The sequence below is a fragment of the Trachinotus anak genome, unplaced genomic scaffold (assembly GCF_046630095.1).
Source record: "Trachinotus anak isolate AG129_WGS33_773 ecotype Australia unplaced genomic scaffold, CSIRO_AGI_Tana_v1 ptg000019l, whole genome shotgun sequence".
Lineage (NCBI taxonomy): Eukaryota > Metazoa > Chordata > Actinopteri > Carangiformes > Carangidae > Trachinotus > Trachinotus anak.
In genome coordinates this window covers 8,071,645-8,321,950 of record NW_027273870.1, presented here as the reverse complement: position 1 = coordinate 8,321,950, position 250,306 = coordinate 8,071,645, and the positions used below count along the sequence as shown (strand labels likewise).

Below are 250,306 nucleotides of genomic sequence, written 5' to 3'. Positions count from 1 at the left end.
TTAACAACTTCCACAGCATTTAGTCTTCCCTGTCCTGATGTTATTACAGACATGTCTCAGCTCAGTTTGCTCATGGGCTCATCTCCTCTGTGATGTTTAGCCCACAAACTATTGGCATACAGATACTGGAAAATTAAATGAACTGAATTGAATAAACAATGTCAGGTTGTTTTTCAAAGAACTGCCGCACTTACATGATTAAGCCTGTTTAATACTAATATCCACATGCAATGTTATGAAAGCCCTGTTTCAAAGCAGGATATTTAGTTAATAGCATATAAGGTCAGTTGAATGTCGTTTCCTAACTTCAGGAACAGAAACTGTTTCAGTTTTACTTCGGCTCTCTATACTAAGCTATACTAAGGTTTTTAGCTCCATTTCATAGCTACTGCAAATTTTACACGCTGTCTCTACAAAAATTATTTCTAAGGCATAGTAATTTTTATATGATAAAACTGATGTCAAACACTCACAGAAGGTCTTAACTTAATTTTGTCACCAGTTTGGCCTTGCAGGGCAGTATTGATTCCTGCTTGGTTTGAAAGAGGTTTATTAGAGCATGGCTGGGATCAAAACTTGGCACATCCAGTAGTCCTTCAGGACTGGAACCTGAGTATCCAACAAATCTTAGTGAACTGGGAACTTTCCACATTCATTATATGAACTCTCTACCACACTGAACTATACCCTGCAGAAGCTAGTTTAGTTTCCCCCCATTGAGCTGACTGATGACTGTCATACCCACTCCCCAGTCTGATTCATCAAGCTGCTGTCTGTCAGAGCCAATCGCGCTTGTTGCTTCTTTGTGTCATTTCCAATTAGAGTTCAGATTTCTGGCGCACTTGGCAATGCTTATAGCAAATAAGGGCAGGCTGTTCTTCTTTTTGTAATTAGAAACCATGTGTTTATAAATGTTCTCTCTGATTAATGTTCCACAAGGTAATTGGTTGGCCTGGTAAATATTGGATTAAATGGTACTTGATTAGTTGCTCCTGAAATAGCATCACATTTATTAATTCATGAGAGGATTCTATCATCCAATTCCATGGCTATTAATTTAATCTTTTTTTTCTTGTCACTTTTGATTAAGTTTACTATTAAGAACAAATATGCACTGCAAGAAACATGCATGACATAAATTTTGATTGCTTTGACCACCAGTAGTTGTCCTCAGATTACAGCGCTTCAAGAACACTGCTTAATTTATTTGAATTCGTTTACCCCTTCCATTTGTGGTTATATCTGTTATGTTTTAATGCATCTGAAATGCAAAACTTGTGCTGACAGGAGAAAACATGTTTGTACAAATGATCTTTGCCGAACTGAAAATAAATGCAATATTTCTTCAAATACAGTGGATAGCATTTACTGGCAGAGGTTTTAAAATGTTCAGATTAAAAGAAAGAAAACTTTGTTGTGAAGGACATTACACATAAACATTTTATGTACACACACACACACACACACACACACACACACACACACACAGACACACAAACACTGACACAGGAGAATTCCTTTGATTTTTTTGTTACCATTACTCACAAAAACAGCCACCAGAGGTATAATTAAGCCTCCAGTTTCAACATCTAATTAAAATCCTGACATTTTAGTGCCATTCAGACATAATTTTAGTGTTGAGATAAAATGCATCATTATGCATGACACAACCACATAATCACATTTATCTATCAGAAGGCTGATCACCCAGCTGCAGTGTACATATGTAAGGATAACTTGCAGTTGTTGCAGGTTGTAATGAGTCAGTAATTCTTAGATATATGTGCATATTTTCTAACAGAAGACTTCTATTTACAGTTGCAGCATTTATTGTTTGGTCCATATCCCCAGGCTCTCAGTTTTTCTTGATGTCATTTTCTTTTCTCCTCTACACGAACTAAAATCATACACTATGCAACCACTTTGCAGTTCAAAAAAAAAAAACAAACTACAGGGCTTAAGACATCCATATATTTTTGTGTACTTATGATATGAGACCTATAGCCTGTGGTTTGCTATAGGCCTCTTAGTGTAAGGGGCTGTTACATCACAACATTTTAGACAATAGTGTCTTTTTAACCTTGTTGCATCAGTTTGGGGAAGTTGCTTTCTATTTAATGTGATAATCCCCTCATGCATTAAGATAATAAAATTGTTTTCTTGGTTTGCTGTAGAAGAATCTGAATGGCCCCACATTCAAAGAACACAAACACATTTGAAATGAATAAAAATGTGTTAAAACTCATTATAAATACATTATTAATAGTTATATTATTTATTCAGTGTATGAAATTTACAGCAAATTAACAACTTTAAATATTGTAATATGAAATAATATTAATAAATCGCTGCTATTTGGAACTCCCCATTCTGACCCTGTCCTTGTTGGACAGGCATTATCAGCCAACATTAATACCTGATCTCACTAATGCCCTGGCTGAATGGGAGCAAATCCCCACAGCCAGGTTCCATAATCTTGCAGGAAAGTGTCCTAAATGAGTTGAGGCATGTAACTCAGCAGATTAACACTCATGGCTTTAGAATGAGAGGTTAAATAACCACATATAGGTGTTATGTTTGGGTGTCCACATACTTCAAACCATGTAGTGTATGTCTTAGTATGTCTGTTTTTTGTATTTGACAATAATATGGTTCATGTTTAACTGTGAAAATGTCGAATTTACTAGAAAGCAAATGCATACAGCACAGCAGCTGCCCATCCACCACCCCGACCTTCACACACTTTATGAACGTCTCATTGAGTTTCTGCATTGGCACTGAACGCTGAAGATAAATCCCTAACACAGAATATCTGCGTGTGAACATAATTCATGGGAGACATACACGCATGTGTGTTTGCACGCACACAAACACACATGGAGGAGATCAGTGAGCAGTTTGACTCACTGGATAATCTCTTCCATGGTAAGTTATGGGGTCATCAGAGCATGGAACACATGACTGTAGCCCAGAGGCTGGAGAGGCCTCAGTGACACAGCAGCAGAGACAGAGAGTGAGGACAGAGCTAACAGGGACATGACGGCTGGTCTAGAGGAGAAGTGCATGTGCTGAGCTGGACAAAATGTTATATTACACAACTAATTGTTGCCCAGTGGACATAGACTGAATGATACACCCACAGCAAAGGGCTTTTCCCTTTTGTTACATTCTGTTGACTTTGACGTATTAGAGATATCACCTGTCATTGGCTAAATTAGGCTTCAAAGAGTTACAGTAATGCTGTCTCAATAACATAACTGTGTGGTTCAAGGCTGTTTAAAGCCTCAGGACCCTGTGTGGTCTCTCTGGCAGAAATTATTAAGGAGTGTGCAAGTTCATTTGTTGCAGTCCACACCATGAATATGGATGACGGGGTAAGAACTGAAAAAAAGCAATAAAAATTCAACACAGTGTAACATTCAGTCCCTGTTCAATTAGTCAACCAACGAAAACGAAAAAACAACAGATGTGCTCTTTAATAAAAATGTATTGTTTAACACAATAGTTTGCACCAAACAAGAGCAGCCTTCATAGCTTAAAAAGCTTCATTTCAGGTGATAGAGGCAAAAACATTAAAAAACGGAAATGCCCCCTGTGATGCAAACTGCACTAAAAATGTGAGTGTGAGAGAGAGAACAAAGGGAAGCGAAGGAAAACATAAAAAATGTGACTGTTTTAAATACAAGGCCAATGACAATGAGTATGTCTACATGCATGTTACAATCCTAGTTTGGAACGGACACCTGGATAAACTCTCTTTTAGAAATGAAATTTAGAAATGATCTAACCCTATCCAGCACAAATCACAGTGTGTTCATCTTCAACCGTTGAGCGACCTCATTGGGTAACGACAGAGACGTGGTGATGTTGCAAAGTCAGTGACATTTTTGCAAAGGCAGCAGGCAGGGTTCAGACAGTGGATAATGTTATAAGCATGATTATTATGATATGAATAACTTATTTAGTCTGTTTTCCCTATGGAGATCATACCCTGATTATGCAACAGAAAAAAGAGACAGTGTGTATACTGTGTATAGTGGACTCAACAGGCTATAGATGGGATGCACTGTGTTTTCATGCACATAGAGTAGCACAGACACATGTGTGTGTTTTTGTCATATAGGAGGCCATTGTGTTGACTTACATTACATTCAACCTTTAGAGACTTACCCAATGACCCAAAGTGCATCATTTGTACTGTGAAGGATAAACAACAAACACACACAATTTTAATTCAGTTAAAAAGAGTCTGAATGCAGACTGGTAGCTTCTGCAGCATCACGGTTACTGTTCATTTCTTCTGTTCTGTCGCCAAGGAAATAAAAGGAAGGAAACCATTTATGAAATTTGTTAAACCTCAACAATACTCACAATGTCTTAACTTTAGTTTTTCTTAGAATAAAAATCCATAGGGCGCCTTTAAAGTAACCTTAAGACCAAGAAGTGCTCTTGGCATCACATTGTCACGGAGCTTAACACTTGTGACATCACAGCATTTACCCCCGAATTCAAGGCTCTCCATTCTTCAGTGTCACGTCAACAAAATGTATCCAAAACTGGACAAAAAGAAGGAATAAAAAGCTCTTCAAAGTGTGTCTGCCAGCAGATCGATGCCACGGTGTTTCAGCAGCTGAAAAACTGATGAAGAGTTTGTGTCTATAAATATTATCTGGGTAATATTTCAAGTAAAGAGTATCCCTTTACACACTTAACTTTACTGAGCAGATATTTCGTTGATGACCTAATTGACTGAAATGCTCTTATTTTATTTGGCTAGACTATAACATCTCTTTTCATCTTTGCTTTGTCTGGGTGTACAGCTGAGTGTCTGTCACTATGGGCAGAATTGTCCTCTATGAACAGTTTCTTCAGGAGACTGAGTTGTTTGGTGAGAAGCCCAGTTGCACTGTGTTTTTTATTTCCACCCGTTTGGCCACAGGGGGCCAGTACTAAGAGCAATACAGCAGCACTAGAAAACAAACTTGGACGAGCTAAACAAAGATGAGATTTACGCTTCATTTTCAAATTGTACTGGGGTTTCTTGGTTGGCGTGGCTAATGTACATCTGGCTAACTGGTAACCAGCTTTTCAGTGGGAAACATGAGACTGTGTGTCATGCCCTGGCTGATGGAACAGTCTAGCCTACTCTAACTGTGATCCTTGTTTCCAAACATGACCAAAAACCAAGTCTTTGCCTTATAATGTAATTGTTAACCTTGTTAGGACCAGCCTTTTCTCCCCACAAACCTTTGCCCATGCCACATGATTCATACAATAATTCATCTGACCTTGTGAGACTCGACTGACTTTCTTGCTAGGCTGAGAGACATGTTTATTTTTCCCGGGCTCATTGATTGACCCAAGTGTTGAGCAAAATCAGGGTGGTTTTTGGACTCTGTGACGTAGATATTGAGTCATCAAGCCAGGAAGTATCAATAATCCTTACTTTGTCGCTGCCACGGGTTTTGTGTGCTCTGTCGCTTGACTTATCAATTTGTATACAACATTGCAATTTGATATAGATTTAATTCACAACAATTTTAGCTCTATGCTTAAAGGCAGAAGGGACATGGAGAAATGAAAAACATTAATGGAGCAGCATTAAATGGGACTATGAATTGCCATCCTGCAATAGCAGGCTCTTAGTAATGGAGGTCAAATGAAATTGGGATGTCAAGCTGAATTGGAATTACATTGTATGGGGTGATTCATGTTCTATTTTTCCCTGGGATTTGCAAAAGGGAATGGAGCTCAATCCTAAATGGAAATATTATCATATGTAATACAAATTTACATCTGAGTCCTTCTAGAAAATTGCCTTTCTGTGCCGCACTGGCATATTAAATCATGTCATATGACTTTATGAAAAGCCAAGTTGTGAAAATGGATGACGCAAAGCAACCTTGTGCTTGGTTCAGTGTGGTTGGTGTAATATTTATACACATAATTAGTTTTTTATGCTGCCAAGGATGCCAAGGATTTATGATGTATCTGAAGAATTCTATTTGAGGAAGAGTTTGCAGACGGTGAATAAGAAATTATCTTTGATAAAATGAATGAGAGGGTTGACGGTAACGTTGAAAATTGTGTTAAATGTCCTAATTTGAACATTGTAATAAAACGTGTATTGAGACTGTTGGCTTCAAAATTGTGTTATGTGAAGCTTTGTTGCTGTCAGAGACATTACTGATTACTGATTACTGATACAACTGATAAAGAAAAAGAATGAAACAGCTCAGTATCACATTCAAATTAATTTTGAATAGTTTGATTCATTTTGTAAACACTGGAGTAAAATGGTATTAAGAGTTATTATATACCAAGAAATACAGAAAGGTTTCTATCCAGTTTGTCAGTTGGATTTGAGTCTATTGCATTCATATATACACAAAAAGTCACACACTCATAAACACACATACACACATCAACACATACAAGATCCAGGTACAGGCAAGATAAAAAATACACAACATGCCTCAACAATTCTCTTTTATCAATCCTGTTGGAGGACACGTTTATCAAACATGTGCACTGACTTTAATATTGATACTGAAAACTTTGAAAAGGTGTTTGTATATGTGGTAATCCTTACCTACCTTTTTTTTTTATTTGCTGTACTTATGAGGGCGTTGCGGACTTTCCCTTTTTGAGAAATCAGTTTGCTTGTGGGATACTGGAGGAGGAAGAGGTAGAGGAAAAGAAGAAAGACAGAGATGCGGTCCACCGCAGCAGAGAGGTGTTGCTTTGATGGCTGGCGGAGGCAGGAAATCACAAGATTTAATGTTCGATGTTAAACTCAGCAACTCTCCCAGGCACACTTCAGACAGAACAGTGGGAGGGAGATGTACAACACTGCATACTGGGGTTGGTATTCTGATTTCACTGCAAAACATACTATATTTAATGTTACAGTGTTTCCAAATGAAATAATGTATAATAATTTTATAATAATTTCCATGACAAATACACAAATACCTTTTGAAGTCAGATAAGCTGAATATTCTAGGTCTGTTTAGAGCTGCACTGATCAGTATTTTCATATTAACTATATTGACTACATGTAATGAGAAAAGTGTGTTAATCAGCTCATTGTTTTGATAATCTGGCCTGTAAACATCACCCTCATCATTCTTTTTTCCAACTAAACCATACAGCTTTTTGTCCAGCAAACCCACGATACATCCCCAGTTATCCGCTGCTTGGTGCTGAACCACACAGAGGACAGACAAAGTTAGTGACTAGCTGATGAACATAGTGAAGCGAGATATTTCCTCAATAGCTGCTGGAGACCACAATACAGTAAAAAAGAGTAAATACATTGTGTCATCAGACACACAACTCTAAATGAATGCTAGTTTTGCTTCATGATTGCTAGATGTGTAAATAGGTAATTGTTTACAACACTTTAACCTATACTGACTTTATAAAGTGATAATACTGTTTGTCAGTGTTTTGTTTGGAGCTTGTTCTGCTGCCTTCTATTGATCACAAAAAAGTGCATGACTGCTGCTTTTAATCTATTGTCCCCTTGAGACTACATGTGAGTATGTAATGTAGATGAGTGTTTACTTTTCTAAAGTAGCTTTCTCTAATTCCCTGCCTGTTGGCCTGCTAACTCTATCTACTTCTCTAGTCATGATTTTAGTATGCCCCTCCCAGAATCACCACCTGATTGTGTTGGAGGGGGTTGTGTGTCTCAGTGACCCCGGGTGCTGTGTCTTAGCCCTTGGTAGGGTCTCCCAGGGGCCAGGGTACCCCAATCCCTCGCATTATAGACTAGCTCTAGGTAAGTAGAACATGATCTCTCTTGTGGGAGAGCCAGAGTTTGTGCAGGAGATAGAGCAGTACAAGCTAGATATAATTTGGCTCACCTCCATGTACAGCACTGGCTCTTGAACCAAACTCCAAGAGAGGGGCTGGACTCTATCCCTTTCCAGAGTTACTCAAGGTGAGAGACACTGGGTGGATATGGGATTACTCATAAGCTCCTAGCTGAGCCCCAAGTGGTGTTTTGTTGTTGGATGTCTGTGCTAGCCACAAACAAACACAATGTTGGACCATAACATGGTTCATAAGTGTACCTGGTGCCAGAAAACCTCAGGCCTAAGATCAATGATCGACTTTGTGGTTGTATCAGCTGATCTGCAGCCCAGTGTCTTGGACAATGGGTGAAGAGAGGTCCAGAGCAGTCAACTGATCACCACCTGGTGGGAAGTTGGATCAGATGATGGGGGAGGTGGCCAGACATATTTACTTAACAGATTCAATTCCCACTTACACAAGTGGGCCATAATCAAAGCTATTGTGGACGCAGCTTCCAGGAGTTGTGGCCAAAGGGTTGTTAGTGGTCTGCTGGTGGACACCAATGGTGTCAAGTTGAAGAAGGAACCTTTTCAGGTCTGGTTAGCCCTGGAATCTCCTGAAGCAGAAGACAAGTACCGGAAGGCTGAAGGCGCTGTGGCAGCGGTCATCATGGATAGTAATACCCAGGAGGTCATGGAGAATCACTTTCAGCTGGCCTCAGGGAGGTTCTGACAAACCATCAAGCATCTCAGGAAGGGGAAGTAGGGCAAAGCTTAGGCTGTTTTAGGCAGGGGAGGAGAACTGCTGACTCGGAATGGGGATATTGTCATGTCTAACTGTGTAATCTCTGCAGTGTATTCTGGAGGCAATCCAGAACACACTGCAGAGATTAGATATTTCATGTGCCCTGAAAATGACTTGGGATCCCATAGACGGAGCTGGAAAATGTTACTGGGGACAATACTGGACTACTTTGCTTGACCTGTTGCCACCGCTACCCAGCCTTGGATAAGTGGAAATAAATGGAAACCCGGATGGATGGATGGATGGATGGATGGATGAATGGATGGATGGACTTAGTATGTTTTCTTGGGTCATCAAATATTCAGAACTGCTGAAGTGAAATCTTCTGGCATGTGAGTGCCCGTCTTGGGATCAAAAACCCACACACCATCCCTACATTGCAGGTCGCTTATTTTCACCATCTGGCCAACAAGACTGAGGGGATGGTAGAGTAAATCAGTTGGGTTAAGATATGGGATGTTTTCCCTTTACATCACAGTCTAATACCTTACACACAAGGCTTTTCTTGGGTTAGCAGGGAATTTTTTATTCTTTGATTACAGCACGTGTACAGAACATTAGTAGCAGGATATTTATTTCAAATGCACATTTTTACTGTGAACATCCCATGTGTGTAATACTGCAGAGTTCAGCATTACTGCCATCAGGCCAGACAAGCTTCCTGGAACTGACAACGAGGAGACATCTCTTAATAATTCATGAAAGTTTTGAGACCCCTGAAACCAAGCAGAACTTCTGCTTGGACATTTCAACCTATTAGTGATTATATTCAAAGAGAAACCAGAAGAGGTTTTAATACAACTTGGGTCATTCTTATTGAGTTTTGGGAACATGGCATCAAGGAGGTCAGTGCACTCCACTGCTGCTTGCCTAGAAAATACAGCATGACTCCCCATAAAACCACAACCTGACATTTTTCATATGTGCAAATTTAACAAATGAAACTCAAAATATTAGAAGTGCTAGTAGATCGATTTTTTTAACCTTTGAACAGAGCCAGTCTAGACATTTCCCCCCTGCTTTCGGTTTCTATGCTAAGCTAAGCAACACCTGTCCTGCTCCAGCTCCATAGTTAAAGTCATAGTAAAACCAAAGTTAGAGTATCTTTATCTTAATGAAAAGGATTATGTGGGCAAGGTTTAGTTACGAGAGAGATTTAAATAAATCCTTATGATTTGATTTGATTGCAAAAAAATGGGCATGACTCAACAAATTCAGTGCCATTTGGAGCTGTAGAGATGTGGAGCTGTTGTGAGTACAGCACTGTAGGACTGTAGCTGTAGAACAGGAGGCCAAGTAAGAAATAAATAAATCAAGCCTCCACTATGTTCTTTGGGAAAGGTCCAGAGCACATCTCCCATATTGCCCTGCCAGCTACCACAACCCACAAGCTAAGGTTCAAGTGATGTTTGACATGATGGATAGGGTTACACGCCCAGAATAACATTTGATTGAATACATTTATATATATTCTCCCCATGTTCAAGGTGACACACCAAAAATATTTAATTCAATACTAAAGTTTAATCCTCAGAAATAACTTCAGCCATTCAGACATGCTAGTCCTACATATTTGGCATATAACAAGAGATGACTAAACACAGGTATGACAGTTATTATTTTCCAAAATGATGATGAACATATGTGAAAACCAGCTGGTTGTACAGAAAGAAAAAGAAAACATGTAAAACTGCATATCAAAAACACCAGACAGATGTCAAATGAATGGGCCATATTTTATATAAAGTAGTAGAAGTTAATTTAAAATTAGTATACATTATTGCTGTGATCTAGCAACTCTTCTGAAACCTTGATTAAACATAAACATACAGGGACTGTGTGTAAGCAAAACCAAAACAGTTTAACATCAATATACTCACTCGCCCATGCTACTCATTTATTAAAGTGCTCTCTTTGGTGGCGTGATATCCGACCAACCTGATATCACTGATACCAAAAGGTCATTTGAGGGAAGCCACGCAATCCACAGCAGATCTGACATAGGACAACTGGAATGACATTCATCCTGCCCACTGTGTGTGTGGCGGCACAAACGGCTCAAAGAGCACTGTGACATCATAATGGATCTTTAATGACCCACTCATTAGAAATCTCATTAAAGACCCCTCTCTAAGAGCTCTTTGGAGAACAGGAGTGGGCGGCAAGAGAAATGTTTTCATAATAACGTATTGATCATCTTTGAGGATCATCTCCTACCTTTTTTATACTTCAGAACAAGTCTTGCTCCCGGAGTCTGGTACTAAAGCTCTGAAATGACAAGAAGCGTTCACTTGTATCTGTATCAGTCATCTCCTCCGCTGAGATTTACCAAGGGCTTTTAACATCAGGTCTGATTCCTCAAAAGTATTCCTCATAACTGGTTTGCTACCTTGTTGGAACAAAGATTGTTAATACTAGATATTTAATTTGAATTCCCAGCATGGGAAACAGTGCAGTAGTTGATGCATTGGCATGATATAAACCTGTTTATAGCTAACAGATATGCAAGACTTTTAAGAATCTTTAGAAATCAAAGCTCTAGTTTCTATTTTTAGTGTGCATACAGTAATACCACAAGTACAGTGTGTGTGTGTGTAAGCATATTAGAGAAAAAAATATTCCATATTAAGGCAGGCTGGGTGAATCATTATTCTTTGATAGCTGCCACAGCTATACCCCCAGGATACCGCAAAGGCTTCAAATACTGGTCTGCTCCACGGTGGTAGCATACAGTAGATTACAGGGTTTGTGTATGTTTGTGTGTGTGTGTGTGTGTGTGTGTGTGTGTGTGTGAGAGAGAGAGAGAGAGAGGAGAAAGAGACAATGCAAGAGGCTATGTGGTGACAGAAACACTACCGACTCAATGTCTCTGTATCTTTGTGACAGCCCAACTTGAAGACTTGTGTGTATGTGTCTAGGTGTGTGTTTGTGTGTGTGAGCACATGGGATTAGCACGCATGTATGAAGACGTGCAGTGTGTGTATGGTGCAGTGAGCAGAAGGAGTCTGATTGAGTCATACCTTTAACTCTCAGTCCAGAACATTTTTGTGACAACTTTAGTGGTAGAGGAGCATGAAGTGTGTACTTGTGTGTACACATGTGTGTGAGTGTGTATATCTTCGCAGATGGTGCATGCGTGCGAGTATCAAGGTACACAGCATCCACGGGTGCAGACAGTGAGTTGCACTGAATCAGATCTCTGTCGCTCTCAGAATATTTTTGTGACAGCTTCAGTAGAACAGAGGCAGAGAAGAAGAGTGGAAATGACACACTTGGTTTTACTTAATGCCAACTCCCCGTCAATTCATTTTGAAGGTGAGTGTGTGTGTGCATGCACATACTGTGTGTTCACTTGTGTGTTCTTGTGCTACTTTTGTTTTTCAGTGGAAGGTCCTTTAGGTGTCTTCAGACAACAAACAAAGTGTCTGGCAAACAAAATGTCAGTTCAGCTCTCAATGTGTTACAGCACACAACAGAGCTGATGTTACATGACTGACAGATGAAATCAAGTGGTGATTTTCACTATTAATAACTTCATTTCTGTGGCATATCAGCCCTTCACACCAACTTTACAACAGTTTGCACTTGTATTAACCACTTTGTATGGTCATATCATGGAAAACTTACCTCTCATTGGATGAAAAAAGCTCCACAAGGTAAACCATTCAATTTTAGGGTTAAGCCTTGTTCTTTCCATTAGGGTTAGGGTTATGGTCTGCAGAGTAGAAATAAATCATAAACCTCATTTTTGTGTGATAGAATGATCTCATTGCTGCCACCTGGCAGTAAAAAGTCCATTCTTCCCTTGGTGTATCAGAATGAAGAGAAGAAGACAAATTCGTACTTGTACTTGGACAAGCCCAATTGGCAACCCGTCGTGATGCTGGCAAACATTGTTTTGTGAACTGCCGTTTTAAAGCTTTGAGTTTGCAATTCGGCCATCACCATCTTGGTTTTTTGAAACCAGAAGAAACCATAATTGGACGAGAAGGTGGAGCTGAGGTGGACTGAGGGGTGGTCCTGATATGCTATGTACTCTATCCTGATTGTCAGGCAGGTCGCTGTGTGTGGTACAGTCTGTCAATCACATGGTAGCCACGTCCTAATGCATACCCTGCTTTACCATCTATTTTTCTCTAAATGGGACCATAATTTAAAAAATGAACATCATGTTGTTTTGAAGAAGACTTCAAATTAGCAAGTGAGACTGTAAACTCATTAGGAAAATGTTTACTGAGGTAATAAATCAAGTGAGAAGTAGGGCTATTTCACCGTTGACTTCTTTTTGCAACCAGTGAAGTCTCCTTGATGGTCCTTATATAGAATTCAGGTTTAAGGCACTTTTTCATTGGCTTCACCTTTTGGACCCAGAGTCTACGTCCATTTTGATATAAAGGCTATAGACAAGGCAAGAAAATGTGAGAATTATATTTCATTGGAAGTACAAACAACAAAATATAACAGTTTTAACAAGAGAACAGGCTTCAAGGATGAAGGTGCATGGCTGAAACATGCTTCTCAGTGCTGCACTCGGTGAATGTGCACAGGGTTGTTCAGAGATATTTCTATAAACTTGTATAAACTTTAGTTTTTTTTTCTTTTTTTATTTGGAACCTGCCTCCTGAAAGGAGTTGGACCAGTGAGGTTGACTGACACGTAGGTCCAGTGATGCTTTGTTAAGATTTGGGAGGTTTACCCATCAGCTCCTCTGTGAGCCTCTGTTACCTAAAGTTACCTATAACTATTCTCTGTGTAGGTTTGCTTAAATGTTCGTGTCGCTCTCAGATGAGCTGTAATTCCAACTTTTGGCAGCTGGTTTGGCAAATGTACATCAGGTCACCTTCCCCACTTCCAATAAAGCAGTCGCTATGGGAAACATCTGTGACTCCCATGCACTGGATGAGACATGTAAATAGCAACAACATCCAAGTCATAACTGGAAAACTCTGATTGTTCTGAATTTCAGTATTGCTGAGTCAGAGCTTTACCACGTTAAAGTGCCTGAAAAACCAACATGCAAGCTCAGTGTAATCGTTAAATCCAATTTTACTGGATCTAGTGTTATATTATCAATCCACAGTATTTTTAATCATTACATGACCAACTGTGTAATTATGCCACCACCTTGAGGTGTCCAATGACATCGACACCTGCGAGACATTACCATGGGAATCTTTGCCATGATATCTGCCATCCATTTCATATGAAGTGATGCAGCATCACACATATGGTTAATGTTGGAGCAAGTCTCCAGGGAATTCATGTAAGTCAAAATGAGGATACCTCCCAAGAAACAAGAACAAGTTTGTGTGTGTGTGTGTGTGTGTGCATGTATAATTGTCTTCCTTTTCTATCCCTCCCTAATGCCTTTAAGCATGAACTGGTGCAGTAATGAAGCCAACAACATGTCTTCTCTCTCTCCCTCTCCCTATTTCACTGTGTGTATGCTTCACCCTCCTCCCCCCTCCTGTGGCCCCGGCATGTGCTGGGCAGTGCGCCCGGCAGGATCTTCCTTGCCTTTCCGTATCATTGATAATCGACCGGCCCAGGGAATGGAGGAGCGGGATGGAAGAGCGAATGCGGCCCTGCCACTGCAGCTGCTCCTGGCTGCCACGGCAACTGGGGCAGAAAATCAGACTTATCGCTTTGTCATAATCAGCAGCGGATCGCGGTTTCCGATCTGCCCGACCCCCTGTGTCTCTCTGCCCGCATCCTTTTTTTTTTTTGTCTGCCTCTTGCTTTGATTTTCGTTTGATGATTTTATCTTTGTCGGGTATGACTTTGACACTGGTTTTTCTTTTCCCAGCTCCTCTTAAGCACCTGAACCAGGCTGTTTCTGTTTGTATGTAGCCTACACATGTGCATGTGCAGACGTGCACCAGCTCTGACGAAGAGCTCCTCGCCCTGAACCCTCCATTAGCACTGCCGGACTCTGGGAGCACTTCCTCTTGGTCGTCAGTGCGGCATGTACAGTATGTGCAGCTTGTTTTCCTGCTCTGCATCACGCAGTCTTACTAACCAATCTGAATGAGAGACAATCAGGCGATTTCTGCTGTATCCTCAAAATGTTTTTTTTTTCATTGTGGGTTATATTTCCTGTGTCTGAGGCCAGAGAACTCACAATTAACTGGCATATAAAATATGCAATATGTACACAGACACACCAATTAACACTGGATTTGTTTTGGATCTAAACAATTCCCTTAGATCCAAACCTCCTCCCTAATGACTATAGGCTGCGCTCTGTCCCCCAGCCTTTTCACTCTCTCTGTCTGACATGAACCAACTGAAGGGGGAAGATTTGGCCTTATTCTCCTGAGAGCTGCTCCTTCCTGGAAATGCTGGTCACTCAGCCGCACTGGATCACTGCTGGTAGATGAGTTTTAGCACCAGCCTTTCACTGTCACCCCCTGCTCAAGTTTCCCTTGAGTCTGTCTCTTTCTGTGTGTGAGGTGTGTGTAGAGTGTGCATAGAGCAAATACGTTTGGGCAAAGGCATGAAAATATGTTTTTTTTCTAAGGCATGTTTCTAGGAATAAACAGACTCTCATTAAACATTATTACTGGAAGTAATGCTGTTGTGGAAAACAAAGGCACAAGTCATACAGAAAGAGAAGAAAGTGAGAGTTGAAGAAAACGAAGAACCTTCACAATGAAATAACTGCTTACTAAATAAAAACGAATGTATTGGTAGAAAAAGGAGAGAGAGAGCAGGAGGGAGGGGGGAAGGATAATAATGTGACATAACATCGGTCTGACAAGTGACAGCAGAGGAAGACTCAGATATTAGCGTCTGCAGCATGGATCATAGTCATGTCATCTTCCTCTAAATCGTGCTGTGTGAAATTTAGCTGCTTATATGCTCATACCTTAATGTATAAGTCCAGTCTCAGAGCTCAGAGTCTCATTCACACACGTGTACATACACAGCCACTGGCAAATGCTCCTATTCCGATCTCAGTTTACCTTTCTCTTACTGTTTGGATTGAAAAGGTCACTGAACACACACTGGAACATGACTGTTAAATGGTAGTGGGAGAAACTGCAGTTTGACAAAAGAGCATCGAGACAATTGTTACTGTGTGTGTGTGTGTGTGTGTGTGTGTGTGTGTGTGTGGGTGTGTGTCTGTGTGTAGGCAACCAGGTGTATGTGCCTTTACGGTCTTGCATTAAGCTCTTGTCTGTTGTGGTTGGCTTAAAGGCCAGCAGTTATTCCACAGTGACTCAGTAATCCAACAGCATAAAACGCTACACTGTGTTACTATACATCCACCTTTTTAACAACCAGGGACAAATGCAGTATTCTGGAAAATTACACAGATGTGACAAGTGGATCCAATGGTGCTCTCTGCTACACTTTCCCCCTATTCATAATATAAGAAAAGAAGCAGGAAGCAGACAGATGAAAAGCTATTATGAAGCAGGGGAAAGAGCTCTGCTCCAAAATATTCAGGAATTTTGCCAAAAATGTGGAGCTTTTCATAATTAAAGCACAGATTGCTCTCATCAACCTCCCCTCAGCGCTGATGACCTAAATGTGAACTCATTTTCAGAATTAACATGGATTGGAAGTGGAATGAGACTAATTACTGAAGTAGTTTGCAATTGAAAGACCATCCAGACTCCACATTTGCTTCCACCGCTGGAGAACAAGACGGCTGGAGCACTTGCTGTCAGTTTGTGTGCACTGACACAGAGGTGGCAGAGTTTGTTTGGGTGTTAGATAAGCAGGGAGGATGTGCCTACTTGATCTGTGTATGTGTGTATATGCGTGTGTGTATTTGTCTGTGTGTGTGATAGGCTGGATTCCCCCCTGGCAAAGTCTTGGCACCAGCGGAGCAGCGATCAGGTGCCCGCGTCTGACAGCATTTAATGAGAAACACAAAGCCAATTGGCCAACTTTCAAGCATGTGATCTGCATGCGTGCAGCAAAGAAGTGTGTGTGTTTGTGCTGATCATGAACGAACCATCAAATTCCATGCATATGTGTGTAAGTGTGTGTGTGTCTGTGTGTGCGTGGGTGCAGAATGATTCAACTTGCAGTTCTTCTTCCAGCTGCTGTTAGCTCAAACTTAATTAGGAGAAGGAGTCCATCTCCTTCACCCGCTCGCCATGAGTTGTTTATTAGTCAACCAACTGCTTATTTGGTTGCTTGAATAAATGACACAAAGCAAATGAATCTGATCTCTCTGCTCCCCATCAGAGGGTCTGGCTGTCGGCCTTTGAACCTCCATAAATCGCTCCCATTCTTCACACTCTATCTGTTCCCTTCCAGTTGCCTTTTACACGGTGACACAATGGATTTTATATTACATGTGAGGAAAATGAAACTGCTAAAGCTATTGTAAAGCCTGATTATCTTCATGTAGGTCCTATTTTCTCTCCGTTGCACCACCATTAACTGATAACAGGCCTGAATCAAACCAGAGGAGATGCATACTTCTCAGGTTCCACACAGTGTATGGAAACTGTCTGGGAGATCAATAGCTAGATCACCTCATCTGCTCGGTTCGTACAGCTGGTAATTAGATAAACTGTGCTACAGTGAGTGCTCATCCACGCCACTTTACCTTTTATCAGCGAAAGGTGATAGCTTTGAAATAACAACATACATAAAATAATAGGCAAGCACAACCACCTCCAGTCTTGTGGGTTCACGTGCACTGGAATCAGGCTCTAATCATGGTCCAGGATGCCCACGTACATTATGGGCTCTAATCAGATTTGGTTGCAGGATGTGATGTGGCAGAGTGTATTCTTCCAGTCATCTGGGATCCTCGTTTCACTCCAGTGCACATGGTTCTCACATCATTAGCATGGATTCACTTTTGCTGGAAACATTCTTTGTGCTTAAAGCCTCACCCACGGTCTCCTGTGACAAAAAAAGAGATTATAGCGTGACTGTGGTACTGTATGGCGTGACACGGCATGGCACAGCATGGTATGCATAAGTGAGTGTCAGTGTGTAGCTGAATGAATGAAGCATCAGATTGCACTCCGATGATTTACGATAATGTGCAGACTCACTGCCTATTACACAGTGTGATGGGCCTCTGAGAGGAAACTTACAGGTAACTGTAGCGCCGAAAAGACGATCAAACTTGACTATCTAGAGGAAGTAAAAGTCGTAACAAGGTTTCCGTAGGTGAACCTGCGGAAGGATCATTACCGTTGCTCACTGAAAGATGATCTGAAGACATTCATCATAAACTAAAGTGCTTCACAACATCAGTGGGTGTTACTCATCGAGCAGGGCAGTCAGCCCAGTAGTACATTGTGTGGAACCTTTTGTTCCTCATGTGAACTTTTGTGCAACAACTTGAGCTAGACTCTTGATGTAGTGGTGATCATGGCTGATGTCAGTCATCAGTCATGTTAAAGTGATAGTTCGGGTTATTTGAGGAGGGGTTATGTGAGATTCTACTAGATCTACTAGATTCAGATTAGAATTAGTAGATTCTGTGGACACAAAAGTCCACAGATGACAGCTAATATAGGTTAAAGTGTACGCTTTCTTTAGAATATTTTGCTTTATTTCTTTATTTTGCTGTCAAACAGCCTTTTACTATGGAACTACATTTTTCATCCGCTGAACTACCGTATTCCTACGCACATCCATCAAACATGCTGGGTCAGAAATGACAGACCTGAAACTTTGAAAAGGAGAGGACAATGCATGAGTAAAACACTGATGTTTATGATCATATAAAATTCATTTGGAAAGAAATAATAGTTTCAACTCACTGAGCAAACCCTTTCTTAATTATTTATCTATTTCTCATTCAATTATTAGGCCTATTTTTGTATTAGAGCAGCATCCAGCTGCACCATACTACTGAGCAATATTTAAATGTAAGACCTGGCATCTAATATCACTTCCCAACAAAACAAAATAACACTGGCTCATTATATGACCACAGATTCAATGGAGTCACTGTTAACAAATTGATATGATCGTGTCATAATGGATAATAATGAAAGGGAGGCCCACCGTTTACAAAACACAACAAAACAAAAAAAACCTTTTTCAATTTCAATGAAAGCACATTAGGCTATAATTTGCCTAATGTGTTTCAAATGAAAGGATATTAACAATAAATGATTAAAATTGTTATGAAACTTATCTTTATCCTTAACACAGCCTATAAATCCATTTAAATAATATCCATGTTTGCATTTTGAACGAATGTCATGCAGCATTTATTTATTTATTTGTTTTTTTTTTGTTTTGTTTTTTTCTGGATGGGGACCAGATCTGTCCTCCCCAGTCCGTATCGTCCCTCCATTCTCTGACAGGCCAGCCCTCCTCCGTCCCGCCCTCAGCTGGACTCCGCTCCGGCAGCATTCATCTCTGCACTGGGACACACTCTCTCTCACACACACACACACACACACACACACGCGAAAAGAGGCTGCAGGGAAAGAGAAGAGGCGACGGAACCGGAGGAGGGGAAGAATCAGTCAAGCTGCTGCCGCTCCACAGAGTGAAGGAGCTCCGTGTTTTAGCCACCAACCCGCGGCTGCCCTTCATCATTTAAACTGGAGCTCGGAGCGGTGATCCGCCGGAGGTCCCACTTGAAGCGATGCATCCTGCGGGGCTGTGGGGACAGTAAAATGATTTGATCTTCGCCGTGGACAGATCCAGACGGCTTCGCTGACGATAAGAGGGAGCATGAAGTTTGCGGTCGCGGTGTTGTGGTTCTCCCTGGTGCTCGGGAGGGCTACTATGCAAGGTAACGAACACATCTGTCTTTACACCGTCCTGCACGGTGCTGCTTAAAGGAGAAAGAGTTTCGTTAAAGAAGCGAACATATTGTTTAATTCGGGTGCGATTGCACTTTTAATTGTGTGCGGGGCAGCAGAACCAAAGGACGGGCTCAGGTGAGAGGAGCACATTGGTGATTTGTTAATGGACGGGGGCGCAGCGCCCTCCTGGGAACAGAGGACAGGCTGTAGCCAATAACACGCTTCAGGAGAGAAATGAGGGACAATATAATATTTAATAAACACTGAAATGAATGAGAAAACAATTCCCTCACATAATAAAGCTGTGATTCTGGTTTGTCTCACAGGTTTTGTCCTGAAAAGTGAAGAATGAAATATTGTTTCACTGTGGTGGTGAGCTACAAAGGCACACATGGGTCCAACTGCTCTCTCTCTCTCTCTCTCTGTGTGTGTGTGTGTGTCAGTGTATGTTGATATCAGCTTACTGTAAAGCATTTACACTGCTCTAATCTTGAGATGGAGTGGCTCTTGGCGGCACATGCTGTAAATCCTCCTTGCTGCATAGGCTGCTGTATATGTGCACCTGTGAGAGCGAGCCAGAGTCAGAGGGAGAGGTACTGATGAGATGATGAGTTGATGAAAATGATTAATCCACCTTCAGTGACCAATTAGCTCTCCCAGTGTCAGTCCACACTTAAATTCACGAGGAAGCACATATTAAACTGACACTAATCTTCCTGCAGAGAACTTTTGATAAATGACACCTTCTGGAAGCAGATTGAAATGAGAGCATTTCCTCACTCACCACTATTGCCATGCAGATCTGTTCAGGTCCGTGTCTGAGATCTTTGCTTCCAACTCAGGAGCACAGAGATGGATGGAGAGAATGTCTTTCCAGAAATAATGTTCCCATCACTCAGAATAATGTACAGACCTTGCTGGCAGCAGTTTTAGCAGAAAGTAGTTCCAGTGAAGACTGTGCACAGTGAGGCTCTGATGCTGTACATGTGTAGGCCGTGTACAGTAATATTGCACACTTGTGGTCACCTCTTGTCATGTGAGGATCAGTGTCTATGACATGGTATGGCTATGTGTGAACTAACATGTGTGTGCGCTCTCACACCGTGCAGTACACTCCTTAAGGGCATTATGACTGATGGGGTTAACCATTGTGAAAAGTCTTGGCTCCCCTGGAGGCACCTGTCCTGTTGCATTGTGGGCAGATCGCTCTCTTTCTCTCTATGTTTCTCTTGTTTCTTGCCTCTGAAAATGTCCCTGTTACCAGTGGTGAGCGAGCATCTCATTAGCGATCAGTGAGAAGTACTTTGAGAAACAAATACAAAATTAAACTTAATTTTCATGAATGTGTAAAGGAAAAAAAAAGGTTCCCCTCTGGTTTCCCTGTCATCCCATTACCCCTCTCAGTGGTACATCCCGCTGTGGTTCCACCGTGAACAGATGGTGGCGGTGTCAAAGTGATCGTACCACTGTGTCGCCTATGGGGTGTTTCAGATCGAGGAGGAGGCAGGGCGTTTGTTTGGATGCTGGGTCACCCATGTGTCTCCATCAATCATCAGCAAACTGTAATTTCTCTCTCTTAACACGCACATGTACACATGCTTAGTGTGTGCACATGCTGTACGTTGTCCTCTAATGTCGTGTGTAGACAACACGTGCATACACATAGTCGCAAACACACACTAATGCATCATAATTTCTCACAGGGAAGCAACCCCCCCCCCCAGCCATCAGACTGATCAATACTCTCCCCTTCACCTCTGCTCTACACACACGCACGCACACACGCACACACACACACACACACACACACACACACAGTCACTCAGCCTTTGTCTAAATGAGGCAGCAGGTCCTTGTAGGAGAATCTATCCCCACCGTGTTTGACTGCTGTGTTTTTGCTGATGAGGATCTTGAGGCAGAGCTGCTTCCTGTAGAGATGGTTGATAGGATTCAGCTGATGTATCCAGATGCCCCGTTACAAACTGACTGCTGTACAGGATCTGATGCAATGGGATGTAATCTGTCTGAACTAGGCCTGTGCTGTTAGTTCAGATTCCAAAAAGCTTCAGAGGAAACATGAGGAGACTGAGGACAGGCAAAAATAAGGGTTCACTTGTGTGCATGCACACACACACACGCACACACACACACACACACACAGATACACACATTAAAGCACCTGTTCCCACATGTACACAAGCATAAGAAAACACACTTACATGTCTGTCTGAATATTCAGTGCTTGTGAGGACATTTCACTGATTTTTCCTTGTCTGTCATGACAGTATGCATAAAATCACACCTAACACACTGTCTCATTAGACATTTCAATTTGTTGGTATTGGTATGAAAATCTGTGGACACCTCTAACCCTAGCTCAAGGCTGCATTAGCCACTATTAACACCTGAAACTCCAACCAAAACTGTCAGTTATGGTAATTGAGGGGCCAGACTTTGCCAAGGAAGAATATGTGGAGAAAAAAAACACAATATCTCTTGTTAGGCTGCAACAATTTTAATCATTTTTTTGCAGGTTTGTCCGTTGTGAGTCCAACAATGTTACTGTGAGTCCAAAAAGCAATGCAAAATAAGTACTCTTAAGTATAAAGCTGTGTTTCTCTTATTGTCAACAAATTCCCTGACAAGGCCAAAACCAACATTGGTTTGGTTCAACTAACTAGTTACACTGGTGTGTATCGAAGGTCTTAATTTGCTTATCCCTGTGTGCCAAAGAGCTCCACTGTTGTTCAGTAAACAAAAAAGCACATCAGTAAGCCTCAGCACTGGGTATCACTTTCCCTCTTGATGAAGCTCACAGGCATTCTTCCCACATCCCACATGAATACGGTTTGCTAAAAACCACAGTGGCCAGCTGTTTTAGAAAATTACTGAACCTTTAAACAAGGTTTTGTGGAACAAATTTGAGCTTGGGGCTGAATGCCACAGACAGACGGGGAAGTCAGAAAGTACTGAGAGACGGACTAAGTTTTTGGTTTTGGTTATTTCAAGGGATCTGTTGACATTAAGAAAAATATAGAATAAGCCATTCTTATCTTGAAAATAATAGGTGAAACATATTAAAAATATCAATTGTACTATCGCCTTTTCTAGTGTGTGTAATATAGGCTTTTCTGTTTTTCATAGCACGTGCTTCCTGACTGCTTACCCTAATAATAACCTAAACGTGATAATAACTCTAACCACAACCCTAAACTCAAGTCTCAGCCCTAATCAAGAAATACAAATACACATATAGACAGAAAATAAAATATTTTATTCTTTCTTTCTCCATCCCTGAGGGTTTTTTTTTCAGGATGCGTCATGCTTTTAGGCAGAGAAATAATGTTGCTCTCTGCAGTAGCAGCATATAGATTATCAGTGAATGTATGTAGCATGTAGGATGTGAGGGAATGTCTTAGTATAGACCCTTGTGTCCAGAAACAAGTTGAAATGGGAATTTGTTGTCTCTCCTCTATCTGTTTTGCTGTCTGTTCTCATTCCCTTTGCCCGAGTTAACTTCTCCGTCAGACCCAACCTCTTCCCTGCCCCCTCGTTCTGTCTCTCTCAGACACTGGAGGGAATTGCTCTGGGTCACTCTGTCTCACTCGTTCCCTTATCAGCACTTTCCACTCTTCTGCTCCATTCCCCCTGTTTGAGAGGCCGTTGATTCAAACTCTTGTTTCTGTCTATCAGCCTCTGCTGCAACACCACCTACAGCGGTGCCAAATATCACCCTCATATGTGGACAAATGCTCTGAGCTCTGAGCTGATAGAGACACTGAGTTACTGTGGGAGTGGCTCAAGTACAAATACCACATAATGCTCTGAGCATCCAGCGAATGCCAGTGTCATCTTCATCTTAGTTACACACAGTGAATAACAGAGAAGAGGTTCAGTGTCTTGCTGAAGGACAGTTCGACATGACACGTACTCTAGCCCAAGATGAGCATGTTTGCTGTCATTAGAACCAAGCATGTGAACTCAAAGTCACTAAATAGTGCTTGAACAGACTGACTACTAGACTACACCACTATGTTTTTACTGAATACATGTTCCTTGGGTTTTACCTTCACATAGGTTTTAGGAGAAGTGACGTCAATCTGAACCACACATTATAAATTTGATTTGCTCTGGAAAACATTGCAGTGTGTTTTCTGTAATTTTCTACTTAAGAGACCTGATGTCTCCCAGTGTCTCCCAGCTGTCTGCACTTGAACGGCAACAGTGGTGAAGTGAAAGCACAGTTCCTTCATTGTACTGTCTCTTGCTCAGTGTGAGCGTCACTCTTTAACTGACTATTATGTCTTGTGCCTGACTGCACAAAGCGCTCTGAGCTCAGCTCATCTCCCCTGGCCATTGTTCTGTCTGAGGTGATCATGTCAACATGATCATTTTGTCAGCCTTGGGAGCTTAGATGCATTCGCTCGGCCATGACCAGCTGTCAGGTCGGGGTTGACTGTGTGTGTGTGTGTGTGTGTGTGTGTATGAGAGTGAGACTCTTCAGCCCTGACTTCATTTTTCCATCTACTTATTTTTGAAACTCTGGAGAGGTGATTCACTTTGTTCATGCACGGCTGGGTTTGTCTTTATATGTTCAAAATCATTTAAGACTGGGAAGAAGATGACATTTATGTGCACATCTGTCTTTGCATCTGTGCACATGAATATTACATGTACGTGAGTTAACTAGTCATATAATAATTGCTACAACTAACAGTTTTTTGCATTATCAATGAGATACTTTATAAGATGTCTGAAAACAGAGGGAAATGCAGTTACAGTTACAGTACTTATAATCCAAGGTTGCATTCCCAAATTGTTTATTTTGTCCAGTACAGGCTAAAACACCAACAACTTCATTTTACAATTATGTCAAACAAGGAGAATCAGCAAATACTCACATTTTAGGGCCTAAAACCAATGAATGTTTGCCACTTTTTAGCAGCATGGTGCCAGGGATAACAATGTTGGTCTGTCAGACCACCACTTTGGTCCAGAATGAAATATCTTGGATGGATGGATTATCATAACATTTTTTACAGAATCCTAATGACTTTGATGATCCCCTGTTTATTTCTTCTAGCACCACCAGCAGGTCAACAACTACTAGATGGACTGGAACAAAATGTTGCACAGACATTCGTTATTCCCATCTTGCTTAATAACGTTGGTGACCCCCTGACCTTTCCTCCAACGCCACCACATGGTTGGCATTGTGAGGTGTCATCGACAACTTTAGGATAGATAGTCATGAAGTTTGATGCAGACATTCACCCCCCACTCAGAGTGAACTGAACCCTTCATTTTTCTGCCCTTGCTACCATCATCAGGTCAAAACTTAATAACAAATTGTTGGTTTATTATCAAATACCTGCAATACTATTGACACCCCCATCAGCCTAAGGTGTACTTTTGCTTGCTTTTTTGCTTATTGATGAAAAGCAAATGTTAGCATGCTAACACTCTTATCAATTACTTGATTAATCGATTAGTTGATCAAAAGAACGTAAACATTTTATGGTTCCAAGTTGTCAGATGTGAGAATTTGCTGCTTTTCTTGGTCTTATGTTATAGTGAAATATATATATACTGAAGGGTTTTGGGCTGTTGATTGAACAAAACAAGACATTTTGTGATGGCGTCACGCTAGCATAGCTGCAGACCTTTAACCTTGTTCCATTAATAAAACACCTAAATGATTAATAGGTTATCAATATAGTTGCCAATGCAGATTAATGTAACATTAATTTCAGCACTTATTCTATCCATAGCTACAACTTTGTTTATGCACAAACTATTATCTCTCCCAGACTTACTTCTTCTGTCTCTTGTTCTTGTCCCTCCAGTTCAGGACGACTTTGTGTCGCTGGCTGAGATGGAGGATTCCTTGCTGAGGAACCTTTTCAGGGGTTACCAGAAGTGGGTTCGGCCTGTCCAGCACGCCAATGACACCATCACTGTACGCTTCGGACTCAAGATCTCACAGCTGGTTGATGTGGTAATGACACAACACACAGATACACAAACACGCAGGAAGGATGTAGGGTGCAGAAATGTCAGGTTATTTTAAGTTTAATTTATATGGGTAGAATGGGTAATAATGAATAAAGCTCACTAATGCACCATAAATATTGTTCAGTTCGATTTTGTCCATTTCCTGACAGCAAAATCAATACCGTGTGTTTTTTTTAATTAGCCAACAGATTCGTATGCAGCTTCTGAGCTTACTTTACATTTTTAGTTACTGACAGAGGAAGAACGGAAGAAAGTAAATCTGTAAAATCTGCTTTCTAAAAGTCAGTCAAAAGCCAAATGTTTTTTTCAGTCTTTGCGGTGGGCCATAGCCGGGATCTTAGAAATACTGAGGTCCCCAGTTCCCTTAACACACCCTCTTACATCCTAAGATTATCCTTAAATTTGGACCAGAAATGAAATAGAGGCTCTTCTGTTTTTTTGTTTGTTTTTTTTTTTGTTTGTTTTTTAATGAGGCAGAATTATTCAGTGAACTCAACAATTCAGTTATATTATGGTGTTCAAAACCTTCTCCACACTGCTATATGGACATACTGAAGCCTTTGGTTACTTATTAAATTTTAGGCCTAAAAATTTAACCATATTGTAAATTTAAACCATGTGTAAGTTTCACTCCAGGTTAGAAAAACTAAATAAAATAATAATACTTAGGACATGATTCCAGTATTCTCAGTGATAGCTCCCATCTTGTCTTTACAATACATTATGTATTTTATTAATATTAGATAGATGAGGGTATTTGAACTGTCTCTGCGGTGATCCGATCCTTAGCGCTGTTGAGCAAACTGGAGCCAGACGTGGAGGCTTTAATGCTTCCGGGAGAACAAACCTAGCACACTGTCTTAATGCTATGTGTACCTGTTAAGGAGACCTGCTGCCAAAATTAAATTGTCTTATGTAACATGGCTAATAAAATCCTGTTGTGGTCCATTGAGGCTTAGTTGTTATTTTTTTGAATGAGAGGAGGAAAGGAGGGGAAGGAAGGAAGGAAAGAGGAGAGGAAATAAAACTTAAAATCACTGAGAAAGTAACTAGAGCAGGAGGAAAATACAAAGAAGGGTAGAGAGGGTGGATATTAGTGGAGGTCCACAGAGGAGCATTAGCACAGAGGCTACACTAAAGACAGAAGTGTGAGAATAAATCAGCACGAGGGTGAGGAGCCGAGGGATTTAAAGGGCCAAAGGACAGGATGGAGAGAGAAAAGAGAGGAGAGAGGAGGAAAGGTTAAAAGAGAAGTCTAAAGTGGTCTTTCATAGTAGCAGTCAGAGGATGTAATGTGGCCATCAGGCTGAGAGGAACCAGATCACATTTATTATTTACACAAGCTCTCCCCAACTCCACAGAGGCTCACATTTTGACTACATCAGCATTCGGTATTTGTACTCCTGCCATGCAGAAATAACATTTGGGAGAGTGCCATCTTCTGGTATTCTCACTAAACTACTTTTGTATTTCCAAAAAAAAACCTCCTCAGGACCTCAGATCAATTCTTATTCACAGAGGATGGGTATGCAATCAGCTTTGCCTCAGCGCCTGTCGACAGGAAACAAACCGCAAAATCTATCCCATGGATTTTCCTTTTACATTGCTTTTAGTTTTTACATTTCTGCGAGGACTCTCCTGCACCCACCTTCACCTTTCTTTCAAAACCTTTCCTCATCTTATTTCTTTTCCACCACCATCTTTTTCTGTGTCTCTCTCTTGTTTTTGTACAGTGTACTGGCCAAAAGAAGCAGCAGTACACATACTAGTTTTGGCAGTGATGTGGTTGAAACTTCTGCATCTCTCTCTCTCTCTCTCTCTCATTAAGTGGTGTAGATTTATCCCTAAAGGCACTTAACCCCTGAGCTGTTCCAGTCCACTTTCATTGTGGCAAGCAAGAGAAGCAATTAACCCACTTTGGAAAAAAACTTCCTTTCTAACTAGGTTTAAGTGCTTTCTTTCATCTGAAACAAATTTTTGTCTCCAGCTTCTGATTTGTTCCTCACTTCCTCATTACCCTCTTTTGTCATTTACAGCAAGCTCCACAAAGATTTCTAAACACTAAACAGAAATGTCTTCCCTTGTTCCTGCAGGATGAAAAGAACCAGCTGATGACGACAAATGTCTGGCTCTGGCAGGTAAAGATTAACACTACCCATACTGTTCACAGATACCACATATTTAAATTGTGATCTGGAATTTTCAATTCCAATTTAGTATATACTTTAGACATTATACTTTCATATTCTACAGAAACATAGCAGATGAATCCAATGTAAAGATCTTTAAGTTTCAAATGTTTCAATGAGAACAAAGTGAGAAGGTAGAAATTGTGCAGCATCATTGGGGCATCATCGTCATAAATACATATAATTCCCTGAAAATAAAGATTCCTGCTTCAATTCCCAGACTAACAGTAGAGGCATCATTTAATCATCATTTAATCATTTGGAGATTTGGAGAGTACATAGATTTTTACTACAGCTTCTTTTAATCTATCAGCAGGGTTAACTTTTAACATCTACCTTAAGACAATTACAAAATCGGTCTTTTACCATATAGAACGAAAGTGTCAGCAGGAGAGAGAAAGAGTTCTTCACAGACACTACAAAGAGTGGATCATACCCGTCCAATTCTCAGATCTTTGCTCTAGCTTCCTTTGTCAAATAAATAATTTTACCATTGGTATATAAAACACTGAATGGTTTAGGGCCAAAATACATTTCTGATCTTCTTAGACTTGACAAAACATCAAGGCCATCTAGCACAGGTCTGCTGACTAAACATGGAAAAGCAGCATTCAGTCTTTATACACCACATAGCTAGAAGAAAGTCCCAGAAACCCTGAGGTCTGCTCCATCTAACAATTCTTTCAAACTGAGGTTTGAAATGTTTCTATTTGCCACTTATTTGCCTTTTATGAAATCAAATCTTGCTCTGCAGCTGCACTGTGAATTTTATTCTCCTGTTTTATCTGTTGTACTCCATTTATTCTTATCTTCTTTTTATTTGACATTTTCCTTTTTATATGAGTAGTTTTATATCGCCTTGTGTTTCTTTTCATCTGAATGCCTTTCATCTACAGCTCCTTAAACAGCCTTGTTGTTGGAAAGTGCTATATAAATAAATAAGCTTTACCAAAATTAGTTTACTAAATAAGATGTTGATTTAAAGATGCACAAACATGATTGTTGTTGTGACAGTAAGCAAAGTGAGGACATCTACGCAATGAAAAACAAACAGTGGTTTCCATTTGCTTTGTGTAGTCAGCAGTCCGGTGCTCTCCATGGTGCTGAAGTGGAAAAGCTGCACCTGCAACTCTGTCATATAATCAAACTAAAATACATTGCTACGTATTTATTTTTTTAGGAGTGGGTTGATGTGAAGCTGAAGTGGAACCCAGATGACTATGGAGGTATTACCTCCATCAGAGTGCCCTCAGAGACCATATGGCTGCCTGACATCGTCCTATACGAAAAGTGAGTTATGTAGCACTCTGCACATTTGTAAACCAAATCAGTTTTCCTTCCCTTATTATCCTCCCCTTTCTGCTGCTCTCTCCTCCTCTGTGTTCATTCACATCTTACCTTTCCTGTCTTTTGGCGACGCTTTCCTTACCACCATCTCGTTTCCCTTCCTCTCCCGTCTTCTCAAAGTGCGGACGGTCGCTTCGAAGGTTCCCTGATGACCAAGGCCATTGTGCGCTGGGATGGCACCATAACGTGGACTCCCCCTGCCAGCTACAAGTCCTCCTGCACCATGGACGTCACCTTCTTCCCCTTCGACCGACAGAACTGCTCCATGAAGTTTGGCTCCTGGACTTACGATGGAAACATGGTAGACCTGGTCCTGACCGATCACTACGTGGACCGTAAAGACTTCTTCGATAATGGCGAGTGGGAGATCCTCAATGCCACAGGAGCAAAGGGGAGCAGGAGGGATGGGGTGTACTGGTACCCATTTATCACCTACTCCTTCATCCTCAAGAGGTTGCCCTTGTTCTACACCCTCTTCCTCATCATCCCATGCCTCGGTCTGTCCTTTCTGACTGTGCTGGTGTTCTATTTGCCATCAGACGAAGGAGAGAAACTGTCGCTTTCCACATCTGTGCTGGTGTCACTCACTGTGTTCCTCCTGGTCATAGAGGAAATCATCCCTTCTTCCTCAAAGGTACGTAGCCCAAAAGCCTTTTCTATTATTTTGCTCTGTCTGGATTTTTTTTAATCCACCTGTGTCTCCCTGTGTTCAGTATCCTCATTATGCTCCCTCAATATCCTCATTGTAATCTTAATTGCAGTCTTCCCTAATTAATACAGATCACAGCCACTGTCCTATCAATTACCTGCAGTTTACACTAAATGTCAACTCAATTAACAGGCTACTGACTTCAGATGTACCCCAGTCCAGAGAGACTTTCCACTCTGTGGAAAAGCAAAGATTGAAAAAACTGTGTTCAAAATCACTGACTTTTCTCTATATAGTTTGTATATTTCACTTATGTTGTCCGTTTAAACTATGTGAGTGTATCCAGTCATCTCCCCCACTCTCCTGAAAGAGCTGCTGAAGTGAGACAACTTACACCACCAAGTCAAGACAAGTACCTCAAAACTGTACTTAAGCAGAGTAAACACTAATACTAATACTAAAATAATCTTTATTTATGTAACATCTTTCAAAATTATGTTACAATGCATTTGCAAAGGAAAATAAAAATTAAAACAAATCCATAACGCCATTAAAAAGGGAAACATCAAATAAATTTAAAAAAATAAAAAAACGATGACCAGAGACATGAAGTGCTTTAGACGTGGTCAGTAAAATCTTAAAATCAACTCTAGAACTGACTGGTACCCAGTGAAAAGAGGCTAGAACAGGAGTTATGTAGTCTTGTCTTTTTGTCTTTTTTGAACTAGTTGAAGGTGTGATATTGATTTATGGCTGACCCCTGAGTGCAGAGAAATACATTAATCAATACGTGATAATATAAAAGGTTGTTCGACCTTCTCGAGATCAGCACGGGAAAGGAAAGACCTGATTTTAGAGACAATCCTCAGGCGGAGGAAGCATTACAGCACAACTCAAAAACTAAACCACTCCTGAACAGTTGCCTGGAGTGGAGTTGTTAGAAACAGACCATTAGTTCGTTTGACGTGGTTCTGTTTATGTACTGTGACTTGTGAAGGAAAGAAACCAGTTTGTCATGTAAATGATTGAAACAAATGGACAGAAACTAATCAAGATTTCTAACATCGCAATGTTTTACTATGGAAAATGAACTCTTGTCCCTTTTTCTGTCTCAGGTAATCCCACTGATTGGAGAGTATCTGCTCTTCATCATGATATTTGTCACCTTCTCCATCATCGTTACCGTCTTTGTCATTAATGTCCACCACCGCTCCTCTGCAACCTACCACCCCATGGCTCCCTGGGTAAAGAGCCTCTTCCTTCAGAGACTGCCCAGACTGTTGTGTATGAGAGGACACACTGACAGGTAGTACACATAACATAGGATCAACTGTGTTTAATATCTCCCTGTACACATTAGAAAGGACATATGTGACATTATTTTAACGGTTACTGTTTCCATTATTTGCAGATACCACTTTCCAGATATTGAGATGCGCAGCCCGGAGCTGAAGCCCCGCAGAGGTGCAGGGAGGAGGGGGGTTCCTGGCCATAGCGGCAGCCAGCAGAGAGGCCCCCTCGGAGGGAAGGAGGATGAGAACCAGGCCTGGCTGGCCATGCTGGAGAAAGCCACGAATTCAGTTCGCTACATCAGCCGTCACATCAAAAAGGAGCACTTCATACGAGAGGTGACGGAGGGAGTGGGATGAATGTGTTTGTGTGCATGTTGTATTACTCTCTTTTAATCTTTTATACAGTCACAACTACGTGCTTACTACAGAATCACTCCTGATTTATGTCTCATTTGCTCTACACAGAATGAGCTCAGTGAGATCACAGAGTAGCTGTGTGTCCTGAATGAGGGATGTGTTGACTGTGAAAAAAAACTCGAGACTGACACAGATTCACATCTTCTTTTTGTCACTCTTCCTCTGTCTGTCTACCCCTCCCCCTTCCTCCTCTCTCTCTCTCTCTTTCTCTCTGTATCTCTCTCTCTCGGTCTCTTTCACCCTCTCAGGTAGTGCAAGACTGGAAGTTCGTGGCTCAGGTGTTGGACAGGATTTTCCTTTGGGCCTTCCTCACAGTGTCAATACTAGGAACTATCCTAATCTTCACCCCTGCTCTGCAGATGTACCTCAGCACACCTTGATGAAAACACACACATACTCACATACTCCTGTTTTCCAGTTTGTCTTCGACTATGATTTATTGATAGAGCCCAATAAAACATTCACACTGTGTATTTCTGTTGTAGAAACAAGCTCAAGCTACAAACTTTTACCTCCCTACAGTACAGTTTGCAGCTTGTGATGACTTCTGGGAACTGTAATGTTTTATTAGATGCAACTTGTCATTCATTGTAAGGTGCATGCACACGAGTGCAAAGGAGTGAGAGCAATAAGCAGGTTGTAGTAGCGTGTATGATTTGAGTATACATGTTTGTATAACTGTGACATTGTAATTATACATGCAAGAACATGCACAATATCACTCCATGAATAATGAGTTGTTTTGTTTGTCACATGCACCTTGTTGTCCAGCCAGTTGTACTCTACTGTATGTGCTGTAATGATCACACAAAAAAAGAAATCTGATGTACAAAATCAATTTTACAGTGTGGTTTTCATTCTGCTCACAACACTCTCAGGGGGAGCCCAGGATAGTTGCTATTGGTTTGGTGATACATTGAAACAGCAATAGCTTGTTAAAATGTTAACTATAAATTTACTTTGTAATATTGTTTGCACCACAAAGTAGTTTTTTTAAAGTTCAGTTTATTTGTGTGAAATCTTTAAATCTCCAGGAACAATTAATGTGGGAAATGAACAGTTATCTAATATGTGTGTAATTTATAAATTAAACATTTATAAATAAATAAATAAATAGGGATGGAATAACAGGAAACTGGCTGAAATGGAAACAAAATTCTGCTGTAAGACACTCAGCTGTTGGTAGATGAAGTGCATCAGAGAAAATTACGTTCCAAGAAGACACTTTGCAAACACGGGAGGTCTTTTACATTTTAGAACATTTTCAAGTCAAAACAAGTTTGATAAATTGTTTTTATCCATGTTTGTGAGTAGGAGTAAAAGTGAAGGATTTTTACTTTTCTCTTTCACTTAAGTCCAGAATTTTACCCTGGTGATGCCATGAATTTGTAGAACACATGGACTGGACCCTTGATGTTGGGTTTTTCTTTTTGCCTGTAATGACACAGTATCACCACTAAATGGCAGCAAACGTCTTTTTAAATAGGGAAACACCAGGTTCTGCTCAAATACTGTCCTGCTTTGACAGTTTATAATGCAATAAAACATTTAGAAGAAAGGCACCTTATTAGGATGTTGCGGTACACATACATATGTATGCAAAATGAGCTTTTTGTGCCCAAGCTCTAACATCTACATCCTCATCTAAAGCATCAACCTGGATGAATAGCTATGTGTTTGAAGGTCAGAGCACTGCAGACAAAAAGGGAGAGGCCAGAATAAAATCACAACCTGTACAGTGTGAACAGATATGAATCTGGTGTCTGTGACACCATTTTTTGTTGAAGTTTTGTTGGTTTTGAGCAAATATTTGCAGAGGTGAGCTATTGTAGGTCAAAGACATCTCTACTAAAGTTTCCCTGAGTTGTCTGTTTCTCTAAAGGGCACATCATCAGTTGCAATTAGAAAAGGAGACGGTGCTTCATTCATTTCCCAGACACCTATTTTCCGGTTATTTACTGCTGTAACTTTCTTTTCTAGCCTCCAGGCTTTTGTCAACCACCAAATATTGGTACAAGCATCAGTCCCTGGTGATATCATAGCAGTTTGTGCTTTGGCCTAGTTTTTGGGAGACATGAGTTTGTTCTGCGACTTATTAAAAATGGCTAGCATGCTTAAGTGAAAGCCTCTCCCCTGTTTCCCCTGCACTTGAGCAGTCTGACCTCAGCCCACTCTTCTATTATTCACAGCTACAGATCTGACTCAGGCAGACAGGTGTGTGTGTGTGTGTGTGTGTGTGTGTGTGTGTGCGTGTGTGTCTGTGTGTGTGTTTGTGAGTGCATGGTTATGTTTGTGTGAGTGTGAGACAGTATGAGAGTGCATGAGAAGGGCAGCGCGTGTGTGTTTGTGTGGACACTGACAGGCTGTGACAGAGGAGGGTTTGAACCCCAGTGGAGTCCACATAAATAAACCAGCTTTCAGGTCTTTGGCTGGAAAAAACCTGAGACCATATGTGAAACACCCTAAATATTTTGAAGGGAACTTTTTCCAGCAAAAATATATTTCATGTATTTACTTTAGTGGTGTTGGGCAATTCATAATTTAATACTAATAAATCTTATGGAAAGAAACATCAGTTATTTGTGTCTAAAGAGCAAAAAGCTGTGAACCATAATGTATTGTCTACATTAAAGGGACTATTTGTAACTTTTGTCTTCTATCAAATATGTTTATTTGCCAGAGTGAGTGGAGGTGGTCGCTTGCCAAGAGCTTCAGCCATCACTGCATTTGGAACACATGAGGTAATTATACACACTCTGAGCAGCACCACGTCTTCAGGGCAGACTGGACGCTACAGTGACTCACTCACGGAAAGTGGCATGAAGGTTCAGCTGGGCCAGGGCTAGCTGGTTAGCGCGCTAACTTCAGTAGAAGAAAATAAGCAATAAAATAGTAACAAAATGAGAGTTAACACTAGAAACGCTTTCCACCGCTGACTGTACTCTAGACTGGTAAATAAACTAGGGTGCCCAGACATCCCCATTTCCCAGGGACAGTCACTGCTATTTGGTGGCCTGGCCTAGGTGTGAGCTGTCCCCGAAAATGTCCCCGTTTTTAAATTGTGAGTAAAAAGCAGACTGGGGAGAAAGACCGGGCCGCAGGGCAGATGGGCAGACGTCTCTCGCTGTTTGGTTTTTTTGGCCAAAAGAGGGAGCTTGCTGCCCACAATAGCAATTTCGTATTACTTTGTTTCTAATACTAATCACTTGCTCACCTAGCTTTAGAGAAAACTGCTGTTTAATCTTGACCTAGCATGTGCCAAGTGATTCCACAGTATCAGCACAAACGTCTAGTCAAGCAATCAGGGCTGGGGTTACAGGACCTAGGAAACGTACTACCAGGTGATAGGTAGCTGATTTGTGGGCATAGGCTACTTGGATGTAGGAGACCATGAAATCTACAAATATAGGCCATCATTTTTAATTTAATGTATTCAATATATGCTATTTGTTTAGCAGGTGTGAGGTGTAAAGCAATGAGAGTGAAGAATTAAATGGGAAGGTAAAGAGAGGGAAAGGAGGAAAGAGAGGGAAGACAAACCTTCACTTTAGTTAATTACAGTGCAACAGTTACCATAGTCAAAATACATGAAACCATACACGTCCCCTTTTTTATTTCAAACATAAAATCATTGGATATTTTAAAGATATATTGAGCACAAGCAAACTTTCATTGCAGAAATCTGGTCAGCAAACAGATCTTAATGCTAATTATGACTATGAAGCAATAGCGCAACTTACAAATAGCTCAGTCACACTCAATGGAGCCACAATTGAAACCTCACCTTATCCTTACAGAAATCATACAACTTGTAATGTAAATTTCAGCTAAAATTTCCAGGAAATCTTCAAACGAAAATGTGAATTAATAACAATGATGTATCCAGCCTGTAATTTAGCCATATGCTACAGGGCAAGTTGATCTATGTGAGTTCACTGCTAAACTCAACCCTACAGAGACAGAATCCAGCCTGAACTGCCTTTATGTGTCGAGTATTGCATTTTAATGTCAAGGCACTCTTTGACAAAGGTACAGGTTTTGAATTCACAATAACAGCTCCTGCAACATTCAGACAGTGTAGTGTCTTCTTGGTTTTGTATTCACTTGGGATGTGCATGTGTTATTTTCTGTGACATCGACGTACAGCTCCAGTTGCAATGAACAAGAAAAAATTGAAAAGATGATTATAGGACCACTCCAGGGAATTTATGAGCATAAATAAAGACTCAGTTTTCTGCTTCACATCTGTTATCACTGCTGTGAATTGGAGCTCATCTGGATTGAAAGTTTTAAACACATTGTCCACAAGGTCAGTCTCACATACATTCTTAATGAAGCAAGTCCAGGTTGTACATCATGGTGAAATTATAGTGTAGGGTCCTGGCTCTGTGGCTTCAAGAGGCTCTGGGACAGAACTGATCGTGTCAGGGAGCAAACCCATAAAATGACTGCATGTCATCTGTGTTACCCCTTATAACATCACATACACAAACAGTGAGCCTTGTCACTCTTTGACTACATGACTCAGACTGCCAGCAGCACTATAGCGCTGTGAAAAGGTTGTTGTACGTGCTGCAAAACATGCTTTGTTGCTCACCTCAGTTTCCCTATTTGAAGGTGTCGTGCTGCCTTTCAAAGAAAACACAGGCCGATTTCAACATGACCTTTAGCTTTCATGTACTGTGTGATAAGGGTAGACAGTCTGAGTGAAAAGTGTTGGTAAATGTAAAGAAATGGATAGAGAAGCCAAAGAGGCAAAGCGAGAGGTCACTGAACAGAGATTAGTTCTTAGATACTGTGAGAGCGAGAGTGTTAATGGTTATAGATTTTAACACAAGGCTACAGGTCATGTCCTGTCTAAGTAAATGTGTCTGTGGTAGATATGGTAAAGGACACGTTACATTATTGCATTCATGAATACAGCATAGTGGGTCCTAAACCTTCCTTTATGGGTTTTAACTTGCACTAATCAATATATTTAAATAAATAAAAGGGGAAAAAATACTGCTTAATGCGAATCAAAGGAATTATCACCAAACTCTGCTGTTTCTCTCTGCTCTAGAGGGCTTTTTAGAGTTGTGGCTTTAAGAAACTGCAAGGTTGGCTTCTATGAAGATAGCTTTAAGGTAAGCTAACCTTACTGTTGTGGCTCACTGTCACCACTCTCAACCTGTTTCCAGCAGCGTTAGGAGGCTGTTTTCAGCAGCAGCAACAAAAAAAGCTCTGATAGATCCACTGTACCCTCCTGCTCAGCACCAACAGACACACAGGCAAAGTCAGCACCTCGCTTGTGAACATAATGGTATATTTAGCAGCTAAAGAACCAGATCTTTTCCAGGACTTGGTGTTGACCAAAACACAACTGAAAGGAGAGTAACGATAAGACTTACATTTATTAATACAAATTTACATGCAACATTTCTCAGAACATCAGCAAAAAAGCGACTTCAGGAGCTATGTGGAAATTTTGCTATTGCTACAAAGCCAACATTAGAATTAACAGCTGTTTACTTACCGGAAGAAATGTTGTGAGTTCAGCATCAAACTCCATCCTTCATCAACTTTGTCCTTCAAAGCGACTCACTATAACCTCCGGTCTGCCCTGAAGTGCTGCTCAGAGGGTGTACTATAAACCTTTGCAACCGTGGCTGAAGCACTTGTCAAGCAACAATCACAACCACCTGCTCCTGGCAGGAAACTATGTTCTACAGCAGAGAAAACTTATAAATAGCCCCTTTAATGCACGTCTCAAAGAGGGTGCATTGAGATGTTGTAAATAAAAGTCCCAGTCAAACCTCAAAGGGTGGAAAACAATATAGAAACATGGATATGTGGCATTTATCTTTGCTTATTGCATTAATTTTATGAGCATCAGGGTCTGCTCGTTTGTCCCGGCAGATCTAATATTTTCTTGTGCCACTGTTTCTTAGTCTCACTTCAGTGGAAGTGTAGGTCATCCGTGTCATGATTTGTTCACAGCCAATCCTATTTTGTGACTTTTTTGTCATATTTTGAGTTTTCTTGTTAGATTTTTAACATTACATTTTTATTAATTGTCAATTATTATTAATTGTCTTCTTGCTTGTATGTAATCCTGTAATTCTGCAGAGTATTGTTTTCTACTTATTATATTTTTCTTAAATTTTTCTTTGACAGTGGCTGTTAATTGTTCTTGTTCAAGTACATTACATTTTGATGTAACATGATGAAATGCACTGAGACATATGCAAAGGCATAAGCCTCAGCATAAATCACATGTCCGCCTTATGGTTGATGATTCTGCATGAGATGTTGTTTATATGTTTATGATATTTATGGCATAGGCTGGAGGCTGCTACGCGGTACGCTACATGTTAATGTGCTGTGTGTGATAAATAGAGGGGGTGGGGATCTCTTTGTTGGTCTAGAGGAGACGACATACATATACAGGATTGCACTGTAAATAAGACAGGTGCAAACAGAAAAACACAAAAACCCAGGCTCACAAATAAACACACAGTACCAAATCCAATCCCCACAGGCTCTGCCAAAAGGACATTTATTTAATGTGAGATGATGGCAGACTGCATACATGTACGACGCTGTGTCCAGACTGAAGCCAGAGGGAGATGGAGAGAGAGGCAGAGAGGAGGTGGGGGGTTTACACACTAAGGCTGAAGCGAATGGGAGAGGGAGAGTGATAGATAGTGAGAGCCAGAGAAGCGCTGCGGGCCCTCTTGTAATGGTCTGAGGACATAACTGCATCTGATGCTTACAAGCAGAGCTGCAAAAGTACAGAACATAGGAGCGGGAGAAAGGAAACACAGAGGGAGAAGAGAAATGGAAAGCCGAGGAGGAGAGATGACAGAAAGGGGGATCAACAGGGGGTTGAGGGGTTATGATAGATGGTTAAAGGGTAAAAGAAAAGAGAAATCTAGAGGAAGTGAGAGTGAGTGAGAGGATGACTAAGAGGACAACAAAAGAAGAGAGAGAACATTAAGAAGATGATGCAAAGAGGATGAGGGTGGCATGAGTATATGAGTAAGGTAACAAATCAGGAAACAGATCATTAGTGCATCACACCAACCAACCACTTGAAAGGTCTCTGTACATGTTAATGACGTTGTACACTCATTCCCACACACACCTGCACACAATTACACTCCACCTGGGGTTGTGGTGGTGTGAGATGTGCTGCCTGTGTGCCCTGAAGATGTTTGTCCTCCTGCTGACAGCACCACACTGAAGCTCGGGCGAATGTCTCCTTAGAGGTAATTATGTGATGAAATATGTTTTAACGACTGGCCACATGCACCAGAGTTCACCACACTGGACGGCTCTACGCTGATTAAAGTATTCAGTGGTTCATGCTAACGTGAAAATTGTTTTCATCTAATTATCATCTGCACCGCTGCTGCTGCTGCTGCGGAGAAATGCTCATAACTCATTACAGCAACATCTAGGGATGGTGTCCCTGCAATGAAATGTTAAGCTTCAATACTTCAATAATAATAAACTTCAATCATTTTTAAAAACAATAAAAAGTGCGGAAATCCGAGGGAAAGATTAACTGGATAAATTAATAGTAAATTTAACCAGTTTCAAATGGAGTGGGGTGAAAAAGGTTTTACCATTTTTGGAGGCCTTAATTTAAGAGGGAAACAAACTGATATCACACAGAACAAAGGGTGGCTGATAGCCATCAATCAATGCCAGTTCACTGCATATGTTGCTGCCAGATGCTGAGATTTCTGGTTTTCAGGCTGCTAATTCTGGTCCATAATTAAAGGTGACTATTGTGCATTAAAAGGTGTAAAAACAACTAGACCTCTGTTATATATTTCTTGCAAGACAGTATTCGAGCAGATCCTAGTGTTTCCCTCTGTTATATATTTTGTTGAGTTGTTATAGTTGTGTACCATCAATTTTCAAACTTGTTGCATTGTGGTTGTCTGCAAGAGGCAGTCAAAATGAACTTTTTATACAGTTTAGAAACATTTTTACAACACACTGGATGAAGGATGTTAGTCATCAGAGGTCTGGATCTTAAGTTGTCAGAGAAACAAGTTGAGTAGCCAGCCCCTCCAAGAGCTCCACTGAACAATGTCGGAGAAACCACCTCTGTCGTTTGTTATTGTTTTGATTGAGAGATCCTTAGTTGCAGAAAGTTTTATATTATGTATTTAAAGTTTAGGTTCACGTTTTTTCAAATGTGACTCATATCTTCCAAAAGGGCCAGAGCCGGCTTTTTTTCCTCAGAAAGCTCAGGTCCTCTGAGGTCTGAAGTGAAATGCTGCACATGTTTTATCAATCAGTGGTGCCAGTGTCCTTTTTTATGCTGTGGTCTGCTGGGGCCGCAGCATGTCAGACAAGAACTCGAGGAGGCTAGACAAGCTGGTTTAAAAGGCTGGGTCTGTGCTTGGCAGGAGTCTGGACTCACTCAGGACTGTTGTGGAGAGACATACACTGTAAGATGCTTGTATGTACATCCATCCCATTATCAGTGATTAGAATTGTTCCTCCCCTTCACACTGGCTGCAAAGAGATCCCTTTTAAAGCAATGTCAGTGTAAGTGTAGAAATGCATTCTCAAACGTGCCCTGTACTATTGAAACCTGCATTGTTTTCACCCACGTTTACTAGTTTGCAGTCTCCCTCTTCCCTGCCTTTGCTGGCACATTGCTGCATCTCATCAGTGGAATAATGTGGCATCGTTGGCAGTAAAATATATGAAAAAAAGGCAAAAACTAAAGGCAGGGGTGCCGAGGGAAAGTGCACACTTTTCAAATGAAACATTTACATGAGTAAAAAATAAAAGTTTTCCAGAGTCGACGGGGGGGGGGGGGGGCTGGCTGTCGACCTATGATGGAGGTTCTTGTGTGCGTGTTGAGATTGTGCGTGGTCGCCTTTTCTTTAGTCATCATCCATAAAGCAAGTGACGATGAGCCCGAAATGACTGGAGGGGGACAAAGCTTGACGAAGTTGGCGGCATTGCGCAGCGGCAGTCGGCGGACAGGTGGCTGCGTCGTCGGCGCACAGGAGCACGACAGGAGACACGCTGAGGGCACGCTGAAAGTGTCTGATATAAATAGTGTGAGGGAGGAGCAGACTTTTGAGGTGACAGTCGACCCAAAAACAAGGAGAGGGGAACTGTGTGCGTGAGTGCGTCTCCTCGGCATTCCACAAGGAGAGAGAGAGAGAGAGAGATTGAGAGAGAGAGAGAGAGAGCAGCACCAGCAGCAGCCTGACAAAGCTCTGCTCCCTCCAAGTTTGACATCTGCGGCGGGTTACAGAGGGAGTTCTGCTCTGCTTCTGCCATGGAGCCTCGGAAGTGTGCTGGATCTGTACTGATTGGAGTTTACCTGTGGGCGACATTCTGCTGTCAAGGTGGGTCACTGATGAAGCCTTCAGTCTGTTTTCTGCCCATGTCTGTGAAAAGATGCCCAGAAGAGAAAAAAGATGCAGCGTGTCATATTTTGGTCATCTGAGCATCACTTCCACAAACATTGGTGAGGAAGGTGAGGGGCGCAGTTAAGAGCGACCTCGGCGTAGTTCGGCTGGTCACTGCACATCTGGCGTGACCGGAACATCTGCATCTACAACTGTAAAAGGCATGCGGAGGAGTTGACTGCAGCTGGAAATGTTTCTTCTTATAATGCTGCACTTATTTTTATTTGTGTCATTATGCTGTGTATTTAAAGGCCGGATCTTTTGCACCACAGTTTAAGAGGCTGCCGTATTACTCAGTGTTAAAGCTTGCAGCCCGTAGGTCAGTGTGTGTTTGTGTGTGTTCGTACGCGCACACCGGTGAGCCTTCTTTAGAAGACCGACAACATCTGGCTCAGAATAAGGAGGGCGTCCCGGCGAGGATGCACGAAGCCCATTGGGGCCGCTCATCCCCTCAGTGTAATCTGCAGCTAAAGGATTGTTGAATGCGTGACAACAGTGGAACAGACCTAGAGGACCTTCAGAGGAGGATAAATCTCTGTAATATGTTTGAATCCCTGGTTTACATTCTGTATCTCTAGATGAATCTGTTTTTCTAACATATTTTACCTCTGCAATCATGATTCACTGATGGTGAACTTGATTTTGGTCTGACAGCAAGAGAAAAAAGAGGTCCACCCTGCAAACAGGTGATGTTAAAAGTAAGGAGGCTGCGGTCTGTGTTCTCACAACAGGCTTCACACTAACCCCAGATTAAAGAGGATTGTGTCTTAAACCAGTGGTTCATTAAGGACCCCTAAACTCACACATATTAGTCCTGGGACCTCCATTTGATAAGATTTTGTCCCAGGGTCTTGTCTGATAAAATTTTTTCTTTAAATGTTTTATTACAGAAAGTGTTTGAAACACATGACCCATGACTTTTTGGGGCCCTGGACCCCACTTTGAGAACCACTGTCTTAAAGTGCCTAAATTGCTGTTACAAAGGTAGACAAACATGTGCTATGCTCTATCATGTAATTAAAAAAAAAAAAACACCACAATAGTTAGATGTTCTTTATATGGTCCTTATAATTACCAGATATAAACAACTTTGAATCTTCGAGAAAAATGCCTGGAGTGTAGTGTGCCAAACAGATGTCAACCTCTTTCATTCCCCAGCAAAGAGAAGGATTTCCTTCTTAAAGAGCGCTACCACAAAGCTTTGGTAACAATTTGTAGGATAACATTGTGAGAGGATTTCCAGCTGTCCTGAAATTAAAAGATGCCGACAGTGGTTTGCTAATGAAATACTGCAACAATATCTGTTATCTTACTTAAAAAAAGCAGCAAACACATGGCTATAATGCATTCACTGTACATTATAAAGGTTTTTTTTAATGATTCACCAAAAATCTATAAATGGTCGAACAGTTTCCTGCTAGCCCTGCTAACCTGTGAGCTAAACAATGTTTTGCTACTGTAGTTGATTTGTAATGTGCATTCATGAAAAAAAAACATCAGCTCAAAAATCAGTTATCCCATGAATGAATGAATGTAAATGCCTGCAAATGAAAACAAACCCGAGAATTAATGAGTCATGCATCCAGGGTGAGTCAGACAAACGTCCTTTTCTATTGGTGCTGATTAATTGCAGTTTACCGTGAAACAGTCTCAGTCGCCCTGATGACAGTTCAGCTGATTAAAGACTCCTTAATCAATTTTGAGTTATTGCAAAACATTAACTCAACACTTGTTTAGTTCTGCACCAATAAATAATTTTATATTCACAATAGAAAAAAAAATAATTATGTGTAATGTTTAAGGGGTTCCTCAAAGTGACAAGCTAACAAATTACTCTCGCTCTATTTTGCAGTTTCCCTCCTTATCTGCCGAATGTTTCAGTGTTAACTCATTGTTTTGGCTCTTGGGCCCACAACTTTCCTGTTGTGGTTCAGTCTCAATGCTATTATCAACCTTGTTTCTGGAAAGCTGTGATAAACCCACTATAGGCTACCTCCTCAGCACCAGACAGTCAGACACACAAAGTTACCAACTAGCTGGTTGAACACAGCGGAGCAGATTTTTTCAGCTAAGGAGCCAGATGTTTCCTTCCAGTCCAGACCAATGTAGAGCTAAAACAGAGTGAATGTTAGACAGTACATTGTCTAATGTGAGGCGAATATTGGAGAATTTTTAGGATTCACGGACAGATTGTTTTCTGCATTTATGTGTCATGTTTATGTGTACTCTTGGGCAAGAGGAAACGCTCCTTGAAACTTATTTTCAGAAGCTAACAAAGTGACCTTGTTTGATATTCTTGAGGAAGATAAGTTGACCCAATCAGATTTTGCCCTGTCTTCTTTACTTTTCAGATTCTGGATATGTATTGATCTTTTGCAGATTGTTGTGAAGCAGCTGCTTTAATGTGCTTCGATTATAAACTTGGCTAAGTTGTCTAAAGTTGTTAGAACACCGGAGAGGATAATCAATATTTCAGATGTCCATGGTGGCATAGTCTGTGTAGCATGTAATCTGTTCCTGAGTTGAATGTTATCTAGTTTTCAGCCTATTGTTAAGACTCAAAAAAGGTATTACTCGCCCTTTTCTTCAAGTGTGTGTCTTGAAAGGAGAAACAATAAAGATGATCAGAATAATAACTTGTGATAATGTGAAGAATGCATTATCTTCACCTGTAATACTGATTTAAAAAATGAAATGGCCATCAAGGAAAAGTTAATCATGTATGAGCCAAAACGTACATAGTTATATCAACAATATGTAAAGTATGTAAACCACAAACTGCAAATGACAAATGTCTCGGTGGTTTTTATCAGGATGTAGTTTAACTCACAAGAGGGAGCACTAATTGGAATATGAGGTCCTTTATCCTGTCAGCTATTGGCTTTTTAAAAAAGCTGTAATTCTCCTTTTCAGCTGCTGTTAATATTGACATTGGGCTGTCCCCTCATTTTCATTGCATTGTGATGACAATGGTCCATTGTGTATTTTATGTCTTTTATTTATTGTGTATTTACTGTTCTTCCTTGTGCTATTCAGTTTGACTACTATCTGTGTCCCAAACTGTCTCTTGGGAGGCATTAAAGATTGACTCTACTCTAGTCAGTCTTTGCCCCCCTGTCCTCAAACATCCCTCTTAGTCTGAAGCTAATTTTGCTGCAAGCACCAAGCTGTCTGGCTTCGCCTTCTGGCACTTAAAAGCCCCAATATGTTGTACACTAAGATGAGAAAAGCCCCAGTTTTGCTCAGGGGTGTGAATTTTATATAATCTTCCACAGCTGCTCTCTACTGTACTCAACCTAATTCTTAAATAGGGCTTCTGAGAAATCTTTATAATTTCACATAATGATTGGTATGTGAGCATGCTGTGATGAGCCAAAGAAAACAGTCCTTGTTTACTCTTAAGGTTGGTTCTCTGTTTCCTTTCTATGTGTTCTTCATGCATCTTTGAGTGCTGTCGTAGTGCTATAGGTTACAGGTTGTTCATTTCATATTATGCCCATATGAAAGGGACACTAAGTATGCACTTTATTAGGAACGTATCATTGATGCAAATAAGTAATAAATAAGAACCACCTGTCTTTGTGTGTCAGACACATACAGTATGTATAGATACAATATTCAGATATAAATATGAAATGTTTTGTGGACCTGTTTCAGCTCTAAATTTCACTTAAATTTTTCCTTCATTAAAGTGCTTGTTTGGTTTCTTTGACATGGAGATGTAGGAGGTAGCTATACTGTACATAGTCAGTGTATTACCAGCAGTAGTTTCAGAATCACCCTCCTTGTTTTAAGAGGCAGCCAGAAGCACAGAAGCTGAGTGATGTACTGCTTTGGATGGGGCCAGCTGCAAAAACGTATTTTAGCCACTTAAAAAAAAACAGCCATTACATCTTTAAATATATGCTTAATTTTAAATATTTTCACAGCTGTATCTTGCTGTCAAACAGCCCTTTCCTTTCCTTTCCGCACTGTGTTATGCCACAGATCAGCTGTCTGAGCGGTTTGTGGAAGAGACAGTAAAGAGATGAATTCGGCTTGCCAAGTGCAATGCGTGCTATGACATCAGTTTCCGCCTTATTGGTGTTTTTTCGCTAATCTTCAGACAGCCTTTGCCCAATCTTTACTAAAATTGAGCCAGATGATCTTCAGACGCTTCACAACAGCTATCACATGGATTTTTGATTTTCAAAAGCAATTGAAAATAGCGGTGAAGCCACCAAACAGGAAGTGAGGTCATATCTCAGCAACACTTTGGTGTATGAAAACTAAACTGGGTAAAAAAAAAATCTTTGTGTCCCTGTCCTTCTGTCCAAGCCAAAGTTGGCACAGATGATCTTCGGACCAAGACTCACAACAGTTATTACATTGATTTTTGATTTCAACCAAAGATGCCAAACAAAAAATCAAGTAATATCTCAGATAATCTTTAATCAGCTGATATGAAAATTGCTGTGAGTGCTTACAACCCTGCCCTTGACATAATAACATCAAGTGTTCATGGCAACTCTGATCTCCTTGGCTGCTTGTCCCTCTCATTGCTGCTTGCCGCTATTACTTCTGCCAATAGATCCCCCTAAATCCTGCACACTGGTCCTTTAACCTGTCCCTCATAAGTCCAACAATTTTCTGGAGGTAACTTGGGAATACATGTCAAACCTGTGAGAGGTTTTGACTCAGTGATTTGTTACACCTGTGAGTGTCATTGTCTATGACAGTAAAAAAAAAATGAGCACACTGTCCACACCAAGTCTGTAAAAATGATTTTGAAGGCAGTGAGAGCTTTCAAGGGTGAGCACCTCGTAAACCGAATTGCCTGCGTGTCTACTGCTGCTGCATCCCAGCCATAAAAAGAAACCCCTTTTTTCAGCACAATACAACTGGGCTTTAATGATTGAGGATGAAATGAGACCCCCAGTGGGCTCTGAAATGGATATATGAGAGGACACTAATGCAATGAGAGAGATATATGGTGGCCATTTGAAGTTGATAGATGCCTTCAGGTTACGTCAAGGCTCTGTCTATATTGGTATGTTCAGTGTTTCTATTGATACTGTGAATCGTGTAGGCCCAGCAAATCGGACAGCATTGGGTTTATTGCTGACAACTGAAAAAAAAAAACACTTCCAATCTGGGAGATGCAAGACAAAGATGGTAGTTGAGGTGTGGTTTGGTTATGGAAATCTGGGGCAGGATTCTGCATGTCAGCTGGAAGCTCTGAGGCAAAAGATGTGGTTGTTTGTGGGGAAAAATATGGAGGTTAAGACCAGCCACAGAGCATGAACAAGTCTCATGGTCTCTTGTTTGGTGAAGTCAGACGTTTACATAAACCTTACCCAAACACATTTAATCTCAGTTTTGCACAATTCCTGACATTTAATCCTAAAAAATGTTTTAGGTAGGATTAGGATCACTACTTCATTTTAAGGATGAAGTAGATTTAATTTCAAATGTCAGGATAACAGTAGAGATAATGATTTATTTATGCTTTTATTTCTTTCATCACAAGGTGTCCTGGTGGCTCAGAGCGTGTACCATGAAGGCTTAGTCCTAACCACAGTGGCCCAGGTTCAAGTCCAACCTGTGGCCCCTGCATGTCATCCCTTCTCTCTCTCCCTGACTGTGGCTATAAATGTGAAGGCAAAAATGCCCCCAAAAAACTTTGTCATCACATTCCCAGTGTGTTAGAAGTTTACATAAACTTTGGTAGTATTGCCTTTAAAATGTTTAATTTAGTTCAAACGTCTCGGGCAGCCTTCTACAAGCTTCTCACAATAACTTGCTGGAATTTTGGTCTGTTCCTCCTGACAGAACTGGTGTAACTGAGTCAGGGTTGTAGGCCTCCTTGCTTACAAATGCCTTTTTCAGTTCTGTGCACAGATTTTCAATCAGACTGAAGTCAGGGCTTTGTGATGGCCACTCCAATACCTTGGATGTATTGTCCTTAAGACATTTTGTCACAGCTCTGGAAGTATGCTTGTAGTCATTGCCCATTGGGAAAACCTCTTTGCGACCAAGTTTTAACTTCCTGGCTGAAGTTAAACATCTAATGCCTTGAGATGTTGCTTCAATGTATCCACAATTTTCCTTCCTCATGATGCCATCTGTTTTGTGAAGTGCACCAGTCTCTCCTGCAGCAAGCCTCACCGTTTTTTCTCCAAACATTGGTCATTATGGCCATGGTTCAATACAGATGCAAATACGTTATCTATCAGAAAGTATAAGGTATCTGGTAAACACACAGTATGTAACTTCTGCTTGTTGGCTTCACCACTGTTGCGGTAGGTTTCTTCTGGTTTAAATTTCTTCAGTGTCAGTCATTCAGGTTTTTATTTTTTGACCAGGAGCCACAGAGGTCTCATCTCCAAAACAAACAGACCCGGTGATTATAACTGTTAAAAGTACTAAATAAAGCTGTTTTACATTTAAAGTCAGTGTTTCACTGACACTAAACAGCAGACACAGGATGTCAGGGAGAGGTTGGGAGCTGAGACTGCTGCTAACACACAACTCAAAAAAATATTAAACATAGCTGTAGTCATCTTTAGACATTAATGTGGAAAAGCCACTGCTTATAGGTTTCAGGAAACTAAAAATGATTTAGGATCAGTACATTGATAATACAGTGGTATTATAATAGTACATAGCATTTCTATTAGCTTTTTTATATGACCATCATTATGGAAAGCACAATAACCAAATTTATCATAATCTGTTATTTGCTAGATTGTACATGTATATAAAAACAGGAAATACACTCTTGTGCAGTGCAGAATGCAAGTCAAAGTATTATCCATCTCTGACTCCCATTTGAAATTCAAAGGTAACATGCTTTTCACACAGCTTTCCACTGTGATGCTCAGCTGCCTTGATGGTATTGCTGTCTGTGGCTGGAAAAAAAGAGAAGATTTTTTTCTCATCTTTTTTCTGTGTTGATTCATCAGAGCGATGCGACTTTCCAGTCACTGCCCTCCCTGAAACAAAACTGTGTTTTGAGTTTGAAGATGAAATTCAGTGACTGTTGAACAGTTTTTAACAAAAAAAAAAAAAAAAAAAAAAGCAGCACCGATTGTAATATTTCGTTTTTCATGTCTTGGTCAACTGAAAATGTTCTTTTGTTTAGTTTTTCTGCAGTGAGCATTATGTTGTTGTTTTTTTACCCAGCTGCCCCTCACAACCACATCCTCCTAAGGATCCATGTGTAGAACAACTCTGCAAATATATTCCTAAGAGGGGAACGTCACATCTTACAGCAGCGCAAAAAACAGTCAGACAGAAATTCAAGACATACTAGACATTGAAGTTATATGCATTGCAGTAAATTACTTAGGTCATATACAGGATCTGTGCATTGTGCAAATATACTTTCGCTTTATTATGAACACCATACTAATACTGAGTAGGGCCTCCATTTTCTGTTCTGTATCAAGGATTCTGGTTCTGATTCTGGTTTTGCTCCACATTCATCCTGCCAATCTCCTGTTCTACCACATCCCAAAGTTCTTCTATTGGATTCAGATTCAGATCTGGTGACTGGAGCGGCCACTGAAGTATCATGCTGAAAGTAACCATTAAAAGATGAAACATTGTGGCCATAAAGGGATGCACATGGTCAACAGCAGCATTTACATAAGCTGTGGCATTCAAACCATAATTGATTGGTACTGAGGGACCTCAAGTGTGCTAAGTAAACATTCCACACACCATACCACCAGCAGCAGCCTGGACTGTTGATAAAAGCCCCTTTCCACTAGTCAAAAAACCTGCTCAGACCCACTAACATCGGGCTTTTGTCAGTAATGGAAAAGGGTTTCATCGGCATTCACACCCAGGTCGAATGACAAATGGCAGTAGACACGGGTTATTTATCAGCTCCAGCTCCAATCTGCATTGATGTAAACACAATGTCCGGGTGAACATGCTAATTTTGCCCCTTTTCCGGCTGTGATGTCGTTCAGAGAACACAGACCTGTCACCTGCCCAGCACAATGCTGTTAAACCAGAAACACCTCAGCTACATCACACTCAGGGATGACAGACTGAGTGCAGCCCTGAAATGAGTTTTTAAAATGCACAATCACCGATCGAAATGCTCCGACACTTTTACAGGAGCACCAACCCAGAGATGAGACGTGACAGATCCGTTTTAGCAGTTTGCACAGCGGCTAGCAGCTAAATCCCCCACCACCACCACCACTCCCCCCATCTGTCTGTGTGCTCTGCTCCTTGCAGTTATGTGTGTCCTCAGAAAGACAAACTCGACCGGCAATGGAAAAGGGGTCAATCGGCTTTTATCAGCGGGTTTACCCACTAATGTTGGTGGAAAAGGGGTATAAGTCAGTTTTGGCCCGTGGATTCATGCTGTTCATGTGAAATTCTGGCCCGACCATCTGCACGTCTCAGCAGAAATCCAGATTCATTAGACCAGGCTACGGTTTTCCAATCTTCAACTGTCCAGTTTTGGTGAGCCTGTGTCCACTGCAGCCTCAGATTTCTGTCCTTATCAGACAGGAGTGAAACTCGACGTGGTCTTCTGCTGTTGTAGACCATCCATCTTAAAGTTTAATGTCTTTTTCATTCTGAGATGCTTCTCTGCTCACCAGAGTTGTAAAGAGTTTCTGTCAACCAGTCTCCCATTCTCCTTTGTCCCAATGTCACTGCAAGTTTTTTGTTTTCTGGCACCATGCAGAGTAAACTGTAGAGACCGTTGTGTGTGTGAACATCTTAGGAGAGTTTAAGAAACATTCAAATCAGCCCGTCCGATTGCATAGCTGCATGAATAAGCAGGTGTACAGATGTTTCTAATAAAGTGCTCTGTGAGCGTATGTGTGCAGACGTAATGAGTCTTGTATTGCACCCCTGCAGGCCTCATTCTCATGCAGCTCATTCATTTTCCCCACTCCCATTTCTAAACCATGGGATTCAAACCAACCTCTCAGATCACACCTAAACAAACAAAAAAAAGACTAAATGTTGCAAATGAGATTTTACAAATAATGTAAAAATGGTTATGTTGATGTACTGTGAAAATCCATTCATTGTGAATACACCAGTTTTGTTTATTGATTAACCCATAGCTGTTGCTGCACACACGTCGAAAGACTCAAGGGAGACAAAGTGTGAAAAGAGGAGAGGGAGAGTGCATACAGAGAGACTTCTCTCTTGTTTGCATTCGCCACACTGCAGTAGTTGCCCTCAGGCCTACACAACACGATGAGACAATAATCCGGTCTTCCTTAAAACCCTTACGACCTCCTTTAACGTGAGAGGTCACACTGTCGGCCAAATACACTGGGGCAGTAAAGCGATGTTGAACAAGAGATGAGCTGAAATCAGTTTTATGGACCATCTCTTCTTATCCTTCGCAACAATCTTGTAACAGCACTTTTCTGACAATCTTTTATAAGTACAGTGGATTGGAGGAGTTTTTCTCCATTTATTTTAATAAATCACTTAATAATCTGTCCACATGTCTGTCCCTCCAGTCATCCATTCATTGATATGCTACATAAATATCAAGTGCACAGTTAATTTGTATTAAACAAGTGATTGATGCTTATTTATGTTTTCTTGTCTGTAAATGTTTGTGATAAAAGCAAAGTTTGGAAATGGCTCTTCTTTGTAATTTAACCTCACAGAAGGAAAAGCCACTCTTGCTTTTTACCTCTTAAAACTTTTTGGGTCCTATCAAAGCGGTGCAAAATGCAATGCAAGAGCCTTTGCTTGTTACGGACCAACAAAGTCGGTACTGTCCAGGTAGCAAATAACCATCTGAGCAACCATGGGCGTGTTGGTCTTAAAATGACGTGTAGTCTGGTGCATTGTTGGTGCATTGCTTTCTATCACAGAACCTAATTCTTTGTGAAACACCATCAGAATAGCCATCAGAATAGCAATCCGGCAATTAATCCGATTAATTAAGAGAGAGTACAATGCTTTTGTACCTTGCAACTCACGCAGCGACTGTTTTTGCCACTGTTGAAATAGCATACACACACACACACACACACACACACACACACACAAATGCACTGACGAAAACCACTGACAAACAAGAACACATACCTGTTAATTTGCATATAGAGCAGGAAAGTGAGATTCAATCCCAAGTGGTCACTCGAGACGCACATGGAGATGCATTTTAATGGCAGGTACGAACAGGGCCACACTGCACACACCTCTACATCACTACAGTAAGGGCAGAAACAAGATTTTCAGGGGTGTTATGTTAAATTCTTTCTTAAATCTTTAAATTTGCCAGTTTTCATCAACTCGAATGTATTTTAAAAACTATATTTTGTTAACATCTAAAGACACTGGGTTATACCTTAAATCTAAATCAAAGGCTGCAGATACTGCACAACCATAGCTGGCCACTATAACAACCTCAGTAAGCCTGTGGAAATATAAATGTACAGCACGTACTAAAACGGAAGCACACAGAAGAAAACAACAGGAAAGACATTACATAACTAATGAACTACTGACATAAGGCATCACGTATGGGACGTTGTAAGGATAAACATACAGCTCTCAGGGAGCTGCCCTCAATGCAAACTAAATCCCAGCCTAATAACACAGACATGCAGACACACTGGATCCACTGGAATAAGTCACAACAGACTGTATGCAGGCACTGCAGTCTACCTGTTACACTAACAGCTCAGTCTGTCCATGGAGATTGTATAAGATGTTTGTCTCTTTTCCTTGAGTAGGAAGTACTCAATGTGTTCAGAACTTATTGTGCTTGACTGTGCCTTCTTCTGTCTCACAGAAGGCACAGGCTGTTCGGTTTGGAGTGATGTTACTTAAGATCCACACGCCCAATGACTAAAATCCTTTATCCGGTTAAAATATACAGTTGAAAATGACCAAGATGTAAAAAGTTTATCTTAAAGATGCGGATTAGAACTGGATAAAAATCCATTTCGAGCTACTGGCAGAAAACCACAACTCTGACGAATGTGCATAAGGCACATGATATCACTGACAGGTGACCAAATGAAACAGACTGTTACCATGAATAAAATCACATAATTTTTAGACTTTTTAATTTGGAAAAGTTACATATCATAACTTTAAAGGACATGAAGCAACCTATATTTGTTGGAAACAATATAAACGCTCTCTAAGATATCCAGGAAATAAGGGGGTGTTGACTTGATATATTTTACTGTTGTCGATCAACACAAATATGTGCTATGTCGCTGCCCAATAAGAGATGTGTTTATTTCCACAGTGGCTCTTTGAAAGGGCTCTTTATTGCTCAGCTTGTTTTGGCGTGACTTGTTTCACTCCATTGACTCTCAACACTTTTGCTGGCTGCCACTCTCACCCATTATGCAGATTTCCAGTCATGCCAAGATTTAGGGGTGCCCCGCTGACACTCTTCAATACCCTCACACACAAACACACAGCGAGCTGTCTGTTTATTTTCGCCTCATTAGCTAATTAGTCATCCACTCAGTCATTGTGGCTGCGCTCACATCTTGGCTGTCACTCGATAATTGCTAGAATATGTTGAGACAACATCAGATTTGGACAAGGGTCACTGGGGAAATGCACGCTAAGACCTCTTCTGTTCTGGCTGAGATGAGACACTGAGGGATGAGGGAGTCTTTTGTGAACATTGTGATGATGGCAATCTCGATGTGATAGAAGAAGCTCCCTCCTAAGTTTCAGAGGGTGAGTGGCTTAAAGCCATTGTGTGTAGATTTTGTATGTGGTTATAACATCAAATGATTCTAATGGCATGAGTATTTGCTGAAGAAAAGTGAAAAAGGTGTCTGATGGTTACTAAGTCAAAACCTAATATATAGTCCGCCACCTATGGTCAAATCCTGATTTCATAACTGCGACATCATCTGACTATATCACCAAACACATAATTTGAAGAGAAAGACTGCTGTGATTTCAGCTATAGTTATTGTAAAATGAGTTAGAAGCAACAGAGTATCTTTCTTTTTTTGTCCGGGATCCGCGATAGTTTAGCATTTATTTACCTCAACTCCAGAATGTTATAGACTTTTATTAGAGGCAGGTCTTTATCTCTAACTTCCTCTGTTTGATATGTGGAATTGGTCATAACGGTATTTTAGAATGAGATCTCATTTTGAGTCCCTCCCTTCCGTCGTGTTAAAGTTACTGCATCATGTTTTAATACAAACTCAACACTTGTTTCAAATTAAAAGCCCTATAGCATTTCAGTGGAGGGAAAACCTTTTTTTTAACAGGGGTTTTATTGCTCTGCAATAAAAGGTAATGTCTAATTTCTGGCTGCTGGTGTTTCTGTCGTTTACATGTTATTCAGATCTGCTAGTTTCTTCAGCAGTTACCGATGACTTCTCTCTCTCCCTCCCTCTCTCCTGCTCTCTCTTGTTTGGTATGTTTAGTTATACCTCTGCCTCCTTTACTAATAATGTAATAATGGTACATGTAATGAAAGTAGTTTATTTGTATTGGAAGTGCTCCTCTGCTTCCCTGCAGTTCCTGAGCAGCCAGGAGACCAGTGCAGCTCAGTAGACTGCCTGTAACAAGAGGTGTCGCCCCCAGTCAGCATCCAAACCCGGTCCAGCCATGTACCAGGTTTATACCCAGTCTGTTTGAAAAAGGTCTCTGAATCTAGTGACAGTGGTCTAAGTTGGCAACACAGCAGGCTGTGAACACCCCCCTACTAGAACCTGTTTGTGCCAGAAAATCCAACTCAGTGACTTGGCACTTGTCTGGCCATTGGTGGAAATGTGATGACTATGATGCCAGAAGATTGGTGCCATCTAGGTCTTGCTTAAAAGATTATTCAGAAATATGTGATTAGAAAAACCAATTGATATTTAAAGCTTTATAATTTAGAGCTACTCATGCAGTCAGTTGTGGGATGGCTAACAAATAATAAGCTTACACTCAGTATTAAAAAAATTAAACTGTAGTATTTGGGTCAACACATTCATTAAAAGTAGAGCTACACCTTTGTGCCTCTTGAGCAAATTCAACAGATTCAACTTCTTCATACACTGCTGGGTTGTAAATGAAATCTTGAAAATTTTGTTGGAAAAACATACAACTTACTTCTAGTTCTGATGAAAATGATTAGCCATTAAGTCCTCCTAACTGACAAAATATGTTGTTTGTCCATGCCCTCCAGACATCAACAATAGCTGATCCAAAACCACATAATTAAAAAAAAAGCTTTTAAAATATGCTTTAAAATACCAAAAGGTCTGGAGCCATGGTTTTATGTCACGTTTTGTCAGTGCATGTACTTCAGGGAATAAGGGCAAATCAATTAAACATTTTTCTTAAATAGAATCTCCTGGTTTAGTGTCCCTCCTCATTTTATTATTGTATTTTATATAGATATAATGTTAAGTTGTAATATACACTTACAGTGGCTAATTTATCAATCTCACCTGAATTATGAGCTGTTGCAATATTTGTTCAGTTTGGCTTATTTATAGATGTCCTTTAGTGACATACAAGATACTTAACATTATTAATATTTATGTTGAGTATTTCTTTCTTTTTTTTTGTTGTTTGTTTTTATAGCCTATGTGTTGTTGATGCAAGGCACCTAATCAGTAAAAATGATTAGGATTTAGGTATGTGAACAAATTTTATTCAGGCTTTGAAATAATAAAAATACAGTACCAGCATGTTTCAGGATTGCATGTCAGGAGCTTGATGAAGGAGAAACAATGGAAACAGCGTGATGCCAAAGAGAAGACATGCTACTTTCATGACTGACTGGCTTTCCTTTTGCGTCGGGGACTGCACTGTAATATTCAGTCCTGTGAAAGATGGATGCCTCGTTGTTCAACGTAAACCACTTGATGAGGCCTAATGAATACAGGAGAGACAAAAAAGAAGCACAGTCAACACAATCAAAGTTCACTGAGTTAATAATGCCCTCATTACATCCAGCATATTGTGACTTCATCAGGATTTCTTCAGGGATTTGGCTCCGCAACAACACTGTTGGAAATAATTGCAATAACAGCGTTGATTAGATTACAGGCATTAATATGTGTGGGAGAACATTTCCACTTGGTTTTATTAAACTACTGGGTTGACTGAGCCTTTGCAAAAGAAAACAGCAGAATTTAAATTTGTCAATTCCTCCCACCATTGTGATGATCATACCTTCAATTTTTCTGTTTTTTCCTTCTCACCTGTTACTTGTACCCTGCCCCTTTAACACCCGTGCAGTAACTCTATTATTTATTCTTGTACTCCCACTTCTGCTCCCTCACACCCCAAACCACTTCTATCCTTTTGCTTCCTTTCTTTAACTCCTCTCCTGACTCATCATCCTAACTCTTCTCCCTCCAGGCTGTCATGGCGGTGTGTACCAGAGGAAGCTTTACCATGACCTCATGGTTAACTACAATCGGCTGGAGAGACCCGTCCAGAACGACTCAGCACCCATCGTGGTGGACCTCGGCCTCACACTGCTGCAAATCATTGATGTGGTGAGGGTGTGCGTGTGTGTGCTTGTGGGTGTATTCATCTTCCCTTTAAGTGTAGAGAACAGAGAATGCTTGAGGACAGAGTCAAGAGGCGACGATGTGTGTGGAATTTGTTTTGGAAATCAACAGAGTGAGCTAAAGAAGTTAAGCTGAAAAGTATTTGTGAAACTTTTTTCATACTGAATGTTTTGTTGTTTTGTTTTTGTACTTCATTTTCCTATGAACTTAAAATTCATTCCACCAGTGGCAGAATCCAAACAAGTGACAGTATTTGTCTTAAAAAGAGCATCTTTTTTGTTTCTCCCCTTGATCCATTTTCATTTTGTGGCAGTACGGCTCTTACTTTTTGCCTTTTTCTTTTCGCCTTCTCATTTTGGGAATACTCTTATCGGCTTTTTTGTGCTGAGAGTTGCGTAGATGAGCTGATTGATGAATCTTTCAATATATCTGTTAAATATGAAGCTGCAGCCAGACAGTTAGTTTAGTTTACCACAATAACTTATCCATACACAAACTGAAGAGTAAAAACTTCAAGTTGAGGTTGATGGTCTCCGCTGATTGAATTACTCTGTGCTCAGACAGGAGGTGGGTGAATTTTAGCGATGGTGTGATCCCATGCAAAGTCCATTGTGAAGATGTGATTAGATTTACCTGGAGCGATGGTTTGTACATGTCGAGACTGGAGGGAAATAGCAGAAATAACTTGAGTTTCTGATGAGTAATCGGTTCAGTCAGAGAATTAGCTGGTGACAAGGCTGGTGAAGCTAGCTTACTGCTACTGTCTTCATAGGCTGTTTGGGGCAAATCAACATCCAGTGGTTGAGTTTGTATCAATGATACTAGGCGAAAATTTGCTTGGTTTTCTGTCTTTTGTATGGATTTAACAAATAAAGAATTACTTGTAAATTAGTGAGCTTTAAAAGTGTTGGAAAGATTCTTTTTTTTTTAGACCTTTGGACAGAACCAGTTGTTTCCCACTGTTTCCAGTCTTTATGCTAAGCTAAGCTAAGCTAACTGGCTGTAGTGTTATATTTAAATGAGAGCGGTATCAATGGTCTCCTCTAATGATCAGCAAGAATGTGATTAAGTGTAGGTTATTTATCAAAATATCAAACTATCAGTTAAACATTTATGTACACACTCCAAACACCATGCCTATATTTCTCAGTCTTTCGTCTAACATTTGAAGTGGTTTCTTAGTAGAAAAGCTTCATTCAAAACATCAGTTCTTATCTGTGTCCTACATTTTACACCCACAAACACACACAAAAACATACCAAGACATACACTGAAACCCCATTTAGCTCAATGCAACCACAGTTCTCCCTTTCTCACTCGTTCGTCACTCTTTTTCATGTCAAACCCACGGCTCTTAAATCGACACTTCTGTGGTTTGGGTAGATTTTCCGTCACATCTCATTTTATGTTTTGTTCCGTCTGTGTTTGCCCGTGCACTTCATTGTGTGTTTCCTCCTGTTTCCCATCTCATGCACCTACCCTCACACAAACCCACACATAACCTCTTGCCTGTTAGCCCCACCACATAGCCAGAGCGCTCATCCAAAAAACCCAAGCCGACACCCCGTCACATCCCTGAGCCAGCCCTGTCACAAGAAGTGTACATCTCCTCCTGATAACTACATGGTGGTAAAGAGCTGCACACTGGCCTGTAACATAGGATTCCCATTCTATTATTAATATGGTGAAGTCTCCTACAGCATATGAAGCAACCTTTTAATGTATTCTTTGAACTTGCAAATGACAGACTGGAAACACAGAGTCAAGAGGCCAGGCAGTCTCCAAAGAGAACATATGGTGGTCTCCAAACAGGATATGACAAGACTATTAAGTCAATTTTTTAATTTTAATTAATAATAATTTGTTTCTAAATAGTGATAAAAGGTGCTGTTCTCAAACTAAATCATTAATAAACTATCATTAATAAAAAATAATAATAATTTTTCTTGTTAAGTTGTTGGTTGAATTGATCAGGTTTGGTTGGAGAGCAGCTTCATACATTAGCCATAAATCTTCAGAGACAAAAGACAAACACATATGTTGTTGGATATGTTTTATATATGTGTCTGTGTGTTTGCTATTTATGTTTTGTTGTTAACTACACCGTTTGCTGATGATAGATAAAGCTGGCAAGTCCATATGAATTAATGTGTACTGGGCAGTGGTAAATAATGTAAAGCTGGTTGTGCTTGTGTGTGTGTGTGCTTGTGTGTGTGCGCGTGTGTGTGTGTGTTTGTATGTGTAATGTGGCCTCTGATTCCTCCATCTGCTCAGAGGTAACTCTCTGGCCAGGGATCTGGGGCAGCATGGGCCATGAATAATGACAGATACACAGACTGACAGACCAGCACAGGACTGGTCACCAACCAGTATGAAGAGCCACCATGCACCTTATGTAGCCGACAAAGAAACCAGTAAGGTCCGGTGGTGGAATGTAACAAAGCAACTTTACTTGAATGAAGTTAAGTACACATTTGAGGTACTTGTACCTTGAGAATTTCCATTTCATGCAACCTTATATTTCAACTCCACTACAATTCAGAGGGAATTTACTTCTGTACATCTATCTGACAGCTTTATGTACCAGTTACTTTACAGTTTAAAATGTTACATATAATACATACAGTATGATGTGCTTCTAATATATAATGCTTTTACTATGAATCAAACCACCCGAAAGTATATTAAAAAGTGAAAACTGGCTTCACCTCAACCACCAATAACATTAAAATGCTACTTACATATTAATACATCTATAATGAGAATTTTTATATAAATATAATAGTATAACACTCACAGGGATGCAGTGTAGTTTTGCTTCAGTGACAATTTCAGTGCAGTTTTTTTTATTGCTAGTTTTACTTAAAAAATGGTTTGACATTTTGGGAAATACATTTTTGTTTTTTAGCAGAGAGTTAGACTGTATCAGCTAGACTCTAACAGTAACATGAGTTGAGAAAAATAGAGCGAATGAAAGAAACAAACCCCAACAGCTATACGACAACAACTGTTGGCATGGTGACAATGGTGTTACTGAACAGCTCCTGACGAGTCTTCCTGATGAAGATTCACATTCCTCCTGACAAATGCTGCTTTACACAAGATAGTTGGCAGTTCTCCTGCCTATGTTCACATTTATTTCTCTCAATTCAAAACAAAGAGTAGATGTAGAGAGACGCTTCTCATTGTATCTTTGTTAAACCAGACCATCTTGCATCCTCTCTGCACACACTTTTGCTTTTCTGGTGCAGCAGAAATTCACTCATATCTGTTGAACTGTTCAAACATGGCATCCTGTTCCTCTGCCACATCACAATGCCCTGTTAAAGATCGTTTTTTCAGGAAAAATGATACAAATCGGAGCTGAAACCATGCTTAGGAAGCACAATGGAGAATTTTGAGATAGGATTCATGATTTCAGGATTTCTTTTCTTCATTGATTGTTGATTCACTCTGTTTGAAACAGTGATCCTTTGATCTAGATTGAAAGAAAAAGATGTATCAGGCTATCCTATTGTTCCCAGCTGGGGATACAACAGAATGAAACCTACAGATGAAATGCAATTTCTAGAACAATATAATGTACGTACATATGAAAACATGTCCGTGTCCTTGGCCAAATGATGCCAGAGACGGGGCGCTTTCAATGAATCCAAGTGTCCATCAATCCCTTGCCAGGCTGTCTAAAACCAATCAGAGCAGATTTATGAGGAGATTAGAGTGTTTATAGTGTGTGTGACAGGGCTGATACTGCCCATTGCAGCTGAGCGAAGTCGCACAAAAAACACCACAAAGGAGAGGTCAGCCACAAAATAGGGCGACAAACACAGCAAGCTCAAAGCTAAGCTAAATCTCCTCGATTGCGCCCTAGATCGCACACAAAAGGTACAGAAAAACGTTGCTTTGTGAAGCATACAATGGGTGGCTGCTCTTCTTCAGCAGCAGAGAGAGGAGGTTTAAAAGAGGGACAGATCAGAAAGGACAGGTGGAGATAAGACTGGAGCGTGGAGGGAGTCAGGAAGGAGGCGGGGATGAGAGAGAGGAGCGACGAATGTGTGAGAATCGATTTTCACTACAAGGAGAAGTGGGAGCAGTGAGTTTGCTGTGCTTGTTACTGATGACAGAGTTTAAGCACCTACATACATCTTTACAATAATGATACAGAAATTCAAAAATTCAAGTACGATAGGAGTGTCTCCTATTAAACAAGTTTCTTTTCAAGGCTACTTTACTAAATATCTTTAAAACAATATGACTAGAAGACCATTCATTTTAATTTCAGTGGTTAATGAACTAGTGCTGATCCTAAACCTGAGTGTACAGTTATTCCATGTTTGTAATTTCCATTGCAACCCTGCCCATGTCTGCATCAGAGGGTTGAGAGATGCCAGACAAAACAAGGATAAGAGATAGAAACTTTTTCCAGGATATGAAAATCCAATTCTTCATAAGAGGATGAGCAAGTTATTAAGTTGAGTTAAGTGATGATGATGATGATGATGATGATGATGATGATGATAACAGCCTGGATTTCTCATGTCTTTTAAGCCACCTTCTTATTCATCTTATCTGGAGTTGCTTCTAGAGCAGCAAGGTCTTAAACCTGTGATTTTACAGGCTCAGTCAAAATTAAAGGTGCGAGGTGGAGTTTTTGACCAATAGTGGCTCTGTGGAGCAATATTTTTACAAGTGGGTTCCTGTTTGGTTTGTGTCATGTATAAGCGGGTGGTGGGATTCATATCCTTCAGCTGGTTTCACGCTATTCCGTTGATTGACAGCTGTTTGCTGACAATAATGTGCCAGCAAACATAGCGATGCGACTACAAAGGCAGACTTCTCAGTACCTCAAGCATTTAGTTAAATGAAACCATGTAATAAGTTTAGATGGGAAATGTTTATGTGGTGGAAATGTTAGCAACTCATAGACATCTAAGATGTACGTTGTGTAAGGGACCCAACAACACACTGTTTTTGTGAAAGAGGTCACAGGCCAAAAAAGTTGGAAAACACTGGCCTAATCTACTTTGCATTTTATAAGATTATTACATGTTTTTAAAATATTTTTAGTGTTTATTTAAATATTAACCTGAAAATATAACTAGTAACTGTGGCTGTGAAGTAAATATAGTGGAGTTAAAAGTACAATACTTGTCTCCATGCATAAAGAAGCATAATATGGAAATACTCAATCACAAGTGCCTAAAAAAATTAGATAAATTGAAATAAATAGAAAAATTAGTACATAACTTGAGTAAATGTACTTCAATACTTCCCTCCACTACACCTCAAGAATATAAACACAACATTTTGGAGAGAAACATTGAATGTAAACATAACTTTTGTATGTACTTTTGTTTACAAAGGTATCTTTACCTTGAAAAATAACTTTTTCATTTTAATCACAAACTAAAACTCATCTGAGACACCACCTTTCTGCTTTCAGTCTTTGAAAGATGCAGGGTTGGTTAAATTAACTATTGAAGTTTAAATAATAAATAATTAAGCACCAATTAGAAATAAATGCTTTTACAAAAAATGAAATTATCAATTTTTACTTTAATAGTTGGCAACTGTTTGAAACTGTAGTTGTGGACTGAAATGTATTTGCAAGCATATTCATACATTTGTCCACACCGTTTGTGTCAGTGAGGAGCAAAATATTAAACATCTCTCTGTATAATGCTATTGCACCAAAACTACAGCCTCCAAAATTACCAGAAAGTTTACACCTCTCTAGAAAAATTCTACAAAAACCTAGACTGAGCTAGGTGTTCCTATTAAACTGGCAAAGGGGATGACTACTGATGATAAATAATAAATCAATCCTCTATGTGTGGTTTAAAAACTGGGGTGGCTGGATAAAAAAACTAACAATGATATGGAGTCTACAAATGTATTTTGTGCAATGGCTAAAAAAGGCTTATGTTCTATAATCTAATTTAATGCAACACATCTTCTCTTCAAAGACCTTTAAATGTAGCATAGTGGTGCTCTTGTGTGCTTTAGAGCAAACATTTTCAGAGACATTCATTTGTCCCTTTTCTCCCATATGAAGCCACTAATTCAACTACCTTGTGCACAGCTGAGGTCAAATCAAAGCACACTTCTCTGTGAGTGTCTCACAACATAATAACAAGTCAGATTTGTCCCGTCCTGGCAGTGAAATAAGCGGCATGAAGCAAGTGAGAGGAGTGTAAAACTTTGTGATAAGATAGAAAACTATACAGTAGATTAGGTCTGGTTGAATGAAATAGAGAAAGAAATAAAATGAGCAAATTGATTTCATGATTTGATTTTACCGCAGTAACATTAAAAGAAAAGTTTCCATAGGGTTGAGCTGACGGTGTTATCCCAGCATCAGTCATGGGGAGAAGATAACGTGATAAGTCACTCCAATGATTCTATGAAAATAAAAAAAGAATTAGTCCATGAAGGAACGCAGAGAGTGGGAGATGCTGCTGTGACTCACTATCACCGTCGAGCAGTTTGTACATGTTTTCAGGGGTAAGAGCGAGGCTACCGCGTCAGACATGCAGCGTACCAGTGTGCAACAAGGAGCAAAACTTGTCGCTGTCATGAGGGATTCTGCAAAACACAATCTGAAGGAATCCACTCCTACCTCAGATTTTCTTTTGCACTTCTGCTTCTGTCCTCTTTCAATCTTTTTTTTTTTCAGCTATCTCAGCCTCAGCCTGCTCTGTCTATCTCCCTGTCAATCTCCCTGTTCATCTCTTTACTTTTTTCCATCCCTCTCCACACTCACTGCTTTTTTCACTCTCTGACCATTTGACCATGAGCTGACCCTTGTCAAATATCATAAAATGCAGCTGCAGCCACTGTATATTTCTGTTTTCATGACGCTGGTAGAAATTACTGTAAACTCAACTCTTTGTTGAAGAGCCTGATCCTTTCTGCCCAGTGTCACTGTCTGCTTCCTGCATACATTGCTGTTTGACCTTTTTTTTGTCTTTTATCATTGTTGTATTGTATGTTTATGTATAAAATGCCAAACATACATTCTGCTGCTTTAAATAGAGGAATCTCATAAAAGAGAAAAAAGCTGCAGTGCATCATTGTCATTCAGCGATGACGCCAGCTCTGAGTCATCGAGGGTGCAGCTTGACTTCATTGCTGATCTGTCTTATAATCTCACCTCATGTTTACTGCTGTTTCCCTCCAGGATGAAAAGAACCAAGTGCTGATCACAAACGCCTGGCTGCAGCTGGTACGTCTCCTCTCCGAGCACTTTTTGTGTGATCACTGTGTGATAATTGTCATTAAGTGTATTTTTGGATGGTGTTTGTGTGCCATGTTTGTATCCTGTGGGCTCTGCCATTCATATTTCTAAAAGCGTTCACACCTGATTGCTTTTGAAGGCATAGAGCCAGGTATGGTTTAAAGCTGCAACTAATAACCTTTTGTTTGCAACTTGAAAAAAAACAAAAAAAAAAAGTTAATACATCTCAGTGACTCTCCTGGGCCTCATGACAAAATGTAAAAAATAGTGTCAGAACAATTTGAATGCTTGCAATTGTTTTCTTTCCCTATGACAAACACAGTGACATAAGGTGGTGTCAAAAAGGATACTTATATTATGACATAACATTTACTTTTCTTTTCATTTACTGTCATCATTATATCACATGAAGATGGGGATAAAAATATCCCAACAAGACAACACATCAGGTTTCGTTTCTCAGACTCATACTTTCTTTCTCCTTTAAGCCTTTATATTTTACATTTACGTTACTACCTGTGACGTGTTGAGTTTGCCTTTAGTGCCAGCTTACTCCATTTGTCCTGCTGCCTTCTCTGCCTTTCAAGCTTTGTGTTCCTGGCACAGCACACATGCAGTTTACAGTGACAACAGTGGTAGATTTACCATTAAGATTGACGGTAATTTCTAAAACAGCCAACAAATGAGGCTTACTTTAGCTCTGTGACTTGAAAATGCTGCCACCAAAGTAGCTGGTTAATGATATGCTCAATCTTGGCCTCAAAGTAACGTTTGGCTACTACAGAAGGTGGTAAGCCACTTAGCCAAACATGCTAACGACTACAGATAAACACTGTTTAATCCATTCCTTACACGTTTGTTTCTGTGTTTTTTTGTTTTTTTTTTTTGTTTTGAAAAGGTCCATCCCCCTTAGCTACTGAGTATAGCTCTTACAACAGCCAATCTTACACCACTTCAGAAGAGAAATCCAATGTTTGTCAGTTGCTAAGCTAAGACTGGACAATCACTTTTTGGGGAATAAAGGTTTAGTGAACTGTCAATTATCAGCCTCCTAACAGCATCCATCTGCTGCCATCTAAGCATGAACTAAGCTACGTAGCTCAGTTACAGCACATTATTCTCATTAAAGAAAGTTGAGGGTAAGTTAATGGTACAAGAAATGCACATTACAATGCTCAGTAGCTTGAGGAAAATGTTATCAGGCCAGTCAGGTAGGTAGAACAGCCTCATTATTGCAGCAGCCTCAGTCAGAATAGACCATTAAGGATGTCACAGCCTACACTCAATCAGGTTGAGTCCGCTGCTGACTGGCTTACAAGTTATGAATGAATCAATTATTCAGGAAGCCACCTCTTTAATACTAGCACACACCGTGGTGTAATGGCTTAAGGTGGCTTTGCAGATGCTGCAGATTTTGAAGGAGACCTGAGAAGTACATTAACTAGCTCACAGACAGTCGGACAGGGGAGGGCCAGGTTCACCTGCCCTGCATCAAAGTGGATTTTAGGATTACAGGTTTATCAGGCAATGAGTGTCCCACATCCCAAAGGATAGGATTTTATGTGGTTTCTAACTGTGAGAATTGTAATGAGCTCAGGTTTTCCAAGAACTGAGTATTACTTTAATGTCCTCCTCAACAGCCAGCTCTCATGGCTTATTATGCGTTAGTATTATCACTGAATTACCAAAAAAACAACAACAAAAAAAAAAACGTTTCAGCCAGCTTAAGATCTCTGCCTCAGATATTTCTGCCTCCATCTCGATACAATGAACATGAATGTTTGCAGTGAAGAAAATTTAAAATAAAAAAAGTCTAAGTAATGTGTCTCTCCAGAAACTGTGGCTTTTGATATTTAATACATCATGTTTTCACTGGAACAACTTTCTCCTGAAGATATTGTTTACACCAAGGAATCCAGCATAACTGGGAGACTATTTCTGAAAAGTCAAATACATCCTGCTGCTGCTGTGAGCAACTGAAATGAAATGCCATTCACTTCCACTGTTTTTGAGTGAAGGCAGAAATCACTGATCCAAAACTCAGCATGGTTATAGAGTGATGACTTAAAGTTTTTATTTTTTATTTTTTTGAATTTACATGTAGTTGCATGGAAAAGAAAAAACATGACTGTCAGTAATAATTTAAGTGAAATTTATTATCAAATGATCCCTTTAATTGTAAAAAACAAAAAACAATGCAAAATCAATTTCTAAATACAACTATTTTAGCTGTTACATTCCTTGAATATGTCTTGAACATACACATTACATCCTAACATGTATCAGCCTTAGTCCTGCAATCAGACAATGAATTTCACACTCGCAATAAGAACCTAGCTGTCTGAAATTAGTGACACTTGCTTAAATTTCTGTTACATAACTCCAAACCTATTCTTAGACAGCTGTTACCTTACATAGCCTAGTATCCTCCTCATCTGTTCCTGTCAGACTACAAAGTTACTGAGCTGTGATTTGCTCTGTTGGCTGTTAGTTGCGCTTTCCCAGCCAGCAAACATGAAAAGAAGGCACCCTAGCACCAAACCGAGCACCAAGGCCCACAGATAACAAATGTAGAGATTAAGTCATTAGCTGCGCAAGTGGAGACATATGTCAGCAGGCGCACTTTAGATGGATTTCTTTAAAGAGAATATGATTTTACGTTAATTGTAAAGTCATCAGACAGAGGTGCATATGCGCAGATTTGCACGGCAACATGCACACATGCACATGCATAAACGATCCCAAGAACTTGCCCGCAGAAGCACAACATGCACATGCACACATAAGTTACATCCATTTGTGTATGTGCACGCACATGCACACACACACACAGACACAAACACACACACATATAGGCGCACTCAGATGTGCCCAATGTACTGTGGCCACATAAGCAAGGGGACTGTGTTTGCTCCATAGGGAATGTGCCCTCTGGCTACAGCATCTGAGTGCCCCCATTTATATATGTAACTTCTATACATATGCTTGACACACAAACTGTACACATGCACACACAAATGTGCTTATATGCTAAAACACACACAAATATCTATACCATTCTACAGATCACACGTCATCTTGCGGCTCATTGTAAGACATGAAAAGAGGTACTGAGGCGATACACAATACACACTCCCTCTTTGTGCTTTTAAACACTTTGATGCTGGGCTCAGTTAGCCCCTTGATGAATATGGGCACAGGTTCAAATAGGAGTGCAGGGGTCACTGCCAACAACTGTTGGCTTGGCGAGGTGTCACTGCCAGGCTTATTATCAGAGCTGGAGACAAAGTGTAGAGCCAGCAGTTGTTGGAAAAATAGCCTGTGTGAAGAGCCAACTTAACATTTCTAATGGTTTAAGGTTGATCATAAAATAATGATCAACCTCAGTATCCTTATGATTTTATAAAGAGAGTTGGTTTTACAACAGCTGTGATGTGCCAGGATATATTTTAAGCAAAGATGCTATGACGCACAAGTTATGTATGCAGTGTGCGTGTCATTGTACCAACACTATTTAAGCTGTGAAACACGTCTTGCTGTCAGAGCTGTGAAGGTTGCTAATGTGCTGCCTTGCCAAACACGACATTAACAACAACAGCAGCAACAAATTGGTTTGCATGGCCAAAAGCAGACTGTGATAGAAGAGCCTTAAATTCGGCATTTGGCACTGTCTCTGTCATGCTCTCACTTAACTTTTATAATCCTGTCTTTTGTCCTCGTTTTTATATCCTCACCTCACTGGTTGCTTTTTTGATGACTCTCTGTCCATTGTTTCTGTCAGTACTGGACAGACATTTACCTTTCATGGAACCCAGAGAACTACCCCGGGGTACAGAACCTCCGCTTCCCTTCAAATCTGGTGTGGGTTCCAGATATCCTCCTCTACAACAGGTATGTTAGAGCTACATCCTTGTCTCCTGCTTTTGCCACTCATCACGTCTCCTTGCGGAATGAAATAATCAGACACATTGAATCATATTTTATATCAACCAAATCCTTGTACCCCTTTATTGGTTTCTTGTCAAGTTTCATAATTGAATTTTTAGATTTGATTGATGAGAACTACATAGGTAATCCTAGGTAATTGTTGATCTGACATTTTTGCTTGAAAAAACTGTGACCTTGGTTTTATCTATGATCTGAATGTTTTTAGATCCTATGTAGTAAACGGGAATGGTCTGTTTAATTGGTCAGAGTAACAGGAACCCACTGTATGTATATAACACCACATTTTTAAATTGTGTTTTCTCGATCAGATAGACCCAAAGTGATCTCGATCAATGTCTGAGCTCTGAATGACACTATCATGTGTCTGCTGCAGCACACAAATTACACACTTATGATAACAATCATTCTTGCTAACAAGCAGTAGCGTGAACTGTGTCATTAACATTAGCAACCTTTCACCAAATTCAAACAAATTGAAAAGTGACCCTTTGACATTTGTATCAATGTCATTTCTTTTCAATAAGTAAAATACATAACCTGAATTTTTGAGATTGCGACATGCAAAAGAGGTGGAATGTGATTGGTTCTCTTGTGTATATTCTGAGTACTGATTGGTGCTTTGCAGCTAGAACCTTACTGAACCAAATTAGATATTGATTTTGGAGATATATTGTTTTCTTTTCTCACATTTTCATCCCTAAAACAAAACCTACACAAAAAGTTAATCCATGTGCAGAGCTAATTTTTGACAAAATGTCACAGAGCATCTTAAAATTCTGAGGTCACAAAATGACTGAAACAATTAATCATTCAAATAATTGCAATTATTTTCCTGTTAACCAACTGAAAACATAATTGATCTCACATGTAAATATCCTTTGGAATATTCAGCAACTACAGTAGTAGTGCAAAAAGCTTATAAGCTAGTTCAGAAAAAAATTATATTAAAAATGTTATAATGTCCTACTAAAGGCATTAACTGGTCATTTTACTGGTCAAATGTAATCTCTGCTCCACAGGCATACCGAATTTCACTACTCTGCACTGACAGAGCCATTTGTTATTTCACCCTGTTGCATTTAAAATCAACCACATAGAGTAGTTTTACTCTCATGAATTAGAGTGGTTATTTAATAAAGTATATTGACTTGAAGCAGTGGATGAAGAAAGACAAATGGTGAAACCTTAGTTTTGCTGGTAATTGTAACAGTAGCTGCTGGCCATGGGCATGATCAGCACAGTGGTTAATCTGTCACTGCTCTGCTCTCGTCCTCCTTTCTTACCTTTTCTACACCAATTTGTTTTCTGTTATACATGGGAAGATACTCTAGATTGCCTGGGCTCTGTTTACCCAATAACGCAGTGTATAGACATAGTCCCCAGATGAAATTTCACACATGGATACAGCCCCATTTAATGAGATGATTGAGCCGATTCCCTTCAGAAGGACATAAACCATCGCTCCCAGGGGCTTTGCATCTGTTGCCTGTAATGGGCAGTGCTGTAAGAATGGGCCGACTGAATACACTGCACCAACTGGTTGGAAACAGAAAAGCTACTGTGAAATAATAGTCTGAGAAGAATTATATTAACTATATTAATACCTTTAAGCAATGTTTAACCTGTTTTAGGTTCACTCTCATATCGAGGTCTCAGTGGAAACATTCATCTGGCTGAGTTTATGTCTTTTCATACCTTTGTCAAAGAATGGGACTTTAATAGTTAGTAAAAGAACTAATCTGTCTCTTGAACAGCTCTTTGGTTTCTTTGATTCAGAGATCAGTCTAACAGAACTTCTGTCCTATTCAACCTATTGAGCCATTTTGGCTTTCTGCTGTTTGGATGGAGATGAGGCTCCTTTACCACTGCTTGGACAGGTTACAGAGATACAAAGAATCAGGTTGCTAGGTGTTTCTGGGATTGATATTCACAATGTGGTCTGAACCTCAGTTTTAAAAACATTTGAAGGACCTAGCAAGTTTGTTAGTGAGCGACTTGATCATTTTCCAGAGTCCTTTGAATTTCAGCCTTTTCTACGGCACCAATTTTGCCCTCAAATACAAGCTGCTTTCAGATGCTTATTACATTTATAGCCAGCTGCCTACATGGTAAACAAACAACATCTAAAACATTTACCCTTTAAAAAACATACTGAAAAACAACAGCAAAAGCCAAGGAGTCTCTATGTGGTAAATCTGGTCAAATAACATGACTTTATATGGCACAAACAGCAATACAGGTCTTAGAAAAAATATAAGTAGTTATTATGGAACACTGTGTCCAAAAGGACAATGGGAGGGAAAGACTGGCATGACAGGAAAATATAAATATGCTTACGTTGCACAGAAATATCATGTTTCTATCTTTAAGTACTTCTGCCTCTGTAAGATTTCATTATTCATTTTTGGACCTGCAACACCAAGATTGACATATAGTGGACCACAAGTGGCCTCAGACCTTTGGACCCACTGTACATTAGATAAAATTCAGTAACAGGAAAAAGAAAATGAGATGTTGTACAGTCTCGTCACATTATTGCAATAGCAAGCTCTCCTTACAGTTTCACACAGCAAAGTGATAGAAGACAGTTCTGACTTACTAAACATAAATCAAATTAATGTGCAAGGAAATTCCACTTGAGGGAATACCAAAGTGTTGTATGGTGCACTTGTTTATGTGACTAAAACAGATTCTACATAGTGTTGCTAACTGTTAAAGAGATTGTGAGATTATTGGCTATTTTTAAACTGTGAAGCCTCAACAGAGGGTATGTAACAGGGAAGTAAGTTGTTTTTAATGCATCAGTCCTTCACATTTTCCGTAGAATCACACACACTGTCTTTCCTACACACGCATACCTAAAGAATCACACTTGTAATGAGGCAAAGACAACATGATACAAGGCAGAGCTGAAGTTGATTGATGGTGCTGGCTTTTCAGCTGTACCTTCAAGGTGTTTAAGGATTCTTAAATGTGGAGATGGGGGGTTGTGTGCGTGTGTGTGTGTGTGTGTGTGTGTGTGTGTGTGTGTGTGTGTGTGTGTCTGTGTGTGTGTAAGAGAGAGAGAGAGAGAGAGAGAGGGAAAAGGGAGAGTTTTGGCTGTCTAACAGGGATGATACAGAACATTAAGCAGCTTGCGATGGGGATCAGTGATCACTAATGATAACGACAATATAGTCCTGACACAGACACAGATCGAAACTGACATTCCTTATGCATGCTGTATAAATCATGAGTAAAATCATTAATTTCTATTTTTATGAAGCAGGAAAGCAAAAAAAAAGAAAGCAGGCTAAAATTGTGAGATAAGAGACTTTTACTCATTCTCATTGGCAAAATTAGGCCATTGTAGTATCAAGATTTCAGCAGGGACAAAGTATGACAAATGCAAAAATTGTATAAAAAGTAAAGAGTGTCTTAAATAATGAATAATATATATATATACACACATATATAACCCAAGGAGTCTCTATGTGGTAAATCTAGTCAAATAACATGACTTTATCTGGCACAAACAGCAATACAGGTCTTAGTTGATATACTGTATATCTGTAAATATATATACAAAAAGCAATGAACTTCAAGATAGGTAAAAGCATTGAGAAAAAAACTGAACAAGCTATCAAAATCATAGTATACCATTTGGCAAACTGTTTTTTAGTACTCTTAACTACCAGAAACACTGAGACACGTTCCCAGTATTTTGATTTGACCAGAGTGAAGACCAGGAATCCCTCTAAGAATCACCATATGGAGCTTGTGTGGCATTGTGTTGAGTTTTCTGACCACAACGGAAATCAAAAGTGAAGGGTGTAGGTGACAATAATGTCAGAGAGAGAGGGAGACAGGGAGACAAGGCATAATTTAGGCCCGTTCAGACTTGTCATAACATCTGTCTTAGGTGATCCAATCACAAGTGGACAGCTCTAAGTACAGGTATGACCACACCCCAGATGTATTGAGGACGCATTTGAGATCAGTGGTGACCACATGCGGAGATGGTCTGGGCCACATGCGGCCACATTCTTTTAGCAGTGTGTCATGGCAAGGACAAAGGTCCTTATCCAATCCCCTCCCCACTGGAGGACCCCAAGGATCAGCACTGGGACCTCTTTGCAATATACGCCACCTCCTTGGGTGGGTCCACTCTTATTGCTTCTCATATCACTGCTACGCAGATGACGCCCAACTATACCTTTTGTTTCTGCCAGACAACCCCACCAACTCTGCACGGATCCTGGCCTGTGCTCTGACAAATCGGCATGGATTAAGGAATGCCACCTTCCACTAGACCACTATAAGACTGAACTCCTCTGAAGCCATTCGACCACCTGATAATCAGGTCTGACAGTGTACAATGGCACTTCAAAAGCCTTACTTCAGCCCTGTTTAAAAAAAAAGGCAGTGTCCTTGTTAGTGTGAATGAGGCCGGTCTGGAGAAAAAGTATGTCAATGCAGAGGGCCCTAGCATAAAAATGTGGAGGCGCCCAGCAAAAAAGATAAAAAGAAACAAGCGAGATGCAGTGTGGCCAATCAAATATTTACTTTCTACTGTTTACCTCACTATCTACAAGTGTACAGCCGAGAGCTACACTGTGAATGCCCTTTGGGCGTGACTGTCCAAAACCATGTGCCCTCCTATTTGTAAGATTCATTGTGTCTTGCCCATCCCTAAGACAGCAGGGGTTTTGTCTGACCCTGGAATGTGGCCATTCGCAGCAGCTATAAACACTTATAAACATGGTTGACACTTCAAATAAACTTGTTTGTTTCGTGCATAGCCTTGTCTTAAGAGCAACCTTTGGATCAAGCAACCTTACCTGGGGTCCCCTCCTTGAGCCAAGCCTGTGAGAGGAGCTTGCAGCTGTGCCATGTGAGCCCACCTCCTGTAAGGTTGGGTGTAGTGTTCAGGGCCCTGTCAATCAAGTGATAGGTTAAAGCCCTGGTGTGCTGATCTCTGACTGTGAAAACTGGTTCTGGGGGCATGGAATGTCAGCTCTCTGGTGGAGGTGCCAAAGGTCACAAGCCTCTGGCTGAGTGCTGCCCCTCTGCAGAACAAGAGGGGTGACTGTGTGACTTCATGCTTTGGGAAGAAGGCTCTGACTGTTGTTTATACCCATGCAGGAAACAACAGTTCATAGAATCTTCAGAGTCTCTGGGAGGGTCCAGGAGAGGATACTGCCAGGGTACTTCATAACATACATATTGTTCATATTGATCATAATACAATTTGTACAACAACTTCTGAGTTGTTTCCGAATTGAATATAAGACTTGAGTAGAAACACAAGAACCACAGAATCTCACCCCTCCACACAACTGATCAGAAATGGCTTCTTCTTCTTCTTCTTCTTCTTTTTCTTTTCTTCTTCCCTTAATGTGCAGAGTATCCACTTTAATGGAGGGCAGGATAGTCTGTTTTTTCAGTCCACAGTAAGGGCGTAGGTTTGCATTTGGACGATAGGGACATGTCCTAACCAATATTTTGGGAGGACAAAATTGTGAACTTGTTCGCCCCTTGTTTGGAGGCTACTTCTCCAAGACAACTGATTGGTCGTGTTGCCCCGAAAATTGTTGGATACCCTATGTATGCCCTTGTATGCCCTTTGTGCCCATGCTACTATTAAAATCTCAAGGTTGCTTTAAAAGTGTTACTGCAGTAGTCCTTGTAGCTTGGATTGGTTGTGCGCACTGCTAACACTGCTAGCTAATTTGTTAACTGCTCTGGTTGCCAGTATCACCTCTCTCTCTCTCTCCCTCTCTTGCTATGCACACAACCAATGTACTGAGCTATTTCTGCTCTACTCCTGTGACAATATTCTGTCTCAAACTTCTCAAACTTACTACAGATCTTGCACTGAGATGATAAATCAGTGTAATTTGCTTGTTTACTTTCCACTTAACACTTGATGCACAAGTTTAGTTTCCACACACATCTGCGCATGCGTACAATGTGTGCAATATCATAAATGATCCCAGAACAGTTGATGCCCTCACCGCTTGACAAGCTCCAGTCCTTGTCAATGGGACATGGTCACACCCACAAAAATGACAGAAACTATAGTTACAACAGTGGGAAGTCAAGCTAGCTTCAGAGGCAATAGCTTGCTGTGGCCACAAGATGGCAGTAAATTACACAATGAATGCACAGATTGTTTATGGGACAGAAAACTGTGAGGAGAGATGTTGCCTCCACTTCAGTATGGGTCTAATTGATGTCTATTTTTGGCTTTAACTGGGCAAGCGTGCCTGTCTTGCTTGCCCTGAAGGCACACCATTGAGTTGAACATTTGAACTTAACTGTGCAAAAATTATTTATGTCAGTTTGACACTTGAAGACTGTTCTTACATTCATCAGCTGAATAAGTGATACGTTTCTTTGAAATGAAATATACTGTATATACAGATCTTATATCTTAATAAACATTTGTCTGACAGCATTAGAAAGTCTGCTTTGTTTTGGAGGGGTGGTAGGGTTATATTGTCCCGCCCAATGTTGAAACCTATGCCCTTGTACAACAGCAGGGATCCAAGTTAGCCAATTCTGTTCGGACTTGATGGTGAAGGATATAAAAGGTAGACAACTGTGTGTTCTGTATGTGCTCATTTCACCCCAGCAACAAATCTAACTCTTTTCAGATGAATAATAAAGAAACCATTTGTCCTGTACGAGGCATAATTTTGAATATTTCACCATTTACAGACACTTGGGAAGATGGCACAGAAGGGGACTGACTCTTCTGCTTTCATTGTGTTTCTTATGTAAATAATGTAAACCATTTCTCCATCCAGCTGTTTGCTTTACATGAAGAGATGATTTTACTTGTGAATCTAGACTGTATGGTGCTGTCTTTCCTGACTTTAAAAGCATCTCTTGATGATGATAATGTTTTAACATAAATTCTAGCAATGGTTTTACAGGAATTAAATGTAAATGTGGGTGATGCCATTTCATTGAGCCAGAGGATATTAAAGCAGTATGTTCTAGGTGTATGTATTCTGCCGGGGCTTTAAATGAGGGGAAAGGCTTTCTAGTTATTTGCATAAAACTTTCTTATTCAGGCCATTGTGGTTTTCTATAGGAGCACACTTGAGGAAATATGCAAATATCGTTGACTGATTTTAGCAGATTTTTTAGTCACTTCTACCTCTGATTATCTCTTGTTCTTTCTCTTTACTATGGTGATATCATCCTTTTAACAGCATTTATTGCTATGCAAGAAAATAGAATGTCATTTTCTTTCAAATGTGTTTCTCATTTAAAGGTTAAATCTAAAATAAAAGGTGAAGTTCTCAAGGAATCCCACTGTGGGCAAAGGACTCCATTGAGATTCAATGCCTTCATCGTGCCCTTATCTTTTCCATGTGGCATATGACCTTTTGGAAACATGTTCTACTTAGTGAGCTGATTAAGATGTGGTTAAGGTTATGCATCAAGGAATTTCCAGTGATGCTCATGTGAGCATGCTATTCATTGTTTCGCCATTGTATAAATCTTCCTATGCCATAAGATTCACCAAACCGTTTCTTTTCCAGGCTTTGGCTGAACTTTAATTTAAAAGAATCACTCTCACATTAACCGTGTCCTGCATTTGTGTTTTGATATATTGTTTTTAGCATGATAAATTAAACCTATCTCATTTCAAATGCTAATGCCACCCATTTAATGTATACGTTAGGTAGATGTATTCCAAATACCATTACAAGACTAAATGCTAATTTAGCTCATTTATTCACAGCAATGGAAAAGATCGATGGCAGCTGTTTTAAAGTATTCTCACAGCCTCTTTGTTTTTCCAACCTCTGCTAAATGAAAAGAGTTATTAGATTTCGATTATTGATGTAGCAGCTATAAGTCTGCTTTGGGTAAAGTGTTGTCCTTGTTATATGCCTCCTGGGCTCAGTCCCAATGCACTTTACTAAAATGTATGTTCTACTTGTCCACCAAAAAGACTTTAGGAAGAGTTTCAGCATGCTCCTCGCCTTCTCTCTCTGCTTCTAGTCTCATACTGTAAATGGCAGAAATGTACTAATGGACAGTAACAGATGATGGTTTGAGTGAGGCTACTGTCTGGCACTGGATGAGCACTCATTCGTTGTTCAAAATGAGGTGCATTCAGTCTACATTGTATCTCACTCAGTGGTTTTAAGGGGGGCACTGCATATTGAAGGATATGAATAAATACCATACTAGTTCTGAATAAATGAATGAATACTATCTTGCCATTGCAGGAAGCCTTTTACTGCTTCATTACATCTGTCAAGAAAGTTATATTTTCAGTCCTTTATGCTTTTTGTTATCATTATTCAGCATAATACTGCAACAGCACTTTAAGCTAAAAGCTGACATCAGCTTTCTGACAGGCTTACAGTGACAATGCTATCAAACCGATGATCAGCACTTTTAATATTTGCCATGTTCACCATCTTTGTTCATCATGTCACCATGCTGACATTTGCTAATTAGCACTAAAAGAGGGTATAGATGAAGCTGAAGGGATTGTCATTCATTTTTTTCTGGTATCATTAATCAAAGTGCTGAAATTAGAATTCTGACTTGATGATGAAAGATTTTAGGGACCAGAATATGGTTACGATTCACTCTGGGGGATACCACAGGCATCATGGTAGCGAGAGGCAAAATCAGAGGCTCACCTGCATTGCCATTTGTAGAGCCACAATGCTAGCTTGGCTAAAAAGTACTTCAAAGATTTAAGTTAAACTTTATTGGAATAAGTTTATGCAGAATGTTTATGTGGACATAAACTAGAGAACAAGATAGATACATGCCACTGACTGATAAACTGCTATAGCTTTCAAACCTATTAAGTTATTGCAGCAAATTACATTGAAAGATGTGCATATCAGGTGTGAGGTAGAGGTACAGCACCATGATAAAAATGATGATTTTGTTCACTATTTATTCTAATTATTCTACAAAAATCATGGTCACTACAATTGTTCGTCACTATGTGTATTGCAATGCAGATTCAGATTTAAATAACAAATGTAGAGGCCTTTGTGGCCTCAGTGGAGGGATCTGCACTCTTGAGTTCTTTTTTAAATTTTTTTATGTATTTATTTTTTATTGTTATTGAATACTAGCTTACTGAATGCACTTCTGGGGTCCTTCAAAATACATCTGTCAGATAACTGTTGTTCAAGGTATTCTGTGAGCCAGGTCAAAATGTTTAATATTTCTATGCTTCTTTTTACTGTGCTCTGGCTTTGACTGTCCTTAACATTGTAATTACAACCTTAAGAATGCCTGTTCTCAGATATGGTTTGCTTTGGTTTTTCTCTCTGAAAGAAAATTTCAAATGTAGTAATTTTCCTGGGGGTTATTTTTATCCTTGTGAGAAATGTGTAATTTTCTGATTATGATGTCTGTACTTTGGATTCTGAGTGTACATAATGCCCCTCTGTTTGAAGGACGTCTTGATGACAGACAACCGTGTTTGCCTATGATGATCAGTAAAATTAAACACTGTCTGGCTGGATCAACACTAATCCCCCTGATATCTCTGTCACCTTCATTCTCACATGCTGTTTATCATCTGGGTTTCTCTTGTATCTGTTTTTACCTTTGCACTTTCAACTTAATGACCTCTGGTTTTTCTCTTGTCTTTCTGGCTTTCTCGTTTTCTGGGACTTGCTCTTTAAATGCTTCATTTTTATTTTATTTTTTTTATACAAACACTCTTCTCTACCCACAGTGCTGATGAGAGATTTGATGCTACGTTCCATACAAATGTGCTGGTCAATGCTTCAGGATCGTGCCAGTATATCCCACCAGGTAACACATTAAAGATATTCCGTTTCTTCTCTTTGTTACATATCCCGTATATCAGTTTGACTACTGTTAACATTTCTGCATTATCTGAATGATCCTCACATTATCCCAATATTCTCCTCACTCTCACCTTGCCCAGTGTGTAACTTTTACTTACATGAATTCGGCTGCAGTGTCCCTTGACGAACAGAGTTTAGACTTAAATAGAGATTTTACAGTAATTTGATGTATTCCTATGTGATGCATTAGAAATAGCTTTGCTCCAGTGTTGCTGACATGTTCTCCTCCAGTTATACTGAATAAGGCTTGAAAGAGTGAAATGACAAGACATAATATCACCGTGTTATATATAATATTCTAGTGTCAGAGGAGAGTTTTGAAGGTGCTTTAATTAGAAAATTTGAAAATTATAAGTTAATTTTGTTTAAAACAAATTACATAAAGTAACTAGTCACAACACATTATAATAAATTAAGCATTCGGTTTCAAAAGTAACCTTCTCCAACATGTCTGTCCAGGCATCTTGAAGAGTACCTGCTACATCGATGTACGGTGGTTCCCATTCGATGTGCAGAAGTGTGACCTGAAGTTTGGCTCCTGGACTCACAATGGCTGGCTGCTGGACCTCCAGATGATGGATGTAGACATCTCTACCTACATACCCAATGGGGAGTGGGATCTTGTAGGTAAGGAGAATAAGAGACACATTCAGGTGCATGACACCAGAAAAACAAAACAAAAGGAAATCAGAGACACAGCCTTTCTAAAATTTGGGTTTTAGTGAAAATGTTTTTAGTTTTAGTGGAAGTTGTTCATTTTGAACAGATTAACCATTACCTGGCAAGTGGAATGACTTTTAAATGGGCTGTTTATTTTAGCAAACTGGGTAGAAAAGCAAATGTAAAAGACTGCATGCTGACACAACATAAAAAAACAAGAATTACTGCCTCATGGTTATATGCCTGCACCAACCAGCCAAGTTGCAAGAGATATGGTCACAATCCTCCCTTTCTGAGTTACAGCACTGAATAATGGCCGTATTGCAAAATATTGTGATGTCACAGTGAAGTTGACCTTTGAACTTTTGGATATAAAATGTCATCACTTCACCATCCTCTTCACTTCACTTCATCATTTTATCCTATTAGACATTTATGTTAAGTTATGTCATAATTTATGTATGAATTTGTGAGTTTCGGTGTGTTTTGTGAGGACACAGTGACCTTGACCTAAAATTGAATTGAATTACTTTATCCTTGAGGTCAAGTGAATGTTTGTGTTGAGGAAATTCCTGTTGCCATTCCTGAGATATCGTGTTCACGAGAATGGGACAGGCTGACAACCCGAAACATACTTCCTCTGGCCCTGCTGTTGTCAGCGTGGAGCTATAATGAGGTGTAAGGGCTGATTAAAAATATCTATAAATATTCATGGGATATGCCTGAACACCAAATTGATTCTGAGAGACTGAAAAAGAGTCTGACATATAGACTTTAAACATTAGGTCCTTCATGTCATATTCCAGGGAGTTAAGAGATCCAGTCAGTGTCCTCCAGCCTTGACAGCAGGTGTTTCAGCAATGTCACCTTCCTGGTAAGATGTCATTCTCACTGACATTTTCCTGTCTATCAGTCATGGTTAAGGACTACTGCTGATAGCCTGGAGAATATTGTTGCTGTTTAGTGCAACTGTATCCACACAGTTTCTTCCTGCTGATGAATTCTTGGACTCAAACCCTTTTTATTTATCATATACATTTATTTTTTAAAGAAAAATGTAACCCTGTTTCTGATTAGCATAAGTTGACAATTCAGTTCAATTCTATCTTTATTAACTTTATTGACCTTCCGAAATTATTCTCTGATAAGCCCTTGGCAACTGTCTGGGAGATTAATATCATATTTTTATTTTATTTTTTATTGTTATTTTTTTCATGTTATTATGTTTTTCGGGCGTCCTTCTGTACGTCCCATTCTCATGAACGTGATAGCTCAGTAATGCCTTGAAAGAATTTCTTCAAATTCAGTACAAAAATTCACTTGGACTGAAGGATAAACTGATTAGATTTTGGTGGTCAAAGGTCAAGGTCACCTTGACCCCACAAAAGATGTTTTTGCCAGAAAGTCATAAGTTCATACACTTATTATGACACAATTTAACACAAATGTCTTACATGATAAAATGATGAAGTGATGAAATATTAATTCTAAATGGTCATGGGTCAGTTTCACTGTTTTCACTGAGAAATAGGAAAAAAAATTCTACCATTTTAATCATCTATTTTTAAATTGAATTTTGTTATTTCGGTTATTTGTTATTTCGGTTAGACAGGCCTATACATATATATATACATATATATATATATATATGTATATATATATATATATATATATATATATATATATACATATTGGGTGCCTTCCTAAAGAAAGTTACATTTCACTTCATTCCTGACGGGATTTCTTGTTGTCATGACTGTACTGTATATTTTCTTCAAACTCCATACTATGCAACTGTGGTCTTGAGTCAGTAAAATCTGGGAAATCAGAGAATTATGGGACTCAGGGCTGAGTGACTCATTGTTTAGAGGATTGTTTTTTCAGCGTGGCTGAAAACGACACTGGGACTTTCCACCATTCACAGCAGCTCAGTTTATTATTCTTTGTGTTAACTTGTTTCTTTTTTGGTGCTAGCTTCTGAAACTACCTCTCAGTTTGTCTGTCTCTTCCCAAGAAACAAAGGAGGAGAGAGATTTGACCAAGTTCAAGATAAGGCTGAAAATATACTGATTCCTTATCTCTGTTCCTTTGTTTCCTTCTTCACCATCCTCTCTCTGTGTGTGTGCAAATGAAGAACTCTCATCATCCCGAACCTAATCTTGTGTTAATCAGAGGTCAACAGAAGAGTTCATTTTCACATACACAAACATACATACACACAAAGTAAGCGGACCCAGCTGGCTGGGGGAATGGAGGGGGAAGCCATGGGTGTGTGTGGTGACAGCTGGCCCAGGGATGGTTCACTTAATTCAGGCACAGCCAGGCGGCAAGCTGGCCAAGAACACACACTGTCCTGGTGCCTCAGAACATACCCATGCCCATGCCAGCAAATACACACACGCTGACACACAACCATCCACCCACACACACACACACACACACACACACACACACACACACACACACACACACACACACAGGATGCATCTGCAGGTCTGCAATCCATCAAATTAATAGATGGCTAACAAAAGCTATTTCTCTTCAGCGTTCAGGTGTCTCAGTTGAAATCAAATGAAACTGAATCCCTGCAATTAATGTGAATTGAATTTCCATAGGAATGAACACTGCAAACATACACACACCCTCTCTGGGGTAAAATTGCATTTGTTTTTGTGACATCTCTTCCCAAAATGAGTTGCCTATTTTGAATATGTGGCTGATCAAGTATCATGGCTTCGTTCAGAATCACGAACACTCATACAGCTGATACAGACAGCTGTACAATGATGCTTAAACCACGATCAAATTCATGGCACTGGATTTTTACTCACCATTGTTTGTTGACTGATGCACAAGTGACTCTCCATTCCTCTCTCACACAAAAATAAAAACACTGAGCTCTCAGATTGTTTTTTTTAATAAAGGTTAAAAAGGTTAAAACACTGACTGTAGTCCAGAAACTATTGTGCATGGGAAATCTATCAAAGTCCCTCTTACTAACCAACCTGCTACATGTTTGGTCTCAGAGTGAGATTAAAGGAGCTTTGTGTATGTTTAGTTATTGCTATATAGTAAATGTAAGCATTACCAGCTGTTTACTTACTAGTCGTTGCAAGAGCTTCAGCCATTGTTGCATTTATTCGAGGCTTCGAGAGGTTATGATACGCCCTGTGAGCAGCGCTCAGACCAGTGACCAGTGACTCGGTATCAGAAAGTAATGAGATGGGCTGGCCTGACTGCTAACATCAGTAGAAAAAAATAATTAATAGAAAATATACGTAAAACAAAAGGGTTGCTTCCAACCTCTGGAGACAGCTCTTGGTGAGTAAAGCAGTGACGTTTGATGCCGAACTCAAAACACTTCTTCTAGACGGGTAAGAAACAGCTGTTATTGCTAAAGTTATAGCAAAATAGCAAAACTTACAAAAAGCTCCTTTAAATTAAGTTTTTCAGTCATTTGACTTTGAGCAGACCAAGGTGGCATAAATGTGAATATGCCAACAAGACAGATAAGGCCACGATGATGAGTACTTGGATAATTGTGAGTGATTTGTAATTGCTGTTTCAAAATCTGAAGGTTGCAAAGTCCAGATCTGAATGTACATTAAGCCTGTACTGTCAAACAAAGGATCATGAATGGGCTGTACAGTAAACATACTGTATGTTCATATACATTTGTATGTTTGTGTGACATAATATAATGACTTGTGTGACTTAATACAGTCCTGTTTTTTGACTTTTTGCTCACTAATTGCTTCAACTTTCTACAACCTACCAGACTCCTGTATGGATGGAAAGCAACAATCAGCTAATCAGCTACAGATACAGAAAACAAAGTCTGTTGTCAAACAGGACTCTGCCATTTTGCAATAGCATTACATTTGCTGTAGAAAACACATTATTTATGACTCAAAGCACAAAGGTTAGGACCTGGGACTTGACTTTGGACCTCTCCGACAGTAGACAGAGCCGTGCATTATAAAAACTGTAGTCACACACAAGGTGAAACTGTTGAGTAGATTACTGTTTTATATAAAAGATTGCATTGTGACGTCACTGTATTATGTACGGTATTAATTTAGGCAAGAGTGCATTTGCTGTTTTTCAGTGACAAGCTGCTTTCCACATGTTTACCAAGAAACTGAATTTATGGTAAAATCCTAATCTTCCCCAAAATCACACTGTCTACTGCAGTATATTTGTGCTTAGTTAAAGTCTGGAATTTAATCTTCAGATGGAAAAAATATAGATTTAACAACATAGTTATTGCAATTTTAGAAAAACTTGTATAAAATCTATAACCTTATGTTCTGTAGATGAAACAATATGTTTGCTTGTAGTAAAGAGTGTTAGTTCCTCATACAAAGGCACACTGACTGAAGCTCCTATTTCAACCATATAACAATAGAGCCACTACAGATTTTATTGGTAACGATTGTGAAGTGATCCTCTATGCCAAGCACACTCGTGAACACTTAAAAATGACAACGGCATTTACAACGGTAGCCACAGCTGTGCATTAATGGCGGGAAACTGGACCTTCATTTCATAACTCTGTGCTTTTGACCTCTAATTGACATCTTCCCACCTCTTCATTTATCCCCGAGGTGTGCCTGCAAAGCGTAATGAGCTGTACTACGACTGCTGTAAAGAACCCTACCCTGATGTGACGTTCACAGTCACCATGCGCCGCAGGACACTTTACTATGGCCTCAACCTGCTCATCCCCTGCGTGCTTATATCTGGTCTGGCCCTGCTGGTCTTCCTGCTCCCTGCGGACTCCGGAGAGAAGATCTCACTGGGTACAGAGCAGAACACACCCATTAGTACAAACCTGCAATCACACACACACATGCACATTCTCTCACACTAACACAAAGGGACAATGATTCATGATTATAATCATATATGCAGACAAAATATATCTCTCTTCCCAGCCTCGGTGATCTCTGCACACCAGGTCCTAATGCAAGTTATTTGTCATTGCCCTATGCTAATGCTGACATTATGGCTGTGAATTAGCAATTGTGTTGGATTCCATTCATTAGCAGATGAATGGAAGTTTCATTGTAAACACAACAAAGATTATCACCTGGATGTGAAAATGCCAGGTTGTTTCAAAATGCCATTCAGTGAGACAGGGTCAGAGTAAATATGTAACTGTGAGTATTCCCTCAGGGGGAAAACAAAAGAGTCATTATAACCCAAATAAATCACACATGTTTTCACTTACTTTGAAACGACCGGCTGCATACATTTTGAGTACTCTCGTGTCACCATTAAAGAAAAAAGGAGACTATAATGAAATGTTTTCCTTTGTGTTTTTGCTCATCTCTGTCTATTGTCTTTTTTCCCCAGGCATCACCGTGCTGCTGTCTCTAACAGTGTTCATGTTACTGGTAGCGGAGATCATGCCTGCCACTTCAGACTCTGTTCCTCTGATTGGTAAGACACGTTCCTGCACTAAGTGCTGCTCATTTTAATCCTCATGTTTTACTTTGAAAGTGATGGAAAAGAAAGAAAAATAATGGATCACAAAATTATTTGTGGTAGACATGTGACATTTACTCAAAATAATGTACAAAGCACATAAAAACTTAAAGGAATAGTTTGGCTTAAATATGTACTTTATTAGCAGAGTGACACATTTAATCTGTAAAGCTCATTAATTAACACAAATTGTATTTTTTTTTACACTCCTGTTGTTGTACAGATTAAAAAAAACAAGTGTGTTGATCAGGAAGCTTTAAATTTTTTCTACATTAAGACAGAGCTAGGATAGCGGTTTCCCTCTGTTTCCAGTCTTTGTGCTAAGCTAAGCTAACAGTCTCCTAGCTCCAGCTTCATACTGAATGGACAAGTGTTGGACAAATCAATGGCATTTGGCTGTAATGGCTTTAGTGTAGTGACTGCACTGCATTTTTCATCTTCCATGTTCATCATGTAGCCTAATGTACCTTTCCCATAGATTTTTCTCAGCAACTCTAACTCTCTCTTTCCAAAGTTGGGAAGTATAGAGGAACGTGACAGGTTGCTGATGCAGGATGTGAAGATCACGCTAAGTGTAGGACACAAACACAGTTCCAACAGACCATACTGCTAAAGACCGGAAGAGACAAGGCAGCGGGCCATGAGATGAGAGAGGATGCTGCAGACAGAGATGCTGCCCAGCATCATTTAGCGGCTCAGTGACAAAAAACTAAGCCAAACTTGCCTTTTCTGGAGTAGACGTATTAACACACTGCAGATGGAGCAGAACTGGTGGATTGAAGACAAAATAAAATGCTCCTCAGCATTCACAGCATTCACTCCGACAGGTTTTCACTCAGCTACTACTAATAACATGGAAATGTAAATGAAATAATTTGATCGGTCCACCTTTCTGTGAGGTCACTGACATCACAGCTGCATCGAAATGAAAAATTAGAGGAACATCTCTTGTTGTGTGTGTGTGTGTGTGTGTGTGTGTGTGTGAGATGGAGTCCAGTCGCTTGCCTATATGCACGTTATGCATTTTCATTTCTCTGTGGCTTACAGTGCCTTCAAGCCTATGTATGTGTTTTGGCTGATTTGTAAATTATGAAACAAAATGTTAGTCATCCTCCAATCAACCCCTGTGGTTTTACAACCTTAGGCTTGTTGACAGGGATAAACTCCCCACTGACTAACCGACAGTTGGCCACAGTGCTGCCAAAATATCACGCTCGCACCTCATGTTTCCTTATCATATGTAGACACATAGATACAGTAAATTTCAGATACCAGGCTATGATTTCTCTTATTTACACTGTGTTAATTGTTCTCTATCCCAAATGCAAATTGCTGTGTTATACTTATGTGTTCTTCTCCTCTGCAGCTCAGTACTTTGCTAGCACCATGATGATTGTGGGTTTATCTGTGGTGGTAACAGTCCTGGTACTACAGTTCCATCACCATGATCCACATGGAGGGAAGATGCCTAAATGGGTAGGTTAACAATGATTATGTTATAATTAATTTTCATTACAGACTTAAAACAGAGACTAGTCAATTCTGATATATCCTAGGTAATACATTACTTTCAAATAACGGCATGATTTACACATATTAGTACAGTCAACTACGAATCAAGGCTTTTACTAAACTATGGCTCGACATGGCTAGACATTTATTCAAAGGTTGACAAAGGTGTCAAAAGAGCATTTATAGTTAAACACAGTTTTTTTGTGTGTTTTTATTTCAAAGATTTTATTTTATTTTGACAAAGCTTTTGATTAAATGTGGTTTTCCAAAAATTAGGAATCAAAAACACAAAAGCACGTCATCATAAGCAGGATTATCCACTTTACACCATCTACTTATCAAGAAATAATGTGCCATAATGTTATAGAATAATAATTTAAGTACATTGTTTTTCTATGAGCTTATGGCACATTGTGCATCAACCCACGCATAAACTGTGACAAATGTTGTACTGGCAAAAATAAAACTGGCATGTGAAATTTCTACTTTTCTCTTTTCATTCTTTTGCCTCTGTTGTTCTTTTTCATTTTACCATTTATCTCTTCCTCTGCACTCCAACACAACCTCTCCTCCCTTTCTCACCTCTTTCCCACGACTCTCTGCCTGCTCTCGTTTCTTTATCCAGGTTCGAGTCATCCTCCTCAACTGGTGTGCTTGGTTCCTCCGCATGAAGAAGCCTGGAGAGGAAAGCAAAACAGCCGTGAGCTCCAGTAGCCCCCCAAACTATAAGTACTCCCACCCCTCTCCTCACCACACCAGCACCAGCAGCATTCAGATGAGCACCATACCAGGCCAGGCACCCACCCAGTCAACAACGACCAACGGGAACATGAACCTGTACTTTGGCTACCACTCAATGGGCACAGACAACCCTGCGTTCCCACCGAGCACTGATTCAGGTGTGGTGGTGTGCGGCGGTGGAGGAGGCGGCCACCCTAATGGCTCATCCCCACACGACATCCACTCAGAGCAGTCGCGGACTTTGCTGCTGGACCAGGTCCCAGAAATTTCCCAGATCCTGGAGGAAGTGCAGTACATTGCGAGGCGCTTTCGAGAGCAGGATGAGGGAGAGGCGATCTGCAGCGAGTGGAAGTTTGCCGCGGCGGTGGTTGATAGGTTATGCCTGGTGGCCTTCTCGCTCTTCTCCATCATCTGCACCTTCACCATTCTCATGTCAGCTCCCAATTTCATCGAGGCTGTGTCCAAAGACTTCACATAAGCCTGATATCCTCCCTCTCCGAGAGGAGAGAAAAGAGGCGAGGTTAACATTAAAAATCCTGACACAGTTAGAACTGTGCCACACAAGCCTCCCTGCTTCTGCTGTGTGAAGGAACCACATGATCCAGATGTTTTAAGTGTTACAAGCTACAGTACTTCAGAATTTTCCCTCTTTCTTCACATATTTGTCGGTAATATCTGGGTATACTGGGGTGATGTGTTTTTAACCATTTCAAGGTGGCTCTCCCAGCTAACATCTTACGTAGCAAATGCCATGTAGGAGGTTGAGGCTACATACAGTAGTTAATTATGTAGAAACTCACATTAATGCACTTTTCATCTGTATCCCTGCTGCGCCACATCATTTACACCCCACCACTCCATGTCTCATACACTTTCTTCCTTTCCAGCTCTTTCTTTACTGCCCCACCCCTCCCCCACACACTCTTTTCCACTGCCTTTCCTATCGTAGTGCTTCTCATCTTCTAGAGACATCTCAATGTCTTCAGCTGTTACACAGAGCAGTCAGTAGAGTTCAATAGACTGTTTTAGAAATCATTTTTTAAGGCCTGTATTCTAGTGTTCTAGTGTTTTGTATTTTGTAAATACACCTACATCTTACTGTATCACTGTGGTGAGATGAGATGATGTCTTTTCTATTTAGTGACTTTACAGAGAGCTACTGACATGTTGAGCATCTCTCTCCTCTTCTAACTGCAACTAATGAATATTTTTATTTTCCACACACAAGGTGGCCAGATACAGATTGCTTGTTTTATCCAACAGCCCAAAACCATCCAGTCTTCACATTGAAGAAGCAGGAAACAGTTTGGTATTCCTGCTTCAAAAATGACCAAAACGATAAATTGATTATAAAGGTATTTTGCAACTTTTTTTTTTTACGTATGCATGGACTAGATTGTTCCTTTCTCACCTCTTTCCAGTCACCCTTGTTTCCTTGCCCTTCCTATTTTGCCACCAGTCCTCTCATTTCCTTCATGCACAACTCAGGTCCGGGTCCCGTATCTATAAACATGAAAAGTTTTACCATGAGCAGTAAAAGTCAAACTTAACTACGGCATATACGACATTTACAGTTTTGCTCTTTCTAAGTCAATTTACCAGACCACAAAGTGACTTCAGAAGAGATCTCATAACAGCTCTCTTTGCCTCAATCCCTTGTGCTAAACAGCATGTAGTGTGGTTAGCATATGATACTCTGTGGTCTATTTGTAAATCACTCACATTAGTTCACAATGCATTAATCTTTTGTGAGTTATTCAGTGTTTATCTGACTTGTGTGCTAGTTACACAATATGTTGCTGTATTCAGAGCAGAACTCACTGTGACGAAGGAAGATCAGAGCAATGATTGAAAGACAATATTTGTTCTGACGGGGGGGACATCACCCCGGTAGAGATGCATTTGAAACTAATCTTTTGTAGTGCCGAGCGCTTTGTTTGTTTATATTCTCTAATATTCAGCAAAAAGGCAAACACTTTCTTCTCTAATCTCTAGTAACAACATGCAACAAGGATTACTGGGTGACTTTATGTAACAGATTTGTGTTAAACCTTGTCTCTTCTCACCGCCTGAGTGTCCTCTCTGATCCTCAACGTTACAAGACACATGTGAATTCCCACTTTTACACATGCAACTGAACTCACGGACTTCTCCAACTTGGCCATTGAAAGTGAAGTTTTCAGAGGAAAAGGGGAAGAATAAAAAGCAGCAACATGCAGTTCGCTGTGTGAGTGCTACTGGAATAGTCACTGAAATTGAATTCATGCTGTTACAGCTAATCAATGGGCTGAGCACAGCTGGCACCTGATGACTACTTTTCATAAGTCAAAACTGTAAAGCATTTAAATGTCATATCCTCTCATAATGGACAGACAGACAGAAGTGAAGCCAATGCTTTATTTTTGAGCAGTTTTGAAGACGGAATCAAGATTCAATGATCTTTACAGGTGTAACCTGCGATTTGATCATAAACATGCTCTGTTTTTCATAAGAATGTAATGCAATGCTATTATAGATGCTATTGGTGTACTGTTGAAGGAACAGCTTGACATTTTGGGTTTCTTGCCCAGGGTTAGATGACAAGATTGGCACTACCACATGACTGCACAGTAAATACGAGGCTGCAGAGAGCAGACTGGAAACACAGGAGAACATGAGTTAGATGAGAAGATCGCTACCATTGTACAGAAGCCGAGAAAGGCCACACCCACAAATATTTTTTTTCCTATTATTTAAAGATAACAAAACTCATTATTTCAAGGTATCAGGAGAAAACGATGTTTGTTTTCTTGAGATAACAAGAGAATTATTCTATAATATCAACATAACGTTGAGATATCATTTATTATTATTTGTTATGATATAACAAAGCTCGTTATCTCTCGAGATAAAGGGGTAAAAAAATATTTGCGATGGATTCCGTACTATTGACAAGTCTGTGCGGTAAATACAAGGCTATAGCCAGCAGCTGTGGGTAGCGTAGTTTAGCATAAAGGCAACCATGCAGCTGAGACTCCAGGAAGCCAAGACATAGTTAGTGAGCTTAGTGATGCTGACAGATGGATTTTGTTACCTTTGGACAGAGCAATGCTAGATGTATACCTCTGTTTCCAGTCTTTATGCTAAGCTAAGCTAACCAGCTACTGCTTTCCCCTAAAAGTTGAACTATTCCTTCACTACAGTTTGTCATTGCACATTTTGTTTATAGATGGTAAGTTTCGGGGGTTACTGCAGGTGAAAACAGGAACCTAAATATTCATGATCTGAGATAACTACCTTTTTTTTCACAGAAAATATGCTGGGTTTATTATTTTGCCTGTAAAAGTTCATGTGAACCGAAGTGAAGGAGGACGCTGTAAGTATGTTGCATAATAGATCAAGGAATGATGCTAAACTTTGATCAGTGACTCATCTTGGAGAGTATGGACACTGGAGATGTGATGACATACAGAATATGAAAATATGAGACCCTGGATAAGAAGTGACTTCTACATACATGTGACTTGGACTCACAACTGATGACAGCCAATATTATGTAGATATTCTCTGAGATAACCAGACCCTTTTCTATTATTACTTACTCTTGTTGATGTCTATTCAGCATATCTTAGGTTTTCACGTGAGGAGCACTGATGGCACAGAAAGTGTTCAGAAGTGTGTCCAAATGGAAGAATGATGGAAACCCTGAAATGAGACTGTAATGAAACATGAAAAAAAAAATTGCTACTTTGAAGCTGAAAACACACAAGTAGCTCGAAAAGCAAAAATGTGACATTGTGTTGACTAATATTGAAAAGTACAGGTGTGACTGTTTGCTTTTCCCATCCTATGACAGTTTTTTTTTTTTTTTTAATCACCAGTGTTGTATTTTGGCCAACTTGAGTGTCTTTTTCTTTGTGGTCTGTGCCTCTCTGCTCAGTATGATTCATTCTCCTTGACAGGATGTACATACATGCTCACTGTACATGACTATTTTGTGGAAAATAAATGAGAAGCATACTAATTGCTGGAATTTGAGTGGCTGACACGTTACAGTTCACTAAAAAATACACTTGAAAATGCTCTCACTTACCATGTCCTCATTCCTCTCTTGAAGTGACTGAGTTGTAGTTCTGTTGCTACTGTCAGTCTAATTAGGCCAACAGCTCAGTGACAGCTTATCATCTGATGTGTTTCATCTGAATTCAACATTTTGGGAAACACACTTAATGACTTTTTTGCCAAGAGTTCCATGAGAAGATTGGTTTGTGTGTGTATGTGTGTGGGCTGGTCTGCAAAATGACACAATATGTTTGAAAGAGACGTCAACAACTGAGGCCAGCATCTGTTGATTTATGAAACCAGGCAGCTCTGTGTACTCAATGTTTTGGTTTTTTTTTTTTGTTTCTATTTTGATTGACAAACGAGACCTGACACATTTTCTCTATTTCAACACTGCCTCAGTTTATTTTAGCTAAATTATTCAGCTTTCATGAGTTCCCTGATTTAGGAACAGTTTTTCTAAACTGTGTGTGTGTGTGTGTGTGTGTGTGTGTGTGTGTGTGTGTGTGCTCCATCTTTACTTTGTGTAGCAACATGGGCATGTGGCCTGGTAGACCGATGTTTAAGTTTAAGGACAAGTTTTAGACTACCACACAAAGTTGTGCTCCAGGCGTCTCTGCACCCAGAGCTGATAGGTTAACCTGAGCTCAGATATGAGAACAAGTAACACAGAGTTCAGCAGGCAGCTCTGCAACAATCCTCATTTCCCAGCAGGAATGAATGACTGAGATAGACCAAGTCAGGGGGGATCCAATCTCCTTACTGATATTAGTCAGGCTGTTTGGTGGATTACACACACACACATACACACACGCGCACAGCCACACCATGGCGCTCAGCAGAGTGATGACATGTTCACATTGGTCAAATCTAATCTCAGGCTTCACTACACACAGACAGACAGCTGTTGGTGGCTGGAATTGCACCATTCCATGTCACCCCATGCAACCACATACACACAAATGCACAAACCTTGCATTTGCAGACAGGCCGAAAGTTGACAGGGCCAATGTCCCCGCTCCACTCTTCCCTGCAGACTGTCCCATTGTTGCTTCCCTTTCTCTGGTCCGGAGATGGAGCAGACCACCTGGGTTGTGTGGGGAGGGGTTATGCAATCCTGGTGAATAATGTTTGCTCTGTTTGGTGGCACTGTTGGTGCCAGGTCAGCTGGAACAGATCTCTGTGGACTTTGTGCAGTTAGTGTAATGTAAAGACCACACACCTGCCCCTCCTGCGAGAGCTATATGGCCATGTAGGAAATTTGCACGTGCCTGCACGCACACACCCATCTGGTCTTCAGGTGAAGACTCTCTACTAGTTCACACAGTGTCGATCGTGTGTGCCCTCTACCTCAGCATAACTGTGGCAGAGGGCTTCTGTACAGTCACAGCCTCAGATAGTGTTCATCTGACCTGTATATTGAACAGGCTTGTCATTTTGCTCTGTTCTGCATAAAAAACATGAATATCATTATTATTGTCCCTACATACATACGTACATTCAGCCATATACATTTAAAGTAGCGATATGTAAGTTTTGTTTTTGCTACATAGCATTAACAGCTGTTTACTTACAGGTACCAGTCTAGCAGAAACATTGTGAGTTCAGCATAAAACGTAATTCCTTTACTCACCAACAGCTGTTTTCAGAGGTGGAAAGTAACCAATGTTTTTATTTTCTTCTACTGAAGTTAGCATGTAGCCAGATAATATTTGACCATATGGCCAACAACCTGAAAGTCACCACTGTGGTGCACTGTGGTGCAAACACTCTGTAATCACACATTTTCTGTTCAGCTCAAATGACAGTTGTCAGCATCATTAAACCAAAATTACTCATCTCTCCGGTGAGAGCACCAGGCTTACCCTGTCAATCTGTGCTTTTCATCATTACAAACATGTTGATTAGTTGTCAGATGTTCTGTCCTCACTGTCCTACAGCTGGTGTCATCAGCTATATGTGATTTATGTCTCAAATCATTTTTTAATCTCCACTCCTCCTTTTCTTTTCCCCTTATAAAAGTAAAAAAACCTCAATTTTGCATTGGACCCATCTGTTTCAGACATCAACTGTGTCCTCTTCCCTCTGACTTAATCCACTGGGATGGACGTGTTTGTGTGTGTGTGTGTGTGTGTGTGTGTGTGTGTGTGTGTGTGTGTGTATGTGTGGGTGTGTGGGATGATAAAACATTGGTAATCTGGTTTCAGAGTGACTGGAGCATATAATCTCATTTACTTCTTCACCCTCCCCACTTTCATTAGGACTCCTTTCTCAATAACAGTACAGTACATTACAGTACACAGTTATTCATAGGGCATAATCTCGGTTCATAAAAGGATTGATGGAAAAAGGAGGTTAATAAAGGAGGTTAGGAGGTCAGTGGATGCTGCCGTTCATATAAGACACAAGAGCAGAAAATCATGCATGTGTGAAGTCATTTGTGCAGTCATTGTGTATGCACTAGTTGGAGCAAATTGCACAAAATTAGAAGCGAAATGAATTGAACTGGATGATTGTGCTTTTCCTAACGCAAGAAAAACATTTTAGTGCATAAACTTACTAAAACTGTCTACTTTCATTACCCATGATGATCTGTATGGAGGCAAGATTAAGTGTTCACCTCTGCACTGACATGTCCTGATGAAGTGTACTTAAAAGCCCCTGCAAAGCCAGAAAACTCATCACCATTTACAGCTTTAGTGAAGCAGTTGCATGTCATGTACTGCATGTGCCTGTACCACAGCTACTAAACCCTGCGCAAAAATAGTTGGCCTAATACAGTGCAAAGGTCATGTGGGACAGTGAAGGACAGAGGGACAGCAAGATGACAAACACTGGAAATAAAAAAATAAGGAGTGACTGAGAAACAGAAAAAGACAGACTGTAAAAATGTAATGGGAAATGGGACATTAGGTAGAACCTTATAAAAACATAGCTTGGCATTAAGACCAGACACAGTCTGATTCCGTCCAAAGGTAACAAGATCTGCCTAGCAGTACACGTTAACAGGTGGTCAAGTCTCATTGGTGTAAAATATAATTTACACCAATTCTTTTCTCAATGAATAAATTATCTTTCTCTCTATCTTTTCACCAAGTTGATGTTAAATATATTGTTTTTATATGCCCATGCCTGTTTGCCGCTACCGGAGCAATAAGGTGTGTAGAAGGCAGTGTGTGTGACAGAGACTGAGTGTGTCTGCATCCTTCCCCACTACTGCAGTGGGTGTATTTAATGTGTTTGAAGAACCATATTTTACGTGTTTGCACTGCATGCCCTAAGGGACACAAATAGGCTGCTGATGTGTGTGGGGGCTGTGGCGGAAACATTTCATCATTTGATGATCATCTCTCCTGTCTCGACTCAGCTCTCTAAGCTAGCTTATCTTTTTTTATTTGTGAACCATTAATATCTATGTGTCTGTCTATCTCTCCATTCATCTATCTACTGTGTCTATTCTGCTAACTGTCATTTCTCTCCCTAAGGCTACATGTGTACTGTAAATTTCAGTAAGCACATTCATCCAGTGACTTACTGCATAGTGTGAATGGAGCTCTCCAGTTATGGCAGTCTAGTATATGTGTTTATGCTGTGGAGACAGAATGTCTCATCTTCAGAGATCTGGATATACTGTGCTGCTCTCATCAAGTGTCAGCAGGATAAGACTTTGTTGCTACATTTAAATGACACACGAGTGTTTGCAGGAAGGAGACAGATCAGTAGCGGTAAACTCAAAGATGTTTATTACACTATATGTGAAGCAAGTGCACTGTCAGCATAAATCGTGTCTGTGAAAATCTTTTATAAATAATTCCAGGAAAGATACAACATTAATTCACGGTTGTGCATAGTGGTTTAGATTTCAGTCACATTTAAAATTCTTTTTTGTTCTTGAATAAAAACTTAATCATCCAACTGGCACAAGAGAGCAGAGCCTTTTGATATCCAATAGTCACTGGGTTGCTTGGAGGGAAGCATTACTGTCACAACAAAATTAGTTGAGTGACCTGCAGGAAGACAGAAATGAAGGGTGAGGAAGAATAATAATGAAAATCTTATAACAATAACTCTTCAAAGCAAGAGCATCTACTGCTTTCTATGCTGCTTTAAAATGAGCTCCTGTCTGCTCAGTAAGTATAACAGCTAAAATGTCTTAAAATGTAAAATTATCCAGTGTATACCAAACCAGTATGCAATGAAGGTCCCTGTCTGGATCCAGTACGTACCAGTGGTGGACAGAGTCCCGGCTCTGGCTGAGGTCTTGTACAGAGGAGCGTGGTAAAGGTCAGGCTCAGAGACGTAGTTCTGCTGTGGCTCGAAGTGCACCACAGGCAGCATGGCGTTCATCACTCGAGGTAATGCATCCTCAATCACCATGTTGTCATCGTCCCAGCGACTGGCATCCATGAACATGCCGTGCACGAGCACGCCGTCCTGCAGCTCTGGTAACTGTTGTGCCCAAAAATGAGATGAAGCAGTGGTGAGTCAAAGAAACATATTCACAATAATTGGTTCTCTCATTTGAAATTATCATTGTCTCGTGTTTTTGTGATAAGTAGCAGTGTTGCTTATTTCCTTCAACACTCATCACTGCTCTCACCCTGTTATTGCTCCTTGGTTACCAACAAAAAAACAACTTTGCCATTGCAGAATCTTAATACAGCCATTTTCCCAAAGCTTTAGGGATTTCATTTTCATTGGCAAAGTCATTTATGATATTCTCATTAAACTCTCAGCAAGACAGCCAATGAGCCTAGTTTCCAAAATGTCAAACTATTCATTGAAGTAAAACTTGTAGATCATGAACTCTATTTAAACTGAGAACACGACTATTTTAAATGTTGAGAGGAAAAAAACAACCAGGAATGTCTGGCCTCAACTAACATACATAATCACGTTCAGAAAAGAACACATACTGACAATGGACAACAGACTTAATGACAGTAGGTGGTTCTAGACAACCCATGCAAATCACCCAAATATTTCTGTGTGACTGGACAAAACATTTGTGGACAACCATCAGTCAACAGTTTTAATTTTTTCAGTAATTATTGCAGAAAAGGCAAAGACGCTCAGGTCAAACAAATTTGGGTGAAACGGTTGATTAACATGAACAGGGATTATAAATTCTGCAGTGACAATTTGAGGTGATCTGGGAAACCTTCAGCTGAGCTGTTTACAAAGAAGCCTGGATAAAAATACAATGCACTTTTTAAGTCTGCTTAATGTTGACTAATACTTCTGCTATTAGTCATAACAATCATGTTTAAAATGTTAATGGATCAACTTGCACCAACAAGATCTGGAGGCAAGAGATCAGATTCTTCAACTTGCCCTTTCCACTACCTCATCATCCATGTCCAGTTTGGCGTTGCTGGGCAGAGTTCGCAGAGCCTCACAGACTGCGAACTGGTCCCTGTAGGCTGGCACCATGTTGAAGCGGAAGTTGAGCTCATCAATGGGTAAATTGTAGTGCCTTGCATGATTCTGCAGTACCCCTGCAGGCCAGAGGAGAACAAGAGACGCACATTTCGTCATGTTCTTTTGCAAGATCTTTAACATTTTCTTAAGATAACGGTCACACTGATCACTATGATTCTAGGATGTATTATAGCTGTTTTAAAATTTGCAATTTGCCGTGCTGCTATGGTTCATTAAAAAAAGGAAGTTATTTTGGTGCTGTAGTGTGTTACCAGTCAGAAAGCCTTGAGGGAAGAAGAATCCTGAGATCCAGAAAGATTTGGGCTGACCACATGTGATCCAAGTCTAGAGAGGAGTCGAGAGAGAAAAGAGGGGGAGGGATGTAAATAAATTTTTGTATCTTTAAATAGCTGAGCTTCTTTGAATGGTTGTGTTCAGGGTTAAACAAGCCACGGTGCATTACATCTGTCCTGTTACTTATGGGACCTGAAAGTGACTCAGTGACTCAACTTGTACTGGCAGAGTGAGACGGATTCTCTCTCCTGAGGTAGTGAACATGTGCAGTCTGACTCAGCGGCTACCCATCATCACTTTATGAACTAATGCAACTCTCCTGTTTGTCCCTTTTGTGTGTGCAAGAGTGAATTTTAGTGATTTTGCTACACACGTTTAAACCAGTCTTACGGAAGAACAGCTTAAGTCAGGGGAGATGAACCTAACGCTGGAAGAGGGTGCATCGGGAAATGAGGGAGAGAGAGAGATAAAGAGAGAGATAGAGGGGGGGGGGTTATCTGTGCCTCAGGGAAGAACACAAAATGATTGCATTGTTAGTGTTTATCAACTTAATGAGATAATACACACAAAATACACTCCCTTGTTTTCACTCATCTCTGATTAATTGTTATGCTTTTCAGTTATCTTTATTCATTTTTTACTTTATTTTAGCCACTCTATTCATACAACTCAGTGTTAGCAAGTGGATAATACACACAGACACACAAACATGAAAATGTGTGTTTTTATGTGAATACCTGGATGAAGGAGGTCCTGAGGGCCAGGTCCCTCACCCAGGAACCCAGGGTTTTGAGAGAAGGGTAGGCGGAGTTTGCCCAGTGGGTGGGGACCTGATTGTTCAAGAAACTTGTGTAGATGCGGTCCATCTCTTCTGACATCACCACCAGACCTGCTATGGCCTTCTGCAGAGTGATAAGTGACATCTGGGAAGCACAAACAGAATCACACTATAGAGCAAGGTAGTGAAAACACCAAAAAAGATTTTTATCTTTAGGTGTTTATTTCTAATTCATCCAAAATAAGTTTAATTTGGTTAATGTGTGTCACCCTGAGCACTCTCAGCAGTTTGTTAAATCGGTCTGTTTCCTGCCCCAAGACAGTTGTGAGGGAGTTAAGGCGGCCATTTTCATCTCGTACAAACAGAGTTTCCACTGCTTCATCCATGTCCAGACGCTCTGCGCACAGAGAGACAGCAAGACAGGATGGACATGGAAAACACAGTGCTAGATAGTAAGTTTATGATGATGCATGATGATGATCTGAACAATGACCAAAATGTATGTATGTATGTGTGTGTGTGTGTGTGTGTGTGTGTGTGTGTGTGTGTGTGTGTGTGTGTTTGTACCAGGCAGCTTGGCCAGTATAGATTCAGCCAGCTCGCAGACTATCTCATCATTACTTTTAGCTCCCTGTTGGGCTGAAGAGCGAGGATTGACATCCAGTATGGTGTTGATTAGAGTCATGGTTTCCTGGCGCTGTGGGGGCAAAAACAGACAGACAGAGACAGACACACACACACTGTAAAATCCTTGTTTATTGACATTTCACCATTGCACTCTCATTGAGTACAAATGCTTTTATAACTGGCAGTAAACCGTAGGAGCAGCTTCATATTCAATCATAAATTGGCCCATAAATAATGACATTTACTGGATAAAATGAGATAATCAGCACATCACTGCTGCAAAACACACAAACAAATGGGAAACAAAAAAGTCAGATAGACAGAGTTTTAATTTTGTATGTTTTTTTCTCTAAGATATTACTGTTATTATTTCAGTATTGCTCCTCACCTGGAAGGCCAGGTTGGCGTTCTCATGCATGCCAAAGATCTCAGGATCATCAATGATTGGAAGACTCTCAATATACTTTTTATATTGCTCCAGTTCATCTGTCTCTGGGGCATAGTAGATACCTGAACACACACAAGAATCCAAAGAAAAAATATAAATATCGTATATAAAGTATATAGTATATAAATATATATATAAGGGCAGAACTAGAGATTGAAAAATACCTGAGGATGAGTAGATGTATCCATGTTCCAGAGTTTTGGGGGAAAAGAAGCCTTTGAGGATTGTTTTAAGGCAGCGCTGATCCCAGGCATCTGTCACTCTGCCTCCATATGTGATCTCACCTGGGGAGACAGACACAAAGATCACATAATGTTTGAGTTTGAATCTGGAGTGCCACACTGAAATGATTAAAAACTCCATTCAGAATCAGCATTTACACTTACATTTACTCACTTTGCAGAGGCTTTTATCCAACGTGACTTACAAGTGAGGAACAAAACTAACGCTTCAGTGCAGTAGGAGACATTGAAGTGAGTACTAAGTACTAAATCTGTTCAATAAGGTGAAGTGCAAGGAGATCAGATAAAAAAGAACACTGACAGTGCATAGTAGGACAGGAGGTGCTGTCATAACAGTTGACTCATGAAGAGATTCTTGAGAATAGAGAGGGATGCCCCTGTTCTGATTGCATTGGGTTGCTTGTTCCACCATCAGGGAACCACAGACAAGAACAAACATGGTAAAACACGCATGATAAACCACTTAGTCTAAAGCAAACATTTTGAATAAGCAATTAAATGTTTATGAAATTTGAATATGGATGAATAAGAATCAAGTTAACAATGTCAGCAGAAGGCAAACCTGAAAAAATATTTTGGGTTACAGTTTTAAGATTTACAGAATTACTGACAGTGAAGTAATTGATCTCTGACATGTAAAGATACAGTGTACACAGTAATATTTATCTTAAGACTGCAAAGTGTGCTTCTTGCCCCTGTCCTTCCTCTCTCTTCTTCTCAGCTGGAAAGTTCAAATAGCAACTTGTAACTCATAACCAAGACCAAGCTAACTTTCACCTCCACAGTCACCACTGACACTGAAACAGCTATTTTTGATGCCTGCTTTTGTCTCTCTCTCTCTTTCACGGAAAATTATCAATGTGCATATTTATTCATATTATTATCCATATTTGTACAAGAGAGTGTCAATGTATATAGATGGATGTCTGTATATTAGCTATATGTTGTATATATATTTATATATTATATTCTTTCTGCACTGCCGTCATTTTTATCTTTATTTATAGCTTATTTCCTTTTCAAGTATGTGTGAGATTTGAGTCAAAGATCTGTTTTCTTGTGACATGTTTTTTATTTGAGAGTGAAATAAACTAGCTTCAGGAAAAAAGTGCGCTGACAAAACATATATTCCATTTATTATTATTAAAATGTTGATAAAGAGATTGAAAAATTGTATATTGCAGTTTTAAGCCTGACCTTATGACCTGAGCTTAAGATGACAAACCTAAGATGGCTAAAATATGTATTCCTCCATTTATTTCCTCTTCACTCGTAGTCATGTAAAAAGCCACATACAGTATAATAGTGTGACCGCAGTCACACATTTTCATGTGTCTCTGAAAGGACCAAAGGCTTGTTTAAAATTTCAGCAGTAGTGTCAGGAATTATCCTCTTGACAGGCATGACTGAAAGGTACAGCACATGTTACCACAGAGGAAGATAATTTTAAGATTCTGTTTAAAATTTAACAATTCAACAGTTAAAAATCCATACTCAGTAAATATCCATACAGTTGTGTAAGGGGGTGGGGTGGGAGGTGGGGGGCGGGTAATCAGATACATCTCTGCTGAGGCTCTTAATAAGCTGCAGGCATGGTAAAGCTGGCAGAGCCTTCTCTTTGCACCAGAAGAGAAAAACTGCTCCTTCTAAAAGAGGAAAGGCAATATCATGCTTGGTTTGAGCCCTAATCTTTCCCTCAAAGAGTGGTGTAGCTCTGGCTCATGAGGACTGTTAGAATTAAGGATTAAACTAATAGCACAGTAGTGTGATAACAACAATGAAAGACATCAATTTGATGTGGTGTGCTCCACTGAGATTGAACACAGCCCATAATCATTTAAAGGTGTAATTGAAAACCAGATTAGGGAAACAAATGAACTTTAGAGATAGATGAGTTTTGTTAATGAAAGGGATCCCTCCTCTTCTTCATAATAACTTTGATGATGTCTGTTATGGAAGTTCATGATAAACAATATTAAACTGACATAATTAAATTCAACTAAAACTTCATTTGTGTCCATTAGGGTTCCCAGGATATAAGCCAAAAATAAAACTACATTTAAAAAAAGATTTCAGTTTAATTTTTGAATTAATTAATTAAATTATTGTTGAAAAATTAAAATAAGAAAAAGGAAACTTCATAAACAAATTAGTTTAAAATTCCAAAGCATTAATCCTGTTACATTGATAAAATTATGATGTTAAATGTGATGTTCAAACTAGAGAACAATGTGCTATCTGAACTGTGCTATCTGAACTATCTGAATGGAAGTGTGGCTGTGTTACTATTTTAAAAGAAAATGAAATTTCATTCATTAGAATTTCATTTTAATATTGTCAGCATTTCTGGTATATGAAATCTGTCAGTCATCAAAGTCGGTGAGAGAGATATGACAGCTTCTTTCATTAATTTTTACAGAAATGTGCCACAGATAGAAACTGGTGCCAGCTTGGTAAATACACTTAGCTGAAACGTGCCCTGCAATAAATCCTTCCTTCATGAAGGCTATAATGTTCAAATATTGTTGTTTATAGTCACTGACAGGTGTTTCGAATATTCCGTCTACTCTAGTTAACGTAAATGAGGTGGACATCTCCATGTACCATGACAGATGATGTGATTTGTCAAACTCTTCCATATTACATGAGTGCAGTAGCACAGGGGTTTGATTTCTTTATCTGCTGTGCGTTTTGAGAACATCTGGCCTTTTTATTTTATTTCTATAAACATGCAATCAAGAGGAAGAGAGCAGTGAAATGTTGAGTGAGAGTTCAACGAACACAGAATCGCAGCTGCACCACAGTGAAATCGGACAGATTTTCCCTGCTTTGTGAAATCAGCAAGTATTTGGCTCTCCCACATTTCATCTGAAGCTGAAAATGTGTTTGTTGTTGACAAAACAACAATGCTCTGTCTGTGCCACACAAGGGACACAAAAAACATGCCAGCAAACGCAGTAATAAAAAGAGAATGTTTCCATTCACACTTCCTGCCTCTTTAAAGCCAGACAATCTCAAGTTTCATGTAATGCTAAACACTATGATGTCACAGTGAAACTGACCTTTCACCTTGGGGACATAAAATGTCATCCCTTATTAGACATTTGTGTTCAATTGTGTCATAATTAGCATATGACTTGAGTTATAGCCAAAAACATGTTTTGTGATCTGATCTCTGACCACCCAACTCTAATCCATTCAACCTTGATTCCAAATGAGTGTTTGTGAATGTTGTGATAAAATTCCCTACAGGTGTTCCTGACAAATTGCTTTCATAAGGATGGGACAGACAGACTCACAATCTAAAACATTATGACTCTGACCATGAATGTTGCTGGTGCAAAGGCATAGAAATATGATTGGAGCAGTACATATTAGTACATATGTAGTACAGTGCATAATAAATTGTGCTGTACATGTAAGCCTATATGCTTTTAGATACACCTGCATGTACATAAACATAAACTTATCCGGCTGAGTGCAGGCCTACCAGTGATGTAGATAAGAGCATCCCAAGGGATAGTGCCGTCTTTGCAGTAGAGGTTGAGGTTGAGCAGAGCACACTCCCTGTCACTGTCGTTAAACTCATAGCGGATGTTCCAGCCCAGAGGGCCAAACTTCTTCCTCTCCTAAGACACATACAGATGAGACATGCAAAGACTGACAAGCACTCATGATGCAACAGCATGCAGCAACAAAGTAAAACACATCCAGGCACACAAAGCAGTAATGATCAAGTATGTATGAGGTACTGAGAGGAGTTGTGTGTAACCTGGATGATTGCATGGAAAAAGCAGATTCCAAAGACAATCTTCCTCCACTGGCGCCCCAGAACGTGGTCCTCAAAGAAACTGCTGGAAATCTCTGTAAATGCACGTCGTATGTTGGCTCGCAGGCCTTTGGGAGGCTCATTGGTCACCTGGAAATTACAAAACAAACACACAGGGCTTGATGATGGTTTTGAGAAGATCACAGTCAGTCCTGCTCAGACTGCCAAAAATCCTAGGGTCAGGCTATTTCGCCATGTCTTGCAGGCCCAGCTTTGATACTTGTGGCTCTGATGCAGTTCTCACTCATGGAAACCTGTGTATAATTCCCACTCATCAGATTTGTTTCTAACTGTGAAAGCTGGATAATCAACTGACAAAGCCTGATACCTGTAAATCTGTAAATACAAATCAAATCATATTTCATATTAATAATATTCAAGATAAGGTAATTAGTGAGTGGACTGTTCAACACTTGATGAATATTTAATTGATAATAGCAATGATTACATAGCTCATATAGACGATGCATACTGGGAAGTAACTGGAAAATTTCTCTTACCAGTTATTGAGTATATCTAACTGACCTTTACTGATGAGACAGGCAATATGAATTAAGTAAGCAAGTCACCCCTGGTTCTGATCATCATTTCACAATGGTAGCCGACGAAGGAAAACCAATCATGGATTATTTTTCCAAATATTTGTTTAACAGTGTGCATGTGTTACAGTATGATAGAAATCTGAGACAGATTAGATACCAGAGCAACTGCTTTGACTGGAGCCCTAACAGAACTAAGGTCATATCCACAATACACTTTTCTAACCAACAGGAGCCTAGATAGAGAACCACCTGTGTTAATATCTATTATTTATGAATCTGCTCAGGAGAAGTTTTACAAAAAAGTATGGGGGAAATGTCAAGAGTGAAAGTGAGGTTGGCCTCGTCACTATGGATGACGTCAGGTGTCACATCTATAACAACAGCTTCACAACACTGGAGATGAGAATGAAGCCAGCTTTATTCTATCATGTCAGTAAAAATCATGTATCATAAAAGAAAGTTTTGGACAGCACAAGGTCTACAAAGGTTCTTTATGGTTTGATTTCTGCTGTTAGTTTCCTCCACAGATGATTGAAATTTCTCCCAGTCATCATAACTCTCATTTCTAGTGGACAGCAGAATTTTTTAGGTACTGAAATATCACAGATCTGATGTACCAGCCATTAGAATATTGGTGCATATGACGTAATAAATTTCATTACATGTTTCATTAAAAGGCAGAATCAATTATTAACAATTTAAGTGAGCTCTTTGACTTTTTAGCAACAAGTAGCAGCTGAGTAACAGCTGAATACACAAATTACAAGAAAACTGTCTAACTACTGAATTTACACATCAGTGAATGGATGAAATTTTGGGTCAAGTCAGTTTCTTTTACATAGCCTATGGAATTAAAAGCATACAATCTTTGAATAAACCTGAATAGAAAAAATCCTTTGCTTTGATGTTCATTGTTTCACCACCTCTGCCTTCTGTTCAACTAATTACAAAGCATGCAAAATGTCACACAAGGTACAAATGAAAGGAATGAAAATTACATCCATTTTGCCTTTTTACTTATATTCCACTCCTTTACCCAAACACACACAACTGCCATTATGTAATACCCCAGCATATTACCATCAGGGTTCTTTAGTAATTAATGAGCTTTCTTTAACCCACTGTCTCTAGAGCGCACAACAGTCTTGAGATTAAATATGAATAGTCTCTTGTACAGAATAATATGTGCAGTTTCAACTTTAAGTTTCCTATGGAAGTGTAAGAAGTTATTCTCATTATCAATATTTAGAATATTTGCTTTCAAGGCTTGTATGTCTGTACTCTTTATGAAGAATAATGATGAAGAGCGACTTGCAACGGTAGACTGGACTGCTCACTAGAGAGAAAGCAGACTTGCTCAACAATAAACTATTTCACATTGAAAGTGAAGGCAACAAATTTCTTCAGACTGAGAACATTAATCCTGTAGAGCAATCATTGACAGACAATCTTCAAATGAAATGAACTGCAGTGAGATTTTAGTGGAAGAGAGAGAGAGAGAGAGAGAGAGAGAGAGAGAGAGAGAGAGAGACTGTGTGTGTGTGTGTGTTTGTGATTACCTTGACAGAGTTCTGAAGCACTGTAACAGGAAATACTTTGCTGGGCATGGAACTGAGAAACAAACGGAAATTCTCGTGGATTGATGTATCTGCATAGCATAACAGAAAGGAACATTATTCACGGCCACACACAAAGAAAAGAACTTGATGGTTGTCTCTCTAAATATCAGACATCCCAGTATTTTTTCCTTGTTACAAATGTGGTGAAAAACCATGGGAAGAACCACAAAGACACCAGGCAGTTAGTCATTTGTGCCCCCAGAAGCTCAGTTATGTTTTCTTTTTGTCACACTGCAGAGTATTTGCTTGTGTTTTCTGTATTTTCTTGGCATTTTTTTCATGTTGCAGTGTGATGAGCTCTCAAATACCTAAAGAAGTAACAGAGATGTTCAGCCCTAAGTCAGCAAAAATATTCACAAAAAACACAACTCTCCCACATTGCCTCTCTTTTACACCTGTGGATTTACACATGCCACAAACTCGGCATGTAATACAGGGGCTGCAGACATTTATTTGTCCACCTGTCAAGTATGGAAGTAAACTACAGCCCAAGGCTCCCAGTCCATGAGCCCTATATCGACTGAAATGCACAACCACAATGGCATGATTTGGGAGAGTAATCATTTGCCCCACACTAAAGTCCAACAGTAGTGATTTTGAATTTAATAGGTAAATCTATCACATGATCAAAGAAAGTATCAAAAATTTTAATTTTTCAAAAATGTCTACATTTTTATTGGTAAAACTGGTAAAAGCCTGTTGTATAATTGAGCCTGTTTAATAGTATAAAAAAGTCATAAACAATAGCAAGATGAACTTACTGTTAATCCTGTATTAGGTAATGTTATTGAGAAGTAAACCACTGATGTGATCATGGTTTAACTTCATTAATATGTGGCCTCTAGTTTTAGCTTGATCTAGTAGCTGTAACCTTAAGGCTCCAGTGTAAATTTACTTCTTGTGGCATGTTATATTTAAAAATGTTAAATTTGAACTTTTTGCCTGCTAAATGACATATTTTTTGCGAATAAATCATTATTGCATTATTGTGCTAGTTAGTGTGCATTACAATTCTAAAACAAAACTGGATCAATCTTTTAGGAGCAATAGTACAACATGAGATGAAAAATGGGACAGCCCTATAGTCCCACAGTCAGCCCCAGTGCTTCTGTGCTTATATCACTGTACCTGGCTCAGTGAAGGTCTTGATGAGCTCCTCCATGGCTAACAACCAGGAGACAGCCAGATGGCAGTTCTGCAGAAAGACCCAGTTGCCGCTCCTCAGTGCTGCATGGATCATCTTCTCAGCTATGGGACCCTGGCCTTGACCCAGTGAGATGGACTCAACTCTGAGAGACATCATGTGGTATGATGATCAGTATATAAATCCATTTTCCTCCTTTCTTATGATTGGAGGGCAAAGCTGGGGGGATTCTAATTAAGCTTTATTGTCTTGGCTCCTGGTACAATATTACTACTGCAAAGACAAAATGTTTTAAAATTCACCCTTAGCTCCACTTCAGTGTGTGTCATGTGCGTTTTTTTTTCACCTGTCGAGACATCCTCTCTCTTTTGCAAAACGCTGGAAGGCACCCATGGGGTCAGATCCTGTGCTGAGAATGAAAATCAGTGGGGTGGTGGGGGACATGTCATTGTAGAGGTTAGCCAGGTCAACAGGAGGGTTTTCCACAAACTGCTTCCCCAGGCTGACAATCACAAATTCTGTTGCTGCAAACACCACCTAGAAGGAGAAGAAGAAAGTACAGTATGACAAAGAGAGTGTGACAAAGGAAAGAGTAAATAGACAGCAAGGAGAAAATCAAGTAAAAAAAAAGGATTAAACACAAAAAGTGCATACTCCAGGGGAGTGGGGTAAACTGACATGATGGGGACAAAAGTAGAAATAAAATGTAAGAGATGGTTTTTATAAAAAGTCAGAGCATTGCTGCAGAGACTGAACTCTCCTGGTTTTCTATGGGAGGGCAAAGGAGAGAAACATGTTATGGCCTGGTCTTGGTGAGGGCTGCAGGCCAGCATAATTTTAAATTAATGCAGTAAAATCTTTGTTGGGTTTAAAAATTCAAAAAACAAGTGACACGGACAAAATTTCTTCTCATTTGAAATTCCTCCTGTGATCCTGTAAATTTGGAAATCTCCAAAACCTACAGAAGTACTGTATCTTTCCATAGACTTCATACTGGCTCACCTTCTCTTCCAAGAAGCTCTTGATAAGGATAAGTTTCTGGAAGGCCCCCAACCTCTCATTCCAGTAACCTCTGATGCTGCTGTCCTTCTTCACCTCTTTGGACTCCCCAAGGGGAGGCAACTCTGACACATAGTCTTCCCAGGTCTCTGGATTAATAGATCCTTGAAAACGTCCTAGAGGGGAGCCGACTGTTATTTAATGCTACACAAAGACTTTTTGTTGTAGTGTAAATACAGATTTGCAAACTATGCGGCAAAGGAATGGTCGAAGAATGATTAGAATAGTCTGACAGTGAAAAATGATGCTTTATATCTAGGTATCCAGTTCTTATATCTAGCAGAATACCCTTCACTAAATATACTGATTGTTACTGAAAAAGCTAAGATAACAATGGGGTTGGGGGGTTACCCAGCTTGATGTGGATATGTGTTCTGGTGATCTCCTTGGAGATGTCCTTGAAGCATGGCAGTGTCTCCTCCAGCTCACAACATGTCTGCCAGTAAAAATCACTTAACCATGGCACATCTGGCCGCTCTGCATAGTCCTGGTAGATAGGGAAATACAACAGGGGATTACTACAAAAATGGGAAGAGAGGGTATAAAGATGGAGGACAGACCTTGGGTAGAGAGACACTAAAGAAGAATAAAATAATGTCAATAAAAGTAAAAACAGAATATGATTAAAAACATCCATGGAGGGTAAACATTGCAGATGAGATATGGTGGCATGGAAATGCAAAGACAAATTTGAAAAGCGCTCAAAATTAGCAAGAGAAGCGTAAATGATTGATGTATTGAAGCTGTGATGCAAAAGACAGGACAGAGTTGAAGGAGAAAACAGAAAGGACAACATTAGCATGGGGATCACGGTGACTGACAGGCAGTACCTCCATCCAAACTAATGTCATATAAAGGAGAGCCAAATGGTGGGTGAAAACAGGAATATACCCCTGGGTAGCACTGACTGATTTGTACTGTGGTCTCAAAACCATCTAAATCTGTCAATAAAACCAGAGCTAAATCTCAATGGTGCTTTTAGTCTTTGCTCTTCTCAACCTTTTCCCTTATTTACTGGCCAAACCAATTGTACCTAAGCTGCACACCCTTCTGTCCCACTGGGATTTGAGAGAGAAGATAAGAATTATAGAGAAACACAGTGTAGAGAGAGAGAAAAGGAGAAAAGAAATCCATTGAAATATATGCAAGTTGCCATATTCTGAGGTCAACGGGACTCTGTGGAGTTCATATGCCCTCATTTAGCCCCTCTGAAGGTCTCCAGAAGGACCTTATGTCTGACTTTAGGTACTGAGATTTCTGCATTGGTTGCTCAAGGCCTATTTGCATGTTATAGGCAGGTTGTATGGACAGCTGAGAAACAGAGATACTCTCTGTTTCTTATCTCTCGTTCACAGAAATATTTATTTTGTCAACCTCTCCACAGAAAGACTTCCTCACTGTCTGTGTCTCCATCAGTGTCACTAGTATGTCAGCAATAAGCTAGCCAAGAAGGAGAGACAGCCCAACTGTCACTTTGTGACAAAAGACTTTTTTTCTACCGACTCAATCCGTACATGAGAGGGGGAGAGAATGAAAATATGGCTTACAGGCCAACTTGGGGGGGTTTTCGACTGAGGAAAATAAAACAGTGCCTTGATTATCTCTAGTTACGAGGCTCCTGCCAACAAACTGTAACAAATTTTTCTATTTTCTTCTAATTATTAGAATACCTGGGAGCCAAAAAAGATTAAAAAAAAAAAAATCATTGCTATTTTCCATTTAGAACTCATGACAAAAACAGTTAAAAAAACAGGCTGTTATCTCACTACTCCTGCAGGCAATTAAGCCTCATGCCTTATCATTCGTTCTGGAGTCAGTGGTCAAATCTTCTTACTAACAGTTGGCCACTCTGGCATATTTAAACAGCTCTCTAAATAGAGAATAGCTGAACGGATTTAATTCAGCTATTCAGCCCAATAACTCTTAAGCCTGTTGCACCAAATATGTACGAGTCCAAACTGTAGCTTAGTTTGAACATAGTCGGTCTATCAGGCTAGAACCTAATAAAAGCTGATTTCACTTTATGAGTTAGCTACAATGTACTGTAGAGTTAAGATATAACTTAAAATTTACATGTCCCCCAAGCAGGTTTAAGTCAGACAGTTAGAAAATGGCAGGCGCCCAAGTTAAAGGAGCCATAGAGCACACTGCCTGTGACAGACAACATCCGTTTACAGTGATTTTATGACAAGAATTGTCATTGACACCACTTGCTTGTTGCTTGTGACAGAAACTACTGATGATGACTTTGACAGATTTTGTTTCCAGAAACTCTTGTTGATTTTTCCATTATCTACAAACATGTCAATGTGTAATGAATTCATTCTCACCTTTGTTAAAAATTTCAAAAAAAGTACAACCAAAGTGATTGACGATCATAATCATTTATATAAGTAAAAATGTAATCTGTCCTTCATTAGATTTTCATTTGACACCAGTAATTAATCAACATGAACTTTGTTTCACACCTCACCTTTTCCAAGGAAGCAGCTCCTCTTAGAAAGTGCTGCCATTCCACATCGGAAATTTCACCACGCTGCCTCATGATCTCTATACACAACATGAAGCTGTAGATGAGCTTGTGCTGCTCAAAGAGGCCTCGGGACACACTGATGTAGGAGTTGAGCAAGATCTGGTCCAGCAAGATCTGGAGACGCTCCTCTAACACACTGCTTTTCTCTGACGTCTCAATGGTGGAGTTAAATACCTAGGAATGGGGAGAGACAGGAGCAGGAGTAGGACAGAGAGATATTTAATATGAGGCATATAATTATGTTAAATGTGGATGTCTTTACATCATATGTTCTTGAAAAAAGTCAAAACTAGAATTACTGCCTTGTGGTTGTATGCCTCTGCTGAACAGTTGCAGGTTGCAGGAAATATGTACACAAGCTCCCCATCTTGGGGCCAGAAAAGTGTTCTTCACTTCACTGTGACATTATCATGTCACAGTGAAGTTGACCTTGACTTTTGACTGTTACAAAATGTCATCACTTCATTTTATCCCATTAGATATTGCTGCAAGATTGTGCCATAATTAGTGCATGAATTCTTGAGTTATGGCAGAAAAGGTCACAGTGACCTTGACCTTTGACTACCAAAATCTAAACATCTAAACCTAAACGTTTGTAACAGATTTAAAGAAATTCCCTGAAGGCATTCCTGAGATATTGTGTTCATGTGAATACATACTCAGATAGAGATTTGTCTGTGGATTGTAAAATAAAGCCTGGTTGCTCTCTCTCACCTGTTTGAAGTATTTGAGGGAGAACTGGTACATAGGATCGATCTCAGAGAGACTGGCAATGACAAAGTATAAGACAGAGCCTCGGGTGGCCACGGGCCGGTAGCACTCCCTTGCAGAGTTGATCATCAGCTCAGTAGCCTCTGCCTCCTCCAGACGGTGCTTTATGGCCTCAGATGTCACCTGAGGTAACAGCAAGGGTGTGGGTTTGGTTTTGGTTTTTGGTAGGGACAATTTTTGTCAGATGGCCCAAATAATATGCACACTCTCTTTTTTCTCATTCATAAGCATATGTGTGTGTGTAGGTGATGTGCTGCTCTGTTTGAACCAACTCTCTACTGTAAGCCATGTTCAAGAGATTTTGTAGCTGTGTCCTTTCATTTTGTCCACTTGTGCAACACAAGTCATGAATTTCATGATAGAGCCACAGCGATGCTCAATCTCATCTTTAAATTATATCAAAAAAACATATTCTTGTGTTATTTTTTATGAAGCTCATGAACTCATGGAAAGATCTTTCACTAGGACATCAGAGCTCACTTGTCTGTGTCTGCATTTCTCAAGCTACTGCAGTGAGGGGGGGGGGGGGGGGGGGGGGGGGGGGGGGGGCAATAAATAGTAAATATTTCTCCTCTTAATTTCAAAGAAGTTTGGATTGATGGCAGAACATTCTTAGCTGTTACTAACACTTTGCTCTTCTGGTCAGATATACCTAATGCAGTTTGAAGATGGTTGCCAGATTGTTGCGTATTGAAATAACCAACATTTTGTAGAAAACACACAGACCTGGCAACTCATAGTTGCTGCATAGATCTCACTGGTAACACAGAAGGGAGTTAAAATGTTAAGATCATTCGTGACAGGGAAAAACACTGATAGGGAGGGACATGTCCCTGCTGTCCACTCCCGAATCTACACCAATGTGTATCAGAAAGGAAAATAACGGAGAAGAGAAAGACAGTCCCAACGAGCAGATGGAGAATAAAGGAAAATTCCAACAAAAGTGGAAATTATCTCAAATTCATTATCTTAATAGTACAGAACAGAACAAGCATCCACATTTTGTTTGCATTGTCCCAGATTTACCTTTGACTCCTGGAGAGTCTGAACAAGCTCCTCATTATCTAGTATATTTCCCTCTGAGGTGAAGAGAAGCTTAAGGATGCGGTCTTCGATATCTTTCAGCTGATTGCGGTCAGCGTTGATGCGCACAATCAGCTCATTTCTCTGTTCCTCAAGATGTGGACTCTCTAGACGCACCACATCACTGAGGAGGAAGACAGGTTGCAGGCAGATTGTGGAAGAGACAAGAATGTGGGGTCCACATGTATGTATATATATATATATATATATATATATACACACACACACACACACACACACACACACACACACACACACACACACACACACACACACATATATATATTCTATAACCTGCTAAATAATGCTGAGATCATGGTCAATGTACGTAAGTGCAAAGTGCAAATTGTCTGCATGAGGTACACAAAGATTTATATAGTGGTTTGTATATGTGAATCAAATGGTTTTGGATGGGATGCAATATCCATATGTGTCTATGTACCTAAGCAGTTGGTCCTCCAAGCCAGACTTAGTCACAGTGAAGTTGATGATTGTAACTTTGATACACACCTAAAAGACAACAGAAACCCAAACATACATTAAACAACTTCAAGTGACACTGTCACAAATAAACGGAATGCATTTCCACTGTGAGTGACAACCATCATTAATCATTCACACAGCTACAATTCAACATGTGCACTAAACACTGGGTCATTCTCAAAACCATTTTAACTACCATTTTGACTTTATCTGCCATGTCACTTTGAATCCTTACATAAGCGTTACAGACAACTATCAAATGCTTTATGATGATGATGATGAGCTTTATTGTCACTGTAACAGTACAAGTAGTATGCTGTCTGGATCTGCCTTCATGCACTGCTTGTTTGAATTAACACTGAGGTAAAAGCTTATATTCACAGGGTGTTGCTGCTCTGTTGGGCTGGTGGAGAATGACTGTGATACCACGGCATATGGGTATAAATGTTGTGTCTTGTGGAAACTCTTATTCTCAATCCTCTATAGTGACCTGATACTGTGCCTCTGATGCTGACTGACTGGGAGTGTGTGTGCTTACCTCTGGCAGGTAGTGGGGGTTGGCCATCTTAGTGGTCATATACAACCTGAAGTTTTTGTCATAGTCAATATCTGAGTCTCCAAGTCGGATCAATGTCCGTCCACCAGCCACAAATGTCTGCTTCAACAGGATGGGCTCCAGCGCTGGATCTAGGGTCTCCTTTAACTATCCACACACAGTACAGGAATATAAGAATATACACATCTACTGTCCAATACAGGTATTATAAAATAATGTTAGATTAATTATGAAACTATATATTACACCCTTCCAATGATGAAGCATCTTTAACCATGACATTGGTGGTGTGTTCTTACCTCCTCTAAGAGTACCGGCATGCCCATGCGAATGGCATTCTCTAAGGTACGAAGAAAGTTTGGGTCCGTCAGCTTGATCACCTTTAGATCATGCTTGGCCTCCTTGGAGCGGATCCATCGGTTGGCCTGAGTGTGAAAGAAATAACATTTATCTAATGTGATGAAAAGATGGCCTCTTTACATATTTTGCTCATTGTAAAAATGAAAAAGTGCACAGTTACAGGGATGTAGGAGAAAAAACACCCAAACATGACAGGAGAGACAATTAGACTTGACAGCGGTCAGGGAAAAGAGCAACGAGGCCTAAAAAATGAGATTGAAATGATAAAATGTTACAATATTTCCATCCTGTACATGTTTGTAAGTCTGAGTGAGCTGGTTTGTGTCCTTTCTACGTGGGAAAGCTGGACATTGTGTGTGTGTCCTGCGGCATGGGCCTGTCTGAGACTTTGTCTCTGACTGTTTGTGACAGGAAGTTCTATTTTGAGAGATTTTCTGTTCTTCACGCTGGTACTGCAGCCATGTAACCACTGTTTTAAATCAAATGAATCCCAAAAGGTTCTGAGACAAGGAATCTGTGGTATAACGTATTATTTAATTTAGGTTTTATAAAACAGTATATTTACATCTTTACATGTCCCTTGCATAATGTAATAATGTTGGAAACTATAGGTTAAATAGATGAATTAAAAATTTAAGTCCTTGAATAATAAACTGATTATCAACAAATCTCTCCTGAAGGACACTGAACAAAAGCTGCCTTGATCCTCGTTTCTAGTTCACCTGATCCTGTGGGTCAATCATAAGAGGCCAGCGGCGGCCCGCGGTCACCAGGATCCCGTTCTCTGTGGAGACGTTGTCACGGGGCAGCCCTTCTGTGTTCCACTGACGGATGACGAATGGGTCACCCAGAATATTGATCAGGCTGAAGCTGGAACTGATGGGGATGTTCAGGTCCTGGCACTGTATTATCCACTGGTCAATTAGCTGGGGAAAGGGAGCATATACATACACACACACACACACACACACACACACACACACACACACACACACACACACACACACACACACACGTATGGGTACATGCATTTTTGCTTCAGATGGTTCTTGTTTTGCTTGAAATAAGATTTCATTTGATGTTTTTTTAACCTCTTGTTTTTGGTAAACTTCACAATATTCTTTTTAAAATATATAATATACATATGTATTTATTTAATTATTTTTTAAATCATTTTTCCCCTTTATTTCTGTTTTTAATAGTGTACATACAGATGGAGTTCAGTGCCATTACTGTAAGGGGAATTACATCTCACAGATGAGACAATAATGGGGCAATTGGGCCCTGTTCATTTTTTATGTAGTACACTGTATTGCAGTGAGGTATGACAGTGTACAGAATACTCTTACTGGAACCACCGGTTATTCATACTGTATACCGCAGCAGCTATAAAGCTCTCAGCTGCACCACAGCACATTGCACCTACCAGCTGTCTATAATGGGAAGTGAAAGCTCCATAGTAGGCTACACAGGCAGCTGCGATGAAGACATTTCCCACAACGTTGATGATCTCTTGGTTAAACAGGGCAACACTTTCCTCCCAGCGCACTTGCTCATCACCTAGGGCAGAAGTTAACTTTCCTGCCCTGGTCAACCGTGCCTGTGTCAGAGCCATGGTGTTAACTTTGAAGAGGTAAAAGGGTAAAAAAAAACAGAGACAAAAAAATATTAGCTGGTAAATAGGAAAATGCTGGCAGACTTTATTTTTATTCTTCAACTTTAATGGAGAATGAAACCTGCTTGAACACTGAAAAGGATAGTGAACTACAGAATAGGGAGTAAATTCACATAAAATATACAGTAGATAGACCCATGTAGAGTTTTAAGGTAACATATAAAGGGTCCAGCCCTCACCCAAATCCTCCTTCTCATTTACACTGTTGTCAAACTGCTCCTGTAAGATGTTGATCTCATTCTCCACTTCCTGAAGCTTTTGTTGCTTCTCCCTCAGGGTCGCCATTGTCATATCAAGCTCTTTCTGCATGGGTTAGGATAGAAGGAGAAAAAGATAGAGCAATACCATTAATAAAACATTTAGACAACATTTTTCATTCTAGTCATTAAGTTTAATATTTGTGGGGCAATCTCAGATGGGAAGAAAAAAATTGGCAGCAGATTTTAAAACAAGAGTATTTAAAGTGAAATCCATAAAACTGTAATCTGTGTATGTACTTTATGGGGTAAATCTTAAATTGATACTGCACTTTATGTTACTGACCTGCGCCCTGGCCAGATTTTCTCTCTTTGGGCCGACTTCTTTGAGAACTCTGGAGTACAGATCCATGGCTCTGACCCACATACACATCGATGTACAGGCTTTGGACACCTTCTCCACCTAACAGCAGCAGAGCAATAAGGAACTTGACCAAGCAACAGATACCGAAACACACTGTATCATGTTCCATAATTTACAGCCAGGTCATGCAATCACAAAATCTGTACAGCTCATTTCAGTGGCATGTGTATGACCATAATGCCATAATCAAAACTTAAGCAACTATTTTCCTGTTTCCATTCCAACTTTGAAAAAAAAAAAACAGTAAAAATTTAACCACAATTTGTTTACTCTGAGCCCTACTCAAAAAGATCAGCCTTTTTAACATGAACTCCAAACATACCTTCTCAGGTATGAAATCAGGGTTTTTGATGTATTTTTGCAGTTTCAACAGGATCTGAGGCTTGATATTGTCCTTGTCATAGTCTGTCAGACGCCTGAGGAAATTGGCATCTCCCAGTAATTGCTTGGCACTGGGCCAGTCTGGTCTGTAAGGGAAAGGGCATGTGTGAAGAAAAAAAAGAAACTAAGATAATACCTTAATTTATATGGGGACAAAAAAAATATTTGAAAATATATTATGTGCTCTGATTTTCACTTTGATTCTGGCAAGTTATTTCACATTTGGAATTGTTAACTGCTAGCAATGATATAAGAATGAAAAAGTAGGATATTTAGATAGTAGATAGTAGTATCCCATTTACAAATAACCGAGACACATAGTTATATAAAATACTACAAGTCATAATGGTTACAAATCATATACCACAATTCAACAGTAAGATGCACATCCTCACTCAGAACATGATCAAACAAAAGATGAAAATATAATGTATCAATAGAAATATTACACATTTATATGAATGGAATGTTTCATAGTATTAGCAGTAAGTGAAACTTCTACATGGTGTCAGTATGCTGAGGGCAGAACAGTGGGTGGTAAAAGGTGAAAGCAGGTAGGATATCAGGCTGGATTTATTTTGGCACAGCATTGCAGCAGATTAATGACTGATGACACCTACGGGTTGACAGAGTGCCAAGTCATGAGATGGGAGGGTAATCCCCCTGAATGCTGACTAAAAAATATATATGGGATTAAAAAATAGGCCCGAATCTCATACATTCAGCAGAGACACTTTAAAGCAACAAAGAAGATTACTATTATAATGATGATGACCATTTCTGAAATGACTGAGATGATGTTGATAATAATTATGCTGAATATATCAGCATAATCATTATGACCCATCTTCATATAAGATGATGAAGGTGGCAACAGAGATGATTGTGTTTATGATGATGGATCATCAGGATAAAGGTCAGAATGCCTGATGAGCATCTTTCTTTTGTGAGATTGTTTGATATTCTTGCTTTTTTGTATTCACTTGTCCTGTCACCTTGGCTACACACTGGTATTTTTTTTCTCTGATCTGACACAATTAGTCACTTTGCTATTCGTATTGAATTCAATCAATTGTCTTGAATGAATGAAACACTCATCATGTCAAGATATATGATGTTATATATTATATTTAGCAAACCCTTAATGTCTCGTCTGTCCTTTGTGCTCCTCTGACTTTATAATGAAAAAAAACCCAGTAATTGGCATCTGTCACCACAAATTTGATTTATTTCCTTCTGAAACAGAATATCAGGATGCGATATAACTGGTGAGTTGTGAGCTTATAGAGAATGGAATTTTTGTTATAAGAGAGGCAGAAGTATAAGTCTTAACAAAAATCTTTGAGGATGAAAAGTCTTGCTTCTTTTAGAGGGTTAGAAAGGGTTAAAAAGAACAATACTGACTTGCAGTTGAGCAGGATGCAGACTGCTTCCATGACAGTCATGACCAGGTCTGGGGGTTTGGTGAACACCTTGATCTCAGAGATGTCAGCCTTGTCCAGAGAATTAAGAGCCTGATTGGCACCCTCCAGAGCTGGCAGAGCCTCATCCAGGTCCCTCTGGGCATCATCAGCTATGGCCTGGGTGTCTTCAGCTTTGACCTTGGCTAAAGCCTCATCCTCTTGCACTACTTTACGCACCTGTGACAAGGATATATTTCACAAACAAAATCATCATATCATATCATAACATTTTATTTTTGTCATTGGTGTTAAGTTTTGAGGTAATACTACCTTATCTTTCTCTCTCACACACACACACTCACACACTCACACACGCACACACACACACACACACACACACACACACACACACACACACACACACACAGACACACACACACACACACACACAGACCTCATCAGCACTCTTCTGGTCAACAGCCAGTCTCTGCATGAGGGCATCAACATCGATGGACTTTTGTTTCAGGACTGGCTCCAGAGCAGAAAGGTCCACTTTCATTTTGTCCACCAGCTCATTGGTCTCCAGCAGTTTGGTCAGACCGTTCTTCACCCGATCCCTGGCCTATTCATGAACACACCCGCAAATACATGCACTGTACTACACACATTACACCTGCAGACATAATCTACAAGACAAAATGCATTCAAGTATCACAGAAGTCACACAGAAGCTGAGAGTAAATTACTAACAAGAACTTTCAACCAAAACTGACAACTAATCACAATTACAGATAGCTGCTCGTGCATTCTGATGGTTTAACATACAAGCACTAACTGCTGCCTCTTCTCATTCAGCATGCCCAGGTAGAGGTTGATGAGCTCGAGGTAGGAGGTAGGTGTGGTGTAGTATCGACGTCTCAACTCTGAGTAGAAGCGCTCAGCCATGTCAGTGACACTAACATGTATCTCCACGCACATGGCTGAGAAGCTCTGCTTTAGCTCCTCGCTGCCAAAGTCCACATTCTGGAAGAAGGCCTGAGAGACAGAGAGCAGAGCCTCACGAGGCCACTGGGCACCAGAGGGTACAAGAGAAGAGAGGAAAGGTGAGATAAAGAGCAGCTATAAAAATGCATAATCGTTTTACAAAATGTAATAATATAGAAATTCTATAAAGATGTAAATTACAAACTTCCACAACAGAGTTACAATAAAGTCAATAAGCTCACAAAAGACATAAACGTAAAGAAATAAAATGAGGTGAAAACAATAAACTACAATACAACCCTAAACAAGAGCACAGGTGAAGAGAATGGTGGATAAAAGAGAAGATAGAAGACCAGAAAAAGGCAGAAGGGACTTCAACGCTAGGTCATTTGTCCTTCTGTGCATGTAGGTGATCCCTACAACGTGTGTGCTTTAGCATGTGTACCAGATAGCATAAATGTGTTTATATTGTATTTCTTTCTATCCATAATAACTATCTAATAATAATCTTCAGTTTCACACACCCAACCCAAAGAGAGCTTTATGCATGAATGGATGTGGTCAGAAAAATAAGAGCTGCCTCAGCATACCTGAACAAACCAGTCAATGGTGCAGCAGTTGACCAGAGAAGGAAACATGCGACAGCGGGACCTGAAGGCATCACCCACGGGACTCATACACAGCACTATGTGTAGCTTCTCCCGTACACGAGAGATGAAATACTGGAAAACCTGAAAGCAGGAACACACACAGAAAAACAGACACACACATGCAGTGAAGATTCTGTAACTTTGAGGTTTGGTTTCAGCAGGCAGAGGACATTAAAGGCTGATGTTCTTACAGCTCAGTTGTGAGGACACTGACTTTAACTGACAGCTCTTGCCCAGAGTCTAAGAAAACTTTGGCCCATTATGGGAAACACTGTATATGAGATGTTATGTTCTTAATCATCTTTTAGCAACTGATAGTGGTCAGTCAGTTTTACTTCTTACTGCAGTTTGATATTGATATTGATATTGATATTGGTGAGCTCTTGTTTTAATTGACATCCTTTTGCATTAGACTGGTTAATTAAAATCTCTGTGAAAGGACTCTCTGCATTGCAACTGGTGACAGTAAATTGGCCTCAGAACCTTTCAGTTGTGAGTCTCCTCAGGGATCAGTCCTCCCTAGCCCGTTGTTCTCCCCTGTTTTCAGTCTTTCTGTAAAGCTAAGCTCATTGTCTGCTGTCTGTAGCTGCACAAATTCTATACAGAATGAGAGTGGGATCAATCGCCATCTAACTCTTGACAAGAAAGCAAATAAGCCTAAACAGTTCCTTTAAGTGCATCAAAAGTCTTACCCCTGAGCAAACCACTGTCCTTTTAGGCATCTACTGAAATCAATTAGAAAAAGACACTCTGCAGACATCCGCATTAGTTCATATCACAATCATCATTTGTGCTCTTCCCACAGCCCTCTTTCCTGACATCTTGAGGAAATTGCAAACTCAGTTTTAATCAACAAGAGAAAACGATTTCTGACAAAGAAGATCATCTTCAAGATGAAATCATTTTTACCCACAACTGTGTCAAAATCTGTTTATATAACAACTGTGCAGGTATTGTTTGTGTGTATTAGATTTGTGGTTATTATAGAACAAATTGTATCAATAAAAGCTACCAAAAAAGAACCTAACCATACAAGAAGTATCACTGACAGATGTGTGAATTTTGGCAACTTTCAAACTCAATAATTTGCTCTGATCATCAGGCAATCTGAATTCATCTGTTTGTTTACACATGTTGTAAATATACTGAATTATATTTTTAATACCTGAATGATGATGTTTCATATATTACTCCATGTGTTTATGTCTGTGCGTACCTCATCCCTGTTCTCCTCACTGATTCCAGCCTCTTTGGCTTTAGGGCGGGTGGCAGCAAGTACTTGTTCCAGCTCATCTTTCTCAAAAAGGTTGGGCACCTCGCCAGAGTTCAGCATGTTGTTGATATCCTCCAGAAACTCCTCCACCACAATCTACAACAAGCAGAGAAAAGTCAATGGCAATAATTATACTTGATGTACAAAAATTAAAAAATATATACCTGATATAATATATATCTTTTAACATGAGCCTTCCTTCATACCTGAGTGTCTGTAAATAGAAACACCATATCTTTGCCCTCCACACCAGCCATCTTGTAGAGCCTCCTCAAGTCTTCATGGAAGCTGTCATAGTTGTAGCCTCGACTCAGCTCAATCTCGAAGCAGCGGTACCCACACATGTGGGCTGCTAACCGAGTGAGTGACTGCTTGCCTGTACCTCCCACTCCTACTAGCAAGGAATTGCCTCTCTCCTGGCGAATCATACGGGCGATCCTGAAAGATGAGAGGCCAAAGCATTGTCAACACTACTGATAATCATGTATGTAGGGACATGGTATACACACACAAAGTAATTCTATCAAAGCTCATCTACACTTCTAAGAGGAACGTTATCATCAGCAGTGGCATACACCGATCAACCACAACATTAAAACCACCTGCCTAATATTGTGTATATCCTCTCATGCCACCAAAACAGCAATGACCTGTCGATGCAGAGACTCCATAAGACCACTGAAGGTGTCCTATGGTAACAGGCACCAGGAAATCAGCATCAGATCCTTTAAGTCCTGTAAAGGACTACAAGTTAGGACCTTCATGGATCGTACTTGTTTTTCCAGCACATTCCACAGATGCTTGATCGGATTGATATCTGGGAAATTTGGAAGCCAAGTCAACACCTTAAACTCTTTATCATGATCTGCAAACCATTCCTGAATGTTTTGCAGTGTGGCAAGGTGTATTATCCTGCTGAAAGAGGCCACTGCCATCAGCTAATACCGTTACCATGAAGGGGTGTACATGGTCTGCAACCATGTTTAGGAGGTGGTATGTGTCAATTTATCATTCTGATGAATGTCAGAACATTGTCCAGAGCATCATGCTGTCTCCACCATCTCACCTTCTTCCCATAGTGCATCCTGCTGCCATCTCTTCCTGTGGTGTGCACCCAGCCTTTCACATGATGTAGCAGCCTTTGCTCCCCATGCACATCAATGAGCAGTGGGCCCCAGTGACCTGTCGAAGGTTTACCACTTATCCTTCCTTGGACGACTTTTGGTGGCACTAACCACTGCATACTGGGAACACCCAACAAGACCTACCGTTCTGGAGATAGTCGTCATCAGGCATGGACAGTCGTCTAGCCATCACAAATGACCCCTGTCAATGGTGCTCAGATCCTTACGCTTGCCCATTTTTCCTGCTTCAACTTCAAGAACTGACTGTTCACTTGTTGTCTAATACATCATTACAGGTGCCATTGTAATGATGATAATCAATGCGATTCATTTGACCCGTCAAAGGTTTTATCATTGTGGCTGATCGGTGAATGTGACATTTTGTGCAATAGAGATAAACACTATTACTGTACAAATACAGTATATGTAAAGTTCTTGGGCAGGGTTTTTCCAGATATCATCCGGTTGCTAGTGAACTAGCAACTTCTTTGATTTAACTTTCATCTCGCAGTTTACACCACCTACAAGTAAAATCCATTAACCACCAACTAAGATGTTACCTTACAAAAAGTCTTGAAACTCAGCGGTGCAAGTTTGTATGTACATACCTGGAGACATGCTCAATGGCATCCTGGAAGAACACCAGCTTGGTCTTCTTGGAAAAAGTCATGTTGTAATCATCGAGGTAGTCCTGGAGGACAGTCTGGATCTTATTCATGTCTGTCAGATCCTCATACATACGATCTTCTTTCTCTGCACCCACCTATAATGGTTTATGAGAGGGAAGGCAGAATGAATAAATAAAAGTTGTGAGGTATTTCAGTGTTAATATAGATATTGAATGTTTTCTGAACTTTCCATAATAAGATCTGACCTTGATGAAGTCTCCAAATATGATGGGCTGAGTCACAAAGTATGAGGGCTCGAAATCAATACTGAAATATTTCTCTGGCAGAAAGAAAGAGAGGGTCAAAAGAGGAGTATTCTTCAACTGGTAAGGATGCAAAGAAAAGTGGAAAACGACATATAGAAGTCCAACATTTGCAGGATTCAAACAGTTTGCGTATTTAGCGATGTAAATCATGAAAGTGGACTTTGGGAGAGTTCTTACTGGCCATCTCACAGATGATAGTGTTGAAATAGGTCTTATCTTGGTTGTTGATGAGTCGATCATGGAACACCCGCTGACACTCATGGCAGAAGAGACGGAAGATTTGGTTCTTATCTCTCACTTGACTTGGCTCACACTGCAATATACCTGAACATTAAGAGAAGGAAATATGTATGGAAAAATGAACTGCTGTTTTTTTCCCACTTTAAATCAATATGCATATTACTAAGGTACAAGGTAATGAAAAAAAAAGATGAAAAATATCTAAAAGAAAACAAAGTGATTGAAAGAAAAGCAAAAACATAAGCACAGCCACCTGAGACTTGTTTTTAAAACAGTAAAAAAACTGAGACAGAGAAAAATCCCATAAAGCTACTAAACAACAAAGGAAAGGAAAACGATAAAGATCTAACAATGAAGATTTAGATGTGTAAGTCCTTGTGTATATGTGTGACTGTTAAATCATGTGTAACAAGAGGCCTGATGGAGAATATAGACAGTATTTTCATATCAGTGCTTCCAAAAGAGCAAGTTTGCTGCTCATCTTACTATTAATGGTATATATAATATAATGGTTATTAATACATGTGAATGTAAACAGAACAGAAGCTAAGGTTGCAAAGAGAGAGACAACAATATCAGAAGATGGGAAGAATGGGCACTGGTTTATTAAACCTCAGCAAAAGTACTATATGCAATGATAAAGGACACTGTGTGTTTGAGTAATGCACTCTGCCTATGTTGAACAAGCAGAGTGTAGAAAACTGGTAAAAGTCACTTCAGTTCATCTTTGTGATCTGATGATGCCTGCTGGCTAAAAGAAATTGAGGGACAGAGGGAAAGACAGCAGGGGGGTTGATGGTGCAGACGATCTGGAAGCATGGGGATAAGACTTATAAATGTTATTAATGTGGTTTGAAGAGATAAATCAGAGCTGTGTCTCATGCTGTGGAGGCACAAAGACATTTAGATTTAGACATTCTCTGTATGTCAGTCTCTTCTAGCAAATCCAAAGTTTTGTTTGTGCTGTTGAGGAAGGAGATGGTGTACATTCAATTGCATGCATGCTTTCTTTTATCTCTCTCATATTCATGTTTACCTCCTCATCCACAACATTTTAAAAACTTGACAGACTTGGCCTGGTAGCAGCTCAGGGCCATTAGTTGTTAGCAGATGTAACAACAGAAACTGTTCTATGCAAAATCCAGGCTGTCTAATGACTTCTGTGTGTCTGTGCTACAGACAACATGTGTGGCTATGTCTCACCTTGGACACACTTGGAGAGGTCTCTGAGATTGAATACATAGTGAGACTTAGCTGGAGTGGGCAGCAGATCCACACTCAAACGGTTGTAAATCTCCACAGCTGCATCCACAATCTGTCCAGCACAGTCCTTCACCACTTGGGAAAACTCACTGAGGAAACCACTCAGGATGGCCTGGAGGAAGGTTAGGAAGGAAAAGAGTTTTTATATAGCATGAAAGAAGGAATTAAATGTGACTAAAGAAAACTTAAGGAGTGGGAGAAATGAAGAAATGATAAAGATTGATAGAGCTGGAGCAAGACAAAGATATCATAGTGCTTTAAAGCTATAAAAGTATGTGTGACAAGTCATTGACAGCAATCATTTTTGTACACTGATTGTGTGTGTGTCTGTTGTATGTGACTGTTTAGATGTGTTTGTATCCTGACATTGAAGATTTGTTTCAGGCTGTGCTCTGAGGGCATGGGCAGACACAGCATGCTGAAGTGGCGGATGAATCGGGGGGTCACAGGGTTGCGTCCCCCTCCTGGAGGAGCACATGCTGCTGCAATGGTCATTTCCTGCAGAATGAGAGAGGGAGAGTAGAATGGGAGGATGGATTATTTCCCATATGAAACTTCATCAAATGTCTTTAGTACTAAACAATAACAGTATCATTGCTGCTCTACAGCCTGTCATTCCATCATCTGGAAAATCAGATACCTTTAGCCTTTCTTTAGATTCAAATAACTAAATAATAATTCACAGCTGGAGCAGGCAGGAGTGGGATGGCACATCATAGAGAAGGCAAGGCATCTTTATTTATATCGCGCATTTCATACCAAGGCAACTCAATGTGCTTTACAAGAACAGAACAGCATAAAACAGCATAAAAACAAAAGAGTTAAAAGCAGGGTCAAAAAAGTAAAATAGAAGAAAAAATAGAAGAAAATAGAGGAAAATAGTTACACACGGTCAGTATTCAGGTGCAGGAAAATGCAGTAAGCTAAAGCTCTAGCTGTCTTTTGTTGCACTGATTTTGGAATCACTCACATTTTAAACTACACACTACACATCAAATCCTGATGTTGATATACAGTATGTCAGGACTAAAACTTCACAGTGAGGTAAAGGTGAATGGAAAACAAGTATACTCAATAAAATAATAATCATGTTGATTTAATTTTGTTTTGGCTGTCTGTGATGCAATATGTTATCACAAGATTAATCATATTCACAACTATGGTTTCCCTGAACGCTACTGCCTATGTTAACCCCAACATCACAAGTACACACCTGGACACCAACACATATAGTACACACACTCAACCACATTATAAGACATCACATACAGTTTACAAACCATAAGTAGTGTGTGGTTGTATAGAACAAGTTCATACAGGAATCTCTCCATGAATGCAGAATACAGATATGGGTCCACAATGTTAACACACATACAGTTGCAAACACTCACAGGCACACAAGATGAATGGGTTTCTCACATAAATGGACAGTCTTCATTACTCCCACTAGAAGGCAAAATTAAGTTGATGCTGACTATGTGAAAACAAAAACTAAAGAGCTATAGATACACTTTTTTGACTTAAAAGAAAACTGATCTTAAACAAATCTTAAACATTAAAGGACTCCAACATTTTACAAAATACAGTTGTTTGCAGTCTTCCAGAGATAGGTGAGAACACTGATATTGATTTTATCTCTATGAGTCAACTACACCTTCTGGATGGTTTATAGCTTAGTACAAAGACTAGAAACAGGAGGAAACAGCTACACTGTTATATCTAAGGTGCTTTCCAATAACACCACAACTGTCTTGTTTGCAGGATGTATGTTCTGTGTTTAACACATGTAGAAATAGAAAACAAGACCTTGAAGCTCAGAGGAATTAAGCTATGACTGAAGATAGACTGGCCCAGTAACAGCTGGTTTCAGTAACTCCATGCAGCACCTGTTAGGTTCTGTCTTTTTTTTAAATGACAGCTAACTCTCAGCAAGAAAGACTATTTCTCAGAACTTTAATTGGCCTATCTGTTCTAAATGCCTATTGAAGACTGTGTTTACCTGTCTGTTTGCTGATTCATAAAAGGGAAACCAAATCTATAGGAAACTACAAAAATAGCTGTATAACTTCAAGCAGCCAAAACCAGCTCAATGCACATACATAGTCATGGCAAATTAGCTCATATTATTTGTACCTGGATCTCCTTCCAGAAGAATTTATTTCTGTCATAGAAGCCAGAAAAATCTTGGAACTGTCGCAGGAGCTCTATCGGGGGCTGAGAGCCATAACTGTCCAGCTTCGGCATATTCAAGTCATCCACAAAGACCACTAACTTCTTGTTGCCAGGAGCACCTAGAAACAAAAGGAAAAAAAAGTTCATACAATACAAGTTCATACAATACTGTTGCAGCCCCTGTTTATTGGTGTGTTTACGTAGCTCCATAACAAACAAGCATGGCTGCAGTGAACAGGGTAATGTGAACAGGGAGTATTTAGCTATGAAAAAGGTTTGACTCGGCCATCGCTGATGTTGACTGCATATACTATTTTTATGAGATACCCTGCTGTCAACTATATGGTATGCATATGATGTAAACAGTCAGTGGCAATGTAGCATATTGTCCTTAAGAAACTTGTTCTCCTACCCAGGATATTTTTCCTCTTTTTCTCCAGTTTGGACTCAATGATCTCCTGTGTGCAGGCAGAGGACGTCTGAGCAGAGAAGCTGATATAGACAGGAAGGTATCCAGCCTTTTCCTGGATACTGTTGAGAAGGCCCCGAGCCACCACAGACTGCAAGAGACAGATACATAGAAATTCTTTAAAAACACTCACACCAATTTCCCCTTGTCTACCAAGTTTTACAATTCAATTTCAATTCAATTTTATTTGTATAGCGGCAAATCATAAAATACAGGTACATAACCTGTTGATAAAGATAAGTTAATTAGCCTTAGTATAGAGTTGTTGATTAAAGGAAAAACATCTTTGAACAGCCTTGTTGGAACAGGGTCTAGAAGACAAGTCAATGGTTTAGATGAAGAAACTGTTGAAGTGAGCTCAGAAAGATCTACAGAAGAGGCCCAGTCAAAATATAAACCAGTTACAGTAGACAGGCTACAGTACTGAACAGAAACCCGCGATTATTCTTATTTTCTTCTATGAATGATGAATAATAGGAGGTTCTGGCTTTACGGAGACTCTTTTTATATGCCGTGAGGCTATCTTTCCAAGCCTGTAGAAATTCTTCCAGGTTAGTAGAACACCACTTCCTTTCTAGCTTCCTTGAACTATGCTTTAAAGCTTGAGTTGTAATCTACACTATTTGAATTGTATCAATGTAAGGTTCATTTTCACAGTGAACAGTCAGTCATCACTGGGATGTTTAATGTATATATTACAATTACCTTTCCAACCTACATATTTATTATATCTATTGTATTCTACTGCATTGTAATATAGGCGCAGTTATTTTCATTTTTTATGATTTTAGTTTTGTATTCTTAGTATTCATTGCAATATTTTTACTTTTTTTTTCATGGTATCCTGCTATCTCCCTCCAAATATACATATGTATATGTACAATGGTCCCTGTTCCTGCCAACCGGCACTGATGAGCTAGAGAGAGAGTAGACTTCCAGGTCTTCTTCCAGTACACACAGAGTCACCCGCCACTTTTTTTTATTTAACAGCAAGTTTCATAGAAAGACTGACTGTTCCATGCTTTGGTGAAGATACTGTATGTGTAAATAACCTTGTTTAGAGACACAAGCATAGGGTTCCTGGGTGTCCATAGATGAGGAGCTATCATTTACACCTTCAAAATTTCAACAGAAAATGATGGTTGAGGTGGGAAGAATTTCCAGTAGCATTGACAGTACAGAACTCCACTCCACTCCAACTGTTCGAGAATCCTTACCTTCCCTACTCCAGTGTCGCCAGTGAAGAGTACAGAACGTTGCACAGATAGCAGTTTCTCCATCAGGTATCCATAGCGGATGGTGTCTGTGGTGGGAACCAGCATCTCAAAAAATGGCTGCTCTTTGCTGTATTTAAATGATGGGATTATCGTCTCCCATGGCTCCAAATGTTTGTGGTTAAAGTTCATGTACATGCTCCACAGGGTGCCAGACTTGGGGAGCTACACAGCACATAAGATGTGGATTAATTAACACACATACAAACACTTAACATAAGACTGTGTGTACAAGTTAAGAAAATCCTTAGAAATTTGGCATTAAAGAACAAATTTTTCTCTGATGATTGCTTTTGTTTGTAGTTTATGTGGTGCTTTAGAAGTTTCCCTGTGACATGTGATGCTGAATATGAATGCCATATTTGTTTCCCTAAATCATGCTGTGTGTGTGTGTGTGTGTGTGTGCAGTTTTTATTATCAAGCTTCACTGGCTTCATTATATGCTAAACACACAAAAATGTACACACACCACCAAAAAACACAAACCATCAGCTCCGTATTCAAAGACAGATAAACAGATGTGGAACCATGTGGGATGTTCCAGATGATACTCTGCCTTCATAAACCTTTCACTTGCTTTCTCACTCCATCTGCAGCTAAGTGAGTCATGTTCGTATCTTACAGTGTTCTGTCTCTGTCAGCAAGATATTCCTTCAATCATCTGCCACTTTTGCCAGCCAAGTCAAACCTCTCAAACAATTTACTTTCCATTTCCGGCTGGGCTGAAGGACTCATAATATCAGCCTTCACCCTATTTTGTCCAATTCTCTGCACCTCATCCTTCACAAATAAAAATGATTTCCTCCATTCTATAACCAATGATTCATAATTATCTAAAGTTGGCAATGTAGAATAATGATATACAATGGACTTCTATAACCTTGGCACAAAGCTCATCTGATTTACCTTTCCAATATGTTTCTTGTAACCTACTGAAGGTGTTACTAAAAAGTAGAATGTGGTGTTTCTCTTCTTGTCTTCATGTCGTACTTGTGAAATGTCTTCATTTCAGAATCTCCAGCAGAATCTCCTTTCAGATTAGCTGTGCTCCATCTACATACATCCAGTGTCAAAAGTACTTTGGTTTGGCGGCCTGATGGCGGAGCGGTTAGGGCGCGTACCACATGAGTGGATGCTCTTAGCAGGCGAGTGCCAACTCCTGACTGGCCCGACTCTATCCTGCGTGTCATTTCCCCTCTCTCTCTGCCCCTTTCCTGTCACTCTCTACTGTCCTGTTAATAAAGGCAGAAATGCCCAAAAAATATCTTTAAAAAATCTAAAAAAAAAAAAAAAAAAAAAAAAAAAAAAGTACTTTGGTGTAATATATGAGCTAACCTTCAGGCCTTTTCACATATTTCATGCTAATACCAGAAAACGTGCTGGAAGATGGGTTTGACGAGATTTGCTTTGAGTGGCAGAGAACAGTTATGACAGCAATCCTGGAAATGTGAGACTTAGTTATGACATTTTGTCTTTTTGTATGTGTGTTATTAAAGTATGTGGTGTCTGAAAATGTTCCTATATAGTGCAAAAACCTGTCATGCAGTTGATCTATTTCTGTCTGTATCATTCTGTGGATGTTTGCACATATAAATACCTTCACAAATTTGTTGTCCTCAAACTGCTCTTTCACAAAGGTGTCAAAAGCCTCCCAATTTGAACTGGTCAGGTTGCCACCTACTGCCCATAGGTAGCAAAATATGAAGGTCTGACATAATACACCATTGAGGTGCTTAGAATCCTGACACCAACACAAACACAAAAGAGAAGAAGAAAGAAGCTCAATCACTAAGTAATGGCAGCGTTCAAAGCAAAGTGAACACGTAGCATACAGCATGCTCTTGTCAAATATGGAGTATATTTGTGGGGGTCCAATTGGTGCTGCCTTTTCCTTTGTCATTAAATCTTTCCCATCATACTAAATCTTTTTGGTTACAGAGCTGAGCTATTGTGCAAAATTGCCTTGAACTGCACTAACAGACTGGCCCCTGTGTGGCATCCACTGAAACTGCCTAAAGTGACAGTAAGTGTTTTTGTTTATTATACCATTTTGAGGTCTGGTCCTCCTTTGCCCAGCAGCAGTGCCTCCAACAGGAAACACAGAGTGGTGACTTTACTGATGTCCACCTGGCGAATCACCTGGGTACAATGCTTCATCACAAACTGGAGACCCTTCTCCACATAGTGCTGAAACAGCTCCAGCAGGTATGCACGTACTGGGTCCGGAAGCTAGAAGGACAACAGGAAGTCATGGAAGAAAGAGTTGATGAGAGATGACTGTAGGCAAAGGGTTACTCAGTGATCTATGTGAAAACCCATATCTACAAGCTGTTGGCTTTGAGAACTGTAGTGAGCAGAGAAAAACTAAGAATTACAATAAATATGGGATATGCTCTCTCTGTCCTGGAGAGGCAGGGTGAGACAGACTCCCTCGGGTTAAATAGCTAAGTGGAAATTAATCCTAAAGTAATTAAAAACCCTACTAAACTAACTCTAACAACTCCACAAATTTGTTAAACGTGTAATCAAAGTAAAATGCAACACTTAAAATCAGAATACAAATGTAATGCTGACCTGTGAGACTATGTCACATACAAATCTAGTTATACTGTAAACACACACTGCACAAATATTCTATTACAATGAGAATGCTTTTAGCCAATATTTTTGCAACTCTGTATACATTCTGTTAAAAACCTCTAGAAAAGACAGAGATGCATTATGTGCCACCTTGGCTCCGAGACCACTGATCCATGTCTGGACATAGGGCATCCACTTAAGGTCATCAGGATCAATATATACCATCCCACAACGACTGACTGTGGCAGGAGATGCCACAGCCAAGTCCTGGACCTGCAAAACACATAGTCATACATGTCAACTCTATAGGCATATAAGGCTTCACAGGTACAAGATTAGATGAGGCAATCTAGGAGCACAAAATACAGTAGAATTGTATATTTAATTGTGTACTCAAATTCAACTCTGTGAATATGAATATCTAAATCTTACTTATAGACCATACAAAACATTAAAATCCCATTTTCACTATGTGCAGCTCTGACCTCAAACACCATGTGTATGGATGGAGTCAGTTTGATTCTCTCGCTATTAGCCAAACAGAGCATCTTGTTGTCATCCAGTACAGTGTTCATGTTCTCAATCCACAAGGCGTCAACTGGCCCGTCACAGATCACCCACTTGTGGTCATCACTGGTGTCATTGACTGCATCACGGACACTCAGAGCCATCAGTCCGTCACGCCACTCCAGTGTCAAGGTATTAACCTGAGGTTGAGGCAAATAATGAATGTATCAAGAGAAAACAAAGAAGCTTTTGTATCACTTACTTTTAAATCTAAAGTTACCTCTCCATAGAGCTCTCCCATTGTGACAGATTTTGGGTTGAGAACATAGGTCTTGACAGGCTGATAGAAGGGGTTGTTAGCCTTGTCTCCTGTGCAATGGAGGCTCTCCAATGTGTCTGCCAGGATGGTGTAGACAGTGGTCTTACCGCCACCAGTAGGCCCTACCAACATCACACCATGACGCACTAACATGGTCTCATAGAGTTGGATCACCTGGTCATAAGAACACATAGAATAAAGCAAAGAAATATGAGATGTGTCAAAGATAACCCTGACTTACACCACAAATCTGAGTTTTCCAACTATATCCAAATAAAACAAACAAAATTCTATTCACATATATTGTGTTGCAGTGGTGGTAGAAATCAATCAAAACCTCAGCAAGTACAACTATGTCTGCATGGCTGGAAACTGATAGAGACAAAGTAAGTGAAAAAAATATGTATTTTCATACATGTGGGTGAACCAATCCTTTAAAAGGTATGGCTGGCAATAAATCCTATTGCAGGCTGAAATACCTGCAGTATGAATTTATCCTGTAAACAAATATTAAACCACCAGTGTTGACCAATAACTATTACCAATACTAACTAACATCCTAAGTACTGACTGATGCAGCAAATGTGTATAAATTTGTGGCAGAAACTAGTCATCAACATATGCACCATTTACTCTATTTACCGTAGAATGCACTCCATTGCTATTTCCGGAAATCACACATCCTTTTCTCATAATCAAACTAAATATTAGACATGTTCTTTTATGATTTACATCTTCAATAGGAACAGATCATTTTGGGGCTGAGTGCTGCACACAGGGTAGAGAAGTCAGGAAACATTGTAAGACAGACCAACAAATTATTGGTTATTGTCTTTTTGTGGAATTTGTTGACACTAAAAAACATTAAGAATAATACCAGCCTTATTCCTTTAAGTATAATACCAAGTGGCTCCAAAAATGAGTCAACTCCCATGTTAAAATGCCCAACTTCACAGAAGAAATAAACAGCCTGGTACAAACAACAGTTTTAGTCTCTATGTACATCTCTATCTACAATTTCCCCCTTCATGGAAACTGTACAGTGGGTGAGTTTTCATCCTTTTAAATTGTATCAAGGCTTAAAGTTATGCATAATTGAGGGCGTGACCACTTTTAGTGACAGGTGGGTTCCATCACAGTCCGTTCACTGTCTGCTAGGTGTCACTTCAGCTAATTGAGTCAACATGACCACTCGGCTGTGTTTGTGGTGTTGGTGCCTTTTGGGTGATTTCCCATGAAAATGTCAGCCAGATAATAAGGTGTGCTGTGCGGGAAGGTGAGGAAGTCTGTGCACCTGTATAATGAGGTAAGTGAAATTCTACTAATTAGAAGGGGATCGGTGTCTGTGTTCACCATACCTGGCTTGTTAACTTAGATTAGCTCATTAACTAGCTATTCATCCAGCAAATGAATAAGCCTTGGGTAAGCCTTCAAGCAAAATTCCCAGATGCCCAGCTGTGCTAAAGATGCTAACAGAAGCATATGTTTGCCACAGTTATCAAACTGGCATGCACCAAAGTCTTGGCCCACACCCCACCTCTTTGCCCATTGTTGGATTAACCGGGAGTCAGGCACTGCCAAGATGGCAACAGCAGAGCAGCCCACTGAGCCTCAAAACCGCTCATAAGAAACCTATGTGACGTCAAGGAGGCTACGTCCAACATATCTACAATCTATGTATAATACATGCAAAGTTTTTCACATAAGCAAAATATGTAAACTTTCAATGCATTCACTTTTCCCACTTGCACTTTACCTTCTTGGTCATGCTCGCCAGAGGCTGCAGGTTCCGTTTAACCAGAGACTCCAGAATGGTGGAGTACAACACACCATAGTCATGCTCAGGGATACACACACCAGGGAACAGGTCTGACAGTATGCCACTGGATTGAGTGTGGAGGGGGGTGGGGTGGCATAATACACAAAATACAAAATAATTGTTTTCACATGTAACAACACAAACAAAAAAATATAACTTTCACTTGTTAGACCTTATCTTATTTGTGCTGGCAAGCCTGTAATGTACTGTAATTTTTCAGCCTGTGTGCATTTGGAGAAACAGAAGTAAGATGTATTCCCTTACCAAAAAGTCTGATAGGCTTACCCAAACAACACAGCATCATCAGTGAGGAACTTTGGCAGGTTGGAATCCCTCAGTGCTCTGATAAGAACCACGTCTTCACTCAGATGGGGGTTATCTCTCTTTAGAGACCTAAGAACACACACATTGTTACTTTACAAATTATATGACTTTAATGTAAATAATCCTCCATTTTAAGTTTTTCAGCATAAAATATTCTTAATTGCATTAAAATATCAAAGAAAATTAAACAGCATTTGCAGATATACATGCAACTTGAAGAGGAAATGGACTTGATAGCTAACTCTTCAAAAGTAGTTGTTGAATTTCAATGAAATAAATGACCACTTTATGGGAAAATAAATGTTGTAATAATCAGTAGACAATAAACTTATTACAAATACAGATATAAATATAGCATCAAAGCAGCCAGAATTGCTGTGGAAATATGTAATTATCAAGGGCATGGCTGTGAGCGCTCACAGAAAGTTTGATGTCAGTTGATTAAAGTTTGGCTGAGATATGACTCGATTTCTTGCTAGGCTCCTTTGCTGCCAATTTTGATTGGCTGTTATAGTTGAAAACCTTTACAAATCAAAAATCTGCGGGATAACCTTTCTGGGGCTTGGTCTGTATCTCATCTGTGCCAATTTTAGTGAGGATTGGACAAAGTTTGTCCAAGAACTAGTGAAAACACACTTTTGCATAAAATCCAACATGGCATTGCATTGAACTTAGCTTCAACCAAGAATCCAATGGTAATCAGGAATACGGTTCAAAAGCTACACGCTTGAACGCACCTCCAACTTTGACCTATTGGTGGCACTGGAGCACTTGAGACACAGACATGAAACTTAATGAAAACCATCATGGGACTGTCCCCAATCAGTGTCCCAATCAGCCAAATTTAAAAACTTTTTACCATACAGTTCTAGGGTTCAATGATGATGATTCAGAAAAGGCCTGGCTTCACTGCCTGGCCCCCAATAAAAATAACAAGCAGTCAATGTTAGCTGTTAATTCTATACTGCACAGCCTGATCTTCACAACAAGCTCTCTCCACTGAGTTGTAAAAAACAGAGTAAAAAACATCAGAGACATTAAGGCAGGAGATAATGAATGTGCGCTTAGTGTGGAACAAGCAGACTCAGAGGAGTAATATCTAGGCAAAGACAGACAAATGCATCACAAGCCAATTACAACAGTTCCCTGAGCATCAGCTAATAACTAACAGATGAAAGTATGACTTTCACTACATATGGTCAAGAGCATCCGCTCAAATCATTTTATGCACGCAAGCAGACCAGGAACAACTGTTTCTGCTGTCTCCAAATGTATCTATCTAATCTTGTTCTTTATCTCTTCATGTGTCTAAACACTCATTCATCTGAAGGATTTGACTAAGTGAAGGAATTTCAGATGAAAATGACACACAGAGTAAGACTAGTCCTTTTTCTTTATATCTGATGTAGGGACAGAACAAGGACATTTCAAAAGTCAGAGGCTTTTACCCTGTGATCTGAGTCATTACTGGTATCTTTTTGACTTTTTACTTTTACATTGGATTAAAATAGTTCCTGAATATATGAGAGTTCCACACCAAACACAATGATCTGACTCAGTAATGATAACTGTTTCTCGGCTAACATATGACAGCTGTGTGCTGAGGATCAAATTTTCCATTCAACATTCATAAACATCACACTATACACATTGATTCTAAATATATTGAACATATTTATGCATTTGTGTTTGTGCATCTGTGAGTGTGTCACAGTCACAGTCCTGTTGGGATTTCCCTGAAAAGGTGAATGCTTGTTTGTCTCTATAACTGAATGCACATGTGTGTCAGTGTATGTATGTGTGTGAGGCTCTGACCCAGCCATGACCAGGACAGACTTGACTGCTCTCATGCCAAAGTCATAGTGGTCCTGCTGGGACAGCTGCTCAGAGCACAGCTTGTACATCTGGGTCATCTTCCTCGCTAGTGTCTTACTAGATTCAAATCCCTCTGAGTACAGAATCACCTGGAGGAATAAACAAAAACAAGGGTATGATAAACTGTTATGTAGTGAAGATAACCAAGCATATATAACAAGATATATGTACTGAGCCTGTTACCTCAGCAATGAGTGCATAGTTTGGCACCATCATGGCTATGGGTCTAAAGAGAGCTTTAAGGTTGTCAGGTAGCTCTGTTCTTCCAGCATAGCCAGGGTTCATGGTGATGAATGCAGCACACGTCATCACCAGCTTGATCTCATGGCCCTCAAAGTGAAACCTTGACAGCTGCATAGCATACAGAGTTGAGTGAGATGTTCTTGTTCATGTGTGAGTATAATGTCTGAAATATCTTGAAAAGCAAGTAAAGTATGTGTGGATTAGAATGTGTGCCAAAAAAAGGTAATCTGTGGTGGTTCCAAGATGATGGTCCCACTGGCTAGCCAGTCAAACTGGCTTGTACCATAGTACATAGCTCAAAGGGCAGATTGAGCTATCCAACACACAAGTCCCATTGAATTCATTGCTATTTAGCTATGAAAAGCTTATTATAAAGTGTTGAATTTCCTCAGTACATCAGAATACATACAGTATGTATAGAAAAACATGAAGCTACAAATCACATTGGTACAGTGGGATCAAGTGTCAAATGGTCGACTGACTGACTATTGAGATCTGTAAGCCTTATCACTTGGTGATTCTTTGCACCTTAGGACAGCAGAGCAATGTCTTTAATTCTCCTCTGTGTATGGTATGCAATGTCTCTGTAAACAATGCCTTGTAAACAAAGTTAAATTGGTGTATATTTGTGTCTGTGCAGGTGCACCTTGGCAGCTTTAGCATTTCGTATGGTTATGAGCTGTTGAGCGATCACAGACAACACTTCTATGTCGATTCGGTTAAATTCGTCAAAACAACACCAGGCTCCCGACTGAGCAAGGCCACTGAAGAAGCGGCCCATCATCTGGAAGAGAGACGTGTAATTGGTTAAAATAACAGTAACTCTAATTCCAATAATAATTCCAATACAAAAAAGTAAGAGGAGATTGTGTTTTTTGCTTTTAGTGTTAAAGCTTTTGAGCAGAAGCCAGCTTTTATTTGCTTGTGAACACATTGTGTACACAAGCAGCTGTAGGAGGAAGGCAGTATCAGTAAAGTTCATTATACATGCATTACATTATCTTATTTGCACCACTTCCATGAGTAACATATAAAAGGATAGTTCAAAGGTGTTAATATCTCATTGACCATGGTATTACAGTTAAATGGAGCTGAGAAGACAGTGGAGCCAGATCTGAACAAAGCCTTAACACATGCAACCACAGGTATAGTCTCATATAATTGCAGGTTGTTACTTATAGATAAAATGTTGTGTGTTTCTTAGCTGATATCATAATTGATAATAAGTGAATGATGTACACGAACAGAAACAATGAATAACTCAGATGTATCAAAAGATCTGTCAGTTAATTCAGGGGTGATAGCAGGATCAAATCCTCTGCTGTCAATTTGAATTTGGTTAGACTTGGTTTATAGATTAGGCCTTCCACTAAACTGTTAATACAATAAATAAATACAAATTACACATTTAGGCCATTATAAGCCAAATTTAACACCAGTCAGCAGACAGCTGCCTTTACGAACATACAGTTGACTTATATTCCTTAAATAATGAACCAAGTTACACAAAAATTGCCTAAAAAACATAGAGGATCAAATCCGGATTAAGGCAATGTTTTAGCAAAACACAACTAAGGCTCTGTATGGTGTATCAGTGCTGTCACTGGCACATAACAGAATGCTTTTGCAATAGTGCCATCTAATGGCAACACTTAGTAGGTACAGTTAGAATGTGACGGCCTTCCAGAGCAAATTCAAATGGCCCAAACACGAGCAGTTGCAGAAAGATAGTAGGGAAAAAAGAGTGTTGAATATGCAGGCGAAGAAATGATGCAACAAATAATTAAGTACTGAGTGGAAAATAAGTAAACAAAGAACAGAAAGTGTAAAAAAGTAGCCTAGAAATGTGGGTTATAGATTAATAGAGTGTCATGGCTGACCTTATAGTCAAGCCCATCAGAGCAGTTGAAGACCACACACTGTATGGCTAGGGCCTTGGCCAGGTCCTTGGTGGTTTCTGTTTTGCCTGTTCCTGCTGGCCCAGCTGGTGCACCTCCCAAATCCAACTGGAGAGCCCCCATCAGACACAGGTAACAACGGTCCTGAACATTAGAGCAGTGTGAAAGATAAAGAAGAGGGGGGAAGATCTCAGGTGTGACTATGTGAACATAGCTGAAAAATTCAATGAGATAAGAGATAAACATACAGTGTTCTGTGTTTCTGTTCTATACTTGCAAAATGGGACATGTCTGTGGCTTTATGTGCAACCAAAATGACAGCACAGTGGTTATGAATATCTGCTGTGGTGAAAGCTTGTGTAACTGATGATAAAATTTGTGTTTTCAGTTTATATAGCTCTATATATTATGTGTTACCGTGAGAGGGGTGATGACCAGCCGCGGACAGGCTCCGAGGTATTCATAGCCATAAATGTAAGTGGACAGAGCCATCGTGGCAATACAGTTGTCCAGGTCCAGGTCCCAGTAATATCGTAGCTGTCTCTGCCATTCAAAGTTAGACCTTGTGTCCACCTGAAAAAAATAGTTACTTTAAGGCGGTGAGTTGTTACAAATCTCACATGAAAATCTCCAGTCAACTCCTGCACTTGTCATATCAAGCCAAGAACCGACATATATAAGATGCTTGATGGTGTTTGTGTAAATCTGCATGACTGCACTAGCACTGCACGACTGTACCTTCTGCCGAACTAAATCGGTGACAATGTCTCTGGCATGGACATCGATGGTGATGAGGGCAGTGACGATATTACGGTGTAAAGTAGGGAGCTGTCCTCGTACCAGTGCTGCCAGGGCATTTAGCCTCTGGAAAGTATACAAACACACACAACCACAACATTCTTGAGTTAGAAAGTTGGAGCGAAAGTTGGAAATACCTGGGCTCAAATCTACTTTTTAACCAAGGACAAAAAACAGATAATTAGGAAAAAAGCCAGTAGTTATCAATAATTACATCAAAGTTTGTGAGTTCAAATCCCTGCAGGGCAGCAAAGTGGTTGTGGTCTCCCTCCAGGCAGGCATCCATGTCCCTGCACCACATCATCTGTGAGATGGTCAGCACCACCTGGTGGACACATACAGACACTGATGCTAAATACCTTTATTAAAAAAAAGAGTTGAGCACAAGGCATCACCTGAAATGATAAAAATCAATTGGAAAATCTATCCCAGCTGCACACAATGGTAAGTGAAGAGTCATAGAATTACAATACTTAAATATACATGCAACTTATAAAGAATGTAAAGGTAAAAGTGTAATTTACTGGTAACTATATATATCTTGACATTTACTAAGCTAATGCCAATAGGTATAATACTATACACACAAGAGCACACAAGCCTGTTTCTCAACAAGCTTGAAAAGCAGCAGTGTGTGTATGTGTGTCTGTGTCTGTGCATATGCTTGTGTATGCACCTGCGATGGATGTCCAGCCACCACCCATTCCTCCCTAGACTTCATTTGGTAGTCTGCAATAGCAGCCTTGCTGAGGCGTCTTAGTGAGGAGAACATAGCCTCCTCCACCTTGCAAAGCCAATCTTCCACGTTTCCTTGTGCCTTCAGACCTTTGGTCAAACCCACCTACACTTAGACACACAGGTAAGAGAGCAGTAACAGTTAAGGATGTAATTCCAGCTGGTTTGTCTTTTTTTATTAAGGGTTTTCTATGAAGCCTTTATTTGCTTTTTGTGATAGAAGGACTGATAGCTCTATGTCTTATACAGTGGGTGACTGAGCAATCAGTCACCCACCCCAACTTAAGATGGCTGACAAGCTTAAGTATTGTACAGTAAGGAAAGTAGCATAAGGTTGGACTGTTTCCTTCCCAATCACGCTCTCACTCTCAGGAAGGACTGAAATAAGAAAACACGGGGAGTAAAACACAACCAGAGAGCATAATGACCAAAGTGTTAAGGTTACTCAAACCTGACCTTCTCTGCCTCAGGAGAGACCATATACAGGATGTCTTTGCTGTATATGGTCTCCTGTTCTCCAGCATCCAGCATCATTCCTGTACCACTGGAAGGCTGTTTAGGCAGCAAAGCAAACTCTAACCGGGTAATGGCATCAAAACACTTCCTAAGGTGAGGCTGCACAGCCTGGGGGTTTCTTGTCTGGGCCAAGATCTTTAGTAGCTCATCACTGGATAAGAAGTAGAACCTGCAGGGGACAGAAAAAGGATGAATATCAGGGCAGTCAACACTACACATCAGCTGTAGTGTTTATCACTCAGAGCTCACTGGGAAGAGATGTTTAGAGTAACAACTGGGGACCTGTCAAGGGGGGAAATGCAAATCGTCATACAATACTCCTAAATTTCAAATCTAGTTTGCGCACAGGAAAAACTACTAATCCAAAAAGGAAGCAAAAATAAAGGGAAAACAATTAGAATAATGAAAAAAAAATCTGTGCTTTTCTAATTTATAACAAATTAAACAGGTGTGTACCTGGGGAAAATGACTCTCTTGGATTCAAGGTAGGCTTCTAGGCACTTCTGTATCTCATCCAGAAGAGCATTGTTGTGCTGAAAAGTCTCCAGCAAATCTGTGTAGGATAAAATGACAAGTGTCTATGCAGTGTGTGAATGTGTGCACCTGAGCGAGTGCAAGTGTGATTGTATGTCTGCCTGTCTTTTTGCCAATTTTTCCTCCCATGCTATAGGAACACCTACCAGGTTGTGTGGCTGCTTTAAGGGCATTGGGCATCTTATTGACCCTTGCCATGATTTCTTTCCAGGACTTGTCGGCTTTAAGAAACATCTTAGACTCTGCAGGCAGCTGCCTTTTGATGTCTGGAGCTAAGAAAATACTCTCTAGGTATAGCCAGTTCCTTTGGCATGTAAGCCACTCATCCTGTAAAGGAAGGGAGAAAAGGGGACAATGTGAGGTGAGGGAGAATTACAGAGGAAATTAATAATATGAATAAACTTAAGTCTTAAATATGATAATGTTAGTCTTTCTTTACATGAACTGAAATATGGGACTCCATAAAAATAAACAAAACATAATTACTTCTGCAGCCAGTAGGGAGAGCTACTGTGCTACCTTTGAGGCCAAATCCAAAGTAAAACTGCATTTAGCTCAGGCAGCCAAGCTTTCAATGTTTAGAGAGCAGTCAGCTGTAGCCAAATGAAAGCTAATTCTATGCAATGGTATCTATATAGTATGGTATCTGTTCTAAGCCTTTACCAGTGTTTGGCTGAAGAGAGTCAGCTGTTTCAGCAATTTGTCCACCCTGAGCTTGATGGGTGCTACATAGCGAGAAGATGCCACCGTGCCCACATTAATAATGCTGTCATCCAGCAGAACCTACACAGCAAATGAACATGGAAAAACACACAAATAATAACAATAAGTGATTAGTTATTAGTGTGTTACAAAAGCCTGTGTGTGAGAATGCGTGTGCTGCATGTAACTACCTGGATATCATCCGTGCCTCCCAAGATGAACACGTCTTTGGAGTCACCATGAGACAGAACAGTGAACTCAGTGGTCTTCCACACATCCTCCACCTGCATGGCTCATTAAAGAGGACAGAGGTTACACAACATGGTCTCACTGTGATGCATTCTACAAGTATCTTTCTACATGTGTGTGTTATATGTGTATTCTCTCACAGAGATGAAGTTAAATAGTGTCTCACACTGACATTGGACTTAACTCATGACTAGAGTGTTGTGGCACAAAAGAAAAGTCTGGACTCCAGACCGAGCTTTACTCAGTGCACATACTGTAGCTGTGTCATAGGTGCTTCACTCATTGAGCCTGAGGTCTGGATACCAATGTGCAGTGTGTTCATATTAACTTCCCATTACACACACTTAATCCTTGAGGACAACTTTACTCATCACCCAGGTTTCTGTATAGTGGGGTCCAAAAGTCTGAGACCACTTTCCCATTCACTTGAATGGAACCATTTAGTACATTATTTTGGGCTCAAATTAGGGTCAATAAGATTGTGAGGTTGTAAAGTGATGATCACAAATAATTTCAAAGTTTGTAGTTTGTAATATCAGAAATTCAAGTTTGTGCACGTATAGAAAAGACTTGTATTTGTAAAAATAAAAAGGGACAAAATCTGTGAACAAATTATATAATTAGTGAAGTTACACAAAAACTGTGAGAAAAAAGTGCTTTTGTGAACATCTGTGTACATACACAGAGCACAAATCTGTGTATAAAACTCTTATACAGCTACAAATACAAATTTAGACCCTGTTTTTATACCTGAATCTGATTGGACAACAACAATCGAATCACAACGTAGTCCAATCAGAAGGCTAGTGGCTCCTTTACCTTTAAGGGTATAGTAAATTTTAAAATATGAACGATGGCACGGGCTCCTCTATGATCCAGGTGGGCTGGTATATATACACAGCACATTAAATGTCTACCATTATTTTCTACAGCATCATCAAATACAATTAAACCCAGCTGGGTCATCTGCCATGCAGATTTATTAGACAGGTTTACAAAGGTTGGTTTTACAACTACAAACTTTGGAATTATTTGCAAACATTACTTTACAAGCTTTAAATCTTTTGATTTTGCCAAATTATGGACTATACATTAACATGTATGGATAGTTTGTTGGTTAAAAAAGAACATTAGAGCCAAGCTCGTATCTGTCCATTAAATATGAAGGTACAGCCAATTAACTTTGCTCAGCATTAAGACTGGAAGAAGGGGGAAAACTAAGTTGACTGTGAGGGTAACAAATCTGCCAACAAGCACATCAAAGGTTCACTAATCAATATATTACATGTAACATATTGATGTTTATTTGATGAACAAAAGGGAGGCAGATGTTTCATCTCTGGACAGAACCAGATTAGCTGTTTCCCATTGCTTCTAGCCTTTATGCTAAGCTAGATTCATATTTACCTGATGTGGTGTACATGTTGGCCACTAACCATAAAATCACCTAATACTGCCTTTTTTTTGGTTTGAGAGCAAAATTTAGTTTTCATTTTCATTTAGTTGCAACACAATCATGTTTATTAAAGTGGGTAAATGTGATGGTGACTATTGTTTCTAGAACAAAGAGTAGGTGATTAAATTTTAAAAGACAGAAATCTCTGTATTTGCAGAGGTAATTGCTGAATCGTTTTAGTCATCAAATTGGCATATAGGCACAAAATGGCAAGATTAAAAGCAGACATGATAGAGTTTACTTCTACTGCAGTTTCTTCAGTAGATAAAGATTGGCATATAATATCTGTATACATTCATAGGGAATCCACGCACCTTTGTAATAATGGTCTCCACTGATGCTTCTCCTGAAGCCTGTCCTGACACCTGAAAGTCAAGGCTTGTGTTAGTACTGTTTAAACTATATAGTATAATCAGCCTGTGTATTTGTGTTCACTTGTGTACTTCTATGCTTTACCTCATTCTAACCTAAAAAAAAAAGGATTAATTTAGTGTAAAGTAGTAGGTTAAAGTAAAGGCAAGTAGAACATGGCATATTGCATCTCCATGTATACGCTACCTCTTGTATCTCTGTGCTGTAGGAGAAGATGTTGAGCTCCTCCATAACAGCCACAGTAAGCTCCTCGGTATTCAGGGTGGTCCCCACAGTTGACTCCAAGGTCTTCCAGTGTGCTGGCTTCATACATGGGTTACGCAGATCAGTGATCACAGGCAGCTGAAGGAAAAAACATGAATATTATTTAGATAGAGTCAAAAAGCAGTTGTATCAATATTTTAATATATTATTGTTTCAAAAAGCGATTTATGAAACATTGTTATGTATGCCACAAACTACACACAGTGTCAGTCATTACAAAACACCTTTTCCTACTCACTCTCTGCTTCATGACTTCCACCTTGGCCTTCAGACTTGGCACAACATTATTACATTGCAGACCTTTCTCCAGCTGGTTGACATATTTGCTGTATTTGGTCACTTGAGAGCTGAACTGCTCCAAGTCCAGTTGCTCTAATGTGCTCTTGGGAGGGACACAGTCGAGGTTAGAAGAAAGGAAGAGCTTCTTACATGCATCTGTATATTATACTGAGTGCTTGTTCAGGCTGACACAAACAATGCAATCATGGTAGGTGCACCTCACCTGTCGCCACCCATCTTGGAGAGAATCCCATTCCTCTAGAGAGTCCCACAGCAGCTGCATAAGCCTAAACTTTGCAGTTAACTCCTCCAGTGTATCAAACTTGGTCACCTCCGCCTTTATGTAGAAAGGAAAAACTAGTTGGATTTGGGTTGGATTAGCGGGCTTGTTTATTGGTAATACTGTAACATAATCTTTTTCCCAACACAAAACAATTCTATGAGTTGCTGTGTTTTATGGGTGAATCTAAAGAATGCAGCACCTTGAATTTCTTCTGGTAAGAATTGTAGGTGGAAGCCTGGGCCTGCATCTCGTCTATAGAAATCTGGATTTCCCCCAGCAGCCGACGGACTTGGGAGGAATCTGCGTTGATGTCTAAGATTCGTTTATCCTCCACAAAAAGCAAAAGGCAAACAAGTAAAAATGGAGCACAAGTATCTGTATAGACAGCACTTGAGCAATAAGGCACCACATGAAAACACTGTACAGTCCTAGACTATTTACTCTTAGGTTGGTAATAGGTAATAAAGGTTTCCTATCTACCTGTGACTTCAGCTTGACTTTATTGACCTCATGATTCAGCTCCTTAATGTCCTTGCTTAGGGAAGTGCAAAACTTGTCCATGCCTGCATTCCTCTCTCCCACTGCTTTATCAAGGGCACTGTGCAGTGAGTTAATGGAGGGTTGCAAGGTGGCAAAAACAACCAGATCTTCAGGTGGCGTGGGAATTGAATACTTGTTAATCAGATTGTACATCTGACACACTGTTTCCTGTTCCTCCTTTAAAACCGTAATCTGGAGAAGGAAATGAGAAAAGTAGAGTATATACAGGACAGAGTCAAATGGAAAAAGGAAACGAGTAGAAGTGGGAAGGAGACAGCAGAGATGGAAAGAGGCTGAGTTGATGACAACATACAATAAAAATAACTTGTTTTCTTGGTTAAGCTAAAACACATGATCACTAAAGAAACCTCTATTAACATGAAATTTATGTCTTACCCTATCCTGTATTTCATCCAGGAATATGAGTGAGTTGGCTAACTCCACTGTAGTAGAAGGATTGAACTCTAGTTTATACTGGGCTTCACAAGCCTCAGTAATGATGGCATCTAGTTTACTCTTAGCCAGCTGAGTGAGCATCTCGTTGATGACCTGGAGCAGAGATTCAGAGCAAAGAAATTATTCTTCCATTAGATCACTCACTGGGGCACTGGACATTGCTTATATTTCCATTTCAGTGAGGTTTAATTACCACAGAAAAGCCTCATTGTGCTCTTGTTTGAATCACTTGTTTATCATGGTCAAAAACTGTAACTCACTCTAGGTTTAATAGAACTTAGAGTTACATAACTACATGTCTGTGTGTGCAGCATCTGTGCGCACATATCCTTGTTCTCACCTCCAGACAGCAAAGGGGAGAAGACAGAAGCTTCTCTTTGAGCTTTGTTTTGTCCACCAGCAGTAGACCGAGATTTCTCTTCTGTTGGATGGCTAAGGCCTCTTTATGCTCATTGTGGTGTAACTCCAGTGCTTTTCCAAAGAAGGACAAATCTGTGAAATGAAGTCAACAGTCAACATCCGTCTGAAACAACCACACTGCTTACTTTGCATGCTTTGCCCATTAACTACCACTCATATATGACTGCTTATTGTTTGCATTTCAGGTTGTATTTTCTTTTTCATGACCAGAATTTTATTAAACATTTTCTACTTTTCAATAAAGATTGGCATGGAAGTATTTCAAGGATATAAATGTAAGCTTTAAGGTGCATTCATAGTCATACCCTGCCCTCCTCCCTTCTACATAATATGCCATTATGCCTTTTTCATCTTTCTCTCCCAATATGTTTCTCAGCTGCTCACAAGTGCACAAATAAAACAGTTATTGCATACTTTTCACTTCACTAAAGGTGAAAAAATACAAACCTTTTTACTATTACTCAAACAGTATCATCAGTTGCGTCATATGATTTCATATAGATTAGTATACATATATATCAACACCTATACTTGATTTGAAACACCTATAAGATGTAATTAGTGGTTTTCAAGTGTATTCTGTCTTAAAATGATGAAGTAGGGTTTGATTTTCTGAATGCAACCTCTCCTCACATCTGAGATGTTCGAGCTTCCTGCCAGTTTTTAATGCACCTACAATGAAATGTTTCAGAAACTATTCTCAATACCTATTCTCAATTGTATTACAATGTTATAATGCAACTTTATCATACCACTGACAAAAATAAAAATTTTCTGCAAGCAGAAATGTCATATAGAAAAACTCCAAACATGAAAATAAAAAAATCCTGTTTGGACTGATGATTCATCAAAGGTACAGCCCTCGTTTAAGCGTTTTTGTTCATAACTTGTCAGTGTTGTAAATGTTTTTAAGTTTGCAAAATATGCTCCAATATCAGCACATCTGTTAACAAAGGCATCTTCCGTGTCAAAAACAAAGAAGAACACAGCACTATTCTCAACTGAACTGCTCTTTGTGTTGTGAGTGGGAGATGTGCTACAAAAATAATGTCTATGATGATGTACTGTACATCACCATGATCCTGTTTCCGCATCACATCCAGATCCAGACTCTCATTCTCCTTATAGAACAATCGAAAACGCTCAAAGGTGTGTGAGTACACTTTTGCTGCATCAAAGGCAAACTGCAGTGATTCCTAAGGGGAAAAACAAATCAGGCCCATACATATACTGTACTGTATAGACAAAGTACAATCTCCAGAGGTATAAAACAAAGTAAAGTAAAAACCAACTTTGATGTTTTGGATGGTGCTTTGAAAGTGGCCATCAGTCTCCATGATGAATTCCAGACTGGGGCCATCTTCAAATTTATGTAGTGTCTGAAAGGTAACAAACACATTAAACACACAGTATATGGTATCACATATTAATAATAGTGTGAGGTCTCATAGTACTTTAATATGTTTCATGTATCAACAACATTAACATTTACAACAACTACGTTACCCTCAATATACACATTTGTTTTTACTACCTCACAGAGTCCAGCCTCTGTCAGTGAATCAAAATCAGGATCTGCTGTGAGTGTATTAACTGACATCACTGTCTTCTCAAACTGATCAATGACCTCTGCAATAGTCTCCTGCAAAATAAGAAATGCAAGGATAAACACACATACACATTCTGTTTAGGAGTATACTGTAGATAGGAATTTATCAGGAAATATATAACTTAAAGTACAAAGTAACAAACCTGAAAGTTTTCCTCAGAGGGTTTGTAGGTCAAAGCATTTGTCTCCAGTATCAGCTCAGAGACAAACAGAGGTTGAACGTGGAGAGTTTCTGACTCGACAGACTAATAAAAAACATACACACCAACCAAAACCAAAACTGATTACTGGACTGTGTCTGCTTGAATTGATGGTGCTTTGCGGATACAGTTAATTGCAGTGGTTTCACTGGTGAAAATACAGAGAACAACGCCCTACCTTCCTGTCCATCTCTTGATCAGCAGGGTCAGTGACAGCCTCAGAGTGCTGGTTCCAGGTCTGAATGACGGCGTGGCTGGGTGTTTGACGTACCTGCTCCTGGATCACAGCCAGTAGTTTGCCCACTGCATTCACCAGCAAGGAGTGCATAGTGTCGACGACCAAATAGTCAACAAGACGGATGAAGCTGGGTAGGCGAGAGACAGGAGGTTTGGACTTATGTGATAACGTGTCTGATACTAATAACATTAACGATGGCTCTTCTGCCTCATTAACCAAGTAGAATTCAGTCATCACTTTTTTCATTACTTACACCTGTGTTTTTCCAACTATAACATGTAAAAATCTCTTTCATGATTTTAAAAAAGGAAAGGGGGTATGTCTACAAACACACAAATAGAGAAAGAGACCTAACAGTATGAAAGGGGAGCTAATTCAAGACCATTACCCACCAGATAAGGCGACTTGAGATGAAAGTCTTGTTGATCTCCATAATAATTCTCCTTTCTGCTTCACTTTCTGTGTTAAACAAAGCGTACTATCAACCATTTAACACCGTGGTCTATGTAAGTACATTCAAGTGTGTTCATATACACTGTATGTACGCACCTATGCAATCAGTTGCGATAAATGGAGGTTCAATCAAGTAGTTGCGACAGCCGGTAACTGTCAACTCCTTTACCAGGTCTTGAAACTTCTCCAAGTCATTTAAAATCTGACAATAATAAATAAATGAGGGCAATAAGTGTCAGAGGACGCACACAAAGACATATGCTTGTATTTACACGTAAAACATCCCGACAAATTTTTGTATGAATGTACAGTTGCACCTCTTGTTGTTGTTGGAACAGTTTGTCCTGGAACTCCAGCAGCGTGTAAGTGTGTTTTTTCTCCATGTGAAACAAGCCTGTGTCACTGATTTGGTAACACATTTTCCGGATATCTATCAGTGAAGGACTCAGAGCCTGCATGACATTTGCACATGTTAATAACAACATCATTTCCATACTACTGAGATTAGTGTGTGTTATTAAGACAGATCATCCTTGATTTATACACAGTGACATACCTCACTAGCAATGAACAAATGGTTTCGAAGGGACTGCCGGGCCGAATGAATCTTCTTGGCCCGAATGTTGGTGCGCCAGACATAGAACGGTTTCCACTTTTTAAAGAGGGCGAAGAAGGGGATGCGAATTATCTTGCAGTGGTAGTTGTACTCTTCTTCCCATCGCTCAAGGATTGTAAATTCAAAGTCATCTTCATGCACTGATAACACTCCTTCAGCATTGATCATCAAAACGTCATCCTTACTGTACTCATAAATTTGAACTTTGTAGGGACTATCCAGGTATCCACCAGTCTTTATGGAAAAGGGCCGTTTGAGTGGACTAGGGGTTGATACCAAATTCTGGGACAACAGAAAAGTGGAGGAGCAGTTGAGACACAAGCAAAGATTTCTCCCGTATGTAGCTACTTTAAAGGAAATTAATAATGATTTTTTTGGCTTTAAGAAAAGCTTTATCAACCATTTGCCTGAAGAGCTTGATTTTCCCATGATCACTTTGATTAATGCTACATTTTGTCACCTGTTTCAGTCAGGGGAATAGGTAGCCTCAAAGCTTGATGAAGTTGTTTTAAACAATAACAATAATAACTTATTTTGATCTCATAGATGTCTGTCACTGACCTTTGTCTTGGCTTGCAGAGGAGGTAAGTGGACAGGCAAATTTTTACGCCGCTTGTGTGGCCGCTCTCTCTGTTGAGGTGAAGATGGCTGAGTGTACCAGCCTGGAAAAAACATCCGCTCACGGGCTTTTAAGTGGTTGAGACTTGGCTGTTTGCATGTTACACGTCTCTTCAGCACAGCCTACATCAAGGGGAAGAAATGATCAAAGATCCATATGTGTATACTTTAATTGCTCTGAGCCAAGGCTAATATACAGAGCATTATATGAGAAGTAGTAAATTCTGAGCACAGTAGATGGTATTTCATATTGTCTCAGTTTCATCTCAGTTTAACAAGTTTTACCTGAGGGTCTTTCACATGAACTGGAGGCCTTGGCAGGATGGCGGGGCTCCGTAGTTCAGGGAGCTTTGGGACTGTATATAAGTGGAATTTAAGTTTACTACTTATATGTAATTTGAGAGTAGACTTTCCAAGACGTGGTTATAAAGTATGTGAGACGTAAGACTTAATGAGCGTATTTTCATAATACCTAGAAGGCTGGGCCTACCTCTGGACTCATTTTCTCTGCTTTGGCCTGGGTGGCCCGGCAGAGAGGCTTCCGGAGATGCCCCAGCCATGGCATGTAATCTCACAGACCCTGGGGGCAATGAATGAAGCGACAGCGGGATAGAGGAGGGGTAGTACTAGTTGTGCAGTAGAGTGATAACGTCAGCTAGAAGTTTAAGTCGCCGTGTTCAGCAAAGGCAAATTACTAAAGACAAATTCTATTATTTAGCTACGCAGCTAATTATCATTAGCTAAAGTCAACTTTTTCACTTGTGACCCCATGACATTTTTTTTCACACACATAGCGCTAACTGCAATACATACATACATAAATAAATACATAAATACATACGAACATTTGTGTTAAAAGAAATTGTGGATGAGGTCAATTAGCCTACTTTACTAAACCGGGTTAACCCAGTGTAGCATTAGTTGACGTTATTTCAAACGGTAACGTTAGCAGACTTGTACAACTCGTTTAATATCTGTGAACACTGTCCTGAGTAAGCGCTGTCTTCTAAAGGTATCCAAACATGCCTACCGTATCAAATATTCAGTTCCGAAATGATAGATATAACGTTATAGCTTCATCAAATGATCTACAACACCTCTACAACGTTTGCTGGCCCAGAGCTGAGGTTTACGGTTTCCTAGCAACAAAATTCTCTCCCTGCATGCAACGCAACCAAACAAAGGCACGCTGCAGGTTTTTTGTTGAGAGTTGTTTTTTTTTTGTTTTTTCTTTGCACACGGGAAATTACAGTGACATATCTCTATGATGCAAAGTAGTTAATTCCAATTAACCCATATGCATACAATAAAGACCACCGTGTATGTTAAAGGTGTTTATTTTGAAATTAGAAAAAGGTTCATTTCACAAATTACACATAAGAAGTCTGTCCATCATCACAAATAAAATGCACCAGGAAACCTTTGGAACAACATTAATGTACAAAACTTAGACATGCTGCTGCCATTTAATCACCAGAGCACTGACAACAGTATTGCTGTCTTATGCCTCGGTTCAAAATGTTGATATAACATTAACAAAAGCAACAAAGTACTCTTAACACACAGCAACATTATTTGTCCTATAGCACAGTGACAAGTAACCCTTATGCAGTCTCTGGATCAACCATGGCTGTTTTCCTTCTCTGCGATGCCATCATACTCAGCTGTGAAAAAAATATAAGAGATAAATACCTTCAGTAGTCAATCAAAAATACATATCTCTCCATATAAGACACAATGTCACCACTTCCACACAAAAAACATACAATTACCCATACTTGTTGTGTAGCAGATGTTGCCCTTTGTTCAGCTTGTGTCAGTCGTCTCTGGAGACGACTCGCCTTCTCTTGGCACTCTGCAAGCTGCCTCTCGTACTACACAAACACACATACCAATTAGTTAAATGAGGTGGCATAATGGATAGTTTTCACTGTCCATTATCAAAGGTGTACTCTTCTGGCTGTTGTTTGGAGATATGGACTTGGTATTAAAGACATACAGAGACTGTCTGTGAATCTTTATATTGTTAATTAGTATTATTTTTCTTATGCTTTTACTTCACTCCTTTTGTAACTAAATATGTATTGTTTCTCATATACATGGAGTACAAAGTGTCTGCATAGTATGGACTGCATAAGGATAAACATTTCCCAACTCTCATGCTGCTTGATGCCGCTTGGCACCACATGCTAATGTTGCAAGTTTTCAGTAAAAGGCCTCCTGCTTCTGGCCTTTCTGTAGCTTCTTGTCTGAGCGCAACTCCAACAGCGGCCTGACATTTGCAGAGGCTAATGTTAGCTGAATAGGCCTGAACAGCAAAGGGCAGCTCCTCCCATCAGGAAGAAAACAATGTCCTGCACTGCAGGACAAACATCTTACACTTACACCCCTTATGAGGCTGAACATTTTGAGGCTGAGTCACCATCTCATTTTAGTAAATTCTCCAGAACAAGAAAAAAAAGGTGTGTATCTGTTACATACCTCGGTAATGGTGTTATGGTCAGCTTCGAGCTGCATCTCTAGCTCATGTGAACGCTGCTTCTGCCGACTCAGCTCTGCCCTGAAACAAACATTGAAAAAAACAGTGAAGTATCAGAAGGATTATCTTCTTATTTAATAAAGGCAGCGTGTGAGTACTGTATTATATATATTATTATTATTAAATTATCTCATCTTATTTAAAATAGCCTCATACATGGGGATAAGAATTTCTGCTGTCTGTCAGTTACTCACTGGTTTCCATTAGACTGATTATCACTGCATGCCTCATTTTGCAGGGTTTATTTAACCAGAAAATGTTTGCTCATCCTGCTTGCTCTTTTTGAGCATCACATTGCTTCACATTTATCTACACAAGAAAAATATACAGTAAATCCACACTAACTGTATAAGATTCTCCGCTCATATTTTGTGTCTGTCTTTCCTTTCTTTAGTAATGTTAAATCTACCTTCAGGGCTCTTACTTGAGAACTGTGATTTTAGTCTCAAAGGCCTGGATTAGGTTCTTGGCCTCTTCCTTCCAGCGCTGAGTGCTTTTCTGCTGTGCTGTAAGGAGGCGTGTCAGATCAGCACTAGTGCTTCGGCTGCTCTCCTCCAGCTCCCTCACCCGTGCGTCAAGTCCCTGCTCCTTCAGACTGTACTCCTGCTCCATCAGTGACACCTGGATGAAGGCAGCAGAGTGAGGAGGTCTGTGGACATACGGTTGCCCTGCTGGTTCGAGAGTCATTCAAAAGGATAAAGAAGACTCACATATCCAACCTTGTATGAACTAATTAAATTTAAAAAAGCAAATTAATTAAAAATTAATTCTAAATTACCAGTCAATAACAACACTTTATGAAAGCATGACTTGTGTGTGAACCATGTAAATTATGGTGCATCTTTATCCGTTTTTACCCTCTGCAAACTTTCGCAACACCTATTATGCAAGCATTTCTGACAAACACTTCAGATCAGCAGGCTGACCAAGTACATTTTTCTGACCCTCCCTGTCATTTTATGGTTTTAGAGGGGGTCTGAGAAAATAACACTGATGATGATGTCATCAGGGTCATCTCAGATTTGCTTAGAGACAATACATTCATAACAGAAAACCTGTCTTACAAACTACAGAGTGGAGTTTTGAAAGATCTCAGCACTTAACACACAGAGAGGGTCTAACAAAAGATGATATCAAGTCGCATTATGAGAATTGTAAGATGCAGGGGTTCTGGAAATTAACCCACATTTGGGGTGAAAAGTCAGGGTATCTTTGCCTCTGCAGCAGCAATTACAACCACTCTTTAAGCCATGTTAGTGAAATGGCTTTTTCAAATGGTCAACCACTTTAGTCTAGACTGAAAATATCTCAACAACTGTTAGATTAATTTTGCACAGACAGCTGTGGTCCTCCACTGGTAGCTTTGACTCCGGCTTTGCCTGTGGCACCACCATGACGTTGACCTCTTTGGCTTTTAGTCAAATATCTTGGGTGGATTTCCGTGAAGACATTTATGGTTCCAGAGATTTCATTTATCCTGACATTTTTTATTTAGTATAAGGACATATGAGTTTATGTTAAATGTCTGAATAATTATTGGCTAGAATGCGAAGAAATTGGTACTGTTGCATGCATGTTCCTCTCAGGATGACAAGGAATAATTTGTCGTTGAGTCATTGTCAGAAAAAAATTCAACTTGTGCGATACTTTTGTTTATGACCAGATACCTGCGAAACTGTCATGTCATTGTCATCAGCCTCAGTTGTACTTTGTGTTTGTGCTAATTGGCAAAGAGGGGAGGGGGAGATTTCAGCACCTCACTGGACAGGTTAATTACAGTGCATAGTGCATCTGGTTCATGTTTGCTATTTAGTAAATGGTTGTAGCATCTTAATCCTTGTTTTAATCCTTTTAATGTCTTTTCTTGCTGTTCTTGTAGAGACCACCAATTCCTTCACTCCTTTCTGTTTCTAGCCATCATTAAGTTACCTGTTGTTTGGCCTTCTTTTGGACCAGCAGGGTGGCCTTTCGCAGCTCATCCATCTCCCTGCGGAGCTGCAAGTTCTCTTGTTGTAGATGGAGCCGCTCCTCACTGACACTAACACAGTCGTCCCGGGCTGCAGCCAGAGAGCCCTGCAGCCGCCGCACGTCCTCCTGGCACCGGGACAGCTCCTCACTATAGCTGCAGATGGATGGTTAGATCAAGGGAAAAAGACAGAGACAAGGACGATATGTTAATTTTCAAACCACCATTATTATTGGCAGCAGATAGAGCCACATGGGCCACACTCCCTGCCGTTCTGAATGGAGTAAAGGTGGAGAACCTAACTTCCTGCAGATAAAACTAAGTATTAACTATTCCACTTACTCCATGTCCATCTTTTTTAGTTTGTTCTGCATGCTTTGTAGAGTGAGGCTCATGTCCTCCTTCATCCTCTCTGCATTCAGACACCTCTGATGAAGGGCATCAATCTTCCTGAACTCTGGCTCTGCCCTGCCCTCCTTGTACACCTAGAACAATGACACAACAGGCAGCATTAAAACTGACAATCGTTTCGCCTTAGCCCATTCATAAAATCAAATCATCACACACTGAACTCTGGATCTTGCTTTAGCAGATTCTTTCTTGTGGTTTCACTGGTACTTTTATAGATACCTTCTCCAGTTCCTCCTCTACTGCCTTTCTCTCTCGCAAGGACCTTTCAATCTGAGACTCTTTATCTGCACACTCCTAGAGAGACGTAGAAAGATAGAACAAGGACGGTAGGGGAAAGGGAGGGTTGGAGACAGAATGAAAAAGATTAGTAGACAGGTACAGACTGAAAAAAGGATTTCATATGATTTTGAGAGGTCTTTGTCCTTCTTACCAGCTGCAGTGCAGACAGCTCCTCAGCCATACGGTGGATTTGAGCGTTGCACTGCTTGCGCACATTTTCCACCTGTTTAAGATAAAGTCATACAGCTCAAATATGGGCAATGAGTGCAGGGATCTGGGGAGTGTAATTGCTTTGCTTTTTTCTTTCAGTCAGATAGACTTTTACTCAACAAAAAAGAAAGTTGGAGAATTAACTCAGCAGCTTAAGTTCAAAAGTTGAGTTGAAGCATATGTGAGAAAAGTTATCAGAATCCAGACATTTGCTTTGACTGGGCAGCACATTACTAAAATCACCTGAAAATTACCAGTCCACACCTATGAGGCTGTGAGGATTTTCTAGGGTGGATCCTATGGACCATGTTTTTCGGAATTAAGTATTCCATTTTGCCAAGCAAGCACTGGAATTTAATACTAAAGACTTTGGAAATGAAAAAACAAGCAAACAAACAGACGAAATGGCAATAACGTGCAACAAAGCAATAAAAGCATGTGAAATAAAAAATTAGCAGTAACTTTGTAATGTATTTACTGACTTGAACTCTCAAAGTTAATAACTTTGATTTGCATTTTTAAAACACAGGGACAAAGTTCTTAAAAGAAACAGATGAGAAATATTACCACAGCAATCTGATAGAGCGTATTATTCATAATAGATTATTGTCTATGATCTGTACAGTCTTAGTATTGCTTTACTGGTCTATGCTGTCCTTGTAGCTCAAAGAATGAGAAATAACTTATCACAGGATAGCAGCCTTCAGACAAATCTCTACCTGAACCACCATGTATCACTTCACTCTTCAGACTGCCTCATTAAACTGGCTCATCTACAACATTTTATTTCTAACATGTTTTATTTAACAAATTTAATTTCCATATGTGTAAGAAGTGATGCCCAGGTTGGGTCGTTCTTGTGGCCTTGGATTTTAAAATGCTGACTGTGTAATCTCAATCTACCCGGTTCAGGTCCAGTCAGTGTACCTGTGTTGTATCCCTTCTCTCTCTCCACTGATTTCCTGTCACCTCTCTACCGTGCAAAATAAAGATAAAAGGCTGTGGCTAGATTCCTGCGAGGAAATTAAACATATTCGGGTAATCAAATATGATTTACACATGCAATATGAATTAAGTCATGAATGCCACGAATGATCCATTGATGAAATAGTAAGAAACGATTGTCAGGACAGTGTATCACCTGTGTTCATGTGTGCTCTTGGGTGGGTACACAAAATCCAAACAAAAATGGGGCCCACTCTTAAAAACATTGCTACATCATGCTACTAGTGGTTAAAGCTCAATAGGGCATTTAAGTTCATATCTCTATTTTGGGAAACTCCACTCCTCATGCATAACTGTCTAAGTTGTACTTTAGTCCTCAGGTAAATCTGAGGACAGTTTGGGGATTAATTCTTCATTACACGTGCTTATCTCAGCACTGAATGGCTTTAAATGAAGATGAAGGAGAGAGGAGATTAAGGTGAAAAAAACTTCCTCACTTTGGCTGCAGTGTTTAACCTTAACCTCCAACTCCATGACAAAATTACCTGGAAGGTAAAGCAAAGTCAAGGTCCATAATTTAAATAAAGTCTTACACATCAACAGTTAATTATCTTCTGTTGAAGGAAAGACGGAGACCAAGATGACAGCCAGCACTGCAGTCATACTAGGCTTCATTAACAGGATTAACAGTTTAAGGGCCTGATGAAGAAGACCCATTAATAGAACATTAATCACCATGTCTCGAACTGAGGTTAAGCAGGAGGAGAGAGCAGTGCTTTGCTTTAGGCTTAGTAAGTCATGTGTTAAAAAAAATACTAAGGAACTGGTACAGCTGGAGGTTGCACTTCAAGGTGAGGCCAATTTTAAGGAGCTATTTGCAAGTTTTGCTATTACTACATAGCTAGTGTTAGCATTAACAGATGTGCACTTGCCAGTCTAGAAGAAACCTGTCAGATTCAGCAGGAGATTTAATTGCTTTATTTGCCAAGAGCTGTCTCCAGCAGTGGGAAGCAACCCTCTTGTTTGGCTTCTTCTTCTATCACTTTTCTTCTACTGAAGTTAGCATGCTAACCAGCTAGCTCTGGCCCAGTCTGACTTTCTTGTCACTTTCCAATACAGAGTCACTTTAGCATCCGTTCTAAACAGTTGTTAATGTTAATGTTGGCCATGTAGCAATGGCAAAACTTAATAGCTCCTTTAAATTAAAAAAATCTGTGGTTTCTTTTGTTTTTAAGAATATGTATTTACAGAGTTGGCTCCAAATATCTTGTCATCCAGTGCTTTTAGGAAATGATGTGATACACATGATACAGCACAACTGTAGTTCAGACATGATAAGGTATTCACTGGGCTGGATAATAATTTTACTTTTTCTTTTGTTGTTGGAGGGGACTTTTGTGTGATGTGATTGTGTTGGTATGTTTTGTTCTGGTAAACAATAAAAATAATGCTGATGGTGGATGACGGTACATTCGCAAGCTTAAAAACAGATTTTAGTCACATACAAGTAACATGGAGGGCATTTAGCAGAATAAGATGTGACCTGTGAAATACCTGATTTTAAAGCTGATTCCAGACAGCTACCATTCTGTCTGTCATGGAGTTTCAGTGTTAACTTCTGCAGTTACAGCAAACCAGTTCTTGCTTAGAAAGTCATGCAAAACTCACCCACCTCTTTTCTGGTGCGGACTGCAGCATCCTGGATCAACTGTTTGATGGCCTCCTTTGTCTTCTCTAACTCTTCTATCCTCTGTTTCTCTCTTAATAAGGCCTGAAGGGAGACGGTAAAGTCAGATACAGATACGCATTTCATTGGGCAAGGTTCCCTAGTGTTGAAAGGTTGTGGACATTTGTTAGAGGATTGCAGATGTTAACAGACTGAGGGAAAGGCTTGGTCAGTGAAAAAGACTAAAAGAAAGGCGGAATGGATATAGCAATAAAGGTGGAGACAAAGACTGTGATCACCTGGTCCTTCTGCAGAGCAGCCTCCTCAGCCACCTGAACACTCTCTCGGACTTTGGCCAGGGCCTCATACTTCTCTTCTTCTAGGGTGGTGCAACGTGCCTGGAGTTCCCCCAACCTTGTCTCCCACACAGTCTGCTCTCTGCGGAAGGACTCTGCCTCCTGAGATGTAACCTTTAGCCTGGCAATGGAGAAAAGAAGTGAGTACCAGCAGCAGGGGGGACACAGAAGTGAACCCTATAACTCCTGTCCTATTTTTTCTTTTTGTAAATATGCGTAAGTCTTAAATACAAATGCAACATATGAGTTTGACTTGATTGCACTTTCACTGTGCTCAGACAATGACAATAAAGTTCTTGAAGCTTGAATTTTGAGGTAACATACCACAACTTTCAAAGATTCAAACATAGAACTTCTCCATTAGTTTAACTAGTGTTAATGTTGTTGGCCTATTGCCATATATTTTAAGTCACTTTGAAAAACAGAATGACATATGATCATATCCATCACTTCTTAAACATGCTGAGTTTCTTTAAATTTCATGAATAATTTACACAATTTACTCACCTAATTGGTCTGGAACTTACATATTACATAGTTCTGTTGCACTGCATAGATTTCATAAATAATCAAAATACTTAACAAGGTCAGAGGGGAGTGGAATAGTGCTCAAAGGTGAAGCAGCAGTTTAACTTGTGCTCACCTGCCCTCTAACTGGCTCAAGGCTGCCTGGAGCTGTTGGAGCCGTCTGTCCGCCGCGTCCTCTCGGCCCTTAGCCTCTGCCACATCCTCCTCCTAAATATATACACACATGGCTGTCAAAGGATTGTTGCGAGAAACAAGGATTTTTAATTGCAGATTAATTAAAAGTTGTGATCAAAAATAATGACAATGGTGGCTGTGACATCCCGAAATGAAGCCCAACAGTCAAAATAACCAAAACCTAGAAGTGATTTAATATTGACTGACACATAGAATCAACTAATGATCAACTATTATCTTAAATGTCCTGATCGAGTTCTAAACCACCTCCCCCACTCCCATTAGGTGGAAAACCAGTATTTTTTGCAAAATCTTTTTTTTTAAATTCTACACTATTTGTTTCTTCCCTCACCCGTCTGTGCATCTGGTCCTGAACATTCTGCAGCAGTTTGGTCATCTCATCCACTTTGGCTGTGGCTGTCCTCAGTTCAGCCTTGGCCTGCCTACAGCAGGAGGTGAGAGAGGAAAGAATAGTTCAACCACATAACAACATAGAAAACTACAGCTGCCATTTTGAATTTATAGTCTCCTTATTTGGTCAGCCTGATTACCTGTGCTGGCTGTGTAGCTCCTCCATCTCCGTGCCCTGCTCTGCTACAGTCTTCAGGAACTGCTGGTTAGTCTGTGTGTGGCAAGAAAGACAAGACTGCCATTTGTGTGGCATGACTTCAAACACGCACTTCAGACTTTAACTCAAAACCAACTTTCGCAATAGCTTCTCTCTCAAAACTTTGTATGCCCCTTTTTAGAAGAAACCCTGAGGAGCCTTTGTCAGTCATCCACTGCTACAAAGTCAATCGTTCCGACATACAGTGACTGAAAAGGCTGCTTGTGGGAGAAGTCAGAGAGGGGAAAGCAAAAGGCTCGCCCTCTCATTAAAAATGCATTAGAGGAATATTGTGTTACTCTCTCCTAACACACTGTGTTGTGTCCATGTGTTCATGGGTTTTTGCGTCAATAAATATATGCAAAATATGCTGCACGCCTTAATCTATAAGTCAGGTTGAGCCTCAGTTAACGGTCTCTCTAGATAGAGTCTAAAAAGTTTGGAGCTTAAAGTAGTGTAGTAAAGTGTAGGTGAGCAAGAGCGAGAGCGAGAGCGAGAGAGAGAGAGAGAGAGAGAGAGACACTAGTGTACAACTGTTTGTGCTGGAAAAAGAAAACACTAACGTAGTTAGAGGATTACCAAGCCATCTGACAGTCCATTCATTATACAACTTCTGGCTGACTACCAGAGTGATTTAGGAACCAATTCACTTAGTTATAAGATTAATTATTAGGGCAGGGTTTAATTTGGAGGAGTGCACACCATTTCGATCCCATGGCTAATTAGGAGGGAATAACTTAACACACTTTTAATTAACCGTCACTTACTGATTCCAGTCTCTGATTGGCCACTTGTAGTTTGTGTGAGTGCTGCTGGAACTGAACAAGCTGATCCTGTGACAGAAAAAAAGGGGACATTCAATATAACTTAACAGCTTGTAATTACCTCATGCTTATATCAAGCATTAACTGAGGACAAACTGCTCTAATTAAACTCATTTGTATAATAATGGCTCCATCTAGTGGTGAAATGCTGACGTTCTGATTATGTGCCATCTCGGCATGTTAATGTGGGAACACTGGACCTTAAGCTGCTGTGTCTGAGCATCGTGGATCTGTCCCTCAGAGATGGTTTTCTGGTAGACCTGCTGGAGGCGGTCCAGCTCCTGGGCTGTCGTCTGCCACAGCTCCATGGCCTGCGCCCGCTCCTGAACACACATACAAACACTTTCATACACTCAGAGGCATTTATTCACGCTACAGAAATTGTTGCTTTCCTCCCAGGACTTAGATGAGAAGAACACTAAACACCATAGTAACACCTTATGACCAGTTTCAAAATTGTCCTATTTTCAGGTTGGATCTTGTTGGCAAGGGAGCGAGTCCACACTAAATCCAAAAATCTAAATTTATTGTGAGTTATGAGAGCGTGCAAAAATGGCAACTTCATTATAAGGGCAGCGCTGTGTCAAGCCACTGGGAGCAGCTGTTGTAAATTAATAGCTCCAATTCGTTAGCTAACAACTCAGTAAACCAATATGTCTTGTTTTTTGTTGCTACACAAGTAAAACACACAAGAAATGCGTGAATATTAGAGTTTAAAAGCAGTGTTGACAAAGCTACAGTGGCTGTTTCCTCTGCTCACTACTGAATGCACTGAGATCAAAATCATATCGATCCTCTAATCTAATTCCCAGTAACGCCAAGTGTTCACAGCATCCAGCTGCATCAAATTCAGTTTACTATCAGAGAAGATAAACAAAAGCATCAAATCCTCACACTGAAAAGCTTCGGCCAGAGAATGTTGTTGCAGATTAATTTTCTATTGATCAGCAAATCAATTAATCAACTAATCATTGCAGCTCTAAAAATATTGTTTGTGAGCCGCAATCTAATTTAATTCTCATACAACTGACAAGTGAAACAGAAAAATATGTAAATGATAGCAACTATATTGTGAACTTGGCCTCATTAAAGCACAGTCTAAGTGATCACAGAGACCAGGAGGGGGCTGAACGGAGGCTTCACTGCCCATCTTTCTCCCTCCTTTGTTTGCTTTTCTTCTTTTCCCTTTCTTTCACTAAACAAAGATAAAAATACTAGTGTAGGCCGTGCTCTGTATGTGTGAAGACATCTTTAAAAATTAGAGCACCTCACTTCTTTGGCAAAAATAGACCTGCAGTGTAAAGATAGTGGAGTGTGAGAAAGAGCCAAATGTGAGCAGCTCCAGACATGGACCCGGTGGACACACACAGAGGCTGGAGTGGCGCAGCCGTTCAACTCCATCGGCCGTGACAAAGACAGAACGCAACGCAACCAGATGGTGTGTACATTGGCCGTAAGGCAACAAACAAGAGTATTATCTTCATTATTTTTTTGTGCACTATGACAAATGATATGCACATTATAAATACATAATTATAATAGCAGATCTACAAAGATAAGGACATCACATATGGACATAAGGCAGACCTGTTCAGACAGCTGGACCTGTTCTTGGAGGTTTTTGATGACTGCTTCCTCCTCCAATGTGCTGCCCTCCACTCCTGAAGCCACCGGCAGGCCGTGCAGCTGCTTCTCAACAGACTCCCTCAACTCCACATGCAGCCTGGAAATGACAAGGGTTGATAATGAGGATTGATATTGAAGGGGCAATTTATAGAAATAGTTTTACATTTACAGATACATTTTAATTTCAAATAAAACACCACAAATTTGATGACTGTCTATTGAGTACGGAAGCGTAATGCATTACTTGAGGAAAAAAAATCCCACTATGTTTTTCTGAATTAATGAGATTATTATCTCAGAATTCTGAGATAATAATCTCATTAATTCAGAAAAACAGAGCATAATATTTTTTTTCCTCAAGTGAATGCATTATGCTTCCATAATTGTGCATTTCATTTGGCTGTAATGTAAATGGTCTAGATGCCTTGATTACCAACAAGGAACTAATTACCAACAAAACTAACAAATTACTCACTGTAACCTTATCTAAGATGGGACATACACTTACAATTGCAGTCACTCAATGTATAATTGAAGTTAGAAAACTATGTAATATCTGAAATTCTCTTATAACATCTCTCATTGATTAATGTTGATTGCTGTAATACATCTTTACTATTGTCTATGGTTTATGCTGTTGTGTGGGGGGCAGCAGTACAGTCCCACAGTCAAAGACAACCTTGGAGAACCTGGATACAGTGGAGATGGTGGCAGAGAGGCGGATGCTGACAAAGGTGTCTGCAATCATGAAGAACCTGTCTCACCCACTCTAAAAAGCACTACTGGGACAGAGGAGTACACTGAGCAGCAGATTGCTCCTGCTCCACTGCAGAAAGGAACGCTTCAATAGGTTGTTTTTCCCTGCAGCCATCAGACTGTGCAACTCCGGACTCTAATTCATCCACTCACCATCTGTATTATCACCTGCACAGAGTACTTTATATTCTGCACTTTGAAACTGATAATTCTGCATGGTTAATGTTGTCTTGCACAGCGCAGCATGTACTAAACACTGTAACAGTGCACCATACCATGCTGTACGGTGACACTGCACAGGCACTTGATTGCTGTAGACAATCCAACAATCATTTCTACATATATATATATATATATATATATAGACAAACACACTATATAGCTTCTCTGTTTATATTTCCACTGTAAATACATTTCCAATTCATTCTTATTTTGTTATTATTATTCTATGTAATTTTATCTTATTCATGGAAGCTATTGGAACAATCTAATTTGCCCTTGGGATTAATAAACAGTAGAATTTTTCTACCTTTCATTCTCCTTGACAACCCGCTCCAACTTCACTTTGACATCTGCCATCTGCACCTGTTGATTTTAAAGAGCAGAACACTGTGTGTGTGGTATTAATTAGTTAGGACATCCAGTTATTTTTTAGGGCGCCAGCAATCAAATTTATGCTCAGATTTGCACATTTTAAAAGTTACTGATGACTAGGAAATAACAGGAATCGGTATTCTACTGTTCAATTTAGAATTATTCAAGAGCTAAAACTCATATAATCCCATTACTTCTACAAATATTTACACTAGTTAAGTATAGCTAAGATATTCAATTTGTTTGCGAATATGAGCATTATTTCTTATCACTGTCAGAACTGAAATTGAGTGTCCCATTGTTTCTGTTTTTTTTACCTGGTATCTCTGCAGTTGCTCAGTCATTTCATCCATGTGTCGATCATACTCTGCTATCAGAGGAGCCATTATACTGTAACACAGAAGAAGAAAAAAAAGTATTTGCTCTGCAGTGCATTCATATGAACAGAAGGTTGTTTTTCCTGTAACTCGGACTTGCAACAAGAATATGTTCACAATACAAGGACAGATTTTTGTCATGCCTGACCTTCTGTCTGAGATCCAGGGTACAGGAGACTCAGCCCGCCTTGCCTCCTCAACCTGATGGACATAAGACACATATAGGAAGAAGGTTTCATTCATTTGAATTCCCATTTGTGTACATAAATCATGAAAAAAATACAAAAACACAAAACATTTACTAAATATACCAAATAATGAGCCTAAACCATTACAGGTAACTAAATCATTGCCACTTCATAGAGGTTTTTGATGTGTCCTTTTTTACCTGAGATGATGTGGATTGAGTGTGGTGCCCATATTGATACTGACTGAGAGCTGAATTTAACCTGTGGACTGACAACAAACAAATATATAGGTAAGCACACGCACACGTAAACCGAATTTTCAGTTTCAACACCAAAATGCACAAAATGAAAACGCATCTTATCACAAATCCGATCCTACTTTGAAATCGTACCATTCTCCAATTAAGTGTTGTTAAGACAGAAAAAGATAATAACAAGCATATTGCAAACATGTGGACATATTGTATCTTTGCCAGTGTAGCCAAAATTTAGGTTAGGAATTTGTCTTATTCAGAACTTTTAAAAGATGAGAATTATACAGAGGTTATATATGAGTGACAGCAACACTGTGTAAATAAGAAGTTAGCTGAGAGGTAGAGCTATCAGTCTACTGGTGCTATCCTCCCTGGTCTGCCCTTACCTTGATCACGCAAAAACTCAACCTCTGCTTCCATGCTGAAGGTGTGGTCTAGATAGAATCAAAACAATTTACATAGATAAGTTGAAAACGGTCACCACAAACCAAAGTAGCAACTATAATTTGTCCGCTAGCTACGTCAGTGGTTGTTTTAGGGTAACGTTTCAGTGAGGGAGTATAAGCCCCGTCTGTCAACAATACATGACTTCAGACGTCACAAAGCTGCTGAAAACATTTATCAGTGTGTATCATGTGTTACCGTAGTTACCTGGTGCAGCTAGCGACAGCTGGTACAGCTAATCAACCTCAGCTATGTTTAGCTAACAAACCCAGTGATAAGTTAAACAAATGGCTGATTTGCAACACAACATAATATTTTGAGAAAAAAAAAACGGACACTTGTGAGTTGTATAGATATATTATCTACTAGGTGGTAGATTAGAATAGAAAGACATGAGTGGGTTTTTCTTTTGGTTATAATCCTCAGTTCCGCCGTCGGTTTAAAAGTAAACAAATAACAACCAATGACAGGGATGATGTGCTCTGTTAAAATTGTTCCGTTGGTATTGCGGAAAAGAATAAAGGTTCCGCCTTGTGACGGGAAGCGACAGTGCGATTTCTTAAAGGATATGTCAGTTTAAGTTATCCAATCTCTTAGTTTCAGTTCGAGTTACGTTATCATATGTGACGTTTTGGAGAGTGGAAAGAGATTATATTTGCACCACAGCGATTTTGCCTGGTCAGTCAGAGAGTAACACATGTAGAAAACTGGCTGGCTACTTGTCGGTCTGCCACTGCTATGATTTGCCAACAAAATTAGATTTTTGTTGATGAGAACGATTCTGCTGGAAAATAACGTCTTCTGGCTATTTTGCTAATTTGTCCAGACCAGACTTCAGATCAGATCTACTCGAAAACCACAACCGGTGCATCAGGTAAATTCACTTGATAGTTCCAGGTTTCCTCTGTCAGGAAGTCAATTTTACTATCTTAGTAAGTTATTGAGTAACAGGACTACGTTTGGCATTAACAAAGTTTGATAACGAACTGCTTAAAGAGCTCCACAGTGAGTATACTGGGACATGACAAGCTCAGCTCCTGCACAGTTGAGAGCATTTTAGCCAGTGAGTCTTGGGAGCCTTTGACAACATGGGGGTAGTTCATGGACTACAGTTTATGACACTTGTCCACATCCTGCTGTGCTGTGCATCTCTGTAAGTTTGAAATGTATTGCTTCACTGTCTCACTCTGGTCACAGCTGACTCTCATTCTAAATTTTTTTTTTTTTTTTTTCAGTTCGCATACACAAATGGAGTTTTCTATCCAGCACACCTGGGATAGCAATCCTGTGAAACATGACCCCATCAGGATCATTTTCTCCCCTGGACAAGGAGGGCTGAAGATGGAGGTCTCTGGTCCCTTTTTCAATGACCCAGCAGCTCCTGCAGGGCCGCCGGGTCACGCCTTCCCTGGACTCTGGGATTATGAAGGTAGATAAAACAGGAGGAGTCATGAACATGATATGAACTCACGTTAGCAAATTTGATAACTAAAAGTATATTTTTGAAAAAAACATTTAAAAATTCAATAATTTAGTTATCATTTGAAGACTAATTGCCACAGAATAATAATACAATAATAAGTATAAATTTAAGTTAGCATTAACTAAGCATCTAAAGTCTTGAACTCCATATTGAAAAAAAGTTATGAGTGTGGCATCAATCTGCTCACCTAATGCTAACTGTAGACATGAAAAGGAATGAGTGTATTCCCCAAAATGTTGAACAGTTCAAACAGAAATTTATAAACTCCACAAAGGTCACATTTATGGCCTATTGTATTTGACTGCATAATGTTAAACACATGTTACTTTTATGGTTCCCACCCACCAGTAGCTGTATTTATCGTAACCATGTAATTTCAGCCATGATGTAGTGATGCAGTGTGTATGATGAAATTTAAGGATACTCTACAAGCAGCAATACGATTATGAATGTAGTCCAATGAGGTTTGAGACTAGGCACTACCTCTGTTTATGAAGCCATAATAGTAATCGCATTATCATCATTATGGTGACACAGCAATTAAACATCGTAATGAGGTTGAGTTATAACAATCCCATCTAATTGACCTTAAGTAAGTTCGGTTTCTGGTTAATGAGCCCCACATATTTGGCCTCATTAATGTTAGTTATTAGATTGGAAACCAACCCCATTATAATCTAGGTAGATAATGACCACACTACAAGGTTAGCAGCTGTGCTGGTTCTCATATTTTATTTGAAAGTCTATGTATCGCTTGCTTTTGCATTATATACTGTTAAACTGTAACTTAAAATAAATGACTCAAATGATTTCATTAATGTTTTTCCCTGAATGGGTGCTGGTGAGGGTAAAAATACCTTTTAAGCATAGTGTAAGACCAAAGGTATAATCTTAATTTTCTTTTATTCATCTCCTCAGTTGTTGAGTCCTTCTTCCTTGACAGTACAACAGAAAATTACCTGGAGGTCGAGCTTTGTCCGTAAGTATAGAGCTTAGCTGTTGTACTGTCCATGTGTGTGACTATCTGTTTATAGACAGTCACAATGAAACAATGTGACAAATGTGTTTTTATTTTAGCCATGGACAACACCTGATATTGTTGCTCTCAGGAGTCGGCCAAGCATTCTTGGTAGGCAGACATCAAGGGATTTATTGCTTTTTTATGTATTAGGGGATAAGTAATTCTTACTACACTCCTTATGTGTTTCTCTAGCAACAACTACCCATTGTGTTTCAATCCTCAATCAAAGGGGACAGGTGGATGGGTGAGGCTCTCCTCCCCTGGTCATACTTCCCCCCTAATGTTAACAAGATGAACTCCTACGCCATCCATGGCTCAGGAGAGAACCGTACATATGAGGCTCTCTACCCCATTCCTAAGGCGGAGATAGAGGAAGGCCAAAAACCCAACTTGTGAGTATGCTGACTCTGATGTGTGCAGTTATTCAAGGTCATGTAGGTCATCTTCACGAGACGTTATTGGTAGCAAAACACTGTTATGTTTTAAAGGGAAGCAGCAGAAATTACTGTACTCCTAAAAGTGGGGGGCTTGAGAGACAGATGTGGAAAGGAAAGATCAAAATCAAAACAGCAGAGATATCTTGACCTTTAGTCCCTAGCATGAGTCGTGATACTCCTTAGTGTCTTTCATTAGACTTCCCCTTACTTATGAGTCGGGCCGGGTATTGCCACTGACTTCCAGATCCAATTTCGACTCATAAGGTCCCGATTCCATGTGATTTTCAATTTGATTCAGTTCACATTTTTTTCAGTTAGAGCTACAATACCAATTTTGCCGGGATATTAATGAGATCATCAGAAAACTAATGCTAACCTGGTGCATTATGAAAAATATTAATGCTTGCATTAAGAACAGCAGTTACAGTAATGCACTTTTTATTTAACATGACCAACAGTTTAGACACAAGAAATAATAGGTATGTAAGTCACAGAGTAAAGTATTGCTAACATACTTCGATGCACACGCTACAATGTGCACCAACAGGTATATGTGGCTGCTTCTTCTATCACCTGCCTCTTGCACATCTTGCATATGGCTTTTCACTGCCTTCAGAATTTTTAAATCTGAAATGACATGGTGCATCTGACTTTTGACCAGTGTCTTCAGTGGGGCCATGTCTGTCATATTTTTTTCTCTCATGGGGCCAGATCCCATAGAGTGAGACTAACAGGTTCACAGCTTCACACATTCATGGGAAAAGGCCATAGACTATAAACACATTAAAAGATCAATCTCAGGATTTTATGAATCAATATCAGATTTGTCAAATATTCATATTCATTCAAATAAAGATCGATTTGAATTAGAAACCACCCAAAAAAGATAATGTTGATGACATCATCAGGGTTAGGTTCAGAACATTTTATGCATCCTAAATTAAATTCTATCTCTGTCTTGTAGCCACCGCCTGGAGTACTTCCAAAATTTCCGCCTGCAAAGCATCATGGGAGAAGAGTGGGTTCAGCCAGAGTCTGATCTGTGGAAAGGAAAACCCTGAGCTTTTCAAAAACACTCCCCTTTCCATCTCTCTGTCTCTCTCTTGCACACACAGACATGCACACCCCTCGGCGGAAGGCACTAGTACAAACACTCCTTGCCAGGGAACAAAGGGCAATCAATCTTTATTAGTTAATGATGTCAAATGATATGACAAGAAATATGTTATCAGCTTGTCAGAGCATATTAGCCTTCACACACATTCATGCAAGCACACAGGCACACACATCACAAGCTACTGGACGTCACCAATTATTGCCTCAGGAAAATGGGACCTACAGTGGTTATAATGTGGATGGTGGTAAGGACTGCTCACTTTGACCTTCAGCTCCTGAGTAGCTTGTGCTTTTCTCTTCAGTGACATAATCACAGCAGGTTCTTGTGATTCTTTTCCCTGTTAGGACACACACACACAACCGCACACACCTTTTAAGTGAAAAATATGTTCTTTGGAGAGACATGCTAGAGCTTTTGAATTAAAGTTGTACTGTAATTAAGTCATATTTCAATATTTCCACTACCTTTATTGATTTGCTTTTACAATTAAATATGTTTTTAATTGCTTGTGAAGTGTTTTGTCCTTTTCTGTGAATGTCCCTGACTGAGTGAGTGACTTACTGCTTCCTGAGTATTAGACTTTTCCCATTGGCTCTTGCTCTTTCAAAACTATTTGGTACGATTAGTTTCTATTACCTCATTATGGGGTGTTTAGAGCAGATATACAACAGGTATCATCAGGTATCATGTTTCCTCAAATAGTGTCTGGGGCCTCTATTTACCTTAACTGCAGAAGGTAACAGACCTTTATTTGAGGCAGGCTTGTATTAGAGGCAGGGTCTTTATTTCTAATTTCCTGTTTGATATGAATAATCAATGATACTGATATTTTTGTGCAATGCCTTGTTTTGATCCACTCCCGTTTGCCCTGAGTGGCACAATCCATGGTACTGAAAGGGGGATTTAATTATGGTATTTTAGATTAGCATATAACCTTGTGCTTTGTTGTGTATGAAAGGAAAGGACAAAGCATGTGGCCAGACTGCGAAAGAAATTCTGCCATTGCAGAATTTTTTTTACAAATCTCATCCAAATATCACTTTAATTGTATTTATGGTATGTTGATCTAAAGTTATTTCATCATTTAAAAGTACCAGTACAATCATTCATTCATTAGCCACACCGCTTATACTACAGGTGTCGCCAGTTGACATTGGGCGAAGGCAGGGTACACCCTGGACAGATTGCCAATCTATCACAGGGCTGACATATAGAGACAAACAACCATTCACATTCACACCTACGGGCGATTTAGAGTTGCCAGTCAGCCTAACCCACATGTCTTGGGACTGTGGGAGGAAGCAGGATATGCAGGAGAAAAACCCACGTTGGCACGAGGACAACATGCAGACTCCACACAGAAAGGCTTCAGCCAGCCGGCAATTTCAAATCAAGAGCCTTTGTGCTGTGAGGCAACAGATTGATCCACTGCACCGCCCAGGTACGAGTAAAAATCTTCTAAAATACAAGTAAATGTCCTGCATTCTAACGCTGACCGAAATACAAATTTAAATGCATCATGTACTTTAAGTCTGAAAATTGTTGCTGATATATTATTATAAGTGACATTATTAGATTGTCCTGGTTGCCGCAGAGCTAGTTTATTGATTCCCAACCTAGGGTTCAGGCCTCCTCTAAAAGATAAATGTTAGGGTTTATGACATTTTATTGCACCAGAAAGAAGAAAAAAAAGTTCTTATTTTTTTTTTACTTTACACCAGTTAATTCATACAATTATCCAACCAGTCAATCATATAGCAGCATGGCAATACATAAATTCATCCAGATACAGGTGAGGAGCTTCAGTTACTGTTCACACAAAACATCAGAAAGGGTAAAAAATGTGATCTCAGCAACTCTGTGGCATGGTTGTTGGTACCAGACAGACTGCTTTGAGTGTTTCTAAAACTGCTGATCTCGCAAAAAAATAAAAAAAAACATCCTGAAGGCAGCAGTTCTGCAGAAGCAAGAGAGGGGTCAGAGAGTTCAGAAGACAATGGCCACACTGGCTGGAGCCGACAGAAAGGCTACAGTAACTTAGATAACCACTCTTGACAACAGCGGGGAGCAGGACAGCGTCTCAGGATGAAAAACACAACAAACTTTCAGATAAGAACTGAAATATGAGGCTGCAGTGGACACAGGCACACCAAAATTGGACAGTTGAAGATGGAAAAACAAAGTTTGTTCTAATGAATCTGGATTTCTCCTGAGGCAGCAGATGGTCTGGTCAGAATTCGGTGTCAACAGCATGAATCCATGGACCCAACCAACTTGTGCCAACAGTCCAGGCTGGTGGTGGTGGTGTAATGGTGCGGGGAATGTTTTCTTGGCACACACGGTTTGAATGCCACAGCCTATGTGAGTATTGTTGCTGACCATGTGCATCTCTTTATGGTCACACTTTACCATCTTCTAATGACTACTTCCAGCATAATTATGCAAAGGTTGTGTCAAACTGGTTTCACAAACATGACAATGAGGTCAGTGTATATCAGTGCCCTCCCCAGTCACGACAACGGAATCCAATAGAAGACCTTTCGGATGTGGTAGAACAGGAGATTAGCAGAATGAATGTGGAGCTGACAAATCTGCAGAAATTATGTGATACAATCACAAACCATTAACATGAACTGGAATCTCTGAGGAATGTTTCCAACATCTCGTGGAACCCATGACATGAAGGACTGATGGTGTTTTGAGAGCTAAGGGAGGCACTGCCCATGTATTAGTATGGTGTTCCTAATAAAGTGCTCAGTGAGAGTATATCAAAGTCCCTCTCACTTACTTTTCCACCCACTTGAGAGAAGTTGAGATCACAGGCCCTCTGATCCTCGACATACACAGACACACACACATGATGATTGGGGACTCACAAATCTCTGTCTTCTCTCAGTGACCCTGAGAGTCTCTCCCCCTTGCCCCTGCTCCAGCCCCTAGTAGAGCCCATGTATTTATCAGAGGCTCCTCTCGGATCACTGTCTGGCAAACCGCTTCTCCTGACCAGGAGACAGGGGGCCGATTGATTTTCATGTTGGATGTATTGCTCTTCGCTGTGGCAGCCCAAAAGCCCATATTGAGCCCTATCAGTTTTAATTGCCGTTCTTGCCTTTGAAATGCATGCAGTGATTAGGCCTAGAGAGCCCACTGCTTAAGCCCCCTCCTTATCATCGCCTGCGGTGCCTTGCCACCTCAATGCACACTAGTCACATGCGCACACACACACACACACAAACACAGAGCTGGCATGTTGTATTCCACCAGCATGCCTCTTACTAATAAAATGTCGACCTAAAAATATGTTTCTGGATGCATTTAGACAAAAACATGATCTTCATAAAACACTTTGATTTATACATAACTACGCACACCCACCTGTGTGCAGGCAATGGATGTGTGTCCCCACTAAGATTTAAACCCAGTTCTCTCTAATTAGTGTGAAGAGATGAGAGGGGAGAGCAGAACAGGTAGCTGCCTCTCCTCTACCTCCAAAGCCCCAGCAGACAAGCAGACACAAGAGCCGTCTTATCCCCCTCAGAAAAAGAGACCAGCCTGCTCTAAAACATTCAACACCAGCTTAAGGGTGTTTCTGCGTGTCAGAAACTTTCTGGTGATCACCCTAGACCTACTTTTTTTTATTTATTTATTTTTTTTTTTTATCAAAAGACGTGGGTCTCATTTCTTCAAGTTTAAAGAGTGTTTGAGGGTATGAATGAGGATAAAGTTGTGATGAAAAATAGAACGAGAGGGATAAAGGAGTGATCTCGGGACATGAAAAGAGCGAGAGATTGAAAAAGTGAAAACGGTAATGACTTTGCCTAGTTTTAGGGGTTCTGTGATAGAGGCCCAAATGAAAGATTCATACTGGAGCTAATAAGGTAGTGGGACAGTACATAGCCTTTGCAGGCTAACGCCAAAAACAGCATTGGATTGTACCAAGTCATAGAAGTTTTTGACACACTGCAGTACACAGTCCTTGTATGGACCTAAGTGCCACAGCTGTGGGCAACCTTATCTCAAATCTATTTTACCAGTCATAAAATACCATAATACACCACTGGTGCTGTATTCCATCTTCCACTAAGGTTAAAGTATTTAAGCTGATAATAAAGACCTAATGGAAAAGAACATGGCATCCCAGTGTTTCCCTGAACCAACTGAATGCTTATTAACTCTGTCCAATTATTGTCCAACAAGTCCATCATTACTGAGAGGTCTGCACAGGTGAAGGATGGGAAGAGTAGTGTTGGGCATTAAAAAAAAATCTGGACCTAAACGCTTCTACAGAGCGCGCGCGCGTGTGTGTGTGTGTGTGTGTGTGTGTGTGTATGCCTGATGGCACAGGTACTAATTGCAGTTGAAGCCAGCTAGTGTTGCGCATATGAGGATGGCATGGGTAGAATGCGTGATGAAGCTGTAAGAGGCTGGGGAGAGGAAAAGAAAGATGCAGAGCCAAGCGAATGCCAGGGACATTAATGAGGGCCAGACGAGTTCTACTTCTCAATAATACTGCAGTGAGCAAGAGAAGAGAGAGGAAGACAATGAGAGGAATAAAAAAGAGAAAGAGGAACAGAGAGGTTTCATTACAGAAGAATGTTAGACAACTATTTGCAAACTTAGGCGAGAGAGGGTCTTTTTTTTTCACATCCACACGTCCACAGATATGCAAACATTTTTCATTTGAACATGAAGAGAAATTACACAGGGACAAATACAAACAGAAAGTATAATCTACTCCAACCAGATACATACAGAAAGAGCCTTCATGTTTATGAATCATAATAATATATGCATTAACATTTTATAGCCAGAGTTAATAATTAACAATTACTTCAGCTTTATATGCTCACGTACACAGTATACATACACACACTCTAGTGCAGGGAAATAAAAAGACAGGCACTGCTGGTGTTTGTCACACAAGGGAATGGGATTCATATGTTATCATTGCACAAACATTAGAAATAAATGATATCAGAAAGGGGGGGGGGGGGGGAGAAAGTAAATTAAGCTTTCTTTGTTATCAACACTGAATATAAATCATGAGTGTTTTCCTAATTGATTCCATTACATTCCCACCTGCCTGCCGACTCTCATCCATCCGTGTATTGTTTATCTTCATTTTAAGCTGGATGGATGAAAAAGCTTGTTATTGGATGTGAAGCCCACTGAATTTCGTCATTTTTAGCAAGCACATTAATTGCCCATTAGCTGTGGCACGCAGTTATAGGAGAATATTTGTTCTTGTACAATAAACTCACACAGAAGCAAACTCTTGATACAGAAGTTTACTTGTTTGGGAGATACAAGATGGTGATATTACGTTTGTTTTTAATGGCAAATAGACCACATTACGCTTGAAGGTAATTTATGTGCAGCTTGATATTACTGGTTGTAAATGAGCGAGTTCACTAACTCTTAATTGGGAAATAAATCACACTGTTGCCATAGCAACAAACACTTAAAAGTGGTAATGGCAAAATGAAGGCATGCTGATAGTGTCTCAGCACATTGGTGGTGTGTGTGTGTGTGTGTGTGTGTGCGTATGTGTCCGCTCATGCATGTGTGTTTTCACCACCTCAAGCTCATTACCACAGGGCCCTCTTAGTGTAGCTGCTGCGATGTACTGTGCACGGCATGCTGTTTCATTCCATTAGGTCTTGTTTTGTCCGTACTTCTCTTACCGAGGAAGCTGCAAGCTCGCTCATTTAAAACCATGACAAATGTTGAAATAACAATGTAGTTAATTGCATATAGTGAACCAAAAAATAATTACATCATTATGTGTCACAGTCTTCCCATGTATTCCCTACACTTAAGTCCAGGTTTGTTATTCCTCTCCTCTATCTCGTCTTCCATTATATTTTAGCCCCTTTCACCTTCTACTTTTAAAATATTTTCCTGTCTCACCTTCCCCTTCATTTAATCTCCTTTCCCTCTCTGTTCTTCTCCTGGGCCCTGTCCTTTTCTCTTCTGTCCCTTTCACTTCGTGAAATGGATGGAGGCAGAAAGGGCATTAGCGTAGATGAATGGATAGACCGGCCTAACACAATCTGGCCCACTTCAGTAGACAATTTAATATGGACTCGCCCACAGTGTGGTTACCCCGCCGGTGCGCTGCACTAAATCTTACTTTGACTTGTTATGATAGATACAGATCTGACACATCAAAACAGTGTGTGTGTGTGTGTGTGTTGGTATGTGAGCATGCGTGTATTTGTGTGGGCATGATGGATATGACAGACGATCGGCAGACGGGTGATCTGTGAGAGGCAGAACTGATAATTATAGTATTTATCTGGGTTAAGTGTCATGGCTGCCTGTGCTGCATTATGAACAGATAAAAGACTGAAATGTCTTTCAATGCATTCCATCAATTCAACACCTGCACCTCACTTTTGAAAAGGGAGCAGACCATACAGAAAAGACGTAAAGTGCATAATTTAAATGAATGTCATCAAATGCAGATTTTAGACTGTTGAGAACGCATGTACGTGGTGATAGAGGACCTCATTCCACTATGAATATACAGTAGATCTATATGGACGATAGAAATCAAACCAAAGGAAAACAGAGTTTATTAATTTTTGAAAAAGGACCAGGGCTTCTATGTAAAAAGTATTTCTCCATAAAATTAAATATTTATGACTAAAAAAAGCAACAATCAAAGTTAAAATAAAATAAAATAAAAAAAAAACATCTTCAGGCAATATTTTTAAGAGTTTAACACTTTGAAACTCTGTGTACCTGCTTTATCAGGACTGTGTGGGTGTCATGTCTTCAGATTTGATTCACAGTGACTAAACAGCCCACCGACTGTTATAAGATTCAAATTCAAATGTAGAAAGAAAAAAAGAAATACAGAAATCTATCCAAAGAAATATTCAGAACTGTTCTTACTTTAACAGAAAGCATTCATGTTTGTACAGGGTCACATTTCAAGTAGGGGAAAGAGAGAATATGTTTTTGAGTGCCTTTACGTAACACATTGATGTTGCATCGAATTGTGAAGAATTGGTCTTAGCTCCCAGATTATTTAATTAAGCTCCAGAGATCTGTGAAGTCAGACACACACAGAGAAAAACATATTCTAAATATATAATGTGCTGGACAGCAACAGTGGGACCAGCCCTATAATCACCAACATCTGTGACTGAGTGACTGAGTGATAAAGTTGAGTGATCATAGTTCCTCCACTGGTCAGCCGAATGCCATGTGACTGAGTTGGACTTTCCCTATTGGCCGTTGCTCTTTGTTTACACCCTGCAGTGATGACAACTTAGCACATACTTAGCAGAGATGTTTGTTGAAAGAAGCAACAGATCTAGTGACTTTTTGGAGAAACTTTAGAAGAGAGTGTACAGTACCAGGACCCTGAAACTGAGGCAGCTAAATGGAATTCAGCCAGCACTAATTTTATTATTTACATCTGTGTTTTTTCTACACAGGTGTGACATGTCAAGATGTTTTCTGCATGTGGAAGGTGGATTAGACCAAAGCTTCTCCTTTAGCATCTACATCTACAGCCGTCAAATTTGTATATTTTAAGACGATGGAAAAAACCCTGTTTGAAAATTTTAGTTGTATTCTTTTATTCTAAATTAGAGACTTTCCATAATTTGCGGTTAATAATCCCTGTTGCATATTGGTAACAATCACATTTGATTAGTCTATCATCGTCTCTTGTTGTCATGAATAAATAGCATGAGCAAGATTGCTGAAACAATTTGATTCAAAACACTACAAATTTTTCGCCTGATTAGCAGGAAATGGAGCGAATTTTAAGTTTTTTTCCTTTCGGGAGAGCAGAATGGTAAAGGAGCCGTGTGAAGATAAGAAAGGTAGTGATGGAGCAGAGTGCACGCACAGAAGTGTGGCTTGGAGGCAGAGTTTCTTTTCACTCAACTTCACTCACACGCTCTGGTGGCTATCCGAATAAAGTTTGAGCATAATATTTCTTTTTACAACCAGCATTCTTAAACCATAAATGCATGTCTGTCTGCAATGTGCAGGTATAAAGCATCCACTCTCCATGCTCTGCATGTGGGGTCAGTATGGTTGGTTGCATTGATTCCTGTTCCCCAGCAGAGGTGTGCAACTGTCTTCCTTTAATTAATGAGATTGAAGAGCTGGGCTTGGCTTGTCAGCCAGAACGACAGCGTCAGGTACTCTGCAAATGTACGACGACTGTTGTTCAAAAAGTTTCTGGAAGCCAGTTCTTTGCTCTCCTCAACCAGCAGAGTTCAAATTTACCAGCACAAATTGATCCACCCTGCACAAATGAACTGTCCAAAATACTAAATCACAGCTGCGTATAACATACATACCCACTAACAAGAGCCCACACGACCACAACATAGACACGTGTACAGCCCAATGCAGCTTACATCAAAGAGGGGTGGTGATGTTGACACCAACCAATAGCATGAAGCCTTGATTTGTTCTAATCCACATTCCATATCTGCATTGCTTTCACTATCAATACTATTGCTGCTATCAATTCTACTACAAATAAACTGCACTAATGTTAATTGTGTTAGATAATTAAAGTGTTTTTGCTTTAATTAGCTGCAGGCTGAGGAACAGGTAAGACTAAGTGGCTTAGGTCTGAGTACCCACTGCCACCCAACTCAATGGTTTGAAAGTCACTTGATGATCAGTGCACAGTCATTTATCGCCACTGACTCTATTAATTCTGCCACTATCATTAAGCGGATAGAGCGCATGTCCAAGTGACAACCACTGTAAGATGCCCTAATTGTCCCTTATTACAGGGAAATGGCATTCATTTTAAGAATTACCATATGTTATTCTGATGCCCATAAAAAGTCAGAAAAATATTATTGCAACACTTTTGTCTTTTCTCCAATTTTCACTAGTTGAAATAAGCGATCTATGCCTTTTTTTTATAAACAAAACAAAAAATACACACACAGATATACTGTGACAAGATCCTGAGGTGCAATGTCGTGCCATTCATTTGCTGCCATCACCTCAGGCTGCAGTATAATATACACTATTACTGGAAGCTTAATATATCCCAGCTCTCGCATGGCCTGCGTGGTCACCTGACATGTCAATCACTGAGCATGTACAGGATGCTCCAGATCTGCATGTACAACAACATCTTCCAATTCCTGCCAATATGCCATCAACTTTGAGCAAAAGAGATGTGTTGCACTGCATGACACAAATGGTGGTCACACCAGTTACTGACTTGTTTTCTGATGCATGACCCTCCTCTAAGTCACACAGTTCAAAACAAGAATGCACATTATAAAGTGGCCTTTTATTGTGACCAGTCCAAGACACACCTGGGCAATAATCATGCTGACTCATCAGCATCTGGATATGCCACACCCGTCGGGTGGACGGATGATCTTGCCAAAGGAGGAATGCTCAGTAACATGGATTTAACCACATTTGTGAAGAAAATATGAGATAAAGAAGCTTTTTGTGTAGTTAGAAATTTTTCAACTCATGAAAAATGGAAGGAAAAAAACAAGTGTTGCATTTATGTTTTTGTTCAGTGGAAATATCCTGTGAGGCTAAAAGACAGAGAATTTTGACAGATAATATTAACAGGGTGGGGAGCCAAACTGAAATGAGCAGGGCTGGGTACAGTGCAGAGTGTTTACCCTGACCCTTACACACACAGACACAGACACACACACACACACACCATTCTTGGTGTTTTGATGATGAAGGCCATAGCATATGAGTCACATCATTTTCATACTCATCAGACAGTGTCCCCTCGTGCTCTGTGGGTGGGGGCATTGTCATCCTGGAAGAGACCACTCCCATCGGGATAGAAATGTTTTATCATAGGATGAAGGTGATCATTCAGAACAACTTTGTATTGATTTTCCTTGACCATTCCGTCTAAGGGGACTAGTGGATGCCAGAAAAATGCCATCCACAGTGGGGTCCCCTCACTGCAGAGGTCAAGCATTCAGGCCTGTATCATTCTCTTGGTCTACACCACGCGTGCAGTCATCCACTTGTGGAGAACATGGTGAAGGATGACTCATCTGAACATATCACTTTTTCCACATCTCAGTAGATCAGTGCGTCAGGTTTTTGCACCACTGTATTCTCAGTGTGTATTCAGCCCTGTAATGAGGCATGAGCATCATGGTCATCAAATGTGCTGTCGACCACAATTTCTGACCCTATATACTGACGCCTTTCCCTTAGATCTAAATGCAGGTGTCATTTCAGTCACTGTTCCTATTGAAACACGGGCCAGTTGAGCAGTCTTTGTGACTGAATCCTGCTACCCTTGCACCGACAATGAACCCTCTTTCAAAGTCTTCTCTTCCTCTTCCTTTCTCTCTTGCCATCTTGATACAAAATCAGAATCAGCTGGGTCTGCTTCGCATTTTTATACCTGCCTCAGAGCAAGTCGGGAGGTTAACTGCTGAACTGTACCATGCAGTGTACCTGTGTGGAAGCATCTGCCTTCATTATCTTTCTTCACTCATTCATCCAGGTTTTTTCTTTAATTCATCACCCCTTTGTGTACATCAGTGGCTTGCAGTGACCTTTACAGATAGTCAAGCAGAGCTGAAAAAAACCAACCTCCTGTTCTCATGATTTTAAGCTGCCTGTCTTTCCTGTGCTGAGTCTCTCTCCTTCATCGTACTGCACTCTGACTGGACATCCTCACCTTTCTGCACTCCTTCCTGGCTGAAGACGTATTAGGATTTTTCCTTTCAACTGACAGTAAACATGTCAAATGTGTAGCATAGAGGAAAAATATCTAAAAAAATTAAATTCTATGGTAATCTTCAAAATATTTGTCATTCTCTGATGATGACACACTCTATTGACAATGTGGAACCCTGCTTCAATATGCTGTCTCAATCCTCTTACTGCAGATCTTGCATAGAGAGCACTACAATTTGATTAACAGAAAGGAAAAGATATTAATATGATAACTAAAAGGCAGAACAAAATTAAAAGGCTTGGGTATTATGTTACATGGTTAGTTGTTAACATGTTAATTGAATAAATACGTCTGTGAAAGCTTTCCTTGCAAAAGGAATTATTAAAAGCTGCTCCACAATACACCGTATCGCCTCGTCGTCTCGCATGTTGATCAAGGTGATTAGTAAGACAATGCTGAATTGAGAGGATGCATCACAGTGTAATGTAATTTGTTTACTTGCTGCCGCTACCCCTCAGAAAATACTATTGAAGTAATCTTCTAATGTGCAAGTACAGTTTCCGCACACATCTGCGCATGTGGATAATAATGGTCGCAATATCATAGATCTCAGAACAGTGGAAGCTGAGTCTAGGGCAGCTTGACAAGCACACTTGTCTGAAGCTAGCTACAGTCGCCTGTCAAAAGATGCCAGGATTATTCATAATGAACGTGTGCAAATGTCCAAAAAAAAATGCTGCCTCCCCCTCTGACTGACAAGCCCCAGCCTTTCTCAACAGGACATAGCCACCCCCATGGAAATGACAGAAATAGATGTGACCGCCGGTACTCAAACTAGCTTCTAGAGACAATAGCCTACTGTGGCCACGAGAGGGCAGTTAAGTACAAACTGAAAATAGGCGATATCAGATCTCAGAATGCTGTTCTCAGATGTAAGAGATGTCCTAGCATCCACTTCATTATTATTCTTATTAATGTCAACTTTTGGTTTTAACTTGTCAAGCACCGCTTGCCTTGCAAAGAAAATCTGTGCAAACTTTATGTGCTCAGTGTCAACGCAGTGAACTTTGACCCTGGCCCAAATTCACAACATAGACCAGGCATCTAGACAGCACTGGCCTTTGATAAAAAGGAGAGCCGGAAAGTTGAAAATGTAAGAAGCTATCATAGCTTATTTGCTGCATTGCACTATGCACTTTATTTAACTGTCCTATGCCAGAATATAAACTGCTCCACAAAATGGAATGGTTTGAGGTGAGAACCTATTGAATGCATCCCTCTACTGAATCTGCAGCACAAAGTCATGGTAAAGATGGCCTCAAATGTCATGTAAACCAGAAAGTTTATTGAGCATTCATATGGTGGTGTGCAAGGAAAGTGCTCCCCCACCTCTTATAAAATACACTTCCTTTGTATGCTAGTGTCATGCTGGACACATTGACAGCTTTGTAGTCTGCCGGGCGGACTTAAGACAGCACAACTGACTTAGCAGACCCACATTCACAATTTGGACTACTAAGTAGGTAGTATAACATCCCATGCATTAAATATACTGAACTCTGAACATTATCATGTTGACACTGTGTCCTTTTCACTCTCAAAAATTCCACTGTTGACCTCATGAGGAAATGTTAATTTAGTGTGCAGCTTGTAGTTGGTAGACTAAAAACACTAAATACTTTCTAAGTCAGGAAACTGACAAAAAAGCGTTGTGTAAGTAGAAGTTCAAAAAATGTGGAGTGTTAATATTCAGCCTTGGCTTTGCAGCTTTGAAAGGATTATAAGCAAGTTTCATTACATGAAAGTAGTGCCTCCTGGAGGGTTGGCATCTTTGATATAAAGATGTGATCAGAATTTGATTGGAGTAGTACAAACAGTGCAGCAAAGGGAGAGATGATACACAAAGAGGTGGTACAGAATAATATAAAGTGAGAGAGCGGAAAGGGGAAATAGGAGAAGGCATAAACAGCACAGGAAGGGGAAAAAATGTGAAATAGATGAAAGTAACAAAAAACTTGTCTAAGACAAAAAAAATTGCACAGGAGAGAGAAATAGAGGGCAAGCTTAGAGAGAGAGTAGAGGAGAGAGAAAATAATATATTTTGTAAATGCTAAGTCAAAACTGGAATTCCAATGGGGATGTGCAGAAGAGGGAAGGTTTGCAAGAGGGAACTAAATGGTTAGAAAAGAGGCCAATATAGAGGTTGTCTTCCTTTTTTAAATTTTTTTTATCATTGCTGATATTTGCTGGTTGGCAACCAGTCAAACTGCGCTGGTGATCATAAGCTGCCTTGAGATGACTGAAGAAGATAAAACCTCTCCATTTTTACAGATAAGACAAAATTAGAATACTTTTTGTTTTTCCCTCTTCTTGATCCTTTTTTCTTGCTCCATCTCTTTACCCCCTTTCCCCTTCCTCTTTTCTCCTGCCTCCCTCTTTCTTGGTTTTCATCACTTGAGTTCTCTTTCTCTTCTTCCTGCTTCCGCAACCCCCTCTCACTTTTTATCTTGCTGATAAGGTTTCCATCTAGCTGCCAGTCAACTCTGATGCCAAGCAGATGCTGATAATGCTTTGACATCTCCTGCAACTGCAATTAACTAAAGTTCTGTGTCTCCTTTCAGGAAAAAAAAAAAAAAAAAAGAAATTCTGTCTGCATTTTCTCCCCGTCCTTTTCCTCTCAGTCTGAGCCACCTTGTGAATATGTGATCAGAGTGTTGGCACACGTCTAACTTTAAAACCTATCAGCAAAGAAAGAGGAGAAGCCAGTTTCACTCATCTAATCTACACTGTTTCTCTCAGTGTTTCTGTCTGTGTTGTGTCAGACTTGGGAAGTTTGGCTAATCTCATTTCCAAAAGTAGTGCATTTAATTTTGTTAGCAAGTGTGTGTCCAAGTGTGTGTGCACATAAGTGAGTGAGTGAGTGCAAACTGTCACAGCTGCTGTGCTCCTTTCCAGCATTACATGGGTAACATGTCAGCGACAGCTAATAGCTCATTCGCTGCTCCAAATTAAAACACAATCACCTAATAGGAGTACAGGGAGGGAGGCGGGATCTAACAGGATTTATGAGAAAATGAAAAGTGATTGGATGTGAAGTTTGAATTAGAGGAAAGCAGCCTAGTGTCAGACTCTATGAAGGTGACTGACTGGAATGGTGAGCAGCCGACTCTCGGTGGACCAAATTCCATCCAAAGCCTGTCTATCAAATTAGCGTGATAGGTACTGGCCCCTCCCCACAGTTAGGCTGGGCAAGCAACTTGCCAGCTATTAATTATGGTATGGTTTCAATGGCCTTGCATGCCCTTTCATGCTCTCCATCTTGATGCAAGTCTGTGCATCTGCATGACTTTACATTTATCCTCCAAGATTACATCCACTACTGGATAAGCCAATTTTAAACAAGACAATGTAACTTTTACAAAATTAAAAAACAAACTGTTCCTCTTACAAAAGAAAGGTGAAATTCATAAGCAAGTAATGTGCTATCTTGCTTACGTCAATACACTCAGGTATTTGGGTGAGAGGCCACAGCCTTACTTGGTCTGGCATGATCAGTATTTTATGGTGGCTAATGCTAGCGAACAAGTCAGCTGGGTAACTAACATTACTGCATCACTTTTCTGACTTCATCACTCTTATTTACTTGTGCTACTGTTCCACTAAGTTTCAGTGACTTATCACAAAACTAAAACAAGTAAACAGCCTGTGCCTCTCCAGGAAACATGTTTGTTGTTTCCTGCTTATGGTCACTTTCCATTTGCTCTAAGTCACATTGGCCAACAAAGATATTTTTAAAGCAACTGAGTCAAGAGGCACTTGAGAGATAGAGGTAATTTCAATGATTATGGAAATTGCCCCTGTTAATGTCTACATCATTACATTACAGCTTAAAAGGAGCAAATAGTTCTTTGAATTTAACTCTGGCCCATCAAATGACTGAGACAGTTACTAGCTAGTGTCATCGTTAAAACTAAAAAGTAAAAAGAGAAAAATGACAAAAAGAATTGTGAAAATGTGAATGAAATAGTCGCAACAGTAGAGGTTGTTGTACGTCAACTTAGTCAAATAACGACTCCTAAATCTGCATATTTTTGAACACCTTGAAAATTATGTTAAAATGTGAAAGTGTGTATAGGTTGAATGCTCCATACCCCAGCTTCCATGTGAAGTGTAGGAACAGATATGCCACTAGTGTTTTATTATCGGGGAAAAAAAAAAAAAAAATTCCTATGAAGTGAAACAAAATGGCAATTCAGTCTGATTATCAGGCTAAAAATGACATGTCATTTTGCCAACTTAGCCAAAACATGACACCATTTCTTTGAATGTTTTAAATCCTCCATAGAAAAAGCAGTGATACCAGTTTCTGAAGTAACAGTAGCCAGAGATCCACAATGCAGTTTTGCCTTGTACCATGTTGTGCTTTGACTGAGTGGTAATAAATGTAGGACTGTAAAAATACTTTATTAAGAAAGTAAAAATTCAAAGAAACTGAGGCATGATGTTTTAGACTCACGACCTCCATCAGCTACCTGACTGAGATGATTAATGCCTCTGTTTTTTGAGTAAATATTTATTTTCTGGCCTTGAGACAGTATTATGCCGTAAGCATATCAGCCATGCATTGGGGCTGCAGCCATTATGGCCTAATGTTCATGAGATAGATAGATAATTAGTCATACTGTCATTGTATTTTAAATGCAAACCTTATTTCTAATGGAAAACCTCTAAAGAGAAAACACACTTTTTTTGGGGGGTACACCAAAAAGTGAATCACAACCCTGAACACAGAACTTATCATTCATCATACTTTGTCTTTTTACCCATCTGTTCATCTATCCATCCTTTCCCCTAAGCCATCATACATCTTCATACATCAGTGGGTGTCTAAGACGTCACCCCCTCCCCCAATCTCATCACTCAAACTACCCTTGTTGAGACAATAATGTTGCTGAGCATTGAGCACCACATCTAACTTGCTCCTCTCTCTATCCCATCTTCTCTCTCCTCTCCATGCATATCTCCTCTCTTCATTCTCCACCTCCCTCTCGCCCTCGCCCTCCACCTCCTCTCCTGCCTGTGGTCGGCTCATCCCTCTCTCTGCCCCAAGGATATCTCCCCTCCTACACGGCCTCGCCTCATCCCTCTCTCTCTCTCCATTTATTTATATCAATGAGCAAAAGTCATCCTTTCATCTTCCTCCAGATGAACAGACTGTTTGTGGAAGAGGACAGAAGAAAAGAGGAGCAGAACACAGAGGAACACAGTTTCTCTTAGTCTATAAATTCGACTGTACCAAGCACGGGGAATATTATATAAACTCCCCTTTGTAAGAGGAGATAATTCCATGTGTTTTGGCAGACTGGTAAAGGATTGTTTCACCCCAAACACTCTGGGTGCATATTAATGCTGAATTGGAGAAATCAAGACTTTATTCCAGCATTTACACAACGGACTGTTGCAAATGAAAAAGCTTTGAGAGAGTCAAATTCACCTCAGGCTCATACTTTGACCTTAAATCCACTGAGCATACCAAAAAAAAAAAAAAAAAATCATGTTCTTTGCACAATAGCTGTTTTTGTGAACAGAAAAAAAGATATAAATTACAAGAAATATGATGTTTTGAAATTTGGTTATTAGGATTGTTTCAAGTTTCTGGTTTTGAATGTTTTAAGATCTCAGACAAATTACAGTGTGGTTATTTTGCAGTTATGATACATTTATACAGTAATTATGGGAGATATTAGAGCAACAAAAGAGGAAGTTTGGAAATGACATGGAAATAATTGAGTAAATAGTAGGGACTTGTAAGTTGTTGTGATTATTTTATTATTATGGAAAGTGGTAACAGACATTTGGACCACAGTGTAGATGTACAGTAATGCAGTTTTGAGGGATCAATTCAAAATATTTAATAAGGGGACCACCTTTTAACTGTAAGGATGTTATATCTTAATTATGAGGTATAGTGAGACACATAAAAAAAACAACTATGTGTAATACCACATGTTGGAAAGGAAAATGTATACATTTAATGTTTGTTTTTTATTCTGTCAGTTTCTGTTTTTGCCAGGGACAACAAATGTAAACTGTGGGACAATAAAGGATTAAACTGAACTCAACTGAGCAGAAAAGCTCATGGACATGCTATTGTGATGCGTGCTCAATCCTGTGGCTCCCTGTAGTCATTCCCAAATCTGATACTGTGTACAGAGCTGTGAATCAATCTCAAAATCAAGCAACAATCAGAAATTTGGTGCTCTAATTTCCTATTTGGCTAAATTGTATAGATATGTATGTAATTGCATGTATGCACATGGAAGCCCAGATATTATACGAGGTGTGCAATTTCATTTTGTAATATGTGTACTCTATTTGCATGTACATGGGTATGCTCATGAGTACATTCAAATACATATCTGCATACTATATAATATAGGATGTTGCTGTGTTGTTTTGCTGTGTATTGCTTCTGTGTATTATAGAATCTATTGCCTGGCACTAGGAGGGGTCAGATGAGATGTTTTATTGTACAGAGGAAGACCTAAGGCACCACAGCACAGGAAATTAGAGACACATGATTAACATCTAGCATGCATACAGTATGTGTGTATGCAGCACTCATTGAAGACCAGCAAAATCAATAAACACTGCAGTTACAGTTGATTACAATATTTTCAGTTATTTTAAACTGTTTAGCAATAACAACTCTGTTAAAAAGAGTAGAGATGTGCATGTTGCCCAACATCAAACTCAAATGCATGAGAGGCATGACATCCCCTGATCTTCTGCTATTGGCTGGATCTTGGCACCATGTGATTTTAGTCCCAGCAGAGTGCAGCTGCTGATTTCTTCTTTTAGAATTAGTGATTTTAAAAGAAGTAGTATAAGTGCTTGTGCAGCAGTCTGTCTATCACTCTAAAGTTTTCAGTATATTCATTCATCCTGTTATTTATGGGCTCTTTGTCACTAACATCATAGCCACAGAATAAATTAAAAGGATTGTTACAAGTGAGAATTGTCAACTCCTGAAATGTGAGAAGGAGCCAGTAAATGTACAGGCTCAGATCTGAAAAAGGTAACACATAAAACGAGAGAGTGCTGACAGCCAGGCTAAATCTAAAACCTTTGTACCCCAAACTAATACAGCACAGCTTGTCTGGCACTGATATAACTAACAACAGAAGATGCTGTCTCCAGCCATGCTACCAGGAGCATTATTTAATTTTAGACTTTAAACTGAATGCACAATGTACAGGTTAAGCAAGCAATGCACATACAAGTTTATGGAAAATAATACAGTTTGGATTGTACTGAACTGAAAAGGTGCATTAACTTTATCTCCATTAACAGTTGTTTGAATTCTCAGATGACCAACAAGAGCTTTGATACCATTGTCTTACTTATATGACCTCATACATATCATGTCCAGTTTTACCTTGCTTCTCTCAACCTTTAATTTTTTTTTTCTAAATCAGCCCTGTACATGATTGCAAACTTCAGTCATTCCGCAGTGAGACGCCTTTACTCTCATTACCTCCTTCAAATTACACTTCACGTTTGACTGTTTACCAATTTGTGTCGCTCTTTGGAGGTACACTTCATTTATCCTATTATTCAGTCTTAAAATGTGAACAAGTAAAACTAATCTGATAATGAGGTGAGATTTTTTCACGTTTTTTCCGAATGCAAATGAACTTAGTACAAGAATTTGAGAGGATCAAGAGTTGCTTTCTTGATAAAGTCGCTTGATTCTGTCCTGCTGCAAGAAAATAACTGAACTCTCAAGATGGTGAAACTGAGACAGAATATCCCAAGCATCACTTACCTCTCTATTTTAAGCGTTCATTCTGTCCTTATGTATATAGGTGAAGTGTTTTTAACCAGTTCCTTCAATGCGATTCGGAGAATTCCTCTAAAGTGAAAAGTAATCTTACAAGTTTATTTCAGTGCACTTTAGGGGTTTGGCTAAGTGGCTTTGTATGAGAGACTGACTCGGTCAGGAAAGCTGATGTCTGACACGTGTCTTTTCAATCAGCTCTCCTGCCATAACCGACTCTCCCTTTGTGACTCACGCGGTGGAAAAAAAACCTCAAACCCTGACACCTGATGGCTCTGTTCTCAAATACAAAGCTCTGCTGGGACTTCTTAGGGAATCACACACACACACACACAGGCAGACGCACACACACAGGAAGACACACACACACACAGGCAGACACACCAGTGATAATGGAATAACAAGCTCTGTTTGGAGAGTTATTGCTTTAGATTCAGATGAACGTTGAATGAGCCGGAACACCTTTAGTTTTCCATTAAGGTGGAAGCTGTGAGGGAGAGGAAGCTGGGTGGAATCAACGGCCTGTGTCCTGGGAAAACCACAGAGCTGGATGGAGGGAATGAGACAGAAAAAAGGATGATGTTATTGGTTAACTGCTGGGACCGTGATTAAATCTATGTCAGTTTCTCTTTCATTCTCAGCACATACCATTCAGCTCCCTGACAGTTTCCTTCTCGCTCTGGGTCAGTCTCTCCACATATGCAGTCACATCTCTTTTTCTGTCTTTCCAGCTCAAGACTTACAAGTTGACATCGTCAGTCTCAACATATATTTAACCTATCTGTTTCAGCTTTCACTTCTTCTCTCAAATGCACTTTCTGTCTTCGTTGTCATTGGCTGAATCTCTGTCATATTATCACATCAAAGCTTTATCTCAGCGCCCCACCAAATTCTACCCAAACCCTGTGTCACTGCTATCTGTGTGTGTGTGTGTATGTGTATGTGTATGTGGAAAATGGATCTAAAGTCTTGATTAGACAGTTACGTTTGTACAGAATACAGGGATGGGCTGAGGCCCCATAGACAGACCGCCTGTGATTGGCAAAAAAAATTTCAAACTGAGAAAATCAATATTAGTGATGATTGTCGTTAAAGTCTCTTCAACGGAAAGCACAGAACTGTGTTTAGATTCAATATTCTGTCAAATCATGTAGAAAGAAAAAATGATTCCTAATGCCATGTGGAATAAATGATTTAAAAATCTCTCTCAAATGTGTCAGTTTTTAAATAAATGGCGAAGCGTGGAAGCGGAGGCGCATCCTTCACAGACTTCACAGAAGTCTCTTGCATGGGAGTTTCACTTAGCAGCATGTTCCGATTCCTTTTTCTCTCTCTGTTGGCTTCCTCCTTTCCCCTCTACTTCCCAATTTCTTCACAGCTTGTCATTTGTTGCCTAATATCACCTTGCTCTCCATGTAGAAGATGCATAATTATAATGATTCCTGTTGCTTTTGCTTTCACTTCCTTTCAGCTGGCAAAAAAAAAGAAAAGAAAAAAAAGCCTTATAACATCTATGAATGTTGGACACACAAGTGTACAAGTGTACTCATGTGTGAGATGCACATATGTGTGCTGCCTGTTGAACATATGCAGACACACACCAAGCATGGCAACGTGTTGACATGTTCAGAGTTCGTGCTCTACAGGCTTACGGGGGATGGCTAAAAATAAGATGCTAATTGGAGGAGTGTTTGTTTGTTTAAACTAACATGATAACATCAGCCAGCTTAGCGCATGGACTAATTATCTTCTAAATTATTGTCAGGAAAATGGGGGGAAAAAAAACAACAAGTAATGAGAATTTTCTAATTTGAGGACATCAGCAATGGTTTATGGCAAGCATAAGACAAAACGATGATGATGACCTGAAGGGTGTAGCAGATTAATGTATATTTCACTTAATGATACTATAGTTTGGCACTATCTTTGTCTTATTTCCTGTCAACACAGGATATGTGGCTGGGTGATCAGAAAACTAGATCTAAAAATATGTGGGACCGATAAATGAGGGTCAAGCCAGCAGAGTTTTCACCAAGATACATACCTGCTGTACCTAGCTGCACAGATATCTGAGACACTTTGCTGTTTGGCTCCATGTGGGCTCTAGATGGTGCACTTGACCACAGCAGGACCTTGTACGACCTCTTTGGAAAGGTTATTGCCAAACATGAGCTTAGGGCCTGCTACTAATCACATTTGAAGTGCTTCTAAATGTCTTTTTCTTTGCGGTAAGAGCAGTATTTTTCAAGTACAGTATCAGAGTTTTTCATTTATAAAGTATAAACAACTACTCAGCCTCTTTTTCATACACATTTCTATTCAGTCTTGTGACATCAAAACCACCAGACCATAGTAGAGCTGGCAATAGAACAAGTATGTGACTTTAGAGTGAATGCCAGAAAGATTAATGACAGCAGCACTCATGATTTCATCTCCTAATTGGCAGTTTTACAAAGGATCTGAATGAGATCTGAAAATGGCTGTTTTATTACCGGTATTTGTTCATTTCAGCTGCCATGTGATTAATCAGAATCACGCAGGGGAGGAGACCTGTCCAGAATTTTGAAGGTGAAGACACAGTTGATGAATGCAATCAAAAACTCTTAAATGAAAGTAGTGTATAGAGAACACGCAGTATTCTGAGGTAATGAGACCCACTTGAAAAATGATGGGTGATATTTCAACGAGAGGAAAGTAGTGACTTTTACATTGTTTCCGCACCAATCAACATTTTTACATTGACAATGGATTAAGTGTAATGTGTAATGTGAAAAGTGTCACAAGCCAACAGGAAGTTAACACATGACTCGACAGCTCCTCTCAGCTCTGTGGAGCAATTTAGCATCTTTCAGCTCATTGTTTCACAGCCATTAAAACCTTGTTTCCAGCCTCATCAAGCAGCTGTTCTCAGCAAAACACTCTGATAAACCCACTGGACACTACCTGCCCAGCACCAAACAGCAGACCAAAGGTATAGGCTTAGTTTTAACTTTGATAGGGCAAAAATAACATGCACATTTGTTCTTTATCTTTTTATTTCCATTCATATGCACGCATGTGGAAGTTAATTTGAATTGAATAAGTGTTTGCTAATATTACTAGCCTGAAACTGGACTTCTATCATGATTTTCTCTGATTTTAAACAAATATTTTGCATGAATATAAATAGAAAATCCTGCAGATGATATGTGGCTATGTTTGAACCAACTATCTGCTGTGAGGTTTTGTACAGCAACACAACTCAACAGTTTCATGACAGAGCCACAGCCGTGCTCAAACTGATCTTTAAATCATGTCAAACAACTTAGTCTTATTTTTGATTCAGCTTCTGAACTTATGGGAAGATCTTTCACTAGGATGTCAGAGCCCACCTGAGAGCCTGCAGATCACTGGTCTGTGTCTGTGTTGCTCAGGCTGCTGCTGACAGGATTTTCATAATAAAATTGTGCCTGACATTAGCAAACAAATTGGCTAGGCAATCTTATTTACCTAATAAATAATGTTCATATCTTAATAAGCCATATGCAGTTAGACCTCTGGTCTGATATACTGGAAAGGGGCAAAGGCTAATTTAAAAGAAGATAAATGTTTAGACTGATTACAGAACAGTCTTATTAGCTGAGCTCAGCTGTTAATAACACTTTAGTTTTTCCTTAAAAAAAAACAAAACAAACAAAAAAAAAATTGATGTCTTAATTACCTCATTAGGATTAGGATTAGGATAGCATTTTCAACTCACAAATTAGCAACTGATTAACTGATGTGAATTTTGTCCATTTAAATTTTCCAGTTTAGTCATATATACACAACTGCACTTGCACATTTACATTTACACATTTAACAGTTTTACGTGGTCATAATGTAATATGTCAATCTTGTGTTTGAGCTCATTCCAGTGACTTGGTGACTGATCAGTATTTGACCCAAACAGCCTGATTGGAGAAGAACTTCTTGACATGATGTCTTTTTGACTAACCATCTAGCCTTTGATTTAACTTAAACACGTAAGCACACACGATAAGTGGACTTACACAAATACACAAACACACATCTGCACAAACATGAGTCCTCATCTCCTCATCATTATAAAAATCACCAAAGAGCAGTAGACTTCAATGAAGAAAAAAAAAAAAAAAAAAAGGACTCACGCCTGTGAGAAATTGCCAAAGGCACCCTTACACTGAGGAAAGGTGATAACAAGATCTGTTGTAAAAGTGACAACAACATCAGAGAATGCCACCACCTTCCAACGCCACCTGCAAATGAGGGAAAGAGAGAATTAAAAGAGATTAAGGAATGACAAGCACTCCCTAAAAAAGGGAACGAGTCGCTCATGGCCTTTCACAGAGTGACTCTGAGCTGTGCCGCGAAACCATTCTGTCACCTTCTGATAAGGACCGAGGGAAGCAGAGGGACAGCGTCAAAGCAAGCAGGAAGGAAGAGAAGGACAGTAATGAAAAGAGAAGAAGTAGGTGTGGGAGAGACAGACGAGAAGAGACTGAGGAAAAAGGGAGGAAGTGACTAGGTTGGATGCCAAGCAGTCCTTTACTGTTTTCAAGCATGTAAAAATACTTTGGAGAGAAGCAGTCTGTTGAAACTGTCACCACTGAAATGGACCTCTAACTAGTGTTTGATCAACCTTTCTCTCCTTGATCCACACAACTCTGTGTAATCTCTGATGCCTTCCTGCCTCACCTCCACGCACACACACCTCCTAAAGCCTCCCAGCACTTTCGACAATACACACAATTTCTCCCCGGTATGAAAAAACTTGTCTAACCTTTCAGCATCTTTTCCCAGCTTATTAATATGCCCGATCGCTGAAAGGCAAGAAGGGAAAATGTCTCATTTAAATTTGGAGCGACGATGAGATGGATGTGGGGTTCCATTAAAGGTACCTCTCTCTTTTCATGATATACACACAAGTACACGCTTGCACTCGTCGTACACAACTTGGCAGTGTTCCACGTAGCATTGCATGACTCAGTGATTAAAAGGATGGCACTGAATCTCAATCTAAGCACGTTCTCCCCAAACCTGACATTTCAACTCCTTGTTCCTCTCTAATCTTGTGTCTATAACGCAATGCAATGGGCTATAGTCAAATATCTTATGTTTCTTTTTCACTTCTTCCCTCTTGCAATAGCAGTTTCTGAGCCAACTACAGTTTCTCATTAAGCAGCCATACCAGTATATCTCTTCTCTGACCTCAGATTCCTATATAAATATAGGAATCTCTTTACTCCGCTACAAACAAAGCCAGCGATTAAGATGAATAAAACACTGAATAAAGCAGTTTCATGTTAAAAATCTGTGTTTTACCAATACTGTTTGGTGCCTTTACTCAGCTTGTTTCACTAAGAACTTAAAATCCAGACACCCAGTGACTAAAATCCTTCATCCAGTTAAAAGATACAGTTAAAAACAACCAAGGTTTTAAAAAGTGAATCATAAAAATGTGGCTTAAAACGGAATAAAAAGTCACTTTACGGGAGATCATCTGAAAACATGGCAACAGCTCTATGCAGAGGGTAGCTACTCATAAAATGTGGTTGTGTACCTGCAGTTGTTTACTTCTTCCTTCCTGATTCTTGCCTTCTATCACATTCTTGTGCTGAGATCTTAACATCTTAAGATCTCAGACCTCAGATAGAGCCTGGCGCAGCCATACACAGAGCTGTGGTCAAGCACATTTCGGGCAAGAGCAATGTACAGCTATAAATACTACATAAATGACTTAAACAACTCACAAATGAACATAGGGTTGAAGAGAGTTCAGAGAGTTCATATTTGTATTGTATTGTATTGTAAGGACAATATACTTGATGTCGGTTAAACTGTGTAAAAGTTGTTTATAAAGACTAACTGGGAAAATCTCCTTGTGTAAATTATCTTTTTTTCATGGCAGTGTGGGGTATTATTTATGTTTCTAAAAGGAATTAACTGAACAGTTTGCATCTCTCTCTACCAGCCTACTCTCTGCCAAACCCATTAGGTTTTCTTGTCATTGTCTTGTCCCCCTTATGTAAAATAAGTGCCTATAACAACACATCTGAAAGAGCACAGCCTGTGTCAGGGCATCTCAGACCTTATTGCTAATGTTCCTTGGATCCTTGGATTCCTTCTTCTCTGTGCCTGGGCTGAAATCTCAGTCGATGCTTTGGCCAATAGACAGCTTTTATAACCAGGCTAAACAGCCACAGTCTGGCTTTCATCAGCAGCACATATACTTCTCAGGTTCACTAATGACCTCTTGATGAATGCCAATGCTGGTGTGTGCTCTGTGTTAGTGCTGCTTGACCTGAGAGCTGCATTCAAGCCACTGACCATGGTATCCTTTTTGCCACTCTAATCCATTGGGTTGGCATTTGTAGAACAGCTTTTGATTGGTTTTTATTGGATATATTTTTTGGCCCCTATTTATGCCTCGGGTTATTATGCTCCATCACACTGACTGGTTAAATATGGTGTGCCACAAGGTTGAGTTCTGGAGCTGGTTTTCTTCTCCATTCTTGGTCATCATTCGGGATTCCTGCTTCTATTTTCGGTGCGATAAGCTACAACCAGTTGTAACTGTCAGTGAACCTCTATAATCTCATTAAGTTGGCCTCTAAACTTGACTGTTGCTTGAGTGAAAGGCTGGAGACTCTACTGCTAAGAATTCTGCAACCACAAATTGAGTGACCTGAATTTTGATCTGAAGAAACATTTTTTTCTGGGCCATTTTATGCCTTTATTATTTGATAGGACAGTAAAGAGTGACAGGAAGCAGGACAGAGAGAAGGGGAATGACCAGCACGGAAGGCTGGGAGTCAAACCAGACACGCTGCTTTGAGTGTTTATGCCCATGTGGTATGCGCCCTAACCACATGTGCAATTGAATAAACAATTTTGAACATCAAACTCAAAAAAGCAAGTGTAATTCTATTTCTAACTTTTACAATTATACAAAATAAAGAATGATTTGTGCAACATTATGTCTTGAGTCGACAAAGTAGCTCTGGCTGGTGAGGAGATGCAATTATAAAGAGCCCCACAAACTCTACAGATACTGCTTCTCTGTTTTTGTTACCTGTCTGACTTAATACTTTCTGACTTTACAAGTACTGCTATATCTGGCAAAAACAGTAGCTATGGGTCTGTTCTCTTGAACCCCTCTGAGCCAGTGTACAGCCTGAGATCCCTGTGCAGAGCCGTCTCAGCTTTTTCACAGTCCCAACTGAGGACCAAATGTGACAAGGTTTTCCTGTGAGGGCCATCTGAGTACAACTGGATTGTCCTGCCTAAAGACATACGACTGTCAGACATAGTTGTCTTCTTTGAAATCTCCAGAAAATCATACTTTTTTTTTTTTGCAGTGATGTATATTTTAATTAATTAGTAATATTATATATTATCTTATAATCTTACTGATGTTTTAATTGTATGCGCTCTTGTATTCTTTTTGTGTGTTCATCTCCTTTTGTCTTTGTCATATTTGCTGTGAAACAATGTCACTTTGTTTCTTTGCAATCTTGTGTTAATACTCAAACCAGTAATAATAATACTTTGATGATGATATTCGTCTTTATTATCACACAGGGAAATTATCTTACAGTTTACCTCGGTGAATGTGAAAAACTAATGGCTCATGTGGCTGAAGACACACACACACACACACACACACACACACACACACACACACACACGGGAGGTAGTCAAACCACAATAAACAGCTGTACGGTCTCATGCATTTGAAAACAATAGCCCTGCAGCAAACACCTGCTCTTCTAAAACAGTATGGTTGAAATTATAACATACCTTAAGGCAGTAATTCCAAACCTGGGGGTCAGGACTCCCAGGGGGTCCAAAGATAAATCTGAGTGGTCACAGTATGATTAAAATCTGTTCAAAATTGTGTTTTCTGAAAGTGTAGCTTTTTCTTGTGAAATAGTGGTCTTTTCCCCCTTTCAACTTTCAGGCCTGTAAAATTCACTTCGACTGATTAGATACAACTCCAGTTTGCACACAGTCTATATCCTTTGATGTGGGACCCCAATTAGACACGGCTTCATATTAAGGGGCCAAAACCCTAAAAAAGGTTGGGAACCACTGCCATAAATGTTATGAAAACAACATGACCACCTCATAAATGAACATGGAGTTGAACCTTTTAGAAGAAGAGCCTACGTTTGGAGTGGTCATATTCATTGCTGAGCTGTGGTGTGAAATTGTGCAAACTGCCGCTACTTTATCATTTTTGTGTCCACGCCTCACATTAATGTACGTGCCGTTAAACACACACATACATGTCCTCACACAGAAACATACACAAGTGACACATACACAGACTTCAGGATGTCAGGTTTGACACACCAGACTGAATACCAGCTGTCATCACTTTTCTTGTCTTGCTGTCCCAGTCTCTTTTACGCTGTCCTCCACACCCTGTCACTCTTTGTATTCTTTTCATACACCCCCACCCTATTCCTTGTATCTGCCACTTTCTCTCACCTCTCAGAGTGTGAGGCAGGATCTGACATTCTTTTAGTGTGTTGTTTGTTGACATCGCTATCATCCTAGTTGTGTAAATGTCACACCCACACATCTGTCAACGAGGTCTGCCCTGTTGTCAGCTAAAAAAGTTTCCACAAACTGATTTTCAGCTGTCACGGCAACATCCAGTAAACGGTGATAATTCACTATTATCTTGATGATATGAAATTGGAATTACTTTATATGTTGTCAGCTCAACATGTACAGAAAACTGTCTTCAGCCTCAGTGAGTCAGAAAAAAAAGACTGTTGTGACATACTGTGTGTAGGCACTGTCACGAATGAAGAGCATATAGAAGATGCTTGCAAGAGGCTGAGCAATAGGCAGAAAGTGGCCATATGTGAGAATCCAGCAGCAACAACAGAACAAGTACTTTGTCCTGTTAAAAAGATAAAATTCACCCTTATTTTTCATAGAGCACAGAGTCTTGACAAGTAGATACCATATCATCCATACCATCCACTGCTTCACTGCACAAAACCTATGAGGTGTGATAGTTTATTCTGCCTTCTCACCCCAAGAGTTGAATCCAATGAACATCTTCATTAACTGCACTGGAGACATCAATTTATGGACTGCAAAAAAAGTTTACTGCTCAATAGATATAAAACAAAATTGATGATCCCTGAAGTGAAATCTCACAGGTAAAAATCACAAGGCCCCTTGTTCTTAATGCTTAACGATGAGCTCAAAGAAATGTAAGGTCATCCAAAACCTCAGATGCAATTCCATACTTCATGTTGACAGTGTCATCAGATTCACTTTATATCAAACCGATTAAGTATTACTGGATAGTGGTGCTTTATCTCTTAGGCTGATGCAGAAACTAGTACGTGTTTCATTATGAGAGCAGGAGTGCTGTGTTTGCTTGTTCCTCACAGATATTTCTCGTTTGTAACTGATCCAAAAGTCCAATTTTATCCTGCAGCATGGGTTTTCACAAGGCTGACAAAAACAGATCATATTATATTAAATCGAAAGCACTACATTATCTCTCAATCAGCTCAAGAGGTAGTTCATTATTTTAACTGTATATCCTACAGGATAATGTAAGAAATGCGTAGCACTACTCGTGGAGCAGGTGCTTTCTAATCTCTGTTAGTATTAGGGTTAATTTTCGAGATCTCAAGAGAGAGTTAATTGTTTATTCCTGTCCCCCTTTGTGTCCATGTAGGACAGCCTTTGTCATTTGTGTCATTTGTTAGGTCTGTTGTGTTGAGTTAATTATAGTTTGCTGAACGTTTGGTTGACTTCAGTTTAAGTTGAAATTATTTTTCTCTGGTTTTTCCAATTTTTGTGTTTAGAAAAGTTAATTTTGGTTAAATAATTTGTATATAAATTACCATTTTTTTTTGCACTACACACCTGGTGTTCTTCAGCCTTATGCTTTTGGTCCCTGACAGGTGGACTATTGGTATGTAGGGGCTTGAAAGGTTAGTGCATGTCAAACCAACTCGATTATAAGCCTGAAGGCAAAAGTGTTTATATCTGTTCCAAATGCTCACACAAGCCCAAAATAGAGAGACTCATTCGGGTCGTGTTACAGCACACACTCTAATATAAATGCAGTCTCTAATATTAGGCATTATTAGTGTTGCACTCAGATGCACACATGAAAATGATTAGTACTTTTGAGAAGAATGAAAAGTGAGAGCTTTTGTCTTCTGTCTGTGTGTGCATTTTGTTTTTATGTGCCCCATGTTCAAGTCCTCAAGTTTAAATGCTCGATCCTTTTCATATCTGCATACTTGGTAAGTAAATAAATTGGATTGTTGGTTTTAAAAATGCAGGATAGCAGCAATCTCCAACTTTGGAAACATGAGGGAAAGGTGAAACAGGCTTTAAACATTCAACCAGAGAGGAGAGTGAAACACTGCTCTTAGTCTGACATAAAGTGACTCTTTAAAAAGAAAATCATTGAAGTTTACCTGGAGTGTTTCTGCTTGTGTGGGTTTCCTCATAGTCCAAAAAGAAACAAATTAAGTGGGCTGGAGCATCTATTTATCTACTGAGCGTGTTTATGTATTTGGTTTAAAAAATCCAATAAATATGTGCATAATAAATGTGGAGATTCATGTCTGATTAAACTGAAGCCTGTTTGTGATATCTGAACAGGAATAAACAGGGACTGAGAATTATAACCATGCACTGGTTAAAGACACATTTTAACCCAGCATTAAACTTGGATCTTCAGACTTAGTTAATATCTGTACTTTTGAAGCCCTCACAAAATGATTGCTAGGATAGGCCACAGCCTGTACGAGTCACAAACCTGACCAGGATAAGTTGATATTGAAAATGGACGGACAGATCGGTGTGGGTCATTTTAGTGCACCTACATTTTCTCTTTAACTATTCATATATTTAATCAGACTCACATTTAAATTTAACTTGACTTGCTGATGCCTACTCTTTTATTCAGTGATACACAGTATGCCTCCCACATGTATATAATGTGGTGTGCTTACTTGTCAATCACTCTTTTCCCAAAATCAGATTTATTTATTGGTCATTTGTTCGCGCAGTATGTCTGTGACTGAGCCTCCAACTCGCCTCTTCCTCACTCCCAATCCCTCTCTCAGCCACTCTGTTGCTTCTCTTGCTTCTCTTTCTCTCTCTCCAAGGAGATCGGCGAGGAGAAATATGAGACCCCAGATCATTTAACAGCAGCCGGAATATCTCCGTGTTTATGGTACACTGTGCTGGACAAGCAGAGAAGCAGAGCCGTGGAGAGGAAGAGTGGAGATGGTGGTCTGTGGTGACCAAGTACACACTGAGGGAGATGGATTCTGTAAAGGCGTTGATGTGTGTATGTGTGCATATTTTTCATCTTTCAGTCACTTTGGTTTTTGTGAGGAGTGTACTTGGGTATCTTAGTAGATTATTAGGTGTGCATGTTCATGCACTGCGACAGTGCATTAGTGGGAATTTTTAGAAGTAAATGTTAATTTGAGTCAGAACCCTGCTAGGCAATTAAGGGTTGTGTACACAGGAGAAAAGTGCAAATGAAATAGCACAAATAACACACACACACACACACACACAAATATGCATAGCCGACATGTGTGTATGAAGCCATATACACACACACACACGCGCCCTGAGGAGAACTCCAGGGATGCAAAACCTTTCACATCTCAGCAAGAGCATGTCTCTGTTTATGTATCGATGAACACACCAGGCCACGCACACCATGGTGCTTGTCTTGCTACCCACATGGAAACACACATGAATACACACATGCTCATGTACTCACAAAACCGTGACCTGGACAGTAACCACACTGTTATATAACCACAGGAAATTATGTCTGTCTGTGATTGTGTGTATGTGTGTGTGTCACAGGTGCTTTGATAAAGTAAGCTTATGTCGACAACTAAGTGTTTGCTAAGCTCAACCCCCCCTTAGTTCCTGTTGCTACGCTTGTCAAGCTTTCTAGTTTTTGCACAATGCAAATAACTTATAGCTATAGTGGAAGATTTTTTCAAGTATAGGTTGCTAGCGAAAGAAGCTTTTAATTAATAACATTACCCTGTGTACACAATAGCAAACAAAAAAAAAAACCAAACAATCCAGCCACAACCATCCCCCCACACTAGCATTGCCATGGTATACTCCTGGCATTAAGCCAGTTAGCGATAGCAATATTTGCCAAACAGAATCATAACATCAGTAACAGCAAGTTAGTGAAAGTTATCAAGCTGACTGTAGCTGGCCACTAATGACAACAGAAATGTAACATTATGCAGCCATCCAGTTAACTTGTGCATCGAGGAGAATTAAAGCCAGTTCTGAGTCAAGTTGAAGCCCTTTAGCAGCTCATGGGGAAAAAAAAGGCCAATATTGGCTTTGGCCCACAGTTGGATTGGGGAATAAATTCAGCCTTGGACTTGTCCACTGGGACCAGTCCACATGAATGACAGACACACAGAGAGGGCCCATTCAGACACTGATGGAGCTGGTAAAAACTCTAAAAACTTTATGGATGATTTGACGGTCCACTGACTGACTGGGACTTCAGCTGGTAGTCCCCATGGCCAGCCTGTCTGTACTTTGGTCTCATCTCTTTCTTTGTTGGAGCCCTTTTAGATGAAAAACCTGTTTTCTTCAGTAGAGGAAATTCAGGATGGTCGCTGTCATCTTAAGGCTGCATACTGCACTGTGCCATCTTGCATGTGGGCGGTCGCGGTGTCTTTATAAGCATGGGGAGAGCCAATGGTTTAAAAAGGGAGGGACTCACATGGACTAACATGCACACACCTGGACTGGCTACCAAAACAAAGAAGCTTGGACTACAGCACATACAGAGGGGGTGTGACTTTGTTTTTTGCTCAGGACATCATTACCCCTATATATCTTTTCATAGAAAATGGTTGTTTGCTACTATATTATTGTTTAAAATCTTGTATATATGACTTTTAATGACATTCTCCTTGGAAAATATTACATTTGTCGGCACAGAGTGCAGGAGAGAAGCAAAAAGATAAAGGGCTGAAACCAGCTGACACGAGGCAGAATGCAAATATGACGAAATGATGTCAGTTGTTTACAGCAGTTCCACGACAGTTTTCTACTATGTCCTCAAATTTGCCCATTGACCATATGCATTCCAGCGTATGCTTTCTGGTTTTCCAAAAGCTTCACTTCACTTATATAAATATACAAGCCAGCCATGCCTAGTTACAGTCGCTGAGCAATAATTGGACAATCACTGTTCGGGGAGGGGTTTAGCTGTCAGTTGCATGGCAGATGCAAACAAAACTTAACCAACATAAAAGGCAGGAGAGTGAGAGAGCAAGCGAATAAATGAATGAGTCTGACTCACAAAGTAAACAGGTAAATGAGTGAGTGAGCAAGCGAGTGGCTGACTAATCAAGTGAGTGAATGAGCAGGTAAGTGACTATGCATCTGACTGATTAAGTCACCAAGCACTATAGCCTAGAAAGCAGTTGAGGCATTTTATATGTTAATGTGCAAGAGAGGAAAGTTAGCAAAGAATGTGGTGTGAAACGAAATGAGAGGGCAAGCAGCGGTGACAAAAGGTGGAAGCCTGGTGGAAGAGGATGGAGGGAGGGATGGAGAGAGTAGGGGAGTCGATGAATGTGGGGGAGCAGAGAAAGAAGGGAGAATCACTGGAGTGTGTAGGAGGGATGGAGAGACGGAGTGAGGGTGGCTGTGGAAGCTGGTGGTAATCAGAGGGCAGTGATGGGTGGTCAAGCTGTGCGTATATGTGAGTGTGTGTGTATGTGTGTGAGTCCCACTGTGTTCAACACTCTGTGACAGACCGACACTGAGTTGGCCCTCAGAGTGTGTCTCACTGTGCACAGCTGTGGGTGTAAGTTGTATTTTAAGGTGGCTGAATGGATCCTCAGACCCTTTTTCTTTTCTCCTGCTGATTTGCTTGCTGCCTCTGCCAATGGAGTTCTGTTCCTGCCAGTGAGCAAAGAGGTATAAAATTTGAATCAGACTTGACCTCATATTTTTAATAGCATGTATTACTTGATCAAATAACAACCCGTAAACATGCATGAATCCTGAGTGCAACTCCTGCCTCGTTCATGAATACAGCTGTGCAGTGACAATGATAACATGTAGCTGTTTACTATTCACTCACATCTAACCACGACTGTCGGCTGCATGCTATTTCTTTCCAGATGACAAATAGAATGATAGGTACATATCTAGGTTACATATTGGTTTCTCCAGACATTTAAAATGATTACTTTCCAGGAATGTATCACACTTTTACTCAGATTGCCACAATTTTCTTGCCATACTTAATGACAAAATTTTGTTCATTTAATATTTTTCATGTTGTTCCTTCATATTAATTAGGAGATGCAATCTTTTTTGTAGTTTAAGCGCACACTACTCTCTGCTTTTCAGGATATCATTAGTTTTACATTGATTATATGGGAGAGTCTGAACATCTTTTTATTACTGCAGTGGCAAGAAAGGAATATCCATCACATGCAGACATTTCGGTGTGTTACGACAGTGGTGTGAGAGGGCTGATCATGAACGTTTAGATGTGATGTTAGTATGATCGTCTGCATTTAACACTTCATCAATGTCTGAGCCTTAAATGCCACTTTGCAGTCGGCCCTGCTGCTCTGATTTAGGATGGCAATCTGATTAAGTCCCATGTTGAATTTTATGCACAGTTAAAATTTACTTTTGAATTTTTTGCACTAAACTTCATTCCTTTCATCTAAATTTTATATTTATATTATAGCATGAAAAGTAATTAGAAGAGACTCCAACAGATTTATATAGAGTTCCCTGAAAATATTAGGATCTCATATCTCATATATCTCAAATGTAACCTGCATTTTCACCATCTGTGGTGGTCAGGAAGAACGACAAAGCACACTCAGATACTCACACTATTTTTTAAGTACAGAATTATTCTCTGGAAAAAAAGGCAAATAAATGCAGTTGCAATGAACAATCACAGGGTGGAACAAGAATCATAGAACAGCTGTTTTATTCTTGCCAGATTATGCTTAAAATGTATGTATCTCACCAGAGTGTTTCTCAACATAAGTGAACTCTTGCTGTCCTTTCTTTTGACTTTGACTGTGGCTAAGAGCACATGCCAGTATCTGTCCTGCTCTTTAAACTGCTTACTGTGCATTTCTGGGTGATAAAATGAAAGGGTCCCTTGAATTTTAATTAATCTGTGTTTGTCTGGGTGTCCATACATTTGTGTGTAGGTTGTAAATGTGTGTGTGCGTACGCATTTATGTACTGTAACTGCTCCCAAATCCCTTGATGAAGGCTTTGTTGTGATTTGTAGTGATATAAAAAATTGAATCAGCCATTTTGCTTGTTTTAAACCATTTTGTAATACATATGTAAACTTAGCTTCCAGACTACTAGTAGTTTTTTTTACAGTAAGAAACTGAACTAAAAATGTGCTTATGATGTTGAAAGTAAACAGTTTAGACCACTTGCATTTCTTTTGGTCAAAGTTAGATATCAATTGCATATGGATACAGTTAAAAGCATGGATTGATTTGATTCTTCTCATGTGTTTAAAACCTTGCGGGAAGCTTGGATACCTGAGATCTGAAAGTTACCTACTGCAATCAATGAAAAACCAATAGCTGAGATACACATGCATAACTGTGTTTCATTACTGTAAAATATAGGCTATGCGATTTGAGCCTACATTGGTGAGCCCATTTATGTGTTGTGTGTATTCATTTCCATGCTCTCATTAAAAACAACTTAATTCTATAAACATACAAACAGTTAACCACAGCTCTATCTATCTCAGTGTTTTGTTCTTGTCAGCTCACTGTCTTCTGACTGGCTAAGCTTTGAGATCACCTTTCTGTGATCATTGTACTTACTACTGTGTGTGGGCGAGTGAGGAGGGGATGGAGACAAAGAGAGAGATAGAACATTTTCTTGTCTGTGTCGTTCCCTTCTTTTTCTTTTTGTGCCACTGCTCTGCTTTGATTTCTCCTGCTCTTTCTTTTCATCTGTCTTCTTCCATTTCTTCCTTCCCTCAAACCCTCCACAGATACAAAAGTACACACATGAACAACTTCACAGTAACCCATACTGTGTGTGTACACAGACCAGTGTCCCAGTAGGACGGGACACTGAGACAAAGACACACACCAATACAGCCCAGTGTGAGCCCAGTCATGGATCACTGGTAATCCCCACAGTGGATCAGTGCCCCTGTGTGTGTGTCTGTGTAGACACACTTGGTGTGTATGTGTTCATTTGCTAAACTTTTTGGTTGCAATCACAACATATGCACACACACACACCTCCACTTCTCCCACACTTAAAAGCAATAAGAATGAGTGTCATCCACCTCCCTTGTTGACATTTGCTGTTAGTTCAAATGCCAACATAAACATAACTATTGCTTTTTATAGTCAAATTCTCTCTCTTACACACATACATACACACACACACGCACACACACACACAGACAAACCATCACTCTGCTACTTTACATTCAAATCTTACCTTGGCTGTGCTTGTGATGAAATTCCTTGTCTCCGAGGAGAGCAGATGCTATTGTTTCCTCCCTTTGGCTGCCATGAACAGAATGAGACTTGAGATGCTCATTCTGGCTCAACTGCCTCACAGTTGCACTGCATCTATGAGCACCGACATATAGTGGGATGAAACTACAGGGTAATATATGGTTACCATTACCCCAAGGCCTGCCAGCTTAACCTCTCTCATAGATCTCCCAGGAGAATCTCCTCTATGTAGTATTCAGAGTTAAAGCTTGTTCTCTCGAAGTTGACTTTCGTGGCCACAGCCATATGACCGTCTCTCCGCTCTTATATTCCAGCCTTATTCACATATGAATGAGAGTGTGGAAGTTATCTGTCCTGTGTTATGAGTAAAACAATCATTTTTTCTCCCCCAGATTCATGTTTGCGATGTAGTGCCGATGATGGCCAACGGGTGGCACTGCAACTCTTTGTTTTCTCTGTGTGAGGAGCTGTCTGTGGTGCTGAATGCAAATCTCCCTGATCTGCTGTTGCAAAGGGAGAAAGGGGGAGAAGAGCAGATAGAATGGATGAGATTGAAGGTATGCAAACAAGAAGTAAAAGGTGAGAGGAAAAGAAGTAAAGGAAGGTAGGACAGGGCAAGAAGGAAAGAGGGGAGACAGGCAATTTAGGAGAGGGAGAAATTAAAGACAGAAAGAAAGAAATGATAGGAGTGGGAGGCTCTAAGAAAGAGTAAAGAAAGGGTTTAAAAAAAGAAAAAGAATGATCAGAATACAAAGAAAGTGAAGGAGAAAATGCATAAATGAGGGCAGGGATAAAAAGAATTTGCAGAGGTAAGACAAGATCTGAGTGGAAAAGAGCAATAAATCAGACAGAACACAAAAGAGAGAGGAAAATAGGAGGGAGAGAGGTAACGTGAGCGGGAGGGGTTATGCCATGCTTGCCATTTCAATACAACAAAAGGTGGGTTAAACAGAAAACAGGTTTACCCTGTAGGCATTTAGGAAGAGCTTTATGGGTTGAATGAAGAAGACTAGTGGACACTGAATGTGAGGAGAAAGGGCAGAAATGAAAGAGAAAGAAAATGCTGAAAGATATAAAAGTGATGATTATGATGTTGATGATAATGAGGTGAGAAAAATTTAAACAATGGATGAGTTGAATGAGAGAAGAACAAAATGACAGGAAAGTTGAAAACAAATCAAAACAAAAAAGAAGCAAAAAAAAAACAAAAGATACAAGAATGGAAAAAGACATTCTGCCTGAATGCCATACAGGCTGGGAAATTGTGTGCGTATATGTGTGTGTGCGTGCATCAAAATGCTCACTTGCTGGTGTGTATTTCTGTCGTTATTTGTGTCTGTTACAGTGACAACAGTGTTTATGTCCACATGAGGGGGAAGAGCAGAGAAACAGACGTCAACAGATTGAGCTAAGAGGGGTGGAAGACATTAAGTGTGTCGTGTCCGTCTGTGTGTGTGTGTGTGAGTGAGTGTGCTGATGATCTGTGTGTGTGTGTGTGTGTGTGTGTGTGCATGTGTGCGTGTGTGTGTGCTGATGATCTCTGATGCAGTGGCAGCAGCAGTACAGTATGCATGACACAGATAGCAGGATTTATGCTCTCCACAAGACTACAGATGGTGACAAGGGAAGCCTCTGCTTCCCTCCATTCCCTGTGTGCGGCTCGCTTTCTCTGTCTGCCCTCACCCAATCTCCTGCTCTCCAACCCTCTCCTCCGACCCTTCTCTGTATATTTACTTTGCTTTGTCATACTCTGACAATGATCCACTAATGGGATTGTCAAAGTCAAAAGTCTCTATCATCTATGGCCTCTCTGTCTCTATAGACTCTTCAGCTGTGGAAAAAGGGTTTACTCACCATGGCTGACCCTTAGTAGAGCAGTGATGGTTTTTCAGCATGTCTCAAGCTCTCTTAGGGGTTCATGAGGTGACCTATAAGGATCTGTGGAAAGGGCAATAAACTTCCCATACATACTGTATATATCTCTATATTTAACTTCTGTGGAAAATGCATTTTCTTGTGAATTGATTCTAAATTGATTCTATGAGTCTGTTGCTTTGTTCCAATGTTACATCAGGTCAAATACCCTGTAAAGGTTAAACATAAGTTGCATTATGGCGTATGCCTCACTTAATTTTTTGGGAAAGGAGAGATATTACACCCATACCAGTGCCCATACCTGCCATGTCTAATAGTGATAAATAAATAAGGGATAATTTGTGAGTTCAGTGTGTACTGGGTACATCACCAAGCCTTTGGGTCTGGGATGAGCCAATTTCGGCCATTTCGGCCATTTCTGCAACTCTGTCAATATAGTTAGGAGCAAAAAGTTTCAGCAAAGGTTGACAACTGTGGAGCAAACCATTCAGGGCATATGCCCTCTTGACATGGGGCCATGAGTCAATTTTGCAAAGAAAGGGGAAGATAGATTTTGGGAGGACTGGGAGCGTATCTGTGTTCACCCAGACTCCAGATAAGAGTTTAGAGAAACCTGTCTTTTGCCGGGGTGCCTTTTCACCGGCATCAGCTCCTGTGGAGGTAAGAAAAGCACAGTTTTCCCATAGAGCACAGAAGTTATGACAAACCTTAAAGGCATTCTGAGAATCTGTGTAAATTACTGTGTAGGCTTGGAACATACAGCATAACAAACACAAGGTGAACCAACAGAGGGATTCATCATGACAGAACCATCAACAAAAACACAGAGTCAAGGTAAGAACAAAGTGTGTCAAATAGATCATCACAGGGTTTTGACGGAGTCTAACAACCTCCAGACAGCTGTGGGAAGTAAAGGTGAAATGTTTAGGACAGTGCAGTGCTGCTACAGTGTATCAGTCTAGCTGGAGTACAATTCTGTAAACAGAATTGGGCAGCTATACAATTCTTATAGAGACTGTCCAAGACTTGCGAACCTGTATACTCAACTTGATGTTGCTTGACTTGGCTGATGACATGGTGACTGCTACCTGAATGCTGAAGAATACTGAAGATACCATTTGGGTGATTCAGGGCTCACCAGGTTTGTTCATGCATCTCTGTCAGTGGTGCATAAACTACTATTTCCATGTTAAACGAGACTCACTGCTGTAGTTTGGATGATTGCTAGACTACTTTTTTTTGGCTGGACCACAACAGCAGGGGTATTTACAGTCTTTCAAACAGACTGGGTATTAACCTGGTACATGACTGGACAATGTATGGATACCAACTGAGAGCTTAGGGCTACACCTCTTGTTATGAGCAGTCTACTGAGCTGCTCTAGTTCCCTGCTAAGGCTGCTCAGGAACTGCAGGGAAGCGGAGGAGCATTTCCAATAAACTGAGCCTTGCCTCCATTACGACAAATAAAATACTTTAATGACATGTATCGTTATTACCAAAGGAGGCAGAGGAATAACTAAACATAATACAGAGAGTGAGAGAGGGGGTAACTGGTAACTGGTAACTAATTGGTAACTGCTAAGCTAAAGAAACTAGCAGATCTAAATAGCATGTGAACAATAGAAATGCCAGCAACCGGATATGAGACATTACACTTACTGCAGCACAGCAATAAAAGCCCAGTTGAGAAATAAAGGGTTTTTGCCCAATGAAATTGCTAGCAAGCTTTAGCTTGTTGTTGAGTTTGTATTAAAGCAAAATGCAGTTAAAAACAGGAGCGACTGAAACATAGGTGTTGTATGAAAATACCACTGTGACCAAGAAGGACTTAGAAATAAAGACCTGCCTCTAATAAAAGTCTGTTACGTTCTGGAGTCGATAGTGAATAAAGGCTAAACTGTTGTGGATCGCAGACAGAAGCTGTGCGCTGTGTGAGAGTCAAAATAAAGATACTCTGTCGCTAACTTTCTCTCTGAGCGATCACCTTACAAGTAACTGAAATCACAGCACAGCCTATGCCTTCAATTTATGAGTTTGCTGATTTTGTCAGATGATGTTGCAATCATAAAATCAGGATTTGACCATATGGCAATCAAGCCATATACTAGGTTTTGATCTAAATAGGCACAATGCAAAGCAGATAAACTACATTATTTAAACATATGTTCTTTATCTATGGCACTCATGCTCATGTTAGTCCAAAATTTTCCAGCAGTAGAAACATTAATAGCCACTTAGCAGAACTATTCCCAAGTGGGTAAAGCCAGCAACACCTGCTAATCAGATGAGGCAGAGGATGAAGGATTAATGAACCTCTGCACTCATCTAAAGCCCATCTGCTGTCATAAATGATTTAATAGTCATAAGATACCCAACGTTGGTTACGGTGAGTCAGCATTTGCTAATGGGCTAGAGATAGCCTTGATTCAACATGTGTCCTTATGATAACAGGAGTCTGAAAGCTAGTGTTAACATTATCAACTTGGCAGCAATGTTTTGGGGAACAAAAGTTATCAGTTTCTACCTCACATAATGTTTCTGCACTTGTGTGCTTGTGTGTGTTCTGTGTGCCACATTAGTGTGTTGTATGAAATTAGAGAGTTTTATGAGAGATAGTAGCGGATTCATGGGACAAAATCTCTGCTCTATCATGTTGTTGTAACCTCAAGTCACTCGGTAGATGATATTGAGCAGGCTTTGCAATGCAAGTGAACAGGTAGTTTTAAATGTCAAGGCCATGTCTGGCTCGCATTCTGGGGACTACATCAGTGAGCTGTTTCTTGATATGACAGGTCACTGGAATATCAACCAAGAAAAGAGTGGTGCTTGTGTTCAGAGACAGTGGTGCAAACATGATGAAAGGCATGACACTGTCAGAGATATTGGACCTCAGCTGCAGTGCACACACATTGCAGTGGTAAACGAGGGCAGCAACAGTCAGAGAGCAGTGGGGGACATTATTAGCAAGTTGAAACACACAGCCTAAAGTGCACATAGAATGCATTGCTACAGTTTGTTCACGACTATACTGCTAAAAACTAACTAATAAGCTAACTCTCTGCTCCTGTTGCCAGCCTAACCACTCTCTCTCTCTCTCTCATGCTGCACACCCAACCTACGTACTGAGCTAAGGGAGCTGATAGTCTTGACTCATGATTTCTTTTAAGTAAAAGACAAACGGCTGAAATTATACAAACTGAACCACTCCCACTCCTGCAGACATGACCCAGATGCATCAATATATAGCCTAACTATTGGGTTTAATGTCATGGACACAAACAGAAACATTTGTAAATTGGGAAATCAACAAGCATATTACAAATCAGAATTATAACATCTTACATTTGGCATATATTTGTCACTTGTGGGCGAATGTGGTCAAGCAATTATTCTTGTATCTTTCGATGAAGCTTTGCCAGGTCTGTCTGGGTCAACAGGTTACCCTTGAATTAGTGTCATTTCAGCCATCTAGCAGTCAGTGTTCTTGTCTCTGACGCTCTGCATCTGTGTCGCTTTTTCATGATTCAGTAACAGGTTTTTGAGGTTTGTATGCAATCCTATAATGTAAAAGTCACTACTGTAATTGTGCCTCAATTATGTATTATTTTTGGTGTACATATTTAAAAAAATCCATTAAATGTAATGAATGCATTACATTTCAGCCTACCAAGACCCCCCCCCCAAAAAAAAAACAAAAAAAAAAACACATTTACAGTAATATACATGCGGCTAAAATTATACAAATTCAAGCACACTTGCTCAAGATCAAGATTCAAGCTGATGACACCTGTTCACACACACCTGTTCGCAGAATCTTCTGCCCATTTTCCTGCAGTTTGGGTTGTTACAAATGCCAGACATGGATTTATAATACAAGGCACTTGATTAAACTAAAAAAATGCTGGTTTTCTGCAGCTATAATCGTCACGTGTTTACGTCTCTGGGTGTTAATCTAATAATGTCTGAAATAATAGTGGTAATAATAATAATAATGCTTTACATGTACTGATGTGAGGGCCAAGACAGATCACAGAATCTCCAGCAGGGTTTACCCACAATGTATCTCTGGTAAGGATGTCTGATTCCAAGAAGACCAGATATCTCAACGCAATACCCCTGACAAGCAGATGTAAATTACACTACATGGTGGCCCAAGCAGAACTTCATCAGCAGTTCAGCCAGGCAGCAGAGAACCAGACACCTGTGAAGTAAACAAACACCACCATATATTTAAGTAAGTAGCCTGCACAGTAAAATACTTATTTTAATGACGGACTAAAAAATCTTTACTAAAGCTTTACAAAACTTTGTTTCTTTCCTTCAGGTTACAGAAATCCAAAGAGCTTTGACTACAAAAGCACACATCCACTCAACTCCAAGTCAAAGAATTGCTTTCCTCCCAAGAAGCCAGATGCATGTGGAAGAAAAACCATTGTTGAAGTTCAAACAACTCCACACTCCCAATATATAAGTTCAACATTCAAAATCAAGTAACAAGTAGAAAATTATAGTCAATGAAGAAAAAGCAGCAGTAATATTAGTAATATTAGTTTTCTAAAACTTTTTTATTGCAAATTGATGAGGTGAAAGCTAAAGTGTTGGCTATAAGCTCTTGCCCAAAGATGGTCCAGCGGTGTGGATTCGAGAGCGACATGCTCAGCATCTTCATAGCAGATGAAACTGCACAGATCAAGCCTTAGCTGTGGGACAGCTAGATATCAGCGGGGAGGACACTGGCCTCCTCTGAACTCACTAATTTGTCTGTCAGAGAGTGTGGAGGTGACAAGTTCCTCCCAACAACCAAAAATTCCACTGCATTGCTGAGGTCAGCCCTGTTACTATTGCAGACACAGCAGCCTCATCTCAGATCCTGAAGGAAGAAAACTCCCTTCACACTATTGAACGTGAGGTTGTTGCGGTGAAACTGGCAAACAACTTTAACTGCTGCTCCTGCTACAAGAGGCAATCCGGCTCTTTTTTAACAGCCCTTCAATTGCTGAGGGCTGCCAGCTTGTACGTAAAACCTCACTGTTCCTGGGTACAACCAGCAGGGTCCTGCATGTCATCAGTGACTGAGTGGAAACCATGCTGAACAACTCAGTGCTAAAATCTTTTTTGGGCACTCAGTGCTTGTCAGACATGGTCAATGATGTAGGAACCCTGGAACTGCACTTCCTTTCTTTGGAAAACATCACAGTTTCTTTCAGTAATGAACATTTCATTACCAAACTGTCCTACAATAAGCCAGTCCTGTTGCCATGGTTTTCCCGACTGATACGGCTTCCTGTATTCATGGATTCACCTGATAACGGTAACTGAAATTACTTCTTTTTGGAAGAAATGTAGATTCCAGTGTCAAAAAACATGACTAGTGCTTAGACTCTTTTGTATTGTGCATAATATGTTTTTTTTTTCCTTTTCTTTTTTCAATGGTCAGTTTGACTTTATTCTCAGTTACTATTGTAAATTGCCATCCTTTGTTATTGTTACTTAAATTCTGAAAGGTTTAAAACTTAGTACTTACATTCACTCTGTTTTTGCTTAATCTGCTTAAAATGTTTTATTTGGGTTCTAACCCTGTAGGGGTAAAACCCGTATTGATTTTGCAGGATGATCTTGCACAGTGTAACTTGCTTGTCTACTTGACCAGTGCTGCCCCTTAAAGCTTAATGTGCAAAGCTTAATACGCAAACTTAGCGTCCACACACATTTGCGCATGTGTGACATGCATGCGGAGCGCAATATAACAACTGATCTCACAAAGGTAGAAGCTGAGTCAAGGACAGCTTGACAAGCACACACACACAAATTGAATCAGAGCCCAGGATTATCCTCAGTACGCTGTTCTCCTCTCCATCTGACAAGCTCCAGCCCATATCAATAGGACACGGTGACGCCTATGAAAATGACAGATGCTATAGCTAGAATGGCTGCTAGTCAAGCTAGCTTCAAGAGACAATGCGTGCAATGGATGCAAACAGGCAATATCAGAGCTTTTATGGGACACTGTTGTAAGGATCAAATCGCTTTCACTTCAGTGCCATACTATGTTTATTTTTAGCTTTAACTGGGCAAGCACTGCTTGCCTTGCTTGACCTGACAGCACGCCACTGTCTTAAACTCTATATTTTAAATTTTGGCCATTCTATAGGATAGCAGTATGTGTGCCAAAAAGGGCCATGCATCTATGCATGTTTCTCCCCACACCTCTTGTGCCTTGTCATGTTGTCTACATGTTAACTTGGCGTGCCCACACTTTTTTTCTGCCCCTGAACGCATCAGTGAGTGAGAAGAGCAGGTGACAGTTGGGTCTTGTCTGCCAGGGATCACAATGACATCTGATGGACATTTATCTAGAGTGTGCATCCATAGAAATGTGAGTAAACCATCCAGGTGTTTAAGTTACGCACTGTTAATGTTTGTTTAGCTGCAAGTGGATTTTTATGAATTAATCAATGTTTATCACATTACGTAATCAGAGTTAGCAGCTAGCTTGTTATAGTATGTGAGTGGGGTGTATTTTCATGCTACTTGCTACTATTTCTGTACAATGAAATTGTTATCTCCTGTTTAAGCTGAATGTCTGTTAACTAAAAACTGTAACAGTGACTGTCATACATATGTTGGCAAGTTTAAATGTTTATTCAGTATGTGCATTATTGTGATTATTAGCTGATACTAATGTTATTACATCTCGTTGTTTATGCTAGATTCAAATCAGTTTGTACTATTGTGTTCTATTGTTTAAGAGAAATGATATCTTGGCAAACTTCTATGTAAACCATCCGAAACAGAGACCTGGAATCTGCATGTCTTTGTTTCCAATCTCACCTGAACATCAAATGCTGTCCTGACGCGGCACTCTGAAGTGATTGCTGCCACACCTATAGACGTTCTTTCACACATTGTGAACTGGAGTACATTACATAAAAACATTAAATTGGTTACAGAGTAGTTGGACAGTTGATTTAAATTTTGGAGAGGAGAGTAAACTTCCAGTCCCTAGTCATGACTGAAATGTGGCCTGTGGTCTATGAGAAAAAAAAGAGGGGCAGAGAAAAAGGGGGAAACACTAGTTCGTATGTGTTTACGCATGTGTGAGAGAATCCATGGTTCACACTTTGATAATCACAGTCTTTAGGTATTACTTTTACAGTGGCCCTGAAGGTCAAAAACAACAACATTTCACAAAACGGAACAACAATTCAGAAAACAAAATTACATTTCAGATTATGGAAAGGGCGGGACAACACCTCTTCTTCTGTGTGCTCTCAATGGTGTTTTTGCACAAATTTCAAACTGAGCTTGAAAGAATGGAGGAGGAGAATGAAATTATAGTGGAATATTTTAACAAAGGACATATATATGATGTAATTCTTGATATGCTGTCAACATATCATGACATTAAAATGTCTCTTGAGACCCTGAAATCACACCTGAAGGAATTAGGACTGAGGAGACGGGGGGTTACTCTTCAACAAGTGATATCAGGAGGGCCATCTTATCAGAGCTGCACTTGTGGCATGTTCTACACGCCACAAGTAATTCGGACCCATAGAGTGGTCCTTGTGTCTGATAAAAGTACAACAAGGTACTGTGTGGGTTCGGTTCACAAAGGATTCGCATTACCGTCTCCCTTTTAACACAGAGGCCATGTTTCTGCTAACAAGTCAGCCACATAGTTCTGTATCCAAACATCTGTCCAGGTCTGCACAGCTCTGATAAGGTGAAGAAAGCCATTTAGTGGCATACTAAACCATTATATTTGAACAGTTTGGATATGTTTTCATGGTTTGATGTAATGTGTTGTAATATCAGTAGTGTTTATATTCGGCTACATATTTTTATTTATTTTTTACTTTTATTTATTTTACACTAAGTTGTATTTGGCTTTGATGCAATACATTTTTGGACAACAACATTTAAATGTTTGACTTCATGTAAATCATACCGATAACTATTGCTGAGAGTTTGATTCAGATGTTGATAAATTCTAATAGGTGCACAAAAGTATGTGACGTCACCATTTCCAGCTGAACCCTGCCCAATTCAGACCAAAACACAAGTGCAGAAATCTCTCAATTTGAATCTAGTGCCACTAACAATGAAAAAATTATATTGAGACAAGAATGATGCAGTACTGTTGCAGTACTATGAAAAACAGGCTTTGACGTCATATAAATTATACGGATTACTACTTTAAAGGTGCCATATGTATTGCTATTGCTACATAACCAACATTAGCATTAACAGCTGTTAGGTCAACAGCCCAGAAGAAACCTTGCGAGTTCAACTCAAACTTTATTCCTTTACTCGCCAAGAACTGCCTCCAGCAGTGGGAAGCAATACCAGTGTTGACCCTTTTTTGCTTTTATTTTTATCACTGCTTTTATTTGTTGTAAAACGTTGTTTCTTACTTGGAGCAGGAGGTGGTCGTGGGGATATTGGTCGCTTGCCAAGAGCTTCAGCCATTGTTGCATTTGCTGTTCAATACCTTAAACATGATTGATAAGAAGAATAGAAGAATAGAAGAATACGCCTTCTGGACATTACTACTTCATCCTCTCAGGTTGGACTGAGGGCAGACTGGAATCCACTGTGGCTCACTATTGCCTATTTATGTACAAAGTAGTATTACATGATGGGATGGGCTGTGACTAGCTGGTTGGCATGCTAACTTCAGAAGATATCTGTGCAACACAACATAGGGACATCTATGACATGATGTCAAAATTGTCATTTCTTCACATTCTGTTGATAATTTTAGCTAATTATTTAATGTTTTAAATTAAAATACTTAAATATAGCAGCTTTAACAATCCTGGCCTAGCAAACAGTGTACATAATCCTTCCATCCATTATCTATACTGCTTTCCGGTACAGGGTCGCAGGGGGGCTGGAGCCAATCCGAGCTGACAGGCAAGGTGCACCATGGACAGGTCTTCGGTCCATCACTGACATATACAGTCAAACAACCATTCATACTCACATTCACATCTACAGCCAATTAAGAGTCGCCAGTTAACCTCCATGTCTTTGGATTATGGGAGGAAGCCAGAGTACCCAGAGGAAACCCATGCAGAAAGGGTCCAGCCCGCTGGCAGGTTTGAACCCAGAACCTTCCTGGTGTGAGGTGATGGTGGATTGGGAGGATTTATAATGGGAAGATTTATAATGTGTAAGCAGACTGAAACAGGGTTTGTTCATGTTGAAATAAAGTTCAACTTTTTATTGTTTGTTAAATTTTATTTATTTGTGTAAATTAACATTTTTTTCTCTCACTCAGAAACAAGGAGATGCTGCTATTTGTTGAATAAATGTGCTAATAATTCATTCATTCATTCATATACATTTTGTTTTCACAAAGTTTCATGTTTTAATTAGCAGTTAGAAGTTTATTGCCAACAAGGTTTTTACATACAAGGAATTTGCTTTGGTGTTTTGGTGCATGACAATAAGCATAATAAGAAGAAAAAATATAAAGAAAGATAAAGCAAAGCAACTACTGCAGGTCAGATAGCTTAAATATAAATAGAAGAATTTGCAAGATGTGAAAAAAATATTATGAAAAATATAAATGTGCAACAATATGAGTGGGGGATAGTGCAATAGTGGACGGTGGGTAGGGTGGGGGTGGGGAGGGCAGTCAGTGGCAGTGGGGGTCATTTGGGAAAAAGCTGTTCTATTGGCGTGAGGTTCAGTTTCCTGCCAGAGGGGAGTGTCTCTAAAAGTTTGTGTCCAGAGTGGGAGAGGTCGGCCACAATCTTTCATGCTGGAGGGTCCTGGAGGTGTACAGGTCCTGGAGGCATGGCAGATTGCAGCCAATCACCTTCTCAGCAGAGCAAGTGATACGCTGCAGTCTGCTCTTGTCCTTGGCAGTGGCAGCAGTGTACCAGGTGGTGACGGAGGAGGTGAGGATGGACTCAATGATGGTGGTGTAGAAGTCATTTTTCAGTATCAATTCATTTATTTAGTTGGTGCATTTTTTGTATTTAAAAAAAAGTATATTGCAGACAGTGTGCAGATCTACTAAGCAGGAACATTGCAGGAAATAACATTAGTGTTAAATAAGTGTTGATTTAAGTTCAGCAATTTTGTCTTTTGTCTCATTAGTTATGATTGTTAAATTGTTATATTTTATCAGATGCAAAAACAAAACAAAAAAGGCCTCACTGAAATTGGTCGACCTCTAATTACGGCCTGGTAAACTAAGCAGCATAATGTGCCGTAATAAGATTGTATTTAACACACCCTTTGCTCCAGCAAGGCTCAGTAGGCTTCTTCTTTGGGTATAAATGATGTCAATAATGAGCCAACTGATGATCAGTACATTGCAAAGATTATTTTATCCAGTTTGAAGCCATAATATCAGATCAGTGTTCCAGTAGCTCCCTTATGGTCTCAAATGAACAAAGTGAACAACGTCTTGTTTCACCACTGTCACCCCTGTCTCTCTCTCTCTAAGAACTCTTTTGTGTTTTGTGTGCTCGATGTGATGACTGTCAGTGCAATTCATTATTCAAATTGGGATAATGACACATGCTTTCTGATTGTCTCTTCACCAGTGCATGCTTGGTGTTGGGATTTTTGTTCTCTGCATGAAAAGTGAGGGAAGTGGTTATGTTAAGTATGAAAAAAGAGAGCTTGAGACAGAAGCTCCTATATATTTTCACTCCTTTGCACACCTGACCAGTAGATGCATGAAGTGTGCACAATTGTCTAATTATCCGTTTTCGGAAAGTTTTGGACACAGCTCTTCCCTGACTCCAACTGCCTCCAACTGCCTCAACACATCTCTGGGAGCACCCACAACTGGGGCCATACCTTACATTTATTTATCACAGAGAGCCTGAAGTCATCTTTTGTTATGGCTCAGACAAAGCAACAATATCAATGTTGCCCTGTCTGATCATCTTTGCATTTTCCTTGAAATGTTTATTACTCGTGACACTCGTATTAGATCAGAAACTGTTTAATAAAGCAATATACTGTATCAGTGAGAATACACTGTTTATGGAGACTTTTCTCTCCAGCTCACCAGCTTTATATCAGCCTCTGTTGATAATCTCCTATATAATTTCCATTCTATTGAAATTCTAATGTTATTGATGTCATTAGTGAAATTAACTTCTGGCAAACAAAGAGCAGCATATAGAAATGCTACATCCGTAAAAGTCCAGAACAAAAGAGTGCTGAGAAGCTGAGTGGAAATGATGAAAAACTAAACTAGACATTCACTGTGACACTGACGACTTACAAAGACTTCACTCCTATAATCTGGAATTGAAAAGTGCCAGACAATCTTTCTTCTTGGACAGCATCAACAAAAACATTAATAATGCACATGCTTTATTTGCCACAGTTGATAGGCTAACCAACCCCCCAAGCTCCTTTCAGCTGATAATTTGAATGTTGAAAGCTTACTTCTTTCTTTAGGGATAAAATTCAATACATAAGACAAACAATCAGCAGTTCCACATTAAACAACACTACTCCACATAAAAGTAACTTGATAAACAGGACCGAGTTGAATGCAACTGACTACAAATCTCTAGAGGAAACTATACAATATATTACTCCCTCAACATGTGGCTTTGACACCCTACCAACAAACTTTTAGACTCACTGCAAACCATCACAGCACCTACTCTGATTTAGGTCTTAAATTTCATTGTCATGACTCAGACAACATTTTAGCCTTGTGCTACTGGATGTCAGTGCAGCTTTTGACAGTGCTGACAATTCAATACTACAAGAAAGACTGGAAAACTGGGTCGGACGCTTCTTCGATTGATTCTATCTGCAAAACAGGGACTATTTTGTTTCCACTGGCAACCACTCATCTGAGCAAGCATGACGTGTGGAGTACCTCAGGGTTAAATTCTGGGATCTCTCCTACATGCTCCCAGACTGACTTATGCTTAAGGACAGTATCACTTACCAGAACAAAGTGACTATGATCCTATTGACTCACTGTGCATACCCCTGTGCATTGACCAATGTTAGTGAGTGTCTGTGCCAAAATTTCATCCAACTAAACAAAGACAAAATGCTAAATAAAGAATGTTGAAAGAGACACATCTTGTGTCTCTTTCGTTGAAACAGAAACCAAACCAGACTCTGATTTAAATTTTAACTGCCACATCAAGTCTATTATAGAATTGACCTATTAAGAATATAGCAACAATTAGAGGACACATATCTTAGCACAATCTAGGAAAAACTAATCCATGCTTTCATTTCCAGCAGACTGCTATAATAGTATTTTTTCAGGTCTTCCTAAAAAAGTCCTACAGCTGATTTACAGTACTGCTGCTTGAGTTCTAACAAAGACCAAGACAGCTAAACTTATCACACCAGTTCTCAGATCTATACATTGGCTACCACTGTCTTGAAGAATTTGTTTCAAAATATTGTTACTTGCCTACAATTCACTTAATGGTTTAGGGCCGAAGTACATCTCTGACTTGCTACCACACTATGAACCCTCTAGACCACTTGGGTCGTCAGGGGCCAGTCTGTTTAGTGTTCCTAAAACAAAACAGGCTGAAGCTACATTCACATTCAATATGCTACACATGTTGTAGCTGGAATAAACTTCCAGAAGATCTTAGCCTCAACTCTGGCTACTTTTAAAAGACTTCAGAGTTTTGTGTTCAGCTCTGCTTTTATATGCTTCTGATAATTTCATTCTGACTCTTAAATGCACTGTGACTTGTTTTTAATGCATTTTATTGTTTTATTCTTTTTATGCATTTATACTCATTAATGTTTGTATTTTTGTTATGCTCTGTTCTTTTTTTAATCTTTTTTTTATGTGAAAGCACTTTGAATTGCCCCTGTATGAAATGTGCTGTATAAATAAATTTGCTGTGCCTTGCCTTACACTGCAGACCAAGTATAGGGCAATTTTGTTTGGTATAAAATATCCCTCCTCCTCCAGGTGGCCCATCTGATAGTGATATCCAACAATAAAACCTTACTGGGTGTGTCCCTAACAATTAAACATACCAACTCCCTGTTCGTTAATAATTTTTTGTCCTCATAGATACCAGTGCCACCACTGGGCTGCATCATGTATTTAGCCATGCACACTTGATTCATTTTGCCATGTGCAACCCCCCTCCTGTAGAAAGATCGCTTGCAGTTTCTCAGTAGTAACATATGACATGATATGATCACAGGATGAAGCAGTGCGCTCTGGTAAGGGTGGCACCTGCTGAACAGGTTTTCTTTTTTTGACTGAATACTTCTATGCCTTTTGCAGACCTACAGGCAAGCTTTACTTGTGCTCGCAGTAATATGTGCAGACTCTGTGTTATTATTAACCCTTAAAACTTGTGGTTTGTTTGCATCAGAAACTGCTATATATGTAAGTGCTTGCAGAGCTGACAGGACTTAAAATAAACCTGTTTTATCAGTGATCTGAAATGCATGGTGGGATCGGGATCAGTAATGAAAGAATGCACTTACTATACCTGCTGTTTTTAATTTTTTTACTGCCTCTTTGTCTATATCTACTTCTTCCTCACTTATCTGCAGTCCACTGGTTTATGCAGCCTCTGTCCATTCGAGTCTCTTTTATATTCAGTTTTTTCTGTTTTTTTCTGTTCCTACTGCAAAGAGAATTACCTTTCTTCCTCACCTCTTTCATACTCTCTTTCCACCTTTCACTCTCTCTTACAGACACACACACACACACACACACATACAGATTTGGTGTTTCTCTCTCAGCCTCTAGTTGTGAGATCAATGCCTCCCCCAAGTAGGTTGAGACTGAGTTATTCTGCCACACAGTGTGGGAGAGTTAAAAGGCAAGCAGTGGCACACTGAGTCAAATTTTATGTGCATCTCAATGCTCTTTGCATGTTTTCTGTATTTGAATAAATGGGAGTCAAAGAGACGATTTCTCTCACCCTGCAAAGATCTGAGGGAAGGATTCAGTGCTATGCAGAAATGAAAATAGCACAAAGATTTAAACAAGAGGGGCTGAAGATGAAAATGAGCAGTTCGCCTGGGTGGTAGCCTGTGTAAAGGTATTCTAACTTATGCAAATTTTCTTACAATGAATTAATATTGCATATCAGAAAACTTCAGAAATTTTGGATTGTTGCATCAGGTTGTTTTTTTTTTCCTTCTTTTTTTCCTTTATTTTTACTAATTTCCATGTTTTTGCATTGACAGACTTGGAACAGCAGGGGTGATAAATCCCACAGTGCACAAAATTCCAAGCTTTACTTGACCACGTGCTGAGATAACTGTACAGTAGTGCTCTACTCTCTCCATTGTTGCAGCGATGTTATTAAGGATATACAACACAACATTAGAACCTGGTTTACAACAGAACACCGTGAATGTTTGCTTGTATGTATGTTTGTTTGGGCATAAATGCACAAATGTCTCTGTATTACCAGATAGAAAGACTATAAGTGAGACAAATTGGGGGGCTGGGGTGAGGGCGATACTCCAGGAGGGATTAGTGAGTTAGCAGATGTATTGGGCCAAAATTCAGGAAAATCTGGGACTTTCTGTTCCAGGAACAGGCATCACAGAAAAGCTCCTGATCCACAACTCAAGATTACATCGAGTCTGTGTCTGTCACGATGGTAAATACTGCCATATAATTAACCCCTTATATGCCACATGAACTTGATCTTAACAAGTCATTCGGATCATTTAGCATCTCCTTCACTGTGATCTGCTGCTGTGATATGTCTGGATATTGGGTCTGTTTGAAGTCATGCATGTGCAGGTATGTTGATTGTTAAAGGCTTTCCACAAACTGAACTCAGAGCTATCATAATGAGGCTAATTTAAAGTACTTTTATACTAACAGTGAGTAATGACTTTTTGTAATGTTACTCTTAATGATGAAATACTTGTCATCTGACTCTGTGGTTCCCCTCAGCCCTATAGAGGGTTTTGGCACCTGCAAGCTCATTGCTTGGTTTTATGATCCTCTTTTCTGGTTCAATCTCACTGCTCTCATCACCTTGTTTTCAGACAGTAATCAGGTGTTTTTAGTAAAAAAGCTCTAAAAACCACAATTGCTTAGCACCACATAATAAAATTAGCAACTAGCTGCTGAACATAGCAGAATGGAGAGAGAGTGAAAATGGATTCATGGGCTTCTTCCTCATTCAGCTCTTTGTTTTGGTTTTTACATCCAACGACTTTATATTATGGTTCAGTCTCACACCTCTCAACCAGCTGCAACAGCTGATTGTTTTAGCAAAAAAAGTTAATGACAGGCTAGTGGACATTCCAGAGGAGCTAACAAGCAGCTACCAAGCCAGGTGTAGTTTCCTGGTGGAGACTAAAACAGAGCTAAAAGAGTGTGAATGTTGGACTTACTTTCACCAGGTGGCCAGAGGCAAGACTTTAAACGTTGCTTCATATCTGCTGGATTTGTAAGCAACTGTAGCAATAACAGCATATAACCAAAAGTCAGGCTTTGGGTCCAGATAAGACCTGCACGTACACCTCTCCCGACTCCACCATCCTTGTTCTTGATGTTCACTTGGTGTACACATAAGTGCACATCACATATCTTGGTGACAGAATTCGTTTTCAATGTCCACTGTTAAGGTTAAAAGACCTCCACCCTCTAACACACACACACGCAAACTGATGGTTATGCAGACCCTGAGATATTATCGCTCACTGTTCCTTTGGTAGAACACAGAGCATTTATCAGTCTCAGTTTCACTTCACACCCACACACTCTCACACTGGCTCAGTTGTCTCTTTCTGATTTTGCTGTGTGTAGATGTGTGTGCTCCTGTGTGTATTCATACCTACACAGTGACAATATTGTTTTATTATCAGGAGGGGCAAGGCTCCTAATTTCCCTTGAACAAGGTCATATCCTGTCTAGCGAGAAACAAAAAACAAAGGCCTTGCTCGGCAGGATGAGACGTGGATCCCACTGCTGCAAATCACAGATGTCATGCCTTCTAAGCAGAGCTGGTCCCCTTCCTCTCTTTAGTGCTCACGAGCATACACATGCTTGAATGCATAATGCATGCAAAGTCAAGATCAAGTCACACACATGCTGTTTTGCCTTGCTGTGACAGATAAATCTGAGTTGTGATAGGTGCATGCAGCGCCCACGGCAGCTGTCAATCATCGCTGTCGTTTCTGAACGAGCTTCACTGGGAGATGAGGGCCTATTTGATTTGATCGCTGAGGGGAAGCATACGGCCTGTATCACTGTATCACACTCACAGAGGTAAGAGAAAGTTGCTATTCCTGCAATACGTCAGATCCTCTTGAGTGCACACTCACCGGCAGCGCACACAGAGGCCAACAAAGACCCAGGCAGACACAAAGACACAGACATATATGTGTGCACATGTGCAGGAACTGCAGCACACTTCCTGGACATTTTCCATTACAGCAATGCTCCAGTGCGTTTAAATGAACACCCTCTGTCCTCATCACTTTGGCGGAGAGAAAGAGAGAGAGATCAACCTGAAGGAGAGAAAGATGCGGTGTGTGAGCATGAGAAAAGTTGAGCATGTGAGCAGGGTGGAGGGACAAAAAGGGGAAGGAAGGGGGAGGACAGCAGTGTGAGAAAAAGAGACAGAGTGACAGACAGAGGGAGTGTGTGTCTGGTCAGAGGGCTGGAGGCTTGTCTCCTGCTGTGGAGAAAGTGCAGACAGCATGTGGGTTAGCTTGGCCTGCTAACCTTGGAGTGCTAGTAATTGGCACTTAGCATTAAACAGCCCCTCTCCCTCAGGGATAATAAGACTCGCAGAGAAAAGATAGAGCTGTAAGCTTTGAGAGACTAGAAAGAGTTCATCACACATGCAAACATTAGCTCCAGAGAAATGTATCTTAAAAATACGTATTGTCAAAGACTTCAAAGTAGTGGAAGGGAATCTAGTTTTCCAGAAATGCTACACACATATGAGCAATTTAATGCACAGAGAAAGTATTTACAACACTTTCATATTCACCAATCAGCTAAATGTTTTAAAAACTGGGGGGAAAAAGTGGATTGTTTTACTGCCCAGGCTTTGTCTCTATTCATGTTTATGTTCAAAATCTAATTGTATACATTCTGAGACTCCCAAAGATTGGTAACACAATGATTTCAGCGTGTATTGCAAAGAAAAAAGTCATGCACTTGGCTGTGGAGTAAAGCCACCTTTTGGGTCCAGATTCAGCCTGCTTTGAATCCCCACCCTGGGCCCCAGTACAGTATACACTGTTCTTTCGGGGAGGGCCAGGTACTTGTACTATATAATTATTTGTAATAGGATAATCAAATTACAGGTTCAATACATAAGAGGATGCAAGTAATGTGTTAAAGCCGCACTAATGACTTTTTTGCCATGCGGGGGCTGCTGTAACAACACTGTGGTATCATCACTATATAATGTCACTATGATGAACATGCTAGCAGCAGACGTAGTGCAACCTTTACATTCATATGTCTTTCTGACCACCTGACAAATGTACATCCAACACTCACTCTTTGTTTTTGCTCCTGCAGCAAGAGACTGGCAGCTCCTGGTCAACTGAGGGAAGCAGCTGAAGTTCCCAGACATCATTGCAGCTACTACCCTTAGTCCAGACATCGTTCTGGTGTCTGGGGTAACCACGCAGGTGGTGCTGATAGAGCTAACTGTCCCCTGGGAAGACTGGACGGAGGAAACCCAGGAAATAAAGTGAACCAGGTACGTTGACGTGGTACAGTAAATGACTGGCGGAGGAACGGGTGGAAGGCTTGGTGTGAGCCAGTGGAAGTGGGTCAGGTCAGTCTCTACATCGGGTACTGGGGCTCCTTGGTATCTGTGGGCTGCACAGGAGGACAGCCATTAAGAGTGTCTTGGAAGCTGTGGTGATGTGTCCAGAACTGACTCCCAAGGGAAATATCTGAATCTATAGCAGTGAGATGTGGGCAGAAAGATGTTAAAACTGCAGAGTTGGTGAAAATTCGCTTTGGATTTGTCACTACAAGTGGCCTCTGTCACATTTCAAATAATCATTTGATTGAATGTAAAGATAAAATATTTATTAGTGCAGCTTTTAGCACAGATAAAGGGTTTTGTTAATATTCCACAAGTACAACTCGAAGGAGTTTTAGACAGCCTTTAAAACCGTAGTCAAAAAAGCAAATTATACTGTTCAGCAAGCAACACTGATTTGTTAATTAAAGTACTATATTTAAATGATAGTGTTTGTCGGTGCTTTCACTATTAATAATTCTGGTATTCTGAAGTTTGTGATGTTTAAATTAAAAGCTACAACTCAAAATTATGAAAACCAGGCTTGAATTAAAATATCTATAGATAGATCATTGCTTGGCACACATGTACTAACAGTGGGTTTTTCACCTACACACATACACAAGGTTTTTTTTCCCTCTTTTTTGTTTTCCTGTGGGTTTTTATTTATTTATCTATTTATTTTCAATTAATTAATTAATTAATTATTTAATTTATCTATTATTCATTTATTTAGGGCTCCATGAACTAAGTGTAGGAACCCTATTGTTATTGTACTGGCATCATTTGGGGGACTGTACAGGGCTGTATGCCTGCCTTTAACACTAGAACTACCAAGGCAGTCATTTTGACTGCTTTCAAAATTTGCAACATTATAACTTGGTTTAAAAAAAACCTATGTACCAATAGGACCCTGACTTTTCCTAAATGTGTGTATATTTTATTCTAACATTGTTTTATCATTAAAATTTCAAAACACAAAAGAGATCTGAGTATTACTACCTCGATGACCATAGCAGTCAAATTGACTGCATGCTTTTTACAGGGGGTGTCATATTTCACTATTTGCTACATTTTCCCGCTCTTTCTCCTGCTCTATGGTCTGTTTGTTTTTTATGCTCTCTGAAGCTAAAACCTAGTTATAGCTTCACTCTAAACCCAAGAGAGACAAAAATGCCAGGACAGCGACTGGGAGACAGTGTGGTGTTGAAATTGGCTGAGCCTTTCCTGGGGAAGGGGAGAAACATCACCACTGATAACTTCTTTACTTCCCTTGAACTTGCCAAGGCACTAAAGGCCCAGAAAACCAGCCTGGTTGGTACGGTAAATAAGAGCAGACGAGAGCTTCCTCCATCTGTAAAGGAGCAAAGGGCCCTGCACACTACAGATGTGCTGAAATGTGACGGTGCAACCCTAACAATCTATCAATGCAAACCAAGGAAAAATGTCTCCATTCTAAGCACTGTCCACACAGCTGTCAACATCACAAGTGGCTGCAAGGCTAAACCGGAGAACAAACAGAACCAAGGTTGGCGCAGATGTGCTTGATCAAATGGCGAGGAAATACTCAGTGAAAGCACCTACACGAAGATGGCCATTTGCGGTGTTTTATAATATTCTTGACCTGGCTGCCATAAATGCTTTGATCCTGTTCAAGAAATGCACCAATGAGATGATGTCACGGAGGAACTTCATTATGCGACTCGCAAATGAACTTCGCTCGGGACACACAACAGCAAAAGCCAGACAAATGATGGTGTGAGAGCCCCGGTTGGAGCAGCAGAAGATGGAGAGGAGAAGGCAATGCCAAGTGCGAAGAAAGTGTAAGAAAAACAAAGCAAAGGATACTTGTGTCAAATGTCACAAGGTAGTGTGTGGGAGCTGCACATGGAAGGTACAGGTTACCTGTGTTGACTGTGAGTGATTGTGAGCCATAAGCAAAACAAGTGTCTTCAGCTGGCTGGCAGCCATCACAGCATTTTGGAATGTTCATACTAGTTAATAATTTTCATTGTTAAGGTCTAATGATGACGCCAACCTATTTTGAAAGCAGGATGTATTTGTTTTTATTTCACAGAGAAAATGGTTGCAGTTCAAATTTGCTTGTGTAATTGCAGAGAAGTTATGTTGTGTCAATTAAATAAATAAAACACTCAATCATTTAGTGTCCTGATGTGTTTTTACCTATTCCACCAATTTATTCTTAGATCTTTTTAATGATAATCCAAATTATATACAAATAATGACCATAGCAGTCAAAATGACTGCTATGGTATTCTAGTAGTTGCAGAATTCTGGTAGACCGAGTGTTTGGGACCCAGTATTTCATGGTGACCAGGGTGACCTTGTATGGCACAACAGACTGACCTGCTGTCAAATTCAGTTTTGGCCTGATGGTGTTGGAACTCTATACACATCCATCTGACCATGCCATCTGTGCAATATGTGCCATACAAGGATCTTATATATTGTTCCTGGCAGCTACATTTTCTGAACTTCCCCTCTGCCTATTTTGTATTTGACAGTCTCTTAATGCCAACGCTTCAACGTTTATCTCTGCTATGGGAAGGAGGGGATTCTCGTGCACAATTGTTTGTGTCATATTGGAAAAATTGCAAAATCTCATAAAAAGATTAAAAAATAAATCACACTATGTGTTGTTATATGATAAATATTGATCATTTTACCAAATGTATTCATTTATCCATAAAAGGACCTGAGCACTTCTTTAAGAAGAGAGTTAAGAGAGACTGACCAGTTAGTTAATATGTCTTATCAATCAGCATATAAACCTTTTATATCAGATAGGTTAGAATAAAAAAGGGAGAGAAAATCCTATTGCACTCAGACCTACCATATTCAGCACTGCCCTATGTCTGAAAAGCAAATTATATTGCCCAGCAAGCAACACTGAATTGTGAATTAAAGTACTCTATTTAGATGATAGTGTTTATCAGTGCTGTGTCATCAAATCTGGTATTTTCAAGAGTTTGTGATGTTTTAATTAAAAGCTCCCGAAAACTCAAAAATATGAATTTCAAACTAAACAAGCATTAACTTTGTTTATTGATGTTTACAAAATGGGATTGGTAGTTATGCTCCTTCATGTTGGGTTTAAGTCAGTTGATTGGATAACTTGAAATAAAGTCAACATTTCCTACACAATGTTTTTCTAAAGTGAAACCAATTTTATTTGGGTAACTCATACATGAAGAAAAAGACCGGTTCAGTAATAGTACGGCACAAAAGGAGTTAGTGCAGACTCATGTGTACTGCCCAGGTGGCTGTGCAATCACATCCCACCAGTATATTATTTCTTAAAGTTTATGGACGATCTAGAAAATCTGAGCCCAAGTACTCCTTTCCGCGGTCCTTTCTGCAGCATCTCACATCAAGGTGAACCTTGCTAATGATGCTGTTGGAGACAGAATGTGATGATTTAATTGCGCTATGCTGAAGATGTGTTAAAGACTTTCCTTTGTTCTGGCTGTGGGTAGTGTGAAAGCACCTTGGGGAAGGACCAAACTTTTATTCAACAGGTGGGCAAAAGAAAGTTTTTCCCAATAAACCTCCACCTCGTTCACCACTGCACCTTTGGTAGTTTTTTCCTTGTCTTGTCTCATTTTATCCTTTGTTTATTATTCCACTATTGTTCTTCTTTTCTGGACTTCACATCCACTTAAAATCAGATGTTTTCATAGCACAGTTGTTGTGGTGGTGGTCATCATTTTTGTGTTTAAAAACAGATGTTCTTTCTGTGGCACTGTAAGAAGAAGCAAATGCAAAGTGGCTCCATCCTCAGGGGAAGTTGTTAGGATCCTTTTTCTACCATTGCACTGGTGAAATGGTAATCGGCATCCCATCAGCACACACACACACACATACACACACACACACACACACACACACACACACACACACACACACACACACACACGTACGTAATGTTTTTGTGTCTGTCTCCTGTTTTCACACTAAGGTTTAATTGTACTTTCAGAGAAACATTCCTTTAACAGCTGCTATTTTTCATTAATTTTGTTTAAAAGGTGAAAATCACACCAGTACACACACATTTAACACATTGGCATAACACAGTTGTGTCATGTATTCAAAAAACAAATTAAACAGACAATTTCTTTTGACTGTTCTAAGAGCTCTGGAGCCACTTGGAACTTGGTTTTAAATTTTAAGCATTTTTCTGTAACATTAAATATTCACAACTTAGTAATCCAAAGCCAATGTTAAAATTCACAAAATAAGACCCTTTCAAAGTAATTATTAATTACACTGAAAAAATGTAATTAATCTGCTTTTTCAGGACTGTTTTGGTGTGGTTTAATTAGACTTAACTGATGTTGGCAGTGTTGGAAAAATAAATAAGCAAATAACCCCTCAACTCTGCTGAGAGTTTGATTCAGATGTTAATAAAATCTAATAGGTGTTTCCAGCGGAACCCTGCCTAATTCAGACCAAAACACAAGTACAAAAACCTCTCAATTTGAATCCAGTGCCACTAACAATGAAAAATTTATATTAAAACATAATTACATGATGTATATACTGATATTCAATGCAGATGATGCAGTGCTATCAAAAACTTCATGTAAATCATATGGTTTAAAGGTGCTATATGGATTGCTATTGCTACATAGCCAACATTAGCATTAACAGCTGTTAACTTACCTCACTGACCTCACTTACCTAATGTGCATGCCTTTGTATGACTGTGGGAGGAAGCCGGAGGGAAGCCACACAGACATTGGGAGAACATGGAAACTCCCCACAGAAAAGCCTCAGGCTTTGGGTTTGAACCCAGAACCTTCTTGCTGTGAGGCAACCCCCAATTTGCCCCTAAAATGCATATGTTTTTATATGTATCCGTCTATTATCATAGGGTATTTGAAATTGAAGGACTCTACTTGGACTCTACCAAAATGAATAAAATAAAATATCATTTTTGGCCAAATTTACAGCTTATGGCATCCACAACGATTACTTTGTCACATCACAAAGGCACATTGTTTGTAAAATCCTTTTCTCTCTCTGAGTGACTAATCTCACCCATAGATCATTACCATGTATGCCATATTAAATTCCTGCCAAACCCCAATTAAGGTAGGATTACCGATGCATGGCTAGTTTGATCCTCATTTTGAAAGTGCGGTGCATATCCACAAGCAGGCCACAGTTAATTTGGGCTTGAATCTAGTATGTACATGTATTTACTTTTGCCATTGGAGCTGGCATTGCTAGTACAGACCGTATATTTATGGTTAAAAATCCCATCCTCCATTTATGACTAGTGGACACTTTCTGTTACTGAGACAGCAATTAACTTTAAACTTTCCTTTGCAGTCTTAGTGCAGGCACATAATTGATTGCCATTAATTGCAGGTGCTGCTGCAACTGAGTGCATAATATTAGCACACACACACACACACACACACACACACACACAGACTCCCCATCAGCAGATGTATCTCTGTATGATAGACAGTGAAGGCTGAATTAGGATTTTAAGATGAAGAGCTCGGTGCAAAACTCATTAAAAATAGTTAACAACTGACATTGCTTTATTAAACATGTGCTTATAGTATGCACACACACACTCACAGACACACATTCACCCAGCACCACTCCAGGGACTTAATTATTGCCTCATATGAGCAGAAAGAAGCTCCCTTACATTATTAACATAGTTTCATTTTTCTTTTAATATTCAAGAAATCCTTATTAAAGGAAAAAATCTCCTTTGCTGGAAACAGAGAGGAGATCTTGATTAAATAAAAATATCTTTGTCCCTTTCCTGTCAGAGTGAAAGAGTGAGGGAGACCTGTTGTAATGATGAGGCAGCAGGTTTAGCCTTTGAAGAAAAGAGATATATCAATATTAACAAGCCTCACCTCACCCTCCACCCCTTTATCCTATCATGACACCTTTCACTCTCAAGGCCTTTTATCTTTTTTCATTCCTCCTTTTTTATTTGTTGCCTCTCTCAGTTTATTCCATCACATCCATTAGCCTTTGAATTTTTTTTTAAATTACACTGCTTGTATTTCAGTCCCTCCTGTTTCCTGTGGGTTGGTGACCCGAGAAGTAACAAAAAGGAAAAATTATGGTCTAGTCTTATCATGCAATCAAAGTGATAGGAAGCTAGTGTGGGTTCCAGTATACAACTGAAACGACTTTCATCTGGTTCCATTTTCACTGCTTCTCTTACACCTTTACACTTCTCCCACCCACGCCATTCAGCTTGGTTGTACCACTGTGCCACTGGACATTAATATAAAGTGTGGCCCTTTTACAATCTCACAACAAATGCAGCCAGAGATCTGAAGAGATCTTCTGCTTCATGACTGAACCACACTGATGGGCCTCACAACGGGAAGATGCTCTGAAATCACATCCATCTTGATAAATATCTGGATCTTGTGATTTCATGTTCTGCATGTTATTTCCCTCAACATCTCAATTTTAAGTAACATAAAAGGTCTACACTGTCTAGTGCAGTTCTTGCAGGAAAACAAAATGTAATATGTTATTTACACTGCGAATTGTTCAAATGAAAGCTCTTCTCAAGAAAAATCATATCGCATACTAGATGACAGTGAGCCTTTGTACAGTTGTCACTAATTCTTACTATTTTTTAAACTTTGGTGCAACATTAAATATTCAGTAGAATTTAAGGTTCTATTGTCCACACACTGAGTTACCTTAAGGGACATACAGAGTTAATGACAGCATGTTATGTCTGGCCCACCTATACACTGCGACCCATGAAAAAATGGGTTCCCAAAACCATGCACCAAGTTTAGTCTGGATATGTATGAGCTGTTGCTGAGATGTGACCTCACTTTCTATCCTTCACCACTGTTTTTGATTGGCTGTGATGGACAAATGCTTTCAAAAATCTAAAATCCATGTGATAAATTTGGGAGCCTTAGTCTGAAGGTCATCTGTGCCAATTATCGTGAAGATTGGACAAAGTTTAAATGAGGACTAATAGTTTTTGATACTGGTGGGGTGCATAAAATAGGTTGACCTGACAAGCTGCAGTGTTTCAACCTTGGGTCCTTATTGGATATTACCAAACATAAGAATTTTGATTTTAAGGCAAACAAACAGTAATGAGGCAAATTGTCATTTTTCTTATTCCACCGCACCCTAGAGTCAAAGGGCAGTAGATTTCTTGAGCCTCCTTCTGATAGGGGCGCAAGTCCATGTACCCAGTTTAGTTTTCTACATAAAACTTTACTGAGATAGGACCTCACTGCCTGTTTGGGGGTTTTGCTGCAATTTGTCATGTAATGAAGAAACACCTCACAAAATCAAAATTCCATGTGATAACTTCTGTGAGGTTTGGTCTGAAGATCATCTGTTGCAGTTTCCAAGATTGGACAGAATTTGTCTGTAGAGTAGCAAAAAACACTAACATAAAATACATTTTGGTGGAAAATTCAATGTGGTGGAAATTGGCATCATAGCATTCATTAAACTCCACTTGATTCAAGGAATGCCATGGTATTTAATTTTTTAAAATCAGTCATACATTTAAAAAGGAGCGGCAGCATGGAATAAATGACAATAACAGATTTGCGGACATTTCTCACTTTGCTTGCTCTGATAGTCTTTTTACGAAGTGTCTAATTGTGCTACTCGAGCCCTTTGGAGACTGGTAAGCCACTAATACAGTATTAGATTTTCTGGGAGATGAAAAAAATACAAAAGTGATGTGATGCTGTTATGATATTGAAGGAGACAGAGCTCAACTCCGACGGGCTCTGGCCCAATTTAACCCCTGTGAGTCACTGATGGGGTGAAGCAGGTAGACGAGATGTCAAGATAAAAAAATGGCATGGACCACTTTAGGGGTGTGTGAAATCGTATTGTGAGAATCTTTCAGGCATGAATATGGGAAATATATAGTAATATTTACAATTACAGGTAAGAAGGATATGTAAATGTTTCAAACCCTCCAAACTGTTATTTTTGCCTCTTTTTTTTGGGGGGGGGGGGTCCAAGCCCTAATCAGGGGGATCAGACATCCCCAATCCCCCCTGTTATTCAAAATCTGATGGTAGGTTTATTTACTGAAGTTTTTGGTCAGGGTCAGAATGAATGTAGAGTACCTGCTTAAATTATCAAGCAAGTGCAACTTTTAGACAGGGGTACATACAGCAGCCTATTTTGATGTCGGTTATTTACAACATGTTACAGAGGTTTGTTCACTTGAGCTGTCAATATTTGACCAAAGTTAAATTTACCATAGACTTTTAATAGGTCGTTGATGCCATCCAAGTTTAGAGCCCCTCTGTGTAACTGGCAGCCTTTAAAAATGATTTGTTGAGCTTCACCGGTGAGTTCAATATTGAGGTATGTATTGTAAGTTTTTTTCCACCTTGAAGATCTGTCCACTTGAGTGAAGAGAATCCAGTGGTGTAGTGGAGGGAAAAGCTAGAACGAGAGAGAGATATGACATAATCCAAACTGAGATTGGATGCTGTGTGATATCTTGTTTCTCAGCTCCACAGACTTAATCAATAGCTGCCAGTGAGGGAGAAAGGAGCTCTTTCTCTCTCTCTCTCTCTCTCTCACACACACACACACACACACACACCTGTCAGTGAGGAAGAAATGTTGAAACTAATGAGAAAAGCTTTAAGACGTCTTTCTAGCTGTCCTCTTCTGGGATACATGGACACACTGATATACATATAACAGAACAAAACAACATGGAACTCAATATAGTCTTTTACAGAAAACTCACTGCGTATTCACCTTTCATAACCAGGCTGTCTACTGTAAAATTATTCACATGTAACAATGGGAAAAAACATCACAGTGTGTAATGGAAGGTGTACAATACATGCAGTGCAAGCACATCAGATTCAACAACTACTGCAGAGCAACTGCCACGAAGGCACGATGAGAATATTTCTAGAGGGGAGTATTTATAACTAAATTTGAGAAAATCATTCCCTTTTTCAGTCAAAAGTCACATCAAAGTGATTTTCAAACTTAATTTTAATATTGATATGGGGAGAAAAAAAGCGAGATACATCAGATTTGCTCCATTAGCCTTCAAATCATGCAGCAACTCCGGGTCTTAAAAATGCCAAAAGGACCAAAACCTCAGTTCCTTGAACGGCCGCTTGAGGCCTGCTCCAAAAGCAAGTCAATACACTCCCATGTCAAAATGCCCAACTTCACAGCTGAAACATGTTTACAGCCTGGCACAAAAACAGTTTCATTCTCGATAGCTAATTTCCCCCCTCATGACAATGGTATGGGGAGTAAATTTTTATACAACACACATTAACATTCTCTTAAGGCTTAAAGTTATTCATAACTGAGGGTGTGGCTGCTTTGAGTGACAGGTTTGTGCTGTCATTTGTTAGCTAGCCACTCAGTATCTAGTTGTTAACTGTCTGCTAGGCACCACCTCAACTAATTCACTGAATGTGGCCGGTCAGCCATGTTTGCGGTGTTGGTGCCTTTCGGAGGATTATTCATGCAAATATCATACAGATAATATGGCTTGCCATGCAATTTTTTGCGATGAGTAAAATTCAGGTATTATTTTATTTATATGTTAGCACTGATTAGCAGGTAAAGGTGTCTGTGCTCACCATACCTGTCTTGTAAACTCAGCTGGTTGGCTAGCTAATTATTCAGTGAATTAATTAGCCTTGGGCTAACCTTCAAGCAAGATGCCCAGCTGTGCTAACCATGCCAACGGGAGCACATGCTTGGCACAGTTAATAAGCTGTAATGCATTGAAGTCTCAGCTGTATATTCATTTCTGCATTAGCCTGGAGTTGGGTGAAGTCAGACACTACCACACTCTGAGCTTCAAAGCAGATAGTCACACCGGAATAGATTTTCACTCCTGTCTCATTCCACTCCCCCAAAAACATTCCTGTCCCATCCCAATCATGGAAGGATGACTCCTGTCCCATCGCGTCCCGTATTGTGTTCAACATCAGTATGTCTGCTGGCAGCTGCACACAGAGATGCCTCTAGTCCACGTCAGTTACTGCAGCACAGCAACTCAGACAGGTGTGTGGACAACACTTATTGAGTAGTTCTAACACCAGGAACACACTGCCTGTGTTGCGTATGCGTGGCTTCTGCATCGCTGAACAACCGCGGCTTGCCATTGTGTGTTCATACAGGCAGTGCGTCTGCTCCTGCCACCTCCATCTTTGTACACAGTTTGGTTGGATAATGGTCAACAGGAGGCTACTTGAATGTTGGATATCTGTTCATTATAAAATCCTTTTTCACTCACTATAAACTTTAAATCTGCGTCACAAGTCTCTACTCTGCCATTCAAACATTTTTGAGCGTTTACATGATCATTTGTAAAACGGTATTATGTGGTTCTAAACTTTGTTTAAATAGTGAATATTTGCCACTGTCTCCACATGCAGCTGCTAAAATGGTTAAAAATATATATTTTTTCATGTCTGTGACATTTAGATTCAGTCTAGACATGAACAACTATACTGAAAGGTGTCTTATGTAATGTCTTCTATGCAATGTTGCCTATTGACTGTCAACTATTAATCTTTTCTCTGTCTATTTTTGCCGGGAACCGACGTCACAAGTGAAAAATAGGTGGGACGCCAGGTGAGCTACTGTGGTGCCGTATTACCTTTATCTGTAGAAAGCAACCATGTGTGTATTTTCTCATGGCACACAGAGCTTGTCAGTCTTCTGCTCATTGATAAACTTCTCCAGTCTACTTGCAGGCTACAACTGGTTTTGGTTTTCCTACAGGAATCTTGTGACCCAACTACTCTACTACTAAACTGCTCATAAGAAACCTATGGGTAACGATGCTTCACCTGTCTTTTAATTACAGTCTGTGGTTCAAGTACAACTTGCTTCCAATTAATTCCAATGGCCACTCATGGTATTACAACAAACTACGGAGCCCCGAATGTCCTGTAAGGTGATATTGTTTTTATATTGTGCTCACAAGATTATTTACTATAAATTCATATACATCTGTCAGGACTTCAGATGCTCACTGCCACCATATAGTGGAGAGGACTCAGCTAATAAAGTTTTATTTTCAACTTGGAATGTCATACGATGAAATACTTGCTCCTCTTGCATGTAGACATGGGATTGTCATCAGCAGGAATCATTTGCTGCGCATCCTGAAGGACAACAGGCTCAGCCAACGGAGGGACTATGCAGATTTAGGCCATGTCATTGACTTTATCCAGGAGCAGTTACAGAGTTCAGGGAAGATGCATGGATATAGATGGATGTTTACAACATGCAGAGAAAATGGCCTTAAAGCAAAAAAAGAAGTTAGAGTCATATTGGCCAAGCTGGATCCTGAGGGGGTCAGCTTACAGATGGCAACGGAAACGTCACAGGAGACAGTACTTCTCAAAGGGACCCAATTACCTCTGGCACATCGATTTATTTGACAAGTTAAAACCTTTTGGTGTGTGTATTAATGGGTGTATCGACAGCTTCTCTCGGAAAATAATTTGGCTGAATGCCTACAAAACCAGCAGTGACCTGAGAGTTGGGGGCTATTTTGTAGAAGCTTTAGAAAGACTAGGTAACTGGTAAAAACTACGTTGTATAAGAGCTGCGGAGCCATTTATGCACAAACCATGGAGACACTCACTGGAGTGAGTACAGCAAACTAATGCATTGAGAGTTGGTGGGGCATCCTCCAGAAAGGGGGTATGGAATATTGGATCCAGCTTCTTGGCGAGCTTCGGGCTGAAGGAGGTTTACTGGACAAGGCCATACTTCAGCTGTGTGTGATGGGAATAATTCAGGGATGATAATTGAGTGTTAATGTGGTTTCACATGGGCTAATATATAATTAATAATTAAAATGACTCATGACTGTGACTTATTAATTTATTTTAATTAATGTGATTATCCATGTATGTATGTTTCATTTGGCTCATTACAGCAAACATTTTATATTTGTTTTCAGGAAGAGCTGAGTATCATTAAAGATGTCTGGAATGCACACCGAATCTGACCTGTGTCAAACCCAGATGTGCCATATGGAATCCCAAATGCGATGTACTGCACCCCAGAGTCACAGGACACTGAGGACTGTGCCATGGCACTTGGTCAAGACGAGCTGGATATTTATTTATTAGCATACGCCCTATACCTTTATTACTCATGTGTCATCAGTAGCAAAGAACTTATTTACACGATGATCTGTTTTATTTGAAATAGCATTAAATAAGTAACGTTAGGCCTACTTAGAAATGCAGGAAATTTAGAGTGCTTTAAGCAGCCACTGCTTGCATAGACATTATCTGCTGTGAATTATAAAGCTATTACTATTGTTAACATTACTGTTACATGAAAGACACACTCACAATCATTTGTGTATAACTTTATCAAGAACAGAGTCTAGCGAGTCAGTTTGAAAATGCTTTAATATGGTTCAACACTTCACTTTGAACACATAGCTTGAAGCTTTAAGGAGTTGTCTGTCTGTACAAACCTAAAATGTTTTTACAACATATACTTAAGCAAATTAAATAAAAAAGTTACTGCTTTCACACACTGCAGTTTTTTTTTCTTCACAAAAATAATATACACATTTTGTTGAAAATGTTACTTGACACTAAAACTGGTTCCTAACCTTTTATTCAAGGCTGACAGATGTAATGTATTTTAACAAAATATAAATAAAATGAAAACGAAACAGAACTTTATTTAATTTACAGTACAGATTCTTGGCATAGAAGACAGGTTTACGCTTTGAAAATCATTTCACTGGAATGCTTAGCCAAGCCCCACTCATCCATTCTCATCCAGTTCCCCAACATATCTCTTCAGGTTTCTGGCCACACAGCTCTGTGCTGCATTCATGGACAGTGGAAACTTCAGGATGTCTTTCATGCACTTTGGTGTTGAAACTTGGTGTTGTACAATCTCTGCTAATTTCTGGGGTGTCAAAGCTGTTGTGGGACCCTTCAAAATAGGTCTACAACACTCAATATCAAACAGTTTGTATGAGGGCTCTGTGACCTAGCTGTGTCGCAAGTGCAGAGATGCTTTCTTCAGTTGGAATCTGAGGGCATTCATGTGAATCTAGAACATCAATGAGAATGTCTTGATCAACAGATCCAAAGTCGTGTAGCGCCTGCTCTTAGACTTTCTTTTCTGGTTTTGATTTGTAGGACATGAGAGATTCTCTGATACTGCTGTAGGTGACTCCATACAGGGCTTCCTCCGAGAATGGAAGAGGCAGGTGTATGGAGAAATATCCGACTGCAAGCCAGCCTTTGACTGTTCTTCAATGGTTTGCCATTCATGGGTTTGGTATTCATGTCTGGGGGTAGAGGGCCTTTACATTGGCACCCACAGTGCATCTGCTGTAGAACTCATTTCAGAATTCAGATAAGAAGTCTTGTAATACACCTGAGCCTAGTCCCTTTTCAAAGGATACATGAGGAAGTTTCATTTTGATTGACACTACTCTGTTCATAATTGCTGGATCCTAAAATGCATTCATTAGATCAGTGAGACAAAACATTCTTCTTACTTCAACGACCACAGCAGGATTGATATCCTTCACTGGAATCGTATAATCAAGATTCACTCTGAGGAAACGCTGCCCCTATGAAAACCTCATTAAAGCTGTCCTCAATCAGGTTGTCACTCACATTTAAGCCATTCTCTGAACTAGCATTTGTCTGAAAACTGCATCTCCTGTTCCCTCACTCCATTCGTTGTGCTCACTCATAAAATAAAGTGTTTGGTTCATCTGGTCTTGCGGTTCTTGCACAATATTTGTGTCTGAAAAGTTTGTGTCATCTAAAACCATCAGGACAGCTGGTACTCGCTCTCCACTGGTCTGTTGAATGTCATCTGGAGGAGGTTGTTCATCTTCATCAGGTGTATGTTCAGGTGACAAGATGACTATGTCATCTGTTCCATTAGGAGAACTGTGTACCTTCTCCAGCCGTCTGGTGCAAAGGTATAGTCTCAGTAGTTTCACCTTAGTTTTTTCGTAGAACTCTTCAGCAGTACACTCTCCATCAATCAGCCTGTCAGAGTGAAGACTTCTGAGCTTCAAATACTTTGATTTCCCTTCTGGGAAAAACAAGCTCTTTGCCACAGTTCTGATCTCTCCTACCTTTGTATGTCTCTCTATACTAACATGCCTTGACCTTTCTCGTTTTGCAGCTCGAACCTGCTTAAAATCACCATCATCCACGCTGTAGTTCATCCAGCCTAGTTCAATTCTCCTAATTTACTACTTGGCATAAGAGTTTCCCATGTATTTCTCTGAAAGTTCTTCTCTGTGCTTTTTTGTGTGGAAGGGTCTTGATCTTACTTTCTCTAAGAAATCGTTTTCTGTCCATCTTGTCTCCATCTGATGACTGGAGTTTATGACAGAAGGCCACAACTGCTACTCTGTCACCAAAATGGGGTATGTACTTGGCGAGATCATGATCTAACATAGATAGAATAACAGTGGTATCAATCTGCAACAAGGAAACATTTAGAGGGGTTAGTAAAGGAGTATAATTTGGTAATTATTTCAACACTAGAGCAGCCCAAAAATCTATTCTGTACAATGCTGAGAAAGAGAAACAAATCAGAGTAACTAGAAATAAAGGATTTCATTATTATTTTTAGTCAGAAATATATTGACGAGTAATACTCGTCTGTTAGAATATACAGATGTGAATCTTTTAAAACAGATACAGTTGTTAGTCTATGCTTCTATTCGTAACCATCTTTGGTGGTGAACTAATTTTAATCCAGTGAGTGAAACTTTTTAAATGGACCAACCATCCCTATAGATGCCACTTTAAAAGAAACGCCTGTAAAGCTTGACAGGACAACTCCAGCTGGAAAGAAGGTTGATTTATAACTCTTTCCACTATAATTTTTTAATAATTTTCAAAACTTTTCAAAAACTTTTCCTAGAAAAATGATTTTAAAGTATGTAACAGAATCCTAATGTAAAGTGTATGGGTTGAGTGGGAATGCATTGGCAGGGCTGGTGGGAGAAACAGTGATGTGGATTGTGCTGCACAACATGAAAGTAAACCTGGAAGTTGGAAAATGTTTTGGGCTTATGGGCTCAGGCAAGCATTTCCAAGTCCAGGTCTTATGATACATCCATGAGCTGCACTGAGGAATAATGACTACACTGTTTAGCATCTGAATTCAGTTTTGATGGCTACAGTGTTTATATGCTGGGTAATGTGCAGCTTTTTAACCGGTTTGGAAGATATATAATCCTCAAACTCATGTTAGCAGTGCACTTTTCCCTGATGGATAATTAGTTAGCAGCTAAGTTAGCAAGCCACAGAGCCAAAAAACATATCTATGGTAATATCGTAGTAAAGTCTGCTCTTAATGTTATGTTTCAGGCTGTTGTCTAGCTGTCAGTGTGACTGACAGCCAATCATGAAATGAGGACACCAACGCTTTATGTAACTGCATTTTAAAATGAAATGATTTGACTGGCTGTATGGAAAGACATCTTTCTATGTGGATATAAAATCAATGTCATCTTGACTACATGCACAGACAGGGGAGACCACTATTAACATAAACAAAACAAAGACATAAAGCAGATCTGTATGCTGCAGCAGAGAAAAATCATGCAATTTATTTTCAGTTGGAAAATAATATTACCTGAGTGAACCTCTTGAACACTAATGCAATACGTTGGTAATGCAGAGCAGGCAAACAAATATAGAGCGCTAAGGCAAGCAGGCACTCAAAAGAGATGGATGGCCATCAGAGGGTACATGCATAGAATACATGCTGGAGAGTCTGCAGAGCATTGCCCTCCTGTATATACTATGTATTGAAGTTAACTGTGAATGGACCATAACACAGTCCAGAGGATGTTCTCCCAGTGTGTGAAAATACCAGCAACAAGAGAGATAAATAGACAGTAGTACTGATGACCCAATTACCTGCAGCTGCGACTGCAGCGCCACGCCAGCTACAGCTGCGTGGCAGCCCAGACAGATGCACCAACCCCACTGCCACAGCTACATCTTAACTAGTTGTGTCCCACAGGTGCTCTGTGGGTTTGAGGCTGTGGTAATTTTATCAAGAAAATTAACATGAAAAATACAAGATAACATTGCTTTTTCCATGAAGAAAAACAAAAACAAAAAACTAAAACTAAAAGTTAATCTAGATAAATCTTGGACACAAAGCAAGCCTCTTTTGTTAAAAAATAAACATACTGCAATTTCCTACAACTTAACGTGCCAGCTTTAAGTAAATCTGCCCAGCTCTGTCTCAGTTTATGCTGTGAACTCATATGAAAGTGCTGATTGCCAGACTCTGTAAAGGCTGGCAGATGCTACTCATTGGCATTCAACAAAAGCAAGTATTTGCCATGCAATTAAGTAGAGCTTTATTTACTACAGGTTTCCTTCTGGAAGCAGAGGCAGCAGAGTGGGTCAAAGTACCATTACAGGGCTCATTATTCAAAACCTTGATTTCTCATTAAAAATTCAAAAAAGCAGAAAGGTGAAATAAGAGATGGACCCTGACCCACAACACAGGTCACAAGCAGATTTAAACCAGCTGGGTATATATATGCACAGTCACATATACCCTTACCCTCTTACCCTAAATTGGTGTGTGTGTGTGTGTGTGTGTGTGTGTGTGTGTGTGTGTGTGTGTGTGTGTGTGTGCGCATATATACACACACACACACACACACACACACACACACACATATGCACACTGGCTGAGCATATACATAACATGCATCACCACAATGCCAGATCAGGATGATACCAGCTTGTACTATATGTGCCCATAAACATATTCATATATGGCTCATATTTTAAACAGTGTTTCGATGGAGTAACATCATAGATTGGTTTCATTATAGGTGTTGGATGTTTCAACTATATCACATTACAATACTGACAGTTATCAATCGCTGTAGTCATCCCTACTGTCCATACCTGCCATGAAGAGATCCCCTCGTGTTGCAACTGAGAAATGTGAGACAAAATTAACAGTCCTTATCCAGGACATCATTCTAAAATTTAGATGAAGCTAATGTGAGGCTTCGGAATCTTGCAAAGTTACATTGTTTCCCTGCTGAACCAAGGTCGCAGGACATGTCTTCGTTGTTGTATTTCTGGAACAAAACATCAGCAAAGAACCTGCATGCAATTACTTTATTCAGCTTACTTTACTAAAGCCTAATATTAGCCTTTGCTAAAATTACAGCTGCTATTATTCAAATTGACAATGGCTCTCTACAACTCTATGAAATCTGAAGGTTGTTGCTCAAAATGATAAATTCACGGAGAATAATCACCAGACTCTGCAGCTCTATTGAGCTCTTTAGCATGTGAAGCAAAGGAAGTAAGGGGAGGACACACCCTGGTCCAAAGAGTACACTGAGTCCTTCCAACTGTGCAGCCTATGAATGGAGATAGTGCTTTTGTCTCCCCGTGTCAAAAATACACACACACATGTACTGTACACACTGTCACCTTAATTTTCAGTTGTTGCATTTAACTCTGCTCTTAACTCTTAACATTCTTCTTCTATTCAATTAACTTCTAGAGTCAAATACAAGTAGTATTTCTCTGCAAATCCCAATAAACTCTGTCCCTGAACCCTTTCTCCAATAGAAATGACTTTCCCTGTCTCCAAGCTGTGCGCTGTTATTCATATGCATCCGAAGTGAGTGAATGCATCAACAAATAAGAGTAACTAAATGAATACTCTCGCACCCGATGACATGTTTCCTGGCTCTTGTGCACAAATCTCCTTTGTCCATCTTACATTGTCAGAGACAGGTTGTGGTGGTATACTGCAATTACTGCTGGTGTCTTTCAACTCCCTACTCTCTCTCCTGTCAACTTGTCATTACTGTCTCTTCTTTTTAACCACAGTTTTTTTTTATCATCTGTATTACCCTCTTCATCAGTTATTTGTTATGTTAAATATTCTCTCATTCTTTTCCATATAAAAACCACATTTACATTTACAGTACACACAAATATGCACATATAAACCCAAAGACTTCTTTCTTACATTTTTTTCTCAGAATTGACAGAAACCTTGAATATTATTCGACAGCAGAGGAGGGACTGCATTTAATATTTTTTTGAAAGGAAACTTCAGTACTGTATGTCCTCCTCTTGGCTTCTTTATCCTTGAGTAGGACTGGTTTCCTTTCATTTTTTCACTTCTACCTCACCTCCTCCTCTGCAGCCACGGGCTCATTCTAAAAGCTGATGTTACTTCTCTCTGATCCTCTGCTCTCCACTCCTTATTGTGCCTAAACCTTTCTCATTTCCCAAGGTAAAAGTTTCTGGATTTGCTGTGTTTTTATTTTCCATAACTGGTTTCAGAATTTGTCTGACAGATGACAGTGATGATGATTGGCAGCATTTACCATATGTTGTCTGCACAAGTCTCTTTATTTGTGTAACAAATAATTCATGAAGCATGATCGCCCTTATCTGTGTTATCTGATTCTTTTGACATCACTTTGACATGCACATGTCTTCTGCTCAAGCACTCTCACAGATTGCTTTTGGGGCGTCGTGCACTGGGCAGGTGATTCTGACCCAGCTCACATTACCCAGTGAAATTCTTATCCTGATATGATGTCAATTCTTAATAATAAGACCATCTTGACTTATCAAAGAGTCCATCAAAGAATCACCTTTGCCATTTCGTACATTTTTTTTTTTAGCTGACCTACCTCCTGTACTGACAGTAGATGTGACGAAGAGAAAAGGCAAAATTATTTTAACTTACCAGATACTGACATTTCAGTTCGTTCGAATTCAATGCATCATAGCGGCCTAGGCACATGTGTATGTAGTGTAGGTGATTGTACTATGATTTTGTGATACTGAGACTGAACGTGACACTGGTTTCACAGGTGTAGCATGAGAAGCACAATGGCAGAGCAGTGGCTTCAGTCCTCTTGGGTCTACACAGACACTGAGGCACATAACTGAGTGTAGGTCACTTGCATTTGAGCAGCGCTCAGAGCCCAACGCTCAATCACTGTAACAGCACGCACTAAACAGAACAAAATAGACTTGAAATGTAAAAATAACTGAGGTCAGTGGTTGTAAACCTTGCCCAACTCATGGCCCACTTGAATATATCAAAATATTGGCAGCCCACATGCGACCCCATCGGAACAATACGGAGGCCAAATATTACCTTCTCAGAGCACTTGTAATTTCAATGATAATGACTGAACATTCAGAATTAAAGTGAAAGCTTTTAATTCTTCCTGCTAAGCAGCTATGCATTGTGATACTCCAGTTTTTGCCATGGACGTAATCTTTGAGCACACATTCAGACTGAGATATCAAACAAGTATACGACGTAGTCCGGTGGTGCAAAAATAAAGGTTCATATCATTGGCTAATCACAGTAATAGGCCTTAATATGAGAAAAAGGAGTTTTTAAACATATATCATGTTTTTAAAGATCATTTCATTTTAAAACACTAATATATTATATATATATTTGCAAGTAATTTAATGACCGTCACTGCCCACCACTGGACCTGGGCCCACAGGTTAGGAACCACTGCCTTAGGGTCACATAGCACAAGCATATAGGGCTAGTAAAGAGCAGGCCATTATGTGGCCTGTGTAGACAGCTCTTTAAAGCAGGAGTAAATCTGTCTCAGACTTTTGGACCCCCACTGGACTTTTGGAGCCCAGACGGTCAGCTTAGCTTTGCATTAAGACTGGGGGGACAAAGCTAGCTCGTTCAAAGGTTACAAAAAATCCTCCTACCAGAACCTCTGAAGCTCACTAATTAACTCCTTGTATCTCTTTTGTTTAATCAGTACAAAAAAAGTGTAGAAATGAGCTGGAGTATTTCCTGGCCAGTAGCAGTCACTTGATGGACTCTTTTTGTTACTCTGAAGTTGCCAAGCAACAGTTGGAGACTTCAGGAAGCCACTTCATCCTACTCCCTACTCTTAAACAAACAACATGTTAACTCTAATTAACAGAGACGTGAGAGGCTAATTATGAGGCTGTTGCCTGTAGCTTCAAATTGCCTGGACACGTATTTCAGTGTTATCAATCATCTCATTCACCAATCCATCTATCTGTCAATCATTTAGGCACCAAAATTCAGAACAGTTGCAGACAATGGCATGCATTTGATAAAATGCTACAAGGTCCAATCTTCACCAAACAGGTGATTGTGTGAGCTTGCGTAGTTGTATGTATGTGTTTAGTATGCATATTTGTACATCTGTGAGGAGGAAGGAGGGGGAAGCAAATGAGGAAGAAGAAATAAAGAATAACATCTGGTGCATCACATCTGCCCTAGGCCTGCTCACCATGGGGAATCATTAGAGAAATCACACACTCACACACACACACACACACACACACACACACACACACACACACACACATGTCACTGACAAAGTCCTTCATAAGATATAAAATGGTAAACTGGACATATGGATGGATGGCTGAACTATTGGACGGCAAATCTCTCTCTCTCTCTCTCTCTCTCTCACACGCACACACACACACACACACACACACATATAATGACGCCCTGCTGAGAGTGATGTGTCACATCACACATTTCCATGCAGCCATGAGCTATGATCACTATCAACCAAGCTGGCTTTGATGTACAAGCTCTCATTCCCTCTGACTCTCTCTCCGCTTTGTCTCACAATAATCTCAATCACTACCATTCCAGGAGGCTGATAGAACATGGTTGTGTGTTTATGTGCTTGCTGAGCATCTTATGTTTCAGCATGTGCACTATATGTTTCTCCCCATGTTTGAGCGTGCAGTTATGTGTGTTTATGTTGATCTGTTTGTACTTTGAGCAAATAGATCGTGGCTTATTTGTGGTGTTATAGCCTGATTTTACAGTGAGACTGGAGTTTGGCAACATCAAAGGCTCAAGACAAAAACCTAGTGGCTAGAGGAATCTTTTCATCATCGCTTATCATTGTTTAACTTAATTGCTTCATCACGCCGGGGATGATGTGTGTTTAGTTTGCTACAGTATATGGATTGAAACCAACATATATCACTGACAAATGGCAACAAGCCTCTCTCTTTTTCTTTATCACAGACCATATGTAGCACACTGCTCCATCTTCATACATTTGTAGACACACACTCCTTTACTGACTGTTCACATCAGTCTCACCAGATGATTACTGATGAGTCTGGCTCACATCAATCTAGTCGTGCTCCAAATTCATACACAAAAATTATGCATAAGCACAGAGATAAAGCAGTGTAATACCAAAGTCCTCAACAATAACACATAAACACATTACACAGTTTTAGCTCAATTAACCTATGATATATGTATTGTTGTCTGGAGATAATTTATATTTACACACCTACAGACTCCTGCATTGAAATTCAAACACAACACTTGAAGCTTAGCAATGTGACCTGAGCAACAGCAAACAATATCAAACGCTCAGTGGGGAAAGTTACTTGCAGCAGTCAGCTGTCTGTCTTGTCTGGTCAGGGTTGCACCAATACAAGCTCTGGATTTATTTGCCAAAACCTAAACTAATGAGTTCATTCAACTGCGCCGGTGTTAGGCTCTATTATGAGGTGCCATAAAATCATAAATTGTAAAACGATATGCAAATTAAACAAATCTCACTGGAGACAGGTGCTCCTATTTGGACAAAACAAACAATTTTAATGTCACTCTGGCTTTTGGGAAATTGTGGTCAGTGTTTTTAACAACCTGGTATTTTATAGACAAATTGATCAATGGAAAATAATTTGGTGATTAATTGATAGTGACAATAATGACTGGATTACATATTTCTGCAGCAGTTAAAGCAATGGTAATAAAAAATTTATATTAACAAAGATCTAATGACAACAAGTGAGGGGAAAGCGGTCTCACATAGGGATGAACCCATCAAGAATTACCACCTGACTCTGCTGTTCTCCTCAGCTCCACAGAGCTTTTGTTGTGTCATTGTTTTGGATTTCCAACCTGCAAATTCAGCGTTCTGGTTCACTCTCTCTGCTCTCATCAGCACCACCTTCGGCTACAGCAGTCAGCTGTTTTATCCTTAGAAAAAACTGTACACTACCTGCTCAACACTGAACAGCTCACACCCAAAGACACAAAGTTAGAGAACAATGAGAAACATTTAACAACGAAGGAGCCAGATAGTTTGCTCAAGAGTTGGTAGAGACCAAAACAGAGCCAAGAGTGTGTATAATGGATTTACATATTCTGGGTGGACTCTAAATGAATGAATGCCAATGCTGCTCTGTAACTGCTGGATGTGTAGACAGGTAACTTTTTTCAGGCAAGTTCACCTCATGTCAGCTTCTCCTCAGGTTGCCAAAAAAAAAAATCAGTTATTGCAGAATTAGAGTATTATTCTGGTAAATCGGATAATTTCTCTAGCCATCGTTTCCCTTCAAACTACACTGTAACAATGTCACACACTGAACTGACTCCAACATTAGAGACACACAACTTGAAACCTGAAGATGTTATTGACCTAATATTTCTGTGGTTTGTCATGGGGAGATCCTTTTTCCTTTTTTTTTGGAATAAAAAGTCTTTCACAAGGTTATAGCAAGAAAATAATTTTGTTCTCGGCTGAAATTCTGAATTCTTTTAAAGGTACAGCGAGCCTCAGCAGTTCCCTCTTGAATCCAGAGAGCGGCTTGTTACGAACTGCACATCTCTGAGTTGGTGCAACCTAATCTGGAAGAAGAAATGTTCACTGCATTGCGGTTGTCCAGCCTTCTCTGTGGTTGACGGATGCCGTCCATGGGTCTCACCAATGAATACTGCTATTCTGTCATCTTTAGATGACGCTGAGTGTCATCAGTGCCCCCCTCTGTGGCACTGATGTCTCTTTTGTCATCACTTTCAGGCTGAGCCACTTTTCCTTCACCTTTTCCACAGTTTTTATTAAGGGAGACAGGGTTTGTCACCTGCTCTCATGCTGTGCATTTTTTTGTTTTCTTAGACAAGTCTAGTGTGAAGGTGCCAAATAAACAGTTTGCTTTAGCTGAACCTCATTTAGCACTATACCCCAACCTCACTGTTCATGAAATCTGTCTGTAATTTGTATCTCATTTGTTGTCCTCCATTTAGGCTGCTCGGCCTTGTATTATAAGCATCTAGTGATCTGGTCAGAGCCCTGAATTTTCATATGGTGGTGGACAGATTTGCAGAGAAACTGATGGGGAAGACAAAGCTGGTAGGACCGTGGTAGGACTATGTACGCTGTCACTATTTTTGGCGATTTAATGACGAGTGCAAAGGTGTGTCAGGCTCTTGGATCAATGCTTTGGTGATCATTTTGATGTGTGTTTCATTTTGTTGATGATAACTGATTTAAGTGGCAGGCTGATGGCTCTGGACAGAAAATGCATCACATTGTTATATCTCTGGTTTTTCATTCAGTTGTGCAGGGTCCCCTTTCATAATCCTCTATGGCTGATAAACTATTTCTAAGTTTCTTAGGAGTGCAGTCTTACCAGTACACACTGTGGGCATCTATTATGGTTGCACTATTTTGCACTAACTTAAGACATCTGGAATATTTCTAGTGTCTCATACAGTCTGATAGCAAGCAGCTGGGATTTACATGCTAACGTGACTAATATCCAGAATGATTGGACATCTGTTTTTTTTCTTGTGCAGGTACAAAGCAGGAATTTCCTGTATACTTACATTACTTGCATGTGTGCCTCAATTTTTTGGACATGGGAAACCTGTGTTATTGTTCATCTTCTAAGTCACAGGTGTAATTAATAATGCACAGTGAACGGTAAACAAGCATGTAGAATATCAGGGCCAGGACTCATCTCAATAAAGTGCAGCCAAAATCAATGTTGTGTACATGTGTACGCGTGTATTTGGATAATCCCTGTGAGTAGTGTCAGTTCTTGCAAACAGGTTTAAAACTTGTTTGCATGCTCTAATAAATGAGTTCCCAGATATGTACAGTATTTTTTTTTTAACTAAATAAAATTGAGGGATTAATATCTTTAAAAATCCAAGGACCCAGTTGGTAATGTTACTTTTTTTAATCAAGTAAGAGCTTAAGATACCAAATGTAATTAGAAAAAAAATACCATAAATGAATTTATTTTTGGAGCAGTCAGTAGGAGTCAGTGCCACTTTTTTCAGATGGAGAATATCTCATTTTGGAATAAAAACTCTACAGCATGATGCCCAGCATGTGTGACAGTCTCCCAGTGGGAATACTATGAGGATGTTCAAGAATTTGTTTTTATGCATGCTATTGCAATACTATTAAGATCAGTGGAACAATTGGTGTTATTGGTGTACCTGTGCAAACCCTGTTTGTTTTTCTCTTATTATGTATCATGTCCAATTTATTTCCACTAATAGCTAAAGGGTCTTGTACAGTGCAATTATGATGAGAGCATGGCGTATTGCATTTGATGTTTTTTTCATACAAAAATGTGATGGCATTCTGTTTGAGTATTCTCCAATGTAAACTAAAACCCTGCAGAAAGATAAACAGAGATTGCACTTCAAAAAGACAGCAGTGGCAGGAAATGTCTGTGTATTCTCATATTCCTTTAGAAACAATAAACCCCGTCTTTTAACTTCCAAACTCTCCATGGTGGCATGGCAGCAACTCGCTCAGCTTGGGTGAGGCAAGGATCTTTGAAGGAGAGCGATAGGAAGTGAAAGAGACAGCTTCTGAAAATAAACATTTCTCCTGAGATGCGCAGTGTTTTTGTGTGTATGTATCATTTTGATGACAACAATCCCTTTGACTCTGCATGTGTGTGTGTGTATTTGTGTGTGTGTGCTTGCAACAGTGCATCATTCAGTGGCTATTTCATCAAATTTTACATCTCCACCATACAGGAAAGCTTCTTGAAGTGCACGTCTGCATTCGTGCTTTTAAGTGGAGAAACCACATGTTCTGTTCAATTTGATTCAATTTATCTATGAAAGTAGGTGTGATATTAGACTTTCATGGTTTGCTTTATAAAAACAAAACACATGTAGTTTACTTCAGTTCACTGGTGTGAATACTTTTTATATCACTTCAAGGACAAACCGGGAATGGAAAAATAGCCCCAGGCCTCTTCACTGAAAGTGGTTCACCTCTTCAATGAAGCCTTATCACTCAGTCATATCATGACACACTCAACATAAACTGGTCCTTGAAGTATTGCAAGGGATTGCATTCAAGAAAGTTGGACTCAAACACTAGCCACTAGAAATTTTAAGCATACAAGATTTAAAGTTTTTTTTTTTTTTCAAAGAGATCATGTGTGCGCCTTAGCGGTAAGATGTAGCTCAGCAGTGTGAATTATTGAAGTGGGTTGTGGTAATTTTTTAAAACAGATGTCACCCACTACAAATAGATGCACATTTAAAAACAGGGATTAAACTGAGGCAACTATTATTAGCCAATGGTGGACTGGCTATCCTGGTGGACTGCTTCACAATGAATGATTTTGTTTTTTTAGATTCCTTTAAGAAACGTACATTTCTGGGTTGTAAATACAGGATAAGCATTGTTTAGAAAAAACAAACAAAAGGACAAACAAAGGAAATAAACTTTATTTCAACAGTGCAGATTGGATTAAAACTTCTTGTGTCTAATCTTAGTGCTCCGCTCTGGGCCTGTTTTCAACTATTACAAAATATGCTCATTTACTTTCTTGCCAAGTGTTTGGTGAAAAGATTGATAGCACTTTCATGTCTCTGTGTTAAGTATAGAGTTGGAACAAGGAGGTAATTAACATAAAAGACTTGAAACAGGAGGAAACTAGCCTGGCTTACACCATAGTTGTAAAAATCTACCTGTTATAGCACCTCTAAAGCTCACAAGTCAACATGCTGTATGTTTGTTTAATCTGCACACAAACACATTTGGATGACACATTACAAGCAGCTGCCAATGGTGTGAAATGGATTACACTTCCTGTCTCTTAAGTGGGCATTGCAAAACGACACCAGCTAGCTTATACAGGCCTATGCAACTGGTATGAAATGGGACAGTAGCTAATATTAATATCAAACCACATCCAGACTTACTTAGCTACATCCTTTGGGACAGAAAAGACAAGTTTTTCCTGTTATGACAGCATATTGCTGCACAAAACTTGGGGATTTTTTTAACACTGATGAATTTTTTGTCTGTGTCAAAACAATACAACAATACAATACACAACAATACAACACTGGATACAGTGCTAATCTGTGCCTAATAACTGATCAACCAAGTACAAGATTATATCCGTCAAATAATGCTCCCTGTTTTCCCTTGAAAAACAGCTAAATAATAACAGTAATAATATTATTAAGCAAAGGAATGCAAGTTTTTATGTTTAATTCATGTATAAGCCCCTTTAACTTCAGTTTATCCATTTGGAAAGCGACGTCGGCAGCACTGCAGCAGTGAAACCAGACCAGAACCGACAGTGAGGAGAGTTATCTGCGTTGCCAGATCTTGCGATGTGTATTGCTGAGACCGGTCTCAAACAGTGTTCATTTTCCTCTGCTCTGTCTGTCTGAAAAATGACATTTTAGTGTCAGAATATTCAGAGGATATATGGCTTGTGAAAGATGGATCAAATATTATTTCAGTGACTATGGGGTGAAAGAATCAGTCATAATCTGAGATCATTTTCACTTCTCCCACCGGTGTGAAAAGATTCAGACCTGCCACTAGTTTCCTAAAGGGATGGGGAGGTGACATGACATGACACGGACATAGGGAGTTATTCTGTGTGCAATGTTTCTCAACTTTTCTTGGTGCGACTATTTCCTGACGTGGAAGAATGCCAATTTAACACATTAAAGTATGCTTATAGGTTGGGGAGATCAAGCTAAATTAAGCTAAGCTGATCACCCCTTGACTCCAGCTCCATATAACTCACAGAAATGACAGTGATATCAACCTTCTAACTCTTGGCATGTGAGCAATAAGCTTGTCTCCCCATATGACAAACAATTTCTTTAAAAATCCCCAAAACAAAGGGGTTGTATAGTAAACCTAATAATCACATTTGTAAGTGTTCTCTGCTGCCAAATGTGGTTTCTTGCCAGGATCAGGTGGTGGTGATTGACAAGCGCTTCAGCCATCGTTCCATTTATGGGACAAGAGGTTAAAATACACCCTCAGCAGCGGCAGCGCCACGTCTTTAGGGTTCGACAAGACAAGCCGGGGCCTAGCTGGTTGGCATGCTTACTTCAGCAGAAGAAAAGACTTGAACATTGATGTTGCTTTCCACTGCTGGAGACAGCTCTTGGTGGGTGAAGAAGTGAAGTTTGATGCTGAAGCTCACAACATTTCTTCTAGACTGGTAACTTAACAGCTTTTAATGTAAATGAGAGTAAAACTTACAATTAGCTCCTTTAAGGATATGTTTAAAAATTATTTTTATTCTGAAATTGTGTTTTCTTTTGCTGGCAAACTTGTTCTTTATGATTCATTTTGTGCATTACAATGTTTTTTTTAATTACTTGAATAAAAAAAAAAAAAAGTCAATATATTGTTTTAGTGTTATCATATTACAAATAAGCGTAATCTGAGTACATAAATACTTATTTGATACAATTCAGTAGGATACTTGTCATCTCCTGTTAGCCTGTGCAACTGTGGAAACATCAAAAAATAGTCAACAAGTTGTTGACTGTGATTTGATTTGTAATTCATGGAGAACATAAAGAGCTAGGTAGATAGATAGATAAGATAAGGTTGGAGGAAAGGTGGGTGGGAAGATGGAGGAAGTATTTTAGTTAGCCGAGAGGCACAGCTACGACAGAAATGAATGAGAGAGACCCTGTATTCATGAGTCAATATTATGTTGAAGACCCTGCCCACAGCACGAGGTACCACAGTAAACTTTGTTCGCTGGCAGAGAGTAAAGGTGATAAAGTAAACAACTTATTTTTTATGACGTTAGTGAGCACCTGACTCAGACTCTCTGAAATATCTCTACTATCTCTAACAACACTACTGCCACTTCTTAAACTCGGAGGCCTTTGATGTACAAGGTCCGCTGAACGTTTTGAAGTCTGCATGACAAGCCATCAAAGACTGTTTTGTGCCTTAGCACTAGCTGCCAGTGCCTGTTTCGTTTTTGCCTGTCCTTGACAGCATGCAGGTGTCAAAACAGAAGGAGAGACACACTTAAAGATAAGGACGAACATCACACTGTTTGGAGAGGGAAAATGTAGGCCCAACTGTACGACAAAATGAGGCACAGGGAGAGAGACAGAGAGCTTCATTCAAGGAGAGGAGGCGAGGATGGAGTGGAGGTGACATCAATAACCTCAGAAATGGGGCATCATAAGCATCTCCTCTGCCACAAGCTGAAGGACAGAAAGAGCAAGAGACTGGGAATGAAAAAAAGAAAGGAACTTTTTTCAAGTGAATGGGCATGATAGAACAACAAAGGGAGTTGCTGGGAGAAAACATGAGCCTTTCAAGCATGAGTGTCTCTTTAATGTAGTAAGAACCATATTGTAGTTGTTCAGGTGGGATAACCTGCCCTTCAGTGGCACACAGCATCACTTTTCCTCAGAACCTCCTACACCTTGGATCTGTTTTTCATCATCTCAAGCAGAGATGTGTCCCTGGCATCAAAAAAAGAGAATGCATGCTGCTCGAGAGGAAATTTATTTCTCAGTATACTGCCTATCTGATAGTCGGTCTTTGTAACCATAGCAACAGGTGGCTGACTAAGACCCCTTTCGTTTGTAACAGGTTGCACTCGCTTGGCTAAGGATATGGCAGGATGTTTGCATTTCCATAGAGGTAGTGTGATGTTGATGGGTTTACACAGAAAGACTGAGAAGCTAGAAACACTCCACAACCCCATTAATGTGAAAGAGACATAAATGGACCAAGAGAAGCAACACTATTTTGGGTTCATTTGGAAGAGGACCATGCGTAGTAGGCAGTTGCCATTTGACGTGTCCATTCTTTATCTGGATAAGTACAGTCGTTACTTTGTCGGACCAAACTGCTCCATGTCCACCAGTCTTGCTGCCAATGTCAATTTCCACATATTTGTTTTCCCAACACAATAGCACGTGATCCATCTATGGCAGGGCTAAAATACAAGAGCAAAAGATGAAGTGAACATGGAGTGCTTTTGTTCACAACGCAAAGGTTAGAGTGATAGTTTGGGTGATTTCATGTGGGGTTGTGTGAGGTACTTATCTATAGTCAGCCTATTACCTGCAGTAGATTCAGATCAGCACACAGTTTAGAGAAGCAGCAGGAGTATCAGCACAGAAGCCAAGCAATGTGCTGCTGTGGATGGAGCCATCTGCCAATATGAATTTAAGTGTATGCAATTATTTGAATATATATGTGAAAACACACTTAAATGTCTAATGGGTGATTGGAGTTTAACCAGCCCTTTTTAAAAACATTTTTGCCCCATAATTTACTGTCTGAAAGGGATAAACTTTCCGGTTGGAATGGTTCTAGGACTGCATCTCATTTTCTAGAAAGCATCCCTTACTGTTGACCTTTGGTCACGCTAGCTGCAGCATGACAAGTGATTGCATGGTTGGTCTGGTCAGTCCTCCACTTTCCAGAATAAGATATCTCAACAAGTATCAAATGAATTGTCATAGACTTTTCTGTGTGTGTTTTGTGCTAATAAGAAAATGTTAGCATGCTAACACAGTGAGTAAACTAAGATGGTGAACATCGTAAACATTATTCCTGCAAAACATCACCATATAGTATTGTCACTTTGAACATACAGACATTAATACAAAAGGAGCAGCCTTTGCACACATGTAAACCAACAGGTGCACAGAAAGAAAGTAGTACAAAACAAACAAATCAACTCCCGCACACTATCAACATGTTGTCTTAATTTCTTAAATAACTATGTTTCAGTCAAGTGACCCTCATCAGGTATGTCACCTTAGCATACTGACACTGAGCTCAGTCTGGACGTAAGGTTTGACCCGTGCTCAAAAAAACTTTAAAAAAATATCTGCATTCCAATTTAAGCAGTGGAAGTATCGACCAAATATGAAAATGGTTTCCACATCAAACATCTTAAGAGCCATCGCCAGACTCATTTCAAATTGCTCTGATGCAGACGTGCTGGTCTGTGTTTTCAATCTTTTAAGGCTGGACTGCTGCAAGGCACCTCCTTACAATGTGTGCCAAGATTTTGGGGAAATTTTATGATATCTTCAGCATTACAGATAAAATCATAATGAGAGTGTGGAAACATCATCCTTAACCATAATCCAATTTTTCCTATCTGCTCTTCACTGGAAATGCATTAGTCATCAATAAAAACAATCAAAATCATCAAATAAAGGACATCGCTCAAAAAACCCACAAACTCTACAACCTTTGATCAGATGACTCATTGACTCTTTGCACCCACAAGACTTTGCAGAAAAGGAAAATAAGGCATTAGTGGAACTGTCACGAGGTCTGAGTGCAATTTCTGTCTCTTAAACACTTCTCATAATAACTGTCATTACCCAGAATAAAAGAAGGAAGACATTAATAGGAAGAGTGGGTGAAGCTGAAGGACAAAACAACGCCATTGTCAATCAGACAAAGAGAAAGTTTGCTGAAGAAGACTGTTCTGTCTGCTACAAAGTGGACTACGCCGGGGTCCACAGCAGGATCCATAAACACTAGCTGGCAAATACTCAGCAGGCAGATATCCACTAACACCCTCACACACAAACACCCACACTGAGATGTGTCCTGAGCACATGAATAGGGGTCCTTTCTGCTGAGTAACAGGGGAGGTGGTGGCCACCCCACTGCTTCATTGATTTATCCAACAGCCTGCTCCTGTTTAAAGCCCAGCTGTCTCTGTCAACACACACATAGACACACGTCATATGTGGCCGTGCACACACATACACGCACTAATGTTCTCCCATACACACACTGTCATTCACTGACATTCTGCCAACTGCTGCTTCTGTCAGTCTACCCCATCACTGGTGTGTTTGGCCTTGCGCCAGTGGTGCAGCCAGCGTCTGTGTGTGTGTGTGTGTGTG

At 39.8% G+C, this 250,306-nt stretch overlaps 5 protein-coding genes and 2 long non-coding RNA genes across 14 annotated transcripts; 4 read left to right on the top strand and 3 right to left on the bottom strand.

Annotated features, from left to right (window-relative positions):
* Window positions 1–18,881: 18,881 nt before the first annotated feature.
* Window positions 18,882–32,099, top strand: chrnb3a (cholinergic receptor nicotinic beta 3 subunit a). Its single transcript, XM_071504906.1, has 8 exons — window positions 18,882–19,339; window positions 25,199–25,350; window positions 27,461–27,505; window positions 28,737–28,846; window positions 29,024–29,537; window positions 30,668–30,858; window positions 30,964–31,180; window positions 31,510–32,099. Exons 1-8 carry the CDS (start codon window positions 19,279–19,281, stop codon window positions 31,639–31,641), a joined length of 1,422 nt encoding a protein of 473 aa, XP_071361007.1. The 5' UTR covers window positions 18,882–19,278; the 3' UTR covers window positions 31,642–32,099.
* Window positions 32,100–40,224: 8,125 nt separating this feature from the next.
* Window positions 40,225–88,670, top strand: chrna8 (cholinergic receptor, nicotinic, alpha 8). Its single transcript, XM_071504904.1, has 10 exons — window positions 40,225–40,626; window positions 55,015–55,154; window positions 62,350–62,394; window positions 66,188–66,297; window positions 76,070–76,149; window positions 76,665–76,832; window positions 81,473–81,667; window positions 82,224–82,310; window positions 83,722–83,831; window positions 84,493–88,670. Exons 1-10 carry the CDS (start codon window positions 40,557–40,559, stop codon window positions 85,084–85,086), a joined length of 1,599 nt encoding a protein of 532 aa, XP_071361005.1. The 5' UTR covers window positions 40,225–40,556; the 3' UTR covers window positions 85,087–88,670.
* LOC139636665 (uncharacterized) lies at window positions 82,515–88,279 on the bottom strand. The gene is made up of 4 exons (XR_011694442.1): window positions 88,190–88,279; window positions 86,020–86,111; window positions 84,450–84,544; window positions 82,515–83,823 (listed from the first exon to the last, which is right to left on the bottom strand). It is a non-coding gene; the product is annotated as an uncharacterized lncRNA (long non-coding RNA).
* Window positions 88,671–92,375: 3,705 nt separating the features above from the next.
* dnah6 (dynein, axonemal, heavy chain 6) lies at window positions 92,376–146,984 on the bottom strand. Its single transcript, XM_071503919.1, has 82 exons — window positions 146,835–146,984; window positions 146,295–146,384; window positions 146,090–146,160; window positions 145,748–145,927; window positions 145,127–145,468; window positions 144,888–145,022; window positions 144,667–144,772; window positions 144,510–144,576; window positions 144,058–144,244; window positions 143,823–143,924; window positions 143,605–143,712; window positions 143,363–143,449; window positions 143,146–143,266; window positions 141,991–142,142; window positions 141,591–141,743; window positions 141,135–141,386; window positions 140,854–140,982; window positions 140,595–140,708; window positions 140,331–140,474; window positions 140,015–140,170; window positions 139,771–139,821; window positions 137,943–138,035; window positions 137,713–137,832; window positions 137,196–137,376; window positions 136,972–137,068; window positions 136,456–136,684; window positions 135,941–136,105; window positions 135,479–135,589; window positions 135,205–135,330; window positions 134,884–135,039; window positions 134,449–134,610; window positions 133,215–133,352; window positions 132,509–132,676; window positions 132,266–132,414; window positions 130,412–130,519; window positions 130,064–130,190; window positions 128,269–128,481; window positions 127,967–128,188; window positions 127,632–127,754; window positions 126,948–127,130; window positions 126,499–126,642; window positions 124,845–125,066; window positions 123,571–123,718; window positions 123,120–123,277; window positions 121,353–121,484; window positions 120,927–121,098; window positions 119,661–119,807; window positions 119,424–119,497; window positions 119,158–119,312; window positions 117,632–117,863; window positions 117,369–117,521; window positions 116,093–116,233; window positions 115,344–115,586; window positions 114,973–115,140; window positions 114,520–114,755; window positions 113,057–113,201; window positions 112,657–112,773; window positions 112,293–112,416; window positions 111,865–112,061; window positions 111,161–111,364; window positions 110,378–110,503; window positions 110,061–110,225; window positions 109,482–109,549; window positions 108,983–109,163; window positions 107,900–108,079; window positions 107,126–107,359; window positions 105,004–105,139; window positions 104,596–104,768; window positions 103,940–104,130; window positions 103,578–103,738; window positions 102,390–102,478; window positions 100,232–100,378; window positions 99,950–100,088; window positions 96,382–96,501; window positions 96,158–96,279; window positions 95,710–95,839; window positions 95,412–95,539; window positions 95,102–95,287; window positions 94,343–94,415; window positions 93,996–94,147; window positions 92,876–93,098; window positions 92,376–92,656 (listed from the first exon to the last, which is right to left on the bottom strand). Exons 2-82 carry the CDS (start codon window positions 146,362–146,364, stop codon window positions 92,553–92,555), a joined length of 12,138 nt encoding a protein of 4,045 aa, XP_071360020.1. The 5' UTR covers window positions 146,365–146,384; window positions 146,835–146,984; the 3' UTR covers window positions 92,376–92,552.
* A 141-nt stretch (window positions 146,985–147,125) lies between these two features.
* Window positions 147,126–160,994, bottom strand: sclt1 (sodium channel and clathrin linker 1). Of its 3 annotated transcripts, none has more exons than XM_071503921.1 (22): window positions 160,756–160,994; window positions 160,491–160,538; window positions 160,051–160,118; window positions 159,811–159,863; window positions 159,603–159,675; window positions 159,221–159,276; window positions 157,897–158,032; window positions 156,510–156,632; window positions 156,253–156,318; window positions 155,430–155,500; window positions 155,231–155,321; window positions 154,820–154,911; window positions 154,120–154,297; window positions 153,827–153,925; window positions 151,151–151,222; window positions 150,940–151,014; window positions 150,652–150,794; window positions 150,273–150,465; window positions 148,768–148,964; window positions 148,286–148,364; window positions 147,583–147,678; window positions 147,126–147,468 (listed from the first exon to the last, which is right to left on the bottom strand). In XM_071503921.1, the coding sequence occupies exons 2-22, from the start codon at window positions 160,522–160,524 to the stop codon at window positions 147,409–147,411; spliced, it is 2,055 nt and encodes a 684-aa protein (XP_071360022.1). In that variant the 5' UTR covers window positions 160,525–160,538; window positions 160,756–160,994; the 3' UTR covers window positions 147,126–147,408. The 3 variants fall into 3 exon arrangements, 2 of the variants coding, with proteins under 2 accessions (XP_071360022.1, XP_071360021.1); XM_071503920.1 differs by having other exon boundaries at window positions 147,577–147,678; window positions 160,756–160,991; XR_011694349.1 differs by lacking the exon at window positions 147,126–147,468 and having other exon boundaries at window positions 147,616–147,678; window positions 148,753–148,964; window positions 160,756–160,992.
* An 84-nt stretch (window positions 160,995–161,078) lies between these two features.
* Window positions 161,079–165,113, top strand: cunh4orf33 (chromosome unknown C4orf33 homolog). Of its 6 annotated transcripts, none has more exons than XM_071503923.1 (7): window positions 161,079–161,422; window positions 161,545–161,701; window positions 161,784–161,977; window positions 162,950–163,010; window positions 163,109–163,160; window positions 163,245–163,444; window positions 164,454–165,113. In XM_071503923.1, the coding sequence occupies exons 2-7, from the start codon at window positions 161,637–161,639 to the stop codon at window positions 164,548–164,550; spliced, it is 669 nt and encodes a 222-aa protein (XP_071360024.1). In that variant the 5' UTR covers window positions 161,079–161,422; window positions 161,545–161,636; the 3' UTR covers window positions 164,551–165,113. The 6 variants fall into 6 exon arrangements, with proteins under 6 accessions (XP_071360024.1, XP_071360027.1, XP_071360029.1 ...); XM_071503928.1 differs by lacking the exon at window positions 161,545–161,701 and having other exon boundaries at window positions 161,083–161,226; window positions 161,380–161,422; XM_071503925.1 differs by having other exon boundaries at window positions 161,083–161,226; window positions 161,380–161,701.
* Window positions 165,114–207,867: 42,754 nt separating this feature from the next.
* Window positions 207,868–210,688, top strand: LOC139635717 (uncharacterized). The gene is made up of 3 exons (XR_011694272.1): window positions 207,868–207,918; window positions 209,969–210,111; window positions 210,426–210,688. It is a non-coding gene; the product is annotated as an uncharacterized lncRNA (long non-coding RNA).
* The last annotated feature ends 39,618 nt before the right edge of the window (window positions 210,689–250,306 follow it).

Bases quoted from the DNA above. Each gene is read 5' to 3' on its own strand.
- dnah6 (XM_071503919.1), bottom strand. From the start codon at position 146,364: ATGGCTGGGGCATCTCCGGAAGCCTCTCTGCCGGGCCACCCAGGCCAA. The intron at 117,864-119,157 runs GTATGTACATAC...CTCATCTTTCAG, and splicing joins GCCATTGAGCATGTCTCCAG to GATCGCCCGTATGATTCGCC. The intron at 110,504-111,160 runs GTGAACTAGAAA...TTTCACACTCAG, and splicing joins TGATTGACCCACAGGATCAG to GCCAACCGATGGATCCGCTC.
- chrna8 (XM_071504904.1), top strand. From the start codon at position 40,557: ATGGAGCCTCGGAAGTGTGCTGGATCTGTACTGATTGGAGTTTACCTG. The intron at 82,311-83,721 runs GTAAGACACGTT...TCTCCTCTGCAG, and splicing joins AGACTCTGTTCCTCTGATTG to CTCAGTACTTTGCTAGCACC. The intron at 83,832-84,492 runs GTAGGTTAACAA...TTCTTTATCCAG, and splicing joins GAGGGAAGATGCCTAAATGG to GTTCGAGTCATCCTCCTCAA.
- chrnb3a (XM_071504906.1), top strand. From the start codon at position 19,279: ATGAAGTTTGCGGTCGCGGTGTTGTGGTTCTCCCTGGTGCTCGGGAGG. The intron at 29,538-30,667 runs GTACGTAGCCCA...TTTCTGTCTCAG, and splicing joins TCATCCCTTCTTCCTCAAAG to GTAATCCCACTGATTGGAGA. The intron at 31,181-31,509 runs GTGACGGAGGGA...TCACCCTCTCAG, and splicing joins AGGAGCACTTCATACGAGAG to GTAGTGCAAGACTGGAAGTT.
- cunh4orf33 (XM_071503923.1), top strand. From the start codon at position 161,637: ATGGGGGTAGTTCATGGACTACAGTTTATGACACTTGTCCACATCCTG. The intron at 163,011-163,108 runs GTAAGTATAGAG...TTTTTATTTTAG, and splicing joins CTGGAGGTCGAGCTTTGTCC to CCATGGACAACACCTGATAT. The intron at 163,445-164,453 runs GTGAGTATGCTG...TCTGTCTTGTAG, and splicing joins GAAGGCCAAAAACCCAACTT to CCACCGCCTGGAGTACTTCC.
- sclt1 (XM_071503920.1), bottom strand. From the start codon at position 160,524: ATGGAAGCAGAGGTTGAGTTTTTGCGTGATCAAG. The intron at 158,033-159,220 runs GTAGAAAAATTC...TGTCATTTCCAG, and splicing joins GTTGTCAAGGAGAATGAAAG to GCTGCATGTGGAGTTGAGGG. The intron at 154,298-154,819 runs GTGAGCACAAGT...CTCCATTGCCAG, and splicing joins TTGAGCCAGTTAGAGGGCAG to GCTAAAGGTTACATCTCAGG.